Source organism: Dendrobates tinctorius, unplaced genomic scaffold (genome assembly GCF_039654945.1).
Source record: "Dendrobates tinctorius isolate UK_male_01 unplaced genomic scaffold, ASM3965494v1 ptg000150l, whole genome shotgun sequence".
Classification (NCBI taxonomy): Eukaryota; Metazoa; Chordata; class Amphibia; order Anura; family Dendrobatidae; genus Dendrobates; species Dendrobates tinctorius.
In genome coordinates, this window is record NW_027361817.1 from 7047540 (window position 1) to 7335897 (window position 288358).

The following is a 288358-nucleotide window of genomic DNA, read 5'->3' on the forward strand; positions in this document are numbered from 1 at the left end:
ACTAATATCACCATATGTTCCATTATACACAGGAGATCTGTACTTAGTATTCAGTGTCACTGTAAAGGCAATACAATGATCACTGATGACATTGTACACAGGACCACTGTATATAGTATACAGTGTATAGTGTCAGTGTATAGGTAACACACTGACTCACCAGTGATGCCTCTAGGTGAAGTCTTTCATCTTCATCCTGCACAGATCGCCATCGCTTCTTCCAGCCAGGGCTCGTCTCTGCAGGAAATAACGCAGTTATCTAGAGCACCACTGGCAGAACACATTACTTATTTTTTTCTCAACTTCTACACTACACCAAATGAAGAAAAAAAGGCAACATAGTGTCACTCTGCACAGCATCAGGACTGCCCCCCATTTAAAACATTATACTCAAAAAATAAAAAATAAATACATCACTGCTGTAATAATATCCCTTAATTAGCCTCTATGGTAATAATATCCCCCATCCTGGCCCCCGTGTGCCTCATTCCTGGCTCCAGCCATATGTTCTCCCACCCTGCCCTCATGAGTATCCATTCTGCCCCATATGATCTCCCCATCCTGCCCCATCTGTCCCATGATCCTGCCCCATCTGTCCCATTATCCTGCCCCATCTGTACCATGATCCTGCCCCATCTGTCCCATGATCCCACCCCATGAACCTGCACCATGTGTCTTCATCCTGCCCCATGATCCTGCATCATCTGTCTCCATCTTGCCCTATGATCCTGCATCATCTATCTCCATCCTGCCCTATGATCCTGCATCATCTGTCTCCATCACACCCCATGATCCTGCATCATCTGTCTCCATCCTTCCCCATGATCCTGCCCCATCTGTCTCCATCCTGCCCCATGATACTGCTCCAACTGTCTCCATCCTGCCCCATGATCCTTCCCCATCTGTCTCCATCCAGTCTGATCTGTCTCCATCCTGACCTATATTCCTGCCCCATCTGTATCCATCCTGTACCATGTCTCCATCCTGCCCCCTGTGTCTCCAACCCTGTGTCTTCAACCCTGTTTTTCCAATCCTTCCTTGTGTCTCCAATCCTGCCCCCTGTATCCATTCTACCCCATGTCTCCATTCTGCCCTGTGCCTCCAATCATGCCCCTTTATCTCCAATCATGCCTCTTGTGTCTCCATTCATGCCCCCTGTGTCTCCAATCCTGCCCCCGTGTCTCCAATTCTCCCCCCGTGTCTCCATCCTGCCCCCATGTCACCAATCCTGCCCCCATATTTTTCATCCCGCCTCCTGTCTCTATTCTGCCCCTGGCAGCATGGGCATATGTCTCCATCCTGCCGGCTTGCCGCTTTCAATAAAAATAAATTAAAAAAAAAAAAAAACCTTTCTCCTTACCTTGCCGCGCTCCTGCGGTGAACAATCTTCTCTTCAGGCTGGAAGCGCGCACTCACTGGCGAATGACAATGATGTCAGATGCCGGTGACATGCATGCTAACATCAGCTGCCAGCCTCTGATTGGCTGGTGGCTTTAACTATTGCCATGCGGGCCCGGGCCCGCACGACAATACAGTAACTGAACCCTGCATCTAGAATGCAGGGTTCAGTTACTGCACCAGCAGAATCCTGTCACTGGGGCAGTGGGGCCCGATGGGCAGAAGTGATGGGGCCCGATGCAGGCCCCCCTCTTCTATTCGGGCCTCATATGCCAGTCAGGGCAGTAATGCCCTGATGGCGGCCCTGGAAAGACTGGTGGAAAGCATGCCAAGACGCATGAAAGCTGTGATTAAAAATCATGGTTATTCCACAAAATATTGATTTCTGAATTCTTCCTGAGTTAAAAAATTAGCATTGTTGTTTCTAAATGATTATGAACTTGTTTTCTTAGCATTATTTGAGGTCTGCAAGCACTGCATTTTTTTGTTATTTTGACCATTTCTCATTTTCTGAAAATAAATATAAAATTTAAAGTTTGGAAGTTTGAAGACATGTTGTCAGTAATTTATAGAGTAAAAGAGCAATTTACATTTTACTCAAAAATAAACCTATAAAGAGAAAAATCAAACAAACTTAAAATTTTGCAGTGGTCTCTTAATTTTTGCTAAAGTTGTATGTAATATTCATTATGTAAAATAGGAGAAGGTCCCTGAGGTATCAGTGACCTGTCAGAAGCCATACTGATGACTACCTAATCAGAGCACCACATGATACCCCACCCACAGGCCCTGAAGCACAAGCATTTCATGACCTCCAAACTGAAAATAAAGATTACACAACAACCACAAGACAGATTTCATCCACCCAGGAATCAATTTAATCAGTATAATGGCGCCAACCTGACAATGTCTGTAGGTCACTCAGCACAATCCTGCTGACAGGTTCCCTTTAACACGAGCACAGCTCTGGAGATCTTGTCTCCAGACACACCAAACACTGAATGAATCCAAAGGCTCCATACACACTTACCTTCTGATCCACAACCTGGGGAGGAGATATGGTGAACAGCCTCCCACCCACTTTTGAGCTCTTCACAAGAAAGCAGCCTTTAACATGGCAGATTAACCCCTCTAGACACTTAGCATGCTGGAGCATTTTTCCAGGTTCATGTCAATAAGGCTAATATCCTGAGTAACACATATCTCCCCTCCAGTATTTTACCAGTGACTTCACAATTGGCAATGAGCTTCTCACTGTATCACACAAAATAGAACAAGATATATGGACTGTGTCACACAATAGGATAATATACACTTATCAGCAGACTGTGTCACACATAATAGGTTTAGACCATGAACTGTGATAGGATTAAATACACAGTTCTGTAGATTGCATCCCACATATTGGGCTTAGATACAATGCTTAGCGGACTGGATTACGCTTGAAGGGCTTAGGGACATGGCTCAGCATACTGCATCATACATGACAGGCTTAGAGAAATTGTTCAGCTGTTTGCATCACATATGACATGCTAAGATACATGGCTCAGTAAGTGCATCATACATGATGGGTTTAGATATACTGTTATGACATGCATGACAGGCTTAGATACATGGCTCAGCAGACTATATCACACACAACAGGCTTAGATACACTGCATGACACATGATGGGATTAGATAAACCACTGAGCGGACTGCATCACACATGATGGGCGTAGATGCATGGTTCTGCATTTAAAAAAATTGCATTAATTGTACGGTCTTTCTGACATGGATGCTCAGTCAGTATACTATTATGTAGGATTTAAGAGAACTACAGTTCTTAATGTTGCAAGCAATTTGTATTGTGCAATCTGTAGACAACTTTAATAGTTTTAACCTAACCATGAAAAACACATTGCAGGTCTGCATAAAGGACAATTACCTGAAATAATATATGAAAACCATGCAGCGATAAAAAATGGAATTTACTAAAAACTAAAATTCCAATGTTTAATAAGGGTAATTTTTTAAATACGGTTTTTACATTTATTTGTTTAGAAACACGAGTGGAGAGAGTAATTCCATACAGTAGAGAAAGTTTGACTTCTCTTTTTTATATAAATTTCTACTTACAGTATAGAAAAAAAAAAAAAAAAGCATCATACCATGAGAGGGGACTGTCCCGGACTATCAGACCATATCCTGTATATCTTGTGCATAAGCTTTGATGGAAAAGCTTCCTGGTGAACTTCGGAAGAGGGGAAACGCGTGGAGTTTGGAGTTGTATCTATCTGTTTGTCTGTGGGTTCCTAATATTTTTGGAGAAAGAGGGTATTTAACCCTTTCTATTAGGCTCATTGTATGATTATGTGGATTCACTAAATATATGTTGCATATTATTCAATCACACTGTCCTTGAATGAGGGGTTACACTGGATCCTTGATTTATCAATCCTTGGATTATAATACTGACGGAGAGAGCATGTCTTGTTATGATTATGGGGCATGGTGTTATCCATGAATGGATCCTAGTGAATGGATCTAGTTAGCTATTGTAGTAACATTTCTTATTGAGAAGATTATATTTGAAGAAACCCAAAAAGAATACATCTAGACACCTCTCCTCTTTCTCACCTACCTGTTCTACACCCCTGCCACTATAGGGCCCTATAGGGTTAGCAGGGAAAGCCGTCGAGGAGTGGGGGGGCCAAAGCGTAGGTCCTAGGGCTCCAACCTCCGCTGACAGGTAGGGATACATAGGTCAGTGTATCGATAGGCACCTCCCTATGGTGTTTCATTTCTTTGCATATGATGCATTACTAATTTTAGTATATAAAAATGAATTTTTTGAGTATTAATAAAGGTTTGGTCATTTTAATAGTGACATATGAGAGAACTGTGATTTTTGCTGACTTAATCTCATAGAAAAGAATCTTCAGTGTACTGTGAATTTACTTACAGTATAGCATCAAAAACTGAATAAAAAAAGTAACAAAATGGCATATAGAATAGCACCCTTAGCCCTATCAAGAAATGTAGTAATTCTCTCATTTATGTGAATTAATTTACAATTGATAGCTCCCAGTCTGGAACAGTGTTACATAATATGCTATTTCATTGAATTTGATATTTCAAGGTAATCATTTTAACATGAAAAAGTAATGGAATAGAACATGAGAGGGCAGATATTATATATTCATTCTAACTCAGTGACTGACACAGACTTGATTTATGTTCTTTGCTTGAAAGTACATATGAAATAATTAAATGAATACTGTAGGCATCAATGTACTGTAATGTGCTTTAGTTTATTATTTCTAATATTCTAAGACTATTGGGGAGAGTTCAGGGTAAAGCCAACGTGCTTACCACATACAGATTTGTTTTCAGGCAGTTGCAATTAGACAAGAAAGCTATTAATTCATGAGCTGCCCCAATTAAAAGTTGGGTAAAACATGCAAAAGTATCAACATATGCAAAAGCAAAGGGACTTAACTGGATTCACTCAAGATGAAGGGAAACAACTATGCTAGTTGTCATTCACACCTTCAACAGGGTGCTGGCACAAGTAATTCTTTCATTTTGTTCACAGTTATGGTCAAATTCTATCTCTAATGGTTCTCAGAATTTCTGCCTTAAATAAAATAAGAGAAGATAGTGATGCACAATAGGACATTGTAATGAACTCAAAAGCAGTTGCGTAGCTAAGGATTTGATTTATGAGGAGTGATGTTCAATAATCTAATATATAAAGCAAAATGCGGGTGTGTATGTATGTATGTCCGGAATTGGCATCTGCACCGTCGCAGCTACAGTCATAAAATTTGGCACAGTCACGCGTCTGGACCCCGAGAGTGTCATAAGCTATGTTGTGAGGCGAAATTTTAACCCTGCGCGTTCCAATTCACCAAACAATTTTGCCTATTATTCTTATCATTTCTATGGTGTTATCGTCCTACTGTAAAGCTGGAAATAACACAATTTATTACCGTCACAACACAGACCACCCTCTGACACAGACTGCAGGGGGAGCCCAGTATCACACAGGATAGGATTAGATACACGGCTCAGCAGTCAGTACCACACAGGATAGGATTAGATACACGGCTCAGCAGTCAGTATCACACAGGATAGGATTAGATACACGGCTCAGCAGTCAGTATCACACAGGAGAGGATTAGACACATGGCTCAGCAGTCAGTATCACACAGAATAGAATTAGATACACAGCTCAGCAGGCAGTATCACACAGGATAGGATTAGATACACGGCTCAGCAGTCAGTATCACACAGGATAGGATTAGATACACAGCTCAGCAGACAGTATCACACAGGATAGGATTAGATACACGGCTCAGCAGACAGTATCACACAGGATAGGATTAGATACATGGCTCAGCAGTCAGTATCACACAGGATAGGATTAGATACACAGCTCAGCAGACAGTATCACACAGGATAGGATTAGATACACAGCTCAGGAGGCAGTATCAAACAGGGTAGGATTAGATACACGGCTCAGCAGTCAGTATCACACAGAATAGGATTAGATACACAGCTCAGCAGTCAGTATCACACAGAATAGGATTAGATACACAGCTCAGCAATCAGCATTACACAGGATAGGATTAGATACACAGCTCAGCAGAAAGTATCACACAGAATAGGATTAGATACACAGCTCAGCAGGCAGTATCACACAGGATAGGATTAGATACATGGCTCAGCACTCAGGATCACACAGGAGAGGATTAGACACACAGCTCAGCAGTCAGTATCACACAGGATAGGATTAGATACACAGCTCAGGAGGCAGTATCACACAGGATAGGATTAGATACATGGCTCAGCAGTCAGTATCACACAGGATAGGATTAGATACACAGCTCAGCAGAAAGTATCACACAGGAGAGGATTAGACACATGGCTCAGCAGTCAGTATCACACAGAATAGGATTAGATACACAGCTCAGCAGTCAGTATCACAAAGAATATGATTAGATACACAGCACAGCAATCAGCATTACACAGGATAGGATTAGATACACAGCTCAGCAGAAAGCATCACACAGAATAGGATTAGATACACAGCTCAGCAGGCAGTATCACACAGGATAGGATTAGATACATGGCTCAGCAGTCAGTATCACACAGCAGAGAATTAGATACACGGCTCAGCAGTCAGTATCACACAGGAGAGGATTAGACACACAGCTCAGCAGTCAGTATCACACAGGATAGGATTAGATACACAGCTCAGGAGGCAGTATCACACAGGATAGGATTAGATACATGACTCAGCAGTCAGTATCACACAGGATAGGATTAGATACACAGCTCAGCAGAAAGTATCACACAGGAGAGGATTAGACACATGGCTCAGCAGTCAGTATCACACAGAATAGGATTAGATACACAGCTCGGCAGTCAGTATCACACAGAATAGGATTAGATACACAGCTCAGCAATCAGTATTACACAGGATATGATTAGATACACAGCTCAGCAGAAAGTATCACACAGGAGAGGATTAGACACATGGCTCAGCAGTCAGTATCACACAGAATAGGATTAGATACACAGCTCAGCAGTCAGTATCACACAGAATAGGATTAGATACACAGCTCAGCAGTCAGTATCACACAGGATAGGATTAGATACATGGCTCAGCAGTCAGTGTCACACAGGATAGGATTAGATACACAGCTCAGCAGGCAGTATCACACAGGATAGGACTAGATACACGGCTCAGCAGACAGTATCACACAGGATAGGATTAGATACACGGCTCAGAAGTCAGTATCACACAGGATAGGATTAGATACATGGCTCAGCAGTCAGTATCACACAGAATAGGATTAGATACACAGCTCAGCAATCAGCATTACACAGGATAGGATTAGATACACAGCTCAGCAGAAAGTATCACACAGAATAGGATTAGATGCACAGCTCAGCAGGCAGTATCACACAGGATAGGATTAGATACATGGCTCAGCAGTCAGTATCACACAGCAGAGAATTAGATACATGGCTCAGCAGTCAGTATCACACAGGATAGGATTAGATACACAGCTCAGCAGAAAGTATCACACAGGAGAGGATTAAACACATGGCTCAGCAGTCAGTATCACACAGAATAGGATTAGATACACAGCTCAGCAGTTAGTATCACACAGAATAGGATTAGATACACAGCTCAGCAATCAGCATTACACAGGATAGGATTAGATACACAGCTCAGCAGTCAGTATCACACAGGATAGGATTAGATACATGGCTCAGCAGTCAGTGTCACACAGGATAGGACTATATACACGGCTCAGCAGACAGTATCACACAGGATAGGATTAGATACACGGCTCAGCAGGCAGTATCACACAGGAGAGGATTAGATACACGGCTCAGCAGACAGTATCACACAGGAAAGGATTAGATACGCAGCTCAGCACACATTATCACACAAAATAGCATTACATACACGGCTCAGCAGTCAGTATCACACAGAATAGGATTAGATACACAGCTCTGCAATCAGTATCACACGGGATAGGATTAGATACACGGCTCAGCAGTCAGTATCACACAGGATAGGGTTAGATACACGGCTCAGCAGACGGTATCACACAGGATAGGATTAGATACACAGCTCAGCAGGCAGTATCACACAGGATAGGATTACATACACGGCTCAGCAGTCAGTATCACACAGGATAGGATTAGATACACAGCTCAGGAGGCAGTATCACACAGGATAGGATTAGATACATGGCTCAGCAGTCAGTATCACACAGAATAGGATTAGATACACAGCTCAGCAGTCAGTATCACACAGAATAGGATTAGATACACAGCTCAGCAGTCAGTATCACACAGGATAGGATTAGATACATGGCTCAGCAGTCAGTGTCACACAGGATAGGATTAGATACACAGCTCAGCAGACAGTATGACACAGGATAGGATTAGATACACGGCTCAGCAGTCAGTATCACACAGGATAGGATCAGATACACAGCTCAGCAGGCAGTATCACACAGGAGAGGATTAGATACACGGCTCAGCAGACAGTATCACACAGGAAAGGATTAGATACGCAGCTCAGCACACATTATCACACAAAATAGCATTACATACACGGCTCAGCAGTCAGTATCACACAGAATAGGATTAGATACACAGCTCTGCAATCAGTATCACACAGGATAGGATTAGCTACACGGCTCAGCAGACAGTATCACACAGGATAGGGTTAGATACACGACTCAGCAGACGGTATCACACAGGATAGGATTAGATACACAGCTCAGCAGGCAGTATCACACAGGATAGGATTAGATACATGGCTCAGCAGTCAGTGTCACACAGGATAGGATTAGATACACAGCTCAGCAGGCAGTATCACACAGCATAGGATTAGATACACGGCTCAGCAGTCAGTATCACACAGGAGAAGATTAGATAAACAGCTCAGCAGACAGTATCACACAGGATAGGATTAGATACGCAGCTCAGCACACATTATCACACAGAATAGTATTAGATACACGGCTCAGCAGTCAGTATCACACAGGATAGGATTAGATACACGGCTCAGCAGTCAGTATCACACAGAATAGGATTAGATACACGGCTCAGCAATCAGTATCACACAGGATAGGATTAGCTACACGGCTCAGCAGACAGTATCACACAGGATAGGATTAGATACACAGCTCAGCAGAAAGTATCACACAGGAGAGGATTAGATACACAGCTCAGCAGACATTATCACACAGGATAGGGTTAGATACACAGATACACATGTGGTTTATCAAAAGGCTCTTGAATGAGTTGAAAATAAAATCCTATCAGTACTTGGGTAATCGTTTAGTTAATTTGTGTTGCAAATCTGTAGTGTTGAATATATGATGTGAAATGTTTTTATGTGCAATTTAATCATTATAATTTGTTATAACTAACCACAGTTGGTTACTATGTTCAGGCATCGCTGGGCTCTTCAGGTAGTAAATTATATTGTGGTACCGTGTTAGGCAGAAAAATCTATGTGAATACTTTTCTGCCCAATGAAGGCAAAATAATTCTCAGAGTGATACCTTTATTGGCTAACCAGTTTATCTTCTGGTTAGCCAATAAAGGTATCACTCTGAGAATACTTTTGTCATCAATGGGCAGAAAAGTATTCACATCGATTTAGGAGGAGTGAAATTTCTGAGTGGGTCCCTAAACAGGTAACCTTATTACAACTATGATGGTGCACTATAATAGTGGATGTAGTAGGAGAACCTCAGCAGATGACGAGGCTGTTGCTGAAAATAATCTCTATAAAAAGACCAACACTGATATTACTGTCATATGGTGACCATATAGGGGTAGATACTAGTTCTGCAGAACATATAGGAGACTACAGTACAGTTATATGTAGTAACTTACAGATTACATTCTTTCTGATGGAGTCATACACTTTTCCCGTCTTTTCCATCTGGTCCTGACCGACATGACAACTTTTTGTAGCCAGGGCTCAGCTGCAGAGATTACAGTACTGAGTACATTTGCTGAACATACATTTCAGTAGGCCAACATTTCAGATTTTAAAATAATTTTTCAAGCTGGTGTTATAAAGTATTCTAATTTACTGAGATAATGACTTTTGGGTTTTCATTGGCTGTAAGCCATAATCATCAACATTAACAGAAATAAACACGTGAAATAGATCACTGCTTGTAATGACTCTATATAATATATGAGCTTCACTTTTTGTATTGAAGAACTGAAATAAATTAACTTTTTGATGATATTCTAATTTTGTGAGATGCACCTGTATTTGATTTGGGTTTGAACTTAACACTTTAACACCTTCAACTACGAGTCTGTTTTCACCTTCATGACAAGGCCAAATTTTACAATTCTGACCAGTGTCAATTTATGTGGTAATAACTCTGGAACGCTTCAACGGATCCCACTGATTCTGAGAATGTTTTTTTTTTATGACATACAGTAGTGTTCAAAATAATACCAGTCAAATATGTCTAACCAGATTAATCACTGTTTTTTGTACAAAATTACAAACAATTTACCTATTGGTACAATAGAGTCTAAGAAAACCAATAGACTCCACATACATGATCTGCATGTTTTTTTTATTCTGTGTATTAGAATAATTAATTGAAAGGGGGTGTTCAAAATAATAGCAGTGCGGATTCCAATTAGTGAGGTCAATCATTCTGTGAAGAGACAGGTGTGAATCGGGTGGCTCTTATTTAAGTGTGAAGCCAGGACATGTGGGCAGCACGGTGGCTCAATGGATAGCACTGCAGCGCTGGAGTCCTGGGTTTGAATCCCACCAAGGACAACATCTGCAAGGAGTTTGTATGCTCTCCCCATGTTTGCGTTGGTTTCCTCCTGGTACTCCGGTTTCCTCACACATTCCAAAGACATACTGATAGGGAATCTAGATTGTGAGCCTCATTGGGGACCGCGATGATAATGTGTGCAAAACTGTAAAGCGCTGCGGAATATGCTAGCGCTATATAGAAATAAAGATTGTTATTATTATTACATGCATTTCTCCTTAAAAGCCTGAGAATTATGGGTCATTTGAAAAATTGTTCAGAAGAACAGAGTACCTTGATTAATAAGTTGATTGGAGAGGGTACAATAAATAAGTGCAGACAATGATAGGCTGTTCAGCTAAAATAATCTCCAATGCTTTAAAATGGAAAGTCAAACCAGAGAGACATAGAAGAAAATGGAAGACAGACAACCCTTCAAATGGATTGACGAATAGCCAGAATGGAAAAGGCTCAGTCAATGCTCAGCTCCAGGATGATTCAAAGACAGTCTCAAGTTACCTGTGGGTACTGTGACAGTTAGAAGACCCTGTGTGAAGCTAATCTCTTAGCAAGAAGTCCCCACAAAGTCCCACTATTAACAAAAAAACACATGTACTGAAGAGGATACAATTTGTCAAAAACAAAAAACACATAAACTGGACTAAAGATAAATGGAGAAACATTTTGTGGACTGATGATAGTAAAATTGTTCTTTTTGGGTCCAAGGGCAATCAAGCCACAGTACACGCTGAAGATAGTGAAGCATGGTGGTGCAAGCATCAAGATATGGGCATGGTTCTCTTACTATGGTGCTGGGAATATTTACCGCATACCAGGGATCATGGACCAGTTATATTAAAGAAGTCATGTTGCCTTATGCTGAAGAGTATATGCCCTTGAAATGGGTGCTTCAACAAGACAACGACCCTAAAACACCAGTAAATGAGCAAAATCTTGGTTCCAGACCAACAAAATTGAGGTTATGGAGTGGCCAGCATAAACTGCTTAATCCAGTAGAACACTTGTAGGGTGACATCTAAAATGCTGTTTCTGAGGCAAAGCCAACAAATGCCCAAAAATTGTGTTGTGGTCAAAGCATCTTGGACTGGAATAACAGCTGCCAGGCGCCAGAAGTTGGTTGACTCGATGCAACATAGATGCAGTTCTAAAAAAACTGTAGATATATAACTGAATATTAGATTGGTGATTCACAGGAATGCTAAATCACCATAAAAATTAGTACATATTCTGAGTTTGTGAAGACAAATGCAGACACCTCTATTTCAGGAATTGTCCAATGTTCATTTTTTGTTATTTTCTGCACAGTAGTATATATATATATATATATATATATATATATATATATTTGTTTAGAATTAGAAAAGTGTGCAATGTTCCCAATGCATGGAAATAAAAACTATGATATAGAAGGGTTAATGGTTTGCCTTTATATACTTCTAACTGCCATTAATTCTTCAATTGCCTTTTGCCTTTCATTGCTAGAATTTATTCTTATGACACAACAGTTTTGCCTGTCTCCTCTTCAAGGAAAATATGCTTCTTATCATATATGTTCTCAATAGTCAGCCACAACGTGTTCTGGGTACATTGTAAACAAGGTATGACCCTGGGGAAGCGGTGGGGGCTACAAGAGCTACATAGAGTTACATTTGCTGTAAATGGTATAAACGATTGCCTTGTGTTTCATTACGTCAGATAGAGTGATTTGCCCACAACCTGTGTGAGCAGTCTCCTTTGTCTCCAAGCGCTTGTAAATTAAGGGCGTAAACTCCTAATTTGGCCTCACTGGTGATCTGGCAGACCTGACTTTGGTCAGAACGAAAACAGCTACAACAGTTTTGGCGCCCGAATGCGGGACCATGGAAACCAGCCTATTCAGAATCCATATGTGGGAGCTTCCTGGGACCTTGAACATGCAAAATCCAGCTGCAGAAGGTGAGAAAATGTATTCTTACACTTTGATTTTGCATTTGCAATCTCTCTCTGGATCTCTACATATCTCTGGGTAAGGCTGTACAACACGGTTCAAAAGAACCTACATCACCAGTGAGCAGTGAGTATGTCCGTATGAGAGTTGAATAAGAGAGTAATAAGATAATAATTGTCATCTGTTGTATCTGTCAATCTGTTCTGTCAATATACTAACTGGTTGTGTACTGTGTAGCACAGACCTGGGATACTCCGTGCAGTGTTGTTATTTTGGTCATTTTTGATTGGCAGTAAATCATATGAGGCTGTATTTTGTATAGGGCTGTGGTTTTTGGTTTTTGTGGTTTTTGTTGTTCTTGTTGTTTAAGAAGTTGGCTTTGGTGTTCTCAGAGTGTCAGTGGATACTGCTGTAGTTTTATAAGTTGTTTTAATTTCAAAGTGCAAAATAGGCAGGCTGTGTGAGTCCTTGTAAGCATGTCTATGAGAACCTCTGAATGAGATGAGAGATGAGTAATTGAGAATAAGGGATATAAACAAATCCCTGCTCGATGAGGGGTTCCATTAGAAGTGGTCCTCTGTATGTGACAGAGGACATTATTCAACTCACTTTGAGCTGAATAAGGTGGAGTGATTGAGATAAGGGATTTTTGTTCTCTTCTTTTTGTAAAATCAACTGACCACTGAAGAGTGAAAGAAAAAAAAATCCCTGAATGAGAATGTATGAATGAATTATCATACATCATTTTGTGTCAAGAGATTGTTACCTTTCTAGTTCTTGTGGGAAGATCCCGGACAGATGCGTTACAGATATTTCTAATCTACATCTGAGACTGAATGAATTGAGTAATGATATTCTGAGACTGAATGAATTGAGTAATGATATAGCTCGTGTTATATGTGGCATTACATTGTAAAGTATCCTGGATGCATTTGGCCAGAAAAGGGCAAGGCTCGGTTACTCACATTATACAGTTATCTGCTCTTACAGTGAAATCCCGTGGTTTTGAGGGTTTTGCAGAAATTGATTTTGTCTAAGAGCTGCTGCATTCTGTTACTGTGTGAAGGACAAAAAATTTCTAAAATTCAGATGGGAGGGGTGAATGAAAGGGTTGCGCGATTGCTTGTGTTTTCACCTCTCCTCTCCATTCTTATCTCCGCCGAGTTTCTAATGGGAGGATTCCCGGAGCTGCGCTCAAAATTCTCTGTATTTCTGTCCTTGGTGTAATGCTCGCTAGGAGATTTGTGCATTTTAAAGCAACAGTACTTAATTGAAGTGGAATGAAATTTTGTAAGTTGAAGTTGGAAGTTGAAAGTAAAATATGGTGCCTAATTTAGAAGGAAATTGTAAGTGATTGTTTGGTCAGTAATGTGTTTGAACTTGCTTCTAGTTGTGTGATTGATTTATAGCAAATTGAGGATCAGCAGAGGGAGGTAGCCAACTGCACAGCTGATAAAGTAGGTTAGAGGCCTATCACATCTGGGCCTTCTTACTTTAGTCAGCAGGCTTTTTTGTTGTGGGTGAGAGGCAAAGGCAAGGAGCCTTCTGGCTACACCTTGGCAAGCTTGTTCTGACTTGCTATATGTGGCCTGTAAGACAAGGTCCAGGCACACTGAGAGGGCATTTCAGAATAAAGGTGAGCTGTCTAAGTTGAAGCAGACATCCCACATTCCACGGAGCTGGGCTAGTAGGTAGAGGCCTATTCCTATCTAGTCAGCTGATCTAATGGGTGAGAGACAAGTGGGTCTACCGAGTGAGAGGCAAGGAGCCTTCCCGCTACACCTTGGCAGGCTCGCTGACTTGCTACGTGTGGCCTGTAAGACAAGGTCCAGGCACACTAGAGGGGCATTTCAGAATAAAGGTGAGCTGTCGGGTGAAAAAGTTGACGCCATGGGCAACTTTTTCTGTGCGCAGTCAGGGCCTCCCAATGGGATTCCACCACTACGCAGATTGTAAAAGACAGAGAAAAAAGGAAGCAGTAAAACAGGTGGGACCAATATTGAAAAAGGTGAAAATGCCAGACTGTGAATGTTTGGATGTACAAAAAGGCACAGACAAGGGAAGAAAATAGCAAGTGAATAAATGATGTTTGAGAATGTGCAGCAATACAGAAGTGAGGTGTATTATGAATGTTTTGATTGACAAAGTTTAACCAGAGTCCCAGACAAAACAAATGGACTTGTAAACACTGTGGTCAGACTCAGACAAACCCAGACTGAATAGCTTCTTGTGTGACCTGTGCTACTGACCTAAGTGAGTTGCGCCAAATCATATCCAGACAAGATCATATGTAGTGACCTAAGAAGCTGACATAATAGTGTGGTTAGTGGGTAATGGGGACATTGACCTTTGAAGTGTATGCTGACAGTAGACACCAGACGACCAACCGCATTAGGACCTAGAAGGGTGACTGGAGTAAGAAAGATGCAGGAGTGTTATCCCTGGAGCCCTTCTAACCAGCTAGCTATGCTGAAGCAGCTGCCTGACCCCGAAAACCAACCATTCCCGTTTTACAGACACATAAAGGAATTACAGCGGACATATAAGTGTACCTGGGCAGACCTAGAGAGGTTGGTGAGTTTAAAGGCAGGTGACGAATTAGGACATATAATTAAGACACATACAGATGTGGCAAAGAATCAGGCTTGGGGCATGGATGATAAATCTGCATGGTCTGGGGAGATGTACTGTGAATCACTAAAACAGTGAGCTACAGTAGAACAATCAGAGCAGTCTGTACTCCTGACTAACGTGACACAGCAAAAAGGAGAGAGTGTAGGGATATACTTTGAACGGTTACAGCTGAAATGGGCAGACATGGGGTACAGTCGCATAAACCCACTTGATGTTACAATACTGGTGAATGCATTCATTGACGGTATGAACAAAGACTTACGAGACGCAGTACAGACAGCCAGACCTGAATGGAGATATGTAGTTCTGAAAGACCTCCTTAAGGTAGCTAAAGTAGTTGAACAAACAAGGACGATAAGACAACCTGTCATGTATGCTGGAGCACAAGGAAAACAGTGGACTGGAGACGTAGTAAGGGACCTAGGGCCCTAGAAACAGTGAGGTGCTGGAATTGTGGTGCTTACAAAACTTATCGTTAGTGACATTACCCCTATGAATTTACTGTCATGTTTAAATTGAAAGAAGGAACCACTCCTCCTTGTTTAAAGCAATTCCCCTTGAGCCTAGCCAAATCAATGGCCCCAAGCAGAGATATTAAAGAGTATGTTAAGTCAGGGGTTCTGGTGCAAATATATTCTCCCTGCAACACACCTTTGTATCCCATTATGAAAAAAGGACCCAAGGGTTTGCTGACACAGAATGGTTCATGACTTAAGGGCTATTAATGTTGTTACGGAAAGTGTGACCTCAATTGTCCCTGATCCACACACAATACAGTCACAGATCCCAGCAACGTTAACATGTTTCACAGTCATTGATTTGGCAAATGCATTTTTCTCTGTACCCCTGCACCCTGACTGTCAGTATCTTTTTTCTTTTACTCATAAAGGTAAATAATATTGTTGGACAGTCCTCCAACAAGGGGGAAATAAATCCCCTGCTATCTATTTAGCAGTGATGGCAGGGATCCTTGAGTAATTGCAAGCACCTCACTAACAGATAGTACTATTATAGTACATGGATGACCTTTTGCTGTTCTGCCTGGACTAGAGGTCCTGCAGGGAAGCTACAGTTTCTTTGCTATGTATTTTTAAAATCTCCCTCTACCCAGCTCACATCAGCATCTACGTACTTTCCTAGGCTTGGTGACCTACTGCAGGCCTTGGATAAGGTCTGCTTCACAAATGATGCAACAACTCTATGACTGCTTGTGTCAGCCCCAGCCTTGGGCATTCCAAACTATGACCAGCCATTTTCCTTGTTTTGCACAGAGCAGGGAGGACATGCTACCGCAGTACTGACATAACAACAGAGACGAATAGCGTACTACTCAGCACAATTAGACCGAGTGATCAGAGGGTCACCTTCATGTGTCCGTGCAGTAGGAGCAGCTACACTACTACTAGGAAATGCATATGAAATCGCATTGACTTTTCCTTTGATAATTTGTTCCCCACATGATATCCATTTTATACTCGTACAAGTTCAACCAAAACATCTGTCTATGGCCAGACAGCTCTGACTTGAATGCGCTCTACTAATTCCTGAGTATGTCACCCTCAAAAGATGTAACGTTCTGAATCCAGCCACCCTCCTGCCTGTGGATTCAGAAAAGGGAGAATTGTTGACCGTATTAGCAAGTGAGGAAGAGTACTTTGACATGACGCATGAAGATGACTGCATAGAACTGATGAATCAGGAGACAGTGGGTTTTGCACACGTCCATGAAAAACCTGATCCTAATGCAGATTTTGAGTTTTTTGGAGATGGCTCCAGATACCACCAGGATGGACGATTCTACACTGGATATGCAGTAGTATCCTCACATGAAGTGATCCGAGCTGAACCACTCCCTTCTCACATGTCGGCACATGAGGAAGAGTTGAAGGCACTCACTGAGGCGTGTAGGGACGCTGCAGGTAAAGTCGCTAATATTTACACAGATTCGAATTATGCATGGGGACTAGCCCATGATTATGGCCCTATCTGGAGAAGCAGAGCGTTTCTTACATCAGCCAGTAAGCCCATTAAAAATGCAGAGCTGGTGAAACAATTGATGGAGGCATTGATGTTACCAGTCCAGGTTGGCATTGTCAAGGTAAAAGCACACACAAAAGGTGACGCCGTGGAGGTAGAGGGCAACAGAAGGGAGGACAAGGCTGCTAAAGTAGCAAAAAGGCGGCCTAAGGAGCAGTGGACGGTGGCGGGGAGCCAGCGTATTCCAGCCACACTGAGCCTAGATGTCCAGAAATCCCTCCAGCAACAGGCTGCCCAAACAGAGAAGGTACACTGGGGGAGACTGGGAGCTGAGCTGAACTCAAATGGAGTATGGGAGAATAAAGAGGAATTGTGCCTAGTAAAGTCCCTGTTCCCAATCATGGCGCAAGCAACACATGGCCCCACTCACGCCTCAAAAAGTCACGTGTGCCATGGTAGATGCTTTCTGGATCGCTCCTGGTTTCAGTTACGCAGCTGCGAAACTTGTACAATCATGCCTCATCTGTGCACAGCACAACCCAGATAAAACAGTAAAAGTCCCCAAGAAAGCGACACCTAGGCCTCTCTACCTGTTTCAGAGACTGCAGATTCACTACATAAAGCTATCAAGGTAGGAGTGTATGCAAATATCCTAGTATGTGTAGATCTCTTCTCTGGTTGGCCGGAAGCCTCTCCGGTAAAATGTGAAAATGCTAAAACGACTGCACACAAACTGATGAAAGAACTGATCTGCAGGTATGTTGTCCCAGAAACCATAGAAGGCGATAGGGGTACACACTTCACGGGAGAAATAATGAGGGAAGTCATGCAGGCCCTGGGTGTACAGCAAGAATATCATACAACATATAGACCACAAAGTAGTGAGAAAGTGGAAAGACTAAACAGGACACTTAAACTGAAAATTCAAAAGGCCATGGCAGAGACAGGAAAGAGCTGGGTAGAGTGCTTGCCTCTTGCACTCTTTTCAGTCAGACACACTCCAAATAGAAAGACAGGTTTGTCTCCTTTTGAAGTCCTGTTTGGTAGTGCACCAAAGACTGGTCTGTACTTCCCACAGGTGCTACAAATGCAACACGTTGTTATGACAACCTATGTCCAGGCCTTGCAGAAAAGACTTAATGTGGTGCATAAACATGTGTTTTCATCCATTCCAGATCCTAATGCCAGTGCAGATGTGCATCAGCTGAATCCAGGTGATTGGGTGGTTATACGCAGACACATGAGAAGGAGCCTGGACCCACGATTTGACTGCCCCTTCCAAGTCCAGCTGACCACATCCACCTCAATAAAACTTGAGGGAAAGCCCACCTGGATCCACGCCAGTCACTGCAAGAAGGTCCTTTCAATAGCAGAATGACTGTTCTCCTAATCACCTTGCTGGCAGTGGCAGGGTTACTGCACTCTACAGAGACACAGGATAAACTCTTAAATGCTGACTGGGACAACAAATTTATTCGACATCATGCTCTTCTCATAAAGGACATGGAAGGACAGAAACGGAAAGACTGTTGGATCTGTACACACAGCCCTGTATCTGCGAGGACTATGCCGTACTTAGCCTTACCTCTGGAGCCATGGGAGGTATTAACCCCACACTGCATATACAATGAGACTTGGACTCAATCTAGGTTTTGGGGAAAAGCTGTGCCCCGTGATATATCTGCCTCATTGGCTATAATCAGATAGGCCGCTAATCCCTTGTTTCAGTTTAATATAACACGGCCTAAGGTACAAATGTGGTGGTGGGAATATGATTCAGACATCGGAAATATGGTTGCCAGGAGGAGGACTGAAATCCCTCACTCAGACCCCATTCCCAATGATGGACTGTGGTTCAGTCTTCAAGACACTGGAGCAAATACCTGTGGTGAGGACAATAATTGCTTCCGTATATACACTCATGATCAAACACAGGTTAATGAGACGGTGTACCAAGATGGTGTTGAAGGCTGTAAATCATCTACAGGTAAAAATAATAAGGAAAGAAAGGGGTAAATGTACATCTGGTATAAGTGGAAAACAATTGAATAATACTTGGTGTGCCCATAAGCCAATGTCAGGACTTTTGTGTTTATACCAATGTATACAGACCCCTGGTCTCGTTTGTGTTCTCCCAGAAGGAGTATTCTTGGTTTGCGGACATCGTGCCTACAGGTGGGCGAGTCCAGACATAAGAGGGATTTGCACTCTTGCCAAACTAACACCAGCCACTTTCATAGTTTCTCATAGTAAAATAGACACAGCAGCAGTTCCAATTCATACTTTGTATAGAAGGGCAGCAGACAATAAGCCCCGTCCAAATGGTAGGCTGCATCTACTAGAAATTGGGATAACAAATAAAATATTCAGTAGTATACTAATATACACAAATGTGGGATAAATTAGTGGAAGCTACCGACTAAGTGCCTTCTGGGATAAGTGAAGAGTCTCTGCGAGCTCAACGATCACTGGATTTTGGCCGTTGCAGCTGAAAAGAGGAAATCGGTAAATGAGGGGAAGAGTCCGAAGGAGATCATTTGCATATTCCCAGTGCCTTCTGGGATAAGTGAAGAGTCTCCGCGAGCTCAACGATCACTGGATTTTGGCCGTTGCAGCTGAAAAGAGGAAATCGGTAAACCAGGGGAAGAGTCCTGAGGAGATCATTTGCATATCCCCAGTGCCTTCTGGGATTAGTGAAGAGTCTCCGCGAGCTCAACGATCACTGGATTTTGGCCGTTGCAGCTGAAAAGAGGAAATCGGTAAACCTCATTTGGCTCATTTTTCATCGTTTTGAAATCTCTATAACTACAACAATATGGAAGAGGCCAGGAGCCATTTTGTGAGCTGCATTTCTTGCTACATGTTCACAGACTTACCAGTGGAAAAGCCAAACTTCTCATGCCACAAATGCCAGCTTGTGTCCCTGATGGAGGAAAAGTTGCAAAATCTCAAAGAGAGGTTAGCTACGATGAAGATCATTAAGGAAGGTGAAGAGTTCTTAGATAGAGCAGAACTTTCTCTTCATGTTACAGAAAGAGAAGAAATTCGAAGGGCACTTGAAGAAACAGAGGAATGGAAACATGTGACCCAGAGAGGCAGGAGGATCGGGAGGCAGTAAGCGCCCATACTGCTCACGAACTAGTACCAGGCTCTCGCGCAGGAGAATGATGAAGAAATATATCAGGATAAGCCTTTGCCCACAAACAGCAACCTTGTACACCTTCAGAATTCTCCTGGATGGAGAAAGAAAAATGTTGTGAAGAAAAAACGGAGAGTGGTGGTCATGGGGGATTCCCTGTTGAGAGGAACAGAGGCCGCTATCTGCAGACCGGATATAACTTCAAGAGAAATGTGCTGTCTTCCAGGTGCAAAAATTAAAGATGTGTCTGACAGGATATCAGGACTCTTCAGACCTACAGATGACTACCCATTCCTGCTAATACATATGGGGACAAATGACACAGCAAGAAACAACCTGGAAACCATCTGTAGTGACTTTGAAAACTTAGGCAAGAAAGTGAAAGAACTGGGAGCGCAGGTGGTCTTCTCTTCCATCCTCCCAGTGGATGGCCACGGAACAAGGAGGTGGAATAAGATTCTGCAGGTGAACAACTGGCTACGTCGATGGTGCCGTCAGCAAGTATTTCGATTTCTGGATCACGGAGTGAATTACCTATACGATGGACTACTTGCTAGAGATGGGGTGCACCTTATGAAGACTGGAAAACATGTATTTGGAAGTCGCCTTGCTACACTCATCAGTAGAGCTTAAAACTAGAACAATGTGGGAAGGGAAGCAAAAGGCCAGAAAAAGCCATACACCTGGCAAATGCTATTGAGAACTCTGCTATTAGAAGTGGAAAGGAAGAACAAAGACAAAAGAATCTAAATAATCTAAATATTGGAGAAAGAGAAACCAATCACAAACTAAAATGTTTCTATACTAATGTGAAGGGTTAATACTAAAATCAGAGCTTAAGTTTCACTTCTCCATTTCTTTGTAAGGTTTCATTTCTTAGTTTTGTTGCTGTAAGATAAATTTTTGTAATTGGCATGGGCTGTCATGAAACCAGATTGTTCTCATCAGGTGCAAAGATAAGGGAGGTGGGAATGTTAAACTCTGAAGAATATGCCATTATACTACTTTCTACGCTATCTACGTACCGACATATATGTAGTTTCCGGTTTTCTTGCAATATTATTGGCTTATAAAGTGAAATGATTTTATTGGTAGTTGAGAACCTTGCATAATTAAGCAAAATATTATAAAATAAGTGACTACAATAAACGGGTTACCGATCTCTTTGGATCGTCCCATACAGAGACACGTCTCCGTTTGGTCATTTGAGTTGCTAGCAACACTCTGTGGAATAATTTGGACATCACTGGTTCAACCATGAAGGGTTAATTTAACTCTCTCACTATCAGCTGGCTGCCCAACGTGGGGCCCCCGAATAGGGACGCCTCTGCCCCCGGAGGACAACAAGACAAAGGACCCTCGGAGCGGACACAGGTGTTGGAAAATTGGGACTGATCACCCCCCCACAACCACGGTAAGTTGGCAGTTATACTGTTCAGACTGACCGTTGGTGTGGATTTCCTGTGCTTGTTGCTGCAAAGAGGATCTGAGGTTTGTCCCCTAGTGGGGTGAATCATGGGTGGAATCTTATAGAGGTGTAGTCCCGTTGGGGGCCCAGTGCTCGAACCGTACCTCATAAGGGACGGACACCCCGGATTGACCAGTGATTGTGACTCTCTTTATAGTCAAAATATCCTGAAATCCTGAATTCACTGTTAAGAGTCAGACGTGGTGAGTGATCGAAGACTGGGTAGGATACGTAACTCAGGTATATATAGATAGATATATATAACCAGAGGTGTCCGGAGGAATAGTCTGAGACGACCTCCTCCTTTCACTGAGTACCGCGAATTTTGGGCTTCCCAGAGGGGGTTGACCCTGTGGAACAAACGGAGACGGCTGCTCCAGTATTGTGCACAACTGAAGTAAGGATATTTAGCTCTAAAGGAGAGAATTATGTTTCTGTGGAAGAAAAAGAAAAGTTTGGAATTGTGTGAAGGATCAGATACTGTTAGACTTATGATTCAAAGACGAGGAAAGAAATTTGTCAAGAATGCAGGAAAAATATTTTCGATTCTGGGATTTCCTAAGGGCGGGAGGTTGCAGCCTCCGCTATGGGATGAAGGGGTTAAAAAGAATAAAGGGAGATTGACTGATGATGGATTACTTAAAGGCGCTGAGGAATTCCGTGGCTTGGCACATGAATTGTATAATGAAGGTTATGTGGAAATTGAACAGCAAGTGAATTCTGATTGTTTTTATTGCTATGTGGAAAAAGGAAAATTGTCTAACACTGTGAAAAAGACTGAAAGTGTTGTGGTACAAGAAGGAATTGACAATGTGATTAAACAAGACACTGAGATCGAGGTTAATGTGTCGGGCAGGAAATTAGTTAAGAATGATTTGAAACAAGAAGTTTCCCTGCTAGATGATAAGGTCCCTCCCCAGGAAATCAAGCCTCTTCTCCCGACTGAAAGCTCTGTGCCCCTTAACCCCAGGGCACAAATATATCCTGGAGTACCGAAACTCAGTATGCCCCCACCCTATGATCCTGCCGGGTGGCTCTGTGCTGTATGCGGAGTTAGCAATCCTCAGTGGAGAGAGGTCTGTTATAATTGTGGCACAAGAAGACCGGGTGTTACAGCCCCCACCTTTCCTTTGTTGAATGCTGATGGTACCTATTATCATCCACCGGCAGCCCCAGTCTCCGTTATGACTAATATTGCTAGTGGTTATGGATATCCACCCCCTCCTACTTTAGTTACCAGGTCAGAGACAGGATGCTCAGAGGAGATAGAAGATTTCCAGGAAATGTATTCCAATATTATTCCTGGACCCCAGTGTTATGATGTGCTCTTTAGGATAGGGACAGGGGATCTCACGAAGCAGCACGTTGGAGCCATAGTAAATGCCGCGAATAATCAACTCCACCATGCTGGAGGACTGGCCGCAAAAATTTCACAGAAAGGCGGACCCATGATACAGGAAGAATCTGATTCATATATACAAATGTATGTCCAGGTAGAAACAGGACAGGTTGCAGCAACCAGAGCAGGACAGCTGTCATGTCAATATGTAATACATGCAGTGGGACCACGATATGACCCTATCAATATTCCTAGGTCCCAACAATTGCTTACTGAGGCTGTCCAGAATGCAATCCTGTATGCCTCCTCTGTCCCCCCCAGTACGATGCCTCAATGTACAGTGGCCATACCATTAATCTCTGCCGGTATTTTTCAATATCCCAGGAAGGATGCCGCCATGGTCATAGTATCAGCAATAGAGCGGTGTATACAGGAAAACCCCATAAAATTGGAGGAGGTCTGATTTGTCCTCGACAGCCGCCTAACGGCCCATCAGGCAATACAATCTCTAACTGTAACAGAGCCTCTTGCCTCGCTCCCACAACAGATGCCTCTTGTGCCCGTACTACCGCCACCTACTCCCCCCCGAGTTGTCAGTAATATCCGAATTTGAGGAAGATAACGTGGAAAGCACTCCTGACAGGCCAAAGTATACTCCATTCACCCCATCACAAATAGACACTGTTTGCAATGAATTACCCGATCCAGAGACTTCCCCCATGGCTTTTTACAGGCAAATGGCATCAAATCGAGACATTTATTCCACTCCCCAAAGAGATCTATTACACATACTTCGAGTAAAAGCTGGGGAGGGGTATTTTCCAATTATGGAGGGTGGCATAATGTATAATGTGGATCTGGATGGGGGAACTTATGAGAGTGGTGTTGATTTTTGCAATGCTTTAAAAGTTTGGGCACAAGATAGCTTGGTCCGCCAATCTATCTCTCTCACAGATGTCACACAGGACAAGGGGGAGACTGCCGAGAAGTTCTATGGGGGTCTTATGGTAGTATTTAGAGATCTGGGATTCTCACTTTATAATAAAGCCCATACACATCTTTTTGAGGCAGCTTTGATGTCCGGCCTTAAACCCGAGTTGCAAGAGGCGATAATCTCTGTTAGACCCGATGTTGAGAATTCCACCCCGGATGATGCTTTGAAAGTAATAAAGAGTTTTCAGAAGAATTTAACCCGTTTTCCAGCAGCAGGGAAACAGAAAAATAAGCCAGCAGCTGCAGCTGTAGCAGCTCCAGTTCCTCCAATAACAGCAGCCCCCACCATTGTGCCCAGCGCGGCTGCGAGTACACAGCTGGTTCCTTATCACTGGAGCACACAGCAAACTTTTGCCCCCCCTCAGACTTCAGCTCCTTACTCCAGTATCTCTCCTAATACTATGAATAGAAGCCTTCCTCCCCAGATCCGCCGTGCCAATTCTCGTCTACAATGCTGGCGCTGCGGGCGATTTGGTCATTTTCAGAGAGACTGTCACACTCCCGCTGATAGATGCTACCCTCAAGTTCCCTCTTCCAATCGTAATCTAAATACTGAGAACTCCAGAGGATACCCCGGTTACGGACAGCCCCAAAATCCTGATAATTGTCCATACTGAAGGGGTGGCCAACCAGGGTCTGCCATCACAATGTCCTCCGCCAAACCTGGGGCATGCTCATCCGTCACGCTCCCTGTAGGGGACACCCTTGTTAAGTTCATGGTAGACACTGGGGCGGCCAATTCTATAATCAAATCAACAGATGTACCTACGGATATCCCTATTCAATTTTCAGATCAAGAGCTTGTTTTAATTGGAGTAGATGGCAGACCCAATAAACATACTCTTACAAAACCCATCCCTGTGGGGCCTTTCCCTGAGGTTACTGCTCAATTCGTAATCTCTCCCACATGTCCAGTAAATTTACTGGGGGTAGATTTGCTATCACAGTTCCGCTCCAGAATACAATTCCAAGATGATGGTCGGATGGTTCTTACGTTACATAACCCCTATGCAGATGAAGACAGTGAGGAAATTTGTATTTTGCATGCCCTTCCCACAGTCATGATGGCCCTGATAGGCCCAGATCCACCCCCAATATTGCCTGAGGATCAACGCCTCACCCCATATCTCTCAGAGATACCATCTGACCTTTGGTCAAAAGGGCCAAATGATATAGGGAAAATGCCTGTAGAACCAGTAAAAGTGTTTCTCAAACCCAGTGCCCCTTTTCCCAAAGTCCATCAATATCCTTTGAAACATGATCAGGAGCGGGGCCTTCAGGAACAAATACAAACGTTACTTGATAACGGTGCTCTGATACCCTGTGTTTCTCCATGTAATACGCCCTTGTTTCCCGTTAAGAAAAAGACCCCACCTGGCCAGCCCCCTGTGTACCGGCTGGTACAAGATCTACGGGCAGTTAATGCAGCTACTATTCTGGAAGCTCCAGTGGTACCTAGTCCACATACTCTTTTGTCCCAAATACCCCAGGATGCTGCTTGGTTTACAGTCATCGATCTTACCAATGCCTTCTTTAGCATTCCGTTACACCCAGATTGCTGGTTTTTGTTTGCATTCACTTTTCAGGGACGACAGTTAACATGGACGGTTATGCCGCAAGGGGCCCAAAACAGTCCCAACCAGTTTGCAAAAAACATGAGCGAGTGTCTCTTGCCCTGGCAGTTAGATCACCCCCAGGTCACGCTGCTTCAGTATGTGGATGATCTTTTGTTGTGTGCACGAACGGAGCAGGAAGCCATTGTTGCCACTGTCAGCCTCCTCAAGCATCTGGCAGCACTGAAATGTCGGGTTTAGGCCTCGAAACTTCAGTTCTGCCTTGGTCAAGTGATATTCTTGGGTCACTGTCTCCTTCAGGGTGTCAGACACCTCACAGAAGAAAGAAAAATAGCTGTCAGCTCCCTTCCTTTCCCAAAAGATGAAACTGAACTCCAGCGTTTTCTTGGACTGTGCACTTATTGTCGTCAGTGGATACCGGATGCATCCCGCATAATGCAACCCCTTTACAACGCCTTGAAAGACGGCATAATGAGCTACAAGGAAAGATCACCGGTTTGTATGGAAAGCCTTCATCATGCCTTCTCTGAATTGACACGGCTTATTGCTTCCGCCCCTGCCTTGGGCATCCCGGACTATACTCGACTGTTCCATTTGTATGTGTCTGAGAATGAAGGACACGCAGCAGGGGTGCTCACACAATCACATGGCAACAGGCAACGACCAGTGGGCTATTATTCGGCCCGCCTCGACCCAGTGGCCCGAGCATCACCAGTTGCATGAGGGCAGTTCATGCCACTCACTTGTTGCTTGACAAGACTGCAGACATAATTCTTGGACATGAAACGCATATTTTTGCCCCTCATGATATTGCAGCAATACTGAGCCTTCAGCAACCAAGACATTTGACTGTGCAACGACACTTACGGCTGCAGTGTTCACTCCTTTTGCCTGATTATGTCAAGTTGCATCGCTGTACTACAATCAACCCTGCTACTTTACTGCCGGTCCCCAAGAAAGATGGCAGTGATGAGGATTTTCTCCAACATGATTGTTCCCAAATTCTGCCTGAAGAAACAGCTACTCCACCAAATGTCAGTGAGAATCCACTCCCAAATCCTGATCTGGTGTTATACACGGATGGTTCAAGATATGCTGACGAGTTTGGTAGATTCCACACGGGATATGCTGTTACCACAGAGGACACTGTAGTGCACGCAGCTGCGCTCTTGCCCTCACAGTCAGCACAAGAAGCAGAACTCCATGCTCTGTCTACTGCGTGTACTTTGGCCAAGAACAGACGGGCTAATATATACACGGACTCACGGTATGCATTTGATATTGCTCACGATTTTGGGGCTCTATGGGCCAATCGAGGGTTTATTACTACTGCTGGGACCCCAGTGAAAAATGCTGAAGCTGTTAAAACCCTCATGGACTCGATCAAATTACCTACCCAGGTGGCCATTATCAAAGTTAAGGCGCACGGTTCTAGGAACAGTCCACAGACTGTTGGCAACGCATTTGCGGATATGCAAGCAAAAGCCGCTGCTCTTTTACCCGTTGAACCAACCATACCAACTATGTTGACCACACGCTCTCAGCGTAAACAGTTACAAGAAGCATTGACCCTACAAGAACCTGATGATCTACAACAGACTGAAGTTTTCTGTCGGACCCCGCGAGACCGCTTAATGACGATGCAGAGAATGTCTCCAAAGGAAGAGGTGAAGCAATGGAAGACTGATGGGGCACGTATGGATAATGGTCTCTGGAAAAAGGACCAACTCGTGTGTCTCCCTAAGCGGATGTACCCTGCTATTGCCATATGGGCACATGGACCTACACATCGAGGAAAGAATCAGGCCCTCGCACTGGTGCAAAAATTCTACTGGGCCCCGGGAATTTCCACAGTTTTGTCAGCGCTCAACCGTGCCTGTAATATCTGTCAGACCTGTAATCCCGGTCAACTTCAACGTGTACCCCCGAAGCATCTTGCTAAGCCTGACTATCCTTTCCAAAGGCTCCAGGTGGACCATATCACGTTGCCTAAGTCTGGAAGGAATGAATACTGTTTGGTTGTTGTTGACATGTTCTCCAGTTGGCCGAAAGCATTCCCTGTTACCAACATGACTGCAAAAACTACAGCGAAGAAACTGGTGATGGAAGTCATATGCAGATATGGGGTTCCAGAAGTTGTTGAAAGTGACCAAGGCCCAGCCTTTTCTTCTCATGTGTACCAAGAAGTTCTGACAATGCTTGGATCCACTGTAGCCCTACATGCTCCGTACCACCCACAATCCAGTGGAAAAGTTGAGAGGTTGAATGGCACACTGAAGGGACAATTTACCAAAATGATGCAGGAGACTACGGCTACATGGCCAGAGCTCCTACCCATTGTACTATACCACATTCGTACTACCCCTATTGCAAAACATGGCCTGTCCCCATATGAGATATTGTTTGGTACTAGGCCCCCAGTTGCAAATTTCCAGCCCCAGCAGTTATCAGAAGAGACTGACCGTGCTGTTCAATATGTTATTCAGCTTAGTAAAAATCTTGCTAACACCCATGCTCTAGTTTCTTCTTCTATTCCAGATTCAGCAGAAACCGACACCTGTCATAACCTGAAGCCTGGTGACTTGGTTGTCGTGAAAAGGCATGTCAGGAAGCACGGACTAGAACCCTTGTATGCCTGTCACTATCAAGTCCTCCTCATCACCCCTACATCAGTGAAGCTAGAAGGAAGACCGACTTGGATTCACGCATCGCACTGCAACCTGGTCAAACGAGCCAATAGCAAATAAGGGGGCATAATGTTTTGGTCTTTCGCATTTTCCATATTACTATTGGTAACCGCATGGGACAGCCTAAATTCCCCAACGTCCTTGAATAATAAGTTTATACAACATCATAAAAAATTACTGAGAGATTTGTTGGATAATTCCCAGTCTCTGGTAGACTGTTGGATCTGCACGTATTCACCAGTGTCAGCCACAAGCATCCCCTTTTTGGCTATCCCTGTTCCACCCGAGGAGTTATTTGCTTGGACTAACTGTTCTGACACACTCGCTAATAATGCCACTGATAATGTTAAGTTATGGAATTTGACTGTTGGTATACCTATTGTGGGATGGGTAGGATACCCCTGGTGGCAAGGTAACCTTTCAGGAAGCAGTACACAACTTCAATATTTGGCCTACAAAGGAGGGGCTTGGGTCCCTAAGAATAAGACTAGTCTAACCAATCTAGGGCAAGTTCCAACGTATGGTCTACAAGACAGTTTCAATGTAACTTCACACTCTACTGACGCCTTCAAAAGAATGTTGCTAGAAAGAAGGTTACATAATACGTCATGGGAATATTCTAATTTGTTTCCCCAGGGTTCTAACAAAACCTGTGCCAGTATTCCTGGCAATATATCTTGTAATGAGTCCTCTGAATATGTGCCAGGAACCCCCACTTGTGGAAATCCCGATGTAGGTTATTGTAGTCCTTTAGGACAATCTCCAGCTTGGTGCATGCTTCAGAATGCATCTGCATTCATAGACTTAACGCATAGATTGGTACTGCAACATTCAGCCCTATGGGATTTACCTGATGACATGTTCTGGGTATGTGGAGACAATGCTTACAAATGGTTGCCAGTAGGGGTAAGAGGTACTTGTACTCTGGGTCGCTTGACCCCGGCCACCTTTATATTCCAAACAAACAGTTGGATACACAGGCTATACCCAAACATACATTATACAAAAGAGCTGCGGACAATTCACCCCGCCCTTCAGGGAGGCCACATATAGTACAGATGAGTGTGGCCAATAAAATTATCAGTTCTATTTTCATTTACCCTATGATTACACAAATGTGGGATAAATTGGTTAGGGCCACAGACTATCTAGATGATCAAATTTGGGATATATTGGATATACTTAACACTACTGTTGCTGTCCAAAATCAACTTATTATAGTCACTAATCAACATACTATAGTGCTGGACTACTTAACAGCAGCACAAGGTGGTATGTGTCAGGTCATCGGACCCGCTTGCTGTCATTATATAGATCCTAACAGTACTATGAAGTTAAAGTTAAAGTTTGAAGATATTCAAAGACTCAGAGATCAATACAATAAAGACAATGATCGTAATAAAGACAGTTGGTGGTCAGACACCTTCTCCTTTCTCAATCCAGCCAATTGGTTTAAGGGAATTGGGGGCTGGATAGATGGGATCTTACAGAGCTTGTTACACATTGCTGCCTGTATCCTTGTTGTATATGTGATACTAAAACTTGTTCTTTGGTGTATTTCTGTATGTATTAGGAAATTCTGCACTAAGACAGCTAATGATGATACCAAAGGTGTCGTTGCCCCTGCTCTTCTCTGCACCGATCTCAAAAGGCTACTTGATGAAGATGTTGAAGCCAAGCACATACCTACCTACAAAAGATCCCTACCACCATCATCAAAAATTGTTATTCGTGAACTGCAGTATACAGGGGGGACGGGTGCGCTGCGACAGCCATGACTGGTAACACGGCATCAGTCATGTGAAGACCAGTACCCCTCAAGCTGTTAGCTTGGGATAGCACCTCTAATGCTGCATATGTGTTAAAAAAAATTTATCTAGGGGGGAATGTGAAGGGTTAATACTAAAATCAGAGCTTAAGTTTCACTTCTCCATTTCTTTGTAAGGTTTCATTTCTTAGTTTTGTTGTTGTAAGATAAATTTTTGTAATTGGCATGGGCTGTCATGAAACCAGATTGTTCTCATCAGGTGCAAAGATAAGGGAGGTGGGAATGTTAAACTCTGAAGAATATGCCATTATACTACTTTCTACGCTATCTACGTACCGACATATATGTAGTTTCCGGTTTTCTTGCAATATTATTGGCTTATAAAGTGAAATGATTTTATTGGTAGTTGAGAACCTTGCATAATTAAGCAAAATATTATAAAATAAGTGACTACAATAAACGAGTTACCGATCTCTTTGGATCGTCCCATACAGAGACACGTCTCCGTTTGGTCATTTGAGTTGCTAGCAACACTCTGTGGAATAATTTGGACATCACTGGTTCAACCGTGAAGGGTTAATTTAACTCTCTCCCTATCACTAATGCACAAAGCATGGGCAACAAACAAGGTGAACTGGAACTACTAACACAGAAAAATAAATATGATGTCATTGGAATCACTGAAACTTGGCGGGACGATACACATGAATGGAATACAAGGCTAGAAGGATACAACTTATTTGCTAGAAACAGACTTGATAAACGAGGAGGAGGTGTCGCATTGTATGTTAGAAACGCGTATATCTGCACAGAGATTGAAGCTTCAGAGACTGAGTGTTCTGTGGAAACTGTTTGGGTAAGAATACAAGAACAGAACAATGGAAAGGACACCATTGTAGGCATTTACTACAGGCCGCCTGTGCAAGCTGAAGATATGGATGAACTCTTTATGCATCAAATGGCCAAGTTCTCCAAAAAATATGACATAGTTGTCATGGGAGATTTCAACTATCCAGACATTTGTTGGGAATCTCTCTCAGGCAAAACTAACAGGTCAAGGACATTCTTATCCTCTCTTGCTGACAACTTTATCTTCCAAAAGGTAGGGGAGAAAACAAGGGGATCTGCTATCTTGGATCTAATCCTTATAAACAGGGAGGAAATGGTTGAGGAGGCAAAAGTGGCTGGGACCCTAGGAGGTAGCGACCATGCTATTTTAGAATTTTGGATAACTAGAGGAAGAAGACCTGTGAAGACTCAGACGTCAAGGTTAGATTTCAGAAAGGCAGATTTTAAGAGATTCAGAAAGAGAATTGGAGGGATCCAATGGCTGGTTATCCTTAAAGATAAAAATGTCCAGGAAGGATGGGAAATCTTGAAAAATGAAATTCTCAAAGCACAATTGTTAACAATTCCAAAAAGAGGTAAGAATAGGAAGCATTTTAGGAAACCAGGATGGATGAACACAGAACTTAAGCACATGCTAAAAAGGAATAAAGAAATGTTTATAAAATGGAAAGAGGCAGGCATATCTGAAGAAGAATATAATGCTGCCTGCAGAACCTGCAGGGCACAAATCAGATTACTAAAGCTGACAATGAATTGAGGCTTGCAAGAGATGTCAAAAGCAATAATAAAGGATTTTGGGGATAAGTCAAAAGTAAAAGAAAAGTCAAAGATGCTATAGGATTTTTACAGGATGAAAATGATGAAATGGTAAGACAGGATGTTGAGAAGGCCAAACTTTTAAATTCCTATTTTGCATCTGTTTTCTCTCAGAAAGGAAATGTAATATCAACTGTTCTTCACTGTCCTATTAAGGGAATAGAAGAATCCAGGATATCTGTAAACAGAAAGATAGTGAGGAAGCATTTAGCTAACCTAAATTAATTCAAGTCTCCAGGTCCAGATGAATTACACCCCAGAGTACTGAAGGAGATAGCAGAAGAAGTTTTTGAACCCCTCTCAATAATCTTTGAAAATTTTTGGAGAACAGGAGAAGTCCCAGAAGACTGGAGAAGAACAAATGTTGTTCCTACCTTCAAAAAGGGGAAGAAGGTGGACCCAGGCAACTATAGGCCGGTGAGTCTGAATTCTACACCAGGAAAGATCTTTGAACAAATTATTAAGCCACATGTATATCAGTACCTGGATAAGAATGAAGTGATTAAACAGGGTCAGCATGGGTTTGTAACTAATAAGTCATGTCAGACTAACTTAATTTCCTTCTATGACGGAATCACGGATTGGGTGGATCAGGGAAATGCTGTAGATATAGCATATCGTGACTTCAGCAAAGCATTTGACAAAGTATCTCACACAATCCTTATTGAAAAAATGACTAGGTATGGAATGGACAAGGCAACTGTTAGGTGGATTCATAAATGGCTTAGTGATCGGACCCAAAGAGTGGTCGTAAATAGCTGCACATCCAGTTGGAAGAATGTCTCAAGTGGGGTACCACAGGGTTCTGTCCAGGGCCCTGTATTGTTCAACATCTTTATCAACGATTTAGATGAAGGAATTGAGGGTAATCTGATTAAATTTACTGATGACACAAAGCTAGGAGGGATAGCTAAAAGAAGAGAGAGAGAGGATTCAAAAAGATATAAATAAACTGGAGCAGTGGGCAGCAACTAACAGAATGGTTTTTAACAGGGAAAAATGCAAAGTACTACATCTGGGCAATAAAAATGAAAAAAGCATATACAGAATGGGAGGAATAGGGCTAAGCAACAGCACATGTTAAAAAGATTTGGGTATACTAATAGATCACAGACTGAATATGAGTCAACAGTGTGATGCAGCAGCAAAAAGGCAAATGCAATTCTAGGATGTATTAACAGAAGCATACAGTCTAGATCACGTGAAGTCATTATTGCCCTCTACTCCTCTTTGGTCAGACCTCATCTGGAATACTGTGTCCAGTTTTGGGCACCACATCTTAAAAAAGACATCAACAAACTGGAGCAAGTTCAGAAAAGAGCGACCAGAATGGTGACCGGTCTGCAAACACTGTCTTATGAGGAAAAGTTGCATGATTTGGGAATGTTTAGCTTGCAAAAGAGAAGAATGAGAGGAGACTTAATAGCTGTCTACAAATATCTCAAGGGCTGTCACATTGTAGAAGGATCATCTTTATTCTCATTTGCACAAGGAAAGACTAGAAGCAATGGGATGAAACTGAATGGGAGGAAACACAGATTAGATATTAGAAAAAACTTTTTGACAGTTAGAGTGATCAATGATTGGAACAGGCTGCCACAAGAAGTGGTGAGTTCTCCTTCAATGGAAGTCTTCAAACAGAGGCTGGATAGACATCTGTCTGGGATAATTTTGTGAATCCTGCTTTGAGCAGGGGGTTGGACCAGATAGCCCAGGAGGTCCCTTCCAACTCTACGATTCTATGATTCAATGACTACCTGGATGATCAGATTTTCCAGATTCTTGAAGTTCTTAATGAAACTAATACAATACAGAGACAATTAATCATAGTTACTAACCAACATACTATAGCACTAGATTACCTGACAGCAAAAGAAGGAGGAATGTGTCAAATAATTGGTCCCACCTGTTGTAATTATATCGACCCTGCTTGCAATCTCCAGATCAGGGCCAGTATAGACAAATAGGTGAACTTAGAGACCAATGGTTAAAACAACACAGTGCAAACAGAGACTCTTGGTGGGGTAACACATTCTCTTTTTTTAAATCCAGAAACTTGGTTTAATGGCCTAGCAGGATGCATTTTTTGCATTGTACAGACTTGTGTGCAAATTTTGTTGTTTTGCTTATTGTTTTATGTAGCCGTAAAAGTGCTAATATATGTATTACTTAAGCTACTGAATAATGTATGTGTGAAAAGAGAATCTAAGGCTGAACCTTCTGTAGTGTATCATAGACCCCAGATAGCCATTGCTGATGGGGAAAGTGAGTGTCCACACTGAGGGTGGATGGACAAAGCAGGTAGGAAGCCCCCTTATGGGTACTAGACCCATGAGACAGTAGCTCCTTTGTGGACATCAGCTGACCCTGTGGCAAAGGTTATGCCATTTACAAAAGGGGAAATTGATATAGAAGGGTAAATGGTTAGCCTTTATATGCCTTTAATTCTTCAATTGCCTTTTGCCTTTCATTGCTAGAATTTATTCTTATGACACGACAGTTTTGCCTGTCTCCTCTTCAATGAAACTATGCTTCTTATCATATAAGTTCTCAATAGTCAGCCACAACGTGTTCTAGGTACATTGTAAACAAAGTATGACCCTGGGTTACGGTGGGGGCTACATGAGCTACATAGAGTTACATATTGTTGTAAATGGTATAAAAGATTGCCTTATGTTTCATTACGTCACATAAAGTGATTTGCCCACGACCTGTGTGAGCAGTCTCCTTTGTCTCCACTTGTAAATTAAGGGCGTAAACTCCTAATTTGGCCTCACTGGTGATCTGGCAGACCTGACTTTGGTCAGAACGAAAACAGCTACAACAACTATTATAAACATTTTGTGATTAACTCACGTTTTTGAACACACTGCTATTATTTTGAACACTACTACATTGTACCTTATGATGGTGGTAAAATTTATTCGATATGACTTTCATTTATTTGTGAAAAAAAACAGAAATTTGCAAACAAATTGAAAATTTTGAAATGTTCAAACTTTTAAATTTTATGCCCTTAAATCATGGCGTTATATCACACAAGATAATAAATCAATAACGTTTACCACATGTGAGCTTTACATCAGCATCATTTTTGAAATATATTTTTCTTGTTAGGAAGTTATATGGGTTATATTTACATAGTAACATAGTAACATAGTAATTAAGGTTGAAGGGAGACTTTAAGTCCATCTAGTTCAACCCATATCCTATCCTAACTTGCCCTAACATGTTGATCCAGAGGAAGGCAAAAAAACCCCATGTGGCAACAGTAAGCTTCAAATTGGGGAAAAAAATTCCTTCCCGACTCCACATACGGCAATCAGACTAGCTCCCTGGATCAACGCAATATTAAGGAGACTAGTGTATATACCCTGTAATATTATACTTTTCAAGAAAGGCATCCAGTCCCTTCTTAAATTTTAGTAGTGAATCACTCATTACAACATCATATGGCAGAGAGTTCCATAGTCTCACTGCTCTTACAGTAAGTTTGACCAGCAGTTTCTCATTGTTTCAATAAAATTTGCAAAACCATTATTTTTAGGGACCACCTCAAATTTGACGTGACTTTGAAGGGCCTATCTGTCAGAAAATACTCAAAAAGTGACCCCATTCTAAAAGCTTCACCCCCCAAAGTACTCAAAACCACATTCGAGAAGTTTATTAACCCTTGAGGTTCTTCATAGGAATTTTTGGAATTTGGAACAAAAAAATTAGCATTAAACTTTTTGTCACTAAAATTTTACTTTGGATAAAAGCCTTTTTATTTTTTTTAAGGGCAACATGAAAAAATAGACCAAAAATTTGTTGTGCAATTTCTCCTGAGTAGAGTTGAGCGAAACAGGTCGGTCAATTTCAAAAATTGCATACTTTCGTCAAAGTCGGGTTTCATGAAACGAAACCCGACCATAGCGTTAGGTCGTCCATGATGTCTGCGACCCAAGCGCCAAAGTCGCGTTTCAAATGATGCTTCCAGCGCCTTTTTTCAGCCAATGATGGAGGACGCACACTGTGGGCAATGCGATGACATAGGCAGCGGCCAGCACCATCGTAGAGAAGGGCATTGAAGTGATTGGTTGGCTTTGTGTGGCATCACAGGGGCTATAAAAGGCTGTGAACGCCGACCGCCATCTTACTTCTGCCGATCTTACAATAGGGAGAGGTGCTGCTGCTGATTAAGAACAGTGAGAGCATTTGGCAGGGAAGAAGAAAAAAAAAACTGCTTCTGCTGATAGCGCTTTTCACTGTACAGTTAGCGAGCAGTGAAAGGGGAGGATTTTTGTTGTGTGCAGCAGCGCTGGTGGTGATTAGGCTGCCTTTTAAGGCTACCTGCTAGCTGCATTGCTGTGTGCACACTGCTGTTCAAACTGCTTTTTTCAAAGCACTCCAAATTTTATTATTTTGTCCTGGTGAGTTACTGAGCGTTCATTTTTTCACACATCGTCTAGCGGTGTACGCTCCTCACACACTACCGTGTATTCCGGCTGGTACCACGGACAAATAGAAGCTATCTGGGTGTGACTCTGGAAGAAAAAGCCGAGGAGTTTGTCTGTTTTTCCAGACCTACACATTAGAGTTGTGTCCGTTTTTCAAACAGTTTCGTATATCTGCTGTTTGATTACAGTCAAAACTAGACAGAGACAGCGTGTGTCAGTCCATATACAAATACACAGATCTTGACAATTTTACATACACACACCGCACAGCGGTGTACGCTCCTCACACACTACCGTCTATCGCCTTCTAGCACGGACAAATAGAAGCTACCTGTGTGTGACTCTGGGAAAAAAAAAACGAGGAGTTTTTCTGTTTTTCCAGACCTACACCTTAGAGTCGTGTCCATTTTTCAAACAGTTCCGTATATCTGCTTGTTGGATTACAGTTCAATACATACTGTGAGAGCGTCTGTGACTAACATAATATATACGTTGATTTAATTTGTTTAATGCACCTTACACAGCTGGACGCTCCTGATACAGTAACATCTCTCTGCTGGTATTTTTGGTACATTTTCCCAAACATGAGGAAGTATAGTGGAAGAGTCCGCGGACATGGGCAGGGGGCGCAGCTGGTACTGATGGTGGTGGTGCATCAGCTGGTTCTGGCAAAATCACAATAGCAGCTAAGGCAGGAGGTGTTGAGCCTGCGTCATCCTCTTGGCCAAGAAGGCCTGTAAGGTTGCCTTTTCTTGGAGTCGGAAGCATCAGTAACAGGTTTTGGCGTACATTGCCGAAACAGCCACCAGCTCTATTGCCTCCTCTTCTGAACGGTCGAAAACTGCAAGCACGGAGTCGTCAGTGCAGGGTTCTGGTCATAAAAAACCCCTTTCCTTGTGTCCTTCACCCCCATCAAATGTTACGGATGCGGCAGCCCACACTTCAGATTACTCTATGGAGCTCTTTTCACATACCATGCCTGGGTTTTCCAGTCAAATCCTGAATTCCTCAGTCCAAGATGAATCTTACATGGAGTGCACTGATGCACAGCCACTGCTAGATGATTCTGCTGGTACATTGACCCAGAGCAGTACATTGCCATCGCAGTATACTGAGCCAGAATCTGACCCTGATGAAACTCAGGTGCCCCTTCCCGCATACTATACCACCTTACACGGTGACACAGAGGAAGGTGCAGCTGAAATTGAAGAGGAGGTGATGGATGACCCAGTTGTTGACCCGGTGCAGCAATTATCTGGCAGGCCTGTAGCTGTCCAAAAATGTGGTAAAAAAGCAAAAAGAGTTGCAGGACAGCTTGGCCAGATGGTCAACTTAGCACAGCGTGCAAGGCCAGAAAATGTTTACCATAGTAGGAAGAGTGCAGTGTGGCACTTCTTTGTCCAAAATCCTACTGATGAAGCAAAGGTTACCTGTAAGAAGTGCGGAAGGACCTTTAGCCGAGGTAAACAACTCAGAAATTTGAATACCAGTTGCATGCTTAGACATTTAATCAACATGCACTTGCAAGCGTGGACGGACTACAAAACCTCAGGTAGCACATGTGCACCTGCTCCGACTGAAGGTAGCCAACAACGCTCCATCGCTACCCCCACTGTAAGACCACCGCCACCATTAAGCACACCACCAGCACTAAATGTGGAGGTGTCGTCGCAAGGCCAAAGCACTAAGGGAATCACAATGGTTTTGCAACACAACACTGAATCTAGGCCATCACCACCAATACCATCACCAACCCCCTGTCACTCCATTTGTTCCACCTCTACTTCCCCCATATGCAGCTCTCCAGTCCAGCTCACCCTACCAGGCACTCTGAGTAGAACAAGAAAGTACTCATCCTCTCATCCGCGTACACTGTGTTTGAACGCCTACATTGCCAAACTACTGGAAAAAGAATGTAAGGGCGCACTGCAAATACTCAATGAAATAATTAATGTCGGGGGTGCAAATGGTCACATGAAAAGTTAATGCAACAAAAAAGGAAAGAAAGACCACATAAAAATGCACACCACCGATATATATATATAATAACAACAACAACAGGAAAAGCTTTATTGACAACAATATAAATTTAAAAACATAAAGGGAATACAATCCCCCTGTTGGTCCTGATCAATACAATAATGAATTGAGTCTCATGCATATATCATCAGCATAAATAAAGGAACAAGAAAAGGAAAAACATCCACAATAAGGTGTATCCATATGATAGATGTAAATATATAATTACACCAAAGAGCACCTAATGGCGCACAATCCTGATCAAATCGCCCTAATTCTGGAGACTCAAACAATAAAATAGCCTTCATGTGGAAAAATATCATGGATCACATGCCAATCACAGCTGAAGTGCCACATAGTCTAATAGAATATATAACATCCAGAATACTTGAGATGAAGGTCCAGAAAAAATATATATAGACCAGCGCACAACATGTGCAAAAAATGGTTCAATCCCATAAATAAATGAATAAATAACCGCACTGGATGCTGAGCTGCGCACATAAAACCACTTAAATGAGTGGTAATAAAATAACAAACATGCAGATATTATTCAAGAAGCCATGATAATACCAAGTAAAAACCACACTAATGTGGATCTGCATGAAAGACGCCACATAAATAAGTGGCAATAAGATATCAGGCAAACAACGCTGTTGAAAAACAGCCAAGTATGCCCAGTGAATGGCAGCCCTCTCACGGTTAGAAGCAACAGCTCACATGTGAAACAGGTATAATGAAATGCATGAAAGATCCATACCAAGGCAACAGTACAGACAGGACGGCAGAACGGAGGAAACCCCACGCGTGTCGCCGTATCAAGACGGCTTAATCAGGGGAAGTATGCATGACATTGCTGCTAAAGCCTTTAAATACCTGTATATGAAGAGCTCAGTCCAGCCACCTGTGAAGGAACATGTCAGACCCAAAACAGAAATAGCGAGGAAAGCTGAAAACCTGGCAGACGTCTCTGCTCAAGGTGTCAGCTGCGCGTGTGCTGTGATTACAGAGCGGTGCAGATGACATGAAATGAAGCATAAAGTGCGCATGCGCGGCTCCCGGGTGTCTCAACAGCAGGCAGACACAGACAGGGAGAAAAAAAAAAAAGGGTTGTATATCGCACTATGTGAATGACCAGTCAGGTAATGAAAAAACACCTAACACAAGAATTAAACAGCCGTGATATGGCACAGATAATTCATGGCCAAACGTTGAACAAGGACTATAAATGCTAAATATAGAGGTTTTATTAAGCATCAGATAGATCAATATAAATGGTACTTGCATAAATCCTCAATAAGATTTACATATGGGAAGCAACAGCAACCAGATAGAGATGGTACACATTGAAGGATAAGGATATACTAAAGAGATAATATTCTCAGTTCATAATGTAAGAACAATAGGAATGATCCATAAAATGAACCATTATCCAAAAGGAAGAGATTATACATGACCATTAATGAACTAAGAAAAGATTACAGGGGAGGCTGCACCACACTGAATACCTCAATCTAGTAGCCAAGAGAAGCGGACAAAGAAGAAGGATGTGTATCCCACAATGTGAATGACCAGTAAGGTTATGGAAAAAGGAGGGGGGGGGAGGGGGAGGGGCACAGAGTAGAAGTCATAAGGTGACAAGGGTAATTCATAACCAACTTAACCCCTTAATGTCCAATGACGGACACAGTCCGTCATCAGACATTTCCCCTGCTTTGATGAGGGCTCCGGCGCTGAGCCCGCATCAAAGCCGGGACATGTCAGCTGTTATGAACAGCTGACATGTGCCCGCAATAGGCGCAAGCAGAATCGCCGCCCGCCCACGCCTATTAACTAGTTAAATGCCGCTGTCAAAGCTGACAGCGGGCATTTAAATAGCATTTCCGGCCGCCGGGCCGGAAATGACCTCATCGCCGACCCCCATCACGTGATCGGGGGTCGGCGTCATGTTGCCTGGACAACCAGAGGTCTCTATGAGACCTCTATGGTTGTTCCAGGCATATGGCATTCAGCGCCACCCGGTGGTCGGCACTGAAAGCACAGCAGTAAATCTGCTACATATGGGCGATCTGCTCATCACCCATATGTAGCAGAGCCGATAGGGTTGCGCAAGCTTCTAGCTATTGAAGCATGCCAAAAGTAAAAAAAAAATGTTTAAAAATAAAAAAAATTAAAAAAACGTAAAAGTTCAAATCACCGCCCTTTCGCCCCAATCAAAATAAAACAGTAAAAAAAAAATCCCACATACACATATTAAATATCGCCGTGTTCAGAATCGCCCGATCTATCAATAAAAAAAGCATTAACCCGATCGCTAAACGGCGTAGCGACAAAAAAATTCAAAACGCCAGAATTACGTTTTTTTGGTCACCAAGACATTGCATTAAAATGCAATAACGGGCGATCAAAAGAACATATCTGCACAAAAGTGGTATCATTAAAAACGTCAGTCCGGCACGGAAAAAATAAGCCCTCACCCGACCCCAGATCACGAAAAATGGAGACGCTACGGGTCTCGGAAAATTGCACAAATTTTTTTTTTTTTTTTTTTTTTAGCAAACTTTGGAATTTTTTTTCACCACTTAGATAAAAGAGGACATAGACATGTTTGGTGTCTATGAACTCGTAATGACCTGAAGAATCATAATGGCAGGTCAGATTTAGCATCTAGTGAACCTAACAAAAAAGCCAAGCAAAAAACAAGTGTGGGATTGCACTTTTTTTGCAATTTCACCGCACTTGGAATTTTTTTCCCGTTTTCGAGTACATGATATGGTAAAACCAAAGATGTCATTTAAAACTACAACTCGTCCCGCAAAAAATAAGCCCTCACAAGGCCATATAAACGGAAAACTAAAAAAGTTATGGCTCTGGAATAAGGGGAGGGAAAAATGAAAATGTAAAACCAAAAATACCCCTGGTCGTTAAGGGGTTAAAACAAGGACTATAGATAACAAATATAGTCATTTTATTTAAGGTCAGACAAGTCAATATAAATGATGCTCACCCATGTCCTCAATAAGGTTTATATATGAAGAGCCACAGTAACCAGATATGGATAATACACATTAAAGGATATTAAAGGATGAGATGGTGCTTGAAAAATATTATCCTCTCTTCATAATACTAGGACAAGAAAAATAGTCCCTAGAGTGGATCAATCTCCAAAATGAGAAGATAGTGCATGGTCAATCAATAACCAAAGAGGGGATTACCAGGGAGACTGCACCACACTGCTCTCCTGAAACAGCCCGCACCACTGACAGCCCACTCCCAAATGGCAAACATACCTAAATGACCCCCACACCCCCGACCCAAAAGACGCTAGGCTACTATAACCATATGAATCCAATGTGATGCATGCGTGCAGATAAAACACTCAATGTGAAAAAAATAACACATGCAAGTGTTAAATGTGGTATATTAAACACATGCAACACTTACAGAACACCTAAGATGGAATTGTAAATCACAACCAGAAACGCCACACAAGGGGAATATGATGTGAACATGTAAAAAATTAATGCAAAACAAGCTGAAAAGCTAGTCAAAATCCATAGATGCAATAAGGAAAACTTTAGCAATTATCAATACATTTTAAAAGTCCAATAAGAAGATATCGAGACTTTATCCATGTAGTCCATAGCTTGATCAAATTGCATGTAGGTGGGGCAATTCATTGAGGAAAGAAGAAACCAAGGAATCCATCAATGGAGATGTCCAAGGGGATATTGGAAAAAGACAAGGAGTCATCCAAGAAAGCCTGTAAAAAGAAGATCTTCATTAATACCCAAAGGTGCCGTGGAATTTAACAGAAAGATCCATCGTGATTCAGCCTGTAATAATTTTCTTTCCACAGGTCCCCCCCTGTCCGATGACCTTACATGTTCCAAACCTAGAACATACATGTTATGATAACTCCCTGAATGTTTACTTAAAAAATGAGAAGCCACCGAGGTAAGAGTCTTACCTTTGCGGACATCCACTGAAGCAGTATTAATTGAAGAGATGTGTCTCTGAATTCTACGACATAATTCTTGTGAGGTCTGACCCACATAGATCTGTGGACAGGGACATATGATGGCATAAATAACATGGGTCGTTTTACAGTTGATGTATGATTTCAACCTGTGTCGCACTTGATCAATGGGGTTACAGAAATTATCCCGAGTGGGGTTCATAAAGGGACAAATATTACAGTCCCCACATGGGAAGGAACCTCGAAGGACAATCCCTCTATTTAATCTAACAGTAGGTCTCTTATAATGACTGTTAGTGAGCATGTCCTTCAAGTTAGGTGCTCTCTTAGCGGTGACAAGCGGTTGTCGACTCACAACCTGAGAGGTCTGTAGGTCCGTAGTTAAAATAGGCCAATGTTTCTGTAGAATCTGTCTCACCTGTGTCCAGTGTGTATTGAAATTGGTAATAAACCGGACATTGTTGTCTGTAATCCTTTTAGTTGATGTCAGCAAGGATGCCTGTGACTGTAAATTAGCCCTCTGAAAGGCCCGAGATATAGACTTCTTCAGATAATTCCTCCTCTTGAGTCTTTCTGTTAGTTCACGTGCTTCCCTCCGGAAGTTCAGATCATTTGTACAGTTTCTCCTGACCCTCAAAAATTGCCCCACCGGGACTCCGTTCCTGGTATGCAGAGGATGAAAACTTCCATATTCAAATAAGCTGTTAGTAGCGGTGGGCTTCCGATAAAGACAAGTGGACAAGGCACCGTCACGACAGGTAATACTAAGATCCAGGAAATTCACTGTAGAGGATGAGATAGTGTGGGTCAGATGGATATTGAACGAATTATCATTCAAGATATTTAGAAAGGATAAACATGATAAACATAAACATGTTTTTCCTTTTTTTGTTCCTTTATTTATGCTGGTGATATATGCATGAGACTCAATTCATTATTGTATTGATCAGGACCAACAGGGGGATTGTATTCCCTTTTTGTTTTTACATGTTTTTAAATTTATATTGTTGTCAATAAAGCTTTTCCTGTTGTTATTATTATATATATCGGTGGTGTGCATTTTTATGTGGTCTTTTTTGTTGCATACATTGCCAAACTAATCTCATTATAGATGATGCCTTACCGTTTGGTTGAAAGCGAAGCTTTCCGCGACCTCATGGCCTACGCTGTCCCACACTATGACCTACCCAGTCGGCACTTCTTTTCTCGAAAAGCCATCCCTGCCCTCCACCGGCATGTGAAAGACCGCATTGTCCATGCACTAAAACAGTCAGTGAGTGGAAAGGTGCACCTCACAACGGATGCATGGACCAGTAGTCATGGCAGGGCCGTTACGTGTCCATCACTGTGCACTGGGTTAATGTGGTGGATGCAGGCTCCACTGGGGACAGCGGCGGTGGAACAGTGCTGCCTAGCCCACGGTATAGGAAACAGTTATCTGTATACTTTCCCTCCTCCTCCTCCTCGTCTATCAGTGAAAGCTCATCCACAGACGGCAGTCACACGAGCACTACATCCGCAGCTGGCAGTGTTGCACACGAGGTGTCCCACTATCAAACAGCTAGTGGTAAGCATCAGCAGGCTGTGATAAAGATGATGTCTTTGGGCGACAACAGACACACCGCGGAGGTACTGGCCGACTACTTGCAGCAACAAACAGAGTCATGGCTAGGCAGTCTACATCTTGAGGCAGGCAAGGTAGTCAGTGATAACGGCCGTAATTTTGTGGCAGCCATAGCCCGTGCAAAACTCACACACACATACCTTGCCTGGCTCACACTTTGAACCTGGTGGTGCAGTGCTTCCTTAATAATTATCCGGAGTTAACATCCCTGCTCCATAAGGTGCGAAGATTGTGCTCACACATCCATCGCTCGGCCGTACACTCCAGTCGTATGCAGAAGCTGCAGCAATTGCTCCACCTCCCCAAGCACTGCCTAATCATAGACATTGCAACAAGGTGGAACTCAACCCTGCACATGGTTGAGAGGCTGTGCGAGCAGAGGCAGGATGTAATGCATTTGTGGGAGGATACACGGGCAGGCAGTTTGAGGGAAGACATGGAATTGTCGGGTGTGCAGTGGTCAAAGCTGAAAGACCTCTGTAAAGTCCTTCAGTGTTTTGAGGAATGTACACGGCTGGTAAGCGCAGACGACACCATCATAAGCATGAGCATCCCACTTATGCGTCTGCTCATGCAAAGTTTGATGCACATTAAGGATCAGGCATCTGCAGCGGAGGAGGAGGAGGGAAGCCTTGATAACAGTCAGCCATTGCCTGGTCAGGGAACTGTCCTGGATGAGGTGGAGGAAGAAGAGGAAGAGGAGGATGAGGATGAAGGGGATGATTATTTTGGGCAGGAGGATGTTTCTCAGGGGGCAAGAGAAAATATTGGCGTTCGAAGGTCAGGGACAGTGTTTTGCGTGACTGTAGGGATGTGGATTTGCCAGAAACTGCTCCTCCACCCACCACGGGCAGTGCATCATTGACACATGAAACATTGGCCCACATGTGCAATTATGCCTTGCGGATCCTAAAAAGGGACCCCCGCATTACCAAAATGATGAGGGATGACGACTACTGGCTGGCCAGTATCCTCGATCTACACTAAAAAGGCAAATTACACAACATAATGCCACAGGAGAACCTAGAGATAATATTGGCAAACAAGCAACTCTGGTAAACCGTTTTTTTGAGGGTTTCCCAGCACACAGCAGCGGTGCTGGTTCTCCCACGAGCCGTAGTGGGCACAATGGAAGAGGTGTTCGTGGTGCACACAGCAGAAGTGGCGTTGGAGAAAGGGGTTTAATGATCATGTTGTGGAATTTATCAAGTACCGCTCACACGACTGCTAATACAGCATCGATTAAAAGTGACAGGAGGCAGCAGTTGTCAACTATGGTTGCAAACTACTTTTCCTCCCATATCGATGTTCTCCCTCACAGGTCATTCCCCTTTGACTATTGGGCCTCTTAACTGGACGCCTGGCCTGAATTGGCACAATATGCCTTACAGGAGCTCGCTTGCCCTGCTGCTAGTGTGTTATCTGAAAGAGTCTTCAGTGCAGCTGGATCAATCCTGACAGAAAAAATGACCCATCTGTCAACCCAAAAACTTAATGATCTAACCTTCATTAAAATGAACCATTCATGGGTTTCAAAGGATTTTGTCCCACCTTCCCCTGATGACACATAGGTTACCAGAAAAGTGCTTTGGTTTTTTCCTCCTCTTCCTTGGACTTGCCCAATTACGCCCTTTGAAGCAGCTGAAGGTCCAGCCAACACATCTACATATGCCAATTTTTAAACCTCCATAACTGGGCTGCCCACCCCTCCCCCAACGGCTGGGGTCAAGACCTGGTGCACCCAGGCAAGTGCCGTTGCTCTGAACAGGTGGATGGGCCCACTGATGGCCGACTGCAATAGCACAGGGCCCCTCATAGTACAATACAGTGTCTCAGACGGTGGGAGGGCCCACTCGCCATCAGACACACCAGTGTTCTATGAGGGGCCTTGTGCCAGTATCGTCGACCTCGATTGTGCCCCCCCTGCTTGGTCATGGCCACAGCACTTGAAAGCTGCAATACTTACCTCTCCCTGCTCCACCGTTGTGTAGTCTGGGCAGTTAAATCCTTCACAGGGACGACCACTAGAAATTTGGTGTATTGATCAATGATGGTTAAGATGTAGCTATGGCCTGTCCTGATGGCCTCTACATTCAGATGATCAATGGCTACCATTTGAAATGGACATCAACTTACAAGTGGATGCAGTGGTGGTTTATGATCACCTTTCACAGTTGTGATAGTCACAGACATGTGACATTCCTGCCACCATTTTTCAATGTCTCCTCTCATGCCAATCCAATAGACTCGCCTACGGCCTGTGGCTTCTGTCTTTTGCACTCCAAAATGGCCAGACACATCATGATAGGCAGTGAGGACCATGGGTACATCTCTCCCTGTGATCACAATTTGATGAAGGTGAGTAACGGCGATGTGATCCACGCTACTGCGATAAAGCAATCGTTTCTTCGCAAAGAAACTTTTTCGCTTTCTCCACAGACACAGTAATTGAGGGTCTGTATCGCCTCTGCAACATATACCGGGAGGTTTTCCCGAGATGAGTAATTCCAAAATTTCTGCTAACACTCGACTTTGCGTCTATACTTGTATCCATGTAGTTTCCAGTTGCAGAGATTCTTGACTGGCTTACTGAGATTGAAATATATACGAACATTTAAAAGTACCACAACACTGTATACTGATGTACGCTAAGAATACCTTACCCTTTTTCTACTTTTTTAATTCTGGTGTAATACATAGTGAGCCTGTGAGTGTCTGTGTCTGACTCCGGAAGTATAGACGGAAGTTTAACCCTAGACTGGACACACCTGGTATGTGCTGATACAGTACCTTGTTTCAAAAATTTGTATTAAGGTATCATCTGTAGGATAACCAACTGTGGGGGGACCTCTTCTTGCCGCAGACAAACACGACACTGAGACAGAGCTTGTATTGAACAGGTCCGTTTTTAGTGCCCATCCTTCTGTCGACAACAGCAATTCACCACAGCCGTTTCACATTTCTCTGTACACAAGCCCAAGTACCTTTACTTCCTTTGTAACTATAACCGTGGCGTCCTCTGTGGCTCTTCCACTGTGGCTGGCCTAGGCCCAACCACCACAGCGCTGCACCAGTCTGAGCACACCGTCCGTATGATAGCCCCAGGCCGTCTGCGTCTGCGGTTACCGTCCTCTGGCCCACCCCCCCGTGACCGCCTCAACTGTCAGTCCTCTATGGAGCCTTTCCACTGTCTCTATTTCCGCAGCAGAACTTCCTCTTTACTGTGCTCCCTTTGCTGACTGACTCTTCCAGAACCTTCCCTCAGCCTTTTATACTTTCAGTTACTGGTAACTCCGCCCACCATCACCTAACAGTTTCTCTGACCAATGCCAGTTATTCAGTCCCACTCCTACACTCTCCACTGCCCTCCAATGGGCAAGCTAAAACACTGCACCCTTTCTCTTTATCTTAGCGGTTTCACACATGCACTGCGCTACACCTCTGCTTCTCACTACAGGCTGGTTTGTCTGTCAGTCTATCTTCCCTACATCATCCATAGTGAGTGAGCGTGTGTGGATTACACCTTCTATATATACGGTGAATTGGAGAAACAAATTTTTACACTATACTCGATACAGCTTGTATCTTGTTATACCGTACCTTTGTTCGACATTTAGCACTATGGTCCTATCCATACTGTGTAAGCGTCTGAGAGTGACTACAGGACTATTTATACGGAGATTTCAATTGTCCCCTAAAAAATATATACTTGCTATCTTGTTATCCAGGAGCTTTTTTACAACATTTTTTATTATGGTCAAAACCAAACTGAGTGAGCGTCTGAGGGTGACTACGGAAATATATACCGATATTTTCAATTTGGCCAACAATGTATACAGCAGAACGCTTCTGATACAGTAACCTTTTTAGCTATTTAGATTCTGGTGTAATCCATAATGAGCCTGTAAACGTCTGTCTGTTACTCCGGCAATATATTTGGAACTTTAAGATTACCCCAACACTGCATACAGCTGTACGCTTGTGTTACATAACCCATTTACAGCTTTTCATATTCTTGTGTAATCCATACTGGGCCTGAGAGCGTTTGTGTCTGCCTCCTGAAATGTATACGGACAATTAGAATGTTTACACTATACTATATATACCTTTTATCTGGTGATACTGTACCCTTTTTCAGCTTGTTATTTTATTGGGTAATCCATACTGAGCCTGCAAACATCTGTGTATGCCTAATGAAATATATATGGAGATTTGCTGTTATCCCTACACTGTATAGAGCTGCACGCTTCTGATACAGTATCATATATCTGCTAGTATTTTGGGTCCATTTTCCAAAACACGAGGAAGTATGGTGGAAGAGGATGCGGATGTGGGCATGGAGGGCTACCTGGTACTGATGGTGGTGGTGCATCTGCTGGTAGTGGCAAAAGCACAATAGCAGCTAAGGCAGGAGGTGTTGAGCCTGCGTCATGCTGAAGCTCTGGAAGGCCTGTAAGGCTCCCTTTTGTGGGAGTAGGTAGACTGCTTTTAAAGCCGGAGTATCAGGAACTGTTCGTGGCTTACATTGCTGAAACAGCCTACAGCTCTATCGCCTCCTATTCTGAAGTTGTAAAAAATGCAAGCACTGAGTCGTAACTGCAGGCTTCTGGTCAGGAGCAACTCCTTTCCTTGTGTCCTTCACCCACACCAAAAGTGAAGGATGTGGAAGCACACACGTAAGATTACTCCATGGAGCTCTTTTCACATACCATCCCTGGGTTAATTAAAAATAGGGCCCATCACATACTGGAGCAATGTAAATGGGGCAGATCACACACTAGAGCAGCATCTAAGGGGCACATTATACACTGGAGCATAACAAATGTTGCCCATTATATATGGAGCATTATTAGAGCCCATCATACACTGAAGCATCATCCATGAGGCCCATCATGTACTGGAGCAATGTAAATGGGGCAAATCACACACTGGAGCAGCATATAAGGGGCACATTATACACTGGAGCATAACAAATGTGGCCCATTATATATGGAGCATTATTAGAGCCCATCATACACTGGAGCATCATCCATGAGGCCCATGATGTACTGGAGCAATGTAAATGGGGCAGATCAGACACTGGAGCAGCATCTAAGGGGCACATTATACACTGGAGCATTACAAATGGGGCCCATTATATATGGAGCATTATGTGGAGCTCATCAGATACTGTATGGAACATTATATGTGACTAATTATTTGGTATGGAGAAATATATGGGGCTCATTATTCTGTATGGTGCACAATGTAGTGGCCATAACACTGTATGGAGTAATATACTGTCCTGTTTTTGAGCTATTGTACAATTTAAAATAGGTCAGTCATGTCATGTAAGCAGTGAAGTATGTGTCATTGTACTATACTTATATTTCTGTGGCGTATCGGAGCATCATGAGTTGTGGTATGTGTTAAAGGGGGACACTGACACTCTTTGGCCCAAGGCACGCGAAAACCTGGAGCCAGCCCAGCCCCCCCACAACTTTAGCCAAATAGCCCCCAGTTTTCAATGTGTAACTATTATTAGGAAGTAAATTAAGGTTGAGAAGCTTCAGTTATAAGAATTGATGTTTTTGGCATTGAAATGGGTACTGTAGGTGTGTTTACTGTCTTCCACTCCCTGCCGACTTTGCTTCCCCATTGACTTGCATTGGGTTTCGTGTTTCAATCGGCCTCCGACTTTTCCCTATAGTCGGCCGATTTCGTTTCACCAGACTTTTGCGAAAGTTGGGTTTCATGAAACCCGACTAGACTCGAAAAAAGGCAAAGTCGCTCATCTCGACTCCTGAGCATTTCTGTACACCATATGAGGGGTACAACTACTGTTTGGATACACAGCAAGGCTCGCAAGGGAAGGAGTGACATTCAACTTTTTGAATGTAAAATTTGCTGGATTAATTAGCATTTACCATGTAGCATTTGGAGAGCCCCTGATGTGACTCAACAGTGGAAACCTCCCAAAATTGACACTATTTTGGAGCTATACCCCTCAAGCAACTTATCTACACTGTTTTCCAAATTATTATGCAAATTGGATTTAAGTGTCATAAAGATGTTATTTTTTGTTTTTCAAATAAACTCATAGATGGTATTGTGTATCAGGGCTCTTTGGATCACTGAAATCAATCTCAAATGCCTGTGATAATTAGTTTACCAGGTGAGCTCAATTAAAGGAAAACTACTTAAGAATGATGTTCCACATTATTAAGCAGCTCCTTTTGGAAAAAATATTTTAACTCAGGCTTACTGTGCGCTGCTGAGACCAGGATAAAATCACCACATGAGAAGTTTAACTATTTATTCCCAACATGTACATGTCATCCCCTGAGGAAGAAGTGGTTTTACACTTTGAAACGCGTTGGGAATAAATAGTTAAACTTCTCATGTGGTGATTTTATCCTGGTCTCAGCAGCGCACAGTAAGCCTGAGTTAAAATATTTTATCCAAAAGGAGTTATATTGGCGGTCACGTTTGTGAACCTTCAGGCGTGCAGCAGGCTGACATTGATTTACATGCTTTTATCCCTTCTGGAAAAGGTGAGTATATTCCATCTGAATTTATTCCATTTTCCACCCAGATAAGACCCTATTGCGCTTTTTCTTTCCTTAGTTTCATTCTACATTATTAAGCAGGGCACAGGTTTCAAGGAATTTAGGAAATAAAAAGGATCTCTCTGCTACGGAAAAGCATCAAATAGTGCAATGCCTTGGTCAAGAGATGAAAACATTAGATATTTCCCAAAAATTTAAACGTGATCATTGTACTGTTAAGAGATTTGTGGTTGATTCTGAGCACAGACATGTTTGTGCTGATAAAGGCAGAATGAGGAAGATTACTGCCAGTCAAGTTCATTGGATTAAGAGAGTGGCTGCTAAAAAGCCATTACAAACCAGCAAACAGATATTTAAAGCTGCTGGTGCCTCTGGAGTCCCTCGAACCTCAAGGTGTAGGATCCTTCAAAGGCTTACTGTGGTGCTTAAACCTACTATTCGGCCACCCCTAAATAGTGCTCACAAGCAGAAACGGTTGCAGTGGGCCCAGACATACATGAAGACTAATTTTCAAACAGTCTTGTTTACTGATGAGTGTCGAGCAACCCTGGATGGTCCAGATGGATGGAGTAGTGGATGGTTGGTGGATGGCCACTATGTCCCAACAAGGCTGAGACGTCCGCAAGGAGGTGGAGGAGTCATGTTTTGGGCCCGGAATCATGGGGAAACAGCTGGTAGGGCTCTTTAAGGTTCCTGAAGGTGTGAAAATGACCTCTGCAAAGTATATAGAGTTTCTGACTGACAGCTGTCTTCCATGGTATAAAAAGCAGAAACGTGCCTTCAGGAGCAAAATCATCTTCATGCATGACAATGCACCATCTCATGCTGCAAAGAATACCTCTGAGTCATTGACTGCTATAGGCATAAAAGGAGATAAACTCATGGTGTGGCCACCATCTTCCCCTGACCTCAACCCTATAGAGAACCTTTGGAGTACCATCAAGCAAAAGATCTTTGAGGGTGGGAGGCAGTTCACATCAAAACAGCAGCTCTGGGAGGCTATTCTGACTTCATGCAAAGAAATACAAGCAGAAACTCTCCAAAAACTCACAATTTCAATGGATGCAAGAATTGTGAAGGTGATATCAAAGAAGGGTTCCTATGTTAACATGTAACTTGGCCTGTTAAGCTATTTAACTCCAAAATATCCTTTTTGTTTAGTGAATGTGACCTCCTAATGCTGCAAATTCCACAAATGAGCATTTTCAGTTCTTTAAAACATATCAAATGTTTAGAAATTCTACTGTGCCTAATAATTTGGAACAGTGCAATTTGAGTTTTTATTCATTTTGGAGATTATACTGTTATTATTGGGAGGTTTCTTCAATAAAATTTTATGTATACTCTAACCGGTGATGACTTTTATTAGACTGACTGTCATTCGTACCGACTATTTAGGAAAATCAGGGAAAAATATCATTTGCATAATAATTTGGAACACAGTGTAGATGTGTGGGGAGCAACTTGAACCCCCAGGTGCTTCATAGAAGTTTATAACGATGAGCCATGAAAACAAAAGAATTGCATTTTCCCAACAAAAATGTATTTTACTCCCAAGTATTGCATTTCCTCAAGAGTAACAGGATAAATTGCACCATATAATTTGTTGAGCAATTTCTCCTGACTACGCAGCTACCCCATATGTAGGGGTAAAATACTGTTTAGCCTCACGGCAGAGCTCAGAAAAGAAGTGATGTTTGGGAAAGCAGAATTTGATGGAATGGTCTTCCGGTGTCATGTATAATTTCAAGAGCCAGTGATACGCATAAACAGTGGAAAACCCCCACAAGTGACACCACTTTGGAAGCTAGGCCCCTCAAGAAATATATTTAAATATGTGGTGAGCACCTTGAACCCATAGCTGTTTCCCAGAAGTTTATAACGTAGAGCAGCGAAAAAAAATTTAGATAATTAAAAATAATCAACATTTTCCCACAAAAATGTTATTTTAGCCCCAATTTTTTTTATTTTCACAAAGATAGCAGGAGAAAATGGACGCTAAAAATTGTTGTGATTTCTCCTAAGTTTGCTGATAGTGTTGAGCGACCTTTGGCTTTTCAGGGTCGAGTTTCATTTCATGAAACTCGACTTTTCCAAAAGTCGGGTCAAGCAAAATCGGCCGACTATAGGGAAAAGTCGGGGTCGTCCCGAAACACGAAACCCAATGTAAGTCAATGGAGAATTAAAGTCGGCAGTGAGAGGAGGACAGGAAACACACCAACAGTGCCCATTTGAATGCCAAAAGCATAAATTCTTGTTATTGAAGCTTGTCAACCTTAATTAACTTCATAATACTAGTTACGCAATGAAAAATGGGGGTTATTTGGCTACAGTTGTGGGGGGGAGGGCTGGCTCCAGATTTTCGTGGGCCCAGGGCCAAAGAGCGCCCCTTTAACACATACCACAACTCATGATGCTCCGATACAGCAGAGAAATAGCAGTATAGTACAATGAAAAATACTTCACTTCTTACATCTTGTGATTGATATCCATTTTAAATTCTCCAATACCTCCAAAAACGGACAGTATATAACTCCATACAGTATTATGGCCAGCGCTTAGTGCACTATACAGAGTAATGAGGCCCATATATTTCTCCATACGGAATCATTATTCGCATATAATGTTTCAAACCGTACATGATGAGCTCCACATAATGCTACAGTATATGTTGGTCCCAATGGATGAAGCTCCACTGTCTTATGGGCCCAAATAATGCTCCATATATAATGGGCCCCATTTCTACTGCTCTAGTGTATAATTGGGCCGGTAAATGCTGCTCCAGTGTCTGATGTCCACCTTTGGAATTCTCCAGTGTATGGTGGGCCCCATATATCATTCACCAGAGTATAGTGCTCCCCAAAAATTGCTGTCCCAACATTGAAAACAATTACATAAGTCTCCTTGCTAGGGAATCCCTGCACTACTCTGAACTCCTTGTCGTCCCCATCTTCCATCTCACTGCACTTGGCTGTTTAGGCCCTCCCACTGGCAGAGACACTTTTGCGTACTATGCGGTGCCCTGTGCCAGTGCCATCGCCCATGAGTATGCCCCCCACCTGCTCAAGGAACCTGCACTTTCATCTGCACCTTCCTCTTTGTCACAGTGTAAGGTGGTATAGTATGCGGGAAGGGGAACTTGAGTTTCCTCTTGGTCAGATTCTGGCTGTGTAGAGTGCGAGGGGAATGTAGTGGTCTGGGTCAATGTAACAGCAGCATCATCCAGCAGTGGCTGGGCCTCAGTGCACTTGTGGCGTCCCCAAGAGTACGGTCGCCACTGTGGCATTGCCTTCCTCCTAGGGAGTGTGTTGTCAAGCTTGGGAGCAACGAAGGATCTCTCTAGCAGTGAAACCAACACACAACACATTTCCCACTCCAGGCCAGCAGGGAGACCTCTGAACCTGACTGCTGAGGAGCTGCTCTCTGTGGTCGGGAGTAGGTAAGTTAGGGCACTCTGTGCAGGGAAGGGGAAGTGTGTGGACGTGAGAAGGGGAGCTGGAGGATGAGCAGAGTTAAGGCTCACTCCTAGTTGGAGCGCATGGTCCGGATTCCGGTCTCCGAGTTTGTAGGGACACTGACGTTCCTGCAGCAGAAACCGGGGGAAGTAGCAGCTATAAATGCTCTGTACCCAACTAAGGCTCGGAGGCCCCAGCATCGACGTGTGCAAGGCAGAAGGAAAAGTCTACAGCTGTCTGCCATACAAGTAAAGTCTGAGGAACATCTGTTAGACAGGAGGCATTTCAGTGAACCACGGTCCTGTGAGTGCTTCCCCCACAAGCGCTAGAAAGGAGACGTTCAGGAAGGTACATGTTGGCGGAGTGTTGGAAGGGAGCTTTCCATTCTGGTCCCGGAGGTTCGCAGAGGTCCTGACCCGGAGTACACAGCATGGAGGCAGGCATCTGTGTAACCTGCAGACTGTGAGTAAAGCTTTGGAACTGCACGCTCTGGTGTCCTACAGTTATTCCAGCACCGCTACATCTGGGTACCAGCACCTACACCGCCTGTGCCTTTCCCTCATCACTACATCTACACTTCCCTGGGACTCCAGCTCCACCTGTGGGGAGCTTCACCATCTTTGCTGCACAACACCATCAGTCCCAGAGGATCTGCATGCAGTGTCGGCCTAACATCTATGTTGCCGAACACCACAGGTGGCGTCAAACTATCTATATAAACTCTTTACCATTATACCACGCCATTTACATGGGCGCCCAGGGCCACCGTCTGGGTCACCGCTGCTGTGACATATCCCACTGACACCGGCCCGGTACCGAGTACCCCACAGCCCTGGGAGGGCGACCCATATGCCGACTGCTGATCGGGCGGCGTTATTCCCACAAACCTCCAAACAGCGTCCCTGAAGGCAAAGTTTTTGGTTTCCGGGGGCAGTATGATTGCAAAGCTGAACCTTAAAGGAATGTCCAAAAGGGCACCACCAGGAGTGGAGCCTGTGGCTTAATTGGACTGCACCCGGGAAACCACTACCATACAAGCTACAGAAAAGATGGACAGATTGCAAGCTTTGTCGATTCTGTGTGTGGTGTGGTATGTCCGTTTGTAGTTGTGCTAGCGATTTCTCAGCTTTATTCCGTTAACGACCAAGACTCCGGCATGTCCCCGCGGTACGCGTCAAGCTTACTAGAGGGATACGCGAGGCTGTGGCACGTGGGATTGAGCAATAACAGGTCTAGCATTCCAGTACATGTCCGGGGCTGCATGCACGCTACACTGAAAGGACCAGCTTTTGTCGCTTACAGGTACAGATAACCTGCTGAACTCCGTTAGTGATGGGGATCTGGGATTCAGATTATTCCCCGCGAACGATGATTTCCCAGTAAGTTCAGGTCAACCGTAATTCCGGAGTTAGGCCTAACCGTCATTCCTGAAAAAGTTACCTGTCCAAACCACAGGTGCTGTAGCTTGCTTAACAGCTCGGCAGCCGTTCTCAGGCCCAGTATGGATTCAACAACATTGTAGAAAGTTGATAAAGGGTACAGTTTCACCGGATAACACGTATATATGTAGCCTAGTTTACACATTAAAAATATATGTCTATAGATCAGGAGGCAGACTCAGATGTTCTCAGGCCCAGTATGGATTTGACCAGATTGTACAAAGTTGAGAAAGGGTACTTTATCACTGGATAGCAGGTATATATAGCATAGTTTAAACATGTAAAATCTCCGTGTTCTCAGTATGGATTACACAGCAATCTAAAAAGTGGAAAAAAGGAAATGCATTTGAGGCGTACACAACTATATACTTTTGGTGTTATTTTTAAATCTTCATATATATTTCTGTCTCAGTAATACAGTCCAGTCTCTCCGCAATAGGAAATGAGATGCATACAATTAGTGACATAAAGGCTATTGATAGCAGAAATCTAGGAATTATTATTCACGGGAAAAACTTCAGTCACAATTCTCGTAGGCGATGCTGACCCTCAATTAATTTGTGTGTTGAGACAGTGAAAACATTTTTTTGTGAATAAAGTCTTGCTGTATCGCACTTCCGTTGATTCCATCACTGTTACTCATCTCAATCCAATTTTTATCACAGGGAGCGATGTAAACATGGTGCTCACTGGCTATCATGATCTGTCACGTAACTTTGGAGTGCAAAAGACAGAAGCCACAGGCCGTAGGCGATTCTATTTGATTGGCATGAGAGGGCACATTTTGAAATGTGCACCGGAATGTCACACGTTTGTGAGTAGGAAAACTGTGAAAGCTGATGATAAACCACCACTGCATGTAATTGTGAGTCGACGTCCATAAGAAATGGAAGCCACTGATCATCTGGAGCTAGAGCCCGGCCAGCAGGACAGGGCATAGCTACATCTTAACCATCATCTTTCAGTTCAATCAATTTGTAGTGGCAGTCCCAGTGAAGGATTTGACAGCCCAGACTACACAGCGGAGGAGCAGGGAGAGGTAAACCTTGCAAATGCTGGGGCCCTGCCCAAGCAAGGGGGGCACACTCGTAGGTGTCGGTACTGGCACTGGGCCCCTCATAGTACGGCGGTGTGTCTGACGGCGGGTGTGCACCACCACTGTCAGAGACACTTGATTGCACTATGAGGGACCCTATGCCAGTGCCCGCGCCCAAGAGTCGGCCTACCCACCTGTCCAGGGTAACGGCACTCGCACGGTTTTGTGCGCTAGGTGGTGACCCCGTCCATGGGGGGCTGCCCACTTAGGGAGGTTTACAAAGTGGCATATGTAGATGTGGGTCATTCAGCTGCTGCAAAAGGCGAAATAGGTCAAGTTCGCGGAATAGGAGGAGGACCAAAGCAAGCCATTTTTCTGGCAACCTATGTGTCATCAAGGGAAGGTGGGACAAAATCCTTGGAAACCCATGTATGGTTCATTTTAATGAAGGTTAGATTATCCACATTTTGGGTTGACAGACGGGTCCTTTTTTCTTTCAGGATTGATCCAGCTGCACTGAAGACTCTTTCCGATAGCACACTTGCAGCTGGGCAAGCAAGCTCCTGTAAGGCATATTGTGCCAATTCAAGCCAGGTGTCCAGTTTAGCGGCCCAATAGTCAAAGGGGAATGACCTGTGCGGGAGAACATCGATATGGGAGGAAAAGTAGTTGTTAACCATAGTTGACAACTGCTGTCTCCTGTCACTTTCCATCGATGCAGTATTACCAGTTGTGTGAGCGGTCCGTGAAAAATCAGTCCACAACATTGTCATGAAACCCCTGTCTCCAATGCCACTTCTGCTGTGTGCACCGCGAACACCTCTGCCAAGCTGCCCCCGGCCCGTACGGCTCGTGTGAGAACCATCACCGCTGCTGTGTGCTGGGAATGCCTCAACCAACCGGTTAACCAGAGTTGCTTGTTTAGTAGCCAATATTAGGTCAAGGTTCTCCTGTGGCATGATGTTTTGTAATTTGCCTTTATAGCGTGGATCCAGGATGCTGGCCAACCAGTAGTCGTCATCGTTCATCATTTTGACAATGCGTGGGTCCCTTTTTAGGATCTGCAAGGCATAATCTGACATGTGGGCCAATGTTCCCGGTGTCAATGATGGACTGCGAGTGTTGGGTGGAGGAGCACTTTCTGGCAAATCCACTTCCCTCCAGTCATGCACAAACCCTGTACCAAACCTTGCCACGCCAACATTTTCACTTGCCCCACGAGATGCATCCTCCTCCCCTAAGTAATCATCCCCATCATCATCCTCCTCCTCCTCTTCTTCCTCCACCTCGTCCAGGAGAGTTCCCTGAGCAGACAATGGCTGAATGTCATCAAGGATTCCCTCCACCTCTTCCTCCTCGTCAACATTGGCTGCAGACGCCTGCTCCTTAAGGTGCGTCAAAGTTTGCATGAGCAGACGCATAAGTGGGATGCTCATGCTTAGGATGGCGTCGTCTGCGCTTACTAGCCGTGTGCATTCCTCAAAACACTGAAGGACTTTACAGAAGTCTTTCAGCTTCGACCACTGCACACCTGTCAACTCCATGTCTGCCCTCAAACTGCCTGGCCGTGTATCCTCCCACAAATGCATTATGGCCTGCCTCTGCTCGCACAGGCGCTCAACCATGTGCATGGTGGAGTTCCACCTTGTTGCAATGTCGATAATTAGGCGGTGGTTGGGAATGTGGAGCAATCGCTGCAGCTTCTGCATACGAATGGAGTGTACAGGCGACTGGCGGATGTGCGCGCACAGTCTTCGCACCTTCTGGAGCAGGGCTGTTAACTCCGGATAATTATTGAGGAAGCACTGCACCACCAGATTCAAGGTGTGAGCCAAGCAAGGTATGTGGCTGAGTTTTGAAAGGGCTATGGCTGCCACAAAATAACGGCCGTTATCACTAACTACCTTGCCTGCCTCAAGATGTACACTGCCCAGCCATGACTCAGTTTGTCGCTGAAAGTACTCGGCCAGCAACTCGGCGGTGTGTCTGTCGCCCAAACACATCATCTGCAACACAGTCTGCTGACGCTTTCCACTAGCTGCTCGATAGGGGGACACCTCGTGTGCAACAGTGGCAGCTGCAGATGGAGTGCTCGTACGACTGCGCTCTGTGGACGAGCTTTCGCTTCTGGAGGAGGAGGAGGGTCGAACGCCTACAGCCAACTGTTTCCTATACTGTGGGCTAGGCAGCACTGTCCCACCACCGCTGACCCTGTGGACCCTGCATCCACTACATTAACCCAGTGCTCAGTGATGGACACGTAACGGCTCTGGCCATGCCGACTGGACCATGCATCAGTTGTGAGGTGTAACTTTCCACTCACTGACTGCTTGAGTGCATGGACAATGCGGTCTTTCACATGATGGTGGAGGGCTGGGATGGCTTTGCGAGAGAAGAAGTGGTGACTGGGTAGGTCATAGCGTGGTACTGCATAGGCCATGAGTTCACTGAAAGCTGCGCTTTCCACCAACCGATAGGGCATCATCTCTAACGAGATTAGTTTGGCAATGTGGGCGTTCAAACCCAGTGTATGCAGATAAGAGACTGAGTACTTTCTTGACCTACTCATAGTGTCTGGGAGGGTGAGCTGGACTTGAGAGCTGCATATGGTGGAAGTAGCGGTGGACAGGGCGGACTGAGAGAGGGTTGATGATGGTGATGGAGTTGGTGTTCTTTCTGATGGTCTAGATTCAGTCTTTCATTGATATAACAGTGGGATTCCCTGACTGCTGTGGCCTTGCAACGACACCTCAACATTTGCTGCTGTGCTAACCGGTGGGCTTACAGTGGGGGAAACAATTACATTTTTTTACTTTTTTATTCCAGGATATTTGTTTTGTGTTTTGCTTTTGGTTTTCTCTGTGTAAAGGTCATGTGTTCATATGCAATTACATTTTGCATGCACATTAATTTACTTTTTCTGCTCAGACCCAGTTTCTCATTTGTTTCATTGTGCATTCTGTGCATATAAGGGTGTGACCGCCCTGTTTCTGAGTTGGAAAATCCATCCTGTCTGGCCTATACTATTACTGGTGGTTCAGTCCCTCTGTCCTTGTTCACATTTACGTCACTTGACAAGTGGAAAGGTTTTAAATACAAGAGTTAGGACTGTCCCACAAGGGTTGCCGTGACGTGGCGGGATGGCTTCTACATTATTTTGATCAAAATTATGTTAACTAAATACCCTTATTATTACTATTACTGCCTTCATGCAATTTTTGCAATATATATATTTTTTTACTTTTTTATTCCAGGATATTTGTTTTGTGTTTTGCTTTTGGTTTTCTCAGTGGGGGAAACAATGTAGCGTTGCTGACTACCTTCTTTGTGATCAGTTGCACATGTGGTACTTGAGGTTTGGTGTTGTGTCCACGCTTGCAAGTGCATGCTGGTTAAATGTCTAAGCATGCAACTGGTATTCAAATTTTTCAGATTTTTCCCTCGGCTAAAGGTCTTTGCGCACTTCTTACAGATAACCTCGGCCTGATCATGAGGATTTTGTTCAAAAAAGTGCCACACTGCACTCTTCCTACTTTGGCAGACATTTTGCGGCCTAGCACGCTGTGATATTTTGACCCTCTGGACAAGCTGTCCAGCAACTCTTTTGATTTTTGGAACTTGTCTTTGGAGTGCTCCGGGCCTGCCAGATAACAGCTGTTGCGATGTCGATGTCTGCTGTGGATGCTCCTCCTCCTCATCTGAGCTATTGGAAGCAGCACCCTCTTCCCCCAATGGATGCCAATCTGGGTCAACAACTGGGTCATCCATCACCTCCTCTTCAATGCCATGTGCACCTTCCACTGTGTCACCGTGTATGGTGGTATAGTGTGCGGGAGGGGGCACCTGAGTCTCATCAGGGTCAGAATTTGGCTCTGTACACTGCGAGGACAATGTAGTGCTCTGAGTGAATGTACCAGCAGAATCATCTATCAGTGGCTGTGCATCAGTGCACTCCATGTCAGATTCATCTTGGCCTGGGTAATTCACCATTTCACTTGATAATCCAGGCATGGTATGTGAAAACAGCTCCATGGAGTAATCAGTAGTATGGCCTGCGTCATCGTTCAATCTTGGTTGTGGTGAAGGACACAAGGAAAGGTGTGGTTCATGAACATGAGCCTCCAATGACGACTCAGTGCTTTTATTTTTTACAACTTCAGAAGAGGAGGCGATAGAGCTGGAGGCTGAGTCAGCAATGTAAGACAAATCTTTTTCCTGAAGCCCTGGCTTTAAAAGCGGTTTGCCAACTCCTAGAAAACTAAGCCTTCGAGGCCTTGTGGAGCCAGACGATGACGCAGGCTCAACACCTCCTGCATTCGGTCCTATTTTGCTTTTGCCACTATCATCAGATCCACCACCAACACCATCATTACCAGCTGCCAACCCCCGCCCAATTCCACGGCCTCTTCCACCAGCCTTCCTCATTTTTGGTAGAAATGTAGACAAAATCCAACAAACTATATAGTAATGTAAAACAAGGTACAAGGTGTCTATAGGACAGGGGAGATTTTGAATTTCTGCACACACTTGTGGACACTGGACACTTTTGGATTGTGTGAGGCCCACTGAATATCACAGCGCGATGTCACAGGCTCGATGTCGCAGGTGTGAAAAATGTCACTAGAGGATAACGGAGATTTTGAATTTCTGCACACACTTGTGGACACTGGACACTTTTGGATTGTGTAAGGCCCACTGAATATCGCAGCGCTATGTCACAGGCTCGATGTCGCAGGTGTGAAAAATGTCACTAGAGGATAACGGAGATTTTGAATTTCTGCACACACTTGTGGACACTGGACACTTTTGGATTGTGTGAGGCCCACTGAATATCACAGCGCTATGTCACAGGCTTGATGTCGCAGGTGTGAAAAATGTCACTAGAAGATAACAGAGATTTTGAATTTCAGCACACACTTGTGGACACTGGACACTTTTGGATTGTGTGAGGCCCACTGAATATCACAGCGCTATGTCACAGGCTCGATGTCGCAGGTGTGAAAAATGTCACTAGAGGATAACGGAGATTTTGAATTTCTGCACACACTTGTGGACACTGGACACTTTTGGATTGTGTGAGTCCCACTGAATATCGCAGCGCTATGTCACAGGCTCGATGTCGCAGGTGTGAAAAATGTCACTAGAGGATAACGGAGATTTTGAATTTCTGCACACACTTGTGGACACTGGACACTTTTGGATTGTGTGAGGCCCACTGAATATCACAGCGCTATGTCACAGGCTTGATGTCGCAGGTGTGAAAAATGTCACTAGAGGATAACGGAGATTTTGAATTTCAGCACACACTTGTGGACACTGGACACTTTTGGATTGTGTGAGGCCCACTGAATATCACAGCGCTATGTCACAGGCTCTATGTCGCAGGTGTGAAAAATGTCACTAGAGGATAACGGAGATTTTGAATTTCTGCACACACTTGTGGACACTGGACACTTTTGGATTGTGTGAGGCCCACTGAATATCACAGCGCTATGTCACAGGCTTGATGTCGCAGGTGTGAAAAATGTGACTAGAGGATAACGGAGATTTTGAATTTCAGCACCCACTTGTGGACACTGGACACTTTTGGATTGTGTGAGGCCCAGTGAATATCACAGCGCTATGTCACAGGCAGAAATTGGCTAGTGTATGACAAACTACAAGGTGTATATAGAATTGGGCAGAATAGGAATCTCCCTAGAGTGTAGGTCTGCAAGAACGGAACAAGTCCTCGACTTATCCTTACAGAGCGACACACAGATAGCTTCACTGTGGCCGTGATAACAGCCATTACATGGTACTGAGAGAGGAGCGTGCACGTACACGGCTGTCCGGTGTACATAAAATTGTCAAGCTCCGTGTTTTTTAAGTATACGGACTGACACACGCTGTCTCTCTATAGTTTTGAATGTGATAAAACAGCAAATATATTTAACTGTTTGAAAACTAGACAAAACTAGAAGGTGCAGGTCTGTAAGAACGGAACATGTCCTCGACTTATCCTTACAGAGCGACACACAGATAGCTTCACTGTGGCCGTGATGACAGCCGTTACACGGTACTGAGAGAGGAGCGTGCACGTACACGGCTGTCCGGTGTACGTAAAATTGTCAAGCTCCGTGTTTTTTAAGCATACGGACTGACACACGCTGTCTCTCTATAGTTTTGAATGTGATCAAACAGCAAATATATTTAACTGTTTGAAAGCTAGACAAAACTAGTAGGTGCAGGTCTGTAAGAACGGAACATGTCCTCGACTTATTCTCACAGAGTGACACACAGATAGCTTTACTGTGGCTGTGATAACAGCCGTTACACGGTACTGTGTGAGGAGTGTGCACCGCTGTATGGTGTGAAAAAATGCACGCTCAGAACCTCACCAGGACAAAAAAAAAATTGGGATTGCTTTTAAAAAAGCAGTTTGCAGAGCAGTGGGTAAACAGCAATGCAGCCGTCAGGAAGCCTTAGAAGGCAGCCTAACAACCAACACTGCTGATCCAGCAAAATATAGCCTCCACTTGCACTGCACACACAGTGACTGGTGTGTTGTACAGCGAAAATCGCTAGCAGCAGAAGCAGTTTTTGGTGTCTTCTTCCCTGCCTAACACTCTCCCTACAAAATCAGCAGCAGCAGCAGCTCTCCCTCTTCTGAGATCAGCATGAGTAACATGGCGGTTGACGTGCACGCCCTTTTATACCCCCTGTGACGCCCACCAAAGCAAGCCAATCACTTGCATGCCCTTCTGAAAGATGGTGGTGACCCCTGCCTATGTCATCATGTTGCCCACAGTGTCTGTGGATCCTGATTGGCTGAAAAAGAGCGCAAAACAAACTTTTGAAACGCGACTTTGGCGCTTAAGTTGCCGACCTCGTGGCCGACCTCATCCTAGGGTCGGGTTTCGTTTCATGAAACCCGACATTGCCAAAAGTTGGCGACTTTTGAAATTTTTCGACCCGTTTCGCTCAACTCTATTTGCTGATAATACATATCTGGTCAAAAAAGCTACTTTGAGGTTGCCATGTCACTTTGGCAGAAACCTTGTGGTGCCAGCACAGCAGAAACCACCATAAGAATCCCCATTTTACAAACTTTACTTCTCAATGAATTCATCTAGGGCGCAGTGATCATATTGACACCACAGGTGGGCAAAGAATTTTGTACCATTTGGCAATGACGAAAATAATATTTATATTTTTACCACCAAAATTTTGTTTTAGACCAAGATATTACATTTTCACACTGGGAAATGGGTAAAAATGGCACCAAAATGTGTTCTACAATTTCTTCTAAATGTAGAAATACCCCAAATGTGGCTGTACAGTACTACTTAGTCACACGGCAAGACTCTGAAGGGACAGAGTGCTATTGGCAAATAGCACCCGTCCCACTTGAGTCTTGCCGCATGTTTTAAGCATTACTGTTATATAGGAGGCAACCTGGAGTGCATAATTTCTATAACAGCTTGCAGACTATACTCCTTATACAAAGCCCATAACTGCTAGAAGAGCAGAATCCTCCTTCAATTGACCTCATTTTGGAAATTATACCCCTTTGGGAATTTATCTATAGGTGCCGTGACGAATTTGACTCCATGGGAGTTTTCCAGAAACAAGCAGCAGTGGATGCTGAGTTGCTGAGTGAAAATTGCAAACTGTCACTGTAGTGACCAGTACATTATGCCCAGCTCATGCACCTGTAAATTAGGTGCGCTCTCATGGATACAGAAATGCCAAATATGTGGACGCTTTGAGCCTTAGCAGCTTACCCACTGTAGGGGGTCAGTTGCCACATTCTGTAGGTCAACCATGGAATAGAACCTGGTGCCACTTCTTTGTACCTCCTTGTGTCACAGTTTTCACCTGCTGCCAGTTGTCCGAGTAGGGATTTGGTAGGCCACCTAGTTACGCCTCTTCCAGGCTTTCAGTGGGATACGAAACAGTGATTCCACCACCTTGCCTGTTACACTCTCCATCTGCTGTGTTGGCTGTAGTAGAAGAGGTGTCGGTCCCCGCTATACTAATTCTACTTTATTGCAATTGATGACACTTTGTTGGTGTCGGCCACTAATTTTTGAAAATGTGTAGACTCCTTGTTGGGTCTTCTTCTTGCATGTTGCTTGTAGCAGTAGGCCTCTGAGACTGTCAGGCCTCCACTTCCTTGGACTCAACTACCCATGTTACTATCCTTACATTTTTCTGACAATGGTAGTCTAGAAAACTGATATTTGTGCCACTTGAGTGTGGCTCAGCATGAAAGCAGGTAGAGGTATTGGATGTGATATCAGGGATCTCAGCAAAGGGGCCCTACACCGATCCCTCACCCACCTTGTCTTACTGTGGAGTTCAATTGAATCTGTAAATGCTGTCCCAGACCTCGATACCTCATACCTGGCTGATTGCTGCAGTGCCATGCTAAAATCTGTACTGTGGGTGAGTTGAGGCCACTTTCCTCATTTGATGTGTTTTGGTAGCATTTGGGGATGTTATAAGGTGTTGTGCATGCATTTGTTTTTGCCTCCCATTGAGGTGAATGGCGTTCGGTTATGTTTGGTGAATATTTGATGAGTTAATCAGCGAATATTGAAAATTAGTCCCAAACGAACATTGAAATATTCGCTCATCTCTATTAACCCCTTTACTCACAAGGGTGGCTTGCACGTTAATGCCCAGGCCAATTTTTGCAATTCTGACCACTGTCCCTGTATGAGGTAATAACTCTGGAACACTTCCAGGAATCCCGGTTATTCTGCCATTGTTTTCTTGTGACATATTGTACGTCATGTCAGTGGTAAAATTTCATTGATATAACTTGCATTTATTTTTAAAAAAAACAGAAATTTGGTGAAAATTTTGAAAACTTCGCAATTTTTCAACTTTTAATTTTTATGCCCATAAATCACAGAGATATGGCACAAAAAAAAGTTATTGTGCAATTTGTCCTGAGTACGCTGATACCCCATATGTGGGGGTAAACCACTATTTGGGCACATGGCAGCGCTCTGAAGGGAAGCATCGCCATTTGACTTTTTTGGCTGGAATTGAGATCAAATGACGTGTTGCGTTTGGAGAGCCCCTGATGTGCCCAAACAGTGGAAACCCCCAATTCTAACTCCAACCCTAACCCCAACACACCCCCGCTAACCCTAAGCCTAACCCTAAGCCTAGCCCTAACCCTAATGGAAAAAAGGAAATAAATACATTTTTTTATTTTATTATTTTTCCCTAACTAAGGGGGTGATAAAGGGGGGGTTGATTTACTATTTATGGTGGGTTTTTATATTTGGCAGCTGTCACATGCTAAAAGACGCTTTATATTGTAAAAACAGTTCTTGCATCACCACATTTTGAGAGCTATAATTTTTCCGTATTTTGAACCACAGAGTCATGTGAGGTCTTATTTTTTGTGGGATGAGTTGATGTTTTTATTGGTACTATTTTCGGGCATGTAACATTTTTTGATCGCCTTTTATTCCGATTTTTGGGACGCAGAATGATCAAAAACCAGCATTTCATGAATTTTTTTTAGGGGGGTGCGTTTACACCATTCCATGTGTGGTAAAATTGATAAGGCAGTTTTATTCTTCGGGTCAGTATGATTACAGCGATACCTCATTTATGTCGTTTTTTTACGATTTGTCGCTTTTATGCAAAAAAAACAATTTTATATAAAAAAAATTATTTTTGCATTGCTTTATTCTGTGAGCTATCACTTTTTCATTTTTTCACTGATGATGCTGTATGGTAGCTCGTTTTTTGCGGGACAAGATGACGTTTTCAGCGGTACCATGTTTATTCATATCCATCCTTTTGATCGCGTGTTATTGCACTTTTTGTTCGGCGGTATGATAATAAAGCATTGTTGTTTCCTTTATTTTTTTTTAAGGGTTCACTAAAGGGGTTAAATAGTGGGATAGTTTTATAGGGCGGGTCATCACGGACATGGCGATACTAAATATGTGTACTTTTATTGTTTTTTTTATTTAGAAACAAAAGAATTTATAAAGGAATATTTTATTTTTTTAATTTATTTTGTGATTTTTTTTTAAATTATTTTTACATGTCCTTTTTTTTTTTTTTACTTTATTATATTGTCCCGGGGGGGACATCACTGTCTTTTGTCAGATCACCGATCTGACACTTAGAACAGCGCTGTGTCAGATCGGCGATCTGACAGGCGCTGCTGCAGGCTTCCTCCTGCCTGCTCTCAGCAGGCAGTGGGAAAGCCGGCTCCCTGCAGGCCCCCGGAGGTCCCCGCTGCCATATTGGTTCCAGGGACCTGCAGGGAAGGAGTCTCCCACAGCAGCGCTGCACATTGCGCTGCTGCGGGGGTCTCAGGGAAGCACGGAGGGAGCCTAAACCCCCGTTACACTGCGATCGTGTTTGATCGCAGTGTGCCAGGGGTTAACATGCCGGGGGTGGTCCGTGACCACACTGACACATAATGCTGGGTGTCAGATGTGATAATCAGCTGACACCCAGCCGCGATCAGCTGCGCTCCCCCCATGAGCGCCGCTGATCGCCTGTGACGTAATATTCCGTCCTTGGGACTTAGGTCCCAGGTCATATGGATGGAATATTACGTCCAATTATTATTACACAAAAAGGTCCTTAAGCAACCCCAGATAAGTTAGTCCACTCTGAACAATTTATATAACAAAATCACATGCTTCAAAAAACTACCCATTTGTTTTTTTTGAAGAAAAGGGAGTGAGACATATTTGATATAAAAATATAAATCTAAATCTTTATTAATCCATCCATTTACATGTTAAAATAAGAAAGGTTTAGGAACAGAAAAAAGAGGGACAATGGGTCTAAGATAATTTATGCCACCTGGTAAGTGCCATGTTCAAAAATGGTTCCATGAGTTCTGATTAGTATGTAAAGTAGCCATGGAGTAAATTTAAAGCAAAGTAACACATTTACCATTTAAAAATCTATAACAGATTAACATTAGTCAGGTATCTCAATGCCTTAAAATATATTATACCAAAAATTGCATCATCGCACACTATTAGATGTCCATTCTACTGTGCATTTAAATTGACATATAATGTCTTTAAATTACTCAGACTCATGACTAACCGCTGTATCTCTCTTGTGAACTAGCACATAGACGCTCCCATAAACATGGGGGAATTAATGATCACGGACACATTACCTGGATCCTGGTGGCTAGATAACTGTGAACGAAAGCCCAGTCCCTCTGCCCCGACGCGCACGTTTCGCCCAGCTTCATCGGGGGGCGTGTCTGGGCAGAGGGTGAATAGCCCTTAAATAACAGTCAGAGGCTCTTAATTAGCGGTTTTAATTGTTCACCGGGTGTACATGATGTTCTGTGGCGCAGGCGCAGATCACGCAACACTCTTGTAAAGGGACACAAACGTGCGGCCCGGTGGGTTACCCACAATCCACCTCACCAATCAGGTGATCAGTGGGCGGGCACACCAACGTTCTTGGCCGCGCGTCATGTATCGGGAGCGAGCGCGACACAGCACATGCGCACTTCAACAGTACACCCGTGGAGTAACGTCAGATAGCTTGCACAGAGGTAAGTTCACCGCGATATTGCAATTAATACACATGATAATTTAAATAATCATAGGAAATATAGGAAATATACAAATCATACTCTCTTAAAATTATGTGGTGTTATTCCTAATAATATACATCATGCATAAATGCACAGTTGGTAGCAGTATAGTGATAATATTTAACATAGATACAAACTTCACTTTACATTATTACTGTGCAAAAGTGATAAATTCCAGTGTTTACATTTATTTATAAAAAAATATATTAATATAAAAATTCTACATACAAAATAAAAAATAATAATTTGCAAATGTCATGTACAGTGAACACTATCCGATACCAAACCAAAGCCAAGCATCAGACCGTGTCCCCTATGCCATGAGCTTTGTATACATCAAAAAATACGTGATACAAACAAATGAAAAAATAAACAAATAGTGTATTACACTCACATATACAGTCGCATAATAGTCATATTTCCATGTATGTTATTTTTCAATCAATTTTTTAAAAAAACAGTGTCTAGCATATGAAAGTTCATTACTGAATTCCTTCATCTTCCATTGATATTTTTCCTCCGATCATTCTCCTTTTATATATATATATAATACAATCTTTCGCCCTTTATTTCTTCCTCTTGTGGCCGCCAGACTAACAGCAGAAAAACTCCAATTGTTATACAAAAGCAATACTCCAACTGCTAAAGGGCTTTCGAAATAAGGAAAAGAAAAAGGAATTATTTAAAAATATTAAAATAACTATAAAACAATTAAAATATCACCCTATACCACTAAATTTATCAGGAGAAGAAAAGAAAAAATCTTAAAGAAATGACCCAAAGCCATCATTTTCATTGAGACCTTGTGGACTCAAGGTTCCCAATCTGAATATCCATTTGCATTCCAGTCTAGCTAAGCACTTCCCGAGATCACCACCCCTGAAGCTCAAATCTATCATGTCGATTCCCCTAATTTTCAATAGATGTGCTTTACATCCATGATATTGTTTAAAATGTCGCGGTATTGTTTTTAATGTTGCCTCATTGACTACAGATTTTGCTTTCTCTATGTCCAAACAGTGCTCTCTTGTGCGCACCTTTAATTCTCGAGTTGTTAATCCGATATAAGCCTTATTGCAAGGACATATAGCTTGATAAATCACACCCTTTGAAGTGCAAGTAATGTATTTTCTTATACTAAAGGTCCTTGACCCATCATGATTTTCAAAGACATTAGTTTTTATTAAATTAGCACAAGCCTTGCACAAACCACATGGAAAGAATCCTTTTTTTTGGTTTTCTGCCTTTTCAAAATTCTCTCTACGACATGGGTCATAATGGCTGTTTACAAGACGGTCACGCAAATTGCGTGAACGTCTTGCAACCATCAAGGGATATGGATCCAATACTTTTTTAAGAATAGGGTCCGTAAGAAGCACATTCCAATGTTTTTTCAGAATCTCCCTAAGTTCATCCCACTGGTTGTGATAGTTAGTTATAAATCTCACCTTTTTATCCACCATTTCATCACCAGGAGCTTTTTTTTGGAACAACAAAGTGTTTCTTAGGGAATTCTTTGCTCTATTATAACCTTTCCGAATGCTTCTTTTGCTATATACTCTCTCTTGAAACCGATGGGAAAGATCTTTTGCCTGTATTTCAAATTGGCGATCATCTGAACAAATTCTTTTAATTCGAAGAAACTGTCCTATAGGAATTCCCTGGATCAACGCTTTCGGATGAGCAGAGCTGGCATGCAATAATGCATTGGTAGCTGTTGACTTTCGAAACACCGTTGTGGATAGAGAACCCTCAGGAGCTGCCGAAATAACAAGATCCAAAAATTCAATGCTCCGACCATATTTATAGGTCAGATGGATATTATAAGAGTTATTATTGAGACTCAACATTGTTTTTTCCAAATCATCTATGGGGCCCTCCCAAATGAACAAAATATCGTCTATAAATCTGATCCAATTTTGAATATTGCTCATTCCTGGTATGTTATCTTCTTGAAAAATTTCCCGTTCCCAAAAACCCAAAAAAAGATTAGCATAAGAGGGGGCACATGAGGCCCCCATTGCAGTTCCCTGCTTCTGTAAAAAAATCTTTTTATTAAAAGTAAAAGCATTATGTTTCAAAACAAAATCCAACAAAATGAGGACCAATTCTGCCATGGGTTTAGATATATTGCTGGTCTGCAGGAACCATCTTGTTGCCCTTATGCCATCATCATGTCTTATTGATGTATATAATGACTCGACATCTGCAGACACCAACACCATGTCGGAGCTCAGATGGACCTGATCAAGATGACATAAGGCTGCTGTTGTATCTTTTATGAATGATGGTAATTCATAAACCAAAGGTTTTAAAAAATAATCTATGATGTCACATATGGTTTCACACAAACCAGCCTTGCCCGACACAATTGGTCTTCCTGGAGGATCTATAATATCCTTATGAATCTTTGGAATTAAATAAAAAGTTGGTAATTTCGGGTGTAATCTTTCAAAGATGTCTACAAGTTTTTTGGGAATGATGTTCTGTTCAAAATCCACTATTAGGATGTCAATCAGTTCTTGCTGAAATTTAGTAATTGGATTGAAAGTGAGCTGTTTGTAACAATCCTGATTTTGAAGCAACTTGTTGGCCTGTGCCTCATACATCTGATTGGGCCAAATTACAATATTTCCTCCCTTATCGGAAGGCTTGAACACAACATCATTCCATTTTTCCATGTCCTCAAGTGCCCTTCTTTCCTTATATGTCAAATTGCCACCCTTAGTTGACCCAGATGGTAGTGATTTTAGATCATTAGAAACCATTTTAGTAAAAATGTCAATTGCTGGCACTAAAGACAAGGGGGGAAATTTTTCTAATGATCTAAAATCACTACCATCTGGGTCAACTAAGGGTGGCAATTTGACATATAAGGAAAGAAGGAAATGGAATGATGTTGTGTTCAAGCCTTCCGATAAGGGAGGAAATATTGTAATTTGGCCCAATCAGATGTATGAGGCACAGGCCAACAAGTTGCTTCAAAATCAGGATTGTTACAAACAGCTCACTTTCAATCCAATTACTAAATTTCAGCAAGAACTGATTGACATCCTAATAGTGGCTTTTGAACAGAACATCATTCCCAAAAAACTTGTAGACATCTTTGAAAGATTACACCCGAAATTACCAACTTTTTATTTAATTCCAAAGATTCATAAGGATATTATAGATCCTCCAGGAAGACCAATTGTGTCGGGCAAGGCTGGTTTGTGTGAAACCATATGTGACATCATAGATTATTTTTTAAAACCTTTGGTTTATGAATTACCATCATTCATAAAAGATACAACAGCAGCCTTATGTCATCTTGATCAGGTCCATCTGAGCTCCGACATGGAGTTGGTGTCTGCAGATGTCGAGTCATTATATACATCAATAAGACATGATGATGGCATAAGGGCAACAAGATGGTTCCTGCAGACCAGCAATATATCTAAACCCATGGCAGAATTGGTCCTCATTTTGTTGGATTTTGTTTTGAAACATAATGCTTTTACTTTTAATAAAAAGATTTTTTTACAGAAGCAGGGAACTGCAATGGGGGCCTCATGTGCCCCCTCTTATGCTAATCTTTTTTTGGGTTTTTGGGAACGGGAAATTTTTCAAGACGATAACATACCAGGAATGAGCAATATTCAAAATTGGATCAGATTTATAGACGATATTTTGTTCATTTGGGAGGGCCCCATAGATGATTTGGAAAAAACAATGTTGAGTCTCAATAATAACTCTTATAATATCCATCTGACCTATAAATATGGTCGGAGCATTGAATTTTTGGATCTTGTTATTTCGGCAGCTCCTGAGGGTTCTCTATCCACAACGGTGTTTCGAAAGTCAACAGCTACCAATGCATTATTGCATGCCAGCTCTGCTCATCCGAAAGCGTTGATCCAGGGCATTCCTATAGGACAGTTTCTTCGAATTAAAAGAATTTGTTCAGATGATCGCCAATTTGAAATACAGGCAAAAGATCTTTCCCATCGGTTTCAAGAGAGAGGATATAGCAAAAGAAGCATTCGGAAAGGTTATAATAGAGCAAAGAATTCCCTAAGAAACACTTTGTTGTTCCAAAAAAAAGCTCCTGGTGATGAAATGGTGGATAAAAAGGTGAGATTTATAACTATCACAACCAGTGGGATGAACTTAGGGAGATTCTGAAAAAACATTGGAATGTGCTTCTTACGGACCCTATTCTTAAAAAAGTATTGGATCCATATCCCTTGATGGTTGCAAGACGTTCACGCAATTTGCGTGACCGTCTTGTAAACAGCCATTATGACCCATGTCGTAGAGAGAATTTTGAAAATGCAGAAAACCAAAAAAAAGGATTCTTTTCATGTGGTTTGTGCAAGGCTTGTGCTAATTTAATAAAAACTAATGTCTTTGAAAATCATGATGGATCAAGGACCTTTAGTATAAGAAAATACATTACTTGCACTTCAAAGGGTGTGATTTATCAAGCTATATGTCCTTGCAATAAGGCTTATATCGGATTAACAACTCGAGAATTAAAGGTGCGCACAAGAGAGCACTGTTTGGACATAGAGAAAGCAAAATCGGTAGTCAATGAGGCAACATTAAAAACAATACCGCGACATTTTAAACAATATCATGGATGTAAAGCACATCTATTGAAAATTAGGGGAATCGACATGATAGATTTGGGCTTCAGGGGTGGTGATCTCGGGAAGTGCTTAGCTAGACTGGAATGCAAATGGATATTCAGATTGGGAACCTTGAGTCCACAAGGTCTCAATGAAAATGATGGCTTTGGGTCATTTCTTTAAGATTTTTTCTTTTCTTCTCCTGATAAATTTAGTGGTATAGGGTGATATTTTAATTGTTTTATAGTTAATTTTAATATTTTTAAATAATTCCTTTTTCTTTTCCTTATTTCGAAAGCCCTTTAGCAGTTGGAGTATTGCTTTTGTATAACAATTGGAGTTTTTCTGCTGTTCGTCTGGCGGCCACAAGAGGAAGAAATAAAGGGTGAAAGATTGTATTATATATATATAAAAGGAGAATGATCGGAGGAAAAATATCAATGGAAGATGAAGGAATTCAGTAATGAACTTTCATATGCTAGACACTGTTTTTTTTAAAAATTGATTGAAAAATAACATACATGGAAATATGACTATTATGCGACTGTATATGTGAGTGTAATACACTATTTGTTTAATTTTTCATTTGTTTGTATCACGTATTTTTTGATGTATACAAAGCTCATGGCATAGGGGACACGGTCTGATGCTTGGCTTTGGTTTGGTATCGGATAGTGTTCACTGTACATGACATTTGCAAATTATTATTTTTTATTTTGTATGTAGAATTTTCATATTAATATATTTTTTTATAAATAAATGTAAACACTGGAATTTATCACTTTTGCACAGTAATAATGTAAAGTGAAGTTTGTATCTATGTTAAATATTATCACTATACTGCTACCAACTATGTGCATTTATGCATGATGTATATTATTAGGAATAACACCACATAATTTTAAGAGAGTATGATTTGTATATTTCCTATATTTCCTATGATTATTTAAATTATCATGTGTATTAATTGCAATATCGCGGTGAACTTACCTCTGTGCAAGTTATCTGACGTTACTCCACGGGTGTACTGTTGAAGTGAGCATGTGCTGTGTCGCGCTCGCTCCCGATACATGACGCGCTGCCAAGAACGTTGGTGTGCCCGCCCACTGATCACCTGATTGGTGAGGTGGATTGTGGGTAACCCACCGGGCCGCGCGTTTGTGTCCCTTTACAAGAGCGTTGCGTGATCTGCGCCTGTGCCACAGAACATCATGTACACCCGGTGAACAATTAAAACCGCTAATTAAGAGCCTCTGACTGTTATTTAAGGGCTATTCACCCTCTGCCCAGACACGCCCCCCGATGAAGCTGGGCGAAACGTGCGCGTCGGGGCAGAGGGACTGGGCTTTCGTTCACAGTTATCTAGCCACCAGGATCCAGGTAATGTGTCCGTGATCATTAATTCCCCCATGTTTATGGGAGCGTCTATGTGCTAGTTCACAAGAGAGATACAGCGGTTAGTCATGAGTCTGAGTAATTTAAAGACATTATATGTCAATTTAAATGCACAGTAGAATGGACATCTAATAGTGTGCGATGATGCAATTTTTGGTATAATATATTTTAAGGCATTGAGATACCTGACTAATGTTAATCTGTTATAGATTTTTAAATAGTAAATGTGTTACTTTGCTTTAAATTTACTCCATGGCTACTTTACATACTAATCAGAACTCATGGAACCATTTTTGAACATGGCACTTACCAGGTGGCATAAATTATCTTAGACCCATTGTCCCTCTTTTTTCTGTTCCTAAACCTTTCTTATTTTAACATGTAAATGGATGGATTAATAAAGATTTAGATTTATATTTTTATATCAAATATGTCTCACTCCCTTTTCTTCAAAAAAAACAAATGGGTAGTTTTTTGAAGCATGTGATTTTGTTATATTACGTCCAATGTAGGAAAGGGGTTAAGGACCAAGCCACTTTGTAGGTTAATGACCAGACCTTAATTTTGAAATCTAACCATTGTCACTTTATGTGGTTATAACTCTGGAACTCTTCAACGAATCCCACTGATTCAGAGATTGTTTTTTGTGACATATTGTCCTTTATGATAGTGGTAAAATGTGTTCAATTTCTTTGTGTTTATATGTGAAAATAATGTCAATTTGAGAAAAATTTTGAAAATTTCACAATTTTCAAACTTTAAATTTTTATGCCCCTAAATCAGAGTGATATGTCACAGAAAATAGTCAATAAATAGCATTTCCCACATGTCTACTTTACATCATCACAATTGTTAGGAAGTTGTAAGGGTTAAAAGTTGACCAGGGATTTCTCCTTTTTCCAACAAAATTTACAAAACCATTTTTTTAGGGACCACCTCATATTTGATGTCACTTTGGGGTCCTTTATGACAGAAAATACCCAAAAGTGACACCATTCTAAATACTGCATCCCTCAAGATGGTCAAAATCACATTCAAGAAGTTTATTAACTCTTCTGATGCTTCTCAAGAATTGAAGCAATGTAGAAGGAAAAAACAAACATTCAACTTTTTTTTCACAAAAATTTTACTTTGGACGCAATAATTTTTTTTTCTCAAGGGTATCAAAAGAAAATGCACCAGAATATTTGTTGTGCAATCTGTCCTGAGTACACTGACACCCCATTCATGGAGGAAGACCACTCTTTAGGCGCACGGCAGGGTTTGGAAGGGAAGGAGCACCATTTGAGGTTTTAAACTTAAAATTGGCTGGAATCAAGAGAGGACAACATGTCATGTTTGGAGATCCCCAGATGTGCCTATTTAGTGGAAATCACCCACAAGTGACCACATTTTGAAGACTAGACCCCTAAAGGGACGCATCTAGTTGTTTGATGAACACCCTAAAACCCAAGTACTTCACAAAAGTTTATAACGTAGAGTCATGAAAATTAAAAATCACATTTTTTTCACAAAAATCATATTTTAGCATCAATTTTTTATTTTAGCAAAGGTAGCAGGAGAAAATGGGCACCAAAAATTGTTGTGCATTTTTTCCTGAGTACGCTGATACTTCACGTGTGGAGGAAGACCACTGTTTGGGTGCATGGCAAGACTTGGAAGGGAAGGAGCAATTTTTGACTTTTTGAACACAAAATTGTCTGGAATCGAAAGCGGACGTCATGTCACTTTTGGAGGGCCCTTGATGTGCCTAAACAGTAGAAACCCCCCACAAGTGATACCATTTTGGAAACTACACCCCTCAACGAACTTAGCTAGACGTGAGGTGATCATCTTGAACCACCAGGTGCTTTACACAAGTTTATAACAGAGCTAAGAAAATAAAATAATCACGTTTTCTGGCAAAAATTTTCTTTTAGCCCCAATTTTTTTATTTTCTCAAGGGTCACAGGAGAAAATGGACCCCAATATTTGCAAAGCTCAGAAGGGAAGGGGTACTATATTATGGTGCAGATTTTACTATTAAGGTTTGAGGGTGCCATGACACACTGGGAGAGCCCCTGAGGTGCCAGAACAGCAGGACTCCTAATAAGTGACTCCATTTTCCAAAATACACCTCTTGATTAATTAATCTAGGAGTGCAGTGATCATTTTGACACCATTGTTGGGTCACAGAATTTTATACCTTGGGCAGTGAAGAAAAAATATTTACATTTTTACCACAAAAATTTTGTTTTAACCCCAGATTTAACATTTTCACACAAGAAATGGGTAAAATTGGCAAGATAATTTGTCCCACAATCTCTGCTGAAAATAAAAATGCACCATATGTGGCTGTACAGGACTGCTTAGCCATACAGAGAGTCTTGGTAGAGATGGAGCGCTATTTGCCTCCTGGAGCGCAGATTTTCCTAGATTAGTTTGTGGACTCCATATACATAGCCCCCTAAGTGATAAAGAGCAGAATCACCCCCTAACCAAGTGACCCCATTTTGGAAGTTATACCAAATGTGAACGTTAAAGGTGGTTTATGCACACTGGGGTTCAGAAGGGAGGGGGCATTTGGATTTAAGAGCGCAGAATTCGCTGAATTTCTTTTTGGTGGCAATTAACCATTTTGCTTTTCCAGAGCCTTTGTGCTACCAATAACATGGAAGCCTCCTATATTTGCATTAACAGATGACAGACCTGAGTGAGGACTTTTTTTGTGAATTCAGTTGAAGCTTTTATTGGGAACATTTTCCATAATGTTTGGGATCACATTTATCCAGCTCTCTTCACTGAGCACATACTTTGGGGTTTCAATCTAAATCTCCGAGTGACGTGGCAAATGAAACCTCGAGTGATCTAATCACTATAATGAGGCACCAGAGTTACTCTGGACTCTGTCTAGCCTCTGTTCAGCATTGTCCTTCCTTTCAGATGTGCTCAATACTATGGTGAACCGCATTTTTAAGCACGCCAAAAAAGACAGACACAGGCGTGTCACAGGTCCCATTGCATTCACAGTGCCTGCATCTGCCTCGTTATAGGGAATCTTCTGCTGGCAATTCTGTCTGAATCACGCATTTCAGAGATTTACATGGAAACCTCAGTGTAAGCGCTTAATGTAGAGCACAAGATAAATGTGTCCCGAGCCTTACTGCGATCTTTGGGAGGTAAAATGAACAAATCCATAGAAGGTGAAGAATTGATGTTATTTATTTTTTACGCCATTCATTGCGCTGTATAAATGATTAGGCGACTTTATTCTTTGGCTCTGAGCAATTACAGCAATACCAGATTGTTATAGTTTTTTTATGTTTAGCTGCTGTCACACACTAAAAGATGCTTCACCATATTTTGAGAGCTATAATTTTTCCATATTTCGGCACACAGAGACATGTGAGGGCTTGTTTTTTGCAGGACAAGCTGACTTTTTATTGCTACCATTTTCGGGCACGTGACTTTTTTATTGCTTTCTATTCCGATTTTTAGAAGACAGAATGAACAAAAAACAGCAATTCAGGAATAGTTTGTTTTTTTCCCTCCGTTCTGCTTGTGGTAAAATTGATAAGGCAGTTTTATTCTTCGGGTCAGTATGATTACAGTGATGCCGCATTTATATTTTTTTAATATATATTTTATGTTTTGGCGCTTTTACACAATAAAAACTTTTAAAGAAAAAATAATTATTTTTGCATCGCTTTATTCTGAGAGCTATAACTTTTTTATTTTTTCGCTGATGGAGCAGTATGGCGGTTTGTTTTTTGCGGGACAAGATGGCGTTTTCAGTGATACTATCTTTATTTAAATTTGTCTTTTTGATCATCTTTTATTTCACTTTTTCCAAGCGATATGATGATAAAGCATAGTTTGCTACTTTTTTTGTGTTTTTTACAGTGTTCACTGAAGGGCTTAACTAGCATGAGACTTTTATAGATCGGATTGTTCCTGACGTGGCTATACCAAACATTAGTACTTTTTTGTTTATTTATTTTTTTTACATAAAAATATGTATTTATTAATGATTCTTGTTCTTCTTATTATTATTATTTTGTAATATATTTTTTCACATATTTTTATTTTTTTCCTTTTTTACGTAGTCCTTTTATGGGACTTTCACTTTTTTACTGTGATTGAAGATATAATGCATTGAAATGCACTAGCATTGCACATTATACCTGTACTGCTTCTGACACCATAATTTGAGCATGGTCTTAGAAGCTCTCTGTAGCTTGGTGACCCGGGGATCGTCATGATGACCCTGGGTCACCATGGCAATTATCGGGCCCCCGTGATGACATTGCGGGGACGCCGATCTGAAGGCTGATGCTGAATGCTGCCATCAATCGCAGCATTTAGGCAGTTAAAAGCCAGGGACAGTGCTGACAATTCTCCTGGCTGTTAGTGCAGACACTCAGCCACTGGCAGAAATGAGCTGCTGCAGTGATGGTGTGGGAGGTCCTGATATTTCAGCATCTCCTGCTCGATCATGCTGTGATCAAGTTAATCAGATTGTTGGCAGCGGATTATTCCGGATACTCTCCAAGCGTTTGACAACAGAGCTTCTTTATTCAGGAACAAACAGGAACAATATATGATAAGCTTAAAGGGAACCTGTCACCCCCCCTGGGCGTTTTTAGCTAAAAGAGCCAGCTTCAGTAGCACTAAGGCTGCATTCTGTGAAGGTGGCTCTTCTGTTTCTGACCCCCAGTAACGCCGAAATATTAACTTTTATAAATAGGTAATGCCCGTGAACTGACATCAGGTGATCACGCCTGCATGTTGTGGAGGCCCCAGATCCTACCTCGCAGCGTGTGTGTTATGATGTATTCACACTGCGGGGCTGGGAATCTGGGGCCTACACAACATGCAGGCATGATCACCTGATGTCAGTTCACGGGCAGCGCACACAGCGCATGCCCGAGAACTGTTTTCACAGAGCAGGCGCCGGCATAGGAGACAGAAGGATGCGGGGCACAGACGGCAGTGCAGGGGGAATGATGGACGGCTATGGGAGGCGGGGCACGGATGGCAGAGCAGGGGCATGATGGACAGCTATGGGAAGGCGGTGCCCAGATGCTACAGAGACATGATTGACAGTGGTGAGGCGGCTGCTTCAGGGGGAGACTCCATTCCTATGGGACTGAATATAGGTATGAGGACCTATTTATAAAAGTTAATATTTCGGCATTACTTGGAGTCAGAAACGGAAGAGCCACCTTCGCAGAATGCAGCCTTAGTGCTGCTGAACATGGCTCTTTTAGTTAAAAACACCTGGGGGGGTGACAGGTTCCCTTTAATAGATGAGGAATAAATCATTTGTGTGTCTCTATTGTGTGCAGCATCTACATAAGGTTGCTTTTCTCATACACAGACACAGGAAAAACAGAAAATACAGTCACATGCTCTCCCTGTGTGAGCCTCTGAGAGTTTTTTTTTTTTTGCTATAACTTTATGAACAGCATACAAATCTAGCAACTAAACAATCACACACAGGAATGAAGTTGTTGCACCAAATATATTCCAACACAGATAAACTGACCAATCACAGCGATCTGGGCATGGGAACCGACAGCATGGTTCCCTGCATCTCTACCCATGCCTCTCAGCTGTCACATACAGCTGTCGGCACTGAACTGTCACTGCGTGTTTACGAACACAGTCTGTCCTGCTTTGGCAACTGACATCCAGCCATGACGGACTGTGTCTGTCAGTAGACGTAAAGGGGTTAAAGGGGTTCGGGTACATTTGTTGAATTGTTTGGTGAACATTTTCGGCGAACATCTGGACGTTCGGTGAACCAAACCAAACCTTGAAAATTTTGCTCATCTCTACACATAAGCAGACATATAAATGATAAATGTTATCATAGAAGATCATAAGTGATGATGACAATGTTTTATCAACTAAGTATAATAACAAACAGCTTTATAAATATGTTCTTATTATACGGAATCCTAGAAATAGTCTGAGTGGAAAATGACAAGAGACATTTCCATTAATTGGTAACCAGGCTTGTTGTATGCCTTCCTCACAGCTCTAAAGTTAAACAAACACTTTATTATTGCTAATATGATCCAAGGTCCTTCAATAAAGAGTTTTAGCTAGCTGCTCTGCAAAGCATTGTTAATTGTTGTTAAAGTCAATATTGGTTATGAGTAACAGACCGTAAAAGACCTTTACTCAGCCCCATCACAATTACTGGGATAAAAATTGTGAGGTGAAGAGCAATTAGAAATGCCCTATTTCAAGCAGGTTGTTCCACATTTCTCAGTTTCTACATAATAAAACTGTATATAGTACAGTTAGAAGACTCACTTAAAATGTTAGTCTCCTGACTTTCTTGTTGCTGGGATACTCAAACGTAGCACCTTCACAAATCAGGTCCTGCAGTCACTGCTGTGCTGCAGCCTCTGCCCACTCCCTGAAAAAAAGCATTGTCAGTAACTTTCAGGGGCTGGGCTAGTCCATGATCTACTGAGTATACAGTATGCTAGTTGTCAATTCCAATGGATGCTCAGTAGATTGTTGTCATTGTGTGATGTGCACAATGACAGTGTGCTCTCTAGCCGACTCTGATCAGAAGTCGGCAGCAGGATGCAATGTCAGTGCACAGTCTAAGAAGAATGCCTGGTGTGCACAGGTCAGTGCTACTCCCTGTAAGTGACATCAATTGCAGGGCTGGTGCTGATCTCTGCATGCCGGGTAATCCTCTTACAAATGTACACTGGCAGTGTGCTCTGTTGCCAGCTCATTACTATTTATCAGAACCAGTGAGAGAGCACAGTGTAATTATGCACATCTCATAGTGACAAGAGTCTACTGAGCAACCTTCAGAATTGACAACTGATGCATGCTCAGTAGAGCAGGGACTAGCCCAAGTCCTGAATGAAGGTTACTGATGATGCTTTGTTTCAAGGAGGGGGCAGAAGCAGTGGCGCTTTGCTTTGCTTTCCCAACATGACTGAGAATTCTCAAAGAAGCATTGTTAAAAAGAAAGTACTAAAATAATAAAACAATTTGATAGTGTAATTAGAGAATTCTAGGGACTTTTTAATTAAAGTATTTTAGAAAATAGATTAGATTATGGCATTACATAAATAGGTATTTAGAATGATAATTATTTTGTGTTTCAGATCACCCCTTTAATGATATGCAAATGATGAAAAAATTTAAACAAAAAAAATGAAAAAACACAGTTTGAATTATTCTGTATCATGCATAAGAGCCATGTGCAGAAATGTTTGCAATGGCACACTTTAGCTTGCAATCAAAGAAGAATGTTCTTACACATTGAATGCGCTAAACTATGTAAATCAACAGGACCCACTGCTAACTGCTTCTTTTGCTATGATAGACCAGAGAAATCCAAGATAAGCTTGACAAGAGACAAGTCATGAGATGCTGCAGGCATCCTTCTCTGTGATGTAAACCCTGTCAGTGCATAGCATACGTGGTTGATGTAATATTTTCCGGGGGTTGGATACGCTATCAGTAAACATTATAATTAAATGAAATGTTGTCCTTGTGTCGAAAATATATACTAAATCCAAACATGGCATGAGCAATGGACATGGTTGGGCATTAAAAAAAAAACTTAATATCACGGATAAGAATGTGTTATCCACTAGCAACAGCAGCACCCATGGCACTGATAACAGTGACTGTTTCGGCAGTAGAAAATGAAGCTCACAAGCAGAATTCTTTCCTATGGCAAGTGTGTTAGGCCGCGTTCACACAATCAGTATTTGGTCAGTATTTTACATCAGTATTTATAAGCCAAACCAGGAGTGGATGAAAAATACCGAAGTGGTGACTTGTTCCTATTATCCTTTTCCTCTGATTGTTCCACTCTACATTTTGGCTCACAAATACTGAGGTAAAATACTGACCAAATACTGAACATGTGAATGTGGCCTTAGTGTTAGAATACCAGTGCCTGAAGGCTCTGGTTAAGGTTGTGTTGGGATCAAGTCTTATGTGAGAGCATTTTGTGTGTAAGAATTGTTTTCCACAATGCCAGATGATCAATCTGTTGCAGTTTGCAATCCGTGCTTTAGGAAAGTAAGCATGGTATAACCCTTTTTCAACACTTGAAACGGTCTTATCAGCTCATGTGGGAAAAGTGAACTGACCAACAAAATGAGCAAAGCTCAAGCTGTCCGCCTTCCTCTTCTCATGTTCTACTGACAACCAGACTGGTTGCCATGTTCTTTTTGGCAACCAGTCTGCATCTTCAAGCAGTATTTTGATATTGTCATTAGCCCCATAATTATCCTCATCTAATGCTTTCCATACACTTCTTCCTTAACCTCCATCATCACCTTGCATCATCAGTTCTCCTTTTGCGTGCCCAAATACATGTGTTCAATCATCCAGCTATATGGATATTTACTTCTACGTGTCCAAGATTCCCAAAATTGATGCCCGACCACCTAGATTGTACTGCCTATTGCAAAAGAATGACGATTGGTGAGTGTTCAGGCTTAATGGAAGATTAAGACTGTTACTGCATTTGGAGTGACATTTCACAATAGCACCCTGATCAGGATTGTGACTTAGGACAAAATTGTTTAAAATTATCAAAACAAAATTCTTCGAATACCTTAAGTGATTTTTAAAAGTATTTGAAACGTGTTCCCTCATAGGTGAAGATTTTGCACAGTGTAGAGTTACTGACCATATGTATAACCATTATGACCCCTCTTTGTTTCTTACAATACTTTCTCATGAGTAGTGTTGAGCATTCCGATATCGCAAGTATCGGGTATCGGCCGATACTTGCTGTATCGGAATTCCGATACCGACTTCCGATATTTTTTCAATATCGGAATTCGGCATCGGAATCGGAAGTTCAAAGTTGATTGACAGCCTGACGTCATCATGATGCGCGGTGTGTGCGCATCATGATGCGCCGTCATTTCGGGCCTTCTGGGGGTCTCTGCCGGCCTGCCGGGGGGCTGTGTGGACTGCCCGGGGTCTGTACCGGCCTGCCGGGGGGCTGTGCCGGCCTGCCGGTGGTCTGTGCACCCTGTGGGGGTCTGTACCGGCCTGCCGGGGGGCTGTGCCGGCCTGCCGGTGGTCTGTGCACCCTGTGGGGGTCTGTACCGGCCTGCCGGGGGGGCTGTGCCGGCCTGCCGGGGGGCTGTGCTGATGTCCGGGGGTCTGTGCAAGCATCGTCCGATGGGACAACAAGTCCCATCTGGCGATGCCTGCTACCATGACAGTGATTGACACATTAGCCAATGATGGGACAGTAGTAGTCCCATCATCCGGCTAATGTGTTAAATGTTAAAAAAAAAAAAATACTACATACATACTACATACATACTACATGCATGCTACATACATACTACATGCTACATACATACTACATATATACTACATACATACTACATACATGCTACATACATGCTACATACATACTGCATGCTACATACATACTACATACATACTACATGCATGCTACATGCATGCTACATGCATGCTACATGCTACATACATACCACATACATACTACATGCTACATACATACCACATACATACTACATACATACTACATGCATGCTACATGCTACATACATACCACATGCATACTACATACATGCTACATGCTACATACATACTACATACATACTACATGCATGCTACATACATACTACATGCATGCTACATACATACTACATGCATGCTACATACATACTACATGCATGCTACATACATACTACATGCTACATACATACCACATACATACTACATACATACTACATACATGCTACATACATGCTACATATATACTACATGCATGCTACATACATACTACATGCTACATACATTCTACATATATACTACATGCATGCTACATACTACATGCTACATACATACTACATATATACTACATGCATGCTACATACATACTACATACATACTACATGCATACCACATACATACCACATATATACTACATGCATGCTACATACATACTACATGCTACATACATACTACATATATACTACATGCATGCTACATACATACTACATGCTACATACATACTACATGCATGCTACATACATACTGCATGCTACATGCATGCTACATACATACTACATACATACTACATGCATGCTACATACATACTACATGCTACATACATACCACATACATACTACATATATACTACATACATACTACATACATTCTGCATGCTACATGCATGCTACATACATACTACATATATACTACATGCATGCTACATACATACTGCATGCTACATACATACTACATGCTACATACATACCACATATATACTACATACATACAATACATTCATACAATACATACATAGACATACAGTACATATAACATAGAGTAACATACTTACCAATACTTGTCACATTGTTCCCCGAAGCCATTGTCTTTTCCGGAATAAATATTAACATAACAAACCACAAAAATACTCACCCACGATCCGAAGCAGTCCACGAGTGTGTCCCACAACGATCTTGGGTAGAGAACTGCAGCATCAGATGATGCTGCCGTTCTCTACGGGCTGCAGGAATCCAATGACGGAAGGTAGGTATCCTTCCGCACTGTATTCCTCCGCCACTTAAAAAAAAAAAAAGTCCCTAGTCTCACTTTATGCCATTGCTCGCAGCAATGGCATAAAGTGAGACTAGGGACTTTTTTTTTTTTTTAAGTGGCGGAGGAATACAGTGCGGAAGGATACCTACCTTCCATCATTGGATTCCTGCAGCCCGTAGAGAACGGCAGCAACAGCTGATGCTGCAGTTCTCTACACAAGATCGTCGTGGGACACACTCGTGGACTGCTTCGGATCGTGGGTGAGTATTTTTGTGGTTTGTTATGTTAATATTTATTCCGGAAAAGACAATGGCTTCGGGGAACAATGTGACAAGTATTGGTAAGTATGTTACTCTATGTTATATGTACTGTATGTCTATGTATGTATTGTATGAATGTATTGTATGTATGTAGTATATATGTGGTATGTATGTAGCATGTATGTAGCATGCATGTAGCATGCAGTATGTATGTAGCATGCATGTAGTATATATGTAGTATGTATGTGGTATGTATGTAGCATGTAGTATGTATGTAGTATGCATGTAGTATGTATGTAGTATGTATGTAGCATGCATGTAGCATGCAGTATGTATGTAGCATGCATGTAGTATATATGTAGTATATATGTAGTATGTATGTAGCATGTAGTATGTATGTAGAATGCATGTAGTATATATGTAGTATGTATGTAGCATGTAGTATGTATGTAGCATGCATGTAGTATATATGTGGTATGTATGTGGTATGTATGTAGCATGTAGTATGTATGTAGCATGCATGTAGTATGTATGTAGTATGTATGTAGCATGCATGTAGTATATATGTAGTATGTATGTAGCATGTAGTATGTAGCATGCATGTAGTATATATGTAGTATGTATGTAGCATGTAGTATGTATGTAGCATGCATGTAGTATATATGTAGTATGTATGTAGCATGTATTATGTATGTAGCATGCATGTAGTATATATGTAGTATGTATGTAGCATGTTGTATGTATGTAGCATGCATGTAGTATATATGTAGTATGTATGTAGCATGTAGTATGTATGTAGCATGCATGTAGTATATATGTAGTATGTATGTAGCATGTAGTATGTATGTAGCATGCATGTAGTATATATGTAGTATGTAGCATGTAGTATGTATGTAGCATGCATGTAGTATGTATGTAGCATGCATGTAGTATGTATGTGGTATGTATGTAGCATGTAGTATGTATGTAGCATGCATGTAGTATGTATGTAGTATGTATGTAGTATGTATGTAGCATGCATGTAGTATGTATGTAGTATGTATGTAGTATGTATGTAGCATGCATGTAGTATGTATGTAGTATGTATGTAGTATGTATGTAGCATGCATGTAGTATGTATGTAGTATATATGTGGTATGTATGTAGCATGTATTAGTATGTAGCATGCATGTAGTATGTATGTAGCATGCATGTAGTATGTATGTAGTATGTATGTAGTATGTATGTAGCATGCATGTAGTATGTATGTAGTATGTATGTGGTATGTATGTAGCATGCAGCATGTATGTAGCATGCATGTAGTATATATGTAGTATGTATGTAGTATATATGTAGTATGTATGTTGCATGTAGTATTTATGTAGTATGAATGTAGCATGTATGTAGTATCAATGTAGCATGTATGTAGTATGTAGTATGCATGTTGTATGTATGTAGCATGTATGTAGCATGTAATTTTTTTTTTTTTTTTTACATTCAACACATTAGCCGGATGATGGGACTACTACTGTCCCATCATTGGCTAATGTGTCAATCACTGTCATGGTAGCAGGCATCGCCCGATGGGACTTGTAGTCCCATCAGACGATGCCTGCACAGACCCCCGAAGCCTGCACAGACCACCGGCAGGCCGGCACAGCCCCCCGGCAGGCCGGCACAGCCCCCCGGAGCCTGCACAGACCACCGGCAGGCCGGCACAGCCCCCCGGAGCCTGCACAGCCCCCCGGCAGGCCGGCACAGCCCACCGGAGCCTGCACAGACCACCGGCAGGCCGGCTCAGCCCCCCGGCAGGCCGGCACAGACCACCGGAGCCTGCACAGACCCCCTGGCAGGCCGGCACAGCCCCCTGAAAGGCCCGTACAGACCCCAGAGAGGCTGTACAAGGCAAAAACAGGGTTTTTCTTATTCCGATACCGGAAGTCCCATAGACTTGAATGGGACTTCCGGTATCGGAATCGGCGATACCGATACTTTTTTTAAAGATCGGCCGATCCATTCCGATCCGATACTTTGAAGTATCGGACTGTATCGCTCAACTCTACTCATGAGCATGGCCCTAGCACAGGATAGGTCAGAAAAGGTAAAACTGTTAAAATTAAAAACAAATTTCGTTAGTGAAATTTTCTTTAAAAATTACAAATTTTTCTAAAATTGCGCAAATTTTTTTTCTACACGCAGCTACACGATGTCCTCTACCATTACCACTGCACAGCGAATACATAATATAATAAGAGGGAAATCTAAATTAGGTGGTTATAGACAAAAAAAAAAGAAAACAACCTCTTATAAGTGCTCTTTATGTAGCTGAATAATAGCGAGAAAATAGCAATTAATAATAGTCATTTGTAAGACCTCAGAAGAAGTGCTTAAGGGAAAAAAATATATAGATGCTGGTGGCAATCTTAGTTCCAACCTGAACAATCACAAACTAAAAAGGCATGAGTGAGGGTAAAAACCTGAAATCACTGAACAGGTTATATACTGCAGGATAATTCTCCCTGATAGTAGCTTAAAAAAAAAAAAAAAAAGTCAGAGTCAAATTGCAGCCTGTGAACGGCTGTGCAGAGTTGCCGCAATAGTAAATGCACAAGTCAGAGAGCGGTACCTGTAAAGATAATGCGATGCGAAGTCTTCACTCCAGTAAGCGGTGCAGGTTAAAATAGCGCTTTTTGCTCCAGCGCTTGGAAAAAGGGGGTGGGGGTTTGTACACTGGGGTATAGACGAGTGGCAGCCTCCTGTCAGTGTTCCTCCAGCTGTGGAGCAGACGTGAGCGGCCTCTCGTGCTCCCGGCGTCTGTGAGCTGCTCCAGGTATACAGGACCTTCGTGATGTGAATCAACACATGACCACGTCAGTTTCACTTGCTGGTGGTTGAGGCGGGGACCAATGGACTTTCCAACATGTTTCAAAGACTAACTTTGACTTTTTTTTTTTTTAAGCTACTATCAGGGAGAATTACCCTGCAGTATATAACCTGTTCAGTGATTTCAGGTTTTTACCCTCACTCATGCCTTTTTAGTTTTTAATGATTGTTCAGGTTGGAACTAAGATTGCCACCAGCATCTATATATATTCTTTTTCCCTTAAGCACTTCTTCTGAGGTCTTACAGTTGACTATTATTAATTGCTATTTTCTCGCTATTATCCAGCTACATAAAGAGCACATATAAGAGGTTGTTTTTTTTTTTGTCTATAACCACCTAATTTAGATTTCCCTCTTCTTTGAGTGTTCCAAGCGCACACTAATATTATTAGTTATTTTACCTTATTTCTTTGACACCCTTGTGACAGGTGTCTTAGTGTTTGCTGCTGGAATTACACTCATGCACAAGCGCCACTGAATCTCCATTTGTATTACATAATATAATAATATGACCATTACCTTAACATAACAAAACAGTAGAGTTGAGCGAAATGGGTCGAAAAATTTCAAAAGTCACCGACTTTTGGCAAAGTTGGGTTTCATGAAACGAAACCCGACCCTAGGATGAGGTCGGCCACGAGGTCGGCGACTTACGCGCCAAAGTCGCGTTTCAAAAGTTTGTTTTGCGCTCTTTTTCAGCCAATCAGGATCCACGGACACTGTGGGCAACGTGATGACATAGGCAGGGGTCACCACCATCTTTCAGAAGGGCATGCAAGTGATTGGCTTGCTTTGGTGGGCGTCACAGGGGGTATAAAAGGGCGTGCACACCGACCGCCATCTTACTTCTGCCGATCTCAGTATAGGGAGAGGTTGCTGCTGATTCTGTAGGGAGAGCGTTAGGCAGGGAAGAAGACAAAAAAACTGCTTCTGCTGCTAGCGATTTGGCCTGCACAACACACCAGTCACTGTGTGTGCAGTGCAAGGGGAGGCTATATAGTGGTGTATCAGTGGTGTTGGTTGTTGGGCTGCCTTCTAAGGCTTCCTGACATTCCTGCATTGCTGGTTACCCACTGCTCCGCAAACTGCTTTTTTAAAAGCAATCCCAATTTTTTTTTTTGTCCTGCTGAGAAGAAAAAAAAACTGCTTCTGCTGCTAGCAATTTGGCCTGCACAACACACCAGTCACTGTGTGTGCAGTGCAAGGGGAGGCTATATAGTGGTGTATCAGTGGTGTTGGTTGTTGGGCTGCCTTTTAAGGCTTCCTGACAGGCTGGCATTGCTGTTTACCCACTGCTCTGCAAACTGCTTTTTTAAAAGCAATCCAATCTCCCTTATCCTCTAGTCACTTTTGTCACAGCTGTGCCATCGAGCCTGTCACATAGCGCTCAGATATTCATTGGGCCTCACACAATCCAAAAGTGTCCAGTGTCCAAAAGTGTGTGCAGAGATTCAAAATCTCCCTTATCCTCTAGTCACTTTGGTCACAGCTGTGCCATCGAGCCTGTCACATAGCGCTCAGATATTCATTGGGCCTCACACAATCCAAAAGTGTCCAGTGTCCAAAAGTGTGTGCAGAGATTCAAAATCTCCCTTATCCTCTAGTCACTTTGGTCACAGCTGTGCCATCGAGCCTGTCACATAGCGCTCAGATATTCATTGGGCCTCACACAATCCAAAAGTGTCCAGTGTCCAAAAGTGTGTGCAGAGATTCAAAATCTCCCTTATCCTCTAGTCACTTTGGTCACAGCTGTGCCATCGAGCCTGTCACATAGCGCTCAGATATTCATTGGGCCTCACACAATCCAAAAGTGTCCAGTGTCCAAAAGTGTGTGCAGAGATTCAAAATCTCCCTTATCCTCTAGTCACTTTGGTCACAGCTGTGCCATCGAGCCTGTCACATAGCGCTCAGATATTCATTGGGCCTCACACAATCCAAAAGTGTCCAGTGTCCAAAAGTGTGTGCAGAGATTCAAAATCTCCCTTATCCTCTAGTCACTTTGGTCACAGCTGTGCCATCGAGCCTGTCACATAGCGCTCAGATATTCATTGGGCCTCACACAATCCAAAAGTGTCCAGTGTCCAAAAGTGTGTGCAGAGATTCAAAATCTCCCTTATCCTCTAGTCACTTTGGTCACAGCTGTGCCATCGAGCCTGTCACATAGCGCTCAGATATTCATTGGGCCTCACACAATCCAAAAGTGTCCAGTGTCCACAAGTGTCTGCAGAAATTCAAAATCTCCCTTATCCTCTAGTCACTTTGGTCACAGCTGTGCCATCGAGCCTGTCACATAGCGCTCAGATATCAGTGGGCCTCACACAATCCAAAAGTGTCCAGTGTCCACAAGTGTCTGCAGAAATTCAAAATCTCCCCTGTCCTATAGACACCTTGTACCTTGTTTTACATTACTATATAGTTTGTTGGATTTTGTCTACATTTCTACCAAAAATGAGGAAGGCTGATGGAAGAGGCCGTGGAATTGGGCGGGGGTTGGCAGCTGGTAATGATGGTGTTGGTGGTGGATCTGATGGTAGTGGCAAGAGCAAAATAGGACCGAATGCAGGAGGTGTTGAGCCTGCGTCATCGTCTGGCTACATAAGGCCTCGAACGCTTAGTTTTCTAGGAGTTGGCAAACCGCTTTTAAAGCCAGAGCATCAGGAAAAAGTTTTGTCTTACATTGCTGACTCAGCCTCCAGCTCTATCGCCTCCTCTTCTTTAGTTGTAAAAAGTAAAAGCACTGAGTCGTCATTGGAGGCTCATGTTCATGAACCACACCTTTCCTTGTGTCCTTCACCCCAACCAAGATTGAAGGATGACGCAGGCCATACTACTGATTACTCCATGAAGCTGTTTTCACATACCATGCCTGGATTATCAAGTGAAATGGTGAATTACCCAGGCCAAGATGAATCTGACATGGAGTGCACTGATGCACAGCCGCTGATGGATGATTCTGCTGGTACATTCACTCAGAGCACTACATTGTCCTCGCAGTGTACAGAGCCAGATTCTGACCCTGATGAGACTCAGGTGCCCTTTCCCGCACACTATACCACCATACACGGTGACACAGAGGAAAGTGCACATGACATAGAAGAGGAGGTGATGGATGACCCAGTTGTTGACCCAGATTGGCATCCATTGGGGGAAGAGGGTGCTGCTTCCAATAGCTCAGATGAGGAGCATCCACAGCAGACATCGACATCGCAACAGCTGTTATCTGGCAGGCCCGGAGCACTCCAAAGACAGGTTCCAAACATCAAAAGAGTTGCTGGACAGCTTGTCCAGAGGGTCAAAAGATCACAGCGTGCTAGGCCGCAAAATGTCTGCCAAAGTAGGAAGAGTGCAGTGTGGCACTTTTTTGAACAAAATCCTCATGATCAGGCCAAGGTTATCTGTAAGAAGTGCGCAAAGACCTTTAGCCGAGGGAAAAATCTGAAAAATTTGAATACCAGTTGCATGCTTAGGCTGGTTTCACATTTGCGTTTTTTTTCGCGGTAATTTAGCGCTAAATAGCGCATGCGTTTTTTTTTTCTATACTTTGCATGGGATGCGATTATGTGCGCATACACATGCGTTTGTACGCGTTTTACCGCGCATGCGTTTTTTTGCGGTATGCGCTCGGGCGCACAAAATGCAACTTGTTGCATTTTTTGTGCGTCCGATTTGCCTCAAAAAAACGCATGCGCGCGCAATGCGTTTTTTTACAGCAAGACACCCATTATAAGTCTATGGTGAGCATATGTGCGCATTGGCATGCTTATGTATGCGTTTTTTTGCACATGCGTTTTTTTTTACCATTAGTTTAGACAATGGAATTTAGGGGTTTGGGTAAAGTTAGGGTTAGTTAAGGGGGTTTAGGGTTAGGGTTAGGGTCAGGGTTAGGGTTAGGGTTAGGGTTAGGGTCAGGGTTAGGGTTAAGTATGGTTTGGTTAAGGGTTAGGGTCAGGGTTAGGGTTAGGGTTAGGGTCAGGGTTAGGGTTAAGTATGGTTTGGTTAAGGGTTAGGGTCAGGGTTAGGGTTAGGGTTAGGGTTAGGGTCAGGGTTAGGGTTAAGTATGGTTTGGTTAAGGGTTAGGGTCAGGGTTAGGATTAGGGTTAGGGTTAGGGTCAGGGTTAGGGTCAGGGTTAGGGTTAAGTATGGTTTGGTTAAGGGTTAGGGTCAGGGCTAGGGTCAGGGTTAGGGTTAAGTATGGTTTGGTTAAGGGTCAGGGTTAGGGTTAGGGTTAGGGTTAAGTATGGTTTGGTTAAGGGTTAGGGTTAGGGTTAGGGTCAGGGTTAGGGTTAGGGTTAGGGTCAGGGTTAGGGTTAGGGATAGGGTTAGGGTCAGGGTCAGGGTTAGGGTTAAGTATGGTTTGGTTAAGGGTTAGGGTTAGGGTCAGGGTTAGGTTTAGTAAAGTCATGGTTTGGGTTAGTGTGAGGGGCCACCTAATGTTGGAAAAAAACGCAAACGCGGTAAAAACGCACTAAAAACGCATACAAACGCATAAAAACGCTGCGTTTTTTTCATGCATGCTCATAAAAATGCTTGAAAAAAACGCAGCAGTTGTATGCTTTTGTATGCGTTTTTCAATGCGTTTTTTTGCAGGAAAAACGCGCTGCAAAAAAAAGCAAGTGTGAAACAGGCCTTAGACATTTAACCAGCATGCACTTGCAAGCGTGGACACAACACCAAACCTCAAGTGCCACATGTGCAACTGATCACAACGAAGGTAGTCAGCAACGCTACATTGTTTCCCCCACTGTAAGCCCACCGGTTAGCACAGCAGCAAATGTTGAGGTGTCGTGGCAAGGCCACAGCAGTCAGGGAATCCCACTGTTATATCAACGAAAGACTGATTCTAGGCCATCAGAAAGAACACCAACTCCATCACCATCATCAATCCTCTCTCAGTACGCCCTGTCCACCGCTACTTCCACCATATGCAGCTCTCAAGTCCAGCTCACCCTCCCAGACACTATGAGTAGGTCAAGAAAGTACTCAGTCTCTCATCCGCGTACACTGGGTTTGAACGCCCACATTGCCAAACTATTCTCGTTTGAGATGATGCCCTTTCGGTTGGTGGAAAGCACAGCTTTCCACGAACTCATGGCCTATGCAGTACCACGTTATGACCTACCCAGTCGCCACTTCTTCTCTCGCAAAGCCATCCCAGCCCTCCACCATCATGTGAAAGACCACATTGTCCATGCACTCAAGCAGTCAGTGAGCGGAAAGGTGCACCTCACAACTGATGCATGGTCCAGTCGGCATGGCCAGGGCCGTTACGTGTCCATCACTGCGCACTGGGTTAATGTGGTGGATGCAGGGTCCACAGGGGACAGCGGTGGTGGGACAGTGCTGCCTAGCCCACGGTATAAGAAACAGTTGGCTGTAGGCGTTCGACCCTCCTCCTTCTCCTCCAGAAGCGAAAGCTCGTCCACAGAGCGCAGTCGTACGAGCACTCCATCTGCAGCTGCCACTGTTGCACACGATGTGTCCCCCTATCGAGCAGCTAGTGGAAAGCATCAGCAGGCTGTGTTGCAGATGATGTGTTTGGGCAACAGACACACCGCCGAGGTGCTGGCCGAGTACTTGAAGCGACAAACTGAGTCATGGCTGGGCAGTGTACATCTTGAGGCAGGCAAGGTAGTTAGTGATAACGGCCGTAATTTTGTGGCAGCCATAGCCCTTTCAAAACTCAGCCATATACCTTGCTTGGCTCACACCTTGAACCTGGTGGTGCAGTGCTTCCTCAAAAATTATCCGGAGTTAACAGCCCTGCTCCAGAAGGTGCGAAGACTGTGCGCGCACATCCGCCGGTCGCCTGTACACTCCGTTCGTATGCAGAAGCTGCAGCGATTGCTCCACCTTCCCAACCACCGCCTCATTATCGACATTGCAACAAGGTGGAACTCCACCCTGCACATGGTGGAGCGGCTGTGCGAGCAGAGGCAGGCCATAATGCATTTGTGGGAGGATACACGGCCAGGCACTTTGAGAGCAGACATGGAGTTGACAGGTGTGCAGTGGTCGAAGCTGAAAGACCTCTGTAAAGTCCTTCAGTGTTTTGAGGAATGCACATGGCTAGTAAGCGCAGACGACGCCATCCTAAGCATGAGCATCCCACTTATGCGTCTGCTCATGCAAACTTTGACGCACCTTAAGGAGCAGGCGTCTGCAGCCAATGTTGATGAGGAGGAAGAGGAGGAGGGAATCCTTGATGACATTCAGCCATTGTCTGCTCAGGGACCTCTCCTGGACGAGGTGGAGGAAGAAGAGGAGGAGGATGATGGGGATGATTACTTAGGGGAGGAGGATGCATCTCGTGGGGCAAGTGAAAATGTTGGCGTGGCAAGGTCTGGTACAGGGTTTGTGCGTGACTGGAGGTATGTTGATTTGCCAGAAAGTGCTCCTCCAACCAGCACTCGCAGTGCATCATTGACACCGGGAACATTGGCCCACATGTCAGATTATGCCTTGCAGATCCTAAAAAGGGACCCACGCATTGCCAAAATGATGAACGATGACGACTACTGGTTGGCCAGCATCCTGGATCCACGCTATAAAGGCAAATTACAAAACATCATGCCACAGGAGAACCTTGACCTAATATTGGCTAATAAACAAGCAACTCTGGTAAATCGGTTGCTTGAGGCATTCCCAGCACACAGCAGCGGTGATGGTTCTCACACGAGCCGTACGGGCCGGGGGCAGCTTGGCAGAGGTGTTCGTGGTGCACACAGCAGAAGTGGCGTTGGAGACAGGGATTTCATGACAATGTTGTGGACTGATTTTTCAAGTACCGCTCACACAACTGGTAATACTGCATCGATGGAAAGTGACAGGAGACAGCAGTTGTCAACTATGGTTACAAACTACTTTTCCTCCCATATCGATGTTCTCCCACACAGGTCATTCCCCTTTGACTATTGGGCCGCTAAACTGGACACCTGGCCTGAATTGGCACAATATGCCTTACAGGAGCTCGCTTGCCCAGCTGCAAGTGTGCTATCGGAAAGAGTCTTCAGTGCAGCTGGATCAATCCTGACAGAAAAAAGGACCCGTCTGTCAACCCAAAATGTGGATGATCTAACCTTCATTAAAATGAACCACGCATGGGTTTCCAAGGATTTTGTCCCACCTTCCTCTGATGACACATAGGGTGACAGAAAAATGGCTTGCTTTGGTCCACCTCTTTCCTGGGACTTGACCTATTTCACCTTTTGCATCAGCTGAATGTCCAACATCAACATATGCCACTTTCTAAAACTCCCTAACTGTGCTGCCTCCCCCCCCATGGCCGGGGTCACCACCTAGCGCACGACACCGTGCGAGTGTCGTTGCCCTGGACAGGTGGGTAGGCCGACTCTTGGGCGCGGGCACTGGTACAGGGTCCTTCATAGTGCAATCAAGTGTCTCTGACGGTGGTGGTGCACACCCGCCGTCAGACACACCGCCGTACTATGAGGGGCCCAGTGGCAGTACCGACGCCCACGAGTGGGCCCCCCTTGCTTGGGCAGGGCCCCAGCATTTGCAATCTTTACCTCTCCCTGCTCCTCCGCTGTGTAGTCTGGGCCGTCAAATCCATACTGGGCCTGACACCGTCTGAGCCTGCCTCCTGATGTATAGACATATATTTTGAATGTGTACGCTATCCATACATGTTATCCGGGGAAACGGTACCCTTTCTAACCTTTGTGCAATCACGTGCAATCCATACTGGGCCTAACACCGTCTGAGCCTGCCTCCTGAGACATATATTTTGAATGTGTACGCTATCCATACATGTTATCCGGGGAAACGGTACCCTTTCTAACCTTTGTGCAATCACGTGCAATCCATACTGGGCCTAACACCGTCTGAGCCTGCCTCCTGAGACATATATTTTGAATGTGTACGCTATCCATACATGTTATCCGGGGATACGGTACCCTTTCTAACCTTTGTGCAATCACGTGCAATCCATACTGGGCCTAACACCGTCTGAGCCTGCCTCCTGAGACATATATTTTGAATGTGTACGCTATCCATACATGTTATCCGTGGAAACGGTACCCTTTCTAACCTTTGTGCAATCACGTGCAATCCATACTGGGCCTAACACCGTCTGAGCCTGCCTCCTGAGACATATATTTTGAATGTGTACGCTATCCATACATGTTATCCGGGGAAACGGTACCCTTTCTAACCTTTGTGCAATCACGTGCAATCCATACTGGGCCTAACACCGTCTGAGCCTGCCTCCTGAGACATATATTTTGAATGTGTACGCTATCCATACATGTTATCCGGGGAAACGGTACCCTTTCTAACCTTTGTGCAATCACGTGCAATCCATACTGGGCCTAACACCGTCTGAGCCTGCCTCCTGAGACATATATTTTGAATGTGTACGCTATCCATACGTGTTATCCGGGGATACGGTACCCTTTCTAACCTTTGTGCAATCACATGCAATCCATACTGGGCCTAACACCGTCTGAGCCTGCCTCCTGAGACATATATTTTGAATGTGTATGCTATCCATACATGTTATCCGGGGATACGGTACCCTTTCTAACCTTTGTGCAATCACGTGCAATCCATACTGGGCCTAACACCGTCTGAGCCTGCCTCCTGAGACATATATTTTGAATGTGTACGCTATCCATACATGTTATCCGGGGAAACGGTACCCTTTCTAACCTTTGTGCAATCACGTGCAATCCATACTGGGCCTAACACCGTCTGAGCCTGCCTCCTGATGTATAGACATATATTTTGAATGTGTACGCTATCCATACATGTTATCTGGGGATACGGTACCCTTTCTCACCTTTGTGCAATCACGTGTAATCCATACTGTGCGTGAGAATGGCTGGCGAGCTGTTAAGCAAGCTACAGCACCTGTGGTTTGCACACGTAAGTTTTTCATTTTTTCAGGAATGACGGTTAGGCCTAATTCCGGAACTGCGGTTGACCTGCACTTACTGGGAAATCATTGTTCGCGGGTAATAATTGTAATCAGTGATCCCCATCACTAACGTTGTTCAGCAGGTTATCTGCACCTGTAAGTGACAAACGCTGGCCTTTTCAGTGTGGCCCACATGCAGCCACGGACATGTAAGGGCATGACACACCAGTTATTGGCCAATCTCATGTGCCAGAGCCTCACGTGTCCCTCTAGTAAGCCGGACTCGGACCGCGGGGCATGACGGAGTCTCGTTCGTTAACGGAATTAAGCTTGCAATGTGTGCATCTGTTCTGTAGCTGGCATGGTTGAGGTTTCCCAGGTGGAGTCGAATTTAACCGTAGGCTCCACTCCTGGTGGTGCCCTTCTGGACATTCCTTTAAGGTTCAGCTTTGCAACCATACTGCCCACGTAAAACAAACACTTTGCCTTCATGAACGCTGTTTGGAGGGTCATGACTCGTGGGAATAACGCCGCCCAATCAGTTAACCTGCTAGAGAGATCCTTCGTTGCTCCCAAGCATGACATCACACTCCCTAGGAAGAAGGTAATGCCACTGTGGCGACCGTACTCCTGGGGGCGACACAAGTGCACTGATGCCCAGCCACTGCTCGATGAATCTGCTGGTACATTGACCCAGACCACTACATTCCCCTCGCACGCTACACGACCTGAATCTGACCCTGATGAAACTCAGGTTACCCTTCCCATATACAGTTCCATCTTACACGGTGACAAAGAGGAAGCTGCAGATGAAAGTGCAGGTTCGGCCCACCCGCCATCAGACACACCACCGTACTATCAGGGGCCCTGTGCCAGTGCCGTCGCCAACGAGTGGGCCCCCCCTGCTTGCCCAGGATCACAGCACTTGCAAAGTTGAAATACTGTGCAGTGAGATGGAAGATGGAGACGACGAGGAATCCAGACAAGTACAGGGATTCCCCAGCGAGGAGACTTATTTGATTGTTTTCAATGTTGGGACAGCAATTTTTGGGGAGCACTATACTCTGGAGAATGATAGATGGGGCCAACCATACACTGGAACATTCCAAAGGTGGACATCAGACACTGGAGCAGCATTTACAGGGCCCATTATACACTAGAGCATTAGAAATGGGGCCCATTATGTTTGGAGCATTATTTGGGCCCATAAGACAGTGGAGCTTCATCCATGGGGACCAACATATACTGTAGCATTATGTGGAGCTCATCATATACTGTTTCAAACATTATATGGGACCAATGATTCTGTATGGAGAAATAGATGGGCCTCGTCATGAGATGTAAAAAGTGAGGTATTTTTCATTGTACTATACCGCTATTTCTCTGCCGTATCGGAGCATGATGAGTTGTGGTATGTGTTAAAGGGGCGCTCTTTCGCCCAGGGCACATGAAAACCTGCAGCCAGCCCTCCCCCCCCACAACTTTAGCCAAATAACCCCCATTTTTCAGTGCGTAACTTGTATTATGAAGTTAATTAAGGTTGACAAGCTTAAGTAAGAAGAATTGATGCTTTTGGCATTCAAATGGGCACTGTAGGTGTGTTTCCTGTCCTCCTCTCACTGCCGACTTTTATTCCCCATTGACTTACATTGGGTTTCGTGACGACCCCGACTTTTCCCTATAATCGGACGATCTTGCTCGACACGACTTTTGGAAAAGTCGGGTTTCACGAAACGAAACGCGACCCTAAAAAACCAAAAGTCGCTCAACTCTACAAAACAGTTTATACATAGACCAATGATACCACCATAAGCCTTCTACTACATATTGACTGAAATACATTAACCTGTTACTAAAAAAAAGAAAAAAAACTCAATTGAAAGAGCAATATTGAGACGTTATAGTGACCGTATGTTGGTAGATACCAGTCCCACAGAACATACACATGATTATATTACAGTTATACTGTAGATGGTAACTTACAGCTGATGTTTTTTCTGATTGGGGTTGTTCACTTTTCCCAAGTTTTCCTTTAAAGTCAGTAAAAGCATTAAAGAATGCAAAAGAATATGCAAGATGAAAAAAAAAATTGGCTTTCTTGGGGTGATAATGACTGTTAGGGCACAATGTGTCCATTGCTGGGCATTATATCAGGGACAAACCAAATTTTTGATCTACTGCACCTTGGCCAAAATTGGTTGCAGCCAGAGTCCTCTATCTAAGCCCCAGTTAAGATGCTTTAAAAAAATTGTTTCCATTTTTTCATCATTTGCACATCATAAACATGTCTATCAAATTTGGTTATTTCCATGATTCATTGACATTTCCTTTTTGACTTTGCAATTGAAATGTTGAAGAATATATTTTTGAATTTCGCATAGGTTTTAGATACATACAAATATGGTTTATTTATTGAATCCAGGAAAACAGCCTAAGGAAATGATAAGATATTTATGATTTACATATTTCATCCTGATGAAGTACTAATAAGATCAATCCTCCTCAACCACAATTTGAAGGATTGCAAAGCTTTAACATGTAAATCCATTGACACTTTTATTACCTTAGTGACACAGACAATTTTGGACTTAATGACCAAGTCAATTTTTACAATTCTGACCACTATCAATTTATTAGGTTATAGCTCTGGAATGCATCAACAGATCCCAGTGATTCTGAGACTTCTTTGTGACATATTGTACTTCATGTAAGTGGAAATTTTGCAAAAATTTTGAAAATGTTGCAATTTTTAAACTTTTAATTTTTGTGCCCTTAAATCAGAGTGTCATGTCCCACAAAATATTAGATTAACAGCAAGTGATCTTCTAGCTAGAAGACTCTATCTACACCAGCAAGCTAGAAAAATACCAGAAATAAAACTAATCCACTTTATTCAAAATTTAGTTTAAAAAGGACTTAGTCCATGCATAAAAAATGTACATGTACAAAAAGACAAACACTTACAAGAAACCGCTCAATCTGACGCGGTAAGACCAAATTTTTAAACACCCTACCGGTATACCCTTGGTGTCTTTATCCAACTCTCCATAGACACCCTCTCAGAGTATCCACTTCGTGTGAATTTGTTTAGAAAAAACACACTGTCATGGTGCTAAAAAAATGTATTTTACAGATCTATTGTCCTTTATGTGCCACTTCTGTGTAGCATCCATAGTCATCACTGACAATGATCTTGAACAAATATCATAATAACAGCCTTATAAAAATAATCACCTCTAATTAGAGAATGGCATAATAAATAGTCTGTAATAATATATAACCAAGATGTAAATCAAGACATTCCTCTTTGCATCCTACAATTCACCACCTTTACAGATTTTTTATGTCATTTAGTATATCATGGAAAGATCTCACCCGAATCTATACATTCATGGGTTCCTCCATGTGACGCTCCCTTCTCCCTACGCGTTTCACCAAACAGATCATCAGGGGAGTACTGAGTACAGCGTTATGCCTACATGAGAAAAATGCCATCACTGGGCTGTTCATTTATCTGCTTTTTATAGCATGCACTCTTTAGTGTGTTCCCGCCTCATAAAGATGGGCGGGTGTATGCCCATGACCATTTCCTGTTTCTATGTCACTATGGTGACAAGCCTGTTATTTTATATTCATTAACATCATCTACTCGCCTACTCTCATAGCATATTAATAGTATGCGACCACATATGCCTCCGTTCAAAATACTTGATTGTGCGCATTCTTTCCTTTATCGGGTTGCATAGTAACGCATTAGCATCAGCTTACTTCAGCGCATGCGCATTCTTCTTAATAACATCCAACCCTCTTTTTTACGTCACGGCGCCTATTTACCTCCTTATATCAGCATCAGGAGAATTATCGCGCCTGCGCACTCCCAACCATAGCCGCTTCCTAGCGGGCTTAAACTTCTCAGTGCACGCTAGTCCCCTTATCGTGCCTGCGCACTCCATAAACACCCGCTTCTTTGCAGACTATTATTTATTAATGCATGAAAGTTCCTCCTATCACAGGAACATATAATCGTGCGCATTCTTTTCCTTATCGGGTTGCCTAGTAACGCATTGTCGTCATCTTATTTTAGCACATGCGCATTCTTCATTATAACATTCAACCCACTTTTTTACGTCACGGCGCCTATTTACTTCCTTATATCAGCATCAGGGGAATTATCGCGCCTGCGCACTCCCAAACCTTAGCCGCTTCTTTGCAGGCTCCAACTTCTTAGTGCACGCTAGTCCCCTTACCGCGCCTGCGCACTCCACAAACAACCGTTTCTTTGCAAACTATGATTTATAAATGTATAAAAATTCCTCCTATCACAGGATTATTTCATGAGAGCACCTATACCGCCATCAAAATGAATGGCACATAAATGCTTCACATTGTGGTCACCAATTATAGGTAAATGCTCACTATCCAATCCTCAATTAAACCTATAGGCATAAATCTTACCCTTCTAAAGAAATGGGTTTCACAGTCATTTTGGGCATATTTCAATATTTACTATCCAGTTTTAGGACTTTCAGGATATTGAAGATATTAAACTTCATTAAGTATCCCCTTAAAAAATCCTCTCAACTATCCCGAGCGATCACTAAAGACAATGTACAATATTTTGCTCAGACTTGATACATCCAAGAGATACTTCTTCTCTTCTCTTGATCCTATTCCATTTAATTTCTTAAGGTATTAACTCCGTGTTTAAACAAACAAAAAAAGGGAACATAACCCAATAGAGAAGTATAGCTCCTTTAGGATTCCCTCCTGAGTAACCACACTACCCTTTAACCCCTATACAGGGATCTGGCTTTACGTGGGGCACAATGGAGCTTGTCCTCCGGGGCTCCATCTCATTGTATATGGGTTAATTAGTTTACAAAAAAGCCATGAAAGATAATTGTTCATTGAGACCTGTTGGTTGGAGTGTTCTCAGCCAAAAAATCCACCTACTTTCCCTTTGGAGGATCGCTTTGTCCCAATCACCCCCTCTATGGGGGTAAGGAACTTTCTCGATCCCAACAAATTGAATTTTGCTATGATCACCCTGATGTATCCTATTGATGTGGTTAGCTATAGCTGTATCTCTTTGGTTCACCACATCACCAACATGTTCACGTATTTTCTTCCTGAATTCCCTTCTTGTTTTCCCTATATATTCAATCCCACATATACACGTTGCCTTGTAAATTACTCCAGTAGTTCGACAATTTATAAACTGTCTAATGGTATAAACTTTCTTATTGTTCGTACTCCTAAAGGTTTTCCCTTGTGTTACTGACTGACATGCAACACAGTTACCACACCTATAGCATCCTTTAACCTCTCCTTCTAACCAAGTACGTGTTTGAGTCTCTCTGAAGTGACTGTGCATTAGTCTATCTTTTATAGATTTGTTCTTTTTGTATGTTACTTGTGGTTTAGAACCTAAGGTTTTCTCTATATCCATATCCATTTTGAGAATTGGCCAATGTCTTTCTAAAATTTCTTTAAATTTTTCTGATCCATTCGAAAACCTAGTAATGAAACGTGTGACCTCTTTATCATCTTTTCTTTCTACTTTCCTTAATAGTTCTTTACGATCTCTTGTAATAGATTCCTCATAAGCGGCCCTTAGAACATGATCTGGGTATCCTCTCTCCTGAAACCTTTCCCTCATATCATCAGCTTGTTCTTTAAATTTCTGAGGGTTCGAACAATTACGGCGTAACCTCAAGTATTGTCCCTTGGGTATCCCTCTTTTTTGTGGAAGGGGGTGACTACTCTCCCATCTTAAAAGTGAGTTAGTAGCTGTTGGTTTCCTATAATTGCTCGTTTCTAAAGTTCCATCAATTCCCTTTCTAACGAGCACATCTAGAAATCTCATTTCTGATTCATGTACCTCATATGTAAATCTAAGGCCTAAATCGTTACAATTGAGGTCATTGACAAAGGAAATAAACTCAGATTTTGTGTTTTTCCATATCACGAAAATATCATCAATATAGCGTAGCCAAAGGGCTACGCTATCATGTCGAGAGTTCGTGTCATTAAACACAATTTTTTCTTCCCACCAGCCCAGGAGCAAATTTGCATAAGTGGGCGCACAAGGGCAACCCATTGCAGTGCCCCTGAGCTGGTGGAAATACTTATTTCCAAAGAGAAAGACATTATTTGTAAGGCAAAATTCCAAAGCCTTTAGAACAAAATCATTGTGTTTCACAAAGAAACGTCCTCGGGACTTAAGATAATATTCTACGGCCATAAGGCCTTTGTTGTGGGGAATCGAGGAGTACAAAGCCTCCACATCTATACTCCCAAAAATCATGTCTTTCTCTAGGTATATGCCATCTAGTTTACATAAAAGATCGCCTGTGTCTCTAATATACGAGCTCAAATTCATTACAAATGGTCTTAGAATCCGATCAATGTATATTCCCAAATTTTGAGTCACACTATTGATACCTGCCACTATAGGTCGACCTTTCAGAGGAGTCATACCCTTATGGATTTTCGGGAGACAATAAAACGTCGCCATAGTAGGATGCAAAGGAATCAAGAAATCTTTTTCTTTCTTGTCAATCACCTCGGAGTCCAGGCCTTCATTGACTAGTGTCTTAAGAGCATCAGATAGGCTCACTACAGGGTTTGATGATAGCTTCTCATAACTCAACTTATCCTCCAATATAGAAAGACACATTTTCTTATATTTAGATGTATCCATGACAACTATATTTCCTCCTTTATCGGAGCTTTTAATAATGATACTGCTGTCATTTTCAAGTCTCTTTAGGCTTTCCATCTCTTCTTTCCCTAAGTTATATGATCTTGAATTTAAAAGATCTCCTGATTTCATCAAATCATTTGTAACAAGATTAACAAAAATATCAATTGAATTGACATCACCTGTGGGAGGGGGCATACCCGTACTCTTTTTCTTTAGATCTGTAAATGGACCCTCACCTTTCAGGTTCGGATCAATATCCCCCAGATGAAACAGAAACCGTACATCTTGTAATAGCTCTTCAGAAATACCCAGCTCTTGCGAAAACCTCTGATCTAGTTTAGAGAAATGCTTTTTCCATTTTAGCTTGCGGGCAAACAGATGTAGATCTTTTACAGTTTCAAAAATGTCTATGTCTGATGTTGGTACAAACGACAGGCCTTTACTAAGTACACACATCTCAGTTTCAGTTAGGGGGCGTTGGGATAGGTTGATTACCTCTGGCCCTCTGGTCCGCTGTGGGGATTTAGGCGGTTCCTTAATGGATAACTTAGATCTAAAAAATCCCTCTTCGGTGACCTCTTATGGGAGCCTCTATTAAATTTACCTCTTTGTCCTCCTCTTCCTCTACCTCTGAAATGCCTAGATCTACTCTCAGTGTCAGAAAATTCTGCCTCAGATGAGGATATATCAGTTTCTGCTGATCTGTTATTTCTGACCACTTGTACTGAGTAGGCTTTGTTGTCTCTGAATTCTTGGAGATCCCTATTATACAACTTATGTTTCTTCTCTTTCAGATGATACTGAAATTTTTCTAGAGTATTCTGTAAATTGACCTCTTTTACCGTAAAATCAGACTCACCCGAATACTTTTTCGTGATCTCAATCTGATCTCTCAGGGATTCTGTAAGTTTATTAAGATTACTTTTTTCTTCCTCTAGGAGGAGTCTCATAAATCTGATCGAACTTTCTGTTGCTTCCTTTTCCCACTTAGTGAGTAAGGACGTGTTCCTATACCTAAACCCTGGGGTGAGGGTAATCCTCAGATGACGAGGTACAATACCTGACCGTATATAATTTTCTAAACTCTGAACCTCCCACCATGAGGCTATCTGATCTCTATAGGTTTTATAAAGTTCCTTAAAGGCTGCACTATATGTCGGAGTATATCTTTTTTGTGTAAACACCTTATCAGAGAATACCTCTTTAGCCTCTGTAATCCATATGTTTGTATCAATGCCTGTAGTCAAAAAACCTGCCATTGCCTATATCAACAAGATTAACAGCAAGTGATCTTCTAGCTAGAAGACTCTATCTACACCAGCAAGCTAGAAAAATACCAGAAATAAAACTAATCCACTTTATTCAAAATTTAGTTTAAAAAGGACTTAGTCCATGCATAAAAAATGTACATGTACAAAAAGACAAACACTTACAAGAAACCGCTCAATCTGACGCGGTAAGACCAAATTTTTAAACACCCTACCGGTATACCCTTGGTGTCTTTATCCAACTCTCCATAGACACCCTCTCAGAGTATCCGCTTCGTGTGAATTTGTTTAGAAAAAACACACTGTCATGGTGCTAAAAAAATGTATTTTACAGATCTATTGTCCTTTATGTGCCACTTCTGTGTAGCATCCATAGTCATCACTGACAATGATCTTGAACAAATATCATAATAACAGCCTTATAAAAATAATCACCTCTAATTAGAGAATGGCATAATAAATAGTCTGTAATAATATATAACCAAGATGTAAATCAAGACATTCCTCTTTGCATCCTACAATTCACCACCTTTACAGATTTTTTATGTCATTTAGTATATCATGGAAAGATCTCACCCGAATCTATACATTCATGGGTTCCTCCATGTGACGCTCCCTTCTCCCTACGCGTTTCACCAAACAGATCATCAGGGGAGTACTGAGTACAGCGTTATGCCTACATGAGAAAAATGCCATCACTGGGCTGTTCATTTATCTGCTTTTTATAGCATGCACTCTTTAGTGTGTTCCCGCCTCATAAAGATGGGCGGGTGTATGCCCATGACCATTTCCTGTTTCTATGTCACTATGGTGACAAGCCTGTTATTTTATATTCATTAACATCATCTACTCGCCTACTCTCATAGCATATTAATAGTATGCGACCACATATGCCTCCGTTCAAAATACTTGATTGTGCGCATTCTTTCCTTTATCGGGTTGCATAGTAACGCATTAGCATCAGCTTACTTCAGCGCATGCGCATTCTTCTTAATAACATCCAACCCTCTTTTTTACGTCACGGCGCCTATTTACCTCCTTATATCAGCATCAGGAGAATTATCGCGCCTGCGCACTCCCAACCATAGCCGCTTCCTAGCGGGCTTAAACTTCTCAGTGCACGCTAGTCCCCTTATCGTGCCTGCGCACTCCATAAACACCCGCTTCTTTGCAGACTATTATTTATTAATGCATGAAAGTTCCTCCTATCACAGGAACATATAATCGTGCGCATTCTTTTCCTTATCGGGTTGCCTAGTAACGCATTGTCGTCATCTTATTTTAGCACATGCGCATTCTTCATTATAACATTCAACCCACTTTTTTACGTCACGGCGCCTATTTACTTCCTTATATCAGCATCAGGGGAATTATCGCGCCTGCGCACTCCCAAACCTTAGCCGCTTCTTTGCAGGCTCCAACTTCTTAGTGCACGCTAGTCCCCTTACCGCGCCTGCGCACTCCACAAACAACCGTTTCTTTGCAAACTATGATTTATAAATGTATAAAAATTCCTCCTATCACAGGATTATTTCATGAGAGCACCTATACCGCCATCAAAATGAATGGCACATAAATGCTTCACATTGTGGTCACCAATTATAGGTAAATGCTCACTATCCAATCCTCAATTAAACCTATAGGCATAAATCTTACCCTTCTAAAGAAATGGGTTTCAGGAGAGAGGATACCCAGATCATGTTCTAAGGGCCGCTTATGAGGAATCTATTACAAGAGATCGTAAAGAACTATTAAGGAAAGTAGAAAGAAAAGATGATAAAGAGGTCACACGTTTCATTACTAGGTTTTCGAATGGATCAGAAAAATTTAAAGAAATTTTAGAAAGACATTGGCCAATTCTCAAAATGGATATGGATATAGAGAAAACCTTAGGTTCTAAACCACAAGTAACATACAAAAAGAACAAATCTATAAAAGATAGACTAATGCACAGTCACTTCAGAGAGACTCAAACACGTACTTGGTTAGAAGGAGAGGTTAAAGGATGCTATAGGTGTGGTAACTGTGTTGCATGTCAGTCAGTAACACAAGGGAAAACCTTTAGGAGTACGAACAATAAGAAAGTTTATACCATTAGACAGTTTATAAATTGTCGAACTACTGGAGTAATTTACAAGGCAACGTGTATATGTGGGATTGAATATATAGGGAAAACAAGAAGGGAATTCAGGAAGAGAATACGTGAACATGTTGGTGATGTGGTGAACCAAAGAGATACAGCTATAGCTAACCACATCAATAGGATACATCAGGGTGATCATAGCAAAATTCAATTTGTTGGGATCGAGAAAGTTCCTTACCCCCATAGAGGGGGTGATTGGGACAAAGCGATCCTCCAAAGGGAAAGTAGGTGGATTTTTTGGCTGAGAACACTCCAACCAACAGGTCTCAATGAACAATTATCTTTCATGGCTTTTTTGTAAACTAATTAACCCATATACAATGAGATGGAGCCCCGGAGGACAAGCTCCATTGTGCCCCACGTAAAGCCAGATCCCTGTATAGGGGTTAAAGGGTAGTGTGGTTACTCAGGAGGGAATCCTAAAGGAGCTATACTTCTCTATTGGGTTATGTTCCCTTTTTTTGTTTGTTTAAACACGGAGTTAATACCTTAAGAAATTAAATGGAATAGGATCAAGAGAAGAGAAGAAGTATCTCTTGGATGTATCAAGTCTGAGCAAAATATTGTACATTGTCTTTAGTGATCGCTCGGGATAGTTGAGAGGATTTTTTAAGGGGATACTTAATGAAGTTTAATATCTTCAATATCCTGAAAGTCCTAAAACTGGATAGTAAATATTGAAATATGCCCAAAATGACTGTGAAACCCATTTCTTTAGAAGGGTAAGATTTATGCCTATAGGTTTAATTGAGGATTGGATAGTGAGCATTTACCTATAATTGGTGACCACAATGTGAAGCATTTATGTGCCATTCATTTTGATGGCGGTATAGGTGCTCTCATGAAATAATCCTGTGATAGGAGGAATTTTTATACATTTATAAATCATAGTTTGCAAAGAAACGGTTGTTTGTGGAGTGCGCAGGCGCGGTAAGGGGACTAGCGTGCACTAAGAAGTTGGAGCCTGCAAAGAAGCGGCTAAGGTTTGGGAGTGCGCAGGCGCGATAATTCCCCTGATGCTGATATAAGGAAGTAAATAGGCGCCGTGACGTAAAAAAGTGGGTTGAATGTTATAATGAAGAATGCGCATGTGCTAAAATAAGATGACGACAATGCGTTACTAGGCAACCCGATAAGGAAAAGAATGCGCACGATTATATGTTCCTGTGATAGGAGGAACTTTCATGCATTAATAAATAATAGTCTGCAAAGAAGCGGGTGTTTATGGAGTGCGCAGGCACGATAAGGGGACTAGCGTGCACTGAGAAGTTTAAGCCCGCTAGGAAGCGGCTATGGTTGGGAGTGCGCAGGCGCGATAATTCTCCTGATGCTGATATAAGGAGGTAAATAGGCGCCGTGACGTAAAAAAGAGGGTTGGATGTTATTAAGAAGAATGCGCATGCGCTGAAGTAAGCTGATGCTAATGCGTTACTATGCAACCCGATAAAGGAAAGAATGCGCACAATCAAGTATTTTGAACGGAGGCATATGTGGTCGCATACTATTAATATGCTATGAGAGTAGGCGAGTAGATGATGTTAATGAATATAAAATAACAGGCTTGTCACCATAGTGACATAGAAACAGGAAATGGTCATGGGCATACACCCGCCCATCTTTATGAGGCGGGAACACACTAAAGAGTGCATGCTATAAAAAGCAGATAAATGAACAGCCCAGTGATGGCATTTTTCTCATGTAGGCATAACGCTGTACTCAGTACTCCCCTGATGATCTGTTTGGTGAAACGCGTAGGGAGAAGGGAGCGTCACATGGAGGAACCCATGAATGTATAGATTCGGGTGAGATCTTTCCATGATATACTAAATGACATAAAAAATCTGTAAAGGTGGTGAATTGTAGGATGCAAAGAGGAATGTCTTGATTTACATCTTGGTTATATATTATTACAGACTATTTATTATGCCATTCTCTAATTAGAGGTGATTATTTTTATAAGGCTGTTATTATGATATTTGTTCAAGATCATTGTCAGTGATGACTATGGATGCTACACAGAAGTGGCACATAAAGGACAATAGATCTGTAAAATACATTTTTTTAGCACCATGACAGTGTGTTTTTTCTAAACAAATTCACACGAAGCGGATACTCTGAGAGGGTGTCTATGGAGAGTTGGATAAAGACACCAAGGGTATACCGGTAGGGTGTTTAAAAATTTGGTCTTACCGCGTCAGATTGAGCGGTTTCTTGTAAGTGTTTGTCTTTTTGTACATGTACATTTTTTATGCATGGACTAAGTCCTTTTTAAACTAAATTTTGAATAAAGTGGATTAGTTTTATTTCTGGTATTTTTCTAGCTTGCTGGTGTAGACCCACAAAATATTAATAAATAACATTTTCCACATGTCTGCTTTGCATTAGCACAATTTTGGAAACATAATTTTTTTTATTAGGACGTTATAAGGGTTAAAAGTTGACCATCAATTTCTAATTTTTACAACAAAATTTACAAAACCATTTTTTTACGGACCACATCACATTTGAAGTGTGCTTGGGGGAGTCAAAATGACAGAAAATACCCAAAAATGACACCATTCTAAAAACTGCACCCCTCAAGGTGCTCAAAACCACATTCAAGAAGTTTATTAACCCTTCAGGTGCTTCACAAGAATTAAAGCAATGTGGAAGGAAAAATTAATATTTTACTTTTTTCTCAAAAATTTAATTTAGACCCAAGCTGTTTTATTTTCACAAGGGTAACAAGAGAAAATGGACCACAAAATTTGTTGTGCAATTTCTCCTGAGTACACAGATAACTGGTATGTGGGGGAAAGCCACTGCTTGGGCGCAAGGCAGGGTCCAGAAGAGACTTTTGACTTTTTGAACCCAAAATTGGCTGGAATCAATAGCGAGTGCCATGTCGCTTGTGGAGATTCCCTGATGTACCTGAACAGTGGAAAACCCCTATTCTCACTCCAACCCTAAAAAAGCCCTACTCCTGACCCTAATCCAAACCCTAACCCTAATCCCAACCCTAACCACAATGCTAACCCCAACTCCAACACTACCCTAACCCCAATACCTCAACCATAACCCCAACACAATCCTAACCCCAACATAACCCTAACCCCCACACCACAACTGTAACCACTACACCATAACCGTAACCTTAACCGTAACCCCAACACAATCCTAACCCTAGCCCAACCCTAACCCTAGCCCCAACCCTAACCCTAGCTCTAACCCCAGCTTTAGCCCCAACCCTAACCCTAGCTCTAACCCCAACCGTAACCCTAACGGAAAAATGGAAATAAATATATTTTTTATTTTATTAATTTAACCTAACTAAGGGGATGATAAAGGGGGTTTGAGTTACTATATTTTTTATTTGGTTACTGTGATAGGGTCTATCACATTGATCAAAATGAACCAATAGGAGAAATCTCCTATTCATGCCGAAAGATTTGTGCGTGCTTTTCATCGAGCTCATCCTGATCGGCCTGGTGGCTTGGATGAGGGTTCGGTGACCCCTCCTCAAGGGGGAGGTACTGTTGTGAGCTCATCTGTTCATTCATCTTTTGTGTCCGAGGATCTCCCTCTTCTGGTGAGGAAGGTAGTGAGGCTGATTACCAAACACCTGATCAGGTGGATGGTGACTGGGTAACGGGAAGTTCTGACTGGATATAAGGCAGCCGACGCCCTTCTGAGTTGCTGGTGATTTCTCTGCTGGATTCTTGGAGACCAGTCTGATTCCTGCTTCCAAAGATAAGTTTTTGCTCTGCTATTGAACTTATTAGTTTTGGTTTTGTTTACCTTGTTTTTTGGAGTTCAGCCATCCCTGGCCGGGGGTGTGCTGGATTCTTTTTCCTTGATCAGTGTTCTCTTTTGCTCTGCTTCCAGAATATTCTGAGTGCTGATATAGGGTTTGAAGTCTAGTGACTTCAGGGTCCTTTTTGCTTATCAGTTGTGTTGGTAATATTTTTTAGCAGGGTTTTCTCGGATTGCAGACAGCAGCTTTTCTATCCTGTCCTTTTTAGTTAGCTTGGGCCCCATCGTTTGCTCAACCTATCTTTCTATCTGTGTTAGTGTTTTCATCTTGCTTCACCGTCATTATATGTTGGGGGCTGCCTATTGCTTTGGGGTCTGCTCTGGGGCAGTCAGTTTTTCCCTTTTCTCTCTTTAGGCTTATGTAGATCTCCGGCTGTGATGAGGTGTCTAGGATCACCGTAGGAACACTCCACGGCTACTGCTAGTTGTATGATAGGATTAGGGGTCTGCAATCCGCTAGTTTCCAACCTCTCTGTTTTTCTGGGCTGAGCTTGTGTTTTGTTTTTTCCTCCTCGGTGACTCAATCACAACACGGCAGATCTCGGTGGGCGCACTGCACATGCACCTGCCATTTTGTTCCCTGAAGATGATGCTGAGAAGGGCTCAAGTAAACCCATTTCTCTCTCCTCTGATGTGCTGGATCATATCATAGGAGAGAGAAATAAATGGCAAATGTGACATTTTTTGTGGTTGCCACTATACGGTGAATAATGGCGATCGCAACACTGGGGATAGTTAAAACCGACCCGATTCATGTTCTCCAGGGTCTCAAGTAACTGAGAACCCAGAGATTTTCCAATGCTGGGGGGTACTATAACCTTATTACTCAACACCATTAAAAAGCAGCGCTGAAGAATAAGTACTCTGAACTGCTGCCGTTAAAAGGCGTATTGGCCGTTGTTAAGCTGGTTAAATCTTGTATCTGCTGCTGCATTACCAAGAAATTACCATGTTCATTCACATACAAATGAGGATTGAAGTGCTCTGGACATTACAAAACACTTCCCAAGACACTGAAAGAAAGCATCCTGCAGGTAAACACTGCATTATTTTAACGTGCAGTCCTCTTGAAATCAGACCTTTAGCCAGATAGCATTCTAATGAAGCTTTATTCCACTATATGTCCATACTTTTTCTGAATAAATGTTTTATAATATGCATGATTTCCAGAATATGCCCACTGTGAAGGATGAGGGAGAATCCATTTTGGATTAACGGACATCTCTGTCCACTCCTGAAATGTGCCCCCACCCTTAGGTCCCTCCAGGCCATAAAAGGCAATGCAATGTTATGCTTTAATTAAAACGCCAGAAAGAAGTTCTATAAAATACTTTTAACACAATGATGTGAAATCTTCTGCAGGCTCTGAGGTATTGAATCTGGAAAATGACCTATAATAACAGAATGCAATATCTCTGAGCCTAGCCGAGCACATAATCCAAATCAGTGATCCTTCCTCCATACACCCGTGCTCAGCAGCATCCTGTAGCACTGCGTTATGGAGTTATAAAGCTTAGCCACCAGGAATTACATAGAGTATTCATATTTAGTCTCTATGTGCAGATAAAATCCAGCGTAACCCAGTGGCGGCACCACTGACCCATTCAGAGCTTTGGGCGGAAAGTTATGCGCCATCCATGATTCTGGACAGAAAATCATATTCTCTGACATGGGAGGAGGGAGGCAGCCCAGCCCAGGGATTGTAGAAGAGTGTGGGAGAGAACAGCCTAGGAGATATAAGGCAGTCTCTCATTTTGGACTTAGTTTCGTTTTCTACTGGCAGGAGAACCTGTTATCTGACGTGGCAAAGGGAACCGCATAACTAAGATTTGGACTTGTGATCCATCAGCGCCTCCCTGTGGTCACATGCTACCCAACACGATAATTGCAACCTATCTATAACCTACCTTTGTACTGAACTCCTGACTGTATACCTGTATATTGTTCTTTTAAATATATCTGTATATTTCTAGTGTGCCTTTTCGGCGATTAAGTATAAAATTATTCTTGGGCTTCTTTTTTACCTCGATACACGAATCCCCACATCCCCATGTTCGGTTGGTTATATTATATGCTACCCGGGTTGGTTTGTTTCACCCGATATAAGTCTGTTGCCGGACGGGGCTTATTTCGAACTAGGAACTGGTGGCAGAATACTGTACTGTGTTAATGAGGAACTCTAGTAGTGACGGTCAGGAGCTTTATATACTGTATATATCCCCACTGGGATCGCCTTAATAACTCATACCTATAAGGGAAGCCTATTTGGCGATTATTTTCCCTTAGTGCAATTCCCTGACTGACCAGATACAAGTGGTGCCACCAGAGAGCTGACCCATGGTAGGTCCTTCTCTCCTCTCCTCCGAGGTGAGCGAAGTCAACACCCCTTCCCCTGGGAGATCTGTCACACTTTCTATTTTTCTACTCTGCGCTACATATTCATTAAATATGTATCAATGCACAATAGTTAAAATTGGTTTCTAGCTTTAACATCCATGTTGTTCACATACACAGTAAACAAAGTACAGAAAAATGAGTAACCCCTATGTAAATGCTAGACTCAATAAAGGGCATTCCCAAACATCAAAATAACCTACAAGAAATGTAAGTTTAAAGGCCAAATAAAAGTAAAAAAACATATTTATTTACCAAAAGATATGAATAAAAAACATTAAAAATGAAAATGCAACACTGAGTCTATAACATCAAAACAAATATAAATTGCAGACACAATACACAGGACAATATATCTATATCATATTGAAAAAGCCGAATTGTCAATCACAGTGTACAACTATACTTTTATCTAAAGAGGGACTTCCATGAGAGTGGCTTTTGTGCCTTCATGTACAAATCTTTTCTTGAGCGGTTAATCTTCTTCGCAATTCCTGTGCCCTCAATTGAGAGGGTCCTTGCTTAAACTAGATATATTTACAACATTCTGGTTATCTGACAGGGGGCAGAGTGTGAACTGGCAAAATTTACACAACATCTGAATAACAATAATGTGAACATTAAATAACATGCCAATAATGCCAAGCAACTATTTACTTCCTAGACTTCTAAAGGGGAAGATGGTTTCCTCCAAACAGATGTATTCAGGAAGTATACTGCAGTTAACCCTTTATTACATTCTTCACTTCATCCTCACATCCGTGGTTGGTCATCAACGCTGTCGACGTGGGACAATTTTTATGAACACGGAGGATCTGCTCCAATAAACTTTCTTTCTATAAAAAGAAGCCATATACATTTGCTACAACATTTGAAGACAGGAGTTACTACAAACTAAGTATTAGGAGACAATGGAAGAGAGCATTTAGTTCTAGGAAAGGCGACTGTTATGAATGAGTCACCGAGGAGGAAAAAACAAAAAGCAAGCTAAGCCCAGAAAACCGGAGAGGTTGGTAACTAGCGGATTGCAGACCCCTGATCCTATCCACAACAACTAGCAGCAGCCGTGGAGCGTGCCTACGGTGGTCCTAGATGCCTCGTCACGGCCGGAGAACTAAATAAGCCTAAAGAAAGAAAGGGAAAATCTAAACTGCCCCAGAGCAGACCCCAAAGCAATAGACAGCCCCCAACATGTATTGTTGGTGAAACAAGATGAAAACACAGACAGAGGTAGAAAGATAGGCTGAGCAAACGATGGGGCCCTCGCTAACTAGAAAGGACATGAAAGAAAAGCTGCTGTCTGCAATCACGCAAAAAATCCTGCCAAAAAGAATGTCCAACACGTCTGATAGAAAAAGGCCCTGAAGTCGCTAGACTTCAAATCACTATATCAGCACTCAGGTATATTCTGAAGACAGAGTAAAAGAGATCAACTGATCAGAGACAAAATGGGGATTCAGCCAAGTCCCAGCCAGGGCTGGCTGAACACAAAAACTAAGTAAACCAGACAAAAATTCATATGAACAATAGCAGAGAAAACTTAGCTTTAGGAAGGCAGGAACCAGACTGGAAACAAGGAGCCACAGTCAGGAAAAATCACCAGCAAGAAACTAGGGAGTCGGCTGCCTTAAATCCAATCAGAAACTCCTGATGTCCAATCGCAGTCCTCTTCCTCAGGTGGCCGGTCTCTGCCATTTAGATCAGCTTCATTACCTCCCTTCACCAACAGAGGGAGTCCAGATAGAGAACTCACTACTCCTCTGTCAGCACAGCCAGCTCCATAACCCTCACCAGAAGCCAGAGGCAAACCCAAAAATGAGCTCACAACAGGCGACCATCTGAGGCCAAGCACAAAGGCAACCTGTTATGAATGGGCACCAAGGAGGATAACAGGCCCAAGCTAAGCCACAGAAAACCAGAGAGGTTGGTAGCTAAGCGGATGCAGACCCTTGATCCTGTCCACACAACTAGCAGTAGCCGCAGAGCGTGCCTACAATGATCATAGATGCCTCGGCACAGCCGGAGAGCTAACTAAGCCTAAAGCAAGAAATGGAGAAATTTAACCTGCCCCGGAGCAGACACCAAAGGAATAGATAGCCCCCAAACATATATTGTCGGTGAGACAAGATGAAAACACAAACGCAGGCAGAAAAATTGACTGAGCAAACGATGGGGCCCAAACTGACTAGACAGGACAGGAAAGGAAAGACACTGTCTGCAATCACGCAAAAAACCCCACAAAAAGTCCAACGTCTGATGCACAAAAACACTGAAGTCGCACGACTTCGCCCCCACTATATCAGCACTCTGGTATGTTCTGAAAGCAAAGCAAAAAGAGAACAATATAACAGGGGACAAAACAAACTGTCACATGCAGTAACATATGGGCGGTGATTCAGCACAGCCCCAGCCGGAGCTGGCTGACCCACATAAAGCAGAGATAAGCAAAATCAGATCAAATACAAACAGAATACAAATGAACCACTTAGCTGAACCATGCAGGGAACAAGAAGGATACATCAGACCTAGAAGGCACAGGAAGAAAATCACCAGCAGGTATAGAGGGAGTCAGCTGTCTTAAATCCCAATCAGAAACCCCAGATCTCCAATCGTCTTCCTCATTATCAGGTGACAAGCCTCTGTCAATCAGATCAGCTCCACTACCTCCAGTAACCACCAGAGGGAGTCCAGAAAGAGAACTCGCAACCCCTCTGTCAATCTGACCAGCTCCACTACCTTCAGTAATCACCAGAGGGAAGCCAGAGAGAGAATTTACAACAGCCACCTCTGAACAACTGGTGAGATTTTCCTTCAATTTAATATGGAATGATATGATATTTGCTTTCTAAAACTTTTGATCATCATGAAAATTGATCAGATTTCATCTAAGTATACATTAGAATAACCTTTTATTACATATACGAGAACATGTAATCTGAAGGATATCCACAGCTACTATTGGAGAATGCCTTTGGCTCAAGAGGACTCAAATTGGGGTTCTTTCCTTGTAAAAATTGTGACACCTGTCCCTATATGCTACGTGCATCCAACTTAATCTCAAGTGATGTTTTGAAATAATTTCTAATCACATATAAGGATGAGCGAACGTGCTTGGTGATACTCAGATATCACTCTAGTATCTGGGTGCTCAAATGTGCTGGTTACTGTTAGGAATCTGTGTCCTGCCATACTAATGCAGAGATCCAGATCCTCACATTCATCTCCAGAGTATAAGTCCTTTCTGCCAGCTTGTGAGCATGCTCCTGGAATGAGCTCCCATTGGAGTTCAGGAGTCAGGTGCTCAGGTCCTGCTCCTGCTTCAATTGGTTCAGCTCAGGTCTCTGGAGATTTCCGGAAGGTGCCGGTCACTATAAAAAGTGCGCATGGCCGTTATGCCATGCGCTAGTATTTTCTGATACTTGCTGCTGTATGTTTGTTGATGGATGCTTGGTCTGGTGTATGACTTATTATGAAACTCCTTCCCTCGGTTATTACGAGTGTGTGAGTGATTGGGTCAGCTAGTAGCAGCGCTAGCGCCAGCGCGCTCAAGCTTCAGCCATCTCAGCAGCAAAGCGTCCTGCATCGCGCTTGCGTTATTGCGGTTGCAGACTTCTGTGGCGTTCACAGTTGCGACGCCGTGCACACGCTCATTCACGGTAAGTTCGTTTGGTTGTAGTGCCACTTTAACTACTCCTGTGCTTGGCTACCGTACGTGTGCCACTGTGTCCCTGTGCGTTTAACAAGCTCAGCGTTACCTTTTCTTTATTATTTTGCTGTGCAGCTCTGTGTCCCATAACAGAGACTGCCTCTTTTGCACTTGGGTGATTTAGAACCCTGTGCACACTACCGCTGTAGTGCACTGCCTCCCTTAGCAGCGGTTTTGCCATCTGCCACACGGTGGACCCCGAGTGGCAAAGGCACTTTAATTATTTATTTTTTTTAGTGCCTTCCGCCACTCATGACATAATACTAGCGGCAGGGTCTGGCTAGAGATGGCGGATCAGCAGCAGCTGTTACAGCTTGTGCGTCACCTCTAGGATCGTCTTGCTACCCTTGAGAGGTCCCTTGCAGCTGCGCAGGCTACAGATGCTGCCGTCCAGGCACTTACGGATGCGGTAGGACGTCTGTCCATGTCCGCCCTTGCGCCGACAGTTACCCGCCTCCCGTTGCCCGATAAATATGCTGGGGATGGCGCCTCCTGTAGGGGTTTTATCAGCCAGTGCTCGATACACCTAGAGCTGCTGGCTGTGCAATTCCCTACGGAGTGGGCTAAGGTGGCTTTTGTCATCTCCCTACTGTCGGGCAAGGCGCTGGAATGGGCTACGCCTCTGTGGGAGCGTGGTGACCCCGAGATTCGGTCCGCGGCTAACTTGCTGACTGCCATCAGGCAAGTTTTTCTCGGTCCTCGGGTCACGCATGATACGTCCCTGCAGCTACTCGCCCTTACTCAGGGGTCACTCTCGGTTAGCCAGTATGCCGTCCGTTTTCGGACACTGGCATCCGAGTTCGAATGGTCCAACAAGGCCCTAATCCCCGTTTTTTGGCGAGGTCTAGCGGAGCATGTGAAGGATGCTCTCTCTACTAGAGAGATCCCCACCAGCTTAGATGAGCTAATCTCCGTCTCCTCATGGATTGACCTCTGTTTTTCGGAGCGCGGTATGGAGCGGGCGCACTCCAAGCGCAAATCCGTTTCAGCCCCCAAATTTTTTGAACCCCTTGAGCTGGCGGAGCCAGAGGTTCTACCTCCTGAGCCCATGGAGATATCTCGTACCAACCTTAATTCAGACTCCAACCAGGAGTCCATCTGCGGTTGTCATCATGTCTGTGCGGTTTCTCCGGAAGTCGGCTCCCCGCAAAGGTTGGAGTCTGAACCGGTTATCGAGACCTTTGTTCCTCCTCATCTTAGGGCTCAGGTGCTCGCCTGGGCGCATGCACCTAACACGCACCACCATCGGGGCTTTATGCAGGTCTCAAAACTGTTGGCTGGTGCGTATTGGTGGCCCCATAGAGCTCGGGACATAAAAAGATTTATTCAGGCTTGCTCCTTGTGTGCTCAGCCTAACCCTCCTAGACAGAGGGTGGCGACATCTGCCGACACACGGCAGCGTGCCTCTGTCACTCCCTACTATCTCCCAAGTGTCCCTCTTGAAACCTGGTGACCTCTGTTCCTCTGATGCCTTCCAGGTGTCTCGGGTTACTGTAACTCCTACCAGGGCTCAGGGAGGAGGGGGCCTTAGGAGGGGGGTAATGTTAGGAATCTGTGTCCTGCCATACTAATGCAGAGATCCAGATCCTCACATTCATCTCCAGAGGCTATGTCCTTTCTGCCAGCTTGTGAGCATGCTCCTGGAATGAGCTCCCATTGGAGTTCAGGAGTCAGGTGCTCAGGTCCTGCTCCTGATTCCATTGGTTCAGCTCAGGTCTCTGGAGATTTCCGGAAGGTCCCGGTCACTATAAAAAGTGCGCATGGCCGTTATGCCATGCGCTAGTATTTTCTGATACTTGCTGCTGTATGTTTGTTGATGGATGCTTGGTCTGGTGTATGACTTATTATGAAACTCCTTCCCTCGGTTATTACGAGTGTGTGAGTGATTGGGTCAGCCAGTAGCAGCGCTAGCGCCAGCGCGCTCAAGCTTCAGCCATCTCAGCAGCAAAGCGTCCTGCATCGCGCTTGCGTTATTGCGGTTGCAGACTTCTGTGGCGTTCACAGTTGCGACGCCGTGCACACGCTCATTCATGGTAAGTCCGTTTGGTTGTAGTGCCACTTTAACTACTCCTGTGCTCGGCTACCGTACGTGTGCCACTGTGTCCCTGTGCATTTAACAAGCTCAGCGTTACCTTTTCTTTATTATTTTGCTGTGCAGCTCTGTGTCCCATAACAGAGACTGCCTCTTTTGCACTTGGGTGATTTAGAACCCTGTGCACACTACCGCTGTAGTGCACTGCCTCCCTTTGCAGCGGTTTTGCCATCTGCCGCACGGTGGACCCCGAGTGGCAAAGGCACTTTAATTATTTATTTTTTTTAGTGCCTTCCGCCACTCATGACAGTTACTCAGCAAGCATTAATCGGTGCATGATTAAAAACTTGAATCCCTGCTCTGCATGTTTGCCGCCAGTTATACAGCCAATAAGCATGTGGGGATTGCCTGATCATCACTTTAATGCTGTAGCCATCTTGGTAGTGGCATTACTGTAATTGGCTGGCTGAGTGACATCATGAGGGGTTGTAAAAAAACAGGTGCCATCTGACTCAGCACACTGACACCATTGTACAGATCTGTGACAGTTGTTATGGGAGGGAGAGAGTGTTTGTCCATGCTTGTGTGTGCACAGTATAAGGAATCAGAGACCTTTAGTGTTGATATTGGTGCTGAAGCTGAGCCATTCACTCACAGTACCAGCAAGGGCTAATTTTGTGTTTTGCTGTTTGTATACGATACAATCTGCATTTAGCCTAGGAAGAGAGAGAGAATTGCAGGAGCAGGGAGATGAACACAGGCAGAGATTAATGCTTTTCTGTCCATTAGTAAATATATAGCTCCAGCAGTTCACCATATTTTTTTTCTTGGGGTGAAAAATATGACTATAATGTCATCCATAGAGTATTAGGTGAATTATGGAAAATTTCTGTTTTATATAATACTCCAAAAAAGCCTTGAAACATTTTTCTGCATTCAAGTACTCTTTCATATACTACAGTGCTGTGCAAATTTATTGGGACAAAGCATTTTTTTAAGTAAAATCATAAGTTGGATACCAGTCAATGATTCAAACCAGTTTTAACTGCTTTGAACAGGCACTCACACCTGTTCAAAGCAGTTAAAACTGGTTTGAATCACTGACTGGTAACCAACTTACGATTTTACTTAAAAAAATGCTTTGTCCCAATTAATTTGGACAGCACTGTGTTATGTGGTCTGTGGTATTTTTAGTGTTACATAACAGTCCAAAAAAGCATCGAAGTATTTTTCTGTATTCAATTACTCATCCATAGACTATTACATGATCTATGATACATTCTGTGTTGTATAATAGTCCAACAAAGCATTGTAAAATGTTTCTGTATTCAAGTACTCATCCATTTCAGTGTTACATAATAGTTCAAAAAAGTGTTGAAACATTTTTCTGTATTCAATTAACCATCTATATACTATTACGTGATCTGTTGTACATTTAGATGTTATATAACAATCCAAAAATGCATTGTAAAATTTTTCTGTATTCAAATACTCATTCATATACCATTTTGTGGTCTGTGGTACATTTTGGTATTACATAGCTTTTAAAAAAGAGTTAAAACATTTTTTTCTGTATTCAATTAATGATTCATATACTATTACATGGTCTGATGTACATGTCTGTGTTATATAACAGCTCAACAAATCTTTGAATTTTTTTTATTCAATTACTCATCCATACACAATTACATGGTCTGTGGTACATTTGTGTCCAAAAAAGCATTGATATTTTTTTCTGTATTCAATTACTTATCACATACTATTATGTGCTCTATGTTGCATTCTGATGTTATACTGTATAACAGTCCAAAAAGCGTTGAAAGTTTTGTCTGTTTACAGTTACTCATCCATTATTGTGTGCTCATCAATTATCCAGTGTTATATGCTCTTTGGGCAACAAAAATGGCAGAATCACCCAAGACTACCGAGGGAGTGACCGGAGGAATATCAGAGCCAGAGGAAGCTGGAGTGACAGTGGATGTAGCAGGATCCTGTAGTCTGGAATCAGCCACTTGCATGGAACCACCGAGGCCTGAACCCAGGTTGCAACCTTAACAGCTTTGGTTCTTACATACTGTGGATAGGACAGCTGCGATCCAGTTGATGGTGAGTGGACTGCGGGGCTTAAGCTGGTCAGATTAGACAAGAAGATGAGCCAGAAACAGGGCTGGAGAAATGCTAGTGGGCCCTCTAACCGACAGTTGGCATCCCACAAGAAGGTCATTACACACACATGACCAGCAGCAGAGATAGGGGGTCCATCGAAGAATTTGGGACCTGTCATCACATCTCATTCAACCAGTGGGCAGTAGAGACAGAACACTTGCCTCAAAGGCTGCAAGAGCTGACAGTATGAACCAAGATCACGTTCCTCCTTTCCTGGAGGGTCAATATCGCTGATATGCTGTGGTTGTGATCTGAGAAGGAAGGGAGTAGGATAAACCCTTCTTGAGAAATGAATGGGCCTGTAAGACGCTCCTTGAGTCAGTTTGAGACAGGGCTACCACCTCCAAAAGATCCTAATTTCCTTGAGGTTTCCCACCTTCTATGCAGCAGCGGGCGATTGTGTAGGTGACACAGGGTGCTGCCGTGTATTTCTACATGTGAAAAGAAAAGGGGGAGACAGGGCGCTTCCAATGCGTAGGTCTGAATGGAAAGTAGATGAGTGCACAGCAAGTGTTAGGCTCACCTGATAGGGTTGTGAGAGTCACAACACCTATAATCGCATAAAACAGCTGCAGCAGTCTGCGCGAGGTCCAGGGACTTGGTACAAAGAGAAGGCTGGTAGTGCAATAAGAGACTGAGCTGCTGTGGTCGAATTCAAGGTATCTTTATTGCCAACGCATTTCCTGAGCCAGTCCCAGCTCACTTAATGCCCTGATGAAGTGAGCTGGGACTGGCTCAGGAAATGCGTTGGCAATAAAGATGCCTTGAATTCTACCACAGCAGCGCAGTCTCTTATTGCACTACCAGCCTTCTCTGTGTATTTCTACATGTCAGAGGCCTCGGCACTACCTAAAACTGGGTCACTTACAGACAGGCACCTTATAATCTGGCTCCAGGAAGCAGATGGAGGCAGTCCCCTCCAGCCTCCCAAAGAAGAAGAAACGGACTCCTGAAGTAGTGATGGCCAATCCCGTGGATGTTCATGTCCAATGGGTTCGGCCAATGATTTAAAAAAAAGGTTCGGTTCAGGTACAAGAACAGTACCCTAACTTGAACCCGGACCCAATTCATCAGAATAGGTGGTTCAATCATCCATTGTCTGTCTTTCTGTCATCTGAGTGACAGTGCGTCAAACATAGGCTCTGATCTGACAGCGTGGGAACTGCAACTCTCTGGCTGGCGGTGATGATCTTACAGTCAATCAGAGCTGCCAGTGTTATACGTGCTTTCACTGAGATGACAGTGTGGGAAGCAGCCAATGTTCGGGGTGCCAAACCCGAACAGTAAAAGAGACTTCTTGTTGAAGTCCGTGTTTGGGTTTTGTACATGGACACTAGGTGTTCTGTGCAGATCCCAAACTTTACTGTTCGGCGTCACCAATCAATATTGAAGAGGATTAGTGCTTTACCCTTCTTATAATTTTTTCCTGGCTTTGCACTTTATGCAAAGCTTTTATGAATGTAAAGGGCTCGTTACACTAAGCGATATCGCTAGCAATATCGCTATAACGTCACTAGTTTTGTGACGCAGCAGCGTTATTGCTAGCGATATCGCTATGTGTGATACTTACCTCCGACCGGCTCCCCCGCTGATTATTGCTGATTGCGCGAGAACGTCCTTGGCCGTTTCTCGTCGGCCACTTCCTGCTGGGCTTCCTGCTGTGGCGAAGAGCGATGTGTGGACGCGGGCGGGAGGATGTCTTCATCACCTCGTCTGACAGGTAAGTAGCGACCTCTGACCGCTGCTATGTCACTGGTCAGATCTGCCAGTTTGGCAGCTCACTAGCGACCACTTAGCAATGCACCAGTGATCCTGACCGGGTCATATCGTGGTCGGGATCGCTGGTGCATCGCTAAGTGTAACAGTACCCTAAGAGTACAGCAACTACATTTTACAAATATTTACATTCAAAAAAATGTTCTGGATTCAATTAGTCATCCATACAGTTTAAATGGTTATTGGTACAGTACAGTGATATCTAATATTCCATAAAAAGTAAAAACAAATTCTGGATTTAATTAGTCATCTATACAGTTTAGTGTGTTTTGTGTAAAATTACGGTTGGCTAAATGTTACAAAATATTTTTGTTCCAAAAATTGACTATCGTCATATATACTGTAGAACCTGCTTTGTGTGAAATTTTGTTGGTATGAAATAAAAAACAAAATTTGCCTTTTACAGTTGTTAAAATTTGGTTGTTCAAAAAATTAGCTATTGTCATATATACTCTAGAACAGTGTTTCTCAATTCCAGTCCTCAAAACTTACTAACAGGTCATGTTTTCGGGATTTCCTTAGTATTGCGTAAATGATGGAATTAATACTTGAGCAGATGACGAAATTATCACCTGTGCAATACTAAAGATATCATGAAAACTTGACCTGTTGGTGGGCCTTGAGGACTGAAGTTGAAAAACACTGCTCTAGAACATCATTTGTGTGAAATTTTGATGGTTTGAAATAAACACCTAAATTGGTCTGCAACAGGTGTAGAAATTTGGTCATTCAAAAATTGACTAGCGTCATATACACTACCGTTCGAAAGTTTAGTGTCACCCAATTTTGTGTTTTCCATGAAAATTCATACTTTTATTAATCAATTGAGTTGAATTTTAGAAAACACTGAAAAACACTAGTAAGGTCAAAACTTCACTTATATATAACAAGGATCCTTACAGCACTCGTTTGAAGTAGATGTAAAAAACTAACCTTTAATAAAGTCTAAATGTAAGACAACACAACCACACACTAATAAACAAGCAACCGTGTCACCTACTACACCCTACAATGGGGACCTGATATCACAAACTGCCTAACAACGGAGGTTGGCACCCTAAACATTATCGAGATTGGCGCCCCCGTTCCACGATGGCTGTACCCTAAGCCTCCTAGATAGCCCTGAATAAGTGCCACATATAGTCACTCAGTTATTCAGAAAAGGAGTGTATAAGGGTTGCCATAAGGTAGTTTGGTAGGCAACAATAGAAAAAAGTGCAAAAAATTGTGCAAAATAGACAAGACATTAAAGTGACATGTGCAGATTAGAGTACCTAACTATCTGTTCCCTGTGTTTGATAACCTTCCTGTCAGCGGAGGTTGGCACCCTACTCGTCAGCGGAATGGCGCCCCCGCTCCACGATGGCTTACCCTAAAAAATGCCCTAATGTAGCTATTGATGGAGCATTAGGGTAACATAACGATATTTTTGAAAGGCAAAACCATGCAAATGATCCATAATGCAACAAAATATACAGTTTGTTGATAACAAATAGAGGGGTACTCAGATTTTGATGATGGATAGGCAAAACCTCAACGCGTTTCCCCTAACAGGATAATCAGGAGGTGGATAGTTAGATGCTGTGTGGGAAAATGACCAAACACCCCATATAAATAGATGCTATAGCCCATTAATGACGCCCACTTCCTCCATACCATAGAGGTCTCTCAGGCTAGATGTCATAATAAATTCAAAGCAATAGTATTAAAACAGACCTCACATACATCGAATTGTGCTCTATCATCCAGAGCAAGTCCGCCATGAATGGCCAGTTGACCCGTCATTCAATCTCATAATGAGTAATCCAGAGGGATAATGCCGCCATTGCTCTAATGTCTGGCATGCGCTCCACCATCAGCGCACCTGCATAACATCTGATATCACTCCCAGTACCGTGATAATTTGGCATGCGTGTCACAGGCAGCGCCGCGATAGGTGGGTGTGCGTTCCAGGAAAGGCGCCGATACTTCCTGCTCTGGTGACGCATGCTCAGTGCGAAGAGCCGGGCGGCGCAGGACAGGAAATGCCCTGTGTAGTGAGCATCATGCGCCGTCATAGCAACACATTCAATTCCTGCCCCTCTAACACTGTGCATGTCCAAGGAGAGCACTATATGGACATTATGTTCATTAATCCGTCCTGCTTTGGTACAAGGTACCAGGCAGCGCAGGACAGGAAGTGCCCAATATGGTACACATCATGCACTGTCATGACAACGCATATAATTCCTGAACCTATGATACTGCACACGTCCAGTAGGAGCACTACGTGGACATCATGTTCATTAACCCTTATAAACACATTTATCCTCCCTAATAAGGAGCTGCACATAAAGGCGAACTACGCCAAAGGATATTGCATATAGCACCAATAACACAAATATCGTTACATTCTAGATATTGATGTGTGCACCAATAAGGCTCCTGTCCTGATAAAATTAAAAAAAGGAGAGGGAGAAAAAAGGAAAGGGGTGGTTAAGACATTATTAATATTAAAGGCATAAATTGATACCGAATGAATCTTGTCCATATAGAAATAGTTTGTGCATCCCATAAACATGGGAAATATCTGGTCTAGCATGACATGGCCCTAAGAAAACACTGATGCTTATAAAAAACAAGCATAAGATAGACTCTCATTAAGGCCATTTGGTGACATGGACTCCAACCGGTGAATCCAGGTGCATTCTCTTTGCAACAATAACCTATCAAAATTACCCCCCCTGGGGTTCATTTTTACCACTTCAATAATACAGAATTGAACCTCCTCCATTTTACCCCCATGTATCTCATGCATATGTTTCGCCAGAGGGGTGTCACAATTATGCCTGATGTCACCAGCATGTTCACCCACTCTGCGCTGAAATTCCCTCAGAGTTTTCCCCCACATAATCATGCGGGCAGCTACAAGTAGCCAAATATATTACACCCGAGGTTTTGCAATTAGAGAAGTCTCTGTGGTAAAATTTTTTTCCATTATGGGAACTACTAAAAAATTTGCAAGATCTCATAAATTTGCAGTTCACGCAGTTACCACATTTGAAAAAACCACAAGTTTTGCGGTCCAGCCATATCCCAGTGGGTGTAGATCTCCTGAAAAAACTGTGTACCAGACTATCTCTAATAGAGCGCCCCTTTCTGAATGTAATCATTGGGCGTGGGCCAACGATGCCATTTAGGTCAAGGTCAGATGTTAAAATATCCCAGTGTTTATTGAGAATACCTCTCACTCTCTTATTCTGGCAATCGAAGGTCCCTATAATTCTGGTTATATCAGGAACCCCCATAGGGCTATTTTCTCGACTTTGTAATAAAGAATTCCTGTCTCTAGAATGGGCATGTTGATAAGATTGTTCAACAATAGCTCTAGGATAGCCCTTGTCCAGGAATCTTCTTTTCATGTCTATTGACTGGAGTTGGAAAGTATCCATGTCCGAACAGTTTCTCATCAACCTCAAGAACTGGCCTTTAGGGAAGCCACACTTTAATGCTTCGGGATGATGACTGTCCCACCGAAGCAGGCTATTTGTACTTGTTGGTTTACGATAAATCTGAGATTTCAGAGAGCCATTATCCTCTTTCTTAATCAGAACGTCAAGAAATGGTAGAGTGGTCCTATTAATTTCATACGTAAATCTCATTCCAATGTTGCTATCATTTAGCTCATTAACAAACTGTATGAAGTTGCTCTTTGTCCCCTGCCAAATGACAAATACAACATCAATGAATCTATGCCATATTCCTATATGTTCTTGCCACCAATATGGTTCATCCGAGAAGACAATGGTTTCCTCCCACCAGCCCAGGAACAACCCCGCATAAGTTGGGGCACAGGGACTGCCCATAGCGATGCCCCTGAGCTGGTGGATGTACTTCCTGTAAAAGAGAAAAATTTTTTTGTAAGGGTAAAACACAATAAATCCAACAAGAATTGATTATGAGCCCTATATTGAATTGCCTTTGTTTTGAGAAAAAACTCTACCGCCTTCAGGCCCAGTTCATGTGATATGTTACTATACAATGCCTCAACATCTATCGAGGCTAATAAGGAGTTCTCTGTGACATGGATACCCTCCAACTTAAGAAGGAGATCTGAGGTGTTCCTTATGTATGAAGGGAGGGCCAAAACAAAAGGACAAAGTAACCGATCGATATAAATACCACAATTCTGGATCAGAGAATCTGATTCTGATACAAATGGACGCCCCTTCAGGGGGTCCAATCCCTTATGTACCTTGGGTAAGGTGTAGAATGTGGCTATCAATGGTTGAGCGGGGTATAGAGAGTCAAACTCATTTTTAGAAATCAAACCATCATCTCTAGCTTTTGTGAGTATATCTTTCAACTCGGCCTTATACTCCGAGGAGGGGTCAGAGCGCAAAATCTCATAAGTTTGTGTATCAGTGAGAATATTTAAACACATCTTAAGGTAATCTTCCTACGCCAGGATCACCAGATTACCGCCCTTATCAGAGGGCTTTACTATCAGATCATTATGATCTGTTAACCTTGCCAAGGCCTCCTGCTCGTTTCTTGAAAGATTTAAATCAAATGAGTTAGATGGAATCTTTCTGAGGTCCCTCTCCACAAGTCTCAAGAAGATGTCAATACTTGAGATATCAGTTTGCGGGGGCATTTTGGTGCTGTTGTTCCTAAGGTTGGTAAAGGGACCAAGTCCCTCTCTAGTATCATTTTCTTCCAACAGCCCCATCAATGCCCTGAACCCCTCAAGTTCATCCTTCTGTAGGCCCAATCGCTCACACTCATTTTGATCATTATGGGCAAAGAATTTCTTCCATTTTAGTTTGCGGCAACACAAATTAATATCCTTAGTCCAGTTAAAGCAGTCAAATTTATTTGTGGGAACATAATTCAGACCCTTTCTCAAGACACTGTAATTTTCTTTTGTAAGAATATAATTTGACCACCTCCTGATGATCCTGTTAGGAGAAACGCGTTGAGGTTTTGCCTATCCATCATCAAAATCTGAGTACCCCTCTATTTGTTATCAACAAACTGTATATTTTGTTGCATTATGGATCATTTGCATGGTTTTTCCTTTCAAAAATATTGTTATGCTACCCTAATGCTCCATCGATAGCTACATTAGGGCATTTTTTAGGGTAAGCCATCGTGGAGCGGAGGCGCCATTCCGCTAACCAGTAGGGTGCCAACCTCGCTGACAGGAAGGTTATCAAACACAGGGAACAGATAGTTAGGTACTCTAATCTGCACATGTCACTTTAATGTCTTGTCTATTTTGCACAATTTTTTGCACTTTTTTCTATTGTTGCCTACCAAACTACCTTATGGCAACCCCTATACACTCCTTTTCTGAATAACTGAGTGACTATATGTGGCACTTATTCAGGGCTATCTAGGAGGCTTAGGGTACAGCCGTCGTGGAATGGGGGCGCCAATCTCGATAATGTTTAGGGTGCCAACCTCCGTTGTTAGGAAGTTTGTGATATCAGGTCCCCTGTTATGAATGGGTCACCGAGGAGGAAAAAACAACACAAGCCAAGTCTCAGAAAACCAGAGGGGTTGGTAACTATGCAGATTGCAGATCCCTGATCTTACCACACAACTAGCAGCAGTCGTGGAGCGTACCTACGATGATCCTAGACGCCTCATCACAAACGGAGAGCTACATAAGCCTAAAGCAGGAAAAGAGGAAAACTAACTGCCCCAGAGCAGACCCCAAAGGAAAGACAGCCCCCCACATGTATTGATGGTGAAACAAGATGAAAACGCACACAAAGGCAGAAAAATAGGCTGAGCAAATGATGGGGCCTGACTAACTAGAAAGGACAGGAAAGGAAAGACACTGTATGCAATCTGCCAAAAACCCTACCAAAATAATGTCCAACACTTCTGATAGCAAAATTAACCCTGAAGTCACTAGACTTCTCCTACTGTATCAGCACTCTGAAATATTCTGAGACAGTGCAAAAAGAGGCCAATCTAATAAGGGACCAAAAGGCAAATACAGATAAATAGGGGTGGAAATTCAGCACAACCCCAGCAGGGGCTGGCTGACCACAAAAAACTGAATTGACCAACAAGAGCAAGTGTCAACAATAGCAAAAACAAACTTAACTTGAGAAGACAGGCACAGAGCTGAAGTCCAAGACCTGAGAAGCAGACTGAATCACCAGCACCAGGATAGGGCGTCGGCTGTCTTATATCCAGTCTGATACTCCAGAGATCCAATCGTTATCCTCCTCATCAGGTGGCAGATCACTACCAATTAAACCAACCTCACTACCTCCTGTCACCACCAGAGGGAGAACGGAAGGAGGAGCAGAAAATGAGCTCACAGCAGTCCCCCCCTTGAGGAGAGGTCACTGAACCCTCATCCATGCCACCAGGCCGATCAGGATGGGCCCGGTGAAAAGCACGAACAAATTTATTGGCATGAATATCAGAGGCAGAGACCCAAGAATTATCCTCCTGGCCATAACCCTTCCATTTGACCAAATACTGGAGTCTCCGTCTAACCAAACGAGAATCCAATATTTTCTCTACCTCATATTCCACATTGCCTTTAACCAATACAGGGTCAGGAGGTGCCGCCACAGGAACTACTGGCTCAACAAACCTCTTCAACAGTGACTTATGAAATACGTTATGGATTTTGAACGTAACTGGAAGAGCCAATTGAAAAGAAACAGGATTAAGAATCTCCAAAATCTTATAAGGTCCAATAAATCTTGGCTTAAATTTTGGAGATGCAACCTTCATAGGAATATTCTTTGATGACAACCAAACCATATCACCCACTTTAAACCGGGGACCAATGGTCCTATGCTGGTTGGAAAAACGCTGAGCCTTTTTCTGAGAGAGTGACAACTTATCCACCACTTGGTCCCATATCTGCTGCATTCTCACAACCACAGTGTCCACACCTGGGCAGGATGAAGATTCCACTTGCCCTGAAGAGAATCGAGGATGAAACCCAAAATTACAGAAAAAGGGTGACATCAAAGTGGCAGAACTAGCTCTATTGTTCAGCGCAAATTTGGCCAAGGGCAAAAATGAGACCCAATCATCTTGATCAGCAGATATAAAACATCTTAAATAAGACTCCAGGGTCTGGTTTGTTCTCTCAGTCTGCCCATTGGTCTGGGGATGAAACACGGAGGAGAAGGATAACTGAATTCCCAGATTGGAACAAAAGGCTTTCCAGAATCTGGAAACAAGCTGGACCCCTCTATCGGACACAATGTTCTCAGGAATCCCATGTAACCGAACCACCTGTTGTAAAAACAAGGGTACCAACTCAGCAGAAGATGGCAACTTTGGGAGTGGTACAAAATGGACCATCTTCGAAAATCTATCACAAATCACCCAGATAACAGTCATTCTCTGAGAGACAGGAAGATCAGAAATAAAATCCATTGAGATATGGGTCCATGGCCTCTTGGGCACCGGCAGGGGCATCAGCAAGCCACTAGAACGAGAACAGGGTTTAGACCGAGAACAAGTTCCACAGGAATGTACAAAATTCCTGACATCACGAGACAAGGCAGGCCACCAAAACGACCGACTCACCAAATCTCTGGTACCAAAAATACCTGGATGACCAGCCAATGCGGAGCAATGGACTTCAGACATCACTCTCTTTCTCCACTGGTCAGGAACATACAATCTTCCCATAGGGCAACGCTCAGGCCTATCCTCCTGAAATTCCTCCAGGGTGCGTCTCAAATCGGGCAAAATGGCAGAAAGAACTACCCCCTCACCTAGGATAGTAGTAGGCTCAGTCACATTAAGAGAATTAGCAAAGAAACTCCTAGAAAGGGCGTCTGCCTTAACATTCTTAGTGCCCAGAAGAAAAGAGACCACAAAATTAAAACGCGTGAAAAACAAGGCCCATCTAGCCTGTCTAGGATTCAAGCGTTTGGCTGACTCCAGATAAATCAGATTTCTGTGATCAGTGAGGACCACAAATTGATGTCTAGCTCCCTCCAACCAATGTCTCCACTCCTCAAATGCCCATTTCATGGCCAGCAATTCCCGATTCCCTACGTCATAGTTGCATTCAGAAGGGGAAAACTTTCGAGAAACGAAGGCACAGGGATTCATCTTAGAAGTCACAGGGTCTTTTTGGGACAAAACATCTCCTGCACCAATCTCAGAAGCGTCTACCTCCACTTGAAATGGAAGTGAGACATCAGGTTGCCATAAAACTGGAGCTGAAGTAAATCTCCGCTTAAGATCCTGAAATGCTGAGACAGCCTCAGGAGACCAATTCAGCACATCAGCTCCCTTCTTGGTCAGATCAGTCAGTGGTTTGACAATACTAGAAAAATTACCTATAAATTTATGATAGAAATTAGCAAAACCCAAAAACTTCTGGAGAGCCTTCAAAGAAGTAGGCTAATCTAATAAGGGACCAAAAGGCAAATACAGATAAATAGGAGTGGAAATTCAGCAGAACCCAAGCAGGGGCTGGCTGACCACAAAAAACTGAATTGACTAACAAGAGCAAGTGTGAACAATAGCAAAAACAAACTTAAATTGAGAAGACTGCAACAGAGCTGAAGTCCAAGACCTGAGAAGCAGACTGAATCACCAGCATCAGGATAGGGCGTCGGCTGTCTTATATCCAGTCTGATACTCCAGAGATCCAATCGTTATCCTCCTCATCAGGTGGCAGATCACTACCAATTAAACCAACCTCACTACCTCCTGTCACCACCAGAGGGAGAACGGAAGGAGGAGCAGAAAATGAGTTCACAACAGTCCCCATTGTAGGGTGTAGTAGGTGACACGGTTGTTTGTTTATTAGTGTGTGGTTGTGTTGTCTTACATTTAGACTTTATTAAAGGTTAGTTTTTTACATCTACATCAAACAAGTGCTGTAAGGATCCTTGTTATACAGTATATAATCAATTGAGTTGCCAAATGAATTTAAAATCTAGTCCAGACATTGACAAGGTTTGAAAAAAAGATTTTTATTTAAATAATAATTTTCTCCTTCAAACTCTGCTTTCACCAAAGAATGCTCCCTTTGCAGCAATTACAGCATTGCAGACCTTTGACATTCTTGCAGTTAATTTGCTGAGGTAATCTTGAGAAATTTCACCCCATGCTTCCAGAAGCCCCTCCCACAAGTTGGTTTGGCTTGATAGGCACTTTTTACTTACCATATGGTCAAGTGGCTCCCACAACAGCTCAATGGGGTTGAGATCTGGTGACTGCGCTGGCCACTCCATTACACATAGATTACTAGCTGCCTGCTTCTTCCCTTAATAGTTCTTGCATAATTTGGAGGTGTGCTTTGAGTCATTGTCCTGTTATAGGATGAAATTGGCTCCAATCAAGCGCTGTCCACAGGGTATTGAATGGTGTTGAAAAATGGAGTGATAGCCTTCCTTATTCAAAATCCCATTTACCTTGTACAAATCTCCCACTTTACCAGCACCAAAGCAACCCCAAACCATCACATTACCTCCACCATGCTTGACAGATGGTGTCAGGCACTCTTCCAGCATCTTTTTAGTTGTTCTGAGTCTCACAAATGTTCTTCTGTGTGATCCAAACACTTCAAACTTGGATTTGTCTGTCCATAACACTTTTTTCCAATCTTCCTCTGTCCAATGTCTGTGTTCTTTTGCCCATATTAATCTTTCCCTTTTATTATCCAATTTCAGATATGGCTTTTTCTTTTCCACTCTGCCCTGAAGGCCAGCATCCCAGAGTCACCTCTTCACTGTAGACGTTAACACTGGCGTTTTGCGTGTAATATTTTATGAAGCTGCCAATTGAGGACTTGTGAGGTGTCGATTTCTCAAACTACAGACTCTAATGTACTTGTCTTGTTGCTCAGTTGTGCAGCTGGGCCTCCCACTTCTCTTTCTACTCTGGTTAGAGCCTGTTTGTGCTCTCCGCTGAAGGGAGTAGTACACACGGTTGCAGGAAATCTTCAGTTTCTTGCCAATTTCTGCCATGGAATAGCCTTCATTTCTAAGAACAAGAATAGACTTTTGAGTTTCACTTGAAAGTTCTTTTTTTCTGGCCATTTTGAGAGTTTAAAGGAACCAACAAATGTAATGCTCCAAATTCTCAACTAGCTCAAAGTAAGGTCAGGTTTATAGGTTCTCTAATCAGCCAAACTGTTTTCAGCTATGCTAACACACTTGCACAAGAGTTTTCAAGGGTATTCTAACCATCCATTAGCCTTTTTACACAGTTAGCAAACACAAAGTACCATAAGAGCACTGGAGCGATGGTTGTTGGAAATGGGCCTCTATACACCTATGAAGGTATTGCAATACAAACCAGATGTTTGCAGCTAGAATAGTCATTTAACACATTAACAATGTATACAGTGTATTTCTGAATCATTTATTGTTAGCTTCATTGGAAAAAATTGTGCATTTCTTTAAAAAATAAGGAAATTTCTAAGTGACCCTAAACTTTTGAACAGTAGTGTATACTGTTCAATTGTGTGTGAAATTTTGTTGGGTTGAAATAAAAAAACAAAAATTGACCTGCTACAGATATACAAATTTGATCACTTGGTACTCTGTCCCCAGCCACCACTATATTTGTTGTTGTGGCTTACCCACCTTTGTACCAGCACATGTCCAGGAACAGCAAACCGCACCCTTACTGGGATCTTCCACTTAATGACCGACAAGTGGACAAGCGCTTGAGGCCAAAGATGCTACATTTCCCTGATGGCAAATTGGGAGAACATTGTGGAGGTTGGGGCCGAGTTTCACCCTGCCATGGTACATGAGCCAGCAATGCAGATGATTGCTGGCCCTACCTAGAATTATAGAATGCTAGAGTTGGAAGGGATCTCAAGGGTCATCGCATCCAACCCCCTGGTCAATGCAGCTCAGGATTCACTAAACCAACTCAGACAGATGTCTTTCCAGCCTCGGTTTGAAGACTTCCATTGAAAGAAAATGGACCACATATCCTTGCAAGCTGTTCCACTCACTGTCAAGAAATTTTTTCTAATATCTAATCTGTATCTTCTCCCTTTCAGTTTAATTCCATCGCTTCTCGTGTTTCCATGTGCAAATGAAATTAAGGATGATCCCTCTACACTGTGACAGCCCTACAGATAATGACCCAAAGCACATAGCTAAAAAGACCCAAGAATGGGCTTCTATGAGCCCTGACCTAAATCCTATTGAGCATCTTTGGAAAGAGCTGAAACATGCCGTCTGGAAAAGGCAACCTTCAAACACAAGACAACTGGAGCAGTTGGCTCTTGAGGAGTGGGCAAAAATACCTGTTAAGAGGTGCAGAAGTCTCATTGACAGTTACAGGAATTGTTTGATTGCAGTGATTGCCTCAAAAGGTTGTGCAACAAAACACTAAGTTAAGGGTACCATCATTTCTGTCCAGGCCTATTTCATGAGTTTTATTTTTTTAAATTCTGTGGAAGCATGGGTGAAAAGCAATGTCTGACTTTCATTTGTTCATGTTCATAGATTTTATGATTTATTATTATTTTTGTCAGATTCAAGTTATTTCTGTCACCATTGTGGGTTTTTCTTACATTAAGCGCAGGTACCAGCAATTTTCACTGCGTTATAATAAATATCTAATATATCTATTTCATTGGCACATCTTCGCGACCACAACAGGTTATACTCCCTGTGTTGCCATAGTAACCAATCAATAAGCATCTTTCATTTCACCAGAGCAGTTTTAAAGATGAAAGCTGAGCTGTAATTGGTTGCTATGAGCAACAGTTTTCCTTGTAGACACTTGTGGTAGCTAAGGCCTATTATTCTTATCATTTCTATGGTGTTATTGTCCTTCTGTAAAGCTGGAAATAACATATAACACTTTTATTACTGTGCAGATACAGACCACTTTCTGACACAGTCTGCAGGGGGAGTACAGAATCAGGAACTTCTCTTTGTCTGGCATGAAGCATCTTATTAACTTAAAACTTCAAACACATATTTAAAAAAAGAAACACAAGATGGATTTCTCGAACCCAGGTATCATTTTAATCGGTGTAACAGCGTCAACCTGACAATGCCTGGTTCGCTTTAACACTAGAACTACCGGAGGGGTCATTTTGACCATTTTGCTATTTCTTTTTCCTATAATTTCTAAAATTTTAACAAATGAGTTGTGACTTTTTGTGACTTTTATTTATTCATGGTAGTGTATATTTTAGGACACAAGAATGAATTGTAACTTTTTCAGGGGCCCAGATTTTACAATTCATACCTATAAGTACTGAAGGGGTCAATATGACCCCATACATAAAAGTAGTAGTAGGCAAGTCACCTAATATTACAGAGTACAGAAAATCACAGTGCTTCTCCCTTGTTGTAGAGTGTAATTGTATCTTTGCATATCAGGGCTGATTCAGCATTTTGTTTTGTCTAAACTTGTCTGAACATGTTTGCTCCATGTCTCTTGTAGCGATTTCTGTCTGCACTTCAGTAGCAAACATTACAGTTGAAGCTATAACTCTGCATGTTTGTACAGTGTCGTTTTATTACTTCTGCGATCTTACAAGTCCCTTTTTGCGACATATATTTGAAGCATGAGTAAACAGAGAAGTCTGACAAGTGATGAAATTTTGAAATGTCTTCAGAATTTATCTGAAAATGAGTCAGAAGAAGTGGCCCATCATCCACAAACAAAAGGACATGAAATCCGCAAGCGTCGAAAATGTGGAGTTGGAAGATGCAACGAAAACAAAACAACTAAAACTTGCGCAAACTGTAACAAACCAGTTTGTGGAAAATGCACTGGGAAAGTGGAAGAAAGTACTGTTTGTGTTAACTGTTGGACACCGCATGCTATGACCATGTAAAAGGAAAATGCGTGCTGTACTTGATCTTAACACTGTTCCTACTAAGTTAAAATAAATGTACTTTAATTTGTTGGCAACAAAAAAGTTATTTTTACTCCAGAGTCAGTACTTTTGAATGGGGGTCAAAATGACCCCTAATGGTAGTTATAGGTATTATGAAACATGCGGTAGTTCTAGTGTTAAACTTACTTATACAGCTGCAACTAATGCCACTCTAAATTAGTCCTTCTTTACAATTTCTAATTAAATGGTATTACACTTAGGAGGTGGAGCCGCTGCACTGACATGATCTGTGCTGCGAGGACACTGCGCCTCCACCGTGTACAGATAGTAGGGAACCTGGAGATGACATAAATGTACAGTGGGGCAAAAAAGTATTTAGTCAGTCAGCAATAGTGCAAGTTCCACCACTTAAAAAGATGAGAGGCGTCTGTAATTTACATCATAGGTAGACCTCAACTATGGGAGACAAACTGAGAAAAAAAAATCCAGAAAATCACATTGTCTGTTTTTTTTTCAATTTATTTGCATATTATGGTGGAAAATAAGTATTTGGTCAGAAACAAAATTTCATCTCAATACTTTGTGATTAGTGTTGAGCATTCCGATACCGCAAGTATCGGGTATCGGCCGATACTTGCTGTATCGGAATTCCGATACCGACTTCCGATATTTTTTCAATATCGGAAGTCGGCATCGGAATCGGAAGTTCAAAGTTGATTGACAGCCTGACGTCATCATGATGCGCGGTGTGTGGGCATCATGATGCGCCGTCATTTCGGGCCTTCCGGGGGTCTCTGCCGGCCTGCCGAGGGGCTGTGTGGACTGCCCGGGGTCTGTACCGGCCTGCCGGGGGGCTGTGCCGGCCTGCCGGTGGTCTGTGCACCCTGTGGGGGTCTGTACCGGCCTGCCGGGGGGCTGTGCCGGCCTGCCGGTGGTCTGTGCACCCTGTGGGGGTCTGTACCGGCCTGCCGGGGGGCTGTGCCGGCCTGCCGGGGGGCTGTGCTGATGTCCGGGGGTCTGTGCAAGCATCGTCCGATGGGACTACAAGTCCCATCTGGCGATGCCTGCTACCATGACAGTGATTGACACATTAGCCAATGATGGGACAGTAGTAGTCCCATCATCCGGCTAATGTGTTAAATGTTAAAAAAAAAAAAAAAAATACTACATACATACTACATGCATGCTACATACATACTACATGCTACATACATACTACATACATACCACATACATACTACATACATACTACATACATACCACATACATACCACATATATACCACATACATACTACATACATACTACATACATACTACATACATAACACATATATACTACATGCATGCTACATACATACTACATGCTACATATATACTACATACATACTACATACATACATACTACATATATACTACATGCATGCTACATACATACTACATGCCACATACATACTACATATATACTACATACATACTACATACATACTACATGCTACATACATACCACATACATACTACATACATACTACATGCATGCTACATACATACTACATGCTACATACATACTACATGCATGCTACATACATACTACATGCTACATACATACTACATATATACTACATACATACTACATACATACTACATGCATGCTACATACATACTACATGCTACATACATACCACATACATACTACATACATACTACATGCTACATACATACTACATATATACTACATGCATGCTACATACATACTGCATGCTACATGCATGCTACATACATACTACATACATACTACATGCTACATACATACCACATACATACTACATACATACTACATGCTACATACATACCACATATACACTCACTGGCCACTTTATTAGGTACACCTGTCCAACTGTGTGTTAAGACTTAATTTCTAATCAGCCAATCACATGGCGGCAACTCAGTGCATTTAGGCATGTAGACATGGTCAAGACAATCTCCTGCAGTTCAAACCGAGCATCAGTATGGGGAAGAAAGGTGATTTGATTGCCTTTGAACGTGGCATGATTGTTGGTGCCAGAAGGGCTGGTCTGAGAATTTCAGAAACTGCTGATCTACTGGGATTTTCACGCACAACCATCTCTAGGGTTTACAGAGAATGGTCCGAAAAAGAAAAAAAATCCAGTGAGCGGCAGTTCTGTGGCCGGAAATGCCATGTTGATGCCAGAGGTCAGAGGAGAATGGGCAGACTGGTTCGAGCTGATAGAAAGGCAACAGTGACTCAAATTGCCACCCGTTACAACCAAGGTAGGCAGAAGAGCATCTCTGAACGCACAGTGCGTCGAACTTTGAGGCAGATGGGCTACAGCAGCAGAAGACCACACTGGGTACCACTCCTCTCAGCTAAGAACAGGAAACTGAGGCTACAATTTGCACAAGCTCATCGAAATTGGACAGTAGAAGATTGGAAAAACGTTGCCTGGTCTGATGAGTCTCGATTTCTGCTGCGACATTCGGATGGTAGGGTCAGAATTTGGCGTAAACAACATGAAAGCATGGATCCATCCTGCCTTGTATCAACGGTTCAGGCTGGTGGTGGTGGTGTCATGGTGTGGGGAATTTTTTCTGGGCACTCTTTGGGCCCCTTGGTACCAAATGAGCATCGTTGCAACGCCACAGCCTACCTGAGTATTGTTGCTGACCATGTCCATCCCTTTATGACCACAATGTACCCAACATCTGATGGCTACTTTCAGCAGGATAATGCGCCATGTCATAAAGCTCGAATCATCTCAGATTGGTTTCTTGAACATGACAATGAGTTCACTGTACTCAAATGGCCTCCTCAGTCACCAGATCTCAATCCAATAGAGCATCTTTGGGATGTGGTGGAACGGGAGATTCGCATCAGGGATGTGCAGCCGACAAATCTGCGCCAACTGTGTGATGCCATCATGTCAATATGGTCCAAAATCTCTGAGGAATGCTTCCAGCACCTTGTTGAATCTCTGCCACGAAGAATTGAGGCAGTTCTGAAGGCAAAAGGGGGTCCAACCCCTTTCTAGCATGGTGTACCTAATAAAGTGGCCAGTGAGTGTATACTACATACATTCTACATACAATACATTCATACAATACATACATAGACATACAGTACATATAACATAGAGTAACATACTTACCAATACTTGTCACATTGTTCCCCGAAGCCATTGTCTTTTACGGAATAAATATTAACATAACAAAGCACAAAAATACTCACCCACGATCCGAAGCAGTCCACGAGTGTGTCCCACGACGATCTTGGGTAGAGAACTGCAGCATCAGCTGTTGCTGCCGTTCTCTACGGGCTGCAGGAATCCAATGACGGAAGGTAGGTATCCTTCCGCACTGTATTCCTCCGCCACTTAAAAAAAAAAGTCCCTAGTCTCACTTTATGCCATTGCTGTGTGGGAAATTCCCACGCAGCAATGGCATAAAGTGAGACTAGGGACTTTTTTTTTTAAGTGGCGGAGGAATACAGTGCGGAAGGATACCTACCTTCCGTCATTGGATTCCTGCAGCTCGTAGAGAACGGCAGCAACTGCTGATGCTGCAGTTCTCTACCCAAGATCGTCGTGGGACACACTCGTGGACTGCTTCGGATCGTGGGTGAGTATTTTTGTGGTTTGTTATGTTAATATTTATTCCGTAAAAGACAATGGCTTCGGGGAACAATGTGACAAGTATTGGTAAGTATGTTACTCTATGTTATATGTACTGTATGTCTATGTATGTTTTGTATGAATGTATTGTATGTAGTATGTATGTAGTATATACAGTGGGGAAAAAAAGTATTTAGTCAGTCAGCAATAGTGCAAGTTCCACCACTTAAAAAGATGAGAGGCGTCTGTAATTTACATCATAGGTAGACCTCAACTATGGGAGACAAACTGAGAAAAAAAAATCCAGAAAATCACATTGTCTGTTTTGTTTTCATTTTATTTGCATATTATGGTGGAAAATAAGTATTTGGTCAGAAACAAGCAATCAAGATTTCTTGCTCTCACAGACCTGTAACTTCTTCTTTAAGAGTCTCCTCTTTCCTCCACTCATTACCTGTAGTAATGGCACCTGTTTAAACTTGTTATCAGTATAAAAAGACACCTGTGCACACCCTCAAACAGTCTGACTCCAAACTCCACTATGGTGAAGACCAAAGAGCTGTCAAAGGACACCAGAAACAAAATTGTAGCCCTGCACCAGGCTGGGAAGACTGAATCTGCAATTGCCAACCAGCTTGGAGTGAAGAAATCAACTGTGGGAGCAATAATTAGAAAACGGAAGACATACAAGACCACTGATAATCTCCCTCGATCTGGTGCTCCACGCAAAATCCCACCCCGTGGGGTCAGAATGATCACAAGAACGGTGAGCAAAAATCCCAGAACCACGCGGGGGGACCTAGTGAATGAACTGCAGAGAGCTGGGACCAATGTAACAAGGCCTACCATAAGTAACACACTACGTCACCATGGACTCAGATCCTGCAGTGCCAGACGTGTCCCACTGCTTAAGCCTGCACATGTCCGGGCCCGTCTGAAGTTTGCTAGAGAGCATTTGGATGATCCAGAGGAGTTTTGGGAGAATGTCCTATTGTCTGATGAAACCAAACTGGAACTGTTTGGTAGAAACACAACTTGTCGTGTTTGGAGGAAAAAGAATACTGAGTTGCATCCATCAAACACCATACCTACTGTAAAACTTGGTGGTGGAAACATCATGCTTTGGGGCTGTTTCTCTGCAAAGGGGCCAGGACGACTGATCCGGGTATATGAAAGAATGAATGGGGCCATGTATCGTGAGATTTTGAGTGCAAACCTCCTTCCATCAGCAAGGGCATTGAAGATGAAACATGGCTGGGTCTTTCAACATGACAATGATCCAAAGCACACTGCCAGGGCAACGAAGGAGTGGCTTCGTAAGAAGCATTTCAAGGTCCTGGAGTGGCCTAGCCAGTCTCCAGATCTCAACCCTATAGAAAACCTTTGGAGGGAGTTGAAAGTCCGTGTTGCCAAGCGAAAAGCCAAAAACATCACTGCTCTAGAGGAGATCTGCATGGAGGAATGGGCCAACATACCAACAACAGTGTGTGGCAACCTTGTGAAGACTTACAGAAAACGTTTGACCTCTGTCATTGCCAACAAAGGATATATCACAAAGTATTGAGATGAAATTTTGTTTCTGACCAAATACTTATTTTCCACCATAATATGCAAATAAAATGAAAACAAAACAGACAATGTGATTTTCTGGATTTTTTTTTCTCAGTTTGTCTCCCATAGTTGAGGTCTACCTATGATGTAAATTACAGATGCCTCTCATCTTTTTAAGTGGTGGAACTTGCACTATTGCTGACTGACTAAATACTTTTTTTCCCCACTGTATGTGGTATGTATGTAGCATGTAGTATGTATGTAGCATGCATGTAGTATGTATGTAGTATGTATGTAGTATGTATGTAGTATGTATGTAGCATGTAGTATGTATGTAGTATGTATGTAGCATATATGTAGTATGTATGTAGCATGTAGTATATATGTAGTATATATGTAGCATGTAGTATGTATGTAGTATGTATGTGGTATGTATGTAGCATGTAGTATGTATGTAGCATGCAGTATGTATGTAGTATATATGTAGTATGTATGTAGCATGTAGTATATATGTAGTATGCATGTTGCATGCATGTAGTATATATGTAGTATGTATGTTGCATGTAGTATATATGTAGTATGTATGTTGCATGTAGTATATATGTAGTATGCATGTTGCATGCATGTAGTATATATGTAGTATGTATGATGCATGTAGTATATATGTAGTATGAATGTAGCATGTATGTAGTATGCATGTTGTATGTATGTAGCATGTATGTAGCATGTAATTTTTTTATTTTTTTTATTTTTTTTTACATTCAACACATTAGCCGGATGATGGGACTACTACTGTCCCATCATTGGCTAATGTGTCAATCACTGTCATGGTAGCAGGCATCGCCCGATGGGACTTGTAGTCCCATCGGACGATGCCTGCACAGACCCCCGAAGCCTGCACAGCCCCCCGGCAGGCCGGCACAGCCCCCCGGCAGGCCGGCACAGCCCCCCGGAGCCTGCACAGCCCCCCGGCAGGCCGGCACAGCCCCCCGGCAGGCCGGCACAGCCCACCGGAGCCTGCACAGCCCCCCGGCAGGCCGGCACAGACCACCGGAGCCTGCACAGACCCCCTGACAGGCCGGCACAGCCCCCCGAAAGGCCCGTACAGACCCCAGAGAGGCTGTACAAGGGAAAAACAGGATTTTTCTTATTCCGATACCGGAAGTCCCATAGACTTGAATGGGACTTCCGGTATCGGAATCGGCGATACCGATACTTTTTTTTAAGATCGGCCGATCCATTCCGATCCGATACTTTGAAGTATCGGACGGTATCGCTCAACTCTATTTGTGATATATCCTTTGTTGGCAATGACAGAGGTCAAACGTTTTCTGTAAGTCTTCACAAGGTTGCCACACACTGTTGTTGGTATGTTGGCCCATTCCTCCATGCAGATCTCCTCTAGAGCAGTGATGTTTTTGGCTTTTCGCTTGGCAGCACGGACTTTCAACTCCCTCCAAAGGTTTTCTATAGGGTTGAGATCTGGAGACTGGCTAGGCCACTCCAGGACCTTGAAATGCTTCTTACGAAGCCACTCCTTCGTTGCCCTGGCGGTGTGCTTTGGATCATTGTCATGTTGAAAGACCCAGCCACGTTTCATCTTCAATGCCCTTGCTGATGGAAGGAGGTTTGCACTCAAAATCTCACGATACATGGCCCCATTCATTCTTTCATGTACCCGGATAAGTCGTCCTGGCCCCTTTGCAGAGAAACAGCCCCAAAGTATGATGTTTCCACCACCATGCTTTACAGTAGGTATGGTGTTTGATGGATGCAACTCAGTATTCTTTTTCCTCCAAACACGACAAGTTGTGTTTCTACCAAACAGTTCCAGTTTGGTTTCATCAGACCATAGGACATTCTCCCAAAACTCCTCTGGATCATCCAAATGCTCTCTAGCAAACTTCAGACGGGCCCGGACATGTACAGGCTTAAGCAGTGGGACACGTCTGGCACTGCAGGATCTGAGTCCATGGTGGCGTAGTGTGTTACTTATGGTAGGCCTTGTTACATTGGTCCCAGCTCTCTGCAGTTCATTCACTAGGTCCCCCCGCGTGGTTCTGGGATTTTTGCTCACCGTTCTTGTGATCATTCTGACCCCACGGGGTAGGATTTTGCATGGAGCACCAGATCGAGGGAGATTATCAGTGGTCTTGTATGTCTTCCATTTTCTAATTATTGCTCCCACAGTTGATTTCTTCACTCCAAGCTGGTTGGCTATTGCAGATTCAGTCTTCCCAGCCTGGTGGAGGGCTGCAATTTTGTTTCTGGTGTCCTTTGACAGCTCTTTGGTCTTCACCATAGTGGAGTTTGGAGTCAGACTGTTTGAGGGTGTGCACAGGTGTCTTTTTATACTGATAACAAGTTTAAACAGGTGCCATTACTACAGGTAATGAGTGGAGGAAAGAGGAGACTCTTAAAGAAGAAGTTACAGGTCTGTGAGAGCCAGAAATCTTAATTGCTTGTTTCTGACCAAATACTTATTTTCCACCATAATATGCAAATAAAATGAAAAAAAAACAGACAATGTGATTTTCTGGATTTTTTTTTCTCAGTTTGTCTCCCATAGTTGAGGTCTACCTATGATGTAAATTACAGACGCCTCTCATCTTTTTAAGTGGTGGAACTTGCACTATTGGTGACTGACTAAATACTTTTTTGCCCCACTGTATATACTATATACAGGGGAGTTGACAGACAGGTATATACTATATACAGGAGGAGATGATATACAGGTATATACTCTATGACATACAGGTATACATTACATACAGGAGTAGATGACATACAAGTATACACTAGATACAGGAGGAGATGACATACAAGTATATACTATATACATGAAGAGATGACATACAGGTATACTATATACAGGAGGAGATGACACACAGGTATACACTATATAAAGGGGAAATGCCACACAGGTATACACTATATACAGGGGAAGTATAATGTCTCCTGAACAAAAACTAATTTTTTAAAAATGTATATACTTTATTAATGTTACAAAAACCACAAAAATGTCAAAAAAAGTCAAAAAAGAGAACCAAGCAATTTAATGCTGATCATAACCTCCAAACAAATTAGTGTTTTGGAGGACAAAGCCGGATAGGGAAATCAATAGCCTAGATGTCCCTATATTGACCCCTACCTGAGAGCGGAGGTTGGCACCCTCTTGAAGCGCAAATGGTGCCCCCGCTCCATGGTGGCTGTCACTACTCACCCTGTTAATGCTGATTTCAGGATGAGTACAAGTGACCAAACACACCAAAAAACTATCTGGTCAATTTAACACAGTCCAACAATATATATATAAAAAAAACTTTATCTATTACAGACCACCAAAGTTATATACAAAGAGGGTACAACCAGTAACCAAAAAGAATCATTAAATTATGGGGAGAACAGGAACAGGGAAAATTCCTAATTGGATTGCCTATTTATACCAGTCCCTGCCTACCAGCGGAGCTTTTTCACCCTGATTTGTACTGGTGCCCCCGCTCCGCATCGGCTATCTCTTACTGACCCTACTAACTCCTAAATAATTTAGTCTCACAAAAAGGAGGATTGAAGGTACTAAGATGTATAGGGATTTAAAATGGACTGTTGATAAAGTAGATAAAGTTTTTATTATATATATATTTTTGGACTGTGTTAAATTGACCACATAGTTTTTTGGTGTGTTTGGTCACCTGTACTCATCCTGAGATCAGCATTAAACAGGGTGAGTAGGGACAGCCACCGTGGAGCGGGGGCGCCATTTGCGTTTCGAGAGGGTGCCAACCTCCGCTGTCAGGTAGGGGTCAATATAAGGCCTACTAGGGACATCTAGGCTATTGATTTCCCTATCCAGCTTTGTCCTCCAAAACACTAATTTGCTTGAAGGTTATGATCAGCATTAAGTTGCTTGGTTCTCTTTTTTGACATTTTTTTGACTTTTTTGTGGTTTTTATAACATTAATAAAGTATATACATTTTTAAAAAATTAGTTTTACTAGCGGTTTTTCCCACCATGACTGCCTGGAATCAGGTTTCCACAGTAATACATCCTATGACTTTATCTACTCTCTGCCCCCATCTCGCACTCTTCAGGTGTCGGTGGTGACTGGTGACATCGGACACTGACTTTGTGGCTCTCAGTGTGTGGATCAGTCTTCATAAGTGGCCTTCTGAACCACTCTACATTCCTATTGGTAGGTCATGATATAAAAGGATACTTTTTCAACCTGATATTTACTCCCCCTGTAAGAAGCTAAACGTGAAATGGGTGTTGGGGTCGTCTATATTCTTTCAGGTCTTCTCGCATTTACCATTCTATATTACTTTCTGCGCTATTATTGTACCATTCTTTGACTACGTGTACTTACTACACTTTGTTCAGCTGTCTGGCTATTTTGCCTGTTAGGCCGGAGTCACACTAGCGAGTAAATCGGATGAATGCAATGCGATAAAAAATCGCATTGCATTCATCCCAATGTTATTCTATGGGGCTGCTCCCATCATCTGATTTTTTTTCGGAACGTTTCCTCGGACGGAGACAATTGCAGCATGCTGCAATTGTCACCGATTTTCGGATCGGACTCGCCAATGCAAGACTATGGGTGCAATTAAAAATCGGATTACAAACGGACCACAAGTGTGACTTGCGATAAAATCGCAAGACTTCTCCAGGTCAACAGGAAAGAGAATCAGGCATTGGCATTGGTTGTCAATTGGATGCTTAGATGTGAATAAAATCAGTTCATCACCGGAAATTCGGATGACAGATGGATCCCTGGACAAGAAACCTTTGTTCAATTTCGTACAGTAAAAATTGGACATTTTTTTAAATTATTGTGTGTGACTCCAGCCTTAGGCTGTCGTCACACACAGCGTATAAAAAATTGGTCCATTTTGCAGGGCCAAGAATCGCAGAAATGTTCCCTGAACAGTGATCCGTATGTCATCCGTGTGCAATGCGAGGATGCAATTTTCTCGCATCTAAGCATCTGCATGACATCCGTACGGCATCCGTATGGCGAGATTTTCTCATCGGCTTCCAAAATGGACATATAATGGATCCATGGCCTCAAATATTCGTGAAAACATATAAACAGTTTATATATATGTATACAGTGTATATATATATATATATATATATATATATATATATATATATATATATAAATCTGCCCCATAGATTAACATTGGTCCAAGTGCTATGCGATTTTTTTCCGCATAGCACTCGTCCATATTCTACAGAAGTGTGATTCCGGCCTTAGACTGTTCATTGTGACTGGCAACTTGGTTTTTCAAAGGAATTTATTAATTTCTGTACATTTTAATTGGTCACTTGGCCTTCTTTAGGGGTTTTTTTTTCTGTTTAGGTTTTCTCATATCTATTAAATGTTATCACTACATGCACTACTATTGGAGCCCTCTTGGCTATAGTCATGTATTTAGATGCATGGCTGCTTGGCCTTGTTGTAATATGGTAAAAATACCCAGTGCTGTACACTATGATTGGTCACTTGGATTTTTCAAAATGATTTTGATATATTGTTCTGCGCATTGTAGTTTTCAATGTATATTTGTTTTTTTTCCTGAGAGTTATAGATCTTTGTGTTGCATTCTCTTTGTATTCAAGTTTTTTAATAATTTATTTTCAAAAACTAACAGGATTTGCTACTTTTTTGTAAGTTCTTAGCTCCTTCACAACATTGGGGTTTTCTTTTTTTGCGTTCTCATTTTTTCCTCCGTGTCTTCCCAGAGCCATGACTTTTTTATTTGTTAGTCTATATTGCCGTGTACACCATTGGTTTTACCATATCATGTACTGGAAAATGTGAACAAAATTCAAAGTGCAGTGAAATTGCAAAAAAAAGTGCAATTCCACAAGTTTTTTACCCTGTTTGCTAAATGCTAAATCTGACCTGTCATTATGATTCTCCAGGTCATTACGAGTTCACAGATAACAAACTTGTGTAGGCTCTGTTTTATTTAAGTGGGGAGAAAAAAAAATCCAAAGTTTGGGGAAAAAAAAGGTGCCATTTTCTGGGACCCATTGTTTCTCCGTTTTTCGGGATTTGGAGCTGGGTGAGAGCTTATTTTCTGCGCACCGAGCTGTCATTTTTCTTGATACCATTTTGGTGTAAATTCGATGTTTTGATTCCTTGGTATTGCATTTTATTGCCAAGTTGCAGTGACCAAAATAATTTAATTCTGGAGTATTGATTTTTATTCTTGTTACGCCATTTACCGATTGTATGATACCAAATATGTGTATTTTTTATTGTTTAATTTTTTATTACGCAAATGGGGGTTGATTTGAACTTTTTGTATATTTTTAATTTTTTCAATATTTTTTAAAACAATTTTTTTTACTTTTTACTTGCTTTAATATTCTCCATGGGAGACTACAAGCTGCAATCATCTGATCACCTGTGCGACACATAAGGCTACAGCTCTGCTATGTGTAGCTAAAATGCTCATCTGCTATGATCGCTGAACACAGGGTGGCGCTCATAGCAATCCAGCAATGACAACCACAGGGGTCTCCTGCCAACCCAGGTTGTCATTTCGAGTCGACCCATCGGCGCCCCATGGTCATGTGACACGAGCGCCGATGGCAGGGTTAGTGACGCGCTTTCGGTGTGGCCATGCTAAGTGCTGCTATCGGAGATTGGCAGCGGCATTTAAAATATTAACAGCTGTGGGTTGATAGTGATTCCACCAGCAGCTGTTAGGGACACATATCAGCTGATGAAATCAGATGACATGTGCCAGAAAACATGTGGGCTCAGCGCCGGAGTCCACATGTAGTGCAAGTATACGACCGATTATGTATATAGGTCATAGTTCATGAAGGGCTTAAAGGGAATCTGCCAGTAGGATCAACCCTCCAAAGCCTTCTATATGGGCATGTAGATAATAGGAAGCGGAATAAAATGATACCTTGATATCTGTGATGCGATATCTGATGTGTTATTCTAGAGAAATCTACCTTTTTCTCATATGTAAATGAGCTCTTCCAGGCCATTGGGAGAATGCTAACTCCTCCTTCAAAGTTTTTTTTTATATGAAGGTGGAGTTACAAGTGTGTGATAAGTAACTCAGGCTAGTTTCACACTAGCGTTCTTGGACGCAGTGCAGGGCCACCGCTAAGCCCCGCCCTCGGCTGCACCCCCTCCAGTCAGTTCCTCCTCTGATCGCATGAGGCTGCATGCAATCAGCGTATCCTATATTTAGCGTTGGCGCTTATATTTTGGCGCTGCGCCCAAAGCACAAAAATGCAACACAGCGCGTTTTTGTGCGCTGTGCGCTGCTCCAGCAAAATCAGACCAGCGCACGATCAGTGTATCCAACGCTAAATATAGGATACGCTGATCGCATGCAGCCTCATGCGATCAGAGGAGGAACTGACCAGAGGGGGCGCGGCTGGGGGCAGGGCTTAGCGGCGGCCCTGCACTGCACCCAAGAACACTAGTGTGAAACTAGCCTAACACAGAACAAGAGAAATTATATATTTTGCAGCTCTTAAGCACTGCTGTAATGAAACAATATTACAAAACTGTTTGCCTGTGAGATGAAGCCGAGATGAACCTGAAGATGTGTCATGTACAATCACACCCAGATTTGCAGTGAGATCATGAGAAAAGACGGCGTTCATTATACATCCCATTTGTAACTCCCCCTTCATGTTAAATAATAAAATAATCTCTGCAGGCAGAGTTATCTTACAGGCAGTGTTCTCTTCAGAGCATGGAGGAGATCATTTACCTAAAGTGATAAAAGATGATTTACCTACAATGAGACATCTGATATGAGACATACAGATATTACTCTCCTCAAAAGTTTATAGCCTGTATGCCCATATTAGTAGTTTAGATAGGTCAATGTGATGACAGGTTCCCTTTAAGAATAATGTGAACAGCAAGAGAAAACTTGAGTACATAATAAATTACATAAATCAAGTAATACACTGCTCATGTCAATACAAATAACCTTAATTATTTAATGACCAATGTCAACCTAGCCCCATGTAGGACAGATATGATTTCAATGATTTCCTTTGCTTTAAAGAATGGCTTACAATTTTAAGCATTTACCAGGTGGTTGGGAAATATTGTCTTGTCTTACTGTGTCGCCTACTAATGCTGACGGCATATGTATGGTGTACATTAAAGCAAACACTGCCAGTTGAAATAACTACATAATCATTAGCATATTGTTGTTAGTTTAGGATGCCGTTAGCCATATGGCTCAGACATTTGCTACATACCTTTTTTATCAGCAACTTGTCATCTTTTCCTAGTCACATCACATATCTTGCATACATTAGCATAAATTCTCTCATAGTGAAGATCTTATTACAATCTTGTAGTCATTTTATAATTTTTTGAGTTGCTGTTTTTCAGGCTTTAATCTGACCATGTATTAAAAATCGATAGCTGACATTTTTTTTATTGTGTAAAGTTATAGCTGTGTTCTTCAGTCGCGCTGCCCTATGAATCCTGTGTAAATATTGCTGTCAGTTGTTTTCAACCTTAGTTTCAATCTGTCAGTAGCAGCTCCTTTGTGGGTTATGATAACTGTCACAATGCCAGTTTAGACTTGTTTGAACTTTTTAAAGTATTGCCATCGTTCTTCTGCGCTGGGACCTTGACCTATGCTGCGCGCACCATCTGTGGTATTGAAAATGTCTTTCTGCTTGTGGGAAAGAAAAATAACAGTAAACGATAGTATATTATTTCCAGCATGTAACAATAGAGAACAAGTATTAATATCATGGTTGAATGTTGTAAAATTGACCAGAAACAAACCATCATTAATGTTCGTTTTCCAGATTCTAGTATACTCTACATTATTGACAGATGCACTTCATGTAATTTCATATACGTGAAAGAATGCTGAATACTGTCTCTAGTGTTTCATATATTCCCTGACCTATATATTACAGTATAAAGCTACATTTCTACGAGAAGTTTTTGGCGAATTTTTGATGGTGCAGCACTTTGGCATCTATCATGAAAATTACTGTAGGTTTCTTGCGTATTTTTTTAATGTTTTTGTGTGCTTTTTTAACATGCGTTTTTATCACGTTTTTGACCCTGTGCTTTTTTGTCTCTTGTTGGTGTATCATGCTTTAAATATATTTATTTTTGATACTTCTTTCTATTTTTGCTTTTAGAAAGCTTTATTGACATACTTAAGTGTGGAGTACATGTAGAAATGCACTAACACACATGTGCATTTTTGACATGCCTAATGTAAGTCTGTGGGAAAATTCCACACAGAAAACTCAGTGTACCCGCAAGAGAAATTAGCATGCTGCAGGTTTGAGAAATGCACCGCAGGTCAGTTCATGCAGCATTAAAAAGTAATACAGTGAGCATAAGATTTCTATAAATCCCATCCATTTCCCTAGAACTGTGAGACTCTGCATTTTTGAAGCAGCATAAGCAAGCACACAATGTCAAACATGGACCAAAAGCTCATTGTGGGGGACGTAGCATAAAAGTTCAACAAATATTTAATGCCTAAAAGTGCTTGTAGATATTATTTTAAAATGAAATCAACAGGGTTTTTTTGTAGTGTTATGGTATATATTTATAGTATGCTTTGATTATACTTTAGACAATTAAATATTCCTATATATCTGATAATTTAGTATTTTAGTATTAGCTTTACAAGTGTTATTCATAAAAGCAATAACAGAGCATAGTCTCTAATATAGAAGTGTCTTTTTGTTTCATTTTCTTTGTTACAGAAGAAATAGGAAGCTGGATAGACTTAATTTCAAGGACTTATACAGAATCCATAATGTATGACCTTGTTATTCCCAATTAAAATATTTTGTTTGTTAGGTAATGTACTTAGCCATTCCCTTTTCTTCTGGTGGTGTAAAAAATTACTTGTTGCTTGGGATTTAAAGGCAGACAAGAATTGTACACTGACAGATACTGGATGTGTTATTTTCTTAGCTCCGATGCATTGTATTTATTTAATTTGAACTAATAAAGACAGATTGGAGATCATTTGCATATCAACCCAAATTAGCTCTTTTTGTTGGGGTTCTAATGACATTACATGGTGCCTGAAACCTGGGTTGGTTATCTAGACATCTCTGTGAGATGACTACATGGAGCTTTTCCATAAACCACTGAAAGAAAATACCGCTGTAAGTAGCCCTTTGTGTTACAAACATTTCAGTGTTTTCAGTGGTCCAAGATGGGCATACAGTGGTCCTACAAGACCATTTTGTTCAAATCTAAGCCACTGTTTGGATTTTGTGTGTATGATTGAACTTATAGCGTTACAAGATAATTTGTTGTCTAATATGTTTCAATGTATCTCTTTAGATGTATAACTAACAATTGTTGAATGAAATTGGATGAAGTGATCAGTATAATATTTCAGGAGTCAAAGGATTGTTATATGTTGTCTTCATTGTTTATATGACTGTCATGGCTGGAATGATAATGCTTTAAACTATGAGGATCCTAGGATGTTGGACTGAAAAATTTTTGAGTGACCAATAAGGGCACTGTGCCAACGACTGTGTAATGTGGATTGTGTGACTGACATATTGTGAACTAGTTCTGATGAATCATCATCCTTGGTAGAGTTGAGCGAAACGGGTCGAAAAAATTCAAAAGTCGCCGACTTTTGGCAAAGTCGGGTTTCATGAAACGAAACCCGACCCTAGGATGAGGTCGGCCACGAGGTCGGCGACTTACGCGCCAAAGTCGCGTTTCAAAAGTTTGTTTTGCGCTCTTTTTCAGCCAATCAGGATCCACGGACACTGTGGGCAACGTGATGACCTAGGCACGGGTCAACACCATCTTTCAGAAGGGCATGCAAGTGATTGGCTTGCTTTGGTGGGCGTCACAGGGGGTATAAAAGGGCGTGCACGCCGACCGCCATCTTACTTCTGCCGATCTTAGTATAGGGAGAGGTTGCTGCTGATTCTGTAGGGAGAGCGTTAGGCAGGGAAGAAGACAAAAAAACTGCTTCTGCTGCTAGCGATTTGGCCTGCACAACACACAAGTCACTGTGTGTGCAGTGCAAGGGGAGGCTATATAGTGGTGTATCAGTGGTGTTGGTTGTTGGGCTGCCTTTTAAGGCTTCCTGACACGCTGGCATTGCTGTTTACCCACTGCTCCGCAAACTGCTTTTTTAAAAGCAATCCAATCTCCCTTATCCTCTAGTCACTTTTGTCACAGCTGTGCCATTGAGCGTGTCACATAGCGCTCAGATATCAGTGGGCCTCACACAATCCACAAGTGTCCAGTGTCCAAAAGTGTGCGCAGAGATTCAAAATCTCCATTATCCTCTCGTCACTTTGGTCACAGGCAGCTGTGCTATCGAGCGTGTCACATAGCGCTCAGATATCAGTGGGCCTCACACAATCCACAAGTGTCCAGTGTCCAAAAGTGTGCGCAGAGATTCAAAATCTCCATTATCCTCTCGTCACTTTGGTCACAGGCAGTTGTGCCATCGAGCGTGTCACATAGCGCTCAGATATCAGTGGGCCTCACACAATACACAAGTGTCCAGTGTCCAAAAGTGTGCGCAGATTCAAAATCTCCATTATCCTCTCGTCACTTTGGTCACAGGCAGCTGTGCCATCGAGCGTGTCACATAGCGCTCAGATATCAGTGGGCCTCACACAATCCACAAGTGTCCAGTGTCCAAAAGTGTGGCAGAGATTCAAAATCTCCATTATCCTCTCGTCACTTTGGTCACAGGCAGCTGTGCCATCGAGCGTGTCACATAGCGCTCAGATATCAGTGGGCCTCACACAATCCACAAGTGTCCAGTGTCCAAAAGTGTGGCAGAGATTCAAAATCTCCATTATCCTCTTGTCACTTTGGTCACAGGCAGCTGTGCCATCAAGCGTGTCACATAGCGCTCAGATATCAGTGGGCCTCACACAATCCACAAGTGTCCAGTGTCCAAAAGTGTGCGCAGAGATTCAAAATCTCCATTATCCTCTCGTCACTTTGGTCACAGGCAGCTGTGCCATCGAGCGTGTCACATAGCGCTCAGATATCAGTGGGCCTCACACAATCCACAAGTGTCCAGTGTCCAAAAGTGTGCGCAGAGATTCAAAATCTCCATTATCCTCTCGTCACTTTGGTCACAGGCAGCTGTGCCATCGAGCGTGTCACATAGCGCTCAGATATCAGTGGGCCTCACACAATCCACAAGTGTCCAGTGTCCAAAAGTGTGCGCAGATTCAAAATCTCCATTATCCTCTCGTCACTTTGATCACAGGCAGCTGTGCCATCGAGCGTGTCACATAGCGCTCAGATATCAGTGGGCCTCACACAATCCACAAGTGTCCAGTGTCCAAAAGTGTGCGCAGAGATTCAAAATCTCCATTATCCTCTCGTCACTTTGGTCACAGGCAGCTGTGCCATTGAGCGTGTCACATAGCGCTCAGATATCAGTGGGCCTCACACAATCCACAAGTGTCCAGTGTCCAAAAGTTTGCGCAGAGATTCAAAATCTCCATTATCCTCTCATCACTTTGGTCACAGGCAGCTGTGCCATCGAGCTTGTCACATAGCGCTCAGATATCAGTGGGCCTCACACAATCCACAAGTGTCCAGTGTCCAAAAGTGTGCGCAGAGATTCAAAATATCCATTATCCTCTCGTCACTTTGGTCACAGGCAGCTGTGCCATCGAGCGTGTCACATAGCGCTCAGATATCAGTGGGGCTCACACAATCCACAAGTGTCCAGTGTCCAAAAGTTTGCGCAGAGATTCAAAATCTCCATTATCCTCTCATCACTTTGGTCACAGGCAGCTGTGCCATCGAGCGTGTCACATAGCGCTCAGATATCAGTGGGCCTCACACAATCCACAAGTGTCCAGTGTCCAAAAGTGTGCGCAGAGATTCAAAATCTCCATTATCCTCTCGTCACTTTGGTCACAGGCAGCTGTGCCATCGAGCGTGTCACATAGCGCTCAGATATCAGTGGGCCTCACACAATCCACAAGTGTCCAGTGTCCAAAAGTGTGCGCAGAGATTCAAAATCTCCATTATCCTCTCGTCACTTTGGTCACAGGCAGCTGTGCCATCGAGCGTGTCACATAGCGCTCAGATATCAGTGGGCCTCACACAATCCACAAGTGTCCAGTGTCCAAAAGTGTGTGCAGAAATTCTAAATCTCCCCTGTCCTATAGACACCTTGTACCTTGTTTTACATTACTATATAGTTTGTTGGATTTTGTCTACATTTCTACCAAAAATGAGGAAGGCTGGTGGAAGAGGCCGTGGAATTGGGCGGGGGTTGGCAGCTGGTAATGATGGTGTTGGTGGTGGATCTGATGGTAGTGGCAAGAGCAAAATAGGACCGAATGCAGGAGGTGCTGACCCTGCGTCATCGTCTGTCTACATAAGGCCTCGAACGCTTAGTTTTCTAGGAGTTGGCAAACCGCTTTTAAAGGCAGAACATCAGGAAAAAGTTTTGTCTTACATTGCTGACTCAGCCTCCAGCTCTATCGCCTCCTCTTCTTCAGTTGTAAAAAGTAAAAGCACTGAGTCGTCATTGGAGGCTCATGTTCATGAACCACACCTTTCCTTGTGTCCTTCACCCCAACCAAGATTGAAGGATGACGCAGGCCATACTACTGATTACTCCATGGAGCTGTTTTCACATACCATGCCTGGATTATCAAGTCAAATGGTGGAAGAGGGTGCTGCTTCCAATAGCTCAGATGAGGAGCATCCACAGCAGACATCGACATCGCAACAGCTGTTATCTGGCAGGCCCGGAGCACTCCAAAGACAGGTTCCAAACATCAAAAGAGTTGCTGGACAGCTTGTCCAGAGGGTCAAAAGATCACAGCGTGCTAGGCCGCAAAATGTCTGCCAAAGTAGGAAGAGTGCAGTGTGGCACTTTTTTGAACAAAATCCTCATGATCAGGCCAAGGTTATCTGTAAGAAGTGCGCAAAGACCTTTAGCCGAGGGAAAAATCTGAAAAATTTGAATACCAGTTGCATGCTTAGACATTTAACCAGCATGCACTTGCAAGCGTGGACACAACACCAAACCTCAAGTGCCACATGTGCAACTGATCACAACGAAGGTAGTCAGCAATGCTACATTGTTTCCCCCACTGTAAGCCCACCGGTTATCACAGCAGCAAATGTTGAGGTGTCGTTGCAAGGCCACAGCAGTCAGGGAATCCCACTGTTATATCAACGAAAGACTGATTCTAGGCCATCAGAAAGAACACCAACTCCATCACCATCATCAACCCTCTCTCAGTCTGCCCTGTCCACCGCTACTTCCACCATATGCAGCTCTCAAGTCCAGCTCACCCTCCCAGACACTATGAGTAGGTCAAGAAAGTACTCAGTCTCTCATCCGCGTACACTGGGTTTGAACGCCCACATTGCCAAACTAATCTCGTTTGAGATGATGCCCTTTCGGTTGGTGGAAAGCACAGCTTTCCGCGAACTCATGGCCTATGCAGTACCACGCTATGACCTACCCAGTCGCCACTTCTTCTCTCGCAAAGCCATCCCAGCCCTCCACCATCATGTGAAAGACCGCATTGTCCATGCACTCAAGCAGTCAGTGAGCGGAAAGGTGCACCTCACAACTGATGCATGGTCCAGTCGGCATGGCCAGGGCCGTTACGTGTCCATCACTGCGCACTGGGTTAATGTGGTGGATGCAGGGTCCACAGGGGACAGCGGTGGTGGGACAGTGCTGCCTAGCCCACGGTATAGGAAACAGTTGGCTGTAGGCGTTCGACCCTCCTCCTCCTCCTCCTCCTCCAGAAGCGAAAGCTCGTCCACAGAGCGCAGTCGTACGAGCACTCCATCTGCAGATGCCACTGTTGCACACGAGGTGTCCCCCTATCGAGCAGCTAGTGGAAAGCGTCAGCAGGCTGTGTTGCAGATGATGTGTTTGGGCGACAGACACACCGCCGAGGTGCTGGCCGAGTACTTGAAGCGACAAACTGAGTCATGGCTGGGCAGTGTACATCTTGAGGCAGGCAAGGTAGTTAGTGATAACGGCCGTAATTTTGTGGCAGCCATAGCCCTTTCAAAACTCAGCCACATACCTTGCTTGGCTCACACCTTGAACCTGGTGGTGCAGTGCTTCCTCAAAAATTATCCGGAGTTAACAGCCCTGCTCCAGAAGGTGCGAAGACTGTGCGCGCACATCCGCCGGTCGCCTGTACACTCCGTTTGTATGCAGAAGCTGCAGCGATTGCTCCACCTTCCCAACCACCGCCTCATTATCGACATTGCAACAAGGTGGAACTCCACCCTGCACATGGTGGAGCGGCTGTGCGAGCAGAGGCAGGCCATAATGCATTTGTGGGAGGATACACGGCCAGGCACTTTGAGAGCAGACATGGAGTTGACAGGCGTGCAGTGGTCGAAGCTGAAAGACCTTTGTAAAGTCCTTCAGTGTTTTGAGGAATGCACACGGCTGGTAAGTGCAGACGACGCCATCCTAAGCATGAGCATCCCACTTATGCGTCTGCTCATGCAAACTTTGACGCACCTTAAGGAGCAGGCGTCTGCAGCCAATGTTGATGAGGAGGAAGAGGAGGAGGGTATGCTTGATGACATTCAGCCATTGTCTGCTCAGGGACCTCTCCTGGATGAGGTGGAGGAAGAAGAGGAGGAGGAGGAGGATGATGGGGATGATTACTTAGGGGAGGAGGATGCATCTCGTGGGGCAAGTGAAAATGTTGGCGTGGCAAGGTCTGGTACAGGGTTTGTGCGTGACTGGAGGGATGTGGATTTGCCAGAAAGGGCTCCTCCACCCAGCACTCGCAGTGCATCATTGACACCGGGAACATTGGCCCACATGTCAGATTATGCCTTGCGGATCCTAAAAAGGGACCCCCGCATTGCCAAAATGATGAACGATGACGACTACTGGTTGGCCAGCATCCTGGATCCACGCTATAAAGGCAAATTACAAAACATCATGCCACAGGAGAACCTTGACCTAATATTGGCTAATAAACAAGCAACTCTGGTAAATCGGTTGCTTGAGGCATTCCCAGCACACAGCAGCGGTGATGGTTCTCACACGAGCCGTACGGGCCGGGGGCAGCTTGGCAGAGGTGTTTGTGGTGCACACAGCAGAAGTGGCATTGGAGACAGGGGTTTCATGACAATGTTGTGGACTGATTTTTCAAATACCGCTCACACAACTGGTAATACTGCATCGATGGAAAGTGACAGGAGACAGCAGTTGTCAACTATGGTTACAAACTACTTTTCCTCCCATATCGATGTTCTCCCACACAGGTCATTCCCCTTTGACTATTGGGCCGCTAAACTGGACACCTGGCCTGAATTGGCCCAATATGCCTTACAGGAGCTCGCTTGCCCAGCTGCAAGTGTGCTATCGGAAAGAGTCTTCAGTGCAGCTGGATCAATCCTGACAGAAAAAAGGACCCGTCTGTCAACCCAAAATGTGGATGATCTAACCTTCATTAAAATGAACCATGCATGGGTTTACAAGGATTTTGTCCCACCTTCCCCTGATGACACATAGGGTGACAGAAAAATGGCTTGCTTTGGTCCACCTCTTCCTGGTACTTCACCTATTTCGCCTTTTGCATCAGCTGAATGTCCAACATCAACATATGCCACTTTCTAAAACTCCCTAACTGTGCTGCCTCCCCCCCCATGGCCGGGGTCACCACCTAGCGCACGACACCGTGCGAGTGCCGTTGCCCTGGACAGGTGGGTAGGCCGACTCTTGGGCGCGGGCACTGTCACAGGGTCCCTCATAGTGCAATCAAGTGTCTCTGACGGTGGTGGTGCACACCCGCCGTCAGACACACCGCTGTACTATGAGGGGCCCAGTGCCAGTACCGACGCCCACGAGTGGGCCCCCCTTGCTTGGGCAGGGCCCCAGCATTTGCAATCTTTACCTCTCCCTGCTCCTCCGCTGTGTAATCTGGGCCGTCAAATCCATACTGTGCCTGACACCGTCTGAGCCTGCCTCCTGAGACATATATTTTGAATGTGTACGCTCTCCATACATGTTATCCGGGGATACGGTACCCTTTCTAACCTTTGTGCAATCACGTGCAATCCATACTGGGCCTAACACCGTCTGAGCCTGCCTCCTGAGACATATATTTTGAATGTGTACGCTATCCATACATGTTATCCGGGGATACGGTACCCTTTTTAACCTTTGTGCAATCACGTGCAATCCATACTGGGCCTAACACCGTCTGAGCCTGCCTCCTGAGACATATATTTTGAATGTGTACGCTATCCATACATGTTATCCGGGGATATGGTACCCTTTCTAACCTTTGTGCAATCACGTGCAATCCATACTGTGCCTGACACCGTCTGAGCCTGCCTCCTGAGACATATATTTTGAATGTGTACGCTATCCATACATGTTATCCGGGGATACGGTACCCTTTCTAACCTTTGTGCAATCACGTGCAATCCATACTGGTCCTAACACCGTCTGAGCCTGCCTCCTGAGACATATATTTTGAATGTGTACGCTATCCATACATGTTATCCGGGGATACGGTACCCTTTCTAACCTTTGTGCAATCACGTGCAATCCATACTGGGCCTAACACCGTCTGAGCCTGCCTCCTGAGACATATATTTTGAATGTGTACGCTATCCATACATGTTATCCGGGGATACGGTACCCTTTCTAACCTTTGTGCAATCACGTGCAATCCATACTGGGCCTAACACCGTCTGAGCCTGCCTCCTGAGACATATATTTTGAATGTGTACGCTATCCATACATGTTATCCGGGGATACGGTACCCTTTCTAACCTTTGTGCAATCACGTGCAATCCATACTGGGCCTAACACCGTCTGAGCCTGCCTCCTGAGACATATATTTTGAATGTGTACGCTATCCATACATGTTATCCGGGGATACGGTACCCTTTCTAACCTTTGTGCAATCACGTGCAATCCATACTGGGCCTAACACCGTCTGAGCCTGCCTCCTGAGACATATATTTTGAATGTGTACGCTATCCATACATGTTATCCGGGGATACGGTACCCTTTCTAACCTTTGTGCAATCACGTGCAATCCATACTGTGCCTGACACCGTCTGAGCCTGCCTCCTGAGACATATATTTTGAATGTGTACGCTATCCATACATGTTATCCGGGGATACGGTACCCTTTCTAACCTTTGTGCAATCACGTGCAATCCATACTGTGCCTGACACCGTCTGAGCCTGCCTCCTGAGACATATATTTTGAATGTGTACTCTATCCATACATGTTATCCAGGGATACGGTACCCTTTCTAACCTTTGTGCAATCACGTGCAATCCATACTGGGCCTGACACCGTCTGAGCCTGCCTCCTGAGACATATATTTTGAATGTGTACGCTATCCATACATGTTATCCAGGGATACGGTACCCTTTCTAACCTTTGTGCAATCACGTGCAATCCATACTGGGCGTGAGAACGGCTGGCGAGCTGTTAAGCAAGCTACAGCACCTGTCCAGACAAGTACAGGGATTCCCTAGCGAGGAGACTTATTTGATTGTTTTCAATGTTGGGACAGCAATTTTTGGGGAGCACTATACTCTGGAGAATGATAGATGGGGCCCACCATACACTGGAACATTCCAAAGGTGGACATCAGACACTGGAGCAGCATTTACAGGGCCCATTATACACTAGAGCATTAGAAATGGGGCCCATTATGTTTGGAGCATTATTTGGGCCCATAAGACAGTGGAGCTTCATCCATGGGGACCAACATATACTGTAGCATTATGTGGAGCTCATCATATACTGTTTCAAACATTATATGGGACCAATGATTCTGTATGGAGAAATAGATGGGCCTCGTCATGAGATGTAAAAAGTGAGGTATTTTTCATTGTACTATACCGCTATTTATCTGCCGTATCGGAGCATGATGAGTTGTGGTATGTGTTAAAGGGGCGCTCTTTCGCCCAGGGCACATGAAAACCTGCAGCCAGCCCTCCCCCCCCACAACTTTAGCCAAATAACCCCCATTTTTCAATGCGTAACTAATATTATGAAGTTAATTAAGGTTGACAAGCTTAAGTAAGAAGAATTGATGCTTTTGGCATTCAAATGGGCACTGTAGGTGTGTTTCCTGTCCTCCTCTCACTGCCGACTTTTATTCCCCATTGACTTACATTGGGTTTCGTGTTTCGGGACGACCCCGACTTTTCCCTATAATCGGACGATCTTGCTCGACCCGACTTTTGGAAAAGTCGGGTTTCACGAAACGAAACGCGACCCTAAAAAACCAAAAGTCGCTCAACTCTAATCCTTGGTATCTGTGCTGTGTGAACTCAGGAGAGGAAATGTCCTGATACGAGTAGTAGTCTTTACCCATCAAGTATATCCAGACTGTGAAACAATAGCCAGAGAGGCAAGATGTAACACAAATTTAATTGACTAGCTGTGCCCCCTGCATAATGTTGAAGGGAACTCATTGAATGAGTTGTTAAAACCTGCCATTATGCTCTATTCTAAGTAACCCCACCTCTTTTGTGCTATATGTAATCTGTCTGAATCAGAGGAGGTGGATAAAGGCTTTGTATGAAATGATCTTATTCTCTCATGGCATGTTATTTTGACTAGTGGAAGTAATTTCAATAACTATTGGTAGTAAAGTTTTTGGATTGTTATTTGGTTGTGGATCAAAGTTGTACAGGTGCTAAAGGGCTGATTATCTGATGATATCTCCTAGAAATGTTTCTCTTGTGATAATAGTGGTTCTGGGAGTTAAAATCCTTTTCTTTTGAACAAATTGATGCTGGGAGAAGAGTAGAGCCTTCCGCAGTTAAGACTCTATGAGCCCATTTTAGTTCTTTGAACAACAGCAAGCAATAAAGTTGCAGTCAAGGAAGTAAGTAACCTCAGAGGTAACACCCTTTTACCTGCAGGTGATCTAGTAGAAAGACTAAAGCCCCCGTCACACACAGCGATCTCGCTAGTGAGATCGCTGCTGAGTCACAAGTTTTATGACGCAACAGTGATCTCACCAGCGAGATCGCTGTGTGTGACACTTATCAGCAATCGGCCCCCCTGCCTGGTATCGCTGATCGTCCTGGAATGGTCAGGACATTTTTTTGATCACTGATCTCCCAATGGCAAGCATGCATCGCTGCGTGTGGCAGGCGGGAGCCCAGCGATCAGCGAGTTGGCGCATGTAACTAAGGTACACATCGGGTTTCTAAGTGGTTCGCAGCGCTTAGAAACCTGATGTGTACCTTAGTTACCAGCGCACTGGTGCAGAGAGCTGGTAACCAAGGTACACATCGGGTTTCTAAATGCCGCTTAGAAACCAGATGTGTACCTTGGTTACCAGCTCCCTGCACCAGCGCGCTGGTAACTAAGGTACACAGTAGGTAACTAAGCGACGTGCGTCGCTTGTTACCTGCGTGTCGCTGGTGCTGATCGCTGGTGAAGCTGCCTGTTTGGCAGTTCACCAGCGATCATGTAGCGACACACCAGCGATCCTGACAAGGTCATATTGTTGTCAGGATCGCTGGTGCGTCGCTATGTATGACAGGGCCCTAAGAAGGAATGGGAGAAGTATATTTGCAAATGGGAAGGATGGCTGAAAGATAGATAAGAACAGACTTGAGCTAGCTAGGATGTGGTTAGTAGTCATAGAGTCTCTATGAGTGAAAATAAATCAGAGTAAATAGACATAGAACTGTGTATGTAATCTACAGTTGTGGCCAAAAGTATTGACACCCCTGCAATTCTGTCAGATAATACTCAGTTTCTTCCTGAAAATGATTGCAAACACAAATTCTTTGGTATTATTATCTTCATTTAATTTGTCTTAAATGAAAAAAACACAAAAGAGAATGAAGCAAAAAGCAAAACATTGATCATTTCCCACAAAACTCCAAAAATGGGCCAGACAAAAGTATTGGCACCCTCAGCCTAATACTTGGTTGCACAACCTTTAGCTAGAATAACTGCGACCAACCGCTTCCGGTAACCATCAATGAGTTTCTTACAATGCTCTGCTGGAATTTTAGACCATTCTTCTTTGGCAAACTGCTCCAGGTCCCTGATATTTGAAGGGTGCCTTCTCCAAACTGCCATTTTTAGATCTCTCCACAGGTGTTCTATGGGATTCAGGTCTGGACTCATTGCTGGCCACCTTAGAAGTCTCCAGTGCTTTCTCTCAAACCATTTTCTAGTGCTTTTTGAAGTGTGTTTTGGGTCATTGTCCGGCTGGAAGACCCATGACCTCTGAGGGAGACCCAGCTTTCTCACACTGGGCCCTACATTATGCTGCAAAATTTGTTGGTAGTCTTCTGACTTCATAATGCCATGCACACGGTCAAGCAGTCCAGTGCCAGAGGCAGCAAAGCAACCCCAAGACATCAGGGAACCTCCGCCATGCTTGACTGTAGGGATCATGTTTTTTTCTTTGAATGCCTCTTTTTTTCTCCTGTAAACTCTATGTTGATGCCTTTGCCCAAAAAGCTCTACTTTTGTCTCATCTGACCAGAGAACATTCTTCCAAAACGTTTTAGGCTTTTTCAGGTAAGTTTTGGCAAACTCCCGCCTGGCTTTTTTATGTCTCGGGGTAAGAAGTGGGGTCTTCCTGGGTCTCCTACCATACAGTCCCTTTTCATTCAGACGCCGAAGGATAGTGTGGGTTGACACTGTTGTACCCTCGGACTGCAGGGCAACTTGAACTTGTTTGGATGTTAGTCGAGATTCTTTCTCCAACATCCGCACAATCTTGCGTTGAAATCTCTTGTCAATTTTTCTTTTCCGTCCACATCTAGGGAGGTTAGCCACAGTGTCATGAGCTTTAAACTTCTTGATGACACTGCGCACTGTAGACACAGGAACATTCAGGTCTTTGGAGATGGATTTGTAGCCTTGAGATTGCTCATGCTTCCTCACAATTTGGTTTCTCAAGTCCTCAGACAGTTCTTTGGTCTTCTTTCTTTTCTCCATGCTCAATGTGGTACACACAAGGACACAGGACAGAGGTTGAGTCAACTTTAATCCATGTCAACTGGCTGCAAGTGTGATTTAGTTATTGCCAACACCTGTTAGGTGCCACAGGTAAGTTACAGGTGCTGTTGTTTACACAAATTAGAGAAGTATCACATGATTTTTCGAACAATGCCAATACTTTTGTCCACCCCGTTTTTTATGTTTGGTGTGGAATTATATCCAATTTGGCTTTAGGACAATTCTTTTTGTGTTTTTTCATTTAAGAGAAATTAAATGAAGATAATAATACCAAAGAATTTGTATTTGCAATCATTTTCAGGAAGAAACTGAGTATTATCTGACAGAATTGCAGGGGTGTCAATACTTTTGGCCACAACTGTATGATAGTATAACAATATTGAAACCCCTGTAGTCTCTGCACATAATGTAAAACTTGCATCCTTTTTGACACCCCTACCTTATGCAGAAACGATAGGATGGAAGATATTGTGGCCAACAGAATCCCCCGGGGTTAATTACTGTGTCTTGTGGGTCCCCACGCCCATGGATGCCCAAGTTGCTTTTGCTCTCCTTAAGGGCCATGAGACATGTGCACTTTCTAGCTTCTAGGATAGAAAATAACTTGCTGGTACATGATTCACCACAGATATAGCCAAAAGCATAACATTGGCTCTTACCTCCAGTGAACTCATCACTCTCGTTACCCAGTTCCCGGACACCTAACATTTAGAATGCATCTCCAAGGCATTGTGGAGCCATATTGGGCCATATGAGATGATCCAGTCTCAGTCATTTTACAGTGACCCCTTAGTATTGCTGCAGTGCTTCCTCAATGACCTTAGACTTACAGTCCAGACTGCAGTGTGTACAAGTCACCTGGAGTGGTGCAATATGCAAACACAAACAGGTTAATTTGTTAGGGCTACTCCACTTCCTTTCTTTGGCAGCCGCACAGCATTACACCTTGCACATAACGGTCAGAAAGAGCATGTGTTCCAATGGAAGGCAAGTGCTGATTCAAGTGGCCTCTCCTCTTCTTCCTCCACCTTAACATCACACACAGTACAATATTCAGAGGTGGCACCACAATTACCCTTTTTTCCCCCACGAGTCACAACTTTACAACCTTCCAGCTGTTCACACATTCTATTCCATGGGCATCAGAGGTCGTCTCCAAAAAAAATTACAGAATCCAGAGGAGGAATGCATTTGCACCAATGCCCCAAATTTTTTCCTGTTGCATCCGGGGCTGGACAAAGTAGGGTCAAAGAATTGATATTGATGAGACTCAAATATCCGAGGCGCACGCAGACTGTAAAGTGCTGTAAGGACAGGAGGAAGTGGGTGACTCTCAGGGAAAGGAGTGGGAGTGGGTATCGATGAGCTTGTAGATTCCACTTGGTGTGAACCCAGAGGCATTCAGCTGAGTAGCTCAGCAGAAGAGGTGGAGGAGGAAGATGAGGAGGTTATGTTGTGGTTTGCCGCACATACATGGAGTGATGCAACCATAACAAACACTGCATCCTCAGTTATAACTGTGGCTGTTATTAGCACCAGTGGCGAGAGTGGAGTTCACAGGCAGGGCCGGACTGGCCATCTGGCAATTCTGGCAAATGCCATAAGGGCTTGTCTGTTCGTGGGATGCCTTGTCTGCTACGTTGTTAGCAGAATCGGTGTTCTCAAGACACCCATACTGTTAAAGGCTATGGCGGAGCACAAAGTCACAGACTCTGTCACTTACCCCAGCAGGCCACGGGTATCATTAGAAATATTGGTCTTCTAATAAAATCTTTCTTCCATCCACGTAATATTAGTAAAATATCCATAATATGTCAGTACCTGTGCATAGGCTAACAATATGGAAAGAACCAAATGAATAATGTGAACTTGGTTTTCCTGTGGCCATCCAGTACGTGGGTTCAAAGGCTTTTTGGAGTGTGTGGGATTCTGGTGCAGGGCAGGCCTTGCTTTCAATGCATGGGCTAACAGTATGGCAGTACCAAAAGAATAATGTGAACTTGGTTTTCCTCTGGCCTTCCAGTAGGTTGGTTTAAAGGCTTATTGGGGTGAGTGTAACTTTGTGCCAAGGTGGACCTTTCTTTCAATGCATAGGCTAACAATAAGGCAGCACCAAAACAAGAATGTTATCATGGTTTTCTTGTGGCCTTCCATTACGTGGGTTCAAAGGCTTATTGGGGTGCTTGTGACTTTGGTGCAGGGCAGGCTTTGCATTCAATGCATAGGCTAACAGCATTTTTGGGCCAAAAGAATAATGTGAACTTGGTTTTCCTGTGGCCATCCAGTACGTTGCTTCAAAGGGTTATTGGGGTGTGTGTAACTTTGTGCCAAGGCGGGCCTTACATTTAATGCATAGGCTAGCAGTATGGAAGAACCAAATGAATAATGTAAACTCGGTTTTCCTGAGGCCATTCAGTACGTGGGTTCATAGGCTTATTGGGGTGCATATAACTTTGGTGCAGGGCAGGCCTTGCATTCAATGCACATGCTAACAGTATGGTTGGACCAAAAGAATAATGTGAACTTGCTTTTCCTGTGGCCATCCAGTACGTTGTTTCAAAGAGTTATTGAGGTGTGTAACTTTTTGCCAAGGCAGGCCTTGCATTCAATGCATAGGCTAACAGTATGGAAGAATGAAATTAATAATGTGAACTTGGTTTTCTTGTGTCCATCCAGTACTTGGATTCAAAGGCCTATTGGTGTGCATGTGACTTTGTGGCAGGGCGGGCCTTGCATTCAATGCATAGGCTAACAGTATGGTAGTACCAAATGAAAAATAATGGGAACTTTTGTTTCATGTGGCCATCCAGGATAAAATAGAAAAAAGGTCCAAATAGGCCTCTTTGTTACTCATGTAAATTTTACTGTTTCTGGACTATTTTTTATACAATAAATTAGACTTTTTGTGAAGCTGGACCTTATTTCTACTTTGATCTGACTACTACGTGATGACTGCACGTGGTCCGTGCTTCCCACAACACATGCCGACAGGTGAGCTTGCTATCTTTTTCCTTTTATACTGGCCATCCAGGATGTCTGTTCCAAGGGTTATTGGGGTGCGTCTAACTTTGGGACAAGGCAGCCCTTGCATTCAATGCATAGGCAGAGAGTATGGGAGACCCACTTTCTTATAATGGGGACATTTTTTCGGGAGAGCACCCCCGTGTTATCACATCTCCCTCCTGCCTTTCCCTCCCCCCCCCCTCCTCTTGGGCTGACAGCTTTGCTTTTCACTGTTGGGTATTTGACCTTGCATACTTATGACAGACTTATTTCTTGTGGAATAGCAGCTTGCCATGGCTGATTTTATCAGAGGTCTCACTTTTTTCTGGGGTGATTGCACATGTATGGGAGGTAGGTTTATTGTCCTTGTGTGGTACTATTAGATCCATGGCTATGATATTGTAGGCTTGTTGGGACTCCCACTCTGCGTTCACTTATGCAATTTACCTATGTTATATGTTTTTGCCATAATAATGCATTAGTGTATGTTATTTTTGCATTTCATGTTTGATTAATCCTGGCCTGTATTTGCACACAGTTGTATCTATACAGATTCATTTTTGGATTCCATGATTTTGCACCATATATTATACCCATATGGACACTAATTGTAATAGGGGGTGTTGTGATTTTTTAGTTTTAACTATTTTTATCATGTTGTCCTGTTATCAATAAAGATGCTTTTTTTTTTTTTTTTACACACAATGCATATAGATGAGCACATATACAGTATATACACATGTCTTTTTCTATAGTTTCCAGTTGTTAGTCTCTTTTTTTTCGGATTGTAGCACCCTATCCTGATTTACTTAAATATACTGTGTAGTGCACCCTAGCTCTCTCATTTTGTAGATTTGCATATGTGGTTGCACAAGGGCTCCCCATTGCTGTCCCCTTGTACATAGAATCTCATTTGTAGCAACTGCTATCTCCTACCTAAGTAATGTAAAATTCTGCCTTCACTCATGGCAGATTTTAGCCAATAGATGATATAGAAAATGAAAGATCATTCCTGACAGAGAAGCAGATTTATCTCATAAGATATATTGCATAGTTTTTTTATTTTCATGTTTACTGTTGATTTATGAAATCAAAATTAAAATGACGGTTACCTTTTAAATTTTTCTACACAAAATCAGATGGCTACGGTATGCCAGTTAAATGAGATGATACATCCGCTGTAAATCGACTTTAAGTTCAGTTTTCTGAAATTCTCCAGAAGCAGGGAATTCAAACACTTTGTGAATTAATTCATGAAGATTAAGAGAAATGTGTGGTGTCATTTCACATGCTGCTGAAAATTTCAGTAGCCAGAATGCGGACTCATGACATCAAGCATGGCTTCTCCATAATAAATTGCAGCTATCACATCACAAGGTCTACTACAGCTAATCAGGAGAAATTATCACAGGTACTTTAAAGGATGAGGGCGGGGAATGCAATGGCCATTTTAGATATATAGAGCCTAGAGTTAGGAGTTAAGAGCACTTAGCTCATTCCATGTAGCAATACAAAAGGCCTAAATCTTATGCATACTATTCTAGTACTGAAGCACATTGAAAATCCAAGTGATTGTCTCAGCCAGTGAACAACAATCGAAAGATTCAAGCGATAGAGAGGTGCTGTACCTTCAGAGTTAGGGAGACTGTGAATTGGGAGACTCCTGTCACTTACCTCATCCTTTGGACTTACTCAGTGGTCTGTTACGAATGGGTCACCGAGGAGAAAAAAGCAAAACAAGCTAAGTCATAGAAAACCAGAGAGGTTGGTAACTATGCAGATTGCAGATCCCTGATCCTACCATACAACTAGCAGCAGCCATGGAGCGTGCCTATGATGTTCCTAGACACTTCGTCACAGCCGGAGGACTAAATAAGCCTGAAGCATGAAAAGGGGAAAACTAACTGCCCCAGAGCAGACCCCAAAGGAATAGATAGCCCCCACACAAGTATTGACGGTGAAACAAGATGAAGGCACAAACACAGGCAGGAAAATAGGCTGAGCAAACGATGGGGCCCAAACTAACTAGAAAGGATAGGAAAGGAAAGACACTGTCTGCAATCTGCCAAAAACCCTACAAAAATAATGTCCAACACTTCTGATAACAAAATTAACACTGAAGTCACTAGACTTCTCCCACTTTATCAGCACTCTAAAATATTCTGAGGCAGAGCAAAAAGAGGCCAATCTAATAAGGGACAAAAAGCAAATTGGAAAATACAGATAAGTAAGAGTGGAAATTCAGCACAGCCCCAGCCGGGGCTGGCTGTCCACACAAAAGACTGAATAGACCAACAAAATCAAGTGTGAACATTAGCAGAAAATCTTAGCTTGAGCTGACTGGAACAGAGCTGAGAACCAAGACTTGACAAGCCAGAAGGAATCACCAGCACCAGAATAGGGCGTCGGCTGTCTTAAATCAAGTCTGAGATTCCTGAGGTCCAATCGTCATCCTCCTTATCAGGTGGCAAATCTCTACTGATTAAATCAGCCTCACTACCTCCTGTTACCACCAGAGGGAGCCTGGAAGGAGAACTCACAACTGGTAGACCAGAAAATGAACTCACAACAGTACACTCCCTTGAGGAGGGGTCACCGAACCCTCATCCTCGCCACCAGGCCGATCAGGATGGGTCCGGTGAAAAGCACGAACCAATCTATTGGCATGAATATCAGAGGCAGAGACCCAAGAATTATCCTCCTGGCCATAACCCTTCCATTTGACCAAATACTGGAGTCTCCGTCTAACCAAACGAGAATCCAATATTTTCTCTACCTCATATTCCACATTGCCTTCAATCAACACAGGGTCAGGAGGTGCTGCCATAGGAACCACTGGCTCAACAAACCTCTTCAACAGAGATTTGTGAAATACGTTATGGATCTTGAACTTAACTGGAAAATCCAAACGAAAAGAAACAGGATTAAGAATCTCCAAAATCTTATAAGGTCCGATAAATCTTGGCTTAAATTTTGGAGATGCAACCCTCATAGGAATATTCTTAGATGACAACCAAACCATGTTACCAACTTTAAACCGGGGACCAATGGTCCTATGCCGGTTGGAAAATTGCTGGGCTGTTTCCTGAGAGAGTGACAACTTATCCACCACTTGGTCCCATATCTGCTGCATTCTCTCAACCACAGTGTCCACACCAGGGCAGGATGAAGATTTTACTTGCCCAGAAGAGAATCGAGGATAAAACCCAAAATTACAGAAAAGGGGTGACATCAAAGTGGCAGAACTAGCTTTATTATTCAGCGCGAATTCGGCCAAGGGCAAAAATGAGACCCAATCATCAGCAGATATAAAACATCTTAAATAAGACTCCAGGGTCTGGTTTGTTCTCTCAGTCTGTCCATTGGTCTGGGGATGAAACATGGAGGAGAAGAATAACTGAATTCCCAGATTGGAACAAAAGGATTTCCAAAATCTGGAAACAAACTGGGCTCCTCTGTCAGTCATAATGTTCTCAGGAATCCCTTGTAACCGAACCACATGTTGTAAAAACAAGGGCACCAACTCAGTGGAAGATGGCAACTTTGGGAGTGGTACAAGATGGACAATCTTCGAAAATCTATCACAAATCACCCAGATAACAGTCATTCTCTGAGAGACAGGAAGATCAGAAATAAAATCCATTGAGATATGGGTCCATGGCCTCTTGGGCACCGGCAGGGGCATCAGCAACCCACTAGAACGAGAACAAGGTTTAGACCGAGAACAAGTCCCACAGGACTGTACAAAATTCCTGACATCACGAGATAAGGCCAGCCACCAAAAAGACCGACTCACCAAATCTCTGGTACCAAAAATGCCTGCATGACCAGCCAATGCAGAGCAATGAATTTCAGACATCACTCTCTTCCTCCACTGGTCAGGAACATACAATTTTCCCATAGGGCAACGCTCAGGTTTATCCTCCTGAAATTCCTCCAGGGCGCGTCTCAAATCTGGCGAAATGGCAGAAAGAACTACCCCCTCACATAGGATGGTAGTAGGCTCGGTCACACTAAGAGAATCGGCAAAGAAACTCCTAGAAAGGGCGTCTGCCTTAACATTCTTAGTGCCCGGAAGAAAAGAGACTACAAAATTAAAAAGGCGTGAAAAACAAGGCCCATCTAGCCTGTCTAGGATTCAAGCGTTTGGCCGACTCCAGATAAATCAAATTCTTGTGATCGGTGAGGACCACAACTTGATGTCTAGCTCCCTCCAACCAATGTCTCCACTCCTCAAATGCCCATTTCATGGCCAGCAATTCCCGATTCCCCACATCATAGTTGCGTTCAGATGGGGAGAACTTTCGAGAAAAGAAGGCACAGGGATTAATCTTAGAAGTCACAGGGTCTTTTTGGGACAAAACAACTCCTGCACCAATCTCAGAAGCATCTACCTCCACCTGAAATGGAAGTGAGACATCAGGTTGCCGTAAAATTGGAGCTGAAGTAAATCTCCGCTTAAGCTCCTGAAATGCTGAGACAGCCTCTGGAGACCAATTCAGCACATCAGCGCCCTTCTTGGTCAGATCAATCAGTAGTTTGACAATACCAGAAAAATTACCTATAAATTTACGATAGAAATTAGCAAAACCACAAAACTTCTGGAGGGCCGTCAAAGAAGTAGGCTGAACCCAATCATAAATGGCCTGTACCTTGGCCGGGTCCATTTCAATAGTCGACGGAGACAAGATAAATCCCAAAAATGAAATCCTCTGTGCACCAAAGAGGCATTTCGATTCCTTAACAAACAGGGAATTCTCCCTCAAAATCCGGAACACAGTCCGGACGTGTTCCACATGAGAATCCCAATCACTTGAAAAGATCAAAATAGCATCCAGATAGATGATCAAAAACTTATCCACAAAGTCACGGAAAATATCACTCATAAAGGACTGGAAGACAGAAGGGCATTAGTGAGCCCAAAAGGCATCACCAGGTACTCAAAATGTCCCTCCGGAGTATTAACCCCTTCCTGACATCAGACGTACTATCCTGTCCATGGAACCAGGGCCCCTATGCCCATGGACGGGATAGTACGTCTCAGTGATCAACGGCGCCCACGTGGTGAGCACCGCTGATCGCGGCCAGGTGTCAGCTAATTATCACAGCTGACACCCGGCACAATGTGTCCGGGGCGGTCACGGACCGCCCCCGACACGTTAACCCCTTGCACACCGTGATCAACCATGATCGCGGTGTACCGGGGGTTAACGGGAAGCATAGGCAGTGAGGGGGCTCCCTCCGTGCTTCCCTGAGCCCCCCACGGCAGCACAATGTGCAGCGCTGCAGCGGGGGCTCCTTCCCTGCAGGCCCCCAAATCCAAGATGGCGACGGGGGCCTTCGGGGGCCTACAGGGAGCTGGCTTCCTCAGTGCCTGCATAGCGCAGGCATGAGGAAGTCTGCAGTGATCTGTGATGTGACAGATCAGCTATCTGTCACAGGACAGTGATGTCCCACCTGGGACTATGTAATAAAGTTAAAAAAAAAGTGTTAAAATAATTAAAAAAAAAATCGCCAAATAAATTAGAAAAAAAAAATTCCCCCAATAAATCTATTTTTTGGAAATAAAAAAAAAAAAAGGAACAATAAAAGTACATATATTAGGTATTGCCGCGTCCGTAACGACCTGCCCTATAAAAGTGTCCCATTAGTTAACCCCATTAGTGAACCCCTTAAAAAATAAAAATAAAAAACGAAGCAAAAAATAATGATTTATTATCATACCGCCAAACAAAAAGTGCAATAACGTGCGATCAAAAAGACGCATATAAATATCCATGGTACCGCTGAAAACGGCATCTTGTCCAGCAAAAAAAAAAGCCATGAAATAGCATCATCAGATAAAAAATAAAAAAGTTATAGCTTGCAGAATAAAGCGATGCAAAAATAATTATTTTTTATATAAAATAGTTTACATTGCATAAAACCGACAATACATAAAAAAAGACCTAAATGAGGTATCGCTGTAACCATACTGACCCGAAGAATAAAACCACTTTATCAATTTTACCACACGCGGAACAGTGTAAGCGCACCCCCCCAAAAGAAATTCATGATACGCTGGTTTTTGTTTATTCTGCGTCACAAAAATCGGAATAAAAAGCGATCAAAACATGACACGTGCGCGAAGATGGTACCAATAAAAACGTCAACTCGTCCCGCAAAAAATAAGACCTCACATGACTCGGTGGGTCAAAATACCGAAAAATTATAGCTCTCAATATGTGGTGATGCAAAAACTATTTTTGCAATAAAAAGCGTCTTTTAGCGTATGACAGCTGCCAAACATAAAAACCCGCCATAAATAGTAAATCAACCCCCCCCCCGTTATCAACCCCTTAGTAAGTGAAAAATAATAAAATAAAATTAAAAGAAAATGTATTTATTTCCATTTTCCCATTAGGGTTAGGGTTAGGGCTAGGGCCAGGGCTAGGGTTAGGGCCAGGGCTAGGGTTAGGGTTAGGGGTGTGTTGGAGTTAGGGTTGGAGTTAGAATTGGGGGTTTCCACTGTTTGGGCACATCAGGTGCTCTCCAAATGCAACATGGCGTCTGATCTCAATTCCAGCCAATACTGAGTTGAAAAAGTCAAATGGTGCTCCTTCCCTTCCAAGCTCTGCCATGCGCCCAAACAGTGTTTTACCCCCACATGTAGGGTATAAGCCTACTCAGGACAAATTGCAAAACAACTTTTGGGGTCTAATTTCTCCTGTTACCCTTAGGAAAATAAAAAATTGGGGGCAAAAATATCATTTTTGTGGAAAAAAATTATTTTTTTATTTTCACGCCCAGGCGTTATAAACTTCTGTGAAGCACTTGGGGGTTCAAAGTGCTCACCACGCATCTAGATAAGTTCCGTGGGGGGTCTAGTGTCCAAAATGTGGTCACTTGTGGGGAGTTTCAATAGTTTAGGTACATCAGGGGCTCTCCAAATGCACATGACACCCGCAGACCATTCCATCAAAGTCTGCATTCCAAAACGTCACTACTTCCCTTCCGAGCCCCGACGTGTGCCCATACAATAGTTTTCTCCCACATATGGGGTATCAGTGTACTCAGAACAAATTGGACAACAACTTTTGGGGTCCACTTTCTCCTGTTACCGTTGGGAAAGTAAAAAAATTGGGGACTAATTCATCATGTTTGTGGGAAAAATACGATTTTTTTATTTTCATGCCCGGGCATTATAAACTTCTGTGAAGCCCTTGGGTGTTCAAAGTGCTCACCACACATCTAGATAAGTTCCTTAGGGGGTCTAGTTTCCAAAATGGGGTCATTTGTGGGGGTTTCCACTGTTTAGGTACATTAGGGGCTCTCCAAAGGCAACATGACACCCTTAGACCATTCCATCAAAGTCTGCATTCCAAAACGTCACTACTTCCCTTCCGAGCCCCAACATGTGCCCATACAGTAGTTTTCTCCCACATATGGGGTATCAGCGTACTCAGGACAAATTGGACAACAACTTTTGGCGTCCAATATCTCCTGGTACCCTTGAGAAAATAAAAAAAAAATGGTGACTAAAAGATCATGTTTGTGGAAAAAATACAAATTTTTTATTTTCACGCCCGGGTGTTATAAACTTCTGTGAAGCACTGGAGGTGTCAAACGCGACATGGTGTCCGATCTCAATTCCAGCCAAAAACGTCAAATGGCGCTGCTTTCCTTCCGAGCTCAGCCATGCGCCCAAATAGTGGTTTACCCCCACATGTGGGGTTTCAGCGTACTCAGGACAAATTGCACAATAACTTTTAGGGTCCTGTTACCCTTGGGAAAATAAAAATTGGGGGTGAAAAGATCATTTTTGTGGAAAAAATATGATTTTTTAATTGTACCACTGTACGATATAAACTTCTGTGAAGCCCTTGTGGGTTCAAAGTTCTCATCACATAACTAGATAAGTTCATTGGGAGGTCTAGTTTCCAAAATGGGGTCACTTGTGGGAGGTTTCCACTGTTTAGGTACATCAGGGGCTCTCCAAATGTGACAAGGCGTCCGATCTGAATTCCAGCCAATTTTGCATTGAAAAGTCAAACGGCGCACCTTCCCTTCTGAGCTCTGCCATGCGCCGAAACAGTGGTTCCCCCCACATATCAGGTATCAGCGTACTCAGGACAAATTGCACAATAACTTTTGCAGTCCAATTTCTCCTGTTACCCTTGGTAAAATAAAAAAATTGAACCTGAAGTATTTTTTTTGTGAAAAAAAAGTTAGATGTTCATTTCTTTTTAAATATTCAAAAAATTCCTGTGATGCACCTAAAGGGTTAATAAACTTCTTGAATGTGGTTTTGAGCACCTTAAGGGGTGCAGTTTTTAGAATGGTGTCACTTTTGGATACTTTCTATCATATAGACCCCTCAAAGTGGCTTCAAATGTGATGTGGTCCGTAAAAATAAAATGGTGCTGCAAAAATGAGAAATTGCTGGTCAATTGTTAACCCTTATAACTTCCTAACAAAAAAAATTTTGGTTCCAAAATTGTGTTGATGTAAAGTAAACATGTGGGAAATGTTACTTATCAAGTTTTTTGTGTGCCGTATCTCTGTGATTTAAGGTTATAAAAATTCAAAGTTGGAAAATTGTGAAATTTTCAAAATTTTTGCCAAATTTCCATTTTTTTCACAAATAAACGCAAGTTATTTGAATGAAATTTTACCACTAACATGAAGTACAATATGTCACGAGAAAACACTGTCAGAATCACTGGGATCCATGGAAGTGTTTCAGAGTTATTACCTCATAAAGAGACAGTGGTCAGAATTGTAAAAATTGGCCCGGTCATGAATGTGCAAACCACCCTTGGGGGTGAAGGGGTTAAACTCCGTCTTCCATTCATCCCTATGCTTGATGTGAATGAGATTATACACCCCCCTGAGGTCAAGCTTAGTAAGCCAGCAGGCACTCTTAACTCTGGAGAATAAATCAGACATCAGAGGTAACGGGTACTGATATTTAACCGTCATCTTGTTAAGGGAATGATAATCAATACACGGTCTTAATGAACCATCTTTCTTGGCCACAAAAAACCCAGCACGTAAAGATGATGAGGATGGTTTAATATGACCCTTCTCCAATGACTCCTTAATATAGGATCGCATAGCATCATGTTCGGGTACTGATAAGTTGGAAAGCCGACCCTTGGGAAATTTACACCCAGGCATCAACTCAATTGCACAGTCATAACTCCTATGAGGAGGCAAAGACTCAGACTTACTCTCATTAAATACATCAGAAAAATCGTCCAGATAATCAGGAACATCATGAGACTAAGGAGAGGTGGAGGAAACAGGAGCGTCCCTAAGAACACACTGACAGCCCCAACTCACCACAGACCCAGATTTCCAATCCAAAACTGGATTATGAGTTTGCAACCAGGGAAAACCCAGAACAATAGTATCATGCAAATTATGCAGCACCAAAAATTTTCAATTTTCTTGGTGGTCTGGGGCAACTCGCATTATCACCTGGGTCCAAAACTGAGGTTTATTCTCCGCCAAAGGAGTAGCATCAATACACCTCAAAGGAAAAGGCGTCCGCAGAGGCGTCATAAAAAACCACAACGTTTAGCAAAGTCCAAATCCATCAGATTCAAAGCTGCTCCTGAATCCACAAAAGCCTTAGTGGAAAACGTGGATAAGGAGCAGATCAGAGTAATTGCCAAAAGGAACTTAGGTTGTACCCTGCCCACAGCAAATGTGTGTGCAAAACGTTTCTCTCATTTAGGACAGACAGAAATAGTATGAGAGGCATCTCCACAGAAAAAACACAGCTTATTACGCCTTCTAAACTCCTGATGTTGCGCCCTAGACAAGACCTCATCACATTGCATAGGTTCAGACGTTTGTTCAAAAGGTGGCAGCGCCTCCCGTGTAGTTTTACGTTAACGTAAACGCCGATTAACTTGAATGGCTAATGACATAGAATCATCCAGACCAGAGGGAACAGGAAATCCCACCATAACATCTTTTACGGTCTCTGATAAACACTTCCGAAAGAGAGCTGCCAATGCACTATCATTCCATGTAGTAAGGACCGCCCACTTTCGGAACTTTTGACAGTATAACTCTGCAGAATCCTGACCCTGGTTTTATGCCAACAGGGTTCTCTCAGCTTGATCAACAGCATTAGGTTCATCATACAACAACCCCAAGGCTTGAAAAAATGCATCCACATTAGTCAGAATAGGATTTTCAGGTGTCAGAGAAAAAGCCCAATCCTGGGGATCGCCGCGCAGCAAGGAGATGACAATTTTAACCTGCTGCGCAGAGCTCCCCTATGAGTTAGGCTTCAAGGCAAGAAATAATTTACAATTATTCTTAAAATTCAGAAATTTAGACCGATCCCCAGAAAACGCATCAGGAGTAGGGATCTTAGGTTCAGCAGCATGCGACTGAATGAGGTAGGTGGACATTCCCTGCACTTCAGCAGCAAGTTGCTCCACACGATCAGACAATTGCTTAATCTGCATTAGGGAGAAAAAAATCCTCCTACAGCCCCAGAGAAAAAGAGGAAAAAATACATTACAGAAAAATTCTGACACTTTTTTTTCTTTTTCCTTTTTTAACAACTTTTTCCTGCTTTTGAGTACCCTAGAATCTGCGGTATGGCTGGTGATTCTGTTATGAATGGGTCACCGCGGAGGAAAAACCTAAACAAGCTAAGCCCCAGAAAAAAACAGAGAGGTTGGTAACTATGCAGATTGCAGATTCCTGATCCTAACCACACAACTAGCAGCAGCAGTGGAGCGTACCTACGATGAACCTAGACACCTCGTCACGGCCGGAGACTAATAAGCCTAAAGCAAGAAAAGGGGAAAACTAACTGCCCCACAGCAGACCCCAAAGGAATAGACAGCCCCCACACATGTATTGACGGTGAAACAAGATGAAAACACAAACATAGGCAGGAAAATAGGCTGAGCAAACGTTGGGGCCCAAACTAACTAGAAAGGATAGGAAAGGACAGACTCTGTCTGCAATCTGCCAAAAACCCTACAAAAATAATGTCCAACACTTCTGATAGCAAAATTAGCCCTGAAGTCACTAAACTTCTTCCACTATATCAGTACTCTGAAATATTCTGAGGCAGAGCAAAAAGAGGCCAATCTAATAAGGGACAAAAAGCAAATTGGCAAATACAGATAAGTAAGAGTGGAAATTCAGCACAGCCCCAGCCGGGCTGGCTGACCACACAAAAAAATGAATAGACCAACAAAATCAAGTGTGAACATTAGCAGAAAAACTTAGCTTGAGCTGACTGGAACAGAGCTGAGAACCAAGACTTGACAAGCCAGAAGGAATCACCAGCACCAGAATAGGGCGTCAGCTGTCTTAAATCCAGTCTGAGATTCCTGAGGTCCAATCGTCATCCTCCTTATCAGGTGGCAAATCTCTACTGATTAAATCAGTCTCACTACCTCCTGTTACCACCAGAGGGAGCCTGGAAGAAGAACTCACAACTGGTAGACCAAAAAATGAACTCACAACACCGGAGTGTTTATCAGACATAGCCTCCTTTTTCACCTCTCGCTTCCTAAAACTCAATGTAGACAAAACTGAACTTATCTTTCCTCCATCTCAAGTATCTTCCCTACTCGATCTACCTATTATGGCAAACGGCATCACGCTCTCTCCCGAACCTGAAATCCGGAGTAAATCTTGACTCTGACCTTTCCTTCAAATCACATGTCCAAACTCTTTCCACCCCCTGTCACCTCCAACTCAAAAATATTTCCAGAATCTGTCCCTTCCTCAGCCCTCAATCTACTAAAACTCTTGTACATGCCCTCATTATCTTCCGCCTTGACTACTGCAACACTCTCCTCTGTGGCCTCCCTGCTAGCTCTCTTGCACCACTCCAGTCTATCCTCAACTCTGCTGCCTGACTAATTCAGCTCTCTCATCGCTACTCCCCTGTCTCTCGCCTCTGCAAATCCCTCCACTGGCTCCCAATTCACCAATGCAACCAGTTCAAACTACTAACACTGACCTACAAAGCCATCCACAACCTATCCCCTCTCTATATCTCTGAACTAATCTCCCAATATCTTCCCTCACATACTCTTCAATCCTCCCAAGATCTCCTACTCTCCTCCACACTTATTCATTCCTTACACAGATTTCCAAGATTTCTCCCAAATATCCCCTATCCTCTGGAGATCCATGCCTCAACACGTCTGATTATCCACCACCCTCGTGATCCTTCAAACGGAACCTGAAAACTCATCTTTTCAGGAAAGCTTACAGCCTGCAATAACCATTCTGCCGCCTCACCACCGCCCGAGCCGCCGCCTCAAAACCACCAGAGCTGCTGCACCCCCGACCTTCTGTCTCTTCCCCACTATCCCATAGAATGTAAGTCTGCAAGGACAGGGTCCTCTCCCCTCTGCACCAGTCTGTCATTGTAAATTTGTTTACTGTTAAGAATATCTATAACTTTGTATGTACCCCCCTTCGCATGTACAGCACCATGGAATTAATGGCGCTATATAAATAAATAATAATAATAATAATTGATTGATCTGTGATATATTTCAAAAACAGCACCTTAATTACGTTATTTTTATATACTGCAAACAGGTAAGGCAGATTAATAAACCTCTGTCCTAAATTTGCTACTGAAGAAAAATTCTGACTCCAAGGCTTCTGCATATGAGACAAACAATCCATGAGCTGAAATTTAAATATAAATGTCTATCTCATAAGGTGTGAAAAACATTTTTCTGCACACTTCTTTGTTGAAGAAGTCTATTAGACCTGTACATGCAAACTGAACACAGCAGCCAGGTGCAGGTGCTTGTTTTTGTGAACCTAACTATTGACAGCCAGACAGATGGTCTCCAAAAAAGAATAATTTGTGAACCATTTTTACAATTTACGTATCCTAAAAAGAACTTATACTGCAGTAATTTTTTAAATAGGCTGTTGGTTACCTCCTGTTATCATCTGCTTTCTGCTAGCCAGATTGGTTGAGGTTACTCACACATTACTAAGGCTGTTTTGCCATTAAAAAGATTAAAAGTAGTAAAATGAATTACTAAGAATCCTATGAGTGTTATATACATATTTTCTGTGCAATTAGAGGTTTATAGTGTTTAAAGTGTCAAAACTTCCCCTAAAAAATTGTCAGCATACAGTGTCACATTTCAGTTACAGGATCATAAACCGATCAAGAATCTTTGGAGGAGGACCTCAAAGTTTCAGTTGTTTGGTCTTTCTGTACTTGATGTGTGATCCCTTCCATCAGCTCGTAAGCCAAGACTTTTGCTCATATTTTTATATCTGTCCTCAGGATAGATGTTTCTATCAGATTCTTTTAGCAGAGTATCTTTGCTGGATTTGGGCAAAATAACTACAATAGCTTTTTTCATGGAACTGGTCTGGTCTTCCAGCTGTAAGACATAATGAAATACCTGAAGTAAAACATGTTTCTGATTTTCTAATTTCTACTTTAAGGAAATTATTGTTCTGGAATATGCATAATGCATCATCCAATATTTCTGTAGTGAGGGAAATATCTAGTATAGATCAATGTTCATGTTCAGAAGACGATAAAGTTATTTTATCTATATATTTATTAAAACCTTTACAATTTTTGACATTTTAGAGGTCTAAAGGTCCTTGTAAAATGAGTGAAATTCTTTTTCTAATTCATTTTGAGTACGAACTAATGCCATGATGTGGTGTTTTTGAACTAGATAAAAAGGAGCCTTGTCGAGCCCTTGCTATCGTAGAAAACAAAGTAACGTTCACATCCATGTAAAATATTATATTTTTCAGCGTGTTGAAACTGGTGCTCTTTTAATAATTTCTGCATCTCTAGTTGCTTTCATAACTATTGGATTTTGATTCAATAATTTTTTTTCTCTGTTTCATTTGCCAGGAGTTGTAAGGCTGATGTTACTCCTCTGTTTTGATCTTCACTTTGGATATCCAATACTCATTAAGTAGGCCTCTATACATCCCATAGCTTATATATGATAATGCCCAGTATCAGAAAACAAGACAAGGCGGTGACCATGGTCCAAAAACGCCTTGTACAAGAATTACCACTCCATATGCTAATCTTAAAAAGGAGAAAACGGAGTAACGGATCCAAAATATGCAAAAGTATAAATTTTATTAGTACTCACATCAAGTGTTGACAAGTATACAAGTTGACTAAAATAGGGGGGATAAACCCCAATGATACAACAATCGGGACAGACAAGGACAGGGTGAATGAAATGATACCAGTGCTCCAAATCTACATGGCACAACATACAGTCAGCCCATGGGCATTACACATAACAGACATATGTCTAATAACATGACATGACATGTGAAAAAATTCTTAAATAGTTAATGACATATGTATCGACATATCAAAACTGCGCAATTGTGCCAAAGAGGGGTCGTTGCATGGGCCTTCACCTCCTCTGTTCCCCGGTAAGCAGCCTGCCTTCACTTGGTTTCACACTTTGGTCATTTGGGTTGTTTCCCGGGTTCTCTTTGGCACAATTGCGCAGTTTTGATATGTCGATACATATGTCATTAACTATTTAAGAATTTTTTCACATGTCATATCATGTTATTAGACATATGTCTGTTATGTGTAATGCCCATGGGCTGACTGTATGTTGTGCCATGTAGATTTGGAGCACTGGTATCATTTCATTCACCCTGTCCTTGTCTGTCCCGATTGTTGTATCATTGGGGTTTATCCCCCCTATTTTAGTCAACTTGTATACTTGTCAACACTTGATGTGAGTACTAATAAAATTTATACTTTTGCATATTTTGGATCCGTTACTCCGTTTTCTCCTTTTTAAGATCCCATAGCTTTAACTTGGAAACAGAGTCCAAGTTCTTGCCAAAAAATGTCATAGTCTGTTGACCTAAATGGCAAAGCAAACATATAAGAATTCAGTTTCCACAAGGCTCCTTAGAACCACTATGGCCAAAGACTGAGGATATCATACTTTAGTTACCATCTATATAAAAAAAAGTAGAAATGAGTAAATCAATTTTTTTTAAATCAAATTTTTGATTGAATTTTGGGGAATTTTAACAATTTATGCATCACATCATGAAGGGTCAAAAACACCCTTTGCTATTTTACACATTGCTGTATATTGCATCAGCCAAAAAAGGCTCACATGACCTTGACCAGTTTTCCTCATAATGCCTTATCAATATCATATCACATGGTAGAGCAAAGCTAATTAGGAAGGACTACTACTGCTTGTGAAAAAGCTGAAACAGGGAATGTAGCAGTCACTTTGGGATTAATCTAAATAGCGGGAGGACATCTCAGCTCATACTTTCAATTCAATGTCAGAAAGCAGTTAATCCTGAATGCTATCTATGTGTTTTCAACTATGCAAGCTTATATCTGGTAACCAGCTTTTCCAATCTCTGCTCTGAATCCACTCCTGTGTCTCCATTCAATGTCAGAAAACAGTTAATCCTGAATGCTATCTATGTGTTTTCAACTATGCAAACTTATATCTGGTAACCAGCTTGGTCTTCTCTCGGCTTTGTGCAGTGGATGATTTTGCAAACTCCCCTCTCCCGCTCTCTGACCACAATCTTCTTTCATTCTCTATCAAGAACTGCCAGGCTGCTCAGGTCACCCCCACTGTCCAGACTTATAGAAACATACAGGCCATTAACACCCAGAAACTTATGAAGAACTTGCAGTCTTCATTGACCCCTATCTCCTCCCTCTCATGTCCTGATTCTGCATTGAAGCATTACAATGAAACACTTCAAAGTGCCCTGGATGAATTTGCACCCCCTATAAATAGAGCACCACAACGAAGACGGCGACAACCGTGGCACACGGTGCAAGCACGTTTCCTGCAGCGGTGCTCCAGGTGCGCCGAACGTCTGTGGAGAAAATCCAATCTACACGAAGATTTCATCCATTTTAAGTTTATGCTTAGAACATACAACACTGCCCTTGACCTCTCCAAACAAGCCTATTTCAACACCCTCATCACCTCACTTTCCAAAAACACGAAACGTCTCTTTGACACTTTTCATTCTCTGCTCAATCCAAGAGTACAGGCCCCAACCACGGAGCTCCGAGCTGACGATCTGGCCAATTACTTCAAAGAAAAAATTGACCAGATTCGACAGGAAATTATCTCCCAATCACCTCATACCATGCACTGTCCTCCCTCCCCCACTGCATCTAGCTCACTCTCTGATTTTGAACCAGTCACAGAAGAAGAAGTAAGCAGGCTCCTTGCATCTTCTCGCCCAACCACTTGCACCAGTGACCCATTTCCGTCACATCTCCTCAAGTCCCTTTCCCCTGCTGTGACCCCTCACCTAACTAAAATATTTAACCTCTCTCTCTCTTCTGGTATTTTTCCCTCCTCAATTAAGCATGCCATCAAACATCCACTACTTAAAAAACCATCCCTCGACCAAAACTGTGCCGCTAACTATAGACCTGTCTCTAATCTTGAGAACAGCAAAAGAACAACAAGGTTTACCCGTACAGGCCTCCAAACAAATGCACTATCAGGATGCAGTGGACCCATATAATAAAGATGGCAACACAGGTGCAAAAATACCAATCAAGCAACTGCTCCAGCCTACCAATACATGGAGGGGGCGATTGCCTGGTATGTTGATGCACAAAACAACTTGTATGCGGCGCTGTTCACACTAAGGCCATGCACAGCATCCAGGCCAGCCTAGTACCAACACCCTTCTATTAGTTCAGGCGGGCTGCCCAGTGCTAACAAAATGCATGCCGTGTGAACAGACACCGCAGTTTACAAGACCAAATGGGCCCAACTGCACCCCGAAAAAAAGTGCAAAAAACACATTTTAAAAAAAGTGGAGTATTAGCTGATATTTTGGCCAAAATACGTGAGCCCGTAACCTACGTCAAAGATCTCCATGCTTACGGGTACCTAACACTAAATAATAATACAGCACAGTACAAAAGAGGACTTTCTAGGCTGGAGCAGTTGCTTGATTGGTATTTTTGCACCTGTGTTGCCATCTTTATTATATGGGTCCACTGCATCCTGCATTTGTTTGGAGGCCTGTACGGGTAAACCTTGTTGTTCTTTTGCTGTTCTCATTATTGGAGGATTTTCAAGTCCTCTTTTTGTACTGTGCTGTATTATTATTTAGTGTTAGGTACCCGTAAGCGTGGAGACCTTTGACGTAGGTTACGGGCTCATGTATTTTGGCCAAAATATCAGCTAATACTCCACATTTTTTTAAAATGTGTTTTTTGCACTTTTTTTCGGGGTGCAGTTGGGCCCATTTGGTCTTGTAAACTGCGGTGTCTGTTCACACGGCATGCATTTTGTTAGCGCTGGACAGCCCGCCTGAACTAATAGAAGGGTGTTGGTACTAGGCTGGCCTGGATGCTGTGCATGGCCTTAGTGTGAACAGCGCCGCATACAAGTTGTTTTGTGCATCAACATACCAGGCAATCGCCCCCTCCATGTATTGGTAGGCTGGAGCAGTTACTTGATTGGTATTTTTGCACCTGTGTTGCCATCTTTATTATATGGGTCCACTGCATCCTGATAGTGCATTTGTTTGGAGGCCTGTACGGGTAAACCTTGTTGTTCTTTTGCTGTTCTCATTATTGGAGGATTTTCAAGTCCTCTTTTTGTACTGTGCTGTATTACTGTCTCTAATCTTCCCTTCATCTCTAAACTCCTGGAACGCCTGGTCCACTCCCGTCTTATCTGCTATCTCTCAGAAAACTCTTCTCGACCCTCTCCAATCTGGTTTCTGCTCTTTACACTCCACTGAAACTGCCCTCACTAAAGTCTCTAATGATCTGCTAACAGCTAAATCAAATGGTCATTACTCCATACTAATTCTCTTGGATCTCTCAGCAGCATTCGACACTGTGGATCATCAGCTCCTCCTCACTATGCTCCGTTCCATTGGCCTCAAGGACACCGCTCTCTCCTGGTTCTCCTCCTATCTCTTAGACCGCTCCTTTACTGTATCTTTTGCCGGTTCCTCCTCCTCTCACCTTCCCCTTACTGTTAGGGTCCCTCAAGGATCGGTTCTAGGCCCCCTCCTCTTCTCCTTGTACACTGCCCCTATTGGTCAAACAATCAGTAGATTTGGTTTCCAGTACCATCTCTATGCTGATGACACCCAATTATATGCTTCTTCTCCTGACATCACGCTAGCCTCTCTAGAAAACACCGGTGATTGTCTAAACGCTGTGTCTTTAAATCATGTCCTCACAATATGTGAAACTGAACCTGTCAAAGACTGAACTCCTGGTGTTTCCTCCCTCTACTAATGTACCTATACCCGACATTGCCATTTCTGTGTATGGTTCCACTATTACTCCCCAGCAACAGGCCCGCTGTCTTGGGGTCATACTTGATTCCGAGCTTTCCTTTGCCCCCCCCACATTCGATCACTGGCTCGCTCTTGTCATCTGCACCTCAAAAACATTTCTAGAATTCAACCTTTTCTTACTTTTGACTCTGCAAAAACTCTTACTGTTTCTCTTATTCATTCTCGTCTTGACTATTGTAACTCTCTTCTAATCGGTCTCCCTCTTACCAAACTCTCCACTCTCCAATCTGTCTTGAATGCTGCAGCCAGGATCATATTCCTCACCAATCGTTACACCGATGCCTCTACCTTGTGCCAGTCATTACACTGGCTACCCATCCACTCCAGAATTCAGTATAAACTTATTACCCTAACCCACAAAGCCCTCCATAGCTCAGCACCACCCTACATCTCCTCCTTTGTTTCAGTATACCATCCTATCCGTACCCTCCATTCTGCTGATGACCTGAGGTTAGCATCCTCAATAATCAGAACCTCCCACTCCCGTCTCCAAGACTTTACACGTGCCGCGCCAATTCTTTGGAATGCACTTCCCAGGTCAATACGATCAGTCCCCAATCCCCACAATTTTAAGTGTGTCCTGAAAACGCATTTATTCAGACTGGCCTATCACCTCAACACATTAACCTAATCTATCCCTGTGTGGCACAGCCAAAAGTTTTACCATAACCTGATTTCCCGCATCATGTTCCCACTTGCTTTATGCATCCATTAGCCCTCTGTGTTTGTACTGTTACACACTTAACATTATGGCTGGTCCATACAATCAGGGCAACTGTTACCACCCACCTTTCGTGTCTACCTCTTTCCTCATAGACTGTAAGCTTGCGAGCAGGGCCCTCATTCCTCTTGGTATTTGTTATAATCTATGTGATTATTGTTATGCTGTAATGTCTATTGTCTGTACAAATCCCCTCTGAAATGTAAAGTGCTGCGGAATATGTCAGCGCTATAAAAATAAAATTTATTATTATTATTATTATTATTACTTTAGCAATACAGATTGGAAGATAATTCCATAAAAAAGTAGACAGATTATACACATAGTAAAACAACAGAAGAAAAGAAGATTATTCTATTCTGTAATAAAAAGAGAATCTTACATAGAATCTATGTATAGGGGGAATGAGAGTGACAAAGTAGAGCAGCAGTAGTTGATCACAACCGTGATTATATTATAGTGTAGTTATTCGCTGCCATTGTTGCATCTGCTACTTTTCAATTAAACATTTCAGTTTTTTTATTCTTCATGCAGAAGAAAGCCATACAATATTGATAAAAATAAAAAAAAATCTAAATGCCGTATTTGCTAGACAAAGTGTGCATGTCATAATCTACTGTAGTGAGTTATACGTAGCTAGAGATGAGCAAATATGTTCGGAAAACGATCGCCAAACATAAATTCAGCACAAATGTTGCAAATTCAGATTCACAATCAGAAACACAAGCAATTTTTCTTGAAATCGAAAAAAAACAGTAAAATTCTGTAAAAGAGCAGGAAAATAATTGTGTTGCCACTAAAGTATTTTTAACCCTTTGGCTAGGATAGTGGTAATGCATCATGAGTGCATATGTTTGATGAGAAGATTGGGTGGGGAGAGCTCAAGAAATGGTGTGCTTATTAATTCTTTTTCTAACTTTTTGTATGCATACAGTTTATGTAAGCTTCCCCGTGTGACGCTTATTGCATCTACTTCTGTTCTCGGGGTTTACCGCATCCACTTCCAGTCTTACCGTGTGGCACTTATCACGTCAATTTCCAGTTTCGCCGCACATGTCTTTGATAGTGCTCTTCCTCTTTGCTTTATCTTAGTGCACAGCGGTTCTCATGGGAAGACAGTTAACACTCTCCACCAATGACACGCTAATGTATACCAACTGAAAAGTAATCTGTTTCATCATGCAATGCTAGCAATTAATTGGTCAATGATCATTGAAATACCCTCCTTCCCAGCAATCCACCACCCCTGGATGAAGCATTTCATTGCAAAACGTGCGTCGGGTGTGGTTGGTGCCTGGATAACTTCTTACCTGCAGGTACAGGAAAGATGTATATCTTTGTACCATGTTAGCCAGTAGATAGAAAAATATTCAGGATTGAGAGTCCCCAGTAGTCACCTACAATCCAAATCTGGAGGTGCTAAGGGGAGCTGTATGGAAATTACAACCTTTACTACAAAAAGATGCCCGATTAAAATCCATTTTTCTAGACCCCCCACTACTGTGTTTTAGGCAGCCCCCAAATTTAAGAAGCATCATTGTCAGAAGCTCCCTGTCCTCTCCAACAGCTGCCGGAACCTTTCCTTGCAACCAGAAAAAATGTAAAACCTGTCCATCTATAATGACCACGGACAAGATAAAGATCCCCAACTCACATCAGGACTACAAGATCCCAGGTACTTTCACCTGCATTACATCTAATGTGGTGTACTTAATTATTTGTACTAAATGTCCAACTGGGGGTCTGTATGTGGGGGAGACAGGGCAAAAGCTTAGAACAAGGATGAATGCTCATTGTCACACAAGAAGAGAAAAAAGAATGGATCTATCTGTGGCAAAACATTTCTGTATCCCTGATCACAGCAACGTGGATATGAAATTACTGGTATTGAAAGGTAACTTCAATTCTCAGAGAGTTTGGGAGTACAAATTTATGACGACTTTTGACACTCTCAGTGCTGGAATGAATGTGTCGCATGGATTTATGTCTTTTTACATCAATTAAGGAATTTCCTTTTAAAACCTTGTGGGGGCATCACAACACAGAACTAGACCCCAATCAGAGGACCATAAAACATCCAGACTCCTTATCTATGAACTGGTCCAATGTTTATATTTATGTTTCTCCCTCTCCCATATTGATAGTTCTGCTTCACGTCACTTGTCTTATCTATTGCATTTTTTCTAGGCTGTATTGTGCATAAATATGTGACTTCAGATTTTGTATTAGTCTAGCCTGATGAAGAGACCTGAGTAGTCTCGAAAGCTTGCAATGTATTACCATCTTTTCAGTTAGCCATTAAAAGGTATCAACTACTGAGGACTCTCAATCCTGAATATTTTTCTACCTGCAGGTAATATTACTTAGCTCTACCATATGATCTTACACATATGCAGCCATCTATTAATGATGTTTAATTACTACTATGGATACTTACCTCTCTAAATGCATTTGCTGACTAGATGTGTTTACTGACAACTATTTTGCTGCTATGATATGGACTATATCTCTGTAATTTATATTCTGCTATTTTCCTTCATACCCTTGATTGGTGTGCTACTTTGCAATAGTCATGTTACTAAAGTTGGCTTCCAGGATCACCCACCTTTGTCTACCTGTGGTGCTCTACCTTTATAAACATTTTTAATACAGTTGTGGCCAAAATTATTGACACCCCTGCAATTATGTCAGATAATACTCAGTTTCTTCCTGAAAATGATTGCAAACACAAATTCTTTGGTATTATTATCTTCATTTAATTTGTCTTAAATGAAAAAACACAAAAAGAATTGTCCTAAAGCCAAATTGGATATAATTCCACACCAAACATAAAAAAGAGGGTGGACAAAAGTATTGGCACTGTTCGAAAAATCATGTGATGCTTCTCTAATTTGTGTAATTAACAGCACCTATAACTTACCTGTGGCACCTAACAGGTGTTTGCAATAACTAAATCACACTTGCAGCCAGTTGACATGGATTAAAGTTGACTCAACCTCTGTCCTGTGTCCTTGTGTGTACCACATTGAGCATGGAGAAAAGAAAGAAGACCAAAGAACTGTCTGAGGACTTGAGAAACCAAATTGTGAGGAAGCATGAGCAATCTCAAGGCTACAAGTCCATCTCCAAAGACCTGAATGTTCCTGTGTCTACCGTGCGCAGTGTCATCAAGAAGTTTAAAGCCCATGGCACTGTGGCTAACCTCCCTAGATGTGGACGGAAAAGAAAAATTGACAAGAGATTTCAACACAAGATTGTGCGGATGTTGGATAAAGAACCTCGATTAACATCCAAACAAGTTCAAGCTGCCCTGCAGTCCGAGGGTACAACAGTGTCAACCCGTACTATCAGTCGGCGTCTGAATGAAAAGGGACTGTATGGTAGGAGACCCAGGAAGACCCTACTTCTTACCCCGAGACATAAAATAGCCAGGCTGGAGTTTGCCAAAACTTACCTGAAAAAGCCTAAAACGTTTTGGAAGAATGTTTTCTGGTCAGATGAGACAAAAGTAGAGCTTTTTGGGCAAAGGCATCAACATAGAGTTTACAGGAGAAAAAAGAGGCATTCAAAGAAAAGAACACGGTCCCTACAGTCAAACATGGCGGAGGTTCCCTGATGTTTTGGGGTTGCTTTGCTGCCTCTGGTACTGGACTGCTTGACCGTGTGCATAGCATTATGAAGTCTAAAGACTACCAACAAATTTTGCAGCATAATGTAGGGCCCAGTGTGAGAAAGCTGGGTCTACCTCAGAGGTCATGGGTCTTCCAGCAGGACAATGACCCAAAACACAATTCAAAAAGCACTAGAAAATGGTTTGAGAGAAAGCACTGGAGACTTCTAAGGTGGCCAGCAATGAGTCCAGACCTGAATCCCATAGAACACCTGTGGAGAGATCTAAAAATGGCAGTTTGGAGAAGGCACCCTTCTAATATCAGGGATCTGGAGCAGTTTGCCAAAGAAGAATGGTCTAAAATTCCAGCAGAGCATTGTAAGAAACTCATTGATGGTTACCGGAAGCGGTTGATCGCAGTTATTCTAGCTAAAGGTTGTGCAACCAAGTATTAGGTTGAGGGTGCCAATACTTTTGTCTGGCCCATTTTTGGAGTTTTGTGTGAAATGATCAATGTTTTGCTTTTTGCTTCCTTCTCTTTTGTGTTTTTTCATTTAAGACAAATTAAATGAAGATAATAATACCAAAGAATTTGTGTTTGCAATCATTTTCAGGAAGAAACTGAGTATTATCTGACAGAATTGCAGGGGTGTCAATACTTTTGGCCACAACTGTATATCTCTTTGTGAATAAAGTTTATTTTTTGCTATATTCTTTGGATTTAGTACTTTGGTGTCTTTATGTATGCAAATTGCGGCTAATCAATCAGGGCTTAGAAAACATCCACAATGTCCAGACACAAGGGGTTGTGCCAATTTCTGCTGAAATCACATGTCCTTCTCTATATAGAGAGGAGACATCTTGTTTTAGCGCCATAGGACTGTTTGCTGATAGATTTTAGCTAGTTAGCTTGGCAGTTGTTTCTAAGTCAGATAGTTTAGATAGCTAGAGTCCTGTGTGGCTGTGAAATCGACCTTCCAGCAGATTTTCTTTTTCTTGTGCCATTAGTAAGATCTAGAGACAAAGACAGAAGGACACATATCATAGAAGTGTGTTATGCACTGCTTCTATTGTGCTCCATGTACGATTACACGTTTCTAAATCTATTTTTTTTTCAGTTGCTGATGTGATTCAACATGCCATATTTCACCTTGTAATTTAGTGCCATTGAAATTCAACTGTGTGCAGAGCTGCTGCAGAGTAAAAAAATGTTTTTTTCAGTAACTATTGTGATTCAGCATGCCATATTTCACCTTGTCATTTAGTGGCGGTGAAATTCAGCTGTATGCAGAGTAAAAAAAAAATATTTTTTTCTGTTGCTAATGTGACTCAGCACACGATATCTCACCTTGTCATTTACATCCATAAAAAATGGAAAGCAGCACGCCTTAGAAGATATAAAGGTGTTTATTCAGCCCATAGGGCTATATGCCGATTCAGTGCGACGTTTCGGTCCAGAAAAGGTGCGGACCTTTCTCAAGCTTGAGAAAGGTCCACACCTTTTCTGGACCGAAACGTCGCACTGAATGGGCATATAGCCCTATGGGCTGAATAAACACCTTTATATCTTCTAAGGCGTGCTGCTTTCCATTTTTTATGGATGTTTTAAAGGTTTGGTATATACCTGGGAGCGTGCACCCACTTTTTTCATCTTTTTTTTATCTGTGCTGTTTTTTCATTCTTTCATCACCTTGTCATTTAGTGACGGTGAAATTCAGCTGTATACAGAGTACAAAAAAAAACTATTTTTCAGTTGCTAATGGCATGCTGAATCACATTAGTAACTGAAAAAAATATTTTTTTTACTCTGCACCCGCTCTTCACACTGTTGAATTTCAGCAGTACTAAATAACAAGCTGAAATATGGCGTGCTGAATAATGTTAGCAATTGAAAAATAATATTTTTTTCACTCTGCAGCAGCTCTACACACAGCTGAATTTCAGTGGCACTAAATGACAAGGTGATAAATGGCATGCTGAATCACGTTAGCAACTGAAAAAAAATAGTTTTTTCTACTCTGCATACAGCTGAATTTCACCACCACTAAATTAGAAAGGGACATATGCCTTGCTGAATCATGTTAGCAACTGAAAAAAATTTTTTTTTTTACTCTGCATACAACTGAATTTCACCGCCACTAAATCACAAGGTGAGATATGGCATACTGAGTCATGTTATCATTTAGTGGCATTGAAATTCACATACATATTCTGTGGAATATGTTTGCGCTATATAAATAAAGGTTATTATTATTAGTAGATTGAAAATGGTGAAGTTCAATCTCTTAGCTTTGCCATATGTAGGAAGAAACTATCTTTTACATCAGTACAACTGCACAAATGAGGGCTGGCTGCTGAGCTGACAGATGTTGGAGTAGGGTGAACACGAAAAGTTGCTGGACTTTGAGAGAGGTGCACGCGGAGACGTTATAGTGGATTTAGAATGATGGAGTGTGCTTGGTATGTAAGATCAGCCAAAAACAGCAGGCATGTCCACTTCCATATCAGCTGACATGCTCTCACTCACATCAACTGTAGTGGGTAAACAAGTAGAGGTTCTGCGTTAGGTCCTCTGTGCCAGGGTGAGGGAGGTGATAGAATCAGAAGATGCAGTTGATGGTGAGGATGGTGGTTGGTGAGACCAGCTAGTATACATTTTAGCAAAGTGAGATTCCCAGATTAATGCATGTTGATCGAGCATGTGCCAGTTCATGCATGTAGTAGTCAAATTATTGCATTTTTTTTAACTCTACGCTGTCGTTTTGAACAAAGTTGGCAGATAACTTGATTTTTTTAATTTGCATTGCTTGTCATGGTTCCACAACTCCCTGTCTACGGGAAGCCGCAACGTAACCTCCTCATCTTCCTCCTCCTCCTCTGCTGAGCTACTCAGCTGTATGCCTCTGGGTTTACACCAAGTGGGATCTACTACCTCATAATCATCCTCTCTTTTCTTCCACCCCATGCCCTGAGAGTAACTCTCCTTCTCTCCCTGCCCTGACAGCACAGTACAGTCCGCAGGCGCCTCAAGTATCTGAGTCTCATCAGAATCACGCAATAGTGTAACGTGGCACAGCTGTGTCGGTGCACAAAAGAAGGTTCCCACACCAGTATAGAATAATCATCCAGTGGTGGATGCCGTGTTCACACAGGTCCTGCTGCCACCCACCAATGGTAAGCAAGCTGGCTTCATTAGTCTGCAAGAGTTCCATGAGTACTCTATCAGTTTTAACCCCTCACTGTCCCTACAGATAGACATTTGAAACTACAGCCAGCTGCTGCTCTTACAGCGTGAAATTGGCTTTTTTAATGAGTCACAGGATTTAACAGTGAGTATAAGCTCATTAAGATATACCTGATAACCAGGATAGGGAGCCCCAGAGTCTATTACTATGATTGATTGCATTTTCCTTTATGTTAGATCCCACAAGTAATCCCCTTTGGGACAATTCCCTTCAGGCATAGCCATAGGATGTTTATGCCAACTTCTGGTTGGTGCAACCTTTGGAGCTTTTCAAAGTCACAGATCTAATAGTGACTAAATCTCAACATGATATACATTATAACGCCTAAGGTTAAATAAATTCTAATGGTATACTGTGTCCATGTTAGATCCTATATATGATCTCGTTTGGAATATTTATCTACTACCCCTTCTCTTTGAAATCTACAGGTTAGTTCCACTATTATACATTGTAATTTTCCCACACAACTGTAATGTTTGCTCACAGACACATATATATTTTTTTGAACCAGGTTTATATACCAGTTCTTACATGGTGGATGGTATCACCTCCAATAGTACCTAATTTACTATTGGTCATACAATATAGTCAGTATATATATATACACTCACTGGCCACTTTATTAGGTACACCTGTCCAACTGTGTGTTAAGACTTAATTTCTAATCAGCCAATCACATGGCGGCAACTCAGTGCATTTAGGCATGTAGACATGGTCAAGACAATCCCCTGCAGTTCAAACCGAGCATCAGTATGGGGAAGAAAGGTGATTTGAGTGCCTTTGAACGTGGCATGATTGTTGGTGCCAGAAGGGCTGGTCTGAGAATTTCAGAAACTGCTGATCTACTGGGATTTTCACGCACAACCATCTCTAGGGTTTACAGAGAATGGTCCGAAAAAGAAAAAAAATCCAGTGAGCGGCAGTTCTGTGGCCGGAAATGCCATGTTGATGCCAGAGGTCAGAGGAGAATGGGCAGACTGGTTCGAGCTGATAGAAAGGCAACAGTGACTCAAATTGCCACCCGTTACAACCAAGGTAGGCAGAAGAGCATCTCTGAACGCACAGTGCGTCGAACTTTGAGGCAGATGGGCTACAGCAGCAGAAGACCACACTGGGTACCACTCCTCTCAGCTAAGAACAGGAAACTGAGGCTACAATTTGCACAAGCTCATCGAAATTGGACAGTAGAAGATTGGAAAAACGTTGCCTGGTCTGATGAGTCTCGATTTCTGCTGCGACATTCGGATGGTAGGGTCAGAATTTGGCGTAAACAACATGAAAGCATGGATCCATCCTGCCTTGTATCAACGGTTCAGGCTGGTGGTGGTGGTGTCATGGTGTGGGGAATTTTTTCTGGGCACTCTTTGGGCCCCTTGGTACCAATTGAGCATCGTTGCAACGCCACAGCCTACCTGAGTATTGTTGCTGACCATGTCCATCCCTTTATGACCACAATGTACCCAACATCTGATGGCTACTTTCAGCAGGATAATGCGCCATGTCATAAAGCTCGAATCATCTCAGATTGGTTTCTTGAACATGACAATGAGTTTACTGTACTCAAATGGCCTCCTCAGTCACCAGATGTCAATCCAATAGAGCATCTTTGGGATGTGGTGGAACGGGAGATTCGCATCAGGGATGTGCAGCCGACAAATCTGCGCCAACTGTGTGATGCCATCATGTCAATATGGTCCAAAATCTCTGAGGAATGCTTCCAGCACCTTGTTGAATCTCTGCCACGAAGAATTGAGGCAGTTCTGAAGGCAAAAGGGGGTCCAACCCCTTACTAGCATGGTGTACCTAATAAAGTGGCCAGTGAGTGTATATTCTACAGTTATAGACTCCATTGATTACTTCTTAACAGGATAATTTTATTGATTTAAATCTTGTCTCACCATAGATGTCCAGAAAATTATAGAGATAGGAGCAGTCTTGGTAGGTTTGATGTCTTTTACTTTTATGTGTATTTCTGTTTCTTTTCCTTCCATGAGCCACATTTCCTATATACCTTGTTCCGTCCTCCCTACCACTTGTGCACATATCAATACTTGTTTCTTCTGCTATTGATATCTTCATTGTTTGATTATCTGTAGTATCTGATTGTATATTGTATATACTTTTGTCGACTTTGCAGTTTACTGATGAAGGCTAGTTGATACAGCCGAAACGTCTATATTTGTGACTGCAAATAAAAATTCTTCATCTTTGCATCGAGTTGAGTGCCAAAAATTTTTTGATTATTCATCAGAATCACAATCACCTCCACCCCCCGAGGTTAATGTCTGTTGACAGGGGTGTCGATTATGCTGCTTTATCCGGTTCTGGATTAAACTGAAAGAAAATGTGGGTATCGGTGCAGATGATTTCCTCTTCTTGACTCTGTGTATCTTTGGAGTACACTTCCAATGTTTATGGCACAGAATGTGTGAACAGATCTGCAGACTCAGCCATCTGTGGTTCCATACAGTCAGTTGGGCAATTGGAGAGTTGTGACGTGGAGGAAAACAAGGGAAATTGTGGTGCCACCTCTGAGGACTGTACTGTTTGTGATGTTAAGGTGGAGTAAGAGGAAAAGAGGCCACTTGATGGAGTGCTTGCCATCTACTGGAGCTCATATTCTTTCTGGTCCTCATCTATAAAGTGTACCGTTGTATTGCTGCCAAAGAAAGGTAGCGGAGTTGCCCGTCCAGTAACAGAAATTGTAATAATGCTGCGCAAATTCTGACTGCAGCAAAAAAAAAAAAAACACTCATCTCTCATATCATACCTTTCTCTCAACCCTAAATATCTATTCAGTACTTTCAATTCTCTCCTATGTATACCAGTTCTCCCTCCCTCTCCTCACATCTCAGCTAAAGACTTTGCCTCATCACTTGTGAACTTGACCCAATAACATCCCACCTTATTTGAAAGCTTACCACAGTCTTCATCTGAAGCCTAACTCACCTCTTCAACCTGTCACTAACAACTGGTGGTTTCTTCTCCTCATTCAAATATACCTCAATCACACTCATCTTCAAAATGCCCTCCCTTGACCCATCCTATGTGTCTAACCATCACCCCATCTCATTTCTCCCCTATGCCTCCAAACTACTGGAGCAACACATCCATTATGAACTGTCCTCCCACTTTTCCTCCTCTTGTTTTCTCTTTGACCTCTTACAATATTGCTTCTGACCGCACCAATCCACTGAAACTGCCCTGACTAGAGTCAACAATGACCTACTAACTGCCAAATGAAAGCGACTCTAGTTTATACTCCTACTTCTCCTGGAGCTGGCATCTGACTTTGACACAGTGGACCATCCCCTCTTACTACAGAGTTTATGATCTCTTACCATTACAGATTGGCCTTTTGTGGATTTTCTCTTACCTAACAGACAGAACATTTAGTGTCTCCCACTCACACACCACCTTCTCATCTTGCCTCCTATGTGTCAGTGTCCCCCAAGGTTCAGTTGTAGGCCCCGCCACTATGCTTATTTCGCAATCACTCCCTCCATCTGAAAGGGACTATGCGTGTCACCCTAAGGTGTTTGCAGCCAATAGCTGGGCAACAGCTTCTATTTAAGGCTCTTCCTCCAATATACAGGTGTCTGAGCAGTGTTGTTATTTTGCCTTGCATGCTATCTAGTTGTCAGGTTCTCCAGGTCCACCCATCTGCTTGTCTACGGTTGTACCTGTCTGTTCCCTTATGTCCTTCAGCCGATCCAGATCTCATCTGCCAGTGCCCATCTGTCTAACACCCAGTCCAGCCCACACCTGCCAGTGCTTTTCTGTTCCTCAGCTGGTCCCATCTGCACCCATGGTTCCAGTGCCTGCCTGCATTCTTCATTCCTCCTTTGGGCCGTAACAGCCTACCTGCTCTAGGGGGTAAGCTGCCACCCTCTTTAGGTCAGCCCTGGAGTAGCACCTGGTACCACCTTCTAGTCCATCCTTGGATCACGGTTTTCGCCTGCTGCTACTTATCTGAGGACTCATTTGGCAGGCCACCTAGTTTCGGCCCTCCAGGCATTCATAGGGCTTTTGCACAGTTGTTCCACCTCCTTGCCCATTAGTCTCCATCCGCTGGGTTGGCTGTAGTGGAAGAAGTGTCGGTCCCCATTATATTAGTTCTACTCTATTGCAATTGATGCAACATTGATGGCCTCTGCCCAATTTATTTTAAATTTGAAAACTCCAGGTTGGGTCTCCTTTATATTGCCTGTAATAATAGGCCTCAAAGATCAGCAGACCTCCACTTCCCTTGATCAACTACCCGTGCTACAATCCTTAGATTTTTCTGACAATTAGTCCACAAAACTGATATTTGTGCCACCTGAATGTGGCTGAGCATCAAAGTAGGTGGAGCTGTTGCATGTAGTATCAGGGCTCCTAGCACAGCAGACCTACACCAATCCCTCACCCACCTCGTCTGAATTTGAATTTAAATTCAAAGCTGTAAATGATGGCCCATACATGGCTGATTTCTGCCATGCCATTCTAAAATTTGTACTGTAGGTGAATTGAGGTCACTTTCCAGGTGTCTGTCCCTAATTTGATGTGTTTTGGCAGCTTTTGAGCTCATTTTAAGGTGTTGTGTATGCATTTGTTTTTGCCTCCCAGTGACTTCAATGGCGTTCAGCTATTTTTGGCAAATATTCAATGAATAATTTGGCGAATATTGCAAATTCTGTGATCGCAATTCGAACAGAACATTAAAATATTCGCTCATCTCTAATAAAGATGAGCTCCAACAGCACATCATACCAGTATAGAGACAAGGCAGCCTGTTAGGTGTCGATTTCCCGCCACTGCACAGGGGGAATATCAAGTCATGTCGTCTGCCATCTCCCATTCACCTGCAGTGGTTCCTGCTCAGCAGAGATGTCGGTCCCAGCATCTTGGTCAGGCTAATGCTGTGCGTCTGGTTGCTGCTGCCACCCCAGGTTCAGCTATAGCAGCCAGCATTAGTCAGCGGCGAGCAGACGCTCCTGGGACCAAGTCCTGCTTTTCTCCATCTGAGCATGTCCATGAGACGACCGCTCATTGATGGTCGGAGGTCAAATTGGACCATTCCCTATTACTACAGACCCTCTCATCTCTTGGTATCACAGACTTGGCCCTATCTTGGATTGCGTCATAGCAGAACAGACATTCAGTGTCTCCCATTCGCACACCACCTCCTCACCGCGCCCCCATCCGTCGGAGTCCCGCAAGGTTCAGTCCTAGGGCCCCTGCTCTTCTCCATTTTCACCTTCGGCCTCGGACAGCTCATAGAATCTCATGGCTTTCAGTATCATCTCTATGCTGATGACACACAGATCTACATCTCTGGACCAGATATCACCTCCCTACTAAACAGAATCCCTCAATGTCTGTCTGCTATTTCATCCTTCTTCTCCGCTAGATTTCTAAAACTTAATATGGACAAAACAGAATTAATCATCTTTCGAACATCTCACGTGACCCCCCCAAACAGACTTATCCATTAAGTAAATGACTGCCCACTCTCTTCAGTCCCACAAGCTCGCTGCCTCGGGGTTATCCTTGACACTGATCTCTCCTTCAAACCACATATCCAAGCTCTTTCCACTTCCTGACGACTTCAACTCAAAAATATTTCACGGATCCGTACATTCCTCAACCAAGAATCTGCAAAAACCCTTGTCCATGCCCTCACCATCTCCCACCTTGACTACTGCAACCTCCTCCTCTGTGGCCTCCCCTCTAACACTCTCGTACCCCTCCAATCTATTCTTAACTCTGCTGCCCGACTAATCCACCTGTCCCCCCACTATTCCCCAGCCTCTCCCCTCTGTCATTCCCTGCACTGGTTCCCCATTACCCAAAGACTCCAGTTCAAAACCCTAACCATGACATACAAAGCCATCCACAACTTGAGTCCTCCGTACATCTGTGACCTAGTCTCCCGGTACTTACCTGAACGAAACCTCCGATCCTCACAAGATCTCCTTTTGTACTCCCCTCTTATCTCCTCTTCCCACAATTGCATACAAGATTTCTCCCACGCATCCCCTCTACTCTGGAACTCTCTACCACAACATATCAAACTCTCGCCTACCATGGAAAAGAACTTGAAGACCTACCTCTTCCGACAAGCCTACAACTTGCAGTAACCACCGATCCACCAAACCGCTGCACGACCAGCTCTACCCTCGCCTACTGTATCCTCAGCCATCCCATTGTAGATTGTGAGCCATCGCGGGCAGGGTCCTCTCTCATCGTGTACCAGTCGTGACTTGTATTGTTTAAGATTACTGTACTTGTATGTATTATGTATACCCCTCCTCACATGTAAAGCGCCATAGAATAAATGGCGCTATAATAATAAATAATAATAACAATAATAATAATAATAATAATAATATGCACAGGTCCGCAAGCAGCTCGAATTGGGCCATCAGCAAGGTCCCGGAAGGCTGCGGTTATAAAAGGATCACACGGCTGCATGGCCATGCGCAAGTATAGACAATGTGGAGTGAGTGTTATATGCACGTATGAATGTCTCTGGTGACTGACTCATTATGAATCCCCTACCCTTGGTACGCATGAGTTGATCGGCCTTGCCAGCTAGTGCCTAGGCTGACAGTACAGGTAGGAGGCAGAGTCAGGGCCTAGCTTCTGTGCTTTGTAGTGGCTTGCCTGTACAACACTTTCCGCTTTGCACACCACAGTAACCAGCGTCTATTTGTGGCATTCGCTGGAGTGACGCCGTGTGCGCAGTGAGTCTAGAGAGGCTCTTACCCTGCGTCCTTGGGGCAGAGTCTTGTGACCATACACTAGCGCTGACTCAGCTGTGCCCTGTGACAGTTAACAGGGTACGGCGTCTGTGTTATGCTGTACCGTGGCTTTGTGAAGCAACAGAGTCCGTCGCTACTACATACTGGGTGGCGTTTAACCCTCATGTGTCTAGTGTGATACCACCATTTAGTGTCCGCCATTACCGAGCAGCAGTTAAGATCTCTGCACAGTGGACCCCGAGCTGCAAACGCACCTTATTACCATCTTTTTATTATTTGGTGCATTCCGCCAGCCCTAACATTACACTAGAGCCAGGGTCTGTCTCATAATGCGGATGAACAGTGACTATAGTGGTACATCCAGCAACTGGAGGGCAGGTTGTCAGCTCTCGAGTGTACAATCTCAGCTGTGGATGTGACTGTAGTAGCTGTTCAGGCAGCCAGTGAGGCTGCAGCCCGTATGTTCGCTGCCACCCCTTCCGACCTTATCTCGCCTCCCATTGCCTGAGAGGTTTTCAGGCGACAGCTAGTTATGTAGGGGATTCGTGAACCAGTTTGCAATACACCTGGAGCTACTGGCTGCACGTTTCCCCTCAGAGTGTGCTAAAGTAGGGTTCATTATTTCCCTGCTGTCGGACAGGGCGTTAGAGTGGGCTATGCTGCTGTTGGAGTGTGACGACCATGTGGTACAGAGTGCTCCACGGTTCCTGAGCAGTCTCAAACAGGTCTTTTTGGGACCTTGAATCACCCATGGTACGGCGCTCCAACTGCTGGCACTGACAGCCATTTTGCCGTCCTCTTCCGGACTTTAGCATCTGAGCTAGAGTGGCTGGACAAAGTCCTTATCCCTGTATTTTGAAGGGGACTGGCTGACCATGTAAAAGATGCTTTGGCCACTAGGGAGATTCCAGCCACACTGGAGGAGCTAATAGTGGTGTCAACACGCATCAACCTTCATTTTAGTGAGCAGAGGTTGGAGTGAGCCCAGTGTAGGCAGAGGTTTCGGCTGGCTCCCACCTTCGCAAAACCTCTGGAATCTTCGGTCTAGGCGTCCGAGCCACATGAGGCCATGGAGGTGTCACGAGTGGGATCTAAGTCCCAGACCGTTCACGCACTCAAGGTCTGTCATGTCTCCCAGCAGTCAGGACATCTTGCCCCCAGATGTCCTCAGCGGTCGGGAGAACATCCCCGTCTAGTGACGTAGGGGGTGGTTAACCAGACTCAGCGGTGCTCTCCTCAAAACTGTCCTTCAAGGGGGTAATTACAATTGGCCCATCCACCAATACGATAGAGCTTTACGTGGATTCCGGGGCGGAGGGCAACTTTATGTCTTCTGCCTTCTCCCAATGGCACGCAATTCCTCTTGTTATGCTCGCCAAACCAGTGACCATATGAGTGATAAATTGGTCAATACTGCCCTCACAGATAACTCATCAGACCATCCCATTTACTCTATCCATGTCTCCATCCCATCAGGAGATCATCTCCCTGCTAGTCATTCCCAAGGGAATTGATGAGGTCCTCTTAGGGCAGTGGTCCCCAACCTTTCTGACCTTGAGAGCCACATTCAGCTTAGAGAGAGGGTCACGAGCCACATTCAGCACTGAGAGAGGGTTGAGAGCCACATTCAGCTCCCACCCCTTCAAAGTAGTGTTAACCAAAGCCCCTATTACAGGTATAATGATAACCAATGCTTTTCCACAGAAATCACTCCAAAGCAGTACACTGAGTTCCAGGGGTTCCTGCAGTACCCCCATTCAGTATTCTCCCAACAAGTACTCCCAACACACTGTCACATCCATTTTTGAGCACTCCTCTAACAGGTACTACCATTCTCCAGCGTACCATACCTAAAACATCTCTAAACCCCAAGACCAGTAAGATACATCCAGATCTGCTCTTCTGTGCAGGGCTACTCACAAAACTCATCATTTTGAGATGTACTCTTCAGTTAGACCTGGACCTATTACACCAAGCTGTCAGACAGTCGTGAGCCACAATTCATGGGACCGCAAGCCACATGTGGCTCCCGAGCTATAGGTTGGGGACCCCTGTCTTAGGAATACCTTTGCTACACTACCACTCCCCCCATATAGAGTGGTCCTCAGGGAGAATTCTGGGATGGAGTAAATTCTGTGAGGGTAGATGTCAGAGGGAGTGCATTCAGGTTGCTACTACAAAGGTACCCGCAGATCTTTCCTATCTCCCAAACACTACTGGCCCTAAGTGGACGTGTTCTCCAAAAAGGCTGTGGAGACCCTTCAGCCTCACAGCTCCTATGACTGTCCTATTGACCTCTTCCCTAGTGCTGAACCTCCGCAGGGTCAAGTTTATCCACTATCTCTCCCGGAGATGGAGGCAATGACTCAGTACATCCAGGAGAATCTGACGAGAGGATTCATTAGGAAGTCAGTGTCACCTGCAGGGGCGGGGTTCTTCTTCGTGCAGAAGAAGAACGGAGAACTACATCCATGCATAGACTACAAGGGTCTGAATGCAATCATAAGAATAAGTACCCTCTGCCCCTGATATCGGAGCTATTTGATAGGTTGCAGGGAGCAAGGGTGTTAACTAAATTTGATCTGCGGGGTGCTTACAACCTGATTTGCATCCATGAGGGGGACGAATGGAAGATGGCCTTTAACACCAGGGATGGGCACTTTGAATACCTGGTGATGCCCTTCGGGCTCTGTAATGCCCCTGCCATCTTCCAAGACTTTGTGAATGAAATCTTCTGGAATATGCTCACCACCTCGGTCATAGTCTATCTGGATGATATTCTCATCTACTCTCCAGATATAGACTCCCACCGTAGAGATGTTTGCAAAGTTTTCAACCTCCATTACAAGTATTTTGTCATGCCCTTTGGACTCTATAATGCCCCTGCCATCTTCCAAGACTTTGTGAACGATATCTTTCGAGATATGTTCTCCACCTCAGTGGTTGTCTATCTGGATGATATTCTCATCTTCTCTCCCGATATGGACTCCCACCGGAGAGAAGTTTGCAAGGTCTTCGACTGCTTACGGGCAAACTCCCTCTATGCCAAGTTTGAGAAGTGTGTGTTTGAGCAGGAGTCTTTGCCTTTCCTGGGCTATATCATCTCCACCCAGGGATTGGCCATGGATCCTGCCAAGCTACAGGCGGTGATGGATTGGCAGAAGCCCACTTCCCTCAAAACGGTGCAGTGCTTTATGGGGTTCATTAACTATTATCGCCAATTCATTTCCCACTTCTCAACTTTGGTAGCTCCCTTGGTTGCCCTCACCAAGAAGGGAGCAAATCCCAAATTATGATCGGAGGAGGTCTCCAAGGCCTTCTTCTCTATGAAGTCCCATTTCACTAGCGCTCCCAACTTACATCGCCCGATGTAGGTAAACCATTTATTATGGAGCTGGATGCCTCATCCGTCGGTGCATTAGCAGTCTTGTTTCAAAAGGATGCTCAAGGTCGGAAGCATACTTCTTTTCTAAGACGTTCTCATCGGCAGAGAGGAACTATTCCATCGGGGACAGGAAGTTGCTAGCCATGAAGTTGGCATTTTCAGAGTGGAGACACCTCTTTGAGGGGGCTCTCTATCCCTTCCAAGTGTACACCAACCACAAAAATGTGGTTTATTTGCAAACGGCGCAGCGGCTAAACTCTCGCCAGGCTAGATGTTCCTTGTTCTTCTCCCGGTTCCACTTAATCCTCCACTTTCTTTCCGGGAGAGGAACATTCATGCCAACGCTCTCTCTCCTGCTCCATAGTGATATCAGAGGAGGAGGAGGAGCCTTGGCTAATTGTCCCTTCTGAGAGCTTCAGGACCGTGGCCCTGGTTTTGATTGAGTCTGTGCCCCCAGGCAAGAGTTTTGTGCCCCCTAACTTGCCACCAGAGGTTCTCTCTTAGGCTCACTTGTCCAGGGTGGGTGGACATTTTGGGACCAAGAGGATATCTGAGCTTCTGGCAAGGATATACTGTTGGCTGCAAATGGCCCGTGACATCGAAGACTATATTCGGACGCATGTCTCCTGCGTCAAGACTAGGTCTTCTCGACAACGGCCTGCTGGGCTACTTTACCCTCTGCCAGTGGCTGACATGCCCCGGGAAACGGTCGGCATGGGCTTTGTGGTGGGCTTACCCAAGTCCGATAGCTGCACAGTCATCTGGGTAGTCACCAACCATTTTCCAAAATGGTGCACCTGGTGCCCTATTCACGGCTACCTTCTGCACGGGTCTTGGCGGCGTTGTTCATTAAGCACATTTTTCCCCTACATGGTATGCCTGACAAAATCGTCAGTGACAGGGGTCCCCAGTTTGCGTCTCAGTTCTGGAGAGAACTTTGTCACCTACACAGCACTGAGTTGAATCTCTCTTCAGCTTACCATCCCGAGTCGAATGGGTTGGTAGGGAAGGCCAACCAGACCCTGGTCATGTATCTGCGACATTTTGTTTCAGCTAGGCAGTGTCAGGAACACCGCACTGCACTTGCTCACTGAGCCAGTGCGCATGTCCTGAGTACAAAAGATACCTGAGGAGTGGGGCAGCAGCAGTGAAGATGCGTACTTCAGACTAACAGGGCCTGAAGCACGTGACTGCTGGGGGCATGGCCTAAGCTCCGCAGAGCTAGGAGCTGAAGGAAAAGTCCTATAAAGGTAACTACGGAACAAGTTACCAAGGGGCATAGGCAGAGACATAAACCAGATTAAGCCGGGGTCAAAGCACGAGATAGCACGACAATACCAAAGGGTTAGACAGAGCGGATAATTAGGACATAGCAATAGATCAGAAAACCAGAACGGGCAATAGACGGTACAATAGGGGCATACCGTAACTGAATAACGATAGCCAAGCCAGGAGGTCAGAACCGGAGAAGACGATAGTACCAAAGCGTGAGACAGAGAGCAGAATGAGGGGACAGACTGGGTCATACACAGGAAGCAAACAAGCAATGCAGTATACACGCACACCAGGGGTCAGACACACAGCCAGAATAACAGTATACTGTAGCTGACAGGGAATCCTAGTCTGGAGTGAGTATAAATACCCCTCCCAGATCCAAAGAGAGGCCGGCAAAAGTTAGCCCTGCGAGAACAGGACATTAACCGTGTCCTAACCATGACAGTACCCCCCTCTTAATGGGGGACCACTGGACCCCTAGGTTTCTCAGGGTATCTGGCATGAAAAGCCCACACCAGTCGATCAGCGTGCACCGAACTGGCCGGAACCCATGACCGATCCTCAACGGAATATCCCTTCCAATGAATAAGGTACTGAAGTCTCCGGCGCACCCACCGTGAATCAAAGATGCACGTTACCTCGTACTCCAGTTGACCCTCTACCAACACTGGTGGAGCCATAGATGAGGGATCTTCTCTAACTGTCCCCACAGGTTTTAATAGGGACCTGTGGACGACATTAGATATTTTGAAGGAGATGGGCAACTGTAATCTGTATGCCACCGGGTTGATCACCTCTACAATCTTGTATGGGCCAATAAATTTGGGGCCCAACTTCATAGAGGGTATTTTAAGTTTGATGTTACGGGTGGACAACCAGACTTTTTCCCCCACTGTTAACGCAGGACCCAACCCCCTCCTCCTGTCCGCAAAATGTTTGTACTTCTTCTGGGCTTTGGAGATGTTCCCCTGCACCTCCCTCCAGAGAGTTTTTATCTATTGTACCATCCCCTCGGCACCAGGGCAATCCGAATCCATACGAGAAAATTCCCCAAACTGCGGAACAAACCCATAATTGACCTGAAAGGGTGACTTTCTGGTAGACTGATTAATACGACAGTTGAATGCAAATTCTGCCATGGGCAATACCTCACACCAGACTTCCTGTCTGGAGGAGGCCCGGCATCTCAGAACCTGCTCCAGTGACTGGTTGGTGCGTTCAGTCTGTCCGTTGGATTCCTGGTGATAGGCAGAGGAGAATGACAATGTGACCCCCAACCTCATACAAAACGCTCTTGAAAACCTGGCCACAAATTGCACTCCCCTGTCCGACACCACATTCACAGGCACTCCATGCAATCGAACTATGTGCTGTATAAACAAGCGGGCCAAGGTTTCAGCAGATGGTAACGCAGGTAATGGCACAAAGTGGGCTTGCTTAGAAAATCTATCAACCACTACCCATACCACTGAGTTGCCCTTGGAAGATGGAAGATTAGTGATAAAGTCCATGGACAGGTGTGTCCATGGTTTATCCGGAATTGGCAAAGGCACCAATTCCCCGGCCGGCCGGATCTGAGAGCTTTTAGAGCGAGCGCACACCCCACAAGTATTTACAAACCTTTTTATATCAGTACCCATAGAGGGCCACCAAAAACCTCTAGCTACTGCCCCCTGGGTAGCTGCAATACCAGGGAGTGCACTTAACACAGAATCATGAAATTCTTGAAGGAGTGTGAGATGGAATTTGTCGGGTAAAAAAAATTTACCTGGGGGTTTATTCCTGGGAACTTGAGCTTGTGCTTCCAGAATCTCTCTCTGTAACTCAGAGGAGATTTTGGCTACAACCACTCCCAGTTGAAGAATGGAGGAAGGAGGTTCTGGAGGGGACACAGAATCAAAACTTCAGGATAAGGCATCCTCCTTTACATTTTTAGACCCTGGTAGGAAAGTGATGGAAAAATGAAATTGAGAAAAAAAAGTGCCCACCGAGCCTGTCTGGGGGTCAAACTCTTAGCAGACTCGATATAGGCCAGGTTTTTTTGATCAGTGATGACCGTAATGGGATGAGTGGCCCCCTCCAAAAAATGCCTCCATTCTTCGAAGGCCAATTTAACCGCTAACAATGCCCTGTTACCGACATCATAGTTTCTCTCGGCCGAAGAGAATTTCTTAGAGAAAAAGGCACAGGGTTTGAGGTTAGTCAGGGTACAGGGGTCCTCTGACAATACTGCCCCCACCCCCACCTCCGAAGCGTTGACCTCAATGATAAAAGGTCTTGACGAATCGGGTTGTACCAACACAGGGGCTGTAGTCAAACACTTCTTTAATGTAAGGAAGGAATTCTTTGCGGCCACGGACCATTTTTTTTTACATCTGCCCCTTTAAGAGTGAGGTCCATATAGGGTTTCACCACCTGCGAGAACCCTTTAATGAACTTCCTATAATAATTTATGAAGCCCAGAAATTGCTGCAACCCCATCAGGTCATGAGGCTGCACCCAATCTGTAATGGCCTGAACCTTCCCTGAAACCAGGGGAAGAGTCTTGAGGAGATCATTTGCATATTCCCAGTGCCTTCTGGGATAAGTGAAGAGTCTCCGCGAGCTCAACGATCACTGGGTTTTGGCCGTTGCAGCTGAAAAGAGGAAATCGGAAAACCAGGGGAAGAGTCTTGAGGAGATCATTTGCATATTCCCAGTGCCTTCTGGGATAAGTGAAGAGTCTCCGCGAGCTCAACGATCACTGGGTTTTGGCCGTTGCAGCTGAAAAGAGGAAATCGGAAAAACTGATTTTGGCTCATCTTTCATCGTTTTTAAGAAATCTCAAGATGGAAGAGGCCAGGAGCCATTTGGTGAGCTGCATTTCTTGCTACATGTTCACAGACTCACCAGTGGAAAAGCCAAACTTCACATGCCACAAATGCAAGCTTGTGTCCCTTTTGGAGGAAAAGTTGCAAAATCTCGAAGAAAGGTTAGCTACGTTGAAGATCATTAAGGAAGGTGAAGAGTTCTTGGACAGAGCAGAATTATCTCTTCATGTTACAGAAAGAGAAGAAATTCGAAGTGCACCTGAAGAAACAGAGGAATGGAGACATGTGACCCAGAGAAGCAGGAGGATCAGGAGGCAGTCAGCACCCATACTGCTCAGAAACCAGTACCAGGCTCTCACGCAGGAAAACGATGAAGAAACACATCAGGATAAGACTTTGCCAACAAACAGCAACCTTGTACACCTTCAGAGTCCTCCTGGATGGAGAAAGAAAAATGTTGTGAAGAAGAAACGGAGAGTGGTGGTCATGGGGGATTCCCTGTTGAGAGGAACAGAGGCCGCTATCTGCAGACCGGATATAACTTCAAGAGAAATGTGCTGTCTTCCAGGTGCAAAAATTAAAGATGTGTCTGACAGGATATCAGGACTCTTCAGACCTACAGATGACTACCCATTCCTGCTACTACATGTGGGGACAAATGACACCGCAAGAAACGACCTGGAAACCATCTGCAGAGACTTTGAAGACTTAGGCAAGAAAGTGAAAGAACTGGGAGCGCAGGTGGTCTTCTCTTCCATCCTCCCAGTGGATGGCCATGGAACAAGGAGGTGGAATAAGATTCTGCAGGTGAACAACTGGCTACGTCGATGGTGCCGTCAGCAACGATTTGGATTTCTGGATCACGGAGTGAACTACTTATACGATGGACTACTTGCTAGAGATGGGGTGCACCTTACGAAGACTGGAAAGCATGTATTTGGAAGTCGCCTTGCTACACTTGTAAGGAGAGCTTTAAACTAGAACAACATGGGAAGGGAAGCAAAAGACCAGAAAAAGCCATACACCTGACAAATGCTATTGAGAACTCTGCTATTAGAAATGGAAAGGAAGAACAAAGACGAAAGAATCTAATTAATAAAAATATTGGAGAAAGAGAAACCAATCACAAACTAAAGTGTTTCTATACTAATGCACAAAGCATGGGCAACAAACAAGGAGAATTGGAACTACTAACACAGGAAAAGAAATATGATGTCATTGGAATCACTGAAACTTGGTGGGACGATACACATGATTGGAATACAAGACTAGAAGGTTACAACTTATTTGCAAGAAACAGACTTGATAAACGAGGAGGGGGTGTCGCATTGTATGTTAGAAACGCGTATATCTGCACAGAGATTGAAGCCTCAGAGACTGGGAGTTCTGTGGAAACTGTTTGGGTAAGAATACAAGGACAGAACAATGGAAAGGACACCATTGTAGGCATTTACTACAGGCCGCCTGTGCAAGCTGAAGATATGGATGAACTCTTTATGCATCAAATGGCCAAGTTCTCCAAAAAATATGACATAGTTGTCATGGGAGATTTCAACTATACAGACATTTGTTGGGAATCTCTCTCAGGCAAAACTAACAGGTCAAGGAAATTCTTATCCTCTCTTGCTGACAACTTTATCTTCCAAAAGGTAAGGGAGAAAACAAGGGGAACTGCTACCTTGGATCTAATCCTTATAAACAGGGAGGAAATGGTTGAGGAGGTAAAAGTGGCTAGGAGGTAGCGACCATGCTATTATAGAATTTTGGATAACTAGAGGCGGAAGACCTGTGAAGACTCAGACGTCAAGGTTAGATTTCAGAAAGGCAGATTTTAAGGGATTCAGAAAGAGAATTGGAGGGATCCAATGGCTGGATATCCTTAAAGACAAAAATTTCCAGGAAGGATGGGAAATCTTGAAAAATGAAATTCTCAAAGCACAGTTGTTAACAATTCCGAAAAGAGGGAAGAATAGGAAGCATTTAAGGAAACCAGGATGGATGAACACAGAACTTAAGCACATGCTAAAAAGGAAGAAAAAAATGTTTATAAAATGGAAAGAGGGAGGCATATCTAAAGAAGAATATAATGCTGTCTGCAGAACCTGCAGGGCACAAATCAGATTAGCTAAAGCTGAAAATGAATTGAGGCTTGCAAGAGATGTCAAAAGCAATAATAAAGGATTTTGGGGATATGTCAAAAGTAAAAGAAAAGTCAAAGATGCTATAGGATTTTTACAGGATGAAAATGATGAAATGGTAAGACAGGATGTTGAGAAGGCTGAACCTTTAAATTCCTATTTTGTATCTGTTTTCTCTCAGAAAGGAAATGTAACATCAACTGTTCTTCACTGTCCTATTAAGGGAATAGAAGAATCCAGGATATCTATAAACAGAAAGATAGTGAGGAAACACTTAGCTAACCTAAATGAATTCAAGTCTCCAGGTCCAGATGAATTACACCCCAGAGTACTGAAGGAGATAGCAGAAGAAATTTTTGAACCCCTCTCCATAATCTTTGAAAATTCTTGGAGAACAGGAGAAGTGCCAGAAGACTGGAGAAGAGCAAATGTTGTTCCTATCTTCAAAAAGGGGAAGAAGGTGGACCCAGGCAACTATAGGCCGGTGAGTCTGACTTCTATACCAGGAAAGATCTTTGAACAAATTATTAAACAACATGTATGTCAATACCTGGATAAGAATGAAGTGATTAAACAGAGTCAGCATGGGTTTGTAACTAATAAGTCATGTCAGACTAACTTAATTTCCTTCTATGACGGTATCACTGATTGGGTGGATCAAGGAAATGCTGTAGATATAGTATATCTTGACTTCAGCAAAGCATTTGACAAAGTCTCTCATACAATCCTTATTGAAAAAATGACTAAGTATGGAATGGACAAGGCAACTGTTAGGTGGATTCATAACTGGCTTAGTGATCGGACCCAAAGAGTGGTCGTAAATGGCTGCACATCCAGTTGGAAGAATGTCTCAAGTGGGGTACCACAGGGCTCTGTCCTGGGCCCTGTATTGTTCAACATCTTTATCAACGATTTAGATGAAGGAATTGAGGGTAAACTGATTAAATTTGCTGATGACACAAAGCTAGGAGGGATAGCTAATACTAGAGAAGAGAGAGAGAGGATTCAAAAAGATTTAAATAAACTGGAGAAGTGGGCAGCAACTAACAGAATGGTTTTTAACAGGGAGAAATGCAAAGTACTACATCTGGGCAATAAAAATGAAAAAAGCATATATAGAATGGGAGGAATAGGCCTAAGCAACAGCACATGTGAAAAAGACTTGGGTATACTAATAGATCACAGACTGAATATGAGTCAACAGTGTGATGCAGCAGCAAAAAAGGCAAATGCAATTCTAAGATGTATTAACAGAAGCATACAGTCTAGATCACGTGAAGTCATTATTTCCCTCTACTCCTCTTTGGTCAGACCTCATCTGGAATATTGTGTCCAGTTTTGGGCACCACATTTTAAAAAAGACATCAACAAACTGGAGCAAGTTCAGAAAAGAGCGACCAGAATGGTGACCGGTCTGCAAACCCTGTCTTATGAGGAAAGGTTGCAGGATTTGGGAATGTTTAGTTTGCAAAAGAGAAGACTGAGAGGAGACTTAATAGCTGTCTACAAATATCTAAAGGGCTGTCACATTGTAGAAGGATCAACTTTATTCTCCTTTGCACAAGGAAAGGCTAGAAGCAATGGGATGAAACTGAATGGGAGGAGACACAGATTAGATATTAGAAAAAACTTTTTGACAGTTAGAGTGATCAATGAGTGGAACAGGCTGCCATGAGAAGTGGTGAGTTCTCCTTCAATGGAAGTCTTCAAACAGAGGCTGGACAGACATCTGACTGGGATGATTTAGCGAATCCTGCTTTGAGCAGGGGGTTGGACCAGATGGCCCAGGAGGTCCCTTCCAACTCTACGATTCTATGATTCTATGATTCTATGATTCCCTGGATCCATGCAGAATCCCTCCCCGGATACAATTACACCCAGAAAAGATAGTTCTTGCATACAAAATGAGCACTTCTCCAGCTTAGCATATAAATGGTTCTCCCGAAGTCTCTTAAGAACTGTACGTAGATGGTATAAGTGTGATTGACTGTCCTCAGAGTATATCAAGATGTCATCCAGGTAAATGACTACATAACGTCCAATCAAGTCAGAAAAAACAACATTAATGAAGTTCTGGAAAACAGCAGGAGCATTAGTGAGGCCGAAGGGCATAACCAGGTTTTCAAACAGCCCCTCAGTTGTCAGGAAGCGGTTTTCCATTCGTCCCCCTCCCGGATCCTTATAAGGTTATAAGCCCCTCGTAGATCAAGCTTAGAAAACCATTTGGCCCCCATGAGTTGATTGCAAAGATCAGAAATCAACATGTTCTTAACAGTAATTTTGTTCAGTTCCCGAAAGTCGAGGCACGGTCGCAACCCACCATCTTTTTTCTTTACAAAGAAAAACCCCGCTGCCACGGGTGAGACCGATGGACGAATATGCCCCTTGCGAAGGCTCTCTTTGATGTACTCTTTCATAGCTTGTCGCTCAGGCCCGGACAAATTAAACAAACGAGCCTTGGGTAATTTGGCTCCAGGTACTAAATCGATAGCACAATCATGTGGTCTATGTGGTGGGAGCGCCTCAGCCTCGCTTTCAGAAAACGCGTCTTCAAAGTCTCTCAGGTACTCCGGAATACCCTCCAGACCGACAGACGACACAGATACAGATTTTATCGGATTGACAAAAGGAACCGGGTTACGACATGGACCATTATCATTACATCCCCATCTGGTGATCTCCCCCTTCACCTAGTCAATGAGAGGATTGTGGCGTTGCAACCAGGGCATCCCCAATACCAGTTCTGCAGGCAGATTATTCATAATGAAACAGCTTAACTTTTCCACATGAGCGGAACCCACTTTCATAGAAAAAACTTCAGACATAAAGCAAATTCCATCCCGGGTAAGAGGGGATGAATCCACAGCCACAATTTTAACAGGGTCTTTTAACCTGACTATCCCAATCTTATTAAGAGTCACAACTTGGGCATCAATCAGATTAATGGAGGAACCACAGTCAACAAAGGCGGTGGTCATAACAGGACCGCCAGCAAGTTCCAATTCAACCTGGAGCACCATCTTTGTACGTGAGAAAAAATGTTACTGGGAGTCTGTACAACCTCCTCGATTGTTGCCAAGACTCAGTCGTTTCTCTAATAGTTTCTCTGAAGAAGGGCAGGAGGGGCAATTCCTTTTCCAATGTCCAGAGGCTCCACAGTAAAAGCATAGTAGATTGTCTCTACTGTGCCTTCTCTCTTTCTCCTTAATTGAGACTGACCCAACCTCCATGGGCTCAGATACAGATGCAGTGTCACACAATTTGGGGTGCAAGGGAGACTCTTGTTGCATCATTCCTCTAGCACGGAGTCTCCAGTCCATACGGACCGCCTGCATCATGGCATCCTCCAGGGTATCAGGAGGAGGATGTAATGCCAGAGTGTCTTGCAGACGGTCAGACAGGCCCCTGCGGAACAACCCCCTCAGGGCGGTGTCATTCCAGGATACTTCGGCGGTCCAACGTCTAAACTCTGAGCAGAACCATTCAGCAGAGTTTCTCCCCTGTGTCACACTCATTACCATATCCTTTGCCAGACACACTCTATCAGGCTCATCATAAATGTGCCCCACAGCCTCAAAGAACAAATTCACATACATTCAGGAGCAGAGGAAGAGAGCGAGAAAGCCCATGCCTGTGGAGCCCCCCGAAGTAGGGAAGTGACGACCCTCACCCTCTGGAACTCGTCCGCGGAGGAGCGGGGCCTCAGAGAAAAAAAGGTTGCATCCTTCTCTGAACAACCTGAACTCCCTTTTATCCCCTGAGAAAGGGTCTGGCAATTTGACCGGAGATTCAGGGGATGCCAATGACACATCTCTATCCCCAGCACTAGGAGCCCCTGCAGGGCCAGCCCCCTGCACAGTATTCACCAACTGTTGCTGGGTATGGGCCATCATGCGCTGTTCCACATTAAGTTTGTGGAACATTTGGGTCAGGTGCTTGACCTGATCAGCCAAAGCTTGCATGGAGTCCATGAAGATAACTTTTTTTTTCCCTCAGAGAGAAAAAAAACCTGAAATGGTCAGCTATAATGTCAGGAACACCACACTGCACTTGCTCACTGAGCCAGTGCACATGTCCTGAGTACAAAAGATACCTGTGGAGCGGGGCAGCAGCGGTGAAGATGCTTGCTTCAGACTAACAGGGCATGAAGCAAGTGACTGCTGGGGGCATGGCCTAAGCTCCACAGAGCTAGGAGCTGAAGGAAAACTCCTAGAAAGCTAACTACGGGACAAGTTACCAAGGGGCATAGGCAGAGACGTAAATCAGATTAAGCCGGGGTCAAAGCACGAGATAGCATGACAATACCAAAGGGTTAAACAGAGCGGATAATCACGATGTAGCAAAAGATTAGAAAACCAGAACGGGCATTAGACGGTACAATAGGGACAAACCGTAACGGAGTAACGATAGCCAAGCCAGGAGGTCAGAACCGGAGAAGACGATAGTACCAAAACGTGAGAACTGAGTGAGGGGACAGACCGGGTCATATACGGGAAGCAAACAAGCAACGCAGTATACACGCACACCAGGGGTCAGACGCACAGCTAGAATAACAGTATAGCTGACAGGGAATCCTAGTCTGGAGTGAGTATAAATACCCCTCCCAGATCCAAAGAGAGGACAGCAAAAATTAACCCTGCAAGAACAGGACATTAACCTTGTCATAACCATGACAGGCAGGATGACTGGGCATCCATGCTACGGTGTGCGGAGTTTGCGCTGAACAATGCCATAGCCGATTCCACTGGACAAACCCCATTCCTGCTTAACTACAGCCAGCATCCACGGGTTCCTGTGCCGATGCCCATGTATTCCACCATCTCTAGGGTGGCAGATTGGATGGTAGAGGCACGTGACATTTGGGACTGCACACAGGATGCCATCTGAGCTTCTAAGGAGAGAATGAGGGTTTCTGCCAATGCTCACCAGTGCCCCACTCTGACCTTTGCCTCTGGCGACTAGGTGTGGCTCTCTGACCATAATAGCTGGCTGCGAGTTGGGTCCAGTAAGCTTGCACCTCGCTATATAGGTCCATTAAGGTCCTGGAACAAGTTAACCCTGTGGTCTATCATCTGGCCCTTCCTCCACTCCTAGGTATCACCGACACCTTTCATGTGTCCCTCCTAAAACCTGTTCACATGTCCCTGTTTTCCGAGTCATCTGCCGGGACATTGGGCTCACCTATGGACGATTATTAGGTGAATGCCATTGTTGGGTGCAAGGTGGTACGTGGCAAAAAATACTATCTGGTGGACGGGAAGGGTCATAGCCCAGAGGGCAGGACCTGGGTACCTATTGAGCTCTTTTGTGCCCCTCAACTCACTGCAGCTTTTGAGCCCAAGGAGGGGGGGTAATGTTAGGCGTCGAGTTCCTGTCACTGCACAGGGGGAATATCAAGCCTTGTTCTCTGCCATCTCCCATTCTTCTGCAGCCGCAGAGGTTCCTGCTCAGCAGAGATGTCGGTCCCAGCATCTTGCTCAGGCTAATACTCTACGTCTGATTGCTGTTGCCAACCCAGGTTCAGCTATAGCAGCCAGCATTAGTCAGTGGCTTGCAGATGCTCCTGGGACTAAGTCCTGCTTTTCTCCATCTTAGCATGCCCATGAGACGACCGCTCATTGGTGGTCGGAGGTCACATGCACAGGTCCTCAAGCAGCTCAGATTGGGCCATCAGCAAGGTCCCTGAAGGCTGCAGTAATAAAAGGATCACACTGCCGCACGATCAAGTACTAGTATAAACAATGTGGAGTGAGTGTTGTATGCACTTATGAATGTCTCTAGTGACTGACTCATTATGAAACCCCTACACTTGGTTTGCATGAGTTGATCGGCCTTGCCAGCTAGTGCCTAGGCTGACAGTGCAGGTAGGAGGCAGAGTCAGGGTCTAGCTTCAGCACTTAGTAGTGGCTTGCCTGTACACCACTGTGCGCTTTGCACTCCACACTTGCCAGCGTCTATTTGTGGCGCTCGCTGGTGTGACGCCGTGTGCATAGTGGGTCTAGAGAGGCTCTTACCCCGCGTCCTTGGGGCAGTGTCTTGTGACCATACACTAGCGCTGACTCAGCTGTGCCCTGTGACAGTTAACAGGGTACGGCGTCTGTGTTATGCTGTACCGTGGCTTTGTGAAGCAACAGAGTCCGTCGCTACTACATACTGGGTGGCGTTTAACCCTCATGTGTCCAGTGCGATACCACCATTTAGTGTCTGCCATTACCAAACAGCAGTTAACATTTCTGCAAGGTGGACCCCAGGCTGCGAAAGTGGGTCGCCCTCCCAGGGCTGTGGGGTACTCGGTACCGGGCCCGATAAGCTTCAATGGGAGATGTCATGGCAGCTGGGACCCGGCCCGTGGCCCTTGGTGCCCATTGTAAAAGGGGTTGTTGTAGTGTACTCATGGTGATGAATGTTTATAAGTGATTTGTGACGCCACCTGTGGTGTTTGGCAATAGAGATGTAAGCCGACGCTGCAGACAGGTCCTCTGGGACAGATGGTGTGGTGCAGCAATGATGTTACAGCCCTCCACAGGCAGGGCTGTAGTCCCAGGGCAGAGTAGGTGAAGTGACACGTAGATGGTGTAGTCTCAGGCGCAAGGGATGTAGCAGTGCTGGGCAGGTTGGCGCAGGAATAAGTGGAGGACACCAGGGCATGTAGTTCCAAAGCTTTACTCACAGTCTGTTGCAGGTACAGGTGCCTGCATCCGTGCCGTGTCCTTCGGGTCAGGAGCTCAGCCAACTTCCAGGCAAGATGAAGTACTCCTTTCCAAAACTCCGTCAACATATGTGCCTTTTCTGAACGTCTCCTCTTTTAGCGCCTTTGAATGAAGTACTCCTAGTACTGAGTTACACTGGAGTTCCTCCTGTCAGATGTTCTATGAACTCTACTAGTACGGCAGACAGCTGTAGCCTGCTTCGGGGACTCCTTGCTACTAAGTCCCGGCTCACTAATATGTTGCTGTTGTGCCCCCAAGTCTTGTGTGGGAATAAAGTGGTCACTACTTCTATTCCTCCGGTGTCTGCTGCAGGACCATTAGTATCCATACAACCTCGGGGACCGGGCCCCGGCCTTGTGCTGTGAACTTTGGAAGGGTTCTCTCTTCCAACCCTGTTCCTTAGTTCCTCTATTCTTCTTATGTTCCATTCTAATCCTTCTTCCCAATGCAGAATCAAGTTTCCTTTCTCTGTCTCTTTCCTGTGCCAGCAGACCCAGATCACTGTGGCCTGCTGCAGCACTTCCTTCTTCCATCCCTCTCCTGTGGATCTTCTCTGTCTCACACTCTGTCCTTCTACATACTCACTCACTGACTGAATGAATGACAGACTGACTGATTTAACTCTTCCCGCTCTTTTGTGTAAGTTAAACTCCACCCACCTCCCAGCACGTTTCGTGTTCCAAGCAGGGAGCCACCAAGGGGTGCTATGCTACACTCCAAGCAGGGAGCCGCCGAAGGTGCTTTGCTACACTACTTCGTGGTGTGGGGTGCAGGTGTTGGAGCATGGTCAGGTGTCTCCACCTTACCTGGATAGTGGGGCACCACACCTCAGGAGGAGGTGCAGTACCTCTGTGGCGACTGAACCCCCAGGGGCGCCACATAAGCACCTTATTACCATCTTTATATTACAGTATTTGGTGCATTCCACCAGCCCTAACACAGTCACATATGGATTAGAATCACATCCATCCTCAACTCTCTGTCTAATGTCTATCTCTGTGCCATCTACATACTGCCGCCAAAGTCACCCTATTTCATTCCAGACAGCATTGAGATCTTAGAAGAAGAAGCTGACCATTTTCAGTTCCTGGGCAAAGTTCTCATCTTTAGAGACCTCAATGCCAGAGCAGGGATAGAAAAAGACTTTCTGAGCACAGATGGAAACATCTACATATTTGGAACAGAGACTGACAGCCATGATTCAGTATACACAGAGAGAAACAGCTATAACAGTTCAGTCAATGCAAAACCTTAAGATCAGCCTCAAACAATAAACACAGAGACCAGAACCTCCTGGGGTCTGAAGGATGCCTATGACACCATACAAAGGCAATACAAAAACATCATTAGGAGGAGCAAGCAGTGTTGCATCTTCACCAATCTTAACCAACTCCAAGACAACTTCTTCTGAAAACTATGAAACAACATGGGCACAAAAAGCAAGAAAAGCAACATACATTCCCAAAATGGCAACATCTGGCTCCAGTACTTTAGTGGCCTCTACAAAGACTTCCTGAAGGAAGGATTAAGCCAAGAACAGAAAAAATATATTGGCAATGGAGGAAAAAGTTAAAAATGTCTAAAACCCTTAAAGAGAGAATCTGTTCCAAAGTGTAGAAAAGCCTGTGGCCTTGATGGAATCCCACCAGAGATGCTGAAATAGAGACCACCAGAAATACAGGCTGCAATGACTAAATTGTTTAATATTATGCTGAGCGCTGACTACTTCCTTTGCACCTGGAACCAAGGCCTCATCTCACCCATTCACAACAGTAGGGACAGATATGACCCTGTCAACCACAGAGGCATACAGTGGGGAAAAAAAGTATTTAGTCAGTCAGCAATAGTGCAAGTTCCACCACTTAAAAAGATGAGAGGCATCTGTAATTTACATCATAGGTAGACCTCAACTATGGGAGACAAACTGAGAAAAAAAAATCCAGAAAATCACATTGTCTGTTTTTTTTTCATTTTATTTGCATATTATGGTGGAAAATAAGTATTTGGTCAGAAACAAGCAATCAAGATTTCTGGCTCTCACAGACCTGTAACTTCTTCTTTAAGAGTCTCCTCTTTCCTCCACTCATTACCTGTAGTAATGGCACCTGTTTAAACTTGTTATCAGTATAAAAAGACACCTGTGCACACCCTCAAACAGTCTGACTCCAAACTCCACTATGGTGAAGACCAAAGAGCTGTCAAAGGACACCAGAAACAAAATTGTAGCCCTGCACCAGGCTGGGAAGACTGAATCTGCAATAGCCAACCAGCTTGGAGTGAAGAAATCAACTGTGGGAGCAATAATTAGAAAATGGAAGACATACAAGACCACTGATAATCTCCCTCGATCTGGTGCTCCACGCAAAATCCCACCCCGTGGGGTCAGAATGATCACAAGAACGGTGAGCAAAAATCCCAGAACCACGCGGGGGGACCTAGTGAATGAACTGCAGAGAGCTGGGACCAATGTAACAAGGCCTACCATAAGTAACACACTACGCCACCATGGACTCAGATCCTGCAGTGCCAGACGTGTCCCACTGCTTAAGCCTGTACATGTCCGGGCCCGTCTGAAGTTTGCTAGAGAGCATTTGGATGATCCAGAGGAGTTTTGGGAGAATGTCCTATGGTCTGATGAAACCAAACTGGAACTGTTTGGTAGAAACACAACTTGTAGTGTTTGGAGGAAAAAGAATACTGAGTTGCATCCATCAAACACCATACCTACTGTAAAGCATGGTGGTGGAAACATCATGCTTTGGGGCTGTTTCTCTGCAAAGGGGCCAAGACGACTGATCGGGTACATGAAAGAATGAATGGGGCCATGTATCGTGAGATTTTGAGTGCAAACCTCCTTCCATCAGCAAGGGCATTGGAGATGAAATGTGGCTGGGTCTTTCAACATGACAATGATCCAAAGCACACCGCCAGGGCAACGAAGGAGTGGCTTCGTAAGAAGCATTTCAAGGTCCTGGAGTGGCCTAGCCAGTCTCCAGATCTCAACCATATAGAAAACCTTTGGAGGGAGTTGAAAGTCCGTGTTGCCAAGCGAAAAGCCAAAAACATCACTGCTCTAGAGGAGATCTGCATGGAGGAATGGGCCAACATACCAACAACAGTGTGTGGCAACCTTGTGAAGACTTACAGAAAACGTTTGACCTCTGTCATTGCCAACAAAGGATATATCACAAAGTATTGAGATGAAATTTTGTTTCTGACCAAATACTTATTTTCCACCATAATATGCAAATAAAATGAAAAAAAAAACAGACAATGTGATTTTCTGGATTTTTTTTTCTCAGTTTGTCTCCCATAGTTGAGGTCTACCTATGATGTAAATTACAGACGCCTCTCATCTTTTTAAGTGGTGGAACTTGCACTATTGCTGACTGACTAAATACTTTTTTTCCCCACTGTATGTGTTAGTGGAAATCTGGGAAATCTGTTCAACAGCATCCTGAACAAGAGGATCCTCAGTTTCCTCTCCAAACACAACATACTCAGCAAAGCCAAGCTGGGTTCATTCCAAACCACCATACCACCAACCAAATCTACGCCCTGCACAGCCTTATTCAAAGCCCCGTCCATAACACAAAGCACAGGAAGATATATGCTTGTTTTGTGGACTTTAAAAATGCCTTCTGCTCAGTATAACATCCGGGCCTGTTCCTGAAACTGCTAGAGAGCAGAATGAAAGGAGAGACATATGATGTCATCAAAAGCTGCTACACCGAGAACCGCTGTGAAAGGGAAAAGAATGGCTTGTTTCCAGCAGAGCGGAGGAATCAGACAGAGCTGCTGTCTAAGAAAAAACACAAATATTGAGCTTGGTTTGAGTTGGTACACATGCAGCATATAAATGCATGTTCACATGGCCAAAAAGCATACAAAACCTACAAAAGACAAAATGAAAAAAACCCCTGCTATAATTAAATAAGTAAATCTGTATGATTTATATGCACTTTTGCTTTTTACTTATTTAATTATAGCAGGGTTTTTTTCATTTTGTCTTTTGTAGGTTTTGTATGCTTTTTGGCCATGTGAACATGCATTTATATGCTGCATGTGTACCAACTCAAACCAAGCTCAATTTTTGTGTTTTTTCTTTGTATTTTTGCATTCTGTGCAAGCTGGGGTGTGGCCTCCCACTCCTGAGCTGGAAATTGTATTTAAAGGCTTCCCCTGACTGGCGTCCTAGTGGTTGGGACCCGGTCCTTGTCTGCCCTTATTCACACAGATGTCAACTTTGACACATGATAAGGATATTAATACTAGACAGTGTAGGACCGCCCTGACCACAGAGTCACCTTGTCGATGGTGGGACAGCTTTTATGCTATGTTTGATCAAATACAGTATTACTAAGAACTCTGTATGATTTAGAGCTGCTGTCTAAGTCCAACGCTCTTCAACAAAATCTGCAAAATGCCAATTAATTTATATAATTTACACAATGTGATTTTCTGGATTTTATTTTTGATATTCTATCTCTCAATGTTAAAATTAACCTACCCCTAAAATTATAGACTGTTCATGTCTTTGTCAGTGGGCAAACTTACAAAATCAGCAAGGGATCAAATATTTATTTCCCCCCACTAAAATATAAAGAAAAATTTATCAGTTCATCCTTGAATTGTCCACGGCAGGTGCAGTTATCCACGAAGGTGCAGGGAATGGCGTTCCAACCTGCATGCAAAATTAATCCATAATTATCCAGCATGTCTTCTTGATTTTAAAAAAACTTTTTCTTTATTCAATTCCTCTTTAAAAAAAGGATCTCTAAGAATGTTTTTAAGAGGAATTGAATAAACAGAAAGTTTTTTTTTAAATCAAGAAGATGTGCTGGATAATTATGGATTTATTTCCCCCACTCAATATCCTTCTGGCAGAAGAAGTGAGCACAGTCGAGTTAGCAGTGCAATATGTGAGTGCATGCCATAGGCTACGAGAAAGACAACTATGATATGCCATGGACTTCCTTAATCTCCACTCTGGATGTGCCTCATCCATCCTTCCTATAGTCCCTACCCATCATTGTCACATTCCCTATCATTGGTCCTTTCAAAGCTTATTTGAATATATATATATATATATATACACACTCACTGGCCACTTTATTAGGTACACCTGTCCAACTGTGTGTTAAGACTTAATTTCTAATCAGCCAATCACATGGCGGCAACTCAGTGCATTTAGACATGTAGACATGGTCAAGACAATCTCCTGCAGTTCAAACCGAGCATCAGTATGGGGAAGAAAGGTGATTTGAGTGCCTTTGAACGTGGCATGATTGTTGGTGCCAGAAGGGCTGGTCTGAGTATTTCAGAAACTGCTGATCTACTGGGATTTTCACGCACAACCATCTCTAGGGTTTACAGAGAATGGTCCGAAAAAGAAAAAAAATCCAGTGAGCGGCAGTTCTGTGGCCGGAAATGCCTTGTTGATGCCAGAGGTCAGAGGAGAATGGGCAGACTGGTTCGAGCTGATAGAAAGGCAACAGTGACTCAAATTGCCACCCGTTACAACCAAGGTAGGCAGAAGAGCATCTCTGAACACACAGTGCGTCGAACTTTGAGGCAGATGGGCTACAGCAGCAGAAGACCACACTGGGTACCACTCCTCTCAGCTAAGAACAGGAAACTGAGGCTACAATTTGCACAAGCTCATCGAAATTGGACAGTAGAAGATTGGAAAAACGTTGCCTGGTCTGATGAGTCTCGATTTCTGCTGCGACATTCGGATGGTAGGGTCAGAATTTGGCGTAAACAACATGAAAGCATGGATCCATCCTGCCTTGTATCAACGGTTCAGGCTGGTGGTGGTGGTGTCATGGTGTGGGGAATTTTTTCTGGGCACTCTTTGGGCCCCTTGGTACCAATTGAGCATCGTTGCAACGCCACAGCCTACCTGAGTATTGTTGCTGACCATGTCCATCCCTTTATGACCACAATGTACCCAACATCTGATGGCTACTTTCAGCAGGATAATGCGCCATGTCATAAAGCTCGAATCATCTCAGATTGGTTTCTTGAACATGACAATGAGTTTACTGTACTCAAATGGCCTCCTCAGTCACCAGATCTCATTCCAATAGAGCATCTTTGGGATGTGGTGGAACGGGAGATTCGCATCAGGGATGTGCAGCCGACAAATCTGCGCCAACTGTGTGATGCCATCATGTCAATATGGTCCAAAATCTCTGAGGAATGCTTCCAGCACCTTGTTGAATCTCTGCCACGAAGAATTGAGGCAGTTCTGAAGGCAAAAGGGGGTCCAACCCCTTACTAGCATGGTGTACCTAATAAAGTGGCCAGTGAGTGTATATATACAGTGGGGCAAAAAAGTATTTAGTCAGTCAGCAATAGTGCAAGTTCCACCACTTAAAAAGATGGGAGGCGTCTGTAATTTACATCATAGGTAGACCTCAACTATGGGAGACAAACTGAGAAAAAAAATTCCAGAAAATCACATTGTCTGTTTTTTTTTCATTTTATTTGCATATTATGGTGGAAAATAAGTATTTGGTCAGAAACAAAATTTCATCTCAATACTTTGTGATATATCCTTTGTTGGCAATGACGAGGTCAAACGTTTTCTGTAAGTCTTCACAAGGTTGCCACACACTGTTGTTGGTATGTTGGCCCATTCCCCCATGCAGATCTCCTCTAGAGCAGTGATGTTTTTGGCTTTTCGCTTGGCAACACGGACTTTCAACTCCCTCCAAAGGTTTTCTATAGGGTTGAGATCTGGAGACTGGCTAGGCCACTCCAGGACCTTCAAATGCTTCTTACGAAGCCACTCCTTCGTTGCCCTGGCGGTGTGCTTTGGATCATTGTCATGTTGAAAGACCCAGCCACGTTTCATCTTCAATGCCCTTGCTGATGGAAGGAGGTTTGCACTCAAAATCTCACGATACATGGCCCCATTCATTCTTTCATGTACCCGGATCAGTCGTCCTGGCCCCTTTGCAGAGAAACAGCCCCAAAGCATGATGTTTCCACCACCATACTTTACAGTAGGTATGGTGTTTGATGGATGCAACTCAGTATTCTTTTTCCTCCAAACACGACAAGTTGTGTTTCTACCAAACAGTTCCAGTTTGGTTTCATCAGACCATAGGACATTCTCCCAAAACTCCTCTGGATCATCCAAATGCTCTCTAGCAAACTTCAGACGGGCCCGGACATGTACAGGCTTAAGCAGTGGGACACGTCTGGCACTGCAGGATCTGAGTCCATGGTGGCGTAGTGTGTTACTTATGGTAGGCCTTGTTACATTGGTCCCAGCTCTCTGCAGTTCATTCACTAGGTCCCCCCGTGTGGTTCTGGGATTTTTGCTCACCGTTCTTGTGATCATTCTGACCCCACGGGGTGGGATTTTGCGTGGAGCACCAGATCGAGGGAGATTATCAGTGGTCTTGTATGTCTTCCATTTTCTAATTATTGCTCCCACAGTTGATTTCTTCACTCCAAGCTGGTTGGCTATTGCAGATTCAGTCTTCCCAGCCTGGTGCAGGGCTACAATTTTGTTTCTGGTGTCCTTTGACAGCTATTTGGTCTTCACCATAGTGGAGTTTGGAGTCAGACTGTTTGAGGGTGTGCACAGGTGTCTTTTTATACTGATAACAAGTTTAAACAGGTGCCATTACTACAGGTAATGAGTGGAGGAAAGAGGAGACTCTTAAAGAAGAAGTTACAGGTCTGTGAGAGCCAGAAATCTTGATTGCTTGTTTCTGACCAAATACTTATTTTCCACCATAATATGCAAATAAAATGAAAAAAAAACAGACTATGTGATTTTCTGGATTTTTTTTTCTCAGTTTGTCTCCCATAGTTGAGGTCTACCTATGAAGTAAATTACAGACGCCTCTCATCTTTTTAAGTGGTGGAACTTGCACTATTGCTGACTGACTAAATACTTTTTTGCCCCACTGTATATAGTCCATCAAAAAAGAAAGCAGCATACCATGTTAGTTTTCAATAAAGTGCCTTTTTAATAGCCCATATGGCTGTGTGCCCATGCACCCATGCAGCAATGTTTCGGTTCAATGGGTGTTCACACCCATTGAACCGAAACATTGCTGCATGGGTGCATGGGCACATAGCCATATGGGCTATTAAAAAGGTACTTTATTGAAAACTAACATGGTGTGCTGCTTTCTTTTTTGATGGACTATCTGGAGGTTTGGTATGTACCTGGAGGGCCTGCACCCGAATTCTTTTTCTATTTTGTGCTGTTCTTTTCAATTTTTTTCTATATATACCGAATATATATATTATAACATTATAAATACATCCCATACCTTAAAAGTGCTTTAATTTCAAAGAAGAACATGTAAATAAGAGCACATTTATTTATACTGCATACACATAGAATATATGTGGATAAATAAGCACATATATTCTACATGTATGCAGCATAAAAAAATCAACTTTTAATGTTGTGTACCTCTTTGAATTCATAACACTTTTAAGGTATGGTGTATATTCTATTCACAACATGATTCTCTTGGTTATTGGTGCAGAAAACTAGATAAAAGTGGAATTTCAGGTGACTGTACAAGAAATGATTTGGCTGCTCCCAACACCATTCAGCTGTGAGCTCTCATTCTCTGAAGATGATTGAAACACTTCTACCTGACTTACTGCCTCAAGTGGAAAAGCAACTGAGGATAACTACAAACAAATGTAAGAGCTCCATTATGGATTTTCTTGGTGAGAAGAGATCTCTTTTTGCAGTACTAGTACATTTATGTAGCCTTTGGGATTGAGTTCTGCAATGCAAAAAAATAAATAAAAAAAAATTCCCAGCTGTTAGAGAAGAAAGGGCGAGATTTAGACTGATATTAAAGTTCTTTGGAAGTCTTTGCATTGCTGACATTAGATCTGGTATAATCTCAAATTAACGATAATTTGCCCTATGGTCTGACTTTGATACTAATGCACAAAGTCATCGGAAAAACAGAGGCCAGCCGCTGATGTTATCACACTACATGCAGTGCATGGTAACAGAATGTCTGCGTATGGAGCACGAAATCAATGCTACTCGAAGTGAGCGTGGGAACGGATAAGAAAAATGTTTCCTTTTATAATTTTTTCATCTATTGTCTATGCTGTGAAGATAGGAGATGAGCAGCATCTGAAACAACGAATACTGGAAGCCAGTGCTAGCATTTCTTCTGCGGTGTTGCTATCAGTGTGTCAAGAGTCAGGGAAGAGGGTTGCATTGACAATCCAAAACAATGGTCAGCACTTTGAACACATTTTATAAGTGGTAATAAACTTGTAAATAACTCATGAAAGACTAAAGTTAAATTAAAACCAAGCAAACCTTTGTTTTTCTTGTGAAATTCTCAATAAGTTTGATGTGTTACATGACCCTTGACCCATTGTAAAAAATAAGGTTGGATCCAAAATGGCTGACTTCCAAATGGCCACCACTCATCTTGAAAAATTTCCCCCCTGCCATATACTAATGTGTCACAAACAGGAAGTTGATATCACCAACCATTCCCATTTTATTTAGGTGTATCCATATACATGTCCCACCCTGTATATGTGTAGATATCTTCACCCCCATCCTATCTTTTCAGTTAACATAAGCATTAGTTTCCATAACCTATACACTGATTGTTATAACCTGCTTATCATAAGGTATAGGCGGGGGCAGTATAGGCGGGGGCACCACTTCTCGTTATAATCCAGGGTGCCAACCTCCGCTGTCAGGTGGTTTTAAGGGTGGAGGTGCATTAGTATCTTAATAGGGTTCAGCTTTAATTTATATACGTATATCACATTGTGTTTTTGTTTGTTGGTATTTTTAAATAGATATCAAATAATTGTTTTTAATCTTTTTCTGTGTTATGGCTATTTGATAAACCTTTGTACCATTATATATACACTTACAGTACACATTCTACACCACATTTGCTACAAGTCTTGTCCAAGCACTATTTTCTCTCTCTCAGACATTAAGCCATGTCATCATCCAAATCTAGATGGGGATTCTTTTTTCTACCATTTTGCTGCACTTACAAACTGCATGTCCCAGGATCCAACACAGCTAGCTGATGTAGTAAGACTTTATCCTCACCTTGCACTCTTCAGTAACATAGTAACATAGTTAGTAAGGCCGAAAAAAGACATTAGTCCATCCAGTTCAGCCTATAAAATTCTGTCAGAATAAATCCCCTGATCTACGTCCTGCTAAAGAACCTAACAATAACTGTAAGATACAATATTGTTACGCTCCAGGAAGACATCCAGGCCTCTCTTGAACCCTTCGACTGAGTTCGCCATCACCACCTCCTCAGGCAGGGAATTGCAGATTCTCACTGCCCTAACAGTAAAGAATCCTCTTCTATGTTGGTGGAAAAACCTTTTCTCCTCCAGACGCAGAGAATGCCCCCTTGTGACCGTCACCTTCCTTGGTATAAACAGATCCTTGGAGAGATATTTGTATTGTCCCCATATACTTATACATGGTTATTAGATCGTCCCTCAGTCGTCTTTTTTCTAGACTAAATAATCCTAATTTTGCTAATCTCTCTGGGTATTGTAGTTGCCCTATCCCTTTTATTAATTTTGATGCCCTCCTTTGTACCCGCTCTAGTTCCATTATATCCTTCCTGAGCACCGGTGCCCAAAACTGTACACAGTACTCCATGTGCGGTCTAACCAGAGATTTGTATAGAGGCAGTATAATGCTCTCATCATGTGTATCCAGACCTCTTTTAATGCACCCCATGATCCTGTTTGCCTTGGCAGCCGCTGCCTGGCACTGGCTGCTCCAGGTAAGTTTATCATTAACTAGGATCCCCAAGTCCTTCTCCAGGTCAGATTTACCCAGTGGTTTACCGTTCAGTGTGTAATGGTGATATTGATTCCTTCTTCCCATGTGTATAACCTTACATTTATCATTGTTAAACTGCATCTGCCACCTTTCGACCCAAGTTCCCAACTTATCCAGATCCATCTGTAGCAGAATACTATTTTCTCTTGTATTGACTGCTTTACATAGTTTTGTATCATCTGCAAATATCAATATTTTACTGTGCAAACCTTCTACCAGATCGCTAATAAATATGTTGAAGAGAATAGGTCCCAACACCGACCTGTGCGGTACCCCACTGGTCACAGTGTAGGGAAGGTGAATTGATGGACAAACCTGTCTGTAATAGGAAGGCAAACGGTGTAAGGCAGTGTAGGAGTGAAAGATGGAAAACAGCTGTAGATAAAGAGAAAGAAGCGTAGTGTTGGGGTTTGACCATTAGAGGGCAGTGGAGAGTTGTAGAGCTGTAGGTTAGGACTGAACATCAGTCATTGGCTAGGAAAAACCATTGAGTCATCGGGGGTGGAGTTACCAGAGAAGAAGGTGATAAAAGGCAGATGGAAGGTTCTGGAAGAGTCAGTCAGCGCAGGGAGCACAGGAAACAAGAAGCATGGCTGAGGAGGAAGGAAGTTCCCGAGAGGACCGACAGTTGTGCCAGTTACGGGGGGGTGGCCCTGACAGGATTAGCTGCAGACATAGACAGCAGAGGCCACAGACGGAGAGCAAAGAGAGGCCGCAGACAGAGACAGCCTGGGCTACCACTAAACTGAACGGACTCGGACTGGTGAAACGCTGTGGTGGTAGGCCTAGAGCAGCCACAGTGACAGAGCCGCGAGGGACGTTCCTTTGTCAACAAAAGAAAGTGAAGGTACCCGGGCCTGTGTACAAAGTCAAGCAGCTACTTTGTGTCGCTGAGGGAATCGTCGAGCGGCTGCTGTGTGCTGCTGTGGAGAGAGACGAGCAGCTGCTGAGTGCGGCTGTGGAGATTGACAAGCAGCTGCTGTGTGTGGTGTCGTGTAGCGGCTGTGGGAGGCCACGGAGGCTGTCGAGCAGTCACGAAATGAGGCTGTGAAGTTGTTGTGTAGCTGCCATATAAATAATAAAGAAGACCTGTTGGACACGATCCTTTCTCTGTCTCAAGTCTGTAAAACAAAGAAAAAGATGCGGCACTCACCCAGATTTGCAGTGCAGTGTTTCTTTATTCAACCATTAAAGGTCACACAATAAAGGATGGGCAGATAACATGAGGCATGCGGGGAAAAAAGACGGATGACAGTCGTTTCGCGTACACAGATGCTTCAACAGGTCCAGGTCAACAGTCACCTCATCCCTCTTCTCCCCCTGTGTCAGCATCGTCAGTGAGTAATCACGCTCCCACATTTATCCATGTCTTAGATCACCTTCCTTAGTTAGCTCTCCCTTGGTTAGCTATTAGCACAGGTAATCTGTATAATGTATATTATGTATATTTATGTACCCATACTGATTGATTGTATTGTATGTTTTGCTTGTAGTTTCAACGCACTTCAATATACCATCATGTTCAATAAAGCACAGATTCAACCTACAGTCTTCTTATTGGACCCCCGGTATAGCAGTTTAGCTGCCCGTATAAGCTATATGAATCCAGGTTCATTAGTAAGGATGGAACACATACAATAAACATACATCCAATATATAAAGCTCAATGTTGGTGTGTATTAGAGTTGAGCGAAATGGGTCGAACAAATTCAAAAGTCGACGACTTTCGCAAAAGTCGGGTCTCATGAAACGAAACCCGACCTCAGCGTGAGGTCGGCCACGAGGTCGGCGACTTTAGCGCCAAAGTCGCGTATCAAAAGAAGCTTTAGCGCCCTTTTGCAGCCAATCAGGAAGAACGGACACTGTGGGCAACGTGATGACATAGGCAGCGGTCACCACCATCTTGGAGAAGGGCATGCAAGTGATTGTCTTGCTTTGTGAGGCGTCACAGGGGGTATAAAAGGGCGTGCACGCCGACCGCCATGTTACTCATGCTGATCTCAGAATAGGGAGAGCTGCTGCTGCTGCTGATTCTGTAGGGAGAGCGTTAGGGAGGCTAAAAGAAAAAAAACTGCTTCTGCTGATAGCGCTTTTCACTGTACTTACTGTGCAGTGAAAGGTGAAGATTTTTGCTTTTGTGCAGCAGCGCTGGTGGTGATTAGCCTGCCTTTTATGGCTAGCTGCATTGCTGTGTGCACACTGGTGTTCAAACTGCTTTTTTAAAAGCAATCCAAATTGTATTGTTTTGTCCTGGTGAGGTAGTGAGCGTTCATTTTTTCACACACCATACAGCGGTGTACGCTCCTCACACAGTACAGTGTAACGGCTGTTATCACGGCCAAATTGAAGCTATGTACGTGTGTGACTCTGTAAGGAAAAGTCGAGGAGTTTGTCCGTTCTTACAGACCTACACCTTATAGTTTTGTCCGTATTTCAAACCGTTTAGTATATTTGCTGTTTGATTACATTCAAAACTAGAGAGAGACAGCGTGCGTCAGTCCGTATACGAAAACACGGAGCTTGACATTTTTACATACACCGTACAGTGCTGTACGTGTACGCTCCTCTCTCAGTACCACGTAATGGCTGTTATCACGGCCAAATTGAAGCTATATACGTGTGTGACTCTGGAAGGAAACGTCGAGGAGTTTGTCCATTCTTACAGACCTACACCTTATAGTTTTGTCCATTTTTCAAACAGTTTAGTATATTTGCTGTTTGATTACATTCAAAACTAGAGAGAGACAGCGTGCGTCAGTTCGTATACAAAAACACGGAGCTTGACAATTTTACGTACACCGTATAGAGGTGTACGTGTACGCTCCTCTCTCAGTACCGTGTAACAGCTGTTATCACGGCCAAATTGAAGCTATATACGTGTGTGACTCTGTAAGGAAAAGCCGAGGAGTTTGTCCGTTCTTATGTGGCGCCCCTGAGGCTTCAGTCGCCACAGAGGTACTGCACCTTCTCCTAAGGTGTGGTGCCCCACCATCCAGGTAGGGTGGGAACTCCATTCCACATTCCAACACCTGCACCCCACACACAGGATAGTTCAGCAGGGACCCATCCATGCTTTATGCTGGAAAAATCATAGGGTGCCTTTTGTGGTCCCTGGCTTCGTAACACGAGAGGTGCTGGGGAGGCGGGTGGAGTTAGATATAAATGAGGGGGAAGGTGTAGGATTTCAAGTCAGTCAGACAGAGGGTCAGAGAGAAAGGAAGTCACTCAGACAGGAGTGAGGATCCCTGGGAGAAGGGATGGAGGAAGGAGTGCTGCAGCTGCCCCAGTGAACTGGGCCAACTAGCACGGGAAGGAAGAGAAGGAGAAAGAGACATAGACTGGAGACTACAGATTCCATAAGAGAGATAGAACAGATCAGAACGAAGGAGAATAGAAAGATGGTGGGAAGCAGGTTGAGAAAGAGAGATAACCCTTCCAGTCCAGAGCACAAAGGCCGGGGCCCGGTCCTCGAGGTTGATTGGATCTTTATGTCTGGCAGCAGACACCGGAGGAGTAGTGAGCCACTAGCACCTTACTCCCATCATAGACTTGGGACACAACAGCACTTGGATAGTGAGCCAGGACGCAGAGAGGAGTCCCCTAAGCAGGCTACAGCTGTCTGTCATACAAGTGAAGACTAGGAACACCTAGAGAGAGGCATTCCAGGGTAACTAAGTACTGGAGTGCTTCGCACCTAAAGGCGCATTGGAGGAGTCGTTCAGTAAGGTACATATTGGCGGAGTGTGGAGGGGAAAATCCCATCCTGCCTGGTGGTTGGCTGGGGCCCTGACCTGAAAAACACAGTGCGAAGGTCGGTAGTGGGGTGAACTGCAAACAGTGAGTAAAGCTTTGGAACCGCATACTCTGGTGTCCTCCAGTTATTCCAGCACTGCTACATCTGGGTACCAGCATCTATACCATTCTGCGCCTCTCCTCATCCATTGCACCTACACTGCCCAGGGACTACAGCTCCACCTGTGGGGAGCTACACCATCTTTGCTGCACCACACCATCAGTCCCTATGGATCTGCACGCAACATTGGCTTAACATCTTGCTCCTGAACACCACAGGTGGCGTCACAAACTATCTAAATAAACTATTACACTCTTATCATCACCGCCATTGATATTGGGCGCCCAGGGCCACGGACCGGGTCACTGTTGCTGTGACACATCCTCTGGACACCGGCCCGGTACTGGGTATCCCCCACTGCCCTGGGTGTGAGGGCGACCCACTTACAGACCTATACTCTAGGGAGATTCTAATTCTATATACACCTTGTAGTTTGTCATACACTAGGCAATTTCTGCCTGTCACATTGCGGTGTAATATACACAGGGCTTGACAGAATCCAACTGTGTCCTGAAGTCTAGAGAGATTCCAATTCTCACCAGTCCTCTATACACCTTTCTTACACCATCCAGAATCTGCCTGTCACATTGCGGTGTAATATAAGCAGGGCCTGACAGTATCCAACTGTGTCCTGAAGTCTACAGAGATTCCTATTCTCACCTGTCCTCTATACACCTTTCTAAGACCATCCAGAATCTGACTGTCACATTGCGGTGTAATATAAACAGGGCTTGACAGTATCCAACTGTGTCCTGAAGTCTAGAGAAATTCCAATTCTCACCTGTCCTCTATACACCTTTCTAAGACCATCCAGAATCTGACTGTCACATTGCAGTGTAATATAAACAGGGCCTGACAGTATCCAACTGTGTCCTGAAGTCTAGAGAGATTCCAGTTCTCACCTGTACTCTATACACCTTTCTAAGACCATCCAGAATCTGACTGTCACATTGCAGTGTAATATAAACAGGGCCTGACAGTATCCAACTGTGTCCTGAAGTCTACAGAGATTCCAATTCTCCCCACTACTATATACACCTTGTACCATGTTTTACAGGACCATAGAGTTGTTGGTTTTTTGGGGACATTTTCCCCAAAAATGAGGAATTGTGGTGAAAGAGTCCGTGGAAGTGGGCGGGGGTTGACAGCTGGTAATGATGGTGTTGGTGTTGGTGGTGGATCTGTTGGTAGTGGCAAAAGCAAAATAGCACCTAATGCAGGAGGTGTTGAGCCTGCGTCATCGTCTGCCTCCACAAGGCCTCGAAGGCTCCCTTTTCTGGGAGTAGGTAAACCGCTTTTAATGCCAGAGCTTCAAGAACAAGTTTTGGCTTACATTGCTGACTCAGCCTCTAGCTCTATCGCCTCCTCTTCTGAAATTTTAAAAAATAAAAGCACTGAGTCGTCATTGGAGGCTCATGGTCATGAACCACAACTTTCCTTGTGTCCTTCACCCCAACCAAAATCGAAGGATGCGGCAGGCCACACTACAGATTACTCCATGGAGCTGTTTTCACATACCATGCCTAGGTTATCAAGTCAAATCGTGAATTACCCAGGCCAAGATGAATCTGACATGGAGTGCACTGATGCACAACCACTGATAGATTTATCTGCCGATACATTCACTCAGAGCACTACATTGTCCTCGCAGTGTACTGAGCCAGAATCTGACCCTGATGAAACTCAGGTGCCCCTTCCCGCATACTATACCACCGTACACGGTGACACAGAGGAAGGTGCACATGACATTGAAGAGGAGGTGATGGATGACCCAGTTGTTGACCCAGATTGGCATCCATTGGGGGAAGAGGGTGCTGCTGCCAATAGTTCAGAAGAGGAGGAGGAGCATCCGCAGCGGGCATCGACATCGCAACAGCTGTTATCTGGCAGACCGGAGCAGTCCAAAAACAGGTTACAATAACCAAAAGAGTTGCAGGACAGCTTGGCCAGACGGTCAAAATAGCACAGCGTGCAAGGCCTCAAAATGTCTTCCCTAGTAGGAAGAGTGCCGTGTGGCACTTTTTTGAACAAAATCCAAATGATCAGGCAAAGGTTATCTGTAAGAAGTGCGCAAAGACCTTTAGCCGAGGGAAAAATCTGAGAAATTTGAATACCAGTTGCATGCTTAGACATTTAACCACCAGGCACTTGCAAGCGTGGACGGACTACCAAAACTCACGTACCACATGTGCAACTGCTCCCAAAGAAGGTAGTCAGCAAAACTACATTGTTTCCCCCACTGTAAGCCCACCGGTTAACACACCCCAAGCAGCAAATGTTGAGTTGTCGTCGCAAGGGCAAATCAGTCAGGGAATCACACTGTTATTGCAACGAAAGACTAAATCTAGGCCATCAGAAAGAACACCAACTCCATTACCATCATCAACCCTCTCTCAGTCCGCCATGTCCACCGTTAGTTCCACCATATGCAGCTCTCAAGTCCAGCTCACCCTACCAGAGACTATGAGTAGGACAAGAAAGTACTCATCATCTCATCCGCGTACACTGGGTTTGAACGCCCACATTGCCAAACTAATCTCGTTAGAGATTATGCCCTATCGCTTGGTTAAAAGTGCAGCTTTCCGCGAACTCATGGCCTACGCAGTACCACGCTATGACCTACCCTGGCACCACTTCTTTTCGCGCAAAGCCATCCCAGCCCTCCACCTTCATGTGAAAGACCGCATTGTCCATGCACTCAATCAATCAGTGAGTGGAAAGGTGCACCTCACAACTGATGCATGGACCAGTAGGCATGGCCAGGGCCATTACGTGTCCATCACTGCACACTGGGTTAATGTTGTGGATGCAGGGTCCAGAGGGGACAGCGGTGGTGGGACAGTGCGGCCTAGCCCACGGTATAGGAAACAGTTGACTGTAGGCGTTCGACCCTCCTCCTCCTCCAGAAGCGAAAGCTCGTCCACAGAGCGCAGTCGCACGAGCACTCCATCTGCAGCTGCCAGTGTTGCACACAAGGTGTCCCCCTATGGATCAGCTAGTGGAAAGCGTCAGCAGGATGTCTTGAAGATGATGATTTTGGGCGACAGACACACCGTGGAGGTACTGGCCGACTAGTTTCAGGGACAAACTGAGTCATGGCTGTGCAGTCTAAATTTTAAGGCAGGCAAGGTAGTTAGTGACAACGGCCGGAATTTTGTGTCAGCCATAGCCCTTTCAAATCTCAGACACATACCTTGCTTGGCTCACACCTTGAACCTTGTGGTGCAGTGCTTCCTCAATAATTATCCAGAGTTAACAGACCTGCTCCATAAGGTTCGAATACTGTGCTCGCACATCCGCCGGTCGCCCGTACACTCCAATCGTATGCAGAAGCTGCAGCGATTGCTCCACCTTCCCAAGCACCGCCTAATTATCGACGTTGCAACAAGGTGGAACTCCACCCTGCACATGGTTGAGCAGCTGTGCGAACAGAGGCAGTCTGTAACGCATTTGTGGGAGAATACATGGGCAGGCACTTTGAGGGTCGACATGGAGTAGTCAGGTGTGCAGTTGTCGCCGCTGAAAGACCTCTGTAAAGTCCTTCAGTGTTTTGAGGAATGCGCGCGGCTGGTAAGCGCAGACGACGCCATCATAAGCATGAGCATCCCACTTATGCGTCTGCTCATGCAAACCTTGATGCACATTAAGGAGCAGGAGTCTGCAGCCAAGGATGATGAGGAAGAGGAGGAGGGAAGCCTTGATGACAGTCAGCCATTGTCAGTTCAGGGACCTCTCCTGGACGAGGTGGAGGAAGAAGAGGAAGAGGAGGAGGAGGATGATGATGGGGATGATTATTTAGAGGAGGAGGATGCTTCTCGTGGGGCAAGAGAAAATGTTGGCGCGGCAAGGTCTGGTACAGGCTTTGTGCGTGACTGGAGGGATGTGGATTTGCCAGAAAGTGCTCTTCCACCCAGCACTTGCAGTGCATCATTGACACCGGGAACATTGGCTCACATGTCAGATTATGCCTTGCAGATCCTAAAAAGGGACCCCAGCATTGCCAAAATGATGAACGATGACGACTACTGGTTGGCCAGCATCCTGGATCCACGCTATAAAGGCAAATTCCAAAACATCATGCCACAGGAGAATCTTGACCTAATATTGGCTACCAAACAAGCAACTCTGGTAAACCGGTTGGTTGAGGCATTCCCAGCACACAGCAGCGGTGATGGTTCTCATACGAGCCGTAGGGGCCGGGGCAACTTGGAAGAGGTGTTGGTGGTGCACACATCAGAAGTGGCGTTGGAGACAGGGGTTTCATAACCATGTTGTGGACTGATTTTTCAAGTCCCGCTCACACGACTGGTAATACTGCATCGATTGAAAGTGACAGGAGACAGCACTTGTCAACTATGGTTACAAACTACTTCTCATCCCATTTCGATGTTCTCCCTTACAGGTCATTCCCATTTGACTATTGGGCCGCTAAACTGGACACCTGACCTGAATTGGCCCAATATGCCTTACAGGTGCTCGCTTGCCCAGCTGCAAGTGTGCTATCGGAAAGAGTCTTCAGTGCTGCTGGATCAATCCTCACAGAAAAAAGGACCCGTCTCTCGACCCAAAATGTGGATGATCTAACCTTCATTAAAATGAACCATGCATGGGTTTCCAAGGATTTTGTCACACCTTACCCTGATGACACATAGGGTGACAGAAAAATGGCTTTCTATGCTACTCATCTTCCTGGGACTTGATCAATTTCGCCTTTAGCAGCAGGTGAATGTCCCACATCAACATATGCCATTTTGTAAACCTCCCTAACTGGGATGCCTCCTCCCCCCATGGCCGGGGTCACCACCTAGCGCATGCAACCGTGCAAGTGCCCTTGCCCTGGACAGGTGGGTCTGTCGACTATTGGGCGCGGGCACTGGCACAGGGTCCCTCATAGTGCAATGAAGTGTCTCGGATGGTGGGGGTGCACACCCGCCGTCAGACACACCGCTGTACAATGAGGGGCCCAGTTCCAGTACCGACGCCCACGAGTGTGCCCCCCTTGCTTGGGCAGGGCCCCAACATTTGCAATGTTTACCTCTCCCTGCTCCTCCGCTGTGTAGTCTGGGCTGTCAAATCCTTCACTGGCACTGCCACTACAAATTTGGTGAACTGATAGAAGATGATGGTTAAGACGTAGCTATGCCCTGTCCCGCTGGCCGGGATCTAGCTTCAGATGATCAACGGCTTCCATTTCTTATGGACGTCGACGCGCAATGAGATGCAGTGGTGGTTTGTCATCAGCTTTCACAGTTTTCCTACCCACAGACGTGTGACATTCTAGCGCACAATTTTAAATGTGCCCTCTCATGCCAATCCAATTGAACCACCTACGGCCTGTGGCTTCTGTGTTTTGCACTCCAAAGTTACGTGATAGATCATGATAGGCAGTGAGCACCATGTTTACATCTCTCCCTGTGATCAAAATTGGATGGATATGAGTAATGGCGATGGGATCAACGGTACTGCGATACAGCAAGACTTTCTTCACAAACAAAGGTTTTTGCTGTCTCCACACACTAATTAATTGAGGGTCAGCATCGCCTCTGAGAATTGTGACGGAAGTTTTTTCCGTGAATAGTAATTCCTAGATTTCTGCAATCACTAGACTTTATGTCAGTAATTGTATGCATCTCATTTCCTATTGCGGAGAGTCTGGACTGTCTTACTGAGACAGAAATATAAATGAAGATTAAAAAATACCACCAAAAGTGTATACTGGTCTATGCTTCAAATACATTTATTTTTTTCGACTTTTTAGATTGTTGCTTAATCCATACTGAGAACATGGAGATTTTAAATATTTAAACTATGCTATATATACCAGCTATCCAGTGATAATGTACCCTTTCTCAACTTTGTACAATCTGGTCAAATCCATACTGGACCTGTTATCCCGTGATACGGTACCCTTTCTCACCTTTGTCCAATCACGTCAAATCCATACTGGGCCTGAGAACGTCTGAGCCTGCATCCTGATATATATACATAGGTTTTTAATGTGTAAACAATGCTACATATATACGTGTTATCCGGTGAAACTGTACCCTTAATCACCTTTGTCCAATCACGTCAAATCCATACTGGGCCTGAGAATGTCTATGCCTGCCTTCTGATCTATAGACATAGTTTTTTAATGTGTAAACAATGCTACATATATACGTGTTATCCAGTGAAACTGTACCCTTTATCAACTTTCTAGAATCTTGTCGAATCCATACTGGGCCTGAGAACGGCTGCCGAGCTGTTAAGCAAGCTACAGCACCTTTGTTTTGGACACGTAATTTTTTCATTTTGTCAGGAATGCCGGTTAGGCCTAATTCCGTAATTGCGGTTGACCTGCACTTACTGGGAAATCATCGTTCGCGGAGAATAATTGGAATCACAGATCCCCATCACTAACGGTGTTCAGCGGGTTATCAGTACCTGCAAGCGACAAAAGCTGGTCCTTTCAGTGTAGCGCGCATGCAGCCCCGGACATGTAAGGCCATGATACACCTGATATTGCTCGATCTCGCATGCCAGAGCCTCGCGTATCCCTCTAGTAAGCTTGATGCGTACCGCGGGGGCATGCCGAAGTCTCGTTCATTAACGGAATAAAGCTGACAAATCGCTAGCACAACTACAAATGGACATACCACACCACACACAGAATCGACAAAGCTTTCAATGTGTGCATCTTTTCTTGAGGTGGCATGGTAGTGGTTTCCCGGGTGGAGTCCAATGAAGCCGCAGGCTCCACTCCTGGTGGTGCCCTTTTGGACATTCCTTTAAGGTTCAACTTTGCAATCATACTGCCCCCGGAAAGCAAACACTTTGCCTTCATGGACGCTGTTTGGATGTTCGTGGGAATAATGCCGCCCGATCACCAGTTGGCATAATTTATTGGTGGGAAGTCCGACGGTATATGATCGTGTTCGATTTAAATTTTTTTTTGGTTTGTTTTTTACATTTTTAGTCCAGCCTTTCTTGACTTCATAAGGGCATGACAAGCCTATATTTGTGTCTCCTCCACCTCCTCCTTTTACTCCTCCACCTCTTTTCTAAATGTAGTTGCCCTTTTCCATATGTTATTTTTGGCTTCTGAGCATTTTGTCGGCTTTGGGACACCGTTTAAGGTGTTTTGCAATTGTTTTCTATGTGTTTGTATGTGTTTGTGTTTGCCTGCCATTGTTTTCAATGTGATTCGACGAACTTGCCTCCTGAGCGACGAACCAAAACACTAGCGGGGTGGCTCAACACTACTCCTGATATACAGACGTACATTGTTAATGTTTAAACTATGCTATATACAGTGGGGAAAAAAAGTATTTAGTCAGTCAGCAATAGTGCAAGTTCCACCACTTAAAAAGATGAGAGGCGTCTGTAATTTACATCATAGGTAGACCTCAACTATGGGAGACAAACTGAGAAAAAAAAATCCAAAAATCACATTGTCTGTTTTTTTTTCATTTTATTTGCATATTATGGTGGAAAATAAGTATTTGGTCAGAAACATGCAATCAAGATTTCTGGCTCTCACAGACCTGTAACTTCTTCTTTAAGAGTCTCCTCTTTCCTCCACTCATTACCTGTAGTAATGGTACATGTTTAAACTTGTTATCAGTATAAAAAGACACCTGTGCACACCCTCAAACAGTCTGACTCCAAACTCCACTATGGTGAAGACCAAAGAGCTGTCAAAGGACACCAGAAACAAAATTGTAGCCCTGCACCAGGCTTGGAAGACTGAATCTGCAATAGCCAACCAGCTTGGAGTGAAGAAATCAACTGTGGGAGCAATAATTAGAAAATGGAAGACATACAAGACCACTGATAATCTCCCTCGATCTGGTGCTCCACGCAAAATCCCACCCCGTGGGGTCAGAATGATCACAAGAACGGTGAGCAAAAATCCCAGAACCACGCGGGGGGACCTAGTGAATGAACTGCAGAGAGCTGGGACCAATGTAACAAGGCCTACCATAAGTAACACACTACGCCACCATGGACTCAGATCCTGCAGTGCCAGACGTGTCCAACTGCTTAAGCCTGTACATGTCCGGGCCCGTCTGAAGTTTGCTAGAGAGCATTTGGATGATCCAGAGGAGTTTTGGGAGAATGTCCTATGGTCTGATGAAACCAAACTGGAACTGTTTGGTAGAAACACAACTTGTCGTGTTTGGAGGAAAAAGAATACTGAGTTGCATCCATCAAACACCATACCTACTGTAAAGCATGGTGGTGGAAACATCATGCTTTGGGGCTGTTTCTCTGCAAAGGGGCCAGGACGACTGATCCGGGTACATGAAAGAATGAATGGGGCCATGTATCGTGAGATTTTGAGTGCAAACCTCCTTCCATCAGCAAGGGCATTGAAGATGAAACGTGGCTGGGTCTTTCAACATGACAATGATCCAAAGCACACCGCCAGGGCAACGAAGGAGTGGCTTCGTAAGAAGCATTTCAAGGTCCTGGAGTGGCCTAGCCAGTTTCCAGATCTCAACCCTATAGAAAACCTTTGTAGGGAGTTGAAAGTCCATGTTGCCAAGCGAAAAGCCAAAAACATCACTGCTCTAGAGGAGATCTGCATGGAGGAATGGGCCAACATACCAACAACAGTGTGTGGCAACCTTGTGAAGACTTACAGAAAACGTTTGACCTCTGTCATTGCCAACAAAGGATATATCACAAAGTATTGAGATGAAATTTTGTTTCTGACCAAATACTTATTTTCCACCATAATATGCAAATAAAATGAAAAAAAAAAAACAGACAATGTGATTTTCTGGATTTTTTTTTCTCAGTTTGTCTCCCATAGTTGAGGTCTACCTATGATGTAAATTACAGACGCCTCTCATCTTTTTAAGTGGTGGAACTTGCACTATTGCTGACTGAGTAAATACTTTTTTTCCCCACTGTATATATAAGAATTAATTATATTAGCACTCAAAAAATATTTATAAGTGAAAAAATAATGAAGAAAAATAAATAAAATAAAAATGTATACATATAAAAAATATTTTCTTCTCATGGTCTTCTTCAAAAATAATCTTGCTGCTTGGAAAAGATAAAGGACAGGCCAAGAAGCACAGAACGTGAATCATGAAGCCGCGTAATCCAAATCATCAGACATCATGCTAATTATAAAATCTAAAAAATATATAAAGAAAAACATATTAAAAAAATATAAATAAAACATAGAGCATTACTATAAAAATGGAACAAAGCTTAATATTTCATTAAGGCCCTCTGGTTGGACTGATTGGATCTTAAAAATCCAAAGGGCCTCTAATTGAGTGAGTGTTTTTCTCCAATTACCTCCCCGCAGATCAATGTGAACTCTGTCAATACCAATGACTTTCAGCAATTTAGCATTGCACTCATGGAATGCTTTAAAATGTTTAGCTATTGGTTTTAATGATGCCCAATCTTCCTCATCTTGTGCTTTAAGAATATCGTGGTAATGATCTCTTACTCTGATTTTCAGAGGCCTGGATGTCAATCCCACATAAATTTTAGGGCATGGGCATACCACATAGTGTACTACCCCCACAGGATCACAAGTAATGTGCTGTGTGATAGTAAATTCCTTCTTACCATTGCTGAAATTCAATTTGAAAGCTCGTTGCATATTAGGGCAGGCTATACATCTTCCACAGGGGTAAAAAACACATTTAGGTCCATCGGATCCAAAAACTTATCATTAGAAGGTTCAGGAGAGTGGCTATGTACAGGTGGGTCTCTGAGATTCGGTTGTCGTCTGTAAGTTATAGAAGGCTGCGAAGAAATATATTTAGCCAATGTATGATCTGTTTGTAAAATAGGCCAAAATTTGTTCAAAATGTCCTTCATTTTAGTCCACTGATGACTGTATGTGGTAATGAATCTTACCTTTGATTCATTCTCAGCTTTAACACGAGGTAGTAATAGATCATTTCTGTTGGTCAGTCTTGCCCTTTTATAGCCCTTCCTTATACTTCTCTTTGAATACCCTCATTCTCTAAATCTGTCAGATAAAAGATTGGCCAGTGTAGTGAATGTTTGCTGTGTCGAAAAAACTCTTCTCGTCCTCAAGAATTGTCCAGTGGGTATACCATTTATTAGAGGCTGAGGATGAGAAGAAGAAGCGTGCAAAATGGCATTAACTGCTGTTTCTTTCCGAAAAACATCTGTTTCCAGAATGCCGTCCTCACCTTTTGAAATCAATATATCCAAAAAATCAATATTTGTCTTGCTGTATTTACAGGTTAATTTGATATTTAAGGCATTATCATTCAGTATATTTACAAACGCAAGAAGATCTTGCTCAGAACCCTGCCAGATAACCAGAACGTCATCTATCTACTTTGGCCTTTTACTTACATCGCCAGTCTGCTCTGTTTTTCAGTTTCAGGCTAAACAATCCATTTGACCATTTGATATATTTGTATATATATGTCCTGTTTCTCACCTATGTGTCTTCAATTTGTATTAATAAATTTACACATACAAATTTAGTTTGAACTCTATTGTTCTCCTATTTTTTCATTTGATTGGGAGTCGTCTCTATGGATACTTTATGAGGCATCATTTGTGTATTTACAGTATTCAAAATGTATTTTTGGAGTTTTTTCTGAGTATATAAGGAGTGAAGGCGACAATAATACAGTAAGTATGGGTCTGTGGGGGCCAGCAGACAGTAAATTTGGGGCTGTGGGGCTATCATATGATATATAGAGAGCAGAGAGGGCAATAATGCAGTCTTTATGGGGCTATGGGGTCATAATACAATGTACAGTGGGGAAAATAAGTATTTGATACACTGGCGATTTTGCAAGTTTTCCCATCTACACAGAATGAAGAGGTCTGCAGTTTTTATCATAGGTACACTTCAAATGGGAGAGGCAGAATCTTAAAAAAAGAATTTTAATGCATGAAATAAGTATTTGATACAATAAAAAAGCAGAACTTAATATTTGGTACAGAAACCTTTGTTTGCAATTAAAGAGGTCAGACGTTTCCTGTAGTCCTTGACCGTGCTTGCACGCACTGCAGCAGGGATTTTGTCCCACTCCTCCATACTTCTCTTCTCCAAATCTTTCAGGTTTCGTGGCTGTCTCAGACTCGCAAGGCTCCAAGGATATTGGCCCTCCAGCCTAAAAATAGCAGCCTGCCAATACTCGAGAAAAGGCGCATCTATTCCATGTACCACTTCTGGTGCTTTGCCTGGCTTTTCCCACTTGCCCTAGATTGTAAAAAAGACAGCCAAAATAAAACTCCTTTAATTGACATAATGACACACACTGTTTTATTTGAAATAAAAAGTACAGTTATATTCACCCTACATCTAATCAATTTAAGCCAATGCCACATGATAAAAACAGAAAATAATAAACAACCATATCCATCACCTGTCCGATGTGAAGACAATCCATACTGTCCAACGAATATCTGAAAGATTTAGATAGTGGACATGCAACAGCCCTGATATGGGGCCATTCCTTTCACTGTTATCCACCCCCATGCAGTGTCCACAGCCGATAGAATAACCACAGACAACAGGTCTCGGGGATAACAGCAGCTTTACTTCAGCAGAACAGGGAGAAATAACATGGAGTATTGGTAACAGTTCATGTGTGGAATCCATGGCCAATACAGTTCAGGATTGGATTCTGACACAGAATTGAGGTTTTGGAGCTTTAAGAACCTGTATTAGTTTGAAGCAGTGCTTGCAGGTAATTATAAGAAAGTTCAAAGTCTCTTGGTGGCATAAAGGCAGAAGAGGGAATATATGGCAATATTTACAGACCTGAAATCCCGTATTCATTTTCTCAGCTGGTCACAGTACGTGCTGAAATATACTTGAAGTAAATTACAGATAATTTGCGGTGAGGTGGGGGACCCTCGATTTCCTCAACACGCAGAGCAATAGGTTCTTCTGTACACATTTAGTGCGACCTAATGCTGGAGAAGCACACATTACACAGGACAGCAGGGATCCAGGGTTACAAAAAAGGTTAAAAGTCTTCAGCCATCTTGGCTGTAGAAGTCAGAGGAAGATCCAAGGCATTAGGCCTGGCTGTAAGTCTTGAGATGAAGAGAAGGATGAACCTCCAGGCTTGGAGCCTGGATGGGGGTCAGGAGACCCCTCACATGAGGTCTGCTCTGGGTCACATCTTGAATCCGACTCCTCAGGGAACCTTCCAGAACCCTGTCTTGTCTCCCCAGAGACTGGAGGTAGCTCCTCCCATTGAGCCTTGGTGTCAGGGTTACCGACCTATAGGATAACTCTCAATTCTTGTGTCAGACTTCACATTATGAGATTAATATATAAATCATGAATATTTGAGATTAAAGAGTAATGGATTCATTTAAACCATATAACAGTAGAAGGATAACTTAGGGGTGAATTGAGGTGTACAAAAGCTACTCATGGTCCAGGGTTACTTAAAGGGACATTTCAAGTCTGGACTGGGTCACTACAGATACATAAGAGATGCAACCGCTATCCCTTCCAACCAGAACACACCTCCTCCTCAAAACTTTTCCTCAACACACTATCCTCTGTTTCCAAACACAGATGGTCCCCTCATGCCCTCTCCTGCTCCCACCTGCTATCACTTTCTCTTCTCCTCACTGCCGGTGATATTTCTCTAAATCCTGGTACTACTCACCACATTCCCACCTACATTCATAAGCTTTTCATTACTAACAAACTCTCCTTCCTCACCATCACCGAAACCTGGCACACCCCCTCTGACACAGCGTCTCTAGCTGCACTTTCGTTTGGTGGATTCCACCATTCCCACACTCCCTGGCCCAGCAGCAAGCATGGTGGAGGAGTTGATTTTCCCCTGTCAGATAAGTGCTCCTTCACCCCAATCCATCTGTTACCTTCCCTTCCTTTGAGGTGCACTCTGTGCACATCTTCTCCCCCTCCAACCTCAATTGGCTATCATTTACCTCCCCACAGGGCCACTATCTTCTTCGACCATTTCTCCACCAGGCTACTTCATTTTCTTTCCGCTGAAATCCCCACTATCATCTTGGGCTACTTCAACATCCTCATTGACACTTCCCTCTCAGCTGCCACTAAACTTCTATCTCTCACTTCCTCCTTCTGCCTGAATCAATGGTCTTCTGCAGCCACTCACAAAGATTGTCACCATTGGATCTCATCTTCACAAGCCGCTGCTCTTCATCTTACCTCTCTAACTCACCTCTCCCTCTTTCTGACAACAACCTACTTACATTCTCTTCCATCCCCTCTAGTAATGAGTGAACGTGTACTTGCCTGAATATCACTGTACACGTTGTACTTGGCAAGCACCGAGCATTTCCGGGATTACTCGGCGGGAACTTGGGTCTCCACCCAGCTTTTTTGGTGGACTTTACAGAACCAATCACAATGTAGAGATTGTCTGCCAGGCAATGAAATGCTGCAGCCATCTTTGTTGTGGTCATGCAGTGATTGGCTGGCTGCACAGCATCATCAGGGGTATAAGAGACCAGACGCCTTTCTGCTCGCCGCATTCCGCTCTGGATTGAGATAGTGCAGGGAGAGCTGCTGCCTTCATAGGGCCAGAATTGGGGATTTTTTAGTGAGTGAGGGGTCTACCATCCTAAACAACTCAAATCCAGCTAAACCAACAATCCTTCTAAGGACTAATTCTGGAATATATGGGTTCCAGTGTTAGGCAGGCATTGTAGTGTACGTCGCTGTATACACATCAGTCCAAGGTCTGCAGGCACTGTATGTGTATATACATATCATTGCGTATATGAAGAGGGTCCTGTGTTCTGGTACTGCTGCTGCTGCTACCTGTGGGATATATTGGCCATATATACTTAGCCCCAGGTGTAATTGGCTTTGATAATTGCTACTTCACCCCAATCCCACTGCCACCATTTGTTACCCTCCCTTCCTTTGAGGTGCACTCTGTGCCCATCTACTCCCCTTCCAACCTCCAATTAGCTATCATTTACCTCCCCCCTGGGCCAGCCACTATCTTCTTCGCCCATTTCACCACCTGGCTACTTCATTTTCTTTCTGCTGACATCCCCACTATCATGGGCTACTTCAACATCCCCATTGACACTTCCCTTTCAGCTGCCGCTAAACTTCTATCTCTCACTTCCTCCTTCGGCCTGAATCAATGGTCTTCTGCAGCCACTCACAAAGATGGCCACCATTGGATCTCATCTTCACACACCTCTGCTCCTTATCTAACCTCTCTAACTCACCTCTCCCTCCTTATGACCACAACCTACTTACATTCTCTTCCGTCACCTCTAGTGATGAGCCAACGTGTTCGCCACAGCTCGGTACTAGCAGGAGTATCACTGTACTCGGTGTTCTCGGCGAGCACCGAGCATTTCTGGGATTACTCAGCGGGAACTTTGGTCTCCACCCAGCTTTTTTGATGGACTTTACAGAACCAATCACAATGCAGGTATTGTCTGCCAGGCAATGAAATGCTGCAGCCATCATTGTTGTGGTCGTGCAGTGATTGGCTGGCCGCACAGCATCATCAGGGGTATAAGAGACCAGATACCACTCTACTCGCCGCATTCAGCTCTGGATTGAGATAGTGTAGGGAGAGCTGCTGTCTTGATAGGGTCAGAATTGGGGATTTATTATTGAGCGTGTGGTCTACCATCCTAAACAACTCAAATCCAGCTAAACCAACAATCCTTCTAAGGACTAATTCTGGAATATATGGGTTCCAGTGTTAGGCAGGCAGGGTAGTGTACGTCGCTGTATACAGATCAGTGCAACGTCTGCAGGCACTGTATGTGTATATACATATCATTGCATATATCAAGAAGTTCCTGTGTTCTGGTGCTGCTGCTGCTACCTGTGCCATATATTGGCTGAATATACTTAGCCCCAGGTGTAATTGGCTTTGAAAATTTTTTGGGCCAGTGCTAAGAGAGCCTTTTTTATTGCAATGCAATCCAGAGCCCTTTTTTTCCTCCATTTGCTTTTTGACAGTGCACACAATACAGCCAGATCATTTTCCTAGCACAGTGTTAAAATCCAATAATTTTGAAGGGGTACCAGACATCGCCAAGTCTTTTTTTTGTGTCTTGACACTAATTTGCTGAACCTCCCAAAAATACAGACAGGCCACATATTTTACAGTGTGGTATATCTGTGACCATCCGTCTGCTAAAAATTTTGGTCTTTTTAGCCCTACATTCACTTTTTTTTTGCTGTTTGGCACTGTACTTATATGCAGCACTATTTAGCCCAAAAATTAAAAAAAAAACAGGCCATACATTTTTCAGTGTGGTATCTCTGTTGTCAGCTCATATCTGTGTGTGCTCAAAGTTTGGCCAGTTTACGGCTGTTTTCATTTTTTGTTCAGGGTATAACTTGACTTTTATACAGCAGTATTTAGCCACAAAAAAAAAAAAAAAAAAAAATTGGCAGTGGTATCTGCGTGCCAGCTCATATCTATGTGTGCTCAAATTTTGGCCGGTTTTCTTTTTTGATTCTGGGCACCACTGGACTTATATACAGCATTATATAGCAAACTATTAAAAACAATACAGGCCACATAGTTTTTGGTGTGGTATCTCTGTTCAAGCTCATATCTGTGTGTGCTCAAAGTTTGGCCAGTTTACGGCTGTTTTCTTTTTTGGTCCTGGGTGTCACAGGACTTATATACAGCAGTATTTAGCACAAAAAAATTTATAAAAAATACAGGCCAGAATTTTTTGGTTGTGGTATCTCCCTAACAGACCTCATTTATCCTTGCCAAAAATATGGCCATTTTAGGCCTATACATTGTATTTTATTTGCAATCTGGTATAGTACTTATTAAATCAGATAAGGCAAAACACATTTTAACCTAAAGTACAGATAGATGTGGTTTTCCAGCACACGTATCACATACAAGTTGCCTCACAGATCACCCTTTTGTATTGAACGTGTCTAATATTCTAGTCCATTTACAATGGGCAAGGCGCTTTGCAAGGGACAGGGAAGTGGACGTAATGGTGCAGGCTGAGGCCGAGGACGTGAGCAAGCTGAAATTGGGCCACCAAAAACACCCACATCTTCTAGCTGAACCTTAGTGTCCAAAGACCTAGGGGATCGTGGCAAGACAGCACTATTGAAGCCCGGGGAGTGTGAAACAGTTTGTTAGTTGGATAGAGGATAATACTTCCAGTTACTTATCCACCACCACCAGCAACCTGTCTTCAACACGGTCAAGTCACAGTTGCCGTGAATAGGGACCACATATTTCTTACCCTGATCCTCCTTTCTTTCACCGTGCTGAGTGCCCTGAGACAACTGATCCCACACTCGGACACTCCAAAGAGCTGTTCAGTTTTCTATTTGGAGATTTATGTCTCTTGCCCGGTCCACTTGAAGCGGGGCAAGATGATATTCCATGTAGCGATGCACAAATCTTTGAGCAGTCACGGTCACAAGAGGTGGACGATGATGAGACACAATTGCCGGAAAGTCAGGAGGAGGCCCAGGTTTGGGAAGTGGAAGATGAGGTGGTAGACGATGTAGTAACAGACCCAACCTGGCAAGATGACATGCACAGCGAGTACAGCAACACAAAGGGGGAGGTAGGTGTCACACCACTTCAGGCAGGAAGAAGCAGTGTGGTGGTTCCAGACAGAAGGCGTGCAACTGTTCCCCATAACACCAACCTGACGGAAGGTGCCAGTCCAACTATTAGGTCTTTCCGAGTCTGGCTATTTTTTAAAGACTCTGCCGATAACCCAAAAAGGCCATTTGTAACACGTGTCATGCCAGCTTCAACAGGGGTAGCAAAACTACCCTTCTTACCACCACCATCATGATGAGGCACATAGCAGCAAAGCACCCGACTTTGTGGGCCCAACCCGAGGCTCCAGGAACAGTGTCTGCGGGTGACACCACTGCTTCTTCCATTGTTGTGCATTCAAGCCAATCCCCTGTCCACGGTGCATGCAAAGATGCCTCCTGCCCTGCAGCTTCCGTTGTTCATATTTCTCATCTACTTGCACTCGAAATGTTGCCTTTTAGGCTCGTGGAGATAGAAGCTTTCCGCAACCTGATGGCGGCGGCCATCCCAAGTTACTCGGTCCCAAGCCATCACTATTTCTGGCATTGTGCTGTCTCGGCTTTACACAAGCACGTGTCCCACAACATTACTCATGCCCTCAACAATGCAGTTACTGGGAAAGTACACCTAATCACGGACACGTGGACAAGTGCTTGTGACCAGGGACGTTACATCTCTCTGACAGCACACTGGGTTAACATAGTGGAAGCCGGGAACCAGTCAGACCTTGGGATAGAACACATCCTCCCGACGTCAAGGATTGTGGGCCCTACGTCAGTCAGGGTTGCCCCCACTGTAGACCGCTATTGCACCTCCTCCTCCTCTCTTCAGCCTCCATGCCTGAAAAGAGCGCATCAGTCACAAGCTGGAAGCACTGCAGCACTGCCAAAGCCAGCCTGCAAGAGGCTGTGCTGAAGCTAATTTGCTTAGGTGACAAACTGTACAATGCTGAAGAGTTTTTGACAGCTCTGAAAGAGCAGGCAGATGTGTGGATGACACCGCTGAATCTCCAGCCAGGCATGGTAGTGTGTGACAATTGCCCATGTGCTGAACCTCGTTGTTCAATGTTTTCTAAAAAGCTATCCGGATCTGCTGGTTAAAGTATGCCACCTGTGTGCACATTTTAGAAAGTCAGCTACAGCTTTAGCCGCACTTGCTGTGCTTCAGCAGTGATTGCAGATTCTGGCTCACTGACTGCTGTGTGATTTCCCCACACGTTGGAACTCTACACTGCATATGTTGGAAAGGATTTGTGATCAGAACCGGGCAGTTGTTGAATGCGAGCATCAACAAGGCCGTCGTATTTCAGGTTTGACACCACACATAAGACCTCAGGAGTGGACATGGATGTCAGACATATGTGGCATCCTCCAAAACTTTGAGGAGTCCACCAAGATGGTGAGCGGCGCTGACTCCATAATTAGCATCACTATCCCGCTCATGTGCATTCTGAAAAGCTGTCTGCTCACACTGAAAGAGGATACATTGCAGTCAGAGCATGAGGACGTGGATCAAGGAACCATACAGTGTGATGACACACAGCCCAGCCTTATGTCATCCCAACGTGAATTGGTTGACAATGAGGAAGAGGAGGAGGAGGAAGAACAGGAGCTACTTTCACGCACTATAGACAGGACTACAGCCACAACTGTCATACCGTCTGTTCAGCGTGGATGGCCTGAGGACAGAGAAGAAGAGGAGGAGGAGAAGGACAACTTGGTCAGACGTCCTGTTGGTGAGGACACAGAAGGCTTGCCTGTTACCAGTCTGGCACGCATGGCTGACTTTATGCTGTGCTGCCTTTCCCGCGACCCTCGTATTGTCAAAATAATGGGTAACAGTCATTACTGGCTAGTGATACTTTTAGACCAACATGTATATCAAGAGAAAAAAGCCAAGAAGACAAACACCAAAAGCAGGGATCACCATAGAAAGATTATCAATTTTATTGCATAGGATACACAAAAACACCAAAACATATTAAAAACATTTAAAAAGTACAACGGTTATTTATACATAACCTATGTATAAATAACCATTGTACTTTTTAAATGTTTTTAATATTTTTTGGTGTTTTTGTGTATCCTATGCAATAAAATTGATAATCTTTCTATGGTGATCCCTGCTTTTGGTGTATGTCTTCTTGGCTTTTTTCTCTTGATATACATGTAGTTTTGGACATACTGTGGTTGGATCTCTATTAACTAGTTCTAGTTATTTGATGGTGCCCTCCGCAGTTGTTGTGAAAACTTTTAGACCCACGCTAAAAGGATAACTTTCAATCTCTTGTTCCAGAGGCAGACAGGTGTACCAAAATGGTGCAGTACCATAGGACCATCGTTGCAGAGTTATTAAAAAATTTCCCTTCTCAAAATGCAGGCAGCAGAGATAACATTTCATTGGTCAACCAAGCAGGACAGGGGACACAGACACAAGTCCACTCCGGCAGAGGCAGGGGAACACTTGCAAAGTTCTGTGACAGTTTTCTAAGGCTACTTTCACACTTGCTTTGTTTTGCAGCGCATTTTTCCCACAAAAAACGCATGGAAAAAACGCATACAAACGCATACAAATGCTGCGTTTTTTTCAAGCATTTTTATGAGCATGCATGAAAAAAAACGCAGCGTTTTTATGCGTTTGTATGCGTTTTTAGTGCGTTTTTACCGTGTTTGCGTTTTTTTCCATTAGTTGGCCCCTCACACTAACCCAAACCATGACTATACTAACCCTAACCCTTAACCAAACCATACCCTAACCCTAACCCTTAACCAAACCATATCCTAACCCTAACCCTAACCCTGACCCTAACCCTTACCCAAACCATACTAACCCTAACCCTTAACCAAACCCTACTAACCCTAACCCAAACCCTAACCCTAAACTCTAACTAACCCTAAACCCTAACCCTTAACCAAACCATACTAACCCTAACCCTATCCCTAAACCCCCTTAACTAACCCTAACTCTAACCCAAACCCCTAATTTCCATTGTCTAACCAATGGTCAACAAAAAACGCATGCGCAAAAAAAACGCAAACATGAGCATGCCAATGCGCACATATGTGCACCCATAGACTTATAATGGGTGTCTTGCTGTAAAAAAACACATTACGCGTGCATGCGTTTTTTTGAGGCAAGTCAGACACCCAAAAAATGCAACAGGATGCATTTTGTGCGCCCGAGCGCACACCACAAAAAAACACATGCTCGTAAAAACGCATACAAACGCATGTGTATGCGCACATAAGCGCATCCCATGCAAAATATAGGGAAAAAAGCGCATGTGTTTTTTAGCGCTAAAATACAGAGCAAAAAAACGCAAGTGTGAAACCAGCCTAAGACCCTCCCATCTCCAATGCACTGAGGCATGCGGTAATCTCACAAGGAATGCAATCTTTTCTTAGATGCTGAGGGAGTACCTTGCTGACCATACCAACGTCCTCCGTGATTCCTCTGTGCCTTTTAATTATTGGGTATCCAAGCTGGACACGTGGCATGAGCTGGCTCTCTGCACCTTGGAGGTCCTGGCCTGCCCTGCCGCAAGCATTTTGTACGAGCGGATTTTTAGTGCTGCTGGTGGCATTATCACAGATAAGCGCATTAGCCTTTCTACAGAAAATGCACACAGGCTGACTCTCATAAAAATGAACATGGGATGGATTGGGCCTGACTTCGCGACACCACCAAATGATGACAGTGAATCATAAACTCCAATGTAGTGCTTTTTTGTGAAGTGTATTCACATGCACCTCTTCACAACAAAACATGGATATACGTTTCGAGTTTTTTGCTATTTGGTGTCCTCCTCCTCCTTCTCCTCATCCTCACCGTCCACCATAGCTTGAACACCAGGGTGAACGTATTCAATCATGCTCCAGCCACTCTATGTTTTTGCAAGGGTGTTATGATGGCCGTCACCAAAATTTAAAAAATATTTACGCCCCAAGGGAAAATGTTTGCCTACCCAGTGTATGGGCATTCCAAGTCTAGGAGACCCACTCCTCAAAAATTAGACCTATTTTTTAATCAGGCCTTCCACCAAGTCTCAACATTCACCGCCACTAGATCAAAAGGGTTTACGTTTTCCGTGTAGCTACAGCCAGTGTTGAATTTGTAACCAGGGTGGGTGGTTAGGCTGTGCGTGAAATACCGGTACTTGTTTTGCCAAAGGATGAGGTGTGCCCCACAGGGGAGATGTTTGCCAGCCCCCACACTAAGTGTATGGGCAATCCAAGTGTAGGAGACCCATTCCTTTAAATTGGGCATAGTTTCAAATTAGGCCTTCTCCCACGTCCCATCATCCGCCGCCACTAGATTACGAGCGTTAACATGTTCTGGGCTGTTACAGCCAGGGTCGAATTCCGAACATGGGTGGGTGGTTTTTCTGGGCGTCAAATGCTTGTTCTGCCAAAGGTTGAGGTGTACCCAACAGGGAAAATGTTTGCCAGCCCATACACTAAGTGTATGGGCATTCCAAGTGTAGGAGACGCGCTCCTTTAAATTGGACCTATTTTTTATTCAAGCCTTCCTCCAAGTCTCATCATCCACCGCCACTAGATCAAAAGGGTTTACGTGTTCAGTGCAGCTACAGCCAGTGTCAAATTTGTAACAAAGGTGGGTGTTTAGGCTGTGTTTCAAATACTAGTTCTGCGAAAGGTTGAGGTGTACCCCACAGGGGAAATGTTTGCCACTCCATACACTAAGTGTATGGGCATTCCAATTTTAGGAGACCCACTCCTTTAAATTGGGCATAGTTTTAAATCAGGCCTTCCTCCACATCTCATCATCTGCTGCCACTAGATCACCAGCATTAACGTGTTCCCTGCTGCTACAGCCAGGGTTGAATTCCGAACAAGGGTTGGTGGTTTTTCTGGGCGTAAAATACTTGTTATGGAAAAGGTTGAGGTGTACCCCACAGGAGAAAATGTTTCACGGCCAACACACTTAGTGTATGGGCATTCTAAGTCTAGGAGACACACTCCTTTTTAATGGGACATTTTTTGTTAATAGGCCCTCTTGCATGTTTCTTCCAATGGAGGATTGGGGTTATTGGGGTGCATATGACTTGGTAGCAGGGCAGGCCTTGCAGTCTATGCATAAGAAAACAGAAAGGGAGTACAAAATGAATAACATGAAGTGGATTTTAATGTGCCCATCCAGTACCTGGGTTCAAAGGCATATTGGGGTGCAGATAACTTGGCAGCAGTGGGGGAGGAACATTTTGTTCTGGGGTTAATTATTTTGTCTTATATGCAAGTCATTAACCTAAAAAGGATGTACCTTAACATATTTCCCAGCAAAATCCATTTTGGTTTCATTTTGGTATGTTTTTTTGGTGCAGCGATAAAAATGGCATGAAACTAGGAGTCAGGAATGCTTCCAGGGGCGATCCCCATGATTTCCTCTTACAACTTCCTAACAAAAAAATGTTGTTTCCAAAATTATGCTAATGTAAATTAGACATGTGGGAAATGTTATTTATTAAGAAATTTGTGTGACATAACTATCTGATTTAAGGGCATAAAAATTTAAAGTTTGAAAATGGCAAAATTTTCAAAATTTTCGCCATATTTCCATTTTTTCATAACTAAACACAAATCATATAGAGGAATTATTAACACTAACATGAAGTATAATATGTCACGAAAAAACAGTCTCAGAATCAGCGGAATCCGTTATAACCTCATAAAGTGACAGTGGTCAGAATTGTAAAAATTGGCCTGATTATTAAGCTGCAAAATGGCTCTGTCACTATGGAGTTAACCCCTTCACCCCCAAAGCCTGTTTTCACCTTCTGACCACTGTCAATTTATGAGATCATAACCCTGGAACGTTTTAATGAATCTCACTGATTCTGAGAGTATTTTGTCATGACATATTGTACTTCATGAACGTGGTAAAATTTATTTGATTTGACTTACGCTTATTTGTGAAAAAAATGAATTTCACAATTTTCAAACTTTAATTTTTTATGCCCTTAAATCAGAAAGTCATATCGCACAAAATAGCATCTCCCACATGTCTAATTTACATAAGCACAATTTTTGAAATATAATTTTTTGTTAGGAAGTTATAAAGGTTAAAAGTTGACCAGTGATTTCTCATTTTTATAACAAAATTTGCAAACCCATTTTTTTTAGGGACCATATGACAGAAAATACCCAAAAGTGACACCTTTCTAAAAACTGCACCCCTCAAGGTACTCAAAACCACATTCAATAAGTTTATTAACCCTTCAGGTGCTTCACAGGAATTGTTGAAATGTGGAAGGAAAAAATAAACATTTATATTTCTTTCACAAAAATTTTCTTTAGACCTATTATTTTTACTTTCGCAAGGGCAACAGTAGAAAATAGACCATATTATTTGTTGTGCAATTTCTCTTGAGTATGCTGATACCCTATATGTGGGGGAAATCCACTGTTTGGGCACACAGCAGGGCTCGAAAGGAAAGGAGCGCCATTTGTCTTTTTGAATGTAAAATTTGCTGGAATAATAGCGGATGCCATGTCACGTTTGGAGACCCCTAATGTGCCTAAACAGTGGAAACCCCCACAAGTGACACCATTTTGGAAACTAGACACCTTAGGGAACTTATCTAGATGTGCAATGAGCACCTTGAACCAACAGAAGTTTATAACGTTAAATCGTGAAAATAAAAAAATCACATTTTTCCAAGATAAATCATTTTTAGCTCCAAATTTTGCATTTTCACAAGGCTAAGAAGTAAAAATTGATGCCAAAATATGTTGTGTAATTTCTGCTGAGTTCACCGATAGCCCATATGTGGTCAAAAGCTACTTGTGAAGCACAGTGCAAAGTTCAGAAGGGAAAAAATGCTATATTACAGTGCAGATTTTGCTGCACTTGTTTTAGGGTGCCACGTTACATTGGCAGAGCCCCTGAGGTGTCAACAAAGCAGAATGCCCCCATATGAGGCCCCATTTTACAAACCAAACCTCTCAATGAATTTATCTATGGGTGCAGTGATTATATTGACACCACAGGTATGCCACAGACTTTTATACCAATGAGCAGTGAAGATAAAATAATTTACATTTTTACCACCAAGATTGAGTGTTAGCCCCAAGTTATACATTTTCATACTGGGAAATGGGTAAAAATGGCATTAAAATTTGTCCCACAAATTCCATGAAACTTGGCATTACCCCATATATGGCTGTGCAGTACTATTTAGCCATACAGAGAGACTTGGGAGGGACCGAACACTATTTACCTCCTGAAATGCAGATTTTCCTAGAATAATTTGAGGATTCCATATAAAGAGCCCCTAAGTGCTAGAAAAGCAGTATCCCCCCTCAAGTGACAACATTCTGGAAATTATTACCCTTTGGGAATTTATCTACAGATTTAGTGATGATTTTGAATTCATGGGCATTTCCTAGAAACAAGCAGTAATGGATGTTGCTGAGTGAAAATTGCAAACTCCTGTTGTAGTGACCAGTAGAGATGAGCGACTTTGCCTTTTTTCGGGTCGAGTCGGGTTTCATGAAACCCGACTTTCGCAAAAGGGAAGTAAAGTCGGCAGTGAGTGGAGGACAGGAAACACACCTACAGTGCCCATTTTAATGTCAAAAACATCAATTCTTATTACTTAAGCTTGTCAACCTTAATTTACTTTTTAATAACAGTTAGGCATTGAAAACTGGGGGTTATCTGGCTAAAGTTGTGGGGGGATATGCCTGGCTCCAGATTTTCGTGGGCCCAGGGCCAAAGAGTGTCAATGGGCTCCTTTAACACATGCCACAATTCATGATCCTCTGATACGGCAGAGAAATAGCGGTATAGTACAATGAAAAATACTTCACTTCTTACATCTCATGACTGATATCCATTTTAAATTCTCCAATAGCTCCAAAAACAGACAGTATATTACTCCATACAGTATTATGGCCACCGCATAGTGCGCCATACAGAGTAATGAGGCCCATATATTTATCCATACAGAATCATTGTTCCCATATAATGTTCCATACAGTATATGATGAGCTCCACATAATGCTACAGTATATGTTGGTTCCCATGGATTAAGCTCCACTGTCTTATGGGCCCAAATAATGCTCCATATGTAATGGGCCCCATTTCTAATGCTCCAGTGTATAATGGGCCCTGTAAATGCTGCTCCAGTGTCTGATGTCCACCTTTGGAATGGTCCAGTGTACGGTGGGCCCCATATATCATTCTCCAGAGTATAGTGCTCCCCAAAAATTGCTCCCAACCTTTAAAACAATTAAATAAGTCTCCTGGCTAGGGAATCCCTGTACTAGTCTGGACTCCTCGACGTCCCCATCTTCCATGTCTCTGCACTTTGACTGTTTAGGCAGAGGGCGTATAGACGTGATGTCATCGCGCTCTCTGACCAGAATGTCACTGTCAGGAAACACGGAAGACATCACGGCGGTGGAGCAGGGAGAGGTAAGTATTTCAACTTTGCAAGTGCTGTGATCCTGAGCAAGCAGGTGGGGCCCACTTGTTGGTGACGGCACAGGCACAGGGCCCCTCATAGTACGGCGGTGTGTCTGACGGCGGATGGCTCCCCCCATTGGCAGAGACACTTTTGCGTACTATGAGGGGCCCTGTGCCAGTGCCATCGCCCATGAGTATGCCAACCCCATCTGCTGAAGGAACCTGCACTTTCATCTGCATCTTCCTCTTTGTCACCGTGTAAGGTGGAATAGTATGCGGGAAGGGGAACCTGAGTTTCATCAGGGTCAGATTCTGGCTGTGTAGAGTGCGAGGGGAATGTAGTGGTCTGGGTCAATGTACCAGCAGAATCATCTAGCAGTGGCTGGGCATCAGTGCACTTGTGGCGCCCCCAGGAGTACGGTCGCCACAATGGCATTACCTTCCTCCTAGGGAGTGTGATGTCATCCTTGGGAGCAATGAAGGATCTCTCTAGCAGTTAAACCAACACACAACACAGTTCCCACTCCAGGCCAGCAGGAGGAGCTCTGAACCTGACTGCTGAGGAGCTGCTCTCTGTGGTCGGGAGGAGGGAAGTTAGGGAAGTCTGTGAAAGGAAGGGGAAGTGTGTGGATGTGAGAAGGGGAGCTGGAGGATGAGCAGAGTTAAGGCTCACTCCTAGCTGGAGCGCATGGTCCGGATTCCGGTCTCCAAGTTTGTAGGGACACTGACGGACCTGCAGCAGAAACCGGAGGAAGTAGCAGCTGTAAATGCTCTGTTCCCAACTAAGGCTCAAAGGCCCCAGCAGTGACTTGTGTGAGCCAGAAGGAAAAGGCTACGGCTGCCTGCCATACGAGACAGTTCCAAAAGAGAGTCAACAGGGGGAACTTCAGTGAACTCAGTACTGCAAGTACCTCTGATAAGCGCTAGAACAGAGGCCACACTACCTATCTGCAAAGAGAGAATTCCTAATTTGCTTCCAGGCTGACCAACTCCTTCTCCATCTGTACTCTGGGTCCTGTACAGCACTTACCAAGTACAGGTAAATAACCTGCACGACTGTGTCTGTCATCTTTCTCGTGCACCTGGCGCATGGCTCTGGTACATCCTGCACTGCACACCATCTACCAACTCTTTCATCTGCCCTACGACTACGGCCCTACCTGTGCGGGGCTTCTACATCTTAGCTGCACCACAACATCTGTCTCAGAGAAGCGACACTGCAGCGCTGGTCAATCTGATCAGAAACCACAGGTGGCCTCACATATCATTCACCTATCAGCATTATTCACCCCTTTGCATGGACGCCCAGGGTCACGGACGGGGTCACCACCACCGTGACACATCCCTGAGAGACACCGGTCCAGTACCGATTAACCCCACTGCCCTGGCTGGCCACCCACATGCCATGTCAGATTCATCTTGGACTGGGGAATTCACGATTTGACTTGATAACCCAGGCATGGTATGACAGAAAGAGCTACATGGACTAATGTGAAGTGTGGCCTGCTGCATCATTCACTTTGGGTGGGGGTGAAGGACACAAGGAAAGGGGTTATTCCTGACCAGGAGCCAGCACTTGATGACTCAGTGCTTGCATTTTTTGAAACTTCAGAAGAGGAGGGCATATTTGCTGGAGTCTGTTTCGGCAATGTAAGCCAAAACCAGTTCCTGATGCTCCGGCTTTAAAAGCGGTTAACCTACTCCCAGAAAAGGTAGCCTTCCAGGCAGTGGCGTAGCGTGGGTGGGGCGGGGGGGCGGTCCGCCCCAGGCGGCACATGTGCGGGGGCGGCGCGGCAGCAGCAATTTCTCTCTTTGGGAAAAGCGCAGAGGCAGTGAGGCTGAGGCACAGTGCAGTGCAGCGGCGGGCAGGGAGCAATCACAGCAGCTCCGCTGCCTGCAAGTGGGAATAGCAGGAGCTGAGCTGCAAGGTTCCATCCTGCTTCCTGCCCGGAGACCACGCTTCCTGTTTGACACAGAAGCGCTGCTGAATGACGTCATCATTCAGCGGCCGCTGCTGTGTGAGCGAGGAAGCGTGGGCAATGCTGTGGACAGGTGAGAGGAGAGAGGTGGTGTCTGTGTGTATGTCTGTCTGTGTGTGTGTGTATATGTCTGTGTGTGTGTGTGTGTGTGTGTGTGTGTGTATATATATGTCTGTCTGTGTGTGTGTGTATATGTCTGTCTGTCTGTCTGTGTGTGTGTGTGTGTGTAGGTTAGCCTGGCCCTGGAGGAGATGGGGACATGAGAAGACTGTGATGGGGAGAGAAGGCCATAATGTCTGGGCCTGGGGTGATGGGAGAAGGCCATGAGGGGGTAATGAGAGAAGGCCATGATGGGGGTGATGCAGAGAAGGCAATGATGGGAGTGATGGAGCAGACAATGATGGGAGTGATGGGGTGATGGAGAAGGCAATGATGGGGAGAAGACAATGATGGGGTGATGGAGCAAGCAATGATGGGAGTGATGGGGAGAAGGCAGTGATGGGGTGAAGGAGAAGGCAATAATGGGAGTGATGAAGCAGGCAATGATGGGGGTGATGGAGCAGACAATGATGGGAGTGATGGGGTGATGGAGCAGGCAATGATGGGAGCCATGGGGAGAAGGCAGTGATGGGGTGATGGAGAAGGCAGTGATGGGGAGAAGGCAATGATGGGACTGATGGAGCAGGCAATGATGGGGGTGATGGAGCAGACAATGATGGGAGTGATGGGGTGATGGAGCAGGCAATGATGGGAGTGATGGGGAGAAGACAATGATGGGGTGATAGAGCAGGCAATGATGGGAGTGATGGGGAGAAGGCAGTGATGGGGTGAAGGAGAAGGCAATGATGGGAGTGATGGAGCAGGCAATGATGGGGGTGATGGAGCAGACAATGATGGGAGTGATGGGGTGATGGAGCAGGCAATGATGGGAGTGATGGAGCAGGCAATGATGGGAGTGATGGGGAGAAGACAATGATGGAGCAGGCAATGATGGGAGTGATGGGGAGAAGGCAGTGATTGGGTGAAGGAGAAGGCAATGATGGGGAGAAGGCAAGGGTGGGGGTGATGGGAAGAAGGCAATGATGGGGTGATGGGGAAAAATAAATGATGATGGGGTGGTGGGGGAGAATGCAATGACGGTGGTGGTGGAAAGGGCAATAAATGGGGGTTGTGGAGGAGGAGGAAATGATGGAGGTGGTGGAATGGGCAATGATGGGAGTGGTGAAGGAGAAAGCAAAGATAGTGGTGGGGGAGAAGAAAATGATGGAGGTGGTGAAGAGGGCAATGATGGGGTGAGGGAGATGACAATAATGGGATGTGAGGGGAGGAAGACAATGAGGGGTGTGGGGGATTGGGATGGGAGGAAGGGGGACTTATAATGGCCTTAGGAACAGGGGGAGGTGGAGGAATACATTATCATTTATTATGTCTAACACAGTCCCTTAGTATATAGTGTACTCACTATGTCTAACACAGTCCCTTAGTATATAGTGTACTCACTAATTCTGTATAACACCATCCTTAGTTACATAGTTTCCTCTTTTATTATGTATAACACCATCCCTTATTACGTACCATCCTCTCTAGTTATATATGATGCCGTCCCTATTATATAGTTCCTCTGCTGTTAGGTATAGTGCTGTCTCTTACATAGCGTATTCTTGTTAATTTTGTTATTTACAGTGCCCTCTTTTATTACATAGTCCCCTCTCTTTTTAGATATAAAATGACTGCTGATCGAGGAGCCGGTGACTAAACTACCAGTCCATCAGCTCCTCCATTAGAAAGGAAGCTTTCCCATGCTCCATCAGCCATCATTGCATTATACAGCTAACAAGACAGGACGGTATGTAATAAAAAACAGGGCTCTATATAATCCAATATGTAAGGTCTGTCACATTATTAAAAATTATTATTAAAAAAGCCATTAGGTCTTCATCCAGCATCATCAAGCTAATACATACATATATATATATATATATATATATATATATATATATATATATATATATATATATATATATATATATATATATATATATATATATATATATATAGAGAGAGAGAGAGAGAGAGAACTGCAAGAAGATGAAAGTCTAGAAATAATAACAGCAGAGTTAGTAGCAGACTAAAAATTAGATCTTTGAGTGTAGTGTGGGCTCTTCGGATGCTTCCGGATTATCAACGACCAAAGGGGCGGCAAATTTTTCGACCGCCCCGGGCGTCACAAACAGTCGCTACGCCACTGCTTCCAGGCATTCCGGAGCCAGACCATGACACAGGCTCAACACCTCCTGCCTTAGCTGCTATTGTGCTTTTGGAAAAATGTACCCAAAATACCACCAGCTATATGGTACTGTAAAACAAGGTACAAGGTGTATATAGTATTGTGGAGAATTTGAATCTCCCTAGAGATTTTAGGAGGCTGAACTATTATCTCAGGCCCAATATAGATTACACCTCAATTTAACAGGCTGAAATTGTCTGGTGTATGACAAAGTACAAGGTGTATATAGTATTGGGGAGAATTTGAATCTCCATAGAGATTTTAGGAGGCTGACAATGATGCTCTCAGTCCAAGTATGGCAGCAGGCAGCCTAATAAGCAGAACTGCTGCACACAAAAGGGTGGAAAAATGAACGTTTGGTAACTGTGCAGAAAAGAGGAAGAAAATTATTTTTGCTTTTAAAAAAGCAGTTTGCACAGCAGTGTGCAAACAGCAATGCAGCTATCAGGGAGCCTTATAACCAACAGAGCTGATGCACAAAAAATATAGCCTCCCCTGTCACTGCACACAAACTGTTGTGTTGTACAGTGAAAATCGCTACCAGCAGAAGCAGTTTTTTTGTTCTTCTTCCCTGCCTAATGCTCTCCTTTATTCAGAATCAGCAGCTGCAACCTCTCCCTAATGCTAATATCGGCAGAAGTAAGATGGCGGTCGGCGTGCACGCCCTTTTATAGCCCCTGTGATGCCACACAAAGCAAGCCAATCACTTGCATGCCCTTCTCAAAGATGGTGGTGACCGATGCCCATGTCATCGCGTTGCCCACTGTGTGTGTCCTCCATCATTGGCTGAAAAAGGGCACTGGAAGCATCATTTGAAACGCGACTTTGGCGCTCTGGTCGCCGACCTCATTGCCGACCTCATGCTATGGTCGGGTTTCGTTTCATCAAACCCGACTTCAGCGAAAGTCGGCGACTTATGAATTTGACCGACCCATTTCGCTCAACTCTAGTGACCAGTGCGCTGTAGCGACCAGTACATTATACCCATCTCATGCTTCTGTAGACACGCACCTGTAAATTAGGCGTGCTCTCATCACTACAGAAATGACAGACATGTGGGAGCTAAATGTGGTTTAGGCACACTGGGGCTCAGAAGAGAGAGGGAATTTTGGATTTGGGAGAAATTGCTGAATTTGCTTTAGGGAGTGAAGATCATTCCGCTTTTCCAGAGCCTTTCTGCTAACAGTAACATGGAAGCCCCCTATATTTCTGTTAACAGATGGTGGATCTGAGTGGGTACTTGCTTTTTTGTGGATTGAGTTGAACCTTTTATTGGGAACATTTTACATAGCATTTATGATCACATTTATCTGATATTCTATGCTGAGCACTTACATCGGGGTTTCCATCTAAACCTCCGAGTGACGTGACAGATGAAAACCATTCACTATAATGAGGCAGCAGATTTGCTCTGGTTCCGTCTGGCCTCTGTTCAGCAGTGTCCTTTTCAGAAGTGCACAAAACTGTGGTCAATGGCACTTATATGCAATTCTAACAAGACAGACACCACCAGATCACAGGTCCTATGGTGTCCACGGTGCCTCCATCTGTCTCATTATAGGAAATCTTCCACTGGGGTTTCTGTCCGAATCACATATTTCAGAGATTTACACAGAAACCCCGGTGTAAGCGCTCAGCGCAGAATAAATGTGCTCAAGGCCTTACTGCGATCTTTGGGAGGCAGAATGAAAAAATTAACAGAATGTGAAGAATTGGTTTTATTTATTTTTTATGCCATTCCTTGTGGTAGAAGTGATTAGGCGACTTTATTCTTCGGGTCAGTGTGATTGCAGTGATACCAGATTTATATCGGGTTTTTATATTTGGCTGCTGTCACACACTAAAAAAACACTTTTAATTGCAAAAACTATTTTTTTCATCACCACATTTTGAGAGCTATAATTTTTCGTTATTTGGGTCAACAGAGTCATGTTATGGCTTGTTTTTTGCAGGACGAGCTGACTTTTTTATTGGTACTCTTTTCGAGCACATGACATTTTTTGATGGCTTTCTATTCTGATTTTTGGAAGACAGAATGAACAAACACCAGCAATTCAGGAATTGCTTCTTTTTTTTTTTTTATACCTTTCTGCATGTGATAAAATTAGTAATGAAGCTTTATTCGTCGGGTCAGTTCAATTACAGCGATACCCAGTTTATATTTTTTTTAATGTTTTGGCGCTTTTACACAATAAAAACTATTTTATAGAAAAAATAATTATTTTTGCATCACTTTATTCTGAGAGCTATAACCTTTTATTTTTTCTGCTGATAGCACTGTGTCATGGCTTGCTTTTTTGTGGGACAAGACGACATTTTTAGTGGTATCATTTTTAGTTACATTCGTCTTTTTGATCACATTTTATTGCACTTTTTGTTTGGCAGTATGATGATAAAGCATTGTTTTTTGCCTTTTTTTATGGGGTTAACTAGTGGGAAACTTTTATAGAGCGGGTCGTTGTGAACGCTGCGATACCAAATATGTGTACTTTTAATGTTTATTTTTTATTTACATAAATTAATATTTTTATTGGAAAAATATTTGTTTTTCTTTTTCTGTGTGTCTCAGGCACAGACATGCAACCTACCCTGAAGGACCCCGTGGCCATCTTGTGGCTGGGGGTATCCATGGAAACCATCAGGAGAATGCTATCACATCGCGTAGCCCTGCGCAATGCCCCTCTATGTCGCTGTCACTACTGACAGCGGCATTAGAGGGGTTAAATGCTAGTGATCAGTGCTTGCACTGATCATAGGCATTGCTGTGGGGTGTCAGCTGTCACATACAGCTGACACCCGCAAACGATCGCAGTGCTGCTCAGCGTGAGGCCGCGTGATCGGTGCACTCAACTAGTACTGCTGTTTGCAGTAACACAGTTCCAGCAGAGCAGTACTAGCATGGCGCATGTCGGGATGGGGTTAAAGCACTCGACTGTTGCTGTAGCAGTATGCTTTGGGTCATTGTCTTGTTGGAAGGGAATCATCAGTCCCAGTCTCAGGTCACTGGTAAACTGAAGCAGGTTTTGCTCAAGAATAAGTCTGTTTCGCACCACCCATACTCCCTTTGACTTGGATCATTTTCCCTGTCCCTGCTGCCAAAAAACATCTACACAGCATGATGCTATCACCATCATGTTTCACCGTGGGAATTGTGTACTTGGGGTGATGAGCTGTGTTGGTTTGGCAACTGAAATAGCATTTACCTTGCCAAAATTTTCAATTTTGTTCTCATCTGACCCCATCACATTCCTCCATACATTTGGGAGTCTCTGACGTCTTTTGGCAAACTTAAAACAAGCCGTACAATTTTTGTGTGTAAGTAAAGGCTTTCTTCTGCCTTCTCTTCCAAAAAGGCCACCTTTGTGGAGTGTATGACTCCATTTTCTGCTTTGGAACTCTTCAGATTTACCTTTGGTCTCTGTGTTGTCTCTCTGATTAATGCCCTCCATGCCAAAACTGAGAGTTTTGGTGGGCGGCCCTCTCTTGGCAGGTTTGTTGTGGTACCATGTTCTTTCCATTTGATGATAATGGATTTGATGGTACTCCAAGGGATCATTGTAGCATGGGATATTTCTTTAGAACCAAACCCTGACTTGTACTTCTCAACAACTTTATCCCTAACTTCTTTTGAGATCTCCTTGGTCTTCATGGCTTTGTTTGGTTAGTGATGCCCCTTGCTTAATGGTGTTGCAGCCTTTGTGGCCTTTCAGAAATGGTAAAGTGTATATACTGACAGACAATGTCACACTTAGATTGCACGAAGGTGGACATCCTTTCACTAAGCTTGTGACTTATGAAGATAATTGCTCGTAGCAGAAATTTTTAGGGGCTTCATTGCAAAAGGGGTGAATACATATGCACATGCCAATTTTTAGTTATTTGATCCCTTAAATTTAGCATTTGCCTAATTTTTTTCTCACTTCACCAACTTAGACTTTTAAGTGCTGATATATCACACCCAAATTGTATTATAAAAATATTTGAACACAGGTTGCAGTGTAGCATAATAGGTAGTAAGCCATGGGGGTGAATACTTTCACAAGCCACTGTCTGCCTGCTGGCATCACTTTGTTAATGAGGAAGCACATAGAGGCCATTTGGTATTCCTATAGAATGTTGTCTCCAGACTATTGTAATTACCTCCATACAAGGGATTATACTTACAGTTGTGCAGTGATATTTAATTTGCATTTTTATTCATAAAACTAATACCACTATTATTTATAATAAAGCAACCTATTTAAATCATCAGATTGTAACTTGCCTCCTAGAAAGAGAGGGGATTTAATTAATGTTACACTAAAATACATTCTCTGCCAATTTAGTCAAGAATGTATGAGCTGAATAATTTTATACTTTGTTTAATCTTGTTCTATCTGATGATGGAAATACTGAATCAAGTTTTTTCAAAATAAAAATATACCATGGTTGGTTTTTTTTTGGATGCTGTGAAATTGAAAATTTGAGGTAACTTTACACCAAACTTAGATTAAAAAAAACACTTCCGCTAATGATAGCTATCACTTTCTTTGGGCACATCAGCTCCATATGTCAGATTTATTTCTTGGACATACCCGATGAGCAGAGAGGCAAAGCAAAATTATTATTATTATTTATTATTATAGCGCCATTTATTCCATGGCGCTTTACATGTGAGGAGCGGTATATATAATACATACAAGTACAGTAATCTTAAACAATACAAGTCAAGACTGGTACAGGATGAGAGAAGACCCTGCCCGCGAGGGCTCACAATCTACAAGGGATGGGTGAGGATACAGTAGGCGAGGGTAGAGCTGGTCGTCCAGTGGTTCGGTGGATTGGTGGTTACTGCAGGTTGTAGGCTTGTCGGAAGAGGCAGGTTTTCAGGTTCTATTTGAAGGTTTCCATGGTAGGCGAGAGTCTGATATATTGTGGTAGAGAGTTCCAGAGTAGGGGGATGCGCGGGAGAAATCTTGTATGAGATTGTGGGAAGAGGAGATAAGAGGGGAGTACAGGAGGAGATCTTGTTAGGACTGGAGGTTTCGTGCAGGTAAGTATCAGGGGATGAGGTCACAGATGCACGGAGGACTCAGGTTGTGGATGGCTTTGTATGTCATGGTTAGGATTTTGAACAGGAGTCTTTGAGTAATGGGGAGCTAGTGCAGGGATTGACAGAGGGGAGAGGCCGGGGAATAGCAGGGGGGACAGGTGGATTAGTCGGGCAGCAGAGTTTAGAATAGATAGGAGGGGTGCGAGAGTGTTAGAGGGGAGGCCACAGAGCAGGAGGTTGCAGTAGTCAAGGCGGGAGATGAATGCAATGTGAACCTAACCATACTATAATGATCTACCAATCCAAACTGGAGAAAAATGAATTCTTGTTGCTCTAAGTAATCTTGCTATTTTTACTTGCCCTTGTTTTCATAAAACTACCCACTGCATTCACTAACCTTGCGTTTTATTCTGTCATCGTTATCCAGCTTGAAGCAAAATATGCACATTTCAAGAGGATAATATCATAAAATAATCATTATAATAAAGATATCATCCAGAATAATTAATATCTAATATTCTTATAAAGTAGTATATCGTGGACTTTTTGTAAGCCACCTCATCGGTAACTCTTAAAGCTGTCTCCTCAGTGCAACATAACAGTAAAGGTGACCCTTCTACTGCCCACCTGGGAAAACTATTTGGCATTCAGACCCCATAACTAAATTAAAAATGATTTTCTATGTATATATTTTCTCAGTGAACCCGTAGAAGTGCATTTTTTGCGTGAAATGGCCGTCGTCCAGCGCGGCTCCTCTGCGGGCTCCCCTGCTTTGTTTTTATGTAAACAACAATAAAGGACATTGAATTGGACGGTGAGTGCCTTGTTTCTTCTTTGACATTATTATTAATGTTGTTGACAATTTTTAGTATGTTTCTTTAAGAGTGATTTAAAATGTATGTCGAAGAACTCTTGAGGAAAACAATTTCCTTAGGATATTAAAGCTTCCAACAGAACAGATGGGAAACTAGCGCTGCATCAAATCCATAATTTCGCTATTACTGTGTGAGCCTTATTTATCCCATAGCAGAGTAGCAGTTACACATTGTGATCGGGAGATTATATGATCTATCATGTTTTCAAAACTAGTCCAGTTCTTCCAGTGAATTTATATAAGCACCAAAAAAGGATGCATCAAAACAAATGGCAGGAGACAAACATAATTAGAAAATAAATATTACAAGCTGAAGAAAAGAATAGCAGTCTGGACTGTAATTGTGCTTAAGAAGAGGTTTTTAATTTTTTTAATTTAAGACGTTGGGTCCCAAATTTAGCACTGTAGCAATGAAATATTTCTGACCAATAATGGCCCTCCTTCAGGATCAAGTGGATTGTATGTGGATTGGAATTAGAGATGAGCAAATTAGGCAAAATTTGAATATGCGCGTTTGCACAGAATTTGCTGGGACTTTCTATAAGCAGATACATTAATGTCCTTAATTTTGCTGTAAAGTCTATGCAGACCCTAGAACATAATAACTAGAGATGAGCGACTTTGCCTTTTTTCTGGTCGAGTCGGGTTTCATGAAACCTGACTTTCGCAAAAGTCGGGTCGAACGAAATCGGCCAATTATCGTGAAAAGTCGAAGGCCCACTGAAACACGAAACCCAATGCAAGTCAATGGCGAAGCAAAGTCGGCAGGAAGTGGAGGACAGGAAACACACCTACAGTGCCCTTTTGAATGCCAAAAACATCAATTCTGATTACTGAAACTTTTCAACCTTAATTTACTTCATAATACTAGTTACGTACTGAAAAATGGGGGTTATTTGGCTAAATTTGTGGGGGGGTAGGGCTGGCTCCAGGTTTTCTTGTGCCCTGGGCCAAAGAGCGCCCCTTTAACACATACCACAACTCATGATGCTCTGATACAGCAGAGAAATACCGGCATAGTACAATGAAAAATACTTCACTTTTTACATCTCATGACTGATATCCATTTTTAATAGCTCCAAAAACGGACAGTATATTACTCCATACAGTATTATGGCCACCGCATGGTGCGCTATACAGAGTAATGAGGCCCATATATTTCTACATACAGAATCATTGGTCCCATATAATGTTTGAAACAGTATATGATGAGCTCCACATAATGCTACAGTATATGTTGGTCCCCATGGATGAAGCTCCACTGTTTCATGGGCCCAAATAATGCTCCATACATAATGGGCTCCATTTCTAATGCTCTAGTGTATAATGTGCCCTGTAAATGCTGCTCCAGTGTCTGATGTCCACCTTTGGAATGCTCCAGTGTATGGTGGGCCCCATATATCATTCTCCAGAGTATAGTGCTCCCCAAAAATTGCTGTCCAAACATTGAAAACAATTAAATAAGTCTCCTCGCTATGGAATCCCTGTACTAGTCTGGACTCCTCGTCGTCCCCATCGTCCATCTCACTGCACTTGGCTGTTTAGGCAGAGGGCACACAGACGTAATGTCATTGCGCTCTCTGATCAGACTATCACTGTCAGGAAACACGGAAGATGTCATGGCGGTGGAGCAGTGAGAGGTAAGTATTTCAACTTTGCAAGTGCTGTGATCCTGAGCAAGCAGGGGGGGCCCACTTGTTGGCGATGGCAGTGGCACAGGGCCCCTCTAATAGTGCTGCCGTGTGTGGCGGTGTGTCTGACGGTGGGTGGGGGTGGGCCCTCCTCCCACCGGCAGAGACACTTTTGCGTACTATGAGGGGCCCTGTGCCAGTGCCATCGCCCATGAGTATGCCCCCCCACCAGCTCAAGGAACCTGCACTTTCATCTGCACCTTCCTCTTTGTCACCGTGTAAGGTGGTATAGTATGCGGGAAGGGGAACCTGAGTTTCCTCAGGGTCAGATTCTGGCTGTGTAGAATGTGAGGGGAATGTAGTGGTCTGGGTCAATGTACCAGCAAAATCATCTAGCAGTGGCTTGGCATCAGTGCACTTGTGGCGTCCCCAGGAGTACGGTCGCCACAGTGGCATAACCTTCCTCCTAGGGAGTGTGATGTCATGCTTGGGAGCAAAGAAGGATCTCTCTAGCAGTTAAACCAGCACACAACACATTTCCCACTCCATGCCGGCAGGGAGACCTCTGAACATGACTGCTGAGGAGCTGCTCTCTGTGGTTGGGAGGAGGTAAGTTAGGCCATTCTGTGCAGGGAAGGGGAAGTGTGTGGACGTGAGAAGGGGAGCTGGAGGATGAGCAGAGTTAAGGCTCACTCCTAGCTGGAGCGCATGGTCTGGATTCCGGTCTCCGAGATTGTAGGGACACTGACGTTCCTGCAGCAGAATCAGGAGGAAGTAGCAGCTGTAAATGCTCAGTACCCAACTGAGGCTCGGAGGCCCCAGGATTGACGTGTGTGAGCCAGAAGGAAAAGGCTATGGCTGCCAGCCATACGAGAAAGTTCCAAAAGAGAGTCAACAGGGGGAGCTTCATTGAACTCAGCACTGCAAATACCTCAGATAAGCGCTAGAACGGAGGCCACACTACCTATCTACAGAGAGAGAATTCCAAATTGGCTTCCAGGCAGACCAACTCCTTCTCCATCTGTACTCTGGGTCCTGGACAGCACCTACCAAGTACAGGTAAAGGAACTGCACAACTGTGTCTGTCATCTTTCTCCTGCGTCTGGCGCACGGCTCAGCTACATCCTGCACTGCACACCATCTCCCAACTGTTTCATCTGCCCTGCGACTACAGCCCTACCTGTGCAGGTCTTCTACATCTTAGCTGCACCACAACATCTGTCCCTCAGAAGCGACACTGCAGCGCTGGTCAATCTAATCAGAAACCACAGGTGGCATCACGTATCATTCACCTATAAACATAATTCACCCCTTTGCATGGATGCCCAGGGCCACGGAACGGGTCACCACCACCGTGACACATCCCTGTGAGACACCGGCCTGGTACCGATTAACCCCACTGCCCTGGCTGGCCACCCACACTCCATGTCAGATTCATCTTGGACTGGGGAATTCACGATTTGACTTGATAACCCAGGCATGGTATGACAGAAAGAGCTACATGGACTAATGTGAAGTGTGGCCTGCTGCCTCATTCAGTTTGGGTGGGGGTGCAGGACACAAGGAAAGGGTTTCTTCCTGACCAGGAGCCAGCACTTGACCTCTCAGTGCTTGCATTTTTTGAAACTTCAGAAAAGGTGGGCATATTTGATGGAGTCTGTTTTGGCAATGTAAGCCAAAACCAGTTCCTCATGCTCCGCCTTTAAAAGCGGTTAACCTACTCCCAGAAAAGGTATCATTCCAGGCATTCCGGAGCCAGACCATGATGCAGGCTCAACACCTCCTGCCTTAGCTGCTATTGTTCTTTTGCCACACAGAGACGCTCACAGGCTCAGTATGGATTAGACAAGAATATAAAAGGTAGACAAAGTGTACAGTATCATCAGATAGCAGGTATATATAGCATAGTTTAAACATTAACAATGTACGTCTATATATCAGGAGTAGTGTTGAGCCACCACGCTAGTGTTTTCGTTCGTCACACAGGAGGCAAGTTCTTCGAATGTTCTTCGAACCCCATTGAAAACAATGGCAGGCAAGCACAAACACATACAAACACATAGAAAACAATTACAAAACACCTTAAAAGGTGTCCCAAAGCAGAGAAAATGCTCAGAAGACAAAAATTACATATGGAAAAGGGCAACTACATTTAGAAAAGAGGTGGAGGAGTAAAAGGAGGAGGTGGAGGAGACACAGATATAGGCTTGTCATTCCCTTATGAAGTCAAGAAAGGCTGGAATAAAAAACGTAAAATACCAACCAAAAAAAAAAATTCTGAAATCGAACACGATCATATACCGTCGGACTTCCCACCAATAAATTATGCCAACTGGCGATCGGGTGGCGTTATTCCTACGAACCTCCAAACAGCGTCCATGAAGGCAAAGTGTTTGCTTTCCGGGGGCAGTATGATTGCAAAGCTGAACCTTAAAGGAATGTCCAAAAGGGCAACACCAGGAGTGGAGCCTGCGGCTTAATTGGACTCCACCCGGGAAACCACAACCATGCCACCTCAAGAAAAGATGCACATATTGAAAGCTTTGTCGATTGTGTGTGTGGTGTGGTATGTCCGTTTGTAGTTGTGCTAGCAATTTGTCAGCTTTATTCCGTTAACGAACGAGACTCCGGCATGCACCCGCGGTACGCATCAAACTTACTAGAGGGATACGCGAGGCTCTGGCACTATCATGGTCTATCATGGTGTTACATGTCCGGGTCTGCATGCGCCCTACACTGAATGGACCAGCTTTTGTCGCTTACAGGTGCAGATAACCAGCAGAACACCAGTAGTGAAGGGGATCTGTGATTCCAATTATTCCCCGCGAACGATGATTTCCCAGTAAGTGCAGGTCTACCGCAATTCCTGAATTAGGCCTAACCGGCATTCCTGAAAAAATGCAAAAAATTACATGTCCAAACCACAGTTGCTGTGCTTGCTTAACAGCTCGGCAGCCGTTCTCAGGCCCAGCATGGATTCGACAAGATTCTAGAAAGTTGATAAAGGGTAGGGATGGGCGAATCTACTCGTTAGGACTCGTTACTCTGCGAGTAGTAGGGGACTCGCAGGAGTCGGTACTCTGCGAGTTTCCAAGTGATTACTCGCACAGTAACGAGTCCAATGCAAATGCTAGCGTTTTCCAAGCGATCTGTAGCATCGCTTGGAGAACTGATTGACAGGTTGGTCACACTCGTCAAACATAGTGTTTGACAAGTGTGACCAACCTTTTACTACTGAGGCTGCCTATGCAGCGTCAGTAGTAAAAGATAAAATGTAAAAAAAATAAAAAATATTGTTATTCTTACCCTCCGACGTCCCGCGCAGCCTTCCCGCCTCTCCACGCATCCGTTCCCAGTAGTCCTTTGCGAAAATGCCCGCGATGACGTCCGTTCTCGCGGGATCGCGATGTCTCGCGGTCATTCGCGATGACGTCGCGCGAATGACCGCGAGACTTCGCGATCCCGCGAGAACGGACGCCATCGCGGGCATTTTCGCAAAGGACTACTGGGAACGGATGCGTGGAGAGGCGGGAAGGCTGCGCGGAACGTCGGAGGGTAAGAATAACAATATTTTTTATTTTTAAATTCTATTTTTTACAGGGATATGGTGATACAGTCTCCTCTCCTCCGGACCGTGGGTACCATCCGCAATTGTTCTGCTTACTTTCCGCATGGTGTGCACAGCCACATGCGGGAAGTAAGCGGAACAAAAAAAATGGCAGCACAGGAATCGCTGCAATACTCGCATCCCCATTCCCCATTGCACTCGCTAGACTCGCAACGAGTAGCGAGTTTCCGAGTCGGACTCGTTAGAGTCTAGCGATTCCGAGTATTTCAGGATTCGCCCATCCCTAATAAAGGGTACAGTTTCACCGGGTAACATGTATATATGTAGCATAGTTTACACATTAAAAACCTATGTCTATATATCAGGAGGCAGGCTCAGATGTTCTCAGGACCAGTATGGATTTGACCAGATTGTACAAAGTTGAGAAAGGGTACTTTATCACTGGATAGCAGGTATATATAGCATAGTTTAAACATGTAAAATCTCTGTGTTCTCAGTATGGATTACACAGCAATCTAAAAAGTGGAAAAAAGGAAATGCATTTGAGGCGTACACAACTATATACTTTTGGTGTTATTTTTAAATCTTCATATATATTTCTGTCTCAGTAATACAGTCCAGCCTCTCCGCAATAGGAAATGAGATGCATGCAATTACTGACATAAAGGCTAGTGATTGCAGAAATCTAGGAATTACTATTCACGGGAAAAACTTCTGTCACAATTCTCATAGGCGATGCTGACCCTCAATTAATTTGTGTGTTGAGACAGTGAAAACATTTTTTTGTGAATAAAGTCTTGCTATATCGCACTTCCCTTGATTCCAACACTGTTACTCATCTCAATCAAATTTTTATCACAGGGAGCGATGTAAACATGGTGCTCACTGGCTATCATGATCTGTCACGTAACTTTGGAGTGCAAAAGACAGAAGCCACAGGCCGTAGGCAATTCTATTTGATTGGCATGAGAGGGGTCAGACGGTCTCAGGCCCTGTATGGATTAGGCGTGATTGGACAAAGGTGAGAAAGGGTACGTATGACAGGATAACAGGTATGTATAGCATAGTTTACACATTAAAAACGTAGGTCTATATATCAGGAGGCAGGCTCAGACGGTCTCAGGCCCAGTATGGATTAGATGTGATTGGACAAAGGTGAGAAAGGGTACCGTATCACCGGATTACAGGTATGTGTAGCATAGTTTACACATTAAAAACCTATGTCTATAGATCAGGAGGCAGGCTCAGACGGTCTCAGGCCCAGTATGGATTTGACCAGCTTGTACAAAGTTGAGAAAGGGTACATTATCACTGGATAGCAGGTATATATAGCATAGTTTAAATATTTAAAATCTCCACGTTCTCAGTATGGATTAGACAACAATCTAAAAAGTAGAAAAAAGGAAATGTATTTGACGTGTACACCAGTATACACTTTTGGTGGTATTTTTAAATCTTCATATATATTTCTGCCTCAGTAAGACAGTCCAGACTCTCCGCAATAAAAAATGAGATGCATACAATTACTGACATAAATTCCAGTGATTGCAGAAATCTAGGAATTCCTATTCACGGGATAAACTTCCGTCACAATTCTCAGAGGCGATGCAGACCCTCAATTAATTAGTGTGTGGAGACAGCGAAAACCTTTCTTTGTGAAGAAAGTGTTGCTGTATTGCAGTACCGTTGATCCCATCGCCATTACTCATATCCATATAATTTTTATCACAGGGAGAGATGTAAACATGGTGCTCACTGCCTATCATGCATGTGCATTCCTCAAAACATTGAAGGACTTTACAGAGGTCTTTAAGCTTTGACCACTGCACACTTGTCAACTCCATGTCTGCCCTCAAAGTGCCTGCCCGTGTATCCTCCCACAAATGCATTATGGCCTGCCTCTGTTCGCACAGCCACACAACCATGTGCTGGGTGGAGTTCCACCTTGTTGCAACGTCGATAATTAGGTGGTGTTTGGGAAGGTGGAGCAATCGCTGCAGCTTCTGCATACGACTGGAGTGTACCGGCGACTGGCGGATGTGCGAGCACAGTCTTCGAACCTTATGGAGCAGGCCTGCTAACTCCGGATAATTAGAGAGGAAGCACTGCACCACCAGGTTCAAGGTGTGAGCCAAGCAAGGTATGTGTCTGAGTTTTAAAAGGGCTATGGCTGCCACAAAATTCCAGCCGTTATCACTAACTACCTTGCCTGCCTCAAGATGTAGACTGCCCAGCCATGACTCAGTTTGTAGCTGAAAGTAGTCGGCCAGTACCTCCGCCGTGTGTCTGTCGCCCAAACACATCATCTGCAACACAGCCTGCTGACGCTTTTCACTAGCTGATCGATAGTTGGACACATTGTGTGCACCACTGTCAGCTGCAGATGCAGTGCTCATGTGACTGCGCTCTGTGGATGAGCTTTTGCTTCTGGAGGAGGAGGAGGATGAGGGTCGAACGCCTACAGCCAACTGTTTCCTATACTGTGGGCTAGGCAGCACTGAGCCATCACAACTGTCCCATGTGGACCCTGCATCCACCACATTAACCCAGTGCACAGTGATGGACACGTAACGGCCCTGGCCATGCCTACTGGACCATGCATCAGTTGTGAGGTGCACCTTTCCACTCACTGATTGCTTGAGTGCATGGACAATGCGGTCTTTCAAATGAAGGTGGAGGGCTGGGATGGCTTTGTGAGAAAAGAAGTGGCGACTGGGTAGGTCATAGCGTGGTACTGCGTAGGCCATGAGTTTGCGGAAAGCTGCACTTTCAACCAACCAATATGGCATCATCTCTAACGAGATTAGTTTGCCAATGTGGGCGTTCAAACCCAGTGTACGCGGAAGAGAGGATGAGTACTTTCTTGTCCTACTCATAGTCTCTGGTAGGGTGAGCTGGACTTGAGAGCTGCATATGGTGGAACTAGCGGTGGACATGGCGGACTGAGAGAGGGTTGATGATGGTGATGGAGTTGGTGTTCTTTCTGATGGCCTAGATTCAGTCTTTCGTTGCAATAACCGTGTGATTCCCTGACTGATTTGCCCTTGCGACGACAACTCAACATTTGCTGCATGTGGTGTGCTAGCCGGTGGACTTACAGTGGGGGAAACAATGTAGCATTGCTGAATACCTTCTTTGTGAGCAGTAGCACATGTGGTACATGAGTTTTGGTAGTCCATCCACGCTTGCAAGTGCATGATGGTTAAATGTCTTAGCATGCAACTGGTATTCAAATTGCTCAGATTTTTCCCTCGGCTAAAGGTCTTTGCGCACTTCTTACAGATAACCTTGACCTGATCATGAGGATTTTGTTCAAAAAAGTGCCACACTGCACTCTTCCTACTATGGAAGACATTTTGAGGCCTTGCACGCTGTGCTATTTTGACCATCTGGCCAAGCTGTCCTGCAGCTCTTTTGGTTTTTGTAACCCGCTTTTGGACTGCTCCGGGCCAGCCAGATAACAGCTGTTGCGAAGTCGATGCCCGCTGCGGATGCTCCTCCTCCTCTTCTGAGCTATTGGCAGCGGCACCCTCTACCCCCAATGGATGCCAATCTGGGTCTACAACTGTGTCATCCATCACCTCCTCTTCAATGTCATGTGCACCTTCCTCTGTGTCACCGTGTATGGTGGTATAGCATGCGGGAAGGGGCACCTGAGTTTCATCTGGGTAAGATTCTGGCTCAGTACACTGCAAGGACAATGTAGTGCTCTGAGTGAATGTACCAGCAGAATCATCTATCAGTGGCTGTGCATCAGTACACTCCATGTCAGACTCATCTTTGCCTGGGTAATTCAAGATTTGACTTGATAACCCAGGCATGGTATGAAAAAACAGCTCCATGGAGTAATCTGTAGTGTGGCCTGCCGCATCCTTCCATTTTGCTTGGGGTGAAGGACACAAGGAAAGCTGTGGTTCATGAACATGAGCCTCCAATGATGACTAAGCAATGTAAGCCAAAATTTGTTCTTGAAGCTCCGGCTTTAAAAGCGGTTTACCTACTCCCAGAAAAGGGATCCTCCGAGGCCTTGTGGAGCCAGACAATGACGCAGGCTCAACACCTCCTGCATTAGGTGCTATTTTGCTTTTGCCACTACCAGCAGATCCACCATCAACACCAACACCATCATTACCAGGTGCCAACCCCTGCCCACTTCCACGGACTCTTCCACCACACTTCCTCATTTTTGGGGAAAATGTACCCAAAAAACCACCAACTATATGGTACTGTAAAACAAGGTGCAAGGTGTATATAGTAGTGGGGAGAATTGGAATCTCTGTAGACTTCAGGACACAGTTGGATTCTGTAAGGCCCTGTTTATTTTACACCGCAATGTGACAGGCAGATTCTGGATGTTGTAAGAAAGGTGGATAGAGGACTGTGGAGAATTGGAATCTCTCTACACTTCAGGACACAGTTGGATTCTGTCAGGCCCTGTGTCTATAACACCGCAATGTGACCCGCAGAAATTGCCTAGTGTATGACAAACTACAAGGTGTATATAGAATTGGGCAGAATTGGAATCTCCCTAGAGTGTAGGTATGTAAGAGCGGACAAACTCCTCGGCTTTTCCTTACAGAGTCACACACTTAGATAGCTTCAATTTGGCCGTGATAACAGCCGTTACACGGTACTGAGAGAGGAGCGTGCACGTACCCCGCTGTACGGTGCATGTAAAATTGTCAAGCTCTGTGTTTTTGTATACGGACTGACACACGCTGTCTCTCTCTAGTTTTGAATGTAATCAAACAGCAAATATACTAAACTGTTTGAAAAATAGACAAAACTAAGGTGTAGGTCTGCAAGAACGGACAAACTCCTCGACTTTTCCTTACAGAGTCACACACGTAGATAGCTTCAATTTGACCGTGATAACAGCCGTTACACGGTACTGAGAGAGGAGCGTGCATGTACACTGCTGTACGGTGTATGTAAAATTGTCAAGCTCCGTGTTTTTGTATACGGACTGACACACGCTGTCTCTCTCTAGTTTTGAATGTAATCAAACAGCAAATATACTAAACTGTTTGAAAAACGGACAAAACTATAAGGTGTAGGTCTGTAAGAACGGACAAACTCCTCGACTTTTCCTTACAGAGTCACACACGTAGATAGCTTCAATTTGGCCGTGATAACAGCCGTTACACGGTACTGAGAGAGGAGCATACACGTACACTGCTGTACAATGTATGTAAAATTGTCAAGCTCCGTGTTTTTGTATACGGACTGACACACGCTGTCTCTCTCTAGTTTTGAATGTAATCAAACAGCGAATATACTAAACTGTTTGAAAAACGGACAAAACTATAAGGTGTAGGTCTGTAAGAAAGGACAAACTCCTTGGCTTTTCCTTACAGAGTCACACACTTAGATAGCTTCAATTTGGCTGTGATAACAGCCGTTACATGGTACTGTGTGAGGAGAGTACACCGCTGTACGGTGTGTGAAAAAATGAAAGCTCACTACCTCACCAGGATAAAACAATATAATTTGGATTGCTTTTAAAAAAGCAGTTTGAACACCAGTGTGCACACAGCAATGCAGCTAGCCTTAAAAGGCAGGCTAATCACCACCAACGCTGCTGCACAAAAGCAAAAATCTTCACCTTTCACTGCACAGTAACTACAGTGAAAACGCTAGCAGCAGAAGCAGTTTTTTTTTTCTTTTTGCCTTCCTAACGCTCTCCCTACAGAATCAGCAGCTGCAGCAGCTCTCCCTATTCTGAGATCAGCATGAGTAACTTGGCGGTCGGCGTCCCTGCCCTTTTATACCCCCTATGATGCCACACAAAGCAAGCCAATCACTTTCATGCCCTTCTCCAAGATGGTGGTGACCGCTGCCTATGTCATCACGTTGCCCACAGTGTCCGTTCTTCCTGATTGGCTGAAAAAGGGCGCTAAAGCATCTTTCGAAACGCGACTTTGGCGCTAAAGTCGCCGACCTCGTGGCCGACCTCACGCTAAGGTCGGGTTTCGTTTCATGAAGCCTGACTTTGGCGAAAGTCGGCGACTTTTGAATTTTTTCGACCCGTTTCGCTCAACTCTAATAATAACCTTAAAATGAGAGAAAAAAATAAAAATTGTACTCACCTTAGCGCTCACCTCTGAGGACCTCTAGCTGCTCTCATCTTCTTAATTCTGCAATGAGCAATGAATTGCTGGTCCTCCTCAGCTAGGCCAGGACTTCTGTTTGCAAAGAGCAGGAGGTTTCTGTGCAAGTGCACGAACAGTTAAAACATTATGATGTCACAACGTGCTCTGTGACCTTTCATGTGCATGTGCAGAACTGTCCCTGGCCTCATCAGAATCAGAAGTCTTAAGGGGGCTTTACACATAGCGATATCGCTAGCAATATCGCTAAAGCGTCACTGATTTTGTGACGCAGCAGCGATATTACTAGCGATATCGCTTAGTGTGAAGCTTACCTCCGACCGGCTGCCCCGCTAGTTATCACTGATCGCGCGAGATCGGCCTGGTCCATTTCTCGTCGTTGGCTTCCTGCTGGTGCCGACGAGCGAGCCATGGACACGGGCGGAAGACTGACACCCTCGTCGCACCTGAAAGGTAAGTACAATCGCAGAGCATCGCTGCCTCGCTAGTGAGATCTGCCTGTTTGGCAGCTCACTAGTGACCATTTAGTGATGCACCAGCGATCCTGACGGGGTCGTATCATTGTCAGGATCGCTGGTGCATCTCTAAATGTAAAGGGGGCTTTAGACTACAATGATGAGATCTGGGGATTCAGCTCTTGCAGTGACAATGGGATGTAGCCATAACTCGGCGATGGTGAAGAGTGGAAGGGCCAGAGATGTAAGCGGTGAAGTGAATATAAATTCTTTTTTATTTTGGAACATTTTCCTGGCTCTTTACAGTTCAGAAAACTGACAGAAAAATACCCCCCAAAATCAACATTTTGTCAATTTTTATAATATTCAAATATAATTAATTTCCACTCAAATATATTTGCTCATCTCTAATTGTAATATTTGACCTGAATGAGATTCTGGAAGCACTATACAGAATAAGTAGTTTTCTAAAGCTCTTGAGTAAATTCATGGACCTACAATAAATATATTTATATGCAAATATATGCAAAAAAGCAGTGAAGAGACTTTTTCATCTGCTCTTGTCTCGTGTGCTTAACCTCAATACACAGAACGCCTTTTGATTGGTTTGGTAAACCACTTAACGACTGTTGATACACCTTTTCACAGAGGTCAATTAAGTGGCCTTATTCTTCAACCCTGCTTTTTCACAGCACTGAAGAATAAAATGTATAGTGCCCCCCAGAGGGAAAAAATGTCACAGGAGTCAGCTGAGGCATCAGTTCTGATCACGTTTGTAACTAATTATTTTGTAACTGATTAACTATTTAGATGCCACTGTCAACCGCAACAGCGGCATATGAATGATTAAAAGAGGGAGAGGGCTCTCTCTTTAACACTATTGGCTTCCAAAGATCATCATCGCATGTGTCAATAGTTGTCAACATATCCTGAGGTCATCTGATTATCTAAAGATACAGTGGTCTATTAGACCCTGCATGTCAATGATCAAAGTAAAAAAAAATATCCAAGTCCTGCTATGGGATTAATTTAAAAACTAAAAGAAAAGATAAATAGAATGAGTAAAAAAAAAAAAAAAAGTGCACAAAAATCACGAAAAGTTGGTTTGCCACCCAACTTTTGTGTGAAAGCAAAAATAACAAAAAGATGCAAACATAATTAATACAGTATCATGTCTGGAATGACCTGAACTATAAAAATGTCATGTTATTTATTCTGTACCGCGAACACAGTAAAAAAAAATAATATACACACGCTAAAAATTTAGCTTTATTATCATATTGACACAAAAAAAGATTAAAAAGTGATCAAAAAGTAATTTGCAAAAAAAAATAAATAACTGGAAATGTCAAATTGTCGCACAAAGAACAAACACTGATATGACTCTTTTGGAAAAAAAAAAAAAAAAAAGTTTCAGTCCTCAGAATATGGGGATCAACTACAAACTAATTTTTGCAAAATACTGTTCTTATTGTACAACAGTATCAAAACATAAATCTGGTATTGCATACAAGGGGAAAGGGAGAGGAGAGTCAGCTCACCGATATGTTGCAGCAGGAAAATCATGGAGCCCTGCAAGGAATGGCCCGGGACCAGGCATAGTAACATAGAAAAAAAAGTGGATTACCCAACAAAGCAGTCAATAAGCAAATAGAAAATCCAAGGTCTATTGAAGATGTTTAAAACAGTGTTTTAACCCCTTCATGACCTAGGCTATTTTGACCTTAATGACCTGGCCATTTTTTGCAATTCTGACCAGTGTCCCATTATAAGGTAATAGCTCAGGAACGCTTCAATGCATCCTAGCGATTCTGAGAATGTTTTTTCGTGACATATTGGGCTTCATGCTAGTGGTAAATTTAGGTAGATAATTTTTGCGTTTATTTGTGAAAAAACGGAAATTTGGCGAAAATGTTGAAAATGTCGCAATTTTCAAATTTTTAATTTTTATTTTGTTAAACCAGAGAAGTATGTGACACAAAATAGTTACTAAATAACATTTCCCACATGTCTACTTTACGTCAGCACAATTTTGGAAACAAAATTTTTTTTTGTTAGGAAGTTATAAGGGTTAAAAGTTGACCAGCGATTTCTCATTTGTGCAACAAAATTTACAAAACCATTTTTTTTTAGGGACCACCTCACATTTGAAGTCACTTTGAGGGGTCTATATGGCAGAAAATACCCAACAGTGACACCATTCTAAAAACTGCACCCCTCAAGCTACTTAAAACTACATTCAAGAAGATTATTAACCCTTCAAGTGCTTCACAGGAACTAAAGCAACGTGGAAGGAAAAAATGGACATTTTAATTTTTCCAACAAAAATGTTTTTTAGCATTAATTTTTCATTTTCACGTGGGTAACAGGATAAAATGGATCCTAAAATTTGTTGGGCAATTTCTTCTGAGTACAACGATACCTCATATGTGGTCATAAACCACTGTTTGGGCGCACGGCAGGGCTCAGAATGGAAAGAGCGCCATTTGACTTTTTGAATGGAAAATATGCTGGAATATTTAGTGGTTGCCATGTCGCGTTTGGAGAGCCCCTGTGCGCCTAAACATTGGAGTTCCCCCACACGTGACCCCATTTTGGAAACTAGACCCTCCAAGGAACTCATCTAGATGCATAATGAGCAATTTGAACCCCCAGGTGCTTCACAAATTGATCCGTAAAAATAGGACTTTTTTCACAAAAATGTTCTTTTAGCCTCAGTTTTTTCATTTTCACATGGGCAACAGGATAAACTGGATCCTAAAATTTGTTGGGCAATTTCTCCCGAGTGCACCGATACCTCATATGTGGTCATAAACCACTGTTTGTGCGCACGGCAGGGCCCGGAAGGGAAGGAGCCCCATTTGACTTTTTGAATGGAAAATTAGCTCCAATCGTCAGCGGACACCATGTCGTGTTTGGAGAGCCCCTGTGTGCCTAAACTTTGGAGCTCCCCCACAAATGACCCCATTTTGGAAACTAGACCCCCTAAGGAGCTTATCTAGATTTGTGGTGAGCACTCTGAACCCCCAAGTGCTTCACAGAAGTTTATAACGCAGAACCGTGAAAATAAAAAATATTTTTCCCCTCAAAAAATGATTTTTAGCCCGCTATTTTTTATTTTCACAAGGGAAACAGGATAAATTGGACCCCAAAAGTTGTTGTCCAGTTTGTCCTGAGTACGCTGGTACCCCATATGTGGGGGGACCACTGTTTGGACACACGTTGGGGCTCGGAAGGGAATTAGTGACGTTTTGAAATGTCGATTTGATGGAATGGTCTGCGGGCGTCATGTTACGCTTGCAGAGCCCCTAATGTACCTAAACAGTGGAAACCCCCCACAAGTGACCCCATTTTGGAAACTAGACCACCCAAGGAACTAATCTAGATGTGTGGTGAGCACGTTGAACCCCCAAGTGCTTCACAGAAGTTTATAATGTAGAGCCGTGAAAATCAAAAATATTTTTTCTCCACAAAAATTATTTATTTAGCCCCCAATTTTTAATTTTCCCAAGGATAACAGGAGAAATTAGACCCCCAAAGTTCTTGTGCAATTTTTCCTGAGCACTCTGATACCCCATATGTGGGGGGTAAACCACTGCTTGGGCACACGTCGGGGCTCGGAATGGAGGCAGCACTGTTCGACTTTTTGAACACAAAATTGGCTGGAATAAATGGTGGCGCCATGTCATGTTTGGAGACCCCCTGATATGCCTAAACAGTGGAAACCCCTCAATTTTAACTCCAATCCTAACCCCAACACACCCCTAACCCTAATTGCAACCCTAATCATAACCCTAACCACAACCCTAACCCCAACACACCAATAACCCTAATCCCAACCCTAATCATAACCCCAACACACCCCTAACCCTAATCCCAATTCTAACCCTAATCACAAACCTAACCCTAATACCTACCCCAACCCACCCCTAACCCTAATCTTAACCCTAACCCTAGCCCTAGCCCTAACCCTAGCCCTAGCCCTAACCCTAGCCCTAACCCTGGCCCTAACCCTGGCCCTAACCCTAGCCCTAACCCTAGCCCTATTTCTAATCCTAACTCTATTTCTAACCCTAATTGAAAAATCAAAACATTTTATTATTTGTCCCTATGGGGGGTGATAAGGGGGCGGTGATTTACTTTTTTTTTTATTTTGATCACTGTGAGAGTTTATCACAGTGATCAAAATAAAAAATTGAATCTGCCGCCGGTTAATGCCAGCGGGCGCACTGCGCATGCGCCCGCCATTTTCCAAGATGGTGGCGCCCATGGACCGGGACGGCGGGACATCGGGACGGCCATGGGTGGGTTAGTGAGTATCGTGGGGGGATCGGAAGGTGGGGGGGCGGAGGGAAGGGAGGTAGATTGTGACAGCGGCGGCCGATCAGCGACGTCAGTCGGCGGGGGGGTTAACTTAGTGTCTCCAGCCATGTCCAATGCTATTTCAGCATCGGCCATGGCTGGATTGTAATAGGTTCATCAAATTTCATTGATTAAATATTACTATCGCTCCGATTGGCTGTTTCACTTTCAACAGCCAATCAGAGCGATTGTAGCCACGGGGGGCTAAGCCACCCCCCCTGTGGTGAAGCACAAAGGGTCCTGTCACTGCAGGTTGGGTGACCTTTCTGTGACCCGGTCACCCGACCCGCAGGGGGGCTTTGAAGTCATGACACAGCATATGCATCATGGGTCGGATTGGCACCGACTTTCATGATGCATATGCTGTGTCACAGGTCGGGAAGGGGTTAAACAGCTTGCCCATTAACATCAAACAAACGCATTTCGACTTTTGAAGCCTTACTCATGGTTCATGAACCTCATTAGGTCACATTCACACGTTCAGTGTTTGGTTTATGAACCATGCGTAAGACCACATAAGTCCACCACTGTTTTAAACATCTTCAATAAATGTTGGATTTTATATTTACACATGGGCGGACTTATAGTTGATGCTGCTGTACTGGGGCCCGGAGGTGGAGGGGGGCCTTTGCAGGCAAGCAGGGCCGGCATCAGCACCGCGTGCACCCGACAAATGCCAGTGTACACTCACCATTGGGGACACCAGAACAATATTGGTGCTTTAAACTGTTTTAAATATTTACCTCTCCCTCCACCAGTCCTCTCTCATTTGTGTCATCTGACACTGTGATGTCTCAGGGCAGGCAGAGGGTGCAATGATATCACTACTATGCACATTCTGTTGTGAATGCTACAGAGAGACAGAAGTTGCTGAGGAGACTGGACCTGCCACTGGAAGAGGAAGAGGTAAGTATTTTATTTTTTTAATAAGTATTGAGCATTATATGGGGCCCATTCTGTCTGGTGCAATATATAGGACCCATTTTGTATGGAGCACTTTTTTGGGCAATTCTGTATGGAGCATAATATGGGGTCCATCCTGTATGGAACATAATATGGGGCCCATTTTATGGGGCCCATTATTTTGTATGGAGCATTATGTGGGGCACGTTATACTGTATGGAGCAATATATGGGGCTCATTATACTCTATGGAGCATTATATGGGGCTCATAATGCTGTATGAAACACTATGTGGTACCTCTAATACTGTATGGAGTACTATATAGGAGGAAATTGACTTTTGTAATGGGTACACTGCTGAGAACAGTTTCTACTGGTAGGTTACATTTATCAATATCCTGTTCACCAATACTACACTTACTGAAACCCTGATACCTATGGATGCGTGATCACATGAATCCCCTCTTCTGTGTGGTATTTCAGAAATTACAATAGATATCACTCATGTAATGTAAGAAGTAAGTGAAATCTTTGGAATTGTACTATAACTAGTGTTGAGCATTCCGATACCGCAAGTATCGGGTATCGGCCGATATTAGCGGTATCGGAATTCCGATACTGACTTCCGATACTTTTGTCATATCGGATACCGGAATCGGAATCGGAAGTTCCCATCATGCTATGAGCCTGCTTGCTTTGATTAAGCCAATGGGAATCCTCCTAAGTGTGGGCACATCCTGTTAGGCATGTAGGCATGTTAACTATTGGCATGGCTGTGATTGGCTGCCGAAATGATGTCATGATGCACTATAAAAGCCACCGCAGCCGCCATTTCTGGTTCACTCTGCTGTGAATTCAGTTAGGGACAGACTGCTGTAGAAGACTGTGAGGGACAGTTAGAAATAGCGATTCCACCAAACATCTAGTGCTTTACCCAGGCTACATAAACCACCACTAACTACTATGCACACTGAGTAAGGTGGTGTCGCGTCCGTCTGCGGTCTGGGCTGCAGACAGACAGCGCCCCGAGTAGCACCGACACCCTTTACCCCTATACAGGTATCTGGATTTACTGCAGAGCCCAGGAAGCGCTGTCTGAACAGGAGCAGAGTGCCAGAGCAGAACGGTCGCAATAGAACAGCAGGAAGGGAGCCAAAAATGGAGACGGAAACCAGGCGAGCAGCGGAGGTACAGAAACGGCAGGCAGAGGCAGAGTCGAGAGTCCAGGCAGAGGTCAAAAACCGGGAGAGTAGCGGAGGTACAAAATCGTCAGGTAGTAGAGGGGTCAGGAATCCAGGCCAAGGTCAGCGTCAGTAATCAGGAGAAATGCAAGGTACAAAAACGGCAGGCAACAGAGTAGTCAGAAGTTCAGGCTGAGGTCGGAGTTAACGATAGGCAATCACAAGTAACACGTAGGGGAACCAAGAATATATCCGGCGGCTTGCAAGCCCAGTCCCAAGGTATTTGAGGGATCAGGTCGTCCCTCACAGGCTCCCGGGCTGGTGATGTCATCAGGACCGCCCCCAGGACCAGACCTGATGATGATGCACCAGCCCCTTCATGACTGACAGAGGAGCGGAGTCTGCGTCCAGTAGACGCCTGCGCAGAAGCCCTTTCATTGTTGCCGCCCTCACTCGGGTGCGAGCCACGGCGCCTCCTAGTGGTTGAGGGCGGAACAGCAGGCCCCGAGATCGACGACGACATGTCAGTCCGGCGTCTCCTGGTGGCCGAGGCCTGGACAGCAGGCCCCGAGCCCGAGGGCGGCGTGACAGTACCCCCCTCTCCAGGAGGGGCCTCCGGACCCTCAAAACCCGGTTTGTCAGGGTGCAGGAGATGAAATCTCCTAATTAATGCCTTGGCATGGATGTTCCTTGCGGGAACCCAGGACCTCTCCTCCGGGCCGTAGCCCTTCCAGTGTATAAGATACTGTATGGAGTCTCTCACAAGGCGGGAGTCAAGGATACCCTGGACTTCATACTCCAAGGACCCTCCGACCGAAACAGGAGGAGGAGGGGACTGGACAGGGTGAATTGGGGAGCGATACAGTTTGAGGAGAGACTTGTGGAACACGTTAGGTAATTTAAATGACTGCGGAAGTTTCAAACGGAAGGCTACCGGGTTAACCATTTCTATAATTTCATATGGGCCGATAAATCTGGGACCCAGTTTGGCAGACGGTACTTTCAGTTTGATGTTTTTAGTCGAAAGCCAAACCTTGTCCCCAACCCCCAAGTGTGGCCCCTTGGACCGTCGTTTGTTTGCAGCTGAAGCCTGTCTAACTTGAGCCCCTTTCAAATTTGTATTTACTTCAGACCATATTGTTTTCAAGCGATGTATGTTTTTCTCTACCCCAGGGAGCTCCGACATCCTAGCCGAGAACGACCCAAAGCGCGGATGCAATCCAAGGTTACAAAAAAAGGGGTAGTTTTAATGGAGTCCTGGTAGCGATTATTTAAGGCAAACTCAGCCAATGGCAGATGTTCTACCCAGTCGGACTGGTGTCCTGACACGTAACAATGGAGGTATTGCTCCAGAGCTTGATTAGCACGTTCGGTTTGCCCATTGGTTTCGGGGTGGTAGGCCGAGGAGAAGGATAACTCAACACCGATGCGTTTACAGAACGCCCTCCAGAATTTTGAGACAAACTGGGTACCTCTGTCGGACACAATATTTGACGGAACACCATGAAGACGTACAATGTGCACAAGGAACAATTTGCTCAAGGTTTCGGAGTTAGGTAAGCCAGACAGGGGAATAAAATGGCACTGTTTGCTGAACCTGTCTACCACCACCCAGATACATGTTTTCCCATCTGAGGTCGGCAGGTCTGTGATGAAGTCCATGGAGATGTGAGTCCATGGACTCTCAGGGGTGGGCAAGGACTGAAGCCAGCCAGCAGGGCGATTATGGGTGGATTTGGCGCGGGCACAGACTTCACATGCTGAAACATAGTTCTTACAGTCCTTGACCACCGTCGGCCACCAAAAGTTCCTAGTTACCAACCTGGTGGTATTGTTGAGCCCAGGATGACCTGCCAGAACAGAGTCATGTGACTCTTTAAGAACTTGAAGGCGAAAGGAATTCGGAACAAACAATTTTTGGGGGGGTGTAGTGTCAGGAGCTCGTTCTGGAGACCTACGGATCTCCTCCAGAAGGTCCAAGGAAACTGCCGACACGACGATCCCATTGGCTAATATTGGAACGGGTTCACAGTCTTCGGCTTGTGTGGGGCAAAAACTGCAAGAGAGGGAATCAGCCCTCACATTTTTCGTGCCAGGGCGAAAGGTGATTAAAAAAAAAATCGAACCTTGAAAAGAACAAGGCCCACCTGGCCTGCCTGGAATTCAGTCTTTTAGCTGACTCCAGGTAGGTCAGGTTTTTGTGGTCTGTAATGACGGTGACCTTGTGTTTGGTGCCTTCGAGAAAGTGACGCCATTCCTCGAAGGCCCATTTGATTGCTAGTAATTCCCGATTCCCAATATCATAGTTCTTCTCTGTGGCAGAGAACTTTCGGGGAAAAAAAGCACATGGGCGCAGCTGAGTGAGGGCTGCAGTGCCTTGCGATAGCACTGCTCCCACTCCGACTTCGGAGGCATCCACCTCCACAATAAATGGGCGGTCTAAGTCAGGTTGTACTAAAACCGGGTTGGCCACAAAGCATTCTTTTAACGTAGAAAATGCTTGAATGGCCTCGGGATTCCAGTTGGTCACGTCCGCCCCCTTTCGGGTTAGATCCGTGAGTGGCTTGGCAATCTCAGAAAAACTCCTGATAAACTTACGGTAGTAATTGGCAAATCCCAAAAATCGCTGCAATGCTTTCAGCGATTTGGGTTGCACCCACGCCTTAATAGGATGGATCTTGGCAGGATCCATGCGGAACCCCCTGCCTGAGACCATGTACCCCAAAAATTGTACCTCCTCAGCGAAAAAGACACATTTCTCCAACTTAGCAAACAAGGAGTTCTCCCGTAGTCTCTGCAGTACTGAATGGACGTGTTGAGCATGTGTCACAGGGTCAGTGGAGTAAATCAAAATATCATCCAAGTACACAACGACATACACACCACAGATGTCCCTGAAAATATCGTTAACAAAGTGCTGAAACACTGCAGGAGCATTGCTGAGTCCGAAAGGCATTACTAGGTGCTCAAAGTGACCAAGAGGTGTATTAAACGCTGTCTTCCACTCATCGCCGTCTCTTATGCGGATTAGATTGTATGCCCCCCGGAGGTCAAGTTTAGTAAACCAACGGGCTCCAATTAGCTGATTAAAAAGATCAGGGATGAGTGGAAGCGGGTACTGGTTCTTTATAGTGATTGCGTTTAATTCCCGGTAGTCAATGCAGGGTCTGAGACCACCATCTTTCTTCTCTACAAAGAAGAACCCAGCTCCAACTGGTGAAATAGATGGTCTAATGAACCCCTTTCTTAAGCTATCCGCTATGTACTCATTCATGGCCTGACGCTCTGGACCAGAGAGATTAAATATTCTCCCTTTTGGAAGACGGGAATCTGGAATTAGGTTTATAGGACAATCATACTCTCTGTGGGGCGGTAGTTTCTCAGACTCTATAACGGAAAAGACATCTCCATAATCCCTGAGAGCAAACGGTATGAAGGGGTGTTTTTTTAGCTTGGTTTGATTTACTGCTACAGACATGCAATTATCCTGGCATTGCGAACTCCAGCGCACCACATCACCCAGGTGCCAGTCAATGACAGGGTTATGTTGACGTAGCCACGGCATTCCCAAAATGACTGCAGAAGATAGATTGTCCAACACAAAAAAGGAAATAAGCTCAGTATGTAGTGCTCCTACTGACATAGTTATCTTAGCAGTAACAAATTTAACCCCCTCCTGAATAATGGATGTGCCATTAATAGCTGTGGTTTTAATTGGAATATTAAGTTTCAGTAGTGGGACACCAAGTTTTTTAGCAGCAAAAGAGTCCATAAAATTCCCTTCAGACCCGCTATCGACATAGGCTTTTAAACACAGAGAATCCTGACCAACATACAATGAAATAGGTAGTAAAACTTTGGCCGCATCTGCGGGCAATACCTGAGCCTCTGCGCAACCATAGCCAGAGCTGCTCAGAGGCTGATGTTCCCGGGGTACGGATCTCTGACATTCAGCTTTGTCCCTGGAGTCTCCTAACTGCAGCAAGCTCGAGCAGGAAGGTGAGACTGATCCTCCAGGCTGTATACTGAGGCTTAGTAACAGGTGTTTTAGTCCAACAATCAGCTCAGGCAAGAGAGGAAAGGAAAAAAAAAAATTCAGAGAAACTGTCTTTATATAGGTGTGATATATATATACACACACAAGAGACAGTTTCATTTGGGCCGGATATAATGTCGCGTCCGTCTGCGGTCTGGGCTGCAGACAGACAGCGCCCCGAGTAGCACCGACACCCTTTACCCCTATACAGGGATCTGGATTTACTGCAGAGCCCAGGAAGCGCTGTCTGAACAGGAGCAGAGTGCCAGAGCAGAACGGTCGCAATAGAACAGCAGGAAGGGAGCCAAAAATGGAGACGGAAACCAGGCGAGCAGCGGAGGTACAGAAACGGCAGGCAGAGGCAGAGTCGAGAGTCCAGGCAGAGGTCAAAAACCGGGAGAGTAGCGGAGGTACAAAATCGTCAGGTAGTAGAGGGGTCAGGAATCCAGGCCAAGGTCAGCGTCAGTAATCAGGAGAAATGCAAGGTACAAAAACGGCAGGCAACAGAGTAGTCAGAAGTTCAGGCTGAGGTCGGAGTTAACGATAGGCAATCACAAGTAACACGTAGGGGAACCAAGAATATATCCGGCGGCTTGCAAGCCCAGTCCCAAGGTATTTGAGGGATCAGGTCGTCCCTCACAGGCTCCCGGGCTGGTGATGTCATCAGGACCGCCCCCAGGACCAGACCTGATGATGATGCACCAGCCCCTTCATGACTGACAGAGGAGCGGAGTCTGCGTCCAGTAGACGCCTGCGCAGAAGCCCTTTCATTGTTGCCGCCCTCACTCGGGCACGAGCCACGGCGCCTCCTAGTGGTTGAGGGCGGAACAGCAGGCCCCGAGATCGACGACGACATGTCAGTCCGGCGTCTCCTGGTGGCCGAGGCCTGGACAGCAGGCCCCGAGCCCGAGGGTGGCGTGACAGTCCGTCGCCTCCTAGTGGCTGAGGGCGGAACAGCGGGCCCCGAGTCTGACGGCGACGTGACAGGTGGAAGTTGAAACTGACAAGGTATCATAAACTTGTAATAGATATGGCAACACGCAAAAAGTAAATAAAATACCCTTTATTAAAAAATGGGTGTACACATTAAACATAAAAAGGCATCACCAAAGTTTATACATAGCATGATAGCATGGTAGGCTATAACATGAAATTGTATAAATAGCCATATAATGCAGGCTCAATAATAAAAGAAATACAAAAAATGTATATACTAAATAGGGTCCCCAAGGAAGTTATATATAATATATGGTGCTGTTAAGAAATGCAATAACAATATAGATATGCATAGATCAAAGAATCATAAGTTCCAGTGCGCAATAAAGATTCATCGTGCAAGGAGCAAAAATCACTTTATACAATGGGGAGCAAAAAGAATGTTAAAGGGTTAATACCTCATGAGCCAAGGATGGATGCCTGAGAATGCGCCCCGACGCGCGTTTCGGAGAAAAGAACTCCTTCGTCAGGGGGTAGGTACATTACTGGCCAGCACATTCATATATAGTGGATTCAATCAGGCAGGTCACATGACGGCGCATGCGCCGCCACCGCGACCCGGAAGTCACATGGCGCGCGGCGTCACATGACCAAACACTGCCGGATAAGTCCGGCGCGTCAGGGCATGGAGAGACGCCATCACCATGCGAACCACCGGCGCCGAGGCGGCGCATGCGCACCAGTGCCCGCCAGAGAATATTGAGAAACACACAAGTGCAGCAAACACTGCACTGAGACTACCAAACCC

At 43.6% G+C, this 288358-nt stretch overlaps 1 long non-coding RNA gene across 1 annotated transcript; it reads right to left on the reverse strand.

Moving 5' to 3' along the window:
- Positions 1–41768: 41768 nt before the first annotated feature.
- On the reverse strand, positions 41769–42426 carry LOC141049818 (uncharacterized). Its single transcript, XR_012220447.1, has 2 exons — positions 42335–42426; positions 41769–42127 (listed from the first exon to the last, which is right to left on the reverse strand). It is a non-coding gene; the product is annotated as an uncharacterized lncRNA (long non-coding RNA).
- Positions 42427–288358: the final 245932 nt, after the last annotated feature.